This window comes from Hippopotamus amphibius, chromosome 11, assembly GCF_030028045.1.
Source record: "Hippopotamus amphibius kiboko isolate mHipAmp2 chromosome 11, mHipAmp2.hap2, whole genome shotgun sequence".
Lineage (NCBI taxonomy): Eukaryota > Metazoa > Chordata > Mammalia > Artiodactyla > Hippopotamidae > Hippopotamus > Hippopotamus amphibius.
Window position 1 is genome coordinate 87,312,090 of NC_080196.1, and position 288,358 is coordinate 87,600,447.

The 288,358-nt window shown below is 41.6% G+C and overlaps 6 protein-coding genes across 11 annotated transcripts in view; 2 read left to right on the plus strand and 4 right to left on the minus strand.

Moving 5' to 3' along the window:
• Window positions 1-21,175: 21,175 nt before the first annotated feature.
• On the plus strand, window positions 21,176-35,780 carry SIGLEC15 (sialic acid binding Ig like lectin 15). The gene is made up of 6 exons (XM_057700610.1): window positions 21,176-21,227; window positions 30,497-30,556; window positions 30,933-31,316; window positions 32,399-32,779; window positions 33,911-33,941; window positions 35,699-35,780. The coding sequence occupies exons 1-6, from the start codon at window positions 21,176-21,178 to the stop codon at window positions 35,778-35,780; spliced, it is 990 nt and encodes a 329-aa protein (XP_057556593.1).
• Window positions 35,781-41,391: 5,611 nt separating this feature from the next.
• On the minus strand, window positions 41,392-162,075 carry EPG5 (ectopic P-granules 5 autophagy tethering factor). Of its 2 annotated transcripts, none has more exons than XM_057698547.1 (44): window positions 161,923-162,075; window positions 146,353-147,297; window positions 144,418-144,661; window positions 143,387-143,523; window positions 142,251-142,358; window positions 141,278-141,351; window positions 139,295-139,400; window positions 133,937-134,051; window positions 133,369-133,519; window positions 130,596-130,751; window positions 126,769-126,926; window positions 125,564-125,718; window positions 123,692-123,832; window positions 117,961-118,125; window positions 116,186-116,305; window positions 115,261-115,520; window positions 109,209-109,349; window positions 101,628-101,772; window positions 101,201-101,398; window positions 100,702-100,812; window positions 99,343-99,465; window positions 98,219-98,385; window positions 97,175-97,396; window positions 95,243-95,366; window positions 91,424-91,568; window positions 88,693-88,864; window positions 87,435-87,597; window positions 79,242-79,384; window positions 77,896-78,052; window positions 75,445-75,639; window positions 74,184-74,397; window positions 72,020-72,183; window positions 71,239-71,440; window positions 69,219-69,291; window positions 67,690-67,790; window positions 62,858-63,033; window positions 60,054-60,239; window positions 59,353-59,562; window positions 58,498-58,642; window positions 52,774-53,016; window positions 51,285-51,501; window positions 50,576-50,791; window positions 48,762-48,876; window positions 41,392-45,951 (listed from the first exon to the last, which is right to left on the minus strand). In XM_057698547.1, exons 1-44 carry the CDS (start codon window positions 161,983-161,985, stop codon window positions 45,769-45,771), a joined length of 7,749 nt encoding a protein of 2,582 aa, XP_057554530.1. In that variant the 5' UTR covers window positions 161,986-162,075; the 3' UTR covers window positions 41,392-45,768. The 2 variants fall into 2 exon arrangements, with proteins under 2 accessions (XP_057554530.1, XP_057554529.1); XM_057698546.1 differs by having other exon boundaries at window positions 67,690-67,793.
• Window positions 112,212-113,584, minus strand: LOC130831057 (hypoxanthine-guanine phosphoribosyltransferase). The gene has a single exon (XM_057698548.1). The coding sequence runs from the start codon at window positions 113,472-113,474 to the stop codon at window positions 112,818-112,820; it is 657 nt and encodes a 218-aa protein (XP_057554531.1). The 5' UTR covers window positions 113,475-113,584; the 3' UTR covers window positions 112,212-112,817.
• Window positions 162,076-180,155: 18,080 nt separating the features above from the next.
• Window positions 180,156-260,821, minus strand: PSTPIP2 (proline-serine-threonine phosphatase interacting protein 2). Of its 2 annotated transcripts, none has more exons than XM_057698293.1 (15): window positions 260,713-260,821; window positions 223,035-223,135; window positions 210,890-210,967; window positions 206,506-206,540; window positions 204,593-204,699; window positions 199,746-199,808; window positions 192,647-192,745; window positions 192,022-192,067; window positions 191,048-191,127; window positions 188,437-188,535; window positions 187,399-187,495; window positions 187,196-187,277; window positions 185,933-185,967; window positions 184,809-184,866; window positions 180,156-181,779 (listed from the first exon to the last, which is right to left on the minus strand). In XM_057698293.1, the coding sequence occupies exons 1-14, from the start codon at window positions 260,743-260,745 to the stop codon at window positions 184,817-184,819; spliced, it is 1,005 nt and encodes a 334-aa protein (XP_057554276.1). In that variant the 5' UTR covers window positions 260,746-260,821; the 3' UTR covers window positions 180,156-181,779; window positions 184,809-184,816. The 2 variants fall into 2 exon arrangements, with proteins under 2 accessions (XP_057554276.1, XP_057554275.1); XM_057698292.1 differs by lacking the exon at window positions 260,713-260,821 and adding an exon at window positions 231,934-232,137.
• A 12,284-nt stretch (window positions 260,822-273,105) lies between these two features.
• ATP5F1A (ATP synthase F1 subunit alpha) lies at window positions 273,106-282,147 on the minus strand. The gene is made up of 12 exons (XM_057698291.1): window positions 281,994-282,147; window positions 280,422-280,500; window positions 278,977-279,146; window positions 276,640-276,813; window positions 276,386-276,552; window positions 276,019-276,167; window positions 275,533-275,684; window positions 275,198-275,422; window positions 274,569-274,676; window positions 274,310-274,454; window positions 273,436-273,586; window positions 273,106-273,313 (listed from the first exon to the last, which is right to left on the minus strand). The coding sequence occupies exons 1-12, from the start codon at window positions 282,051-282,053 to the stop codon at window positions 273,232-273,234; spliced, it is 1,662 nt and encodes a 553-aa protein (XP_057554274.1). The 5' UTR covers window positions 282,054-282,147; the 3' UTR covers window positions 273,106-273,231.
• A 2,165-nt stretch (window positions 282,148-284,312) lies between these two features.
• The window catches only part of HAUS1 (HAUS augmin like complex subunit 1), a 15,020-nt gene continuing 10,974 nt past the window's right edge, over window positions 284,313-288,358 (plus strand). The window contains exons 1-2 of one of the 4 annotated variants that reach the window (XM_057700402.1): window positions 284,313-284,400; window positions 285,173-285,389. In XM_057700402.1, coding sequence (XP_057556385.1) covers window positions 284,371-284,400; window positions 285,173-285,389 — 247 coding nt within the window. In that variant the 5' untranslated portion in view covers window positions 284,313-284,370. The other 3 variants (XM_057700403.1, XM_057700405.1, XM_057700404.1) reach the window with 3 other exon arrangements.

Sequence of the window (288,358 nt, forward strand, 5' to 3'; positions counted from 1 at the left end):
TAATTGCATTTGTTTGCTCATTTCTAATCACATCCTAGGATCTCATGCCCTCTTGATGGTAAATAAAAGTGAACAGATGAAGCCTCCTAATGACCTGGAACATCAAGTTTATACCTTTCTCAAATTGGAATAAATTTGCTCTAAATCTATTCAAGTCAGGGCCAGGCATTAGCAGATGGCCTGTCCACTTGGCCATTTCCCCCTGTCTGTTAAGGAATAATGAGTCATTCTCAGGGGCTGGCTTAGCCAAGATGAGTCAGTATCTCCTGTTTGTGTACATGGTCATTACTTTCTCTTCAGAAAAAAAGCCCTTGTCATAGGTGGACTGGGCATTGCAAGTTGAAACGCATTGACAAAATTCCTCCTCTTCAAAAGATATCACCAGTCTTATATAGTCTGAAAACCCACCATTCAAGATATTTCTCAGAGCAATGACACTTTATAGAATGTTGGAAGAGGCCACAATAGCATTTTACTAAGTGACAGTCAGTACATCTCAGTGGTTAAGAATTCAGTTTCTGTACTGAGTTCCACTTCTGGTAGGATGAGTAAGCTCTTACTGTACAAGCATTACTAAAGATAAAGACTATAACAAAATACCTGATGGCCATGGAGAGTATACAAAAGCAGGCAGAGGGAAAGTGATACTTGGAGGGAGGAAATTATATGAGGTAAGTCTCCTGTTTTTAATGGCTTAGCCTGAGAGCCAGCTGCAGTCAATATCCTGAGGTGTGGCTAAAACTGATAGAAAACCCACAGTCCTTCTGATCTGAAGAACTAGGGAATAGAGTCAGTGGCAACCATAGCTGCTGGAGAATGAGGAGGAAAGGAAAGAAAAAGAGAGAGGAAGTTTCATGTGTAAACTCTGCCCAATTTTCTGCCTGACCCTAATCACCCACATACAGGAGAGATGTTAGCAGCCCAGCTAAGGATAAGACAACTGAACTGAGACTTAAGATGATCCCCCAAAAAATAGAGTTTACAGTTTGAGTCCAACCAAGTTAATTATTTGTCAAAGCAAAAATTTTAAATTCTTTGGGAATACAACAAATCCACAACATAATAATCACAATATCTGGGGCACAACCCAAAATCTCTTGACATATGAAGAAATAGGAAAACATGACCCATTCTCAAGAGAAAATACAATCAACAAAGACCAATCTCAAGAAACAGATGTTGAAATTATTAGAAAATTATTTTAAAGCAGCAATTTTTACTATGCTAAATGATGAAAATATAGTAAGTCTCAGCAGATAAATAAAAACTACTTTAAAAGAGAATCAATGGTTACCATCACATCAAAAAGAATAAAATACCTAAAAATAAATCTACCTAAGGAGGCAAAAGACCTGTACTCCAAAAACTATAAGACACTGATGAAAGAAATCAAAGGTGGCACAAATAGATGGAAAGATATACCATGTTCATGGATTGGAAGAATCAATACTGTCAAAATGACTGTACTACCCAAAGCAATTTACAGACTCAATGCAATCCCTATCAAATTACCAATGGCATTTTCCACAGAACTAGAACAAGAAATTTTATGATCTGTATGGAAATGCAGAAGACCCTGAATAGCAAAGCAGTCTTGAGAAGGAAACATGGAGTTGGTGGAATCAGGCTTCGTGACTTCAGGCTATACTACAAGCCTACAGTGATCAAGACAGTGTGGTACTGGCACAAAAACAGAAATATAGATCAATGAAACAGGATAGAAAGCCCAGAGATAAACTATGGTCAACTAATCTATGACAAAGGAGGCAAGGATATACAATGGAGAAAAGTCAGGCTCTTCAATAAGCGGTGCTGGGAAAACTGGACAGCTACATGTAAAAGAATAAAATTAGAACACTGATTAACACCATACACAAAAATAAACTCCAAATGGATTAAAGACCTAAATGTAAGGCCAGACACTATAAAACTCCTAGAAGAAAATATAGGCAGAACACTCTTTGACATAAATCACAGCAATAGCTTTTTGGATCCACCTCCTAGAGTAACAAAAATAGAAACAAAAATAAATAAATTGGATGTGATTAAACTTAAAAGCTTTTGTACAGCGAAAGAAACCATAAACAAAATGAAAAGACAACCCACAGAATGGGAGAAAATATTTGCCAAAGAAGCAACTGACAAAGGATTAATCTCCAAAATATACAAGCAGCTCATGCAGCTCAATATCAAAAAAACAAACAACCCAATCCAAAAGTGGGCAGAAGAACTAAATAGACATTTCTCCAAAGAAGAAATACAGACGGCCAACACACACATGAAAAGATGCTCAACATCACTAATCAGAGAAATGCAAATCAAAAATACAATGAGATATCACCTCACACCAGTCAGAATGGCCATCATCAAAAAGTCTACAAACAATAAATGCTGGAGAGGGTATGGAGAACAGAGAACCTTCCTGCATTGTTGGTGGGAATGTAAACGGATACAACCACAATGGAGAACAGTATGGAGGTTTCTTTAAAAAATTAAAGATAGAACTACCATGTGACCCAGCAATCCCACTAATGGGCATATACCCTAAGAGAACCATAATTCAGAAAGATACATATACCACAATGTTCATTGCAGCACTATTTACAGTAGCTAGGACATGGAAACAACCTAAATGTCCATCAACAGATGAATGGATAAGGAAGATGTGGCACATATATACAATGGAATATTACTCAGCCATAAAAAGGAACAAAATTGAGTTATTTGTAGTGAGATGGATGGACCTGGAGTCTGTCATACAGAGTGAAGTAAGCCAGAAAGAGAAAAACAAATACTATATGCTAACTCATATATATGGAATCTAAAAACAGTACTGATGAAACTAGAGGCAGGGCAAAAATAAAGACGCAGATATAGAGTATGGACTTGAGGACACAGGGGGAAGGGGAAGCTGGGGTGAAGTGAGAGAGTAACATTGACATATATACAATACCAAATGTAAAATAGATGGCTAATGGAAAGCTGCTGCATAGCACAAGGAGATCAGCTCGATGCTTGATAATGACCTAGAGGAGTGGGATAGGGAGGGTGGGAGGGCAGCTCAAGAGGGAGGAGATATGGGGATATATGCATAAATACAGCTGATTCACTTTGTTGTACAGTGGAAACTGGCACAACATTGTAAAGCAATTATAGTCCAATAAAGATCTGAAGAAATAAATAAATAAATAAATAAATAATAAATAGGCATTTCTCCAAAGAAGACATACAGATGGCCAACAAACACATGAAAGGATGTTCAACATCACTAATTATTAGAGAAATGCAAGTCAAAACCACAATGAGGTATCACCTCACACTGGTCAGGATGGCTATCATCAAAAAATCTAGAAACAATAAATGCTGGAGAGGGTGTAGAGAAAAGGGAACTCTCTTGCACTGTTGGTGGGAATGTAAATTGATACAGCCACTATGAAAAACAGTATGGAGATTCCTTAAAAAATTAAAAATAGAACTACCATATGACCCAATCCCACTACTGGGCATATACCCTGAGAAAACCATAATTCAAAAAGATACATGTACCACAATGTTCATTGCAGCACTATTTACAATAGATAGGACACGGAAGCAACCTAAATGCCTATCAACAGATGAATAGATAAAGAAGATGTGGCACATATAAAATGGAATATTACTCAGCCATTAAAAAGGAATGAAATAATGTCATTTGCAACAACGTGGATTGGCCCAGAGATGATCACACTAAGTGAAGTAAGTCAGACAGAGAAAGACAAATATCGTATATCACTTATATGTGAAATCTAAAAAAAAAAAAAATAAGATACAAATGAACTTATTTACAAGAGAGAAACAGACTCATAGACTTTGAAAACAAACTTATGGTTACTAAAGGGGAAACATGGTGGGGAGTGATAAATTAGAATTAACATGTACACACTACTATACGTAAAATAGATAATCAACAGTGACCTACTGTATAGCACAGGAAAATCTACTCAATATTCTATAATAACCTATATGGGAAAAGAATCTGAAAAAGAATGGATATATGTATATGCATAACTGAATCACTTAGCTGTACAACCAAAACTAACACAACATTGTAAATCAATTATACTCCTATATAAAATAACAATTAAATTTTAAAAAGAAGAAGACATGATCAACATGAAAATTAAGGGGAACAGAGAAACAGAGGATTACCCTGAGTCGAACTTAGACAAGTACAGTAAATTGATTCCATAATGGCCCCAATTAAATGGACTCCCATGTCTAGACCCTTTACCCTGTATTTATCTCCCTCCTACTCTGATCTGGGGTGGGCTGTATGACATGCTTTCACCAATGGGACAATAGCAAGCTTTAAGCAAGCAGTGACTTGAAAAAGCTTTTAAGAATTTCCACCTTCTTTTGCTTCTCTGTGATTGCTATGAGCATATTCTCCAAGCTTGCCTGAAAACATGCTCAGGCTAGCCTGCTACAGGGACATAAGAAATATGTGCATATGAGAGACACATGAATAAGAGCCCATTTATCCAACTAAGGTCATCTTAGACCTGCCTATAGCCAGCTGCCCCTCAAACATGTGAAAACTTAGTCAGGCTCAGCAGAACCACACAACCAAAGGGCAGCTGACCTCACACTACATTCGCAAAACCAGCTGAGACCGATAAGCCATAATGACTGTATTTTAAGCCACTGAGCTTTCCAAGTGAACGGTTACACAGCATTTTTACAGCAACAGGTAACTGAGATAGTAAGAAACCCAATGGTTCTCTTTGCTACAGACTTTGAAACAGAGGCAGGTCATGTGAGTAGAGAAAGATAAATTCAGGTCTAGACATCATAAGTTTGAGATCATTACAGGACACCTAAGTAAAAACATCCAAAAGTCACATAGAAACACCAGTCTAGAACCCAAATAAAATTTTGCAGCATCAGCATAAATTGATCTCAGAAAGCACAAACGGTGAGAGGATTCTTTTAACAGCAAAATAAGAAATTTGGGGAACACCATTTCAAAGATAGCCAGAAAAACAGGTATTCTCTCTTGCTACAGAAGAAAATAATACTGCAGAATATAAACAAACAGAATTTCAAGAAGGCAAGCATGAACAATAGTACCAAATGCTTCTGATTTCAGTTAAGATGAGGTCTGAAAATGTATATGCCTATTGATTATGGAGAAATGTCAATGCAGATAGGACAACATATAAAGTTAAACAGCCCTTGCTTGGTGATGCTTGGTAACGACCTAGAGGAGTGGGATAGGGAGGTAGGGAGAGAGGCTCAAGAGGGAGGAGATATGGGGATATATGTAGACATATAGCTGATTCACTTTGTTGTACAGCAGAAACTAACACAACATTGTAAAGCAATTATACTCCAATAAAGATGTGGGGAAAAAATTTTTTTAAAAACCCAATTAAAAAAAATGGGTGGAAGTGCTAAATAGACATTTCTCCAAAGAAGACATACAGATGGCCAAAAAGCACATGAAAAGATGCTCAACATCACTAATCATCAGAGAAATGCAAATCAAAACTACAATGAGGTATCAACTCACACTGGTCAGAATGTCCATCATCAAAAAGGCTACAAACAATAAATGCTTGAGAGGGTGTGGAGAAAAGGGATCCCTCCTACACTGTTGATGGGAATGTAAATTTGTACAACCACTATCTACCTCACTCTATTTAACAGATTTAAAGTGTCCAATCATAGATATCTAAAATAAATAACCAGTCCCTGCTGATGGTCATACAGGTTGTTTACTACAACAAAATAATGCTGCAAGGAAGAGTCTAACATGTATATTTTGGCCAGCTTATGTAGGAACACCTAGAAAACGTAGAATTGCTGGATAAGAGAATATACACATTTGCAACCTTGATTGATTATGTCAAATTGTCTCCCAAAAGATGACTGGTTGATACATCTACCAGTATTATTGAGAGCCCATTTACCTGCCCTCAATAACCCAAGGGTTTTTTGTTTTTCTATTTTTTTATTTATTGGCTCTGTTGGGTTTTCATTGCTGCAAGCAGGGCTTTCTCTAGCTGTGGTGAGCAGGGGCTCCTCTTCATTGAAATGCACAGACTTCTCATTGCGGTGGCTTCTCTTGTTGCAGAGCACAGGCTCTAGGCTCATGGGCTTCAGTAGTTGCAGCACACAGGCTCAACAGTTGTGGCTCCCAAGCTCTAGAGTACAGGCTCAGTAGTTGTGGCTCATCGGCTTAGTTGCTCCGCAGCATATGGGATCCTCCCGGATCAGGAATCAAACCCGTGTCCCTTGCATTGGCAGGTGAATTCTTAACCACTGCGCCACCAGAGAAGCCCCCCAAGGTTTTAATCTACCCTTAAAATGTTTGCCAGTCTAATAGATGAAACATGGTACCTCATTGCTTATTTAACCTCCTATATTTTAGTTACCATTAAGTAAGTTTATCAGCCACTTTTATTTCTTTTCTATGAATTGTCCTATATCTTATTAATATGTGAAACACAGGAAACTAGTCTTTATCTACACGTGCTGCAAATGATTCCCCTCTCTTTGTCATTTGCCTTTTGACTTTTTTTATACAAAATATTTAAATTTTTAGATAGCCATGGTTGAAGTGAAGTTTTTAAAAGGTCAAATTTATGAAAATTTTCATTTTATGGTTTCTGAGGTTTTGTCCAAACTTAGAAAGATCTGTACTTCATGATTCATTTTAAAAGTCACCCATATTTTGTCTAACATTTTTATTATTTCGACTTTTACCTTTAAGTAATTGTACTAAGAGGAATATAGATTAAAAATTAGGGAAAATAAATGAAATAAAGGGTAAAAAAATAGAAATAATCAATGAAACTAAGAACTCCTTCTTTGCAAATATAAACAAAATTGATAAACCTTTAGCCAGATTCATCAAGATAAAAAGAGAGAGGGCTCAAATCAATAAAATCAGAAATTAAAAAGATGTTACAACAAACACCACAGAAATACAAAGGATAAGTGACTATTACAAACAACTATATGCCAATAAAATGCACAACCTAGAAGAAACAAATTCTAGGACAAATTCCTAGAAATGTATCATCTCCCAAGACTAAACCAGAAAGAAACAGAAAATATGAACAGACCAATTACCAGTGATGAAATTGAATCGGTAATTTAAAAAAAAAAAAAAACTCCCAATAAACAAAAGTTCAGAGCCAGATACCTTCACAGTTGAATTCTTCCAAACATTTAGAGAAGAGTTAACACCTATCCTTCTCAAATTATTCCCAAAAATTGCAGAGGAAGGAACACTTCTAAACTTATTCTACAAGGCCAGCATCATCCTGCTACCAAAACCAGACAAAGATATAACAAAAAAAGAGTTACAGGCCAATATCAATGATTAACATAGATACAAAAATTCTCAACAAAATATTAGCAAACCAAACCCAACAATACATTAAAAGAATCATACACCATGATCAAGTGGGATTTATCACAGGGACAACAAGGATTTTTCAATATCTGCAAATCAATCAATGTGACACACCATATCAACAAACTGAAAAATAAAAACCATATGATCATCTCAACAGATGCTAAAAAGCTTTTGACAAAATTCAACATCCACTTATGATAAAAAAAAAAAACTCTCCAGAAAGTGGGCATAGAGGAAAAATACCTCAACATAATGAAGGCCATATATGACAAACACACAGCTAACATCATACTCAATGGTGAAAAGCTCAAAGCATTTCCTCTAAGATCAGGAACAAGACAAAGAAGCACACTCTGGCCACTTTATTCAGCATAGTATTGGAAGTCCCAGTCACAGCAACCAGACTAGTAAAAGAAATAAAAGAAATCCAAACTGGAAAGGAAGAAGTAAAGCTGTCACTGTTTGCAGATGACGTGATACTATACGTAGAAAATCCTAAAGACACCACCAGGAAACTACTAGATCTCAGCAAGGAATTTGGTAAAGTTGCAGGATACAAAATTGATATACAGAAATTGGTTGCATTTCTATACACTAACAATGAACTATCAGAAAGGGAAATTAAGGAAACAATCCCATTTACCATTGCACCAAAAAGAATAAAATGCCTAGGAATAAACCTACCTAAGGAGGTAAAATTCCTTGAAAACTATGAGATGCTGATAAAAGAAACTGAAAATGATACAAACAGATGGAAAGATGTACTGTGTTCATGGACTGGAAGAATTAATACTGTTAAAATGACAATACTACCCAATGCAATCTACATTCCTTATCAAAATACCAATGTCATTTTTCACAGAACTAGAACAAATAATTTTTAAAATTTGTATGGAAACACAAAGGACCCTGAATAGCCAAAACAATCTTGAGAAAGAAGAACAGAGCTGGAAGTATCAGGATCCCTGACTTCAGACTGTACTAAAGCTACAGTAATCAAACTAGTATGGTACAAGCACAAAAACAGACACACAGAAAAAGGGAACAGAATAGAGAGCCCAGAAATAAACCCACCCACTTATGGTCAATCAATCCATGACAAAAGGAGGCAAGAATGTACAATGGAGAAAAGACAATGTCTTCAATAAATGGTGCTGGGAAAACTGGACAGCTACATGTAAAAGAATGAAATTAGAACGTTTTCTAACACCATATACAAAAATAAACTCAAAATGGATTGAAGACCTAAATGAAAGATCAGAGACCATAATACTTCTGGAAGAAAACATAGAATACCCTTTGACATAAATCATAGCAATATTTTTTTGGATCTGTCTCCCAAGGCAAAGGAAACAAAAGCAAAAACAAACAAATGGGACCTTATTAAACTTGAAACCACTGACAAAATGAAAAGACAACCTACTGAATGGGAGAAAATATTTGCAAATGACACGACTAGTAAGGGGTTAATATCCAAAATATATAAACAGCTCATATAACTCAACATCAAAAAAACTGATTAAAAAGGGGGAAGAAGACATGAATAGACAGCTTTCCAAAGAAGACATACAGATGGTCAACAGGCATATGAAAAGATGCTCAACATCACTAGTCACCAGAGAAATTAAATCAAACCACAATGAGATAGCACCTCACACTTGCTAGAATGGCTATCATCAAAAAGACCACAAATAGCAAATGTTATTGAGGATGTGAAGAAAAGGGAACCCTTGTACACTGTAGGTGGGAATGTAAATTGGTGTGGCCACTATGGAAAACAGTATGGAGGTTCCTCAAAAAACTAAATATAGGACTACCCTATGATTCAGTAATTCCACTCCTGGGTATATAGTTGAAGAAAACTAAAACATTAATTTAAAAAGACATGTGCACCCCAGTGTTCATAGCAGCATTATTTACAATAGCCAAGATATGGAAGCAACCTAAGCATTCATCAACAGATGAATATATAAAGATTTGGTGTATATATACACAATGGAATACTACTCAGCCACAAAAAATAAGGAAATTTTTCCATTTGCAACCATGTGAATGGACTTGGAGAGTATTATGCTTAGTGAAATTAGTCAGACAGAGAAAGACAAATACTGTATGATATCACTTATACGTGGAATCTAAAAAATAAAACAAACTAGTGAGTATAATTTTTTTTAAAACAGATTTACAGATATAGAGAACAAACTATGGTCACCAGGGGAAGAGAGAAGGGAAAATGGGCAAGATAGAGGTAGGGAATTAAGAGGTACAAACTAATATTGTAAAATAAATAAGCTACAGGGATATCTTGCACAGCACAGGGAATATAGCCAATACTTATAATAACTATAAATAGACTGTAACATTTAAAAATTGTAAATCACTGTGTTATACACCTGAAACTTATATAGTGTTGTAAATCAACTATATCTTAACTAAAAAAGAAAGAAAAAAAGAATTAAGGACAATATCCACCTTTATTTTTTTTATCCAAATGACGCGACTGGTTTTCCCAGCATCAATTATTAAAGAACTGATTTCTCTCCAATGATCTGAAATATATGAACTACTTTTTATTATATATGCTGGGTTCCCTCTGCTTTGCAGATGCTTTATGAACTCTATATTGTTTCATCAATCAGCAATGTCTCTCTGAGAAAGGGTGATTTAAAAAGCATAGTGAGGAGGAGACATATCTGAAGCTTTGGAGTTCAAGGCCAAGGAGGAAGCACAATTTTGGGGTCACAGCTGCTGTTGGAGCTTCTGGGAAAGAAAAGCAGGAGGAGGAAGAGGATTTGGGAAGCACTGGGCATGCAGAAGAGGACAGAGATAGGTGTCTAAGTTATACAATGATGTTTTTAAAAGCAATTGTGTTGCTTCCCAAAATGACCAAAACTAACAATGAACACTTGTCCAGGTTCTCAGAGGACCTGCTTAAATGAACAGAAAATGTTTTTTTGTAAGTAGTTCACCAAATGTTTTTAAAGTGCTTGAAATTATTTTCACCTGTCACAGGTATCTATTTTCCACTATCATCTTCGGTTAACTCTTGGATGCACGTTGCTCTTTCACCAGAATCTGAGTGTATGTGTATTCTACATATGTGAGATCCAAAACAAATACATTATACTGGGCTTTTCTGAAGATTAGGGTTCCTCCGATGAGCCAGGCCCTGGACGTTATCCCTCGAAAACCCCACCCTGTGGTACTTTCAGCAGCAGCACAGGAGCCACTATTACCGCATGTTACATGGAAAATCTGGAGTTGCCCAAAATCCCACCATAGTTAGCGGCAAAGCTGATGCTCAACTGTAGCACCATCTGCTGCAGAAGCTGTGTTCCCCCCCGGGATACCACACTGCCTTTATCCCATGGTCTAGAGGGCAGAGGTAGGAAATGACACAAAAAGCGAAAAATAACCAGGTTTTCCAGAGAAGAGGAAACGGAAAGAAGACACTGCAAGGAACGACCAGCCCCTCCTCTTCATTCAGAACCAGCAGCAGGACGTGGCCTCCTTTACCCTGACAGAATGATGGAGGAAACCGGGCTTTCTGTCTCTCCTCCCAGCGTGATGAGAGCTGGGGTCCCACCCACCCACACTCCAGCTCCTCATATCATGCCCTCCTCTCTGGAAGCTCGGAGGCAGAGACCTGATTTGGCCTCCCTGGCTTCCTGGCCACCCAGGCCTTTCAGCCAACCCCATTCCCTGAAATGGCCCCTTACTCAGCAGGGGTGGGCAGGGAACGAGCAGCTGCTAAGGAATGAGAAATTCCTATCAGCCTGTAACACTGAGCCCTTCGACTGGGAATTTCTGTATGTTTCGCTTACCTTTCCTCCTGGCCTCTATATTTTCACCCACCACCAGTCCTGGGGTTTACACCCTGGTTCCACTGAACTAGGAACCAGCTGGGAACTCCCTTTCACCAGATTAAACTTGATTAAGAGTCTCAGGTTGCAGAGAGGGCCCTTAAGTTTCCTGGAAGCAACGCTGACTTCACGTTCCTTACCTTCTACCAGGCATTTACACGGGGTGACCACATACAGATGTGCAGGTTGTATATTGCACGACCTCACTGGACATACAAAGCACAATAGCCCCCTGATTCACGTACTTTCACTGTTTGCTCAACTATGAGGATGCTGGCATTGACTTACAGCTCACCCTCAGAGACCTAGGCACATACACCTCAATCCCCTCTGCCAGCAACTCCTGGGAAAATCAGGGCAAGGGAACTCAGAACAAATGGGCAAAATTCTGCCTTTGATAACTGGGAACACCAAGGCCTTCACCCAGCCTCCATTCCCACACCCCTGGTATTTTTATATAGATCCATAAAAGCTTCGAGATATCTGCCAAGAAATTCATAGTACAGGCTGTGTCTGAACAAGTGGCTACATATTTGGTTTGCCCAGGACAGCCCGGTTTATGACTATTGTACTGATGGTCCCAACAGTTCAGCAATTGTCCCAGACTAGATAATAAGTTACAGTCACCCTAATTATAAGCCACAAATGGGCCAGCCCAGAGAGACTGGGAGAAGGCAGTGTCAGCTTATTGTCCAATAACACAAACATAAATATGAAGAACCATTTAACTGAGCAGCTATTATGTATATGTCCATTTATAAGTGATACACTTATGTATATGTGTTACCTTATATGCATATGCATAGATATAACGTGTGTGTGTGAGTGTGTGTGTGTGTGTGTGTGTGTGTGTGGATACAGTCCTCCTGCTCCTCCTCAAGCCCCGTTATGATGTGTGGATGGACAGCAGCTCTTCCTGTGCCACCTGCGAACACTTGGCCTTGATTTACATCTTTCTGGTCCTGGGGCACTGGGGCCTGACACAAGGGCAACAGGAGAGGGCTCCATCAGGCTTCTGGCTGGCACTGCCCCATCTGCCCCCCTGGAAACTCCTTTTCCAGGTCTCCCACCCTGTCCTGACTGCCTCCGACCACCCCAGGCCTTGGCCTCTCCGTCAGTCAACCCTCTGCTTAGCCCTTGAGCCGAGCTCTATCTCCCTCTTGGGCTTCTGAGGCTAGGTTGGGAGGCTCATTGGCCTGCCTCCCAAGGAGCAGAAAGTCACATCTTGTCACAATAGATCCTTGACAGAGGACTTGCGCCAGCATCCTGGCCCATGGTCATGGGCAGAGACTCAGTGGGACTTTGCAGGCATTGATTTTGAAGTCTTTGGAGGCCTGAAGACTCCTGGCTTTGAGCTCAGCCATGAACAGGAAAGCTGATAACTCCACTGAGGGGAGAAACCAAAGTCCAAAGATAGGCTATATTTTCACTTGTTCAGACACTTTAGCTTTGGCATTCAGTTCTTCAGAAAGTTAGTCCGTGTGAACGATGGATTAGAATCTAAATCTGTTCTCTGAGAGGAGCTCACACTACCAGAGGATAGGCATCCCAGAAGCATTTCCTGAGTGTACAGTGTCTTGTAAAAATTACAAGGGAAAACAGGTGTATTTTATATTAAGTAATTAGATAACCATGGTCCTGAGGTCCTATGTTCTAGGTGTTGAAGAAGGAAAAAAATGAAAAAAGATGGCCTCTGCCCTTGGGGAGTATCCAAGTATTTTATGCAGACAGGTTAAAAAAAAAAAGCTTTGCAGCACTATAGACGGACCTAGAAAATATTATACTTAGTGAAGTAAGTCAGACAGATACTATGATATCGCTTATAGGTGGAATCTAAAAAATAATACAAATGAATCTGTATACAAACAGAAACAAACTCACAGACATAGAAATCAAATTTATGGTTACGGATGGGGAGAGGGAGGGTGGGAGTGACTAATGAGGAGTATGGGATTAACTGATACAAACTGACATACATAAAATAATAAACAACAAGGATTTAATGTATAGCACAGAGAATTATACTCAATATCTTGTAATAACCTATATTGGAATATAATCTGAAAGAAAGAACTGAATCACTATGCTGTACACCTGAAACTAACACAATATTGCAAATTAACTACACTTCAATTTTAAAAATTAAAAAAAATTTTTTTAAAACCATGCTGGCTTAAAATTATTTCTGTTCTTTCATATCATTATGAAACCAATCACAGGTGTTCAGAAAACAAAATGTCCTTAGAAAGTTAAAGCAAATTTTTTAATACCAAAGACACAGATAAAAGAAATATCCTAATATTCATTTGATTAGCCTAAATAATAAATGTTAGATTGAATAAAAGGAGACTATGTCAGACCAGTGTAATAAAAGCTCTTATAAGGAAAGCAAAGGGTGCTAAGAAAGGGGTGCAAAGGAGGGGCTGTAATCTATGGTTGAGGTAATAAGACCCACATAGACACAGGCAAAAATAGTGTTATGATAGAAGGTAAAATGTATGATCCTATTAAACAAGCACTTATGGTGCACTGGTATGCCAGACATTGTGAAAACCAATCTGAAATACAATAAACAATGCAAATGTCATCAAAGACTCAGGTCTTTTTAATCCTTCCATTTTGTTCTCCACATGTTGGCTTTTTGTGCCGGTAGTTGGGACCTTATGATCACAGAGTGGCTACCACAGCTCCAGACATCACACCTTAATACTAGGCAAAAAAGAGATGAGGGTTAAAGGTTTTTTCTTCACCAGTTTTCCTCTTTTTGTTCAGGAGTCAAAAACTTTCCCAGAAATTCCTCAGCAGACTTTCTGTTGTGTTTCATTTGTTAGAAATGGGCCATAAGGCAAAAGCAGAGGGAGAAGAAAGGATGATAAATATCTGGTAAAGTAGTATAGAATTGCCATGGGCAAGGCATATTGTCAACTGAAAAAAAAAAAAAAAAAGGGATTCTATTGGCAGAATACTAACATTCATCTAGTCCAGCCCTCCTTCTGGGTACATGAAAGATTGTAGTCTCCTGCCCTCTTGAAGTTACTTGTGGCCAAATGACAGTTCTTGTCAATGAAATGAATAATTTAATTTCTAGAACTTGGGTCTCTGTTCCCCTGTATCGGGAAACCCTGAAGCCTAGTGTTGAGGTGTAGGTATCATAAGACGATTGACCCTGTCAACTCCATCTCTGAGCGATGTCTAAGCCGAGCAGAGTACCCCAACACCAGCTCACAGTGGTCAATAGAGTAGAGTGAGAGGGAAGTAAACCTTTGTTGCTTTAAGCCTCTGAGATGCAGGGACTATTTGTTACCACATTTACCGTAGCTTATCTTTGAGGCATGATCGATGCAGAAATTGATGCTAGAAGTGGGGAGCTTCCATTTAGAAAAAGCAATCCGAATATTATGTGCCATTGGCTTAGCAGTTTGGTGGTAAATAGGCTGAAAAACTGATATTGGAGACTGGAAAGATGGTCAGTTTCTAACTGTGATAACTTGGTAGACAGGTCATGTACCTAATGTACTTGTTGCTCTAGGAAAAGAGGTTTTAAAAAATTGGAGCATTAGTAGTGTGTGCATTTGTTGTCAAGGTCAAGGTATTACTAGAAAGATATGAGCTCAGGAAAGAACTGACCAGATTATAAGCAGAGGTGAAAGGAAATAGAGAAAGTCCCAATGCAGGTCTTTGAAGGGGACAACGACTTCTCACTCCAAAGAGCAAAACATAAGAATGAGAGAGCTTTTCAAAATACAGTTATTCAATGGTTCATTTACATCAGTATAGACTCATTTATTTTACTCTATGGATTATAACCTAACACTATTGTTATTTATTTTGTTCAAATTTATTTTAGCTTTGGGCATTGAGAGTTCCTTCCATTTGTCCCCATCCTTTATTTAGCACTTCCTTAGTTTCTGGTACTACAAGATGACCCAGGTGCATCTTGTATTTCCCCTGCCCTGGAATCATTGGCTTCTCTCAAGGATCCCTGATTACATTTATTGGAGAGTTTTATTTAGAAACCAAGATATGGACACCAGGTGTTCCTGTTGATTCAGGGGCATCATGGTGTCTAGATCATCTCAGCAGGAAGAGCTAGAAAACATATATGTTTACTATCCCAGGCACACACACACATTTATTTTTATCTCTCTATCTGAATATATACATTTTAAACCAAGATTTCATACTGATACTTCCAATTCCAATCCAATGTCACAAGGCTCATTCTAGCCTTCCTCCTTTCTTAGTTGTAAATTTTTTCTCTAGCAGAGAGGAATCTAGCTTTCATTGTCTACATTAAATCTGCTTATTTGTTCAATCTCAATGTACACATAAGTAGTTTCAGGATTTCTAACCCATATCCTAATGAGTTTATTAACTGGAGTACAGTATCTATGTTCAGTTCTTTGTCTTTAACCTTACTTAGTCAAAACTCTGTTTCCCAAAATAATTTAAGCTAGTTCTTTATTCTCTCCAGTGGGTTAGTTATTCTTTTGTAACACATTTACATGCTTTATTATGACTCATATTCCATTTTGGGTTCCCCCCCCCCCACTGCCCCCACATCCTCATTGGCTTTTTAAAATTACATACAGTAAAATTCACCCTTTGCAGTGTATAATTTTATGCATTTTGACAAACGCATAGAGTCATGTGTTCACCACCACAGTCACCATACAAAACTGTTCCATCACCAGGAAATTCCCCCACATTGTTCCGTTGGAGTCAACCACTTCCTGAACCCCTACCCTTGGCAGCCACTGATCTGTTTTCCATCCTATAATTTTGCTTATTTCAGAATATCATATAAATGGAATCATTCAGTACATACCCTTTTGAGTCTGTCTTCTTTCATTTAGCAAGATGCATTTAATTCATCCTTGCTGTTGTGTGAATCAGGGGTTTGTTGCTTGTTCACTGAGTAGCACTCTTGTATGCATGTACAAAACTTCATCATTCACTGATTGAAGGACATCTGGTTGTTTATAGTTTGGGATGAATATGAATACAGGTGCTATAAATGTTTTATCACACAGGCATTTTGTAAACATAAATTTTCATCCCATTTTGGTGAATACCTAGGAGTGGGATTGCTGGGTCATACAGTAGGTGTATTTTTAACCTTTTAAGAAACTGACAAACTGCCAAAGTGGCCTTACCATTTTGCATTCCCACCAGCGACGTGCAAGTGTCCAGCTGTTTTTCTGTTCATCAGCATTTGGTGTTGTCAGTTTTGTTTATCTTAGCCATTCTAAAAGGTGTGTAGTGGTAACTCATTATGAATTTAATTTGCATTTCCCTAATGACGAATGATGTTGAGCAAATTTCATGTACTTATTGGCCATCTGTATATCTTCTCTGGTGAAGCGTCTGTTCAGACCTGCTCATTTGGAGCTGATGATGATGATTGTGATTAATATTTTCTTACTGTTGACCTTTGAGAGTTCTCTGTGCCTTCTGGCTATAGATCCTCTGTTAGAGATGTGCTTTCCAAATATTTTCTCCCAGTCTGTAGCTTATCTTTTTTATCTTCTCGACGGTGACTTTTAGAGAGCAAACATTTTTAATTTTAACAAAATCCAATTTATCAATTTTTTAACATATCATCCTTAAGGTGTTGTACCTAAATACTCCTTGCCTAACTCAAGGTTACAGAGACTTTTTTCTATGTTTCCTTCTGGAAAGTTTATAGTTTGACATTTTACATTTAGATCTATGATGTATTTTTAATTGATTTTTGTATAAGGTGTGAGTTATAGATATGTATGTATGTGGACATACAATTGTTCCAGCAGCATTTGTTGAAAACACTATCCTCTCTCCATTAAACTGCCTTTGCATTTTTGTCAAAAGTCAGTTGACGGGATTTATTTTTCTGGACCCTCTACTCTGTTTCATTGATCTTTGTGGCTATCATCTCACCAAGACCACATGATCTTGGTTTCTACCGTTCTATATTTGGTCTTGAAGTCAGATAATGAGAGTCCTCATAATTTGTTCTCTTTTTCAAAAAAAAAAAAAATCAGCTATTCTAGTTCCTTTGTCTTTCCATATAACTTTTAGAATCTGCTTATAGAGATCTACCAAAAAAGCCCATTGATATTTTGATTAAGATGGTGTTGAATTTATAGATTAATTTGGAGAGAACTCACCGCTTACCAATAAAGAAACTTTTGAACACTGAACACAGTATATCGCTCCACTTATGTAAGTCTTGTTTGAAACACTCTGATCAGTGTGTCATAGTTTTCAGCATACGGATATGGCACACTTTTTTTTAGGTTTATATGTAAGTGCTGGGTTTTTTTATGTTATTGTATAATTCTGGGATTTTTCAGTTTAAAATTCCAATTATTCATTGTTACTATAAGTACAATTGATTTAAATATATTGGCCTTTTATACTCTGACCTTTCTAAACTCACTTATTAGTTCTGGGAGGGGTTTTCTGGTCCGTTTTTTGAAATTTTCTATGTAAGTAACCATGTTGTTTGCTAAGAGAGAGTTTTATTTCTTCCTTTCCAACTTGTGTATCTTTTATTTCTTTTTCTTGTCTTATCAGACTGACTAGGACTAGCAGTATAATGTTGAGCAAGAGTTGTTAGAGAAGACATACTTGCCTTCTTCCAGTCTCAGGGACAAAGCATTCAGTCTTGCACTATTAAGTATAATATTAGCTATAGTTTTTCTGTAGAAGCTCTTTATCAGGTTAGAGGACTTCCCTTCTATTCTTGGTTTGCTGAAAGTTATCATGAATTAGTGCTGAATTTTGTCAAAAAGTTTTTTCTGCATTTATTGAAATAATCATATGACTTTTCCTCTTTAATCTGTATTTTAGTGAATAACATTGATTGATTTTTCAAAGTTGAACCATCCTTGCATTCCTAAAATAAACCACACTTGGTTGTGCTGTATTATTCCTTTTATATATTGCTGAGTTCAATTTGCTAACACTTTTGTTGAGAAATATTTGTCCATGAGGGATATTGATCTGCAGTTTTTGTTTCTTGTAGTGTCTTCTTCTGGCATTAGAGCAATACTGAGCTCATAAAAAGAGTCGGGAAATGTGTCCTCCTCTTCCATTGTCTGCAAGAGATTATGAATTGGTATAGCTCTTTGTTAAATATTTGGCAGAATTCACCAAACCATCTGTGCCTAGAGTTTTCTTTGTTGGAAGGGTTTAAACTATGAATCTAATTAGTTTGATATAGTACTATTCAGATTATCTATTTCTCCTAAAGTAGGTTTTGATAGTTCATGTATTTCAAGGAATTGGTTCATTTCAACCAAGTTGTTGAATTTATGGGCATAGAATTGTTCATAATATCCTCTTGCTGTTGTTTTTTTTTTTTACTGTCTGTGAATTCTCTAGTGAGGTCCTTTTTTCATTCCTGAATTAACTAAACAGTACTTTAAACAGCTCAAATTCAAATAATTTTGAACTCATATCATGTGCCAGGTGCTACGCTAAACACTACCCCAGATATATGGAGGAACAGCCTCCAGGAGGTGGGTTACAGTCTAATTGAGTGCCGGGTATTTACGCCTCGGCTCTCAGCCCCAAGCCTACATTTCTACACTCTGCTCTAGATGCTGAGGCTGGGACTCTGCAAACCACATTTCTCACACACACTTGCTAGCTGATGAAGGCACTAGAGAGAAATTGGAAGATGGGAAGAGGGCTTCCAGTTCCTGTTAGCATTGCTCCAGCACCTTGTGAAAGCTCTAGGTCCAGCCTTCAGCTTCTTTTGGTAATCCAACCTGCGGAATCCCCTCACGGGTATAGCATCAGCCAGCCGTGTCTCTCCTCCTCCTCATCCCATAGTCATTAGGCACACAGTGCCCCCTTCATCCTACTGACAACCAGCTGTGCAGAGGCCCTGCCTCTAAGGTCCTAAGCCTCAGTAACCTCACCTCTTCCTTTCTACCCCCTCAATCTTAGGAGTGGTTGCTATTTCCTGTAGTTACTAATACCTGGGCCATCTCAGAATCTCCTATTTTTCCTTTTCTCCTTCAATTATCTGTATTACCAGCTACCTGTACCCCTTTCCATGTTAAACACTTTGCAGAGGTTTCATTTTTCTGGTTGGATCCTTACACTAAGGAAACAAGAGGCACATAGGAAGTGACAAGTGGCCGTGCAAGGGGGAACGTATTGGGTGCTCATAGGTTAGTCAAGATAGTAAAAGAGGAAGGCAGAGGAGAGACTCTCACAAAGGACCCACCCGCCCACAGAAGCCTCTCATTTCAATCCCTGGTACCATCAACATGCCTGGCCTCCCTCTCTAAAACCCTGGCGTAAGCACAGACATGCCTCTTTCCTATGGTTCCTCTGAGCGTAGGGAAGATAGGCTGCCCTTTTCTTACTGAGAGTATATTACCAAAAAATACAAACAGATAAAAAGGAACTATACGCATCAATGCTAAGATACACACCTTTTCACACTTTACCATTTCTGAGATCAGGATACATACTACAGTCAGTGCCATCTTACAATCACAAAAAGGTAGAATTCTTTTCCATCTTAGTGGTATATAAAATAAGGGTGTATCTTTCAATGACATTTTAGAGTTTAGGGAATAAAGTATTCTGCAAAGGTTAGTTTTCTGGAGTTATGGCAAATACCTAAGGCAGAGATAGGTAACTATCCATCAACATCTGTTCTCTTCTTCCCTGGTAATAAAATTTAACTTGACCATATGGTTACCTAGCTAGTGGCCACATTTCCAGGCCTCCCTTGCAGTAGGTGTGGTTGTATGACTAAGTTTTGGCCAGTGGGGTGTGAGTGGATGTGATATGTACAACTTTTGAATCCTGGATAAAGAAAAGACAAGCCCTAGACAAGACTTAGAGTTTCTATCTTTCCCCTTCACACAAGCTAGACCTTGAATAAGTCAGCTTCAGCCTTGAAGGCATTAACAAAGCCTTGGGGGGACAGGTAGCAGAGTGACGATATGAAGGAACCTGGATCCCTGAATGACCATGAGAAGTAATATCAATATCAACAGCTCACCTTGGGACTGATACAAGGGAGAGAAGTCACTTTCTATTTTTTTTAATCCATTATATTTGAGAATCGCTTTTTTTCCCCAACAGATTAACCATTATCTGAACTAAAACACCTCCTCCCACTCAAAGATCAGCTCACCCTTGTCAGCCCCCAACCTGGCTGCTTTTTTAGTTCAGTTTCCCAATTACCTCCTTGCAACAGATACCGAGATTCTGCCCCCGTAGCAGGATATTTTAATCTGGCATTTTGATGTTCCCAGAGATTTGACATGCTTGTCTGGGTTGATTTGCTTAATAATTTTACTATTTCCCATTTATGCTGCTTGGTAATATAACCATTGTCAATAATGATGACATTCTGGAGATGATTTTTTCCTTCCATCAATAATCACCACTTCAAAACATATATGGCAAAAAAAAAAAAAAAACCTATATGGCCACAGTAAAACAGCTTCATCGAGATGAAAACCCCTCCTGGCATACTGAAAATGTGGGCAGGGAAAGAGCGAGGGACAGAAAGAAAGAAGGAGGGAGGGAGAGGGAAGGAGGGAGAGAGGGAGGGAAGGAAGCATAAGAACAGCAGATTCTTCAAAGGGACAGTGGCCACAGGAACGGGTCCTGCATCTTCCCCATCTACTTCTCGGTTTCCTGTCCTGGAAAATCATCCGAGTGGTTCCCCTCTTGGTTTTCCACATGACTAAACCCCACGGGTCTCATCTAATCACACTGGTCTGGCTGCCTCTCTCCAGTTCCTCCAGTGCCTGCAGAGCCCAGCAGGGCTGCAGACCTGGGCACACTGCCTACCCCCTCTCACCTTCCTCCCCCCACAGCCACCCCAAGGAGGGGTCTTGCCAGTGGCCTGGCTGAGTGTGGCTGGTCTGGGGTCTCCAGACCTCACAGCATGGAAGGGTCTTTCCAGCTCCTGGCCTGCTTGGTGTGCATCATCCCGACGGGTGAGTTTCCCACTCTTCTCCGGTGCATGTTCAGAACAGAAAAGATGCTCACAAAATTTTAGGTACAGTCTTCTCTCCTTGCACTCAGGTCAGCTGAGCTGCCAGGGCCTCCAGGCCTGTGGAGAAGGAAGAGCTGCACTTTGGGAGGCTGTGGTGACAGAAGCCAGAAGTTCAAGTCCAGGCTTTGCCTTGGGTTCCTGGTGACTTGAGGCAGGGCCTGGACTCCTCTGGGCCTCAGTGTCCCCACCTGTTCTACAGGACTCCTGCCCCACCCTTTGCTGTGAGGATCCAGGGGTGTACCGGGCCAGCTCTGGGGAGGACAATGCAGGCTCTGGCAGACTGGGGGTGTTGCTGTCATTCAAGTGCTTTGCATCTTAATAGGCACAGCACCGGGAAAGGAGAGCACATGGCTGTTTGGGGTAAGGGTGGGGGTGACTTCATGTGGGGAGTAGGGCAAGTCATCGAGGGCAACCTGACCGCCCAGCAGGAACCCCAAGGAGTGGGAACTCTTTGTCGCAGGCTTAAGTAACAATGTCACTTCCCTTAAGGTCACTTAGCTCAAGGAGTCGGTGTCCCTGGGAACAGTGTTTCTCAAAATATGGTCACAGACCATCTGCATCAGAATCCCAGGGGAGGCAGGCATTTGTTAAAATGCGTACTCTTCAGTTCTACCCCAGATCTGCAGAATCAGAACATGTGAGGAGCAGGGCCCAGGAATCTGCATTTCAACCATGTTCTTGGGTGATTCTGAAGCACGATGCAGTTGAGGGCCACTGGGATAAATGACAAAGCAACCCCCATGAGCTCCTATGTCCAGGCCCCAGTCCTCTCCTCGACCCCACGCAGCCTGAGACATCCTCTCCTGACTATGTTCCTGGACTTGGCATCCAGGCCTGCGTGTGCACAGCCATTAGCCATCACATGCCACATGGTAACAGCACTGACATCACAGTGTTCCGAGCTGTTAGTCAATCTTCCTTGGATAGGGTCCTGTCTCTACGACTAGATTATAAACTCCTACTCCTCAAGCCTTTGGTCCTCCACCCTCTTCAGCATTCAACACTGAGTGGAGTCCTCTTTGGGGCTGGTTTGAAAACTAATAGCAAGTGCCTACACAGCTCTTATTAAGTGCTGGGCACTTTAATTAGTAATTCACGTGAGCTTCATAATCCTATGAGAAAGGAACTATTATATTCCCTTTCCACAGATGAGAAAACTGAGGCACAAAGAGGTTCAGTGAGTGGTGTGGGGTGAAGCTGGGATTTGAACTTGGGGGTATGTGGCTCTAGACGGGACCACACCACCACCTCCTGACCCTACACTGCCCGCTGCCCCACCCACACAGCCCTGTGGTGGGGGCTGATGGGGGAGGGGCTTTCTTTTCCCAAGTTGATCTAATTCAGCCATCTTTCTGGATAATTTAGGGTCGGGTCCCACGTAGCTAGAGGAGGTGACCGTGTCCACAGCTGGGGCAGACAGGAGAGCAGGTCAGACAAGGCTGCGAATCCCAGCTCTGCTATTTACTAGCTGTGTGGCCCTGGGCAGCTTGCCTAACTTCTCTGAGCCTCAGTAAATGGGGGTCCCCGCCACCTTGTGGGCACTGTGAAGGAGAATTAGATCATGGGTGGAGGGCCCCCAGCACCACCTGGGAGCTCAGCGGTTGTGCAATAAATGGTGAAAATGTTGCTCAAGTCACATAACTTCAAGGGAGACTAGGTTTGAGGCTTTTTGTTTCGATTTGGTTTTTTGCTCCTGCTAAGAGTCAGCAGCTATGAATCAGTAAAAGACAAAAAAAAAAAACAAAAAAAAACTTAGGGGAAGCGTGAGCAGTCACATGTTTAAGTACAAAACCCAAATTGCACAAACGCTCCAGCTGGGTGTTGCGATTCCCTAAGGAGGCTGAGCACACGTGGGAGCCGGGCAGCCGGCTCCAGGAGGCGACCCCGCTTCTCGTGGCCGCTTCACCACTGAGACCAAGAGCTGTGAACCAGGGTGAGTGGCACCCCACTTTGTGAAATCCCTCTGGTGCTGTTCACCTGAGAGCCTCTCCAAGTGGCGGTGGGCCTGGAAGAGGCTGGAGTCCGAGGGCCCAAGAGCAGGGGGGCCACAGGTCACAGTCCCATCCCTCTGAGAGCAGGGCCCAGGGCTGGCCTTTGGCAAAAGTGAAGCGAGAGGAATTCATCCAGGAAACCCACCCTCCCTTCCACTTTCCGTGCCTTCTCCCTCCTACCGGCGCCCCTGCCCACACCAGCACCCAGTGCCTTTGGGCAGTCCCTCATCTCCCAGGGGGCCCCACATTCTCTTTTGTCCTTCCTTTCCATCTCCCCCCAGATCTGCTTTTAGAAAGGGGGACATGTCGGAACATGAGGGGTGGTAGGAAGCGCAGTGGTCTGGGACCACTTGCTGACCTTTGACAAGACCTCAGTTGATTCCCAAATCTCTGATGAGTAGGTACAGCAATCACAGCAGCTGCCATCCTCAAGGACTGTTGTGCCAGGTCTTTGACGGGCAGCTCATTTACTCTTCACTAACACCCTGCAAAGTGAAGACCCTTGTCCCTGTTTCAGGGATGCTCAAGGAGGTCAGGGTACTTCTGGGCGTCACAGCCTGGGTGTGAACTGGAGTCTCCTGAGTGCCAGCCCAGCTCTTGACCCGCCTACGCCTCTGTGCAGTGAGTGGTGAGCCTGAGGCGAAGCTTGGGGCTCAGAGGAACTTACTTTGCTAGCTCTGAACCACAGCAAAAAAAACAAACTGAAAAGGCAAGACAGTTTGCAGCAGTCACCTGAGGACGTGGGGGTGGGGACTTATTTGGGACATGGGGAAATGTCAGGGACTGCTGTCGTGGGCCCAGGAGAAAATGAAGGCTGAATGAGCCAGGACACTTCTGCCCCTGGTGGCTCCTGTGGCCAGTAGCTGGGACCGAGAAGTCCTACCCCAGGAGGAGGAGGGGGGTGCAGGGAGCCAGAGCATGGCAGGGAACAGGCAGATCAGAAATCCCAAGAGCAGCCAGAGCCCTGTGGTGGACAATGCCCTGGGGCAGTCTCCACCCTCGGCTCTGCCTCTCTATCAGCCCAGGCGAGAGGGTCCAGCTCCACAACCAAGTGGCCGGAGAGGCAAAGCTTAGAGGGGAAACAGGACAACCCGAGGGCAGAAGGGGAACAGCCAGGCCTTTCACTCATTTGTCCCTGTGTCTCCCAGCTCCCTAGAACCTGCAGGGTCTGCTTTGCACTGAAGGATGGAATTCCTGGTTCTGCTCCCTCCTCTCCCCTCTGGTCTCTGCCCCATTCTCACATTTTCTCCACTGATAAACTGTCTGGACTTTATGCAGGCCCAGAAGGAAGGATTACTGAGAGCAAACTGAGGGGCAGGAGGGAATCAGATGAAAGGCAACTGCCCCAGCTCAAGCCACACACCTAACTGGGGAGATTTGGTGGCCAAGAAGAACATCTATCTTTGGCCCCAAAACACCCTCTCCTGACCCTTCAGGCGCTGCCCAAGAAGCCACCCCTGGAGTCACTCCCTGAGAACACCCCTGCTAACATGCCCAGATGTCCACAAGGAGGGAAGCCCCTTACAGACAGCTGGGCTCATCAGACTGGCTGCCTGTCAACTGGTAATGGCAGCCCTTCTGGAGGGTGGGGGTGGGGAGCAGATCTCTGAGGGGCTCTAGCTCTGAGGGCCACAACGCTAGCCCTCCACAAGGCATCGTCTGTCTGTGGTGAGCACCTGCCTGGCATCATCCCTCTCCCCCTCGATGTCCAGAAACCTGTCACATAAAAGCCCACCCCAGCAGACCTAATTCTTGGCAAAGTACCACTCGCTGAGGATACCCCATTGGCCACTGTCCCACCACAGCCACCACCACCAGCTTGCTTTCCTATCTGTGATCCATGGACAGCGACTGCCCCATGGCCTGATACAAAAGCATAAACAGTTCTCTCTCTAATTAACATAAGCACCATCCCATAGAACACACTGCACATGAGCTACAGAGAGGCTCCCATGCACACCCCTGCCTCCTTCCTCACAAGGAACTGGTGGGAATCTGGTTCAGCTGCAGGCAAAACCAAGGCATCTATTTCTAATCCATCCAGATGCCACTTCTGCCCATCCAGGTTCTGCAGATGTTTCTATCGCCGAGTTCTCATCCTATCCTGGCACCACTGGCACAGGGCTTTGGGATAATTGGCCCCCTTGGTTGACACTAAGTGATTATGATTACGTGGAAGCTGGTACCCAATGCTGCAGCCCCAGCCCTCCCTCAATGAGCATCGTCACCACGGGGAGGCGTGAGGCAGCAATGCGGAGAGTTTAGTAAACGGCTGCACTGGACCATCAAGTGTGGATGCATCTTTCTGAGTAGCTGAGTTTTCTCGACAGCTAATGGCTTACTTTAAGTACCTAAAAAGTCTTTAAATTAATTTTAGATTGACATATTTCTAAAATGCTTGCCAGACTTCCTTGTCATTTTTATCCAAATATCATTTTTGGATACAGACTTTAGATTTAAAAGTCTCCTTAGTAAATATCTAGAGACATCATTTCCGAGATGAGCCCACTGAGGCCAGAGAGCTCTAAGGACTCACTCAAGCCCTCACAAAGTCAGGGCCCGTCTAGCCAGGGCTACAGCCCCAGACAGATGCCTGAGATCCCATCTGAGGGGCGCACCTCTCACAGCAATGAACTTTTCCCGGGTGACTCAGGTCATCGCTGTGGGCATCTGTTTCACTAGCCTGCTGCAGTGTTGCAATCCCCCAAGGCCCTCTGCACTTACGCCTCCTCTGCAGGGTCCCTTCTGTGCTGCGCTTTTATCATTTCTTTCCTGAGTCGTCACATTATTTTTACGGAAACTTCCTCCCTGACTGACATCCCTTGCTGCTTTCAGTGGACTTACAAACAGAAGACACTTTTTGGTTTTTCAATCTGTATTTCCCTAGGGTGGGAAGCTAATTAAACAAACTTGTTAGAATCATGTATAAATGAAAAACAAACAATGGCTGAGCAATGGACAGGCTGTAAACACACTGAGGTGGCCACCGTAACTGTATCCCCAGCGCTCAGCAGTGTCAAGCACACGACAGACCCTCAATAAACATCTATGGAGTGAATGAGTACATGAATCAATGACTAGCTTTCAAGTGAGTTAAGGGCAAGGACTGCGCTATTGCACGACCTGTGGTCTAAGGGGCCAAGTGGAGCCACAGATGGTGCAGTGTCCTGACCCCCCACTGCATCGCCCTGAGCTGTCCGTCCAGAGCCCTTCTCCTTCCCCACCGCTGGTTAGCACCAGCCCCCTGCTCCCTCCTGGTCTCTTCACTTGCAGGGCTAGTGAAGGAGGGAACTAACATTGCTGAGCATTTGCTGAGTGTCAGCCCTGTCCAGGTGACCTTCATGTGTGACTTCACTCCATCCTCCATCCTATGAGGAAAGTACTATGTTTCCCATTTTGTGGCAGAGAAGCCTGAGACACGGGACATGCAACTTGCCCAAAGATCTCCCTGGAAGTGGATGAGCCTAGAACAGTGCCAGGAACACACTGCGTGCTCAACACAAGTGAGAATGTCACCCACGTCCAGCTGCACCAAAGCTGGAATGCTCTTCAGCTCACCCAGTGGCCCACCATTGAGAGGAGGAAATGAGGACAATGGGAAGGTTGATAGACATGAAACAGGGAGAGGAGAGACTCTTTAAAAAGGAGCCATGGTTCCAGTTTGGGAGGCTGTCCCTGCCCTGTCCTAAGAGACATGCAGGAGCTGCCAGAGGGAATGGTTAATGTCACAGGAGGCTGGGGAGCTTGGATTTCTGCCAAAGCAAATGCATTTGCTCCCTGGGTAATTCCTCTTGGGCCTTCCCACCTTCACCTCAAGTCCCCTCATCCAAAGATCTCTGGGTAAAAGTGAGTCCAGGTGCCCGCCTCTTGGAACACCCTACAGCAGGTAAACAGGAAACACAAATCTCCCCCTAATAGGAGCCAAGACTATCACACCTGGTGAAAGGGCCTCTGTGTGTCCTCTCTCCTGCTAGAGCAGGACCCACTCAGGGAGGGAGGGGCCCTGGCCTGTCATTTGTACCACATGTCAGATGCTCCCAATCTAGGCTGTCATCCTCGAGCAGCACAGAGTCCAGGGACAAGGCCAGACATGACCCATCGACTGTTGAAATTCAGCCTCTGTTCACCGGTGCTGGATTAAACATCCCTGGGTGGGTTCTGCTCTAGGAGACAGAGTTTTGGATGCAGTAGAAAGAAATAGTTTTATTGCTTTGCCAGGCAAAGGGGGCCACAGCAGGCTAATGCCCACAAAACTGTGTGTCCCGCCCTGGAGGGGGTAGTGAGGAGTCTTACAGTGTTCAGGGAGCAGGGTGTGGCCAGCTCATGGACCTTCTTCTGATTGGTTGGTGGTGAGGTAATCGGGGGTCAGCATCATCAACCTTCTGGTTCCGGCTGCTCTGGGGTCCAGTTAGGCAGCCTGTAGTTAACGTCTTCCCCCTGTTGGGGGTTTCACTATCTGCAAAACAGCTCAAAGGACATGGCTCAGAATATTACCTATAGTCCTTGAGGAAGAACTAGAGGTCATTGACTTTGTTAGTGGCTGAAGTATTATTATTTTGTCTTACTTGACTGTTCTCCTTTCTTTCTGCATGTTCTCATTTCTCTGATTAAATGTATTATTTGACTGAAGTTTTTCTAAGGACAAAAGGCAGGCAGAGGATATGGGTGGGGGTCTATTCTGGGAAAGCCTCATAGGGTCCTGCTCGGTTACACTCTGAGGGGGAGGCTTGGCTCTGCCTGGATGGCCAAATGGCCTTGCCAAGTCCCTCGGGCTCTCTGAGCCGCAGATCCCCTTCTAGAAAGGGGGGCTAATGACAGCACCCCATGGATTGCTGTGCTTATGGAATAAGACTAGCAATGTCTCCCGACAAGCCCCCAGACATCATGTACTCTGGCCCCTTTTATCCTCTCACGCCCTGCAACCTCTATGCTGATGTCCATACTTCCTTTTTGCCCTTTGCCTAGAATGCCTTCAGCCTACCTCAGGGCTTAGCAAATTCCACTCCTTTCTCAAGGCTCTGCTGAGGCGGCAGCTCCTCTCTCATGGGGCCTCCAGTCGACCCCTGCCCACCCCCACTTCCTACCAACCCGGGCACCCTCCCTTCTGCTCTCCCACAGTGATTCAATTCAGCGTCAACTACTATGTGGCAGGCACGTGCTGGGCGACGGGGGCACAGATATGACCTCCCACACATGGTCCCTGCCCTCCCGGAGCTTCTGGGTGCCTGGACAAGAGACACAGTTGAACAGGCAATGCCCATACAGAGGAAGCACCTCTGGCGGCCCTGGGGCATGGGGAAGGGGTGCCAGACCCAGGCTTGGGGCTTGAGGAAGGCCTCCTGCTGTAGGATGGCTCAGCAGAGGCCTGGGGACAACTGGAAGGGAGCTGATGAGTGAAAGGGGCCAGGAACCATGTTCAGATGGAGGGAACGTTGTTCACGTCCCTCATTAGAGCACCTGGCAGGCTTTGTGTAACTATGGGTTCACGGGGCTGTCACCCTTTCTGAGCTGTTAGCTCCAACAGGCTGATAAGTTATTCTCCTGCTCTCTGTAGCCCCGGCTCTCATCCCAGTGCCTGGCTTTGAGTGGGGGCGCGTCTCATCAATGATTGCCAGCCAATGAAGGCACAACAGCAAACAATCCCTGGGGAGTCAGTGCCCGGCTCCATGATGCCTGCGAGATGCAGGAAGTCAGAGGAGGCTGAGGTCACCAAGGGTGGGAACGCAGGGAAACTGAGGCAGGGGCTGAGCCTCAAGATTGGGAGATGATTTCTGCAACTAGAAGTACTGACTGAACGAGAAAAACCTTCAGGAAAGGTTTCTCAAATTTGGAACTAGGCCCTTTGATTATTTACAACTGACCAAACAAGTTCTTACCAGGGATAGATGTCAAGTCCCCAACTTGGGTTCAGAAGCATACTTCCACTTGTCCAGAAGAAAGAAGATTTGGCTTAGAAGCAGACTGTGTGAAAAAAAAAACCAAACAAACAACCTTGTGGTTTTATTTCATTGCAAGCTCGGCACAATCCCAAAGTGAGGTTTTACACGAGGCACAGCTCACGCAACCCAATTCATACCCCACTCTGCCTGGCACGGAACACCTGGAACACACACCTGGAGCCCCCAGGGTCAGGACACTACACTGCAGAGAGAGTACCAAGCAGGCAGTGAGGATGGAGAGGGGCAGGTGAAGGACTTGAACCTCCACCAGAGCAGGGAAGGCTTACTGGGTCCAGGATAGCCATGATGGGATTCCAGGAGGGCCATCACGGGGAGGGGAGGTAAAGGCTCCAAGGAGCGTTGGCAGTCATGTGAGGGGCAGGAGATGTTGGTTCTGAGCAGGAGGAATGCCTTGACCTGTAGATTATTCATAGATGGGATGGGTTCCCTGGAGGATGGTCTGCCAGCTGTGGGCTGAGGAGATTCCTGCCCAAGAGACGAGTCAGACTACCCCACAGAGCAAAGAGCACTGGACTTGGAGTCGTGTGACGTGATGTATGTGAAAGAACTTGGTAAACTGCAAAGCCCTTTTGAAACACAGGGGATGCTATACTATTCCCTGTAAAGATCCCTTTCCTAAACTGCACCCGGCACTAGAGGCTAAGCTTGTGCCCTCCTCCTTGAGGAGGCACACCCCTGGCCTGATCTGCCCAGCACTGACACCCATCCACCCACCCTGTTCACCCCACCCACAAAGAAGCACACATCTGCAACAACACAGGCAGTGACTCTCCAGCCCTCCGTAAGCTACAGGTAGAGTGCAGCTTCCAGCCCTTAGCTCAGCCATACTTCAGAGGCTTATAACATGGGAGGTGAGGAAACTTGAGCCCAGAGGCACTTGTGCAAAGCAAGGAGGCAGCATGATGGTCCATCCCTCCTGGTGTCTCAGCTCCCTGTCTGGGCACTGGCCTTTTGGGAAGCTCACTTGGGTTGAACTGGACTACTGTAGAGGAATCTCAGCCACCAACTCAATATATCAGCTTCAAAACATACCACCCCCTCTCAAGGCCTCAGTTTCCCCTCTCTTAATGGGAGTGTGCTCTCCTTGGATAAGCCCCAAGTTTCCATGCCCTTAGTGCATTAGAGTGACGAGTCAGGCAGTCCAGAGTTTGAACATCAGCTTTGCCTCATGCTGGCTGTCTGACCTCAGGCAATTACTCAACTTCTCTGCGCCTCGGTTTATTAACGTGTAACCTGGGGATAACTCTGCTTACCTCTAGAATCATTTGCGAGAACTAAAAGAGATACCACCGGGAACTTGCTCAACACAGAGACGCACAGTAAGTGCCTTTACTATTAGCCTCATCTCGGGGGATCTTGGGACTGGCCTGTAACCGCAGGATCCCAGGCCATTTCTGCAGCAGGGCACGTTTTGATGCATAAGAGGTTGGAGTCATGGCCTGTAGGTGAGGTGGGACGGCCCTGAGTGAGGCAAACAGTCCCGGAGAAGGGGGGGGAGGGTCCAGGCACCTAGAAAGTCACGGGAGTCAAGGTCCCAGGAGATGCCTCTCGAGTCCTGGAGTGGGTTTCCAGCCTCCCCTCATCCCCGAGGGGAGGGAGGGCGCTTCCTTAGTCCTTGGTGGGGGGGAGCGTTCCGCCCCCCCGGGGGGCGCGGGCAGGGCTGACGCACGCCCGCTGCCTCCCGCCCGCCCGCAGGTGCGCTGGCGCAGCGCTGGTCCATGCAGGTGCCGGCCGAGGTGAGCGCGGCGGCGGGCGAGGCGGCCGTGCTGCCCTGCACCTTCACGCACCCGCACCGCCACTACGACGGGCCGCTCACGGCCATCTGGCGCGCGGGCGAGCCGTACGCGGGCCCGCAGGTGTTCCGCTGCGCGGCGGCGCGGGGCAGCGAGCTCTGCCAGACGGCGCTCAGCCTGCACGGCCGCTTCCGGCTGCTCGGCAACCCGCGCCGCAACGACCTGTCGCTGCGCATCGAGCGCCTCGCGCTGGCCGACGACGGCCGCTACTTCTGCCGCGTCGAGTTCGCCGGCGACGTCCACGACCGCTACGAGAGCCGCCACGGCGTGCGGCTCCGCGTGACCGGTGAGCGCGCCGCCCACCTCCCCGCCGCACCCGAGGGCTCTCTAGGTGTGGGCTCTGCGCTGGGATCCGAAGGGGTACGACAGGCACACCCCTTTCTCTAGAGCAGGGGGTCTCACACCTGGCGATGGCTACGAGTCATCAGGAGGATAAAAATGCCGCCGCATCCTGGCCCCAGAAAGGGCAGGGTGGGGCCTGGGATGGGCACTGTAATGAAGCTGGTAGAGAGTGAATATGCCCCAACAGCTCTCAGATTGGGGGGGGGGGGGGGGTTGGGGAGAACAACGAGGAACCCTCACCTTAAATATGACAAGGACTGCAGCGGGCTGTGTGCACAGAAGGGGATGCACAGGGAGCCCACCAAGTGTCCAGCACTTCGCTAGACCCTGAGGTATAAAGATGTGGGAACCAGGATCCCAGAGCGGCGGTTCTCAACCCTGGCTGCGCATCGAAGTGACCTAAGAAGCTTTTTAAAAATCCTGGACCACCGCTGTGGGGAACCCAGGCGTTCCGGGTTGAGTTTGGCTCTGCCAAGAACCTCCCCTGTGCCCGTGGGCTGGCTGGACCAATTCTCTGAGTGCACTTCAGTTTCTCCGCACTTGTCCGCCTCAGTCTCGCAACACCACCGATTCAGTGAATCCGTCTGAACTCTAGATTTGGTGAGGCTGTCTGGGAGTGGCAGGTGCCCTTGAAATCACTCCAGCAGACTGCCCCCAGTCGTGCGCTACCACAATAATAATGACGTTTAGAGAGCACTTGCCCAGGCACCCCATATGTATTAACTTGTCAGATCTCTCAACAGCCCCATAATGTAAGTGATCCCCCTTTTACAGGTGAAGAAACTAAGGCACAGAGCGACGGAATAACTGCCTAAGGTCACAGCTGTACTGGGACCCAGGCATCCTGTCGCCTGAGCGCCTCTTCCTTTCTCTCCGTATCCCACCTCCCCACCTCTGCCCCCTCCTCCGGCCCCCTCGGCCAAGGGGACGGGGAGGGCTGCCCCTTGCCCGTGCCCTTCCCGTTGCCCGCCGCTGCTCTGACCGCGCTTCTCTTTCTCCCTGGTCCTTTTCGGCCGCCGCCCGCAGCCGCCCCGCGGATCGTCAACATCTCGGTGCTGCCGGGTCCTGCGCACGCCTTCCACGCGCTCTGCACTGCTGAAGGGGAGCCGCTGCCCACCCTCACCTGGTCCGGCCCGGCCCTGGGCAACGGCTCGGCCGCCGTGCCAAGCCCAGGTCAAGACCACGGCCACCAGGTGACCGCCGAGCTGCCCGTGCTGGCCCACGACGGCCGCTACACGTGCACGGCCTCCAACAGCCTGGGCCGCGCCGAAGCCAGTGTCTACTTGTTCAGTTTCCACGGCGCCTCCCGGGCCTCGGCGATTGCCCTCCCGCTCGGCGCGCTCGGCCTCAAGGCGCTGCTGTTGCTCAGCGTTCTGGCTGCCCACGTCGCTGCCCGCCGCCGCCTAGGTGGGTGCGCTCCGGGCCAAGGTGGGTGCGAGGGGCGGGCGGGGCTCTCCTCCAGGCTGACCACCTGGCATAACACAGCCGAAACATCACTTAAGAACTTGTGAACCATCTCACTTTCCTCTTCCTGCATCAAGCCCAGGAGGTGGGAACCAGCGTGAGCCCATTTTACAATAAGAAAGCTGGGGCCAGAGAGGTTAGTGAACTTGCCTCTAGCCTAGAGTCACAGAGATATAGATCCAGACAGTATAGCTCCAAGCCCAACCCTTTACCAGCGCGCCACAAATAACTCATCCTGAAGGGTTCTGACCACACACAGGCTTTCCCAAATAGCACCATTTCACTGGTTACAACACGCATCCTGAGCACCTGCTACATGCTGCGTAGGCGCTAGCCATAGAGAGAAATGCGATATGGTTCCCTGATGAAAGGGATGCTGAGGTATGAGCAGATAATTGCAGTCTGCAGTGTAATTATCTGCTTAAGTGCTTGTCAGCCCAGGTACTGCAGAAGCCTAGAGGGCATCCAGACAGGGGCTAGGAGGGAAGGCTTTACACAAGTAAAGGGAGGCTAAATCAAAAGCTACAAGCAGGTGTGAGCTGGGAAAACAAGGAGCTAATAGCATTCCTGGCAGACGGAACAGCACGTATAAAAGTGCGGAAGCTTGATCTAGCTGGCTGTCTTCAGAAAGCAGCGGTCACCCCCTCCCTACTCTCACTAAGCTGGATGGGAAATTTGCTCCGTGCCCCAGAGAGGGGGTTTCCCAGAGCCTCTCAGACCACCCAGGTGAATAGCACCAGCCTCAAACTCTCCTGGGATGAAATCCAAAACACGTCACAGTTGCTCTGGCTGCCAAATTGGCTGGAGCCATGCTGACTTTCTTGCAGGGTCTTCAAACCCACCAAGAAGTCTATGCTTCAGGTGCCTCAGAAAAGCAGGTCTTCCTGTTAGGTCCCCTCCTCACTCCCTGTCCTCCCCGGTAACTCATCATCTTTCAGGTCACTTCTTCGCATCCTGCTGGCTAGCTGTTCCCTCCAGACCACTCTCCACAGTGGGGCAGGGTGGATGGCAGGGCTAGTTGCCCAGAGGCTACCATGGAGATTCATGCCTCCTCTCTCTCTGTCCCTCACACAGAGCACCCAGTCACCCAGGATGCCCCATCACGGTAAGTGAGCCACCCCACCTCCACCCAGCCCCACTCTAGTCCCCACTGGCCAAGGGGTGCCTGAGAAGAAAGTACAGGCAATGGGCTGGGGCTGGGGTCCCTGACCTGAGCAGGCTCTAGGCCCTCCCTGCAGCCTTCCAAAGCCCCCCTCCTTCAGTCCACCAAGCCTGGCAGCCAGACCAGGCTTGACCAGGCCACGCTGACCTGCTCCCCCGGCCCCGCCCCCTACGTTCCCAGCATTGATTGTGGGCCTCACACTGGCCTGTCTCCCAGACCAGCTGCCTGGTGTCCATAGTGCTGAAGGGTCATTTTTCTGGGTCTGCGTTATGTCTGCACCTAGATGTGATGCCTGGAGGCTGCGTTTCCTCTCATAGTGCCCAGCATCCTTGAAAAGATCCACACAACAGCCACCAGTGGGCAGTCATTCTCCCAGACACCCTGAAGGCTTTGCAAGCAAAATGTCTTTAGAGGTTCTGTGGCTTAGCTGAGGCTCCCAGATCCAGCTAGGAAGCATGGACCTTGCCCCCTCTTGGTGTCTGTCCAAGTGAAGGCCTGTGTTCAAGAAGAAAGAATCCAATTCCAAGACCCCGTCCTGGATGCTTGGGGGAGGCGAGAGGGGATGACAGCCTTCTAGGACGCAGGTGCTCCCATAGCTCAGCTCCCACCGGTGCCTGGGGGCCAGGAGAGCCACATTGCCAGCCCAGGCCCCTCTCTGCAGCAATCCCTCACATTCTCAAATACTTGTGCAAAGTCCCTTTTCGTTGCTAACTTACTATCGGGATACCAGGGCGCCTAAATCAGAAAGCTGACTGTTGTTCAAATATCTATGGAGTACCTACCAGGTACCAAGCACTGTTTCGGATGCTAAAAGAACAGCAAAAATCCTCCTCCTCAGAGAACTCACACTTTAACATGGAGAATTTTAATAAACACATAAATAAGACATCTTAGATTGTAAAATAAGAGCTGTGGGAAAAAATGGACAAGGCGATGGGATAAAGCCCCAGATGGGCAGGCGAGGGTGGCGGGGGCGATCCAGGAGGAAAAGACTCTAGAAAGGCTCATGCATGACCCAGGAAGAGGGTGGGGAGGACAGGTAGGCTGTGGGATTGATTCAGAGTGCGATGGGAGGTCAGTGAATGGTATAAGCAGGTGAGGGGCCCCATCTGAACAGGAGTGGAGGCAGGAGACCTGTTAGGGCTGTTGACCAGGGCGGCAGCTTGCTAGTTGCTTGGCTGAAGGTGGCAGTAGAGGCGGTGGGGAGATGGGGCAGGCAGATGCAGGGCTGGCCAGAGGACTGGGTGGGCAGCACAAGCAAGGGAGGGAGACAGCAGGTCTGGAGCTGCAACCCCAGGTGCCACTTACTGAGCTGAAGATGAGGAGAGCAGGGTGTGGATGTTTAGCTTTGAGAGGCCCATAAGGATGTCCCAGAAGTCAGGAAAGCAATTAGGATTAGGGTTTAGCAGGAGGCCTGGCCTGGAGGTCAGGACCCCAGAGGTAGTTTCTGAAGGCACAGATGAGATCCCTTTGAGAAGATGGAGACTCTGGTCTGGGATGGTGTCACCCGGGTGGTCCCCTCCCTGGTCTGCAAGTTCTGCCACTGCCCTGCCTCCAGCCTTCGGTTAGTTTCCAGGCCCTGTTGGATGCGGGCCCCCAACACCCCTCTCATTCTTCCTTCCGCCCCTTCCTGGGCTGTGGTTTGGGCAGTCAGAGACCCCTCCAGTTTGGGTGGTCAGCCCACTTTGTCCTGTCCACAGGCCCCAGGCTCAGGAGTCCAATTATGAAAATTTGAGCCAGATGAGTCCTCGGGGCCCACCAGCAGCTGTGTGTTCACCTTGAGGAGCCCACTGGCCACCGGCATCCCCCCCGGACACCATGAGGAATGAAGGCCAACATGAGGCTTGGCTGGGACAGTCCTTCCTGGCTCCCAGGCTTGGCAGCCCCAGTCAGGTGGCGCCCCAAGGTCAGGACCCTACTCACAGAGGCTCAGAAGTCTCCTACATGGACTTCTGTCTCCAAGCCCTGGAGATATTTCTGTCAATGGGGCAGCATTTTGAGTGTGTGTTTGTGTGTGTGTGTGTGTATGTGTGTGTGTGTGACTTCTTGAAAGCTCCTCTCGCCTTTTCTTGCCTAGAACACTGTAGTAAAGCAGGCAGGACACTGATCATAGGGGTCTCCCGGCCCAGGCTCCATCCTGGTTCTGTCGCCAACTTGCTGTGAGGACCAAGGCACTTTATTCACTTCTCTGAGTCTCAGTCTGTCCGCTGTTGAACACTGATAATAATAGTCTTCCCTCCTGGCTTAGGGCTGTCAAGGTCTGAGGAAGTAGTGGATGTGAAGGGGCTTTGGGCATTAAAAAGCCATCTACAGATGTGAGCCGTGTTACAGGCTTCTCCTTGCAGAGCAACCTTGGGACGTGTAACCTTGGGCAAGCATAGCACCCACACCAACCTCACTGAGAGCAAGGATTCCAGAGAGCAAGCCTAGGTCAGGGCTGTGCCACCATGTGGTCCCAGGAACATCAAATCAGCAACAAGGAGAAGCCTGGTATCCCTGCCCCCGGGGTCTCCTCTGTGACTGTCCCACACTCTGCCCTCCTTTTACCCCATTGGCTGCTCTGCACTGCCTTCAGCTGGGACATCTGGGAAAAGGAAAGACACCCATCGTCTCAAAGCATCTGGAATCCACTGTTCTTAAGGACCAAAATCTGGGAGGTGTGAGGGCAAGTCTGGGCCACAGGGTGTCCGTGGACAAAGCAGCTGCAGCTCTGACCTCTCTACTACCTGCATCTTCCCTGGACGTGCGCCAGCCAAAAGCACCAGCAATTTCCCATTTGCCAGAGTGTTGCCAGGCTGACTGCAGAGTGCTGCCTTCCATCCTCATACTCGATCATTTTAGCCCCTGCAGTCCTTGGGGGCAGGGAGAGGGGGAGGAGGCATGCTTGGGACCCGGGCAAGCTGGCAAGAGGAAAGGGCCACAGAGATGGGGGCCTTCGATGGGAACAAACTTCCCTCCAGAACTTTTCCAGACGCTGCAGTGGTGATGAGTCACCTACAGTGAGCGTGGGGTCCTCTCTCATGCTTTCTGGGGATGCCCCAGCATGAAGGCTGAGGGATCTTCACAAGTTAATCAGCAGGGCAGTGGGTTATGAGGTCCTCCCCTCACTGCAGCCTTCTCCAGAGCAAAGGGGTGATGGCAGCTCATGGTTAACTTATGATACATCCAGAAGCCTCTCTGAGTTGTTAAGAGGTCGACGGATTTGGTATTTTGTGCCAGGATACTTTGGGGCACCTGCATCAAGAGTCCTGTGTCATCAGGAAGGACACAGGGATGCTGTGTCTTAGGGCATCTGCTTGGTCTTTGAGGCCAGTTCCACAGCCAAGAAAAAGTGATAGGAATTATTTCTTATGCATCGTTTTGTGCTAGCAGCTGGGCCAGGGGTTTGAGGATATAGAAATGAACAAGGCTGGGCTAGGTCGTGCTGCAGTAACAAACCCCAACTCACAGTGGCCAAGAACAGTTAGGGTTTCTTCTCTCCAAAGCTGCATGTCTGGCACAGATCAGCAAGGGGGCTGTGTGCACTGTACTTACTCAGGGACCCAGGCTCCCTGGGGATCCACCCTCTCTAATGTGGATTGCTGGGTTGGAGATAAAAAGAAAGTTCTAGAAGGTCTCCCCTTGGGAAGTTCATCGGGCGGAACTAGCCACATGCCCCACTCCCCTGGAGGAGCTGGGCAGTGCAACCCTTCACTGTACCTAGAAGAAGGGAAGCCGGAGCACTTGGGAACAGCCCTGACAACTCTGCAGGACTCTCCAGGAATTCTCACGCTTGTGAGCAACGCAGACCAGTAAGTGGGAAGTCACGTAAGGGCAGCAGTCTTCTGGGGATGCTGTGGGTGCACATGAAAAGGGGTGAGTGACCCAGTCTTCGGAAGGCTTCCTGGAGGAGGGGACATGGAGATGGTACACGTTGGCCGTGCAAATGGGGGAGCATGGAGGTTGGGTAGTAAGAAAAAAAAAGTCATTCTAAGCAGAAGGGTCATTCTGAGCAAAGGCCAGGAGGAGGGACACGCGGTGCTGTCTAAGCAGTTGGAAGCTGCTAGAATACCAGGACAGAGGCAGCTGTGGCTGGAGCCGAGGCTGCAGCATGGGGGCTCCTGGGTGTGGAGGGTGCTGCCCCAGCAGAGATGAGCAGCTGCAGGGAGTCAGGGTGCCCTGCACTGCTGGCACAGCTGCTTTCACCATCTGACCACAGCTCCACTCCAGACCCATGACACCCTGGGGCTGGGGCTTCCACCTTCGGAAAGGGCTCTCAGAGCAGCATTTCCCAGATGGGGTCCACGGAACACCTGCATCAGGAGCACCTGGGAAGCTTGCTCAACTCCCCATGCTCAGCACCACCTGGACCACCTGAGTCACAGGCTCTGAAGGCGAGGCCTTTAGACAGATTGTCCAGGGGATTTTGTCCCTAACTTTGTATTATGATCATTTTTCAAACACACACACACAGAGCTGAAAACGCAAGATGATCACCCAGATACCCACCATCTACATTCAACACTTACTAACATTCTGCCGTATTAGCTTAATGCACGTGTGTGTGTATGTGTATGTATTTGGCTGAACCATTTGAGAGTAAACTGCAGACATCATAGTACTTTACCCTTCAATGCCTTGGCGGTCTCCTAAGAACAAGTGCATTCTTCTCCATGACCTCAATGCCGTTATCACATTTGAGAAAACTAACAATTATTCAACAATATCACTGCACAGCCCACATTCATGTTTCCCCAATTGTCCTTTTTTGGCTTGTTGTTTCTAACCAGGATCCAGTTGACTCCAGTTGATTTTTAGGCAAGATAGGTTGGAGACTCCCTCTGAGTCGACCTGACTTGTAAAGGTGCTGGCTGCCAACCGGGGGTCCTTCCGGCAGTGCTTGCAATCTGGAGGAGGGCTTCCTGTGGGCTGCAGCAGCGGCATTCCTCTCTGCCGCAGGGTTTTGGACACTGAGGTGGACGGCAGGGCAGCACAGTTCAGGAGGGACAGAGAGGGTTCCTCTAACAATTTGCTCACAGTGCCCAGAAAGCCTCCTGCTTGGCCTCCAGATAAAGCATCTGCTAGGGGCAGAGGGGAAGGGTGGTGAGGGGACTGCACTTGACCATCACCAGACCCCCTGGGCTCGCCTGGGAGCCTGGTAGTCCTTCCCAACTCACCCCTCTCAGAGCACCAAGATGCCGTCAGAGGCAAGCAAGGACCAAGCCACGGGCAGCGGGTTCAGTCAGCAGTGTCCTGGGGCCTGAGCAGTGACCTAGGAGATTTGGTGCTTTGGAGGCAGGACTTGGCAGTGTGGCGCAGGGTAGAGTGCTCTGCGGACATGAGAGGGGCTTCCGACAACCCGCAGCTTCCTTCTGCTCCCAGCTGCCCGCTGGGCTGCTCCTGGAGGTGGGCAGTGGGAGGAAGGGCAACTACTGCCCAGGTGCCTGTCCAGATCCACCAAGAGCCCAGCACACCTTCCCTGCCCTGAAGGAGCTAATATCCTAAATTTTAAATTGAGATGTAGCTCCACGAGAACCATCCATGAGATCATCTACAGTGAAGGTAGGCCTGCCTTGAGACAGAACTGACACTGAGTGGGGCTGAGTTTTTACATATATACATATACCCCGTCACCAGACTGGACGACAGAGCGAGGTGAGGGCCTGGTTCAGCCAGCCACAGGGCCTTCAGGCTGGGGAACTTACAGACCATGAGTTGGGGTTCTGAGCTTGGTTCCACCTCCAGCCTGGCACTTAGGTCCAGTTCCATGCCCTCCACAATAACACCCCTCATTTTCTGGGTCCCCCTGTGATCCTCAAAGTTCTTTCCCTTCCATGATCCCAGGTAGTTCTCACTAAAAACCCAGGAGACAGGCAAGGCCAAAATTATCCTCATTTTAAAATGAAGTAAAAGTCTTAGGGAGGAAAGTGACCACGCCAGGGTCACACGTGTTTCTGACAAGACAGCTCTTGTCCCAGCTCCTTCCACACCTGTGCCGCCTTCTCCTTCCCAGGTTCTCACATGTCTTTCCTCCTCTCCTGTGCTCTTTCCTCTTTGTCATAGTTTATGAGCTAAAGGGAGAAAACACGGTCTGCCAACAGAAGGATACAGAATTACTTGGGACTGGAACTCTCTGGTTTTCCAGGGTTTGGGTCCCCAGACCTTCTCTGTCTCCAAGTCCCATGTGCCAGTGAACTCACAGGGGCCCCAGGGCTGAAGACTTCCCCGGGAGAGCCCCTGTGGAGACGCTCACCTCCACACCTCCACCAGAGGCTGCTGTCTGTGACCACAGGTGGAGGAAGAGAGGGATGAGGTGGGGGAGGAAGAGGAAGGGAAGGGAGGGAAGGTAGAGACAGGGGCCTTAAGAAAGATTAAGGAGGACATGTCAGGGAGCAGGTCAACCAGAGCAGGCTGAGAGATTCCAAGATAAATCTGGTCCAAGCCACAAATTTAGGCTCTATTAAAATATGGTGTCCAGGAAAGAGGCTGGGTTGGTCCCTCTGACCAATGGACCAGGAATGTGGGTATGTCTCCTAAAAGGGTTTAGGCTGGCAAAGGAAGACCAAGAGGGAAGAGGGCTGTCTTCAGAAGAGAAGCAGGTCCTGGAGGAAGATCTTGGCTCCCTCATCCTTAGGTGAAGACCGTTGCTAATTCTCATTTGCCCCATGGTAACACGAACCACTCTGGAGCTGCATTTCTTTGGGCATTTCCCAGCAAGGAAGCCCACCTGCCTAGAGACAGGTAACCTGATTCCTACACTAGTAGGAGGTGGGACAACTTGCCTCTAAGCCGCTTTCCAAAATCCTGTGGTTCTGCCTAGAGAAGGAAGCCAAACCCAGACAAGGGCGCAAGGGTTGGGGAGACAAACAGGGTACTGCCCCAGGGAAATCCCAAATTGATGTAATCCCAAATCAAATCTGCAGGCCCTCCCACCCATACTTTGGCCCATTCAAGGTGTGTCTTAATGTCATGGAAATGAACACTAAGGAAGAACTCCCTAGCATTCCAACGTGAAGTGCAGCAGACTGTGACCAAGCTCAGCTACACTGCCCTCCCTGGCAGCTTGGCTGCCCTCCCAGAGGGCCCCCCACCGCCATTCAGGAACTCAGGCAGCGGAAGCCTTTGTGTGGCTTCATATACCTTCTCCTACCAGGATCACAAGCACATTACAGACCTCAGGGCTCTCCTGAACTATCTGGGATCACCAGGTGACCTCCTGTCTATGCCAATTCTTAAAACCCCCAAGTTTTAAGTTCTCTTTGAAACTAGAGGCCTCACCCATTGTGGTGAAATGTCACAGAATATAGATTCTACCCACTACAAGCTTTCTAATTTCACATTTTCTTTTTGTAATTTCTGGACGAACACACCTGCCAACCAACTTGGCAAAAATGAGACATCTACCACACGTAAATTCAATTTGATTTTAGTTTATTTGCAGAATTTTACTTAACCAATTCTCATTTCTTCCTGTCTCATCATTATATAAAAACTCATCCTTTGAACAAGCATGTAAAATGTCAACAATGAATAAGAAGTGAATATTGCACATTTAATGACCAAAATAAGTTGTGGTTTTAAAGGCCACACTAGGCATGTTGGAAGGAAAAAAAAGAGTTAAACACATTTAAGAAGTGTTTGCTGCGACCTGAGTGATTTAAGCCATTGAAAGAAAAATAAATCCTAACCCTCAGTGCTCAGGAGATATTACATCTGTACATAAAAAATTAAAGTTATAATGAACAACATTCCTTAGTGGTTTCATTTCCCCAAAATAGGGTCAGTAGTTTTTCTTTTTTTTTTTTTTTCAAGTTATTGTCATCAGAAATCAGGAAACTATTTAGACTGAAGGAAACTTCAACTACAGAGGACACATGATGCCTCTATAATATGAAAGGGTCATCATGGACCAGGACGATCACAGATCAGAACAAAGTCGGTATCAGTGCCTGGCTGGATGCCAAGAACTTTATCCAGTACAACCCAGATGCAAAGTGAAGATGACAGGAGAGGACTTTTGTTTTTTAAAGCAACATGCTTATTTTCAACTTTATACACTCTACTTTAATAAAACAAAGTTAACTGAGGAGAAAATGCTTCAGCTCAAAATAAAATTTTACTAGTTCAGAATAAGGGGTAAAGTCGGTCCAAAATGCAGAGCAGACAGTTTTGAAGGATAAGTGCAAAGTGCCTTATTGTTAGACCTGCAACTGGTGATAAACCAAGCTCTGGAGCTTGACTCGCCACTGACTGAATGTGCCAACTGGAGGGCACAGCTGCTGAGAGCTGATGCTGCCCACGTGTCCAGAGGAGCGAGCTTTGCTGCTTGACACACACTACTGGGGCCAACCCCCAAGGCAGAGACCAGGCTGAGGGCACAAAACCTAAAGAGGCACACTCTCTCGGCGCCTGCAGGCGAGTGCCACCTCACATGCGTCCCCTGGGTGCCTCATTTGTTTCACCCAAGTCCTGACCCTGCTATTTCTGGGCATGGCCCTCTTCTAATAACATGGGCTAAATTTGGGCAGTTTTCCCAAAGGGCAGTGCTGGCAGACATCGTGGGGGAAAAGGACTAACTAAGGGCCCTAGGCATTTAGCCTGAAGAAGGCTGAGGGGTGGGTGGATGGGCAGGGTCAGAGGTGTGATGAGGTATGAAGATGTCCAAAGGTCTGAAGGTCTGTCATGAGGGGGCAGGAGAGCAGCCCCAGCAGAACCGTGACCAGTGCTACCAGGAGGCCAGTTTCAGCCCAGTGTGAAGCAGAATCCCAGTATGAAGCAGATTTACAAACAGAGCTCGCCCACGGCCACTTGGGCTTGTCCATGAGGGGCTGGGCCAGTGGCCACAGGAAAAGGCAGAGGAGAGGCTGGAGGATCAGGACTGGGATCCCTGCTGAGTGAGAGGTGGGACCAGATGCGCTTTAATGCCCCTGCTGACTCCAAAAGTCATGATTCTATAACATCTGCTTGCTGCTCCAGAAATAATTCATCTTAGGTTTAAAAATCCAATAGAAAACTGTGTCTCACTTTCACTCAAAAGGAAGAAAGGGCGTGGACACTCTCACTTGCACTACATGGACACACGGACTAGGAGGAAGGGGGTTGACACCAGGTTAAAGAGAGGTTGGGCTGCTCAGGGGTTTTCATTTTCTGGACTCAGCTTCCCCCACCTCAAAGAACTGAGAGACCCAGGCAACCACGGGGAGGCAGACGTGACTGGGTCAACAGACTGACCATAAGACTATGAAGTGAGCTGTGCCCAGGAGCTCTGGGAACATGGAGGGTGGGTCCTGGCTCCTTCAGGCTGAGCAGACGCATCAGCAGGACCTCCCTCCCTCGGTGTCTGTGTCTCCGGCTTTCTGCAGAGTGAGGTGGGGGAGCAGGAGATTAGGGGTTCGAGTGTGCCTCTCTGACCCCTCCCTTGTGAACTGCAGAAAGGCGAGTGGAGAAGCGGAAGAGGTGCTTTTCATCAAGCCCAGGAAGCTGCTCAGCATCCCTCATCCCTATCTGAACCAGAAGCCACTGCTGGCCACGTGCAGGGAAAGTCTCTGCTAGTTCACCTTCAATGCCGCTCAGGCACACAGGTGCCTTGGTCTTACTGACCCAGGTATCCACATGCAGCACCAGTAACTGTCTCTGAAACTGGCTCTGCGCTCTCTGGCGGTGACTATTTTGCCAGCAAAGGCTCATTATTCCTGAAAGCCAGTGGGGCAGACTGGTCTGTTCTTTTCCAGGAGGCTACAGCAATGTTGCTACCTTCTCAGTGTCATTAAAGCAATTTCTTAGCCAGAGCCTCTCACAGGAACCTATGTGGTGAGTAAACCTTCCACTGTTAAGCATGAAGAGGAAGTACTTTTACCAACCATCTCTGATGATCAAGTTACAGTGTCAAAAAAAATAGATGACATCAGGCATAAAAAATGTGCATCAACTTTAACAACTGAAATACTTTACAAGATAGTGCGCTATCCCTGAAAATCAGATTCTTACCAGCTACAACCAAAGACTGATTTATTTTTTATAACTTTTACAGAGCAAATACATTATAAATAGTATAAACCTTCAAAAATTAAGAGATAAAACATAATTTTCTTTAAATTTACGTACTGTCACTCAAAAATTTCACATTCTAGGATGGCAACAAAGACATTCTCCTCAAAGAAAACAGCACGCAGAATATTTCCTGTCATAAAACTTTTGTTGCCAAATCAGCCATGGAACTGTCCACAGCTTCTAAAATGTGTAACAAGGAAAGCTCTGAGATGCGTCCGTCAGAGATGGACACTTGGTGGCCTACAGAACTTGGAGGCTAACAGGGAAGATCTTTACCAGAGCGTGTCTATGGGCAGAACTGTTCTGTTCAACTAAAGAGATTCAAAATAAAGAACAGCTCCTACACACTTCCAAATGTTGGGGGAAGCACCCCAAAACAATATTTGGAAAGAGATTATCACTTGGTTAACCTATACCCTGATCCCTCTGCAAAAGCTCTCAGTGACTAAGACATTTTTATAAAGAGCCTTGGGCTACAGATAATCCGCAAATAAAAGACACGTTATGCCAGCTGGACAAAGTCAATTTTGAGCCAACAGAAGTATGAATAAAATGACAGAAGTCAAAGTGCTAATTCCTGGGGTGGGGGTCGGCAGAATATGACAAGAGCAAGAAGACAGCAGCAAAACAAGGCAGCACTGCAGACAGGCTTTGGTAATGAACGGAACTGTTAACAACAAAAGGCACGTGGCAATTTCAAAAAAAGCCAAATTTCAGTTAAGTCTCCTGACCTGACCCAGTTTCCACCAACCAGTGTTTCAGCAGGTTTGCCAACTCCGAGTTTAAATCTGGAGTGATGAAACAGGCAGGAAACAGAGAATCAAGTTCTCTGTCTCTCTCAACACCAGGACCTTCAGATATCAAACTTGGTGTCTGGAAAGAGTTTCAAATTAACTGTCTACAGGGGCCAAGTAAGTGATGTGAATGAAGGAGCGGGCTGGGGTAGGACCAAAGGGAACGTATGTCTACAGCGAACTGGAGAGAGGAAGCCCTGTCTACACTCTCAGCCACGGGGAACAAACAAAACACATCTGTGCACGACATGCTCCCCACAGACCGCCAGCACACATCCCCAAGTTAGATGAGTGGCTCCTTCTCCATGAGGACACACGGCTGGATGGAAATGGACTTGTCAGCATCTCTGCTGCCCACCACAATCAAGACTGAGTGGTCACATTTTAGACAATGACTCACTTTCATCCAGCATTCTAATCTCCCAGCTGAGAGGAATGATATAATTAAGCTGGTATACTTCTCCACATTTGAGAAATGCAGACATTTTCAAGGCTTTTTCACTCTGAAGGAACAAAACTGGGGTTCAAAAGTGAGAGTGGGAGTTCAACATGATTCCCAAAGTACTTAGATCTGGCACAGGTGTCCTGACATTTAAATGAAACAGGAAAAGACAGAAGTGGAGACGAACGAAAGCACCCCACCTGGGGTCTCATGAGATGACTGGATATTCAGCAAATATGAGTGGCTCTCTACCCAAGCAGAACTTAGTAAGTTCTCTTGTTGGATGAATATAAAAATTACAAAGTCCCTGGAACATTTTAAGAGTTAAGGAAACAAACATACTCATGTGCACATGCACAACAGAATTATCTAGTGCCACCAACTTACATCTCAGTCAACTAACTCATTGGCTAAACTGCAGTGACACGGAGCAAGGTTACCTGTGCAACAGCAAAGTTAAATGTAAACATAAACAGCAATGGGTTTATCAAGAACCTCAGTGTTACTATCGTATGTTGTCCAAGTAATGCACTTCTGGATAGAGACAGTTCACAAGAAGAGCCAGGAAGCTTTTCCCATCTTGGAGGCAATGGCCAGGATGCTTTATAAAGTGTGTCGCTTGCAATATCTGATCCTGGTATTCAACATACTGCTTACTTGATGTCAAGGATTCAAGAGCACTCAGAGCCTAAAAGACATGGAAGACAAGGGGATATGTATAACATTATTCCCGCAGGTGTAGCACACCTGCTGTCATCATCTGATGCAACTGTCAGCCTCCGGGGAAGCCTACAGTTCTGTAGGCTTGACATCTCAAAGGCAGGCACTGATTAACCACAAGCAGGAGGCCAGCAACCCAAGCTTCTCTGGCATCTGCCGCCTTCCACATCCAGCCTTCTCTCTTCCTGACCTGTGTTTCCGAACCCCTCCCACCCCTGCCCCCCTCCCCAGAGAGAGCCACTGCTGCAGCCAGGCTGTCTTCCTGCCTTGTCCTCCTTGCCTTGGTGCCAGCATTGCAGCCCTCCCTGCAAGCCCATCCACTGCCTCTCTTCCTGGAGCCTCAACCAGAAACCACAGGCATCAGCTACCTGTGAGACCTGTTTTAATTTGCTATTGTGTTTGTTCTCAGGTTACAAAGTAATGTCATACTAAACCATGTAACTAGATGAAATTCAGAAGAAACCAGTGGCTAACTGCTGCTGAGGGTGAATGATAAGGTGGTTCTATCAGCCAACAAACACAGCGGACAGATCAAGTTCCTCTGGCTTCCGCCCAACAGAAATGACATTTTCCCATGCTTCTCTTCAGGAATAAAGAAAGAAAAACGGGCTTCCCTGGTGGCCCAGTGGTTAAGAATCAGCCTACCAGTACAGGGGACATGGGTTCAATCCCTAGGCCGGGAAGATCCCACAAGCCATGGAGCAACTAAGCCTGTGCGCCACAACTACTGAGCCCACACACCGAAACTACTGAAGCCCATGTGCCTAGAGCCTGTGCTCCACAACAAGAGAAGCCACCACAATGAGAAACCCTCACACTGCAATGAAGAGTAGCCCCGGCTCACCACAACTAAACAAAGCCCGGGAGCAGCAATGAAGACCCAACGCAGCCAAAAATAAAATAAATAAATAAATAATTTAAAAAAGAAAGGAAAACATGATTTCCATTAATTTAAATTTTTCCTCCCTTCGTACTGGGAGAAGAAAAGAAAAAAAGAAAGATTGTATTTAGAGAAAACAAACAAAAAATCAGAACAATGGTTCTTTGGGCATGGAGAGTTTTGTTTTCCAACTATACGAGCTCACCCACTCCTAGGATTCTGAATGTGAACCGTGAAGTGCCTCTCTCCTGCCTGTCTCATTTATGGGGATCACTGCAATAGAGGATACAGATTAAAAGATGGAATTTGCTTGGCTCAGTAAATTAGGAGGGAGAAGATTTTTTGAGGATAGTAAATGAACAGGTAGCTTAGAAATAAATTACCAAGTGGTTTAAGACAGAAGTTTTGGGGTTGAAAATCAACAGTGGAAGGGATTTTGGTACCAAGCTAACTGCTGTATGAACAGAACTAATCTAAGAACAGGAATCAGTGGGGACAGGCACTCCCACTCTGCTCATACAGCACTTAGCTTGGTGCTAGCCATAGCGTCCATATGCTTCTCTCTCTCCCCTTTCTTTTTTTTAAAAAGAACAGGCTACTTTGACGGTTTGCCTAAGAGTAATCATTTTATAAGAAGATGACTTCTTTCAAGTCTGAAAACCCTGATGACAAACACGTCATCGCCGTAAGTCTAAAGGAAGGCTGGCAGAGGCCGGCAAGGCTTGGGCAACCTGCTGGCTACAGCTAAAGCAAAGCTATGCTCCACGTGCTGGTGGGCACAGGAGAGCAGACCTCTCAAATGCAGCTTTAAATGCGTGGCACTGACTTCAAAACCGCTCCCTGGGACACTCATCTGCCACTTGTGGACAGCTCTTACACAACATTAGGGTTTCAAATGGTGGTTGTCTAATCAGCCATGACAAGTATTGGGTAGGTACTATATAAACCAAGGTGCCTGTGAAGAACCTGCTGATTTTTTTCCCGTCATCTCTGCTCTTAATACCAAGATAACACACTGCACATGGCTGGCTCAGATGTGGCAATGCTGCAAGACAAGAGCTAAAGGGTCTAAGCGTTTACCATGTGCAGAGACAGTACCGCCGAGCGGCAAGAGCGTGAAGCCGGTCCCAGACAGACCCAGTGAATCCCAGCCCCAGCCCTCAGTGGCTGTGTGATTTGGGACAAATTACTTAGCCTCTTTCTGTCTCCATTTCCTCATCCACAAAACCAGGATAATAAAAATTCGTATTGCATAGGGTGTTTATGAGAATTAGAAGAGTTAAAACTTTAACTCCTTAACATTGAGCTGAAAAACAGTGCCTGGCATGTAGTAAGCACTCAAGAATGCCACCCATCATTTCATATTATACACCTTTGTACCTGGCCAGCCTGTTTATGGGTGAAAATAGTTTTGGGAATGGGACCACTGCCATGGAGCCTTCCACATTTTTAGAACAAACTATTTTTCACAGTTACCGTTCTGCCCATGTCAGCCAACGCTGGTCACCCCCCAGACTCACAAAACAGAACCACTTCCTTGGTTCCAAATTAAAGCTCAGCTAATCTCTCTCGTTCTCAACTGTAGTCTCATCTTCCATGCCTGTCCCCAACCCCAGCTTGTGATGGGTCAGTGCACAGTCATGTCATCAGAACCAAGTGCTATCTTAGATTGGCTTGCCCATGGCCTTGCTTCTTCTACAAGAGTAGTAATAGGGCTCTAGGCAAAGGCTTACAAAAATTGGTTTAAAATCTGAGGCAGGTACACGCGGTAACCGTTTTCCAGTAAGTAGAGCCTAGCAGACGGCGTCATCAGGTTACCACATGTAAAGACTACAGCTGCCACCTCCCCTCCTCCTGTGGAAGACTTCTAACCCTGAACCATGAAGCTTTTTACTGACCTGCTGGGCTTTCAGGGTCAGATGTAATTCAGAGCCAGGCTTCAAACGGATCTGATCCTCAGCAGGAACCTGAACCAAAAGGAAGGCAGCCATGCCTCGGGCAGCCACTCGGAACCTTAGGTGTTAGGGAGGGATTAGAAGAAGTGAATGACTATTAAAGTAAGCATTTTAAAATAAACACCATACTTTCTATTAAAAATATAAGATAAACACAGCTCCAGACCTACTGTTGTTATTAGCCTCTTCAGGAAAACTGTGAATATGATCAAGGAGTCTTTATTTGCCCTTTCGTTATTACCACCCAAACAATGAAAGCGTAATTCAGTCTCAGGAATGAAAGTGTTGGCAGAGATACAGAACACCTGGAACTCCCAGTCACTGCTGGAGGGAATTCTAAAAACAGTGCGGGTGCTATGGAGAACAGTTTGGCAGTTCCTCAGAAGTTAAATTGTGACCCAACAATTCCCAAAGAACCGAAAACAGGTGTTTTAACAAAAACTTGTAGATAACTTTCACAACCTGGTTATTCACAATAGCCAAGAGTGGATGCAACCCAAATGTCTATCAACTGATGAATGGACAAACAAAATCTGGTGTGTCCATACAACAGAATATTATTCAAACATAAAAAGGAAGTAAGCACTGGGGTATGCTAAAATATGGATGAGCCTTGAAACTGTATGTTAAGTGAAAGAAGCCAGACACAAGAGGCCATGTATTATATGATTCCATTTATATGAGATGTCCAGAACAGGATACAGAAGGTCAGAAAGCCCATCGTGGTTGCCAGAGACTTGGGGGAGAGGAGAAGAGGGGGTGATTGCTTAGTAGCTATAGGATTTCCTTTTGGGATGATGAGAATGTTCTGGAACAAAACAGTGGTGATGGCTGCAATAACGCTGTGAATGTACTAAATGCCACTGAACTGTCTATTTTACCTTTTTTTTTTTTTTGGCTGCGCAGCGTGGCATGTGGGATCTTAGTTCCCCAAGCAGGGACCGAACCCATGCCCCCCGCATTGGAACCGCAGAGTCTTAACCACTGGACCTCCAGGGAAGTCCCTGAAGTGTATATTTTAAAAGGGTTACCATGGTAAATTTCATGTGATGTGTATTTTACAGTTTAAGTGAATCAAATCACATAGTCCTGCTAAATTCTACCATAAACAAAGGAGCACGATATTAACGGGTTTGGACTGGGTGGCCCCCAAAGCTGCAGCAGGCTATTCCGCAAGAATGCTGACATCAGAACAGTATGAGAATTCCTTTCAAACCAGGTAAGGCCTTTAAAAGAAAACCATGATGCAAATAAGTTTTAGGAGATAAAATGGGGCTTGTGGCAAATTCTTTCACACCTTGGAATTTTTAGCAACAAAAACCTAAATTAATTTCTCATTACTTATCCTTCTAATCAGTTAACTCCCACTCATCTTGACTTAAAAATTCTGCTAGACTGAGTCCCTCACAGGACCTGGGTTTCCCTGACGAAGCGCCGGCAGTGAAGCAGCTGACTGGGGTATTATAACCTAAGCCTGCACACCACCACCGGCTTAAAGGTAAAAAGCAACGAGTAATGTGGTCAGGTTACAAAGTCAAAATACAATGAGATACTGCTAAAAAAAAGTCTTTGAACATAAAAGTTGTTTTAAAATGGAAAAAATAACCATCCTTTTTAAGATGGAAAGATGGAAAGATCAGACTCTGATTGTTTTCTCCTTAATCTCTGGGAGGAACCTAGCTCCTAAAGAGAAAATCTACCATGTATCACACCCCACCTCGGTAGGTTTAGAAGAGCAGCAGTAGGTGCTTCCTCACCTGTTAGACAAGGGAGACTTCCGGCCCAGCCCAATTGCCCCGAGAATCCCCGAGCTGAGCCTCTCCTCGGCCAGCAGGCTCTGCCGGCCCTGAAGCATGAGCAGAATTCGAATGACAGACTCTGTCAAGACTGAGTCATTCTGCTCCGTCTGAACCAGGGACAGCTGCAGGACTTGGTGCCACCACAGAAACAGCTTTGCTTCTTCCTGCATAGACCTGGCAGGGGAAGGAATCAAATTAGGAGTAGATTCTTTCCACTCTCATTTCATTCAAAGTCCACATATGAGTTTTAAGTATAAGGGACATTGAGGACTTTAAAAGCTTAGGCTGACAGGTAATGATGTTAATCAAGTATTGGGACAACAAAGGAAAGGCTGACATTTATTGCCCCTTCCGTATGCCAGATGCTATATATGAGCTCGATGTCCTTTCATTTAATCAAGTGAGGCAAACACTGCTACCCCTACTTAACGCATACGGATGCTAAAGGTGGTGCTTCAAAATGCCTGTTTTTGGAAATAAAAAGCCTGCTCAGAAAATCAGCCCACGCAAGGAAAATCTTTCTAAAACAGGTGTCACTGTACCTCACAGCCCTGTTTGTTTCCTATGTATCACTTGGGTCTGTGCTTAAGTGGACACTAACTTAAACCCAGATTCCAAGCTATCCCAATCCCACGGGTTGGCTGTAGCAGTTGGAGGGCCAGCGTACCTTGGATACACCTGTTCCAACCACTGGCTTAAGAGAAACAGCACTTTCATTTCGTTCCTTAGCGTCTGCTCACTATTGAGACACTGAAGCAAGTAGACATAGAGAGTCAAGTAGCTGCCAAGGGACAGGCACTCCTGCAGAAACTCTTCGATGGTGAGCTCAGGAACCTGAAGGGACACCAGAATGGGGCCCCATCCTAAATTCTGATTGAGGGAGCCTAAGAAAAGAACACCAAGAGGAGAGAGCAAGAATCAAACTACTTCACCACTCTAATGAACCTCCACATCAAGAAACACCGCTCACATTGGCCCTGGAGGGCCTGACAATGGCTCACGGCTCGGACTGGAAGCCCTCATGCTAAATGCGCGTGTCCTGGTTGCCACTGCGGAGGGTTAAGAAGTCGGCTATTACGGCTGCATTTTCATAAATCACCTCTTTCACCATATTATGATCATTAAAATCACACGTGGACACTGCCTGTCCCAGCTATCTAATAATTTTAACTTTAATACCATTTTTAAGTATGTTACGAATACTTATGCTTTTCTGGGGGATATTATTATTACTCTACCCATCATAAGCATTTTTTAATTATCAAAGTTTAGTTGGACTCATATCTTGACAGAAATTCTTGAAAATGTTTCACAAACTGAAAAACAAATTTGATTTTAGTAACAAACAGTAAAAAAAATCTGGAGCAAGAGTATTATCCTAATGGCTCTCAATTCTTTGCGGGGACTGAGAGCAGGGTGACACACATAGCACCTTCCACAGGGGGACATGGGAACATGGATTGTTCACGTTGTCAAGAAAGGACAGGGGCAGGTTACAGGCACTTCCCAGCATCCCCACTCCAACACCCTCTTTCTCCCCTATGCATGCACGATGACGTGTATCTGAGTAACAGAGTTGCAAAGTACTGCTCTGTTCAATTCTTAACCAGATCAGGCTGTTGCCAGAATCTGAGAGTTCAGAGGTAGGAAATAAGAAAAACAAATCGGGAGTGGGGGTGGCAGGGAGGAGAGAAATTCTTTATAATAGTTTAAAACTAAGACAAAAAGCAATAAAAAGACATGAAAAATTTTAATAAGTGACAAAAGAGAGAAAATTAATATAGTAAATCATTATTATAAAGACTCTGCTCTTTAGAGAATTTGTTTTTTAGGCCTACAACTAGGCCTATGACATACACAATTTGCCTATCATAAAAGGATTGGTCTGACACTCCAAAACTCACGTAAAATGAATCAGAGGTTCCCTCCCTTGAAACATGATGGTACCAACACACGCCAAAGGTTCTCATGCTAACTGCAGGTCTATATGAAGAAAACAAACTATATTTTGAAATATCGACAACATTTACAGAGATATTTGAGACCTTCAATACCTCAGTTGGCAAGGGTCTGGAAAGGCATCTCCTTCAGACAAAGCTTTAATCTTCCTTGGAAAAGATGGATCTACTGAGAGCCTGACATGACGGTCCTCTTACCCTCTTTGAAGTAAGCAGTGATGCAGGCTTCCGTCGTTTCAGCCATGTGGCGGACGGAAGCCAGGCTCTGGCAGGCGGCTGTTAACAGGGGCAGAACCACCAACCCGTGCACTTTCTGCCCAATCCAGGTCCGGATGCTGCCTCGGAGGAACTCTGCCGTTGGGACAGTAGCGTTGTTCACCATCATCAGGACTTCCATAAAGAGGCCGCTGAGGGCCACGTGGCGGGTCTGGCTGTCCAGATCTGAGAGGGAACGCAGACAACACGCTTGCAAAAGGCTACTGCTATGACGATGTGAACGTGACGAAGGGAACAACTGTGCTTCAAACGAGCTGCTCTCCTGGGGCCGGAAGGCAAATCCTGACAGTGTTTAGCTTTTAAGGATATGACGTGGCACATAAATACTTTGCAAGAGCAAAGCAGGAACTACTGCAAGACCTCTGGTTATAGCGTGTGGCCAAGCAATACTTTAATAAATTGACAAAATACACAGATCTCATGAGTCATTTGGTAGACTAATTAGAAACAGTACCTCCACCCCTACCAATGCCAAAGTTGTAAATAATTCTAGAATAATTTACACAGAATGAAGATTATCACTTAAAACTAAATATAAAAGGAAAGGAAAAATCCTTTTACAGACTCCTAACAGCAGCTCTTTTATTTCTTTGTTTTTTAAACAAGAAAAATGGACAGACTGGATCTTTCCAAAATACTACAGGGTGAAAAAAAGGATACAACACAAGAAAAAGAGCAAATTTATTTTACAAGAGAAATGCAAACATGTTACTGAGGTAGATTCCTTCTTCACATCCAAGAACAGAAAATATTTTCCACTGAGGGTGTGTTGAGAAAACTATTCATCAGACATAATTTTTGAACTATATACTTTATTTTTTCTTGATCTTTCTTTTTTGGCTGCGGGATCTTAGTTTCCCAGCCAGGGAATGAACCCATAGCCCTCGGCAGTGAAAGTGTGGAATCTTAGCCACTGGACTGACAGGGAATTCCCTTCATCAGGCATAATTTCTGCCAACTATTTCTAATTCTCCTTAAGGGAACAGAACTGTGGCTTTCTCACCTCAAGGCTTTAGTACTTATGTCAATGCAAGTGGGGAGGTCTTACTCATCACACCCATCAGTCCAAATTCACCCATTTGCATGGTGTTAAATAAACTCTAACTTACTGTTATCATAAGATCTACTCATTATCAAGCAAGGAATCTTTTAAACATTATATGTGTGTGAATATATTTTTTATGTATTTCTATGAGTATAAATATTCTTGGTAATAAAGGCCTTATCTCTGAATTCCAGCTGAATAAAATTTTTTTCTGATTTTTAAAGAAATTTTATTTTTTTATTGAAGTATACTTGATTTACAATGTTGTGTTAATTACTACTGTACAGCAAAGTAACTCAGTTATACATATATACATACATATATATATATACATTTTTTCATATTCTTTTCCATTATGGTTTATCACAGGATATTGAATTTAGTCCCCTGTGCTATACAGTAGGACCCTGTTATTTATCCATCCTGTATGTACCAGTTTGCATCTGTGAATAGCGATTTTAATCTATCTTTTAATTATGACTCATGGGAACAAAAAAATGATTGCAATAAGCCTCCTAATAGATCGCAGCCTCTCCCCTTCCCATTCATCATCAACACAGTTAACAAATGTTTTCCTAAAAACCAGAACTGATCCCATCACTCTTCTGATTAAGATCTTTCTAGAACACCCTTCGCTCCTTTGCCTGGCTATTATTCAACCTGCATGGCCCAGTTACATACGACCAACTCTAAATCAATTTCTCCAGTACCGCCTGCTAATTTTTCTTTCTTTTTTTTCTTTTAACAGTCACTGAGTGTTGCTTACTTTCTAAGCTAGAGCTCTAGATGCATTATTTCACTCCATACTTACAGTATCTACATGAAACAGGGAGGATTATCATTCCCATTGGTTATTCAACTGTTCAAGATTACACAGCTCATAAGTGCCGAAGCCAGGCAGTCTGGTTTTGGAATCTGTATTTTAACTACCACATTAGATACCTCCTGTGATAGATCTATATTGCAGATACGTCCAAGAAATTCCAAATGATCTTTTGTTCCCCAATCCAACCAACTCCAACAGCCACACCAGCATTCTATTAGTATGCTTCCCTAAATACTACAGTTGCCCCCTTTCAAACAGTATTTAAATAAACATAAAAATGTCTGAGATTCATCCATGTTGGTGCAGATTTTCGCTGCTATGGAGTATTCCATTATATGAGTATATAACACTTCATCCTTTCTACTGAACATATGGGTGGTTTTCAGTTTGGAACACCCTCAGATGCACAGCTAGGGACATTGTTCTTGTTTCCCAGGGCACAGGGAAGCATTTCTTTTGCTACACACCAAGGCGTGGAATTCTTAGCCACGAGATATGCAAACTAGTAGATGATGCCAAACGTTTAAGAATAGTTGTACCAATTTACTCGGTGATCAGCAGTATATGAGAATTACACTGATCCACATCCTCACCAATACTTGGGACTGAAAACTTTTTAATTTCAGCTACTCTGGTGGATGTGACAAGGTATGTCATCAAGTTCTGAATTTGCATCTCCCTCAGTATTAACAAGGTTTAGCATGTTTTCATATGTTTATTGGTTATTTGAATATTATCTTCTGCAGAATGTCAATTTAAGGGTCTTTTTCATTTTTTTCTACTGGATTGTCTTTTTCTCCCTTATTTTATCCAGTGTGACAATCTCAGTCATTCATATTTAATATAATTACTGATGTGAGCGGGTCTAAATCTACTATCTTACTACACACTTCCAATTTGTCCCTCCTATTCCACATTCCTTTTTCTCTCTTTTATTTCCTTTTTTTTTTTTTTTTTGGATTATTTATTATTCTACTTTTTCTTTCTTTTAGTTTGGAAGTTAAACAAATATCCTTTTAACATTTTCATAATAGTTATCTTACAAATTACAACATGCATTCTTGATTTTTCAAAGTCTGATGTTAATCGGTTCCCAGACCATGCTGATTCCTATCACCTTCCCTGCTGTTACCATAACCCAACAACACATCACTATTATTGTTTTATAGAGCTGGATTTCATTCCGATTTACCTACACATTTACCAGTTTCATTGTTCATCCTAGTCTCCTCCTATTTATCTTCTCTTTATTATCTCCTTCTTTCTCAACAAATTTTGGTTACATTTTGTGGTTCTTTTTATAATTTCTTAAGCTCAATGTATAATTAATTTTCAGCTTTTAAAATATTAATATAAACATTTAAGGCCATGAAATTAAGTTTCACTTTACCTGCATCCCACAAGTCTTGATGCTCTAGTTTTCTTTAATTCAGTTCTAAATATTTTAAATTTCTAATTTTTATTGTTCCTTTGGTCATCAGTTATTTCAAAGTTTGCCTCAATTTCCAATGTATAGTTTTTTCCCTCCTGGTTATATTTTGTTAATGGTTTTTAAGTTCATTGCACTGTGGTTAGAATATGTGGTATATTTGATACCAGTCCTTTGAGTTGACTGAAACATGCTTTAATTCTAGTAATGGGTCAAGTTTCTTAAGTGTTCAATGTGAGACTGATACAGTGCGCATTCTGCACTTACAGGGTATATTATCCTCTACATACACTCATTACATCCAGCCGTGCTATTCAGACATCCTACAGTCTTACTGACTTTCTGTCTACTTGATCTATCAGTTACTGTGAGACATGGGTCAAAATCCCTCACTGTGAGTGAATTTGACATCTTCTCTTCCTAGTTCTGTCAATTTTCACCTTATGCATTTTCTTCCTGGTGAACTGAATCCTGTATCAATTTCCAATGACTCTCTTCATTTCTAATAATGTTTTTTTCTTATTTATGTATGTATGTATTTTTCATGCAACTTCAGGGCAGGAAAACACACTAGAGATCATCTGGCTTTGTAATGCTTTCGACCTTACAGTCCTGTCTGTCTCACAGTGATATAGCTATACTGGCTTTCTATTTTAATATCTGCCTAACGTGACTGCCTTGTAGAAAGCATTCTATATCCTGTGCTTTAGATATACTTCTTATAAATAGCTTAAAACTGGATGTTGTTGATTATTAATCCAGTCTGACAATCTTTGTCTTTTAATATGAGTATCAGTCTATTTATATTTACTGACATATTCAAATTTTATCTTTTTATTCTGGCTGTTTTTCTCACCTTCTCCATGCTTCTTGCCTTCTGTGGATTGAACAAAATTTGGCCAATCCTTTTTATCTCCTTCTACTAACTTAGAAATAACATATTTTATTTCTTTTCTTTTGGTGAATTGCTTAGAATTTTTACCATTCATTTTCTATGAAGATATAAACTGAATCAACGTCTTGACCCCCTCAAACAATATTAAAACCTAAGAATGCTTTTAACTCAACCTCCTTCCGAGCTTATATATATCTGTGGTCATATAATTTAATTTCAGCTTTTGCTTTTTAAACCCCTAAATGATGATTATTATAGTTTTACATAGGCAGTTTTTGTTTATATTTACCCACATTTCACTACTTTCTCTGCTTATTTTTCCTTCTTGCAATTCGAGCCTTTCACTTGTGATCACTCTACTTCTACCTAAAGAACATGCTTTATTTAGTACTTGCTTTAGTGATGTCCACTAGGACAAACACTCTCGGGTTTCAATGAAAACATCTTTATTTCACCCTCATCCTTGAAAGGTGGTTGTTCTTAGTTTACAATCCCAGGTTACAGGTCATCTCCTCACAGCACATTGAAGGTGTTGTTCCACCATCTTACAGCCTCCCCTGTTGCCACTGAGAAGATGGCTGTCCATGTAAATATTGTTCCTTTGTCACTGGTGAAACTTCAGCAGTTTCACTACAGTACGTAAAGGTGTGAATTTCTTTCTATTTACTCTGCTTGGGATTTGCTGGGTTTAATGAATCTAAGCATGGCTGTCTTCCTTTCTCCGGGCAGGTTCATTTCTAACTTACCCTTACCCTGAGGATGCACAGAGCTCCTTTCAGGCTCCCATCTTAGGCAGGCCCTGGGCTTTATCACCTCCCCTAATGTAAGGGGTGTCAACAAAAGCCTTCAAGGGGAAAGCCAGCCTCGGTATTCCATCTACTTTCATGGGTTCCTCCTTTCACTCAGTTTCTGACTTCTGAGATTTTCTGCCACCTGGTCAATAACTTTAATTTTTGGTTTCTTAAACACATTTTATCCAGCACTCTTAGCGTTTTCAGCAGGAGGACGGCTGGGCTGCACTGCCGTCAGAATGCCCAATCCACCAAACTGCTAGAAGCACGAGTTCTCATATAAAGTTTCCTTACAAGCCTACAGGTGATTCTGAAGTGCCCTCCCAGTTAAGACCCAAAACACCCAGTAATGCTGCTCACTGGATGGTCTCTGGTTATCTCCTAATCATTATAGCTAGTCATCTAACTTAGCCCTCAGTCCAGTTAACCTCACACCAGCATCTGACAGTGTCTCCTCCCCTCAAGTTCTTACCATTTGTGCCCACTCCCCACCCAATGCTGAAATGACAAGTCTTCCTATGGTCCAGTCATCTCTCTGACCACTGCTTCTCTGTAAAGCGGGATGACAGTGTCCTGACCATCTTCCTGTTCTCAAGATGCCTTATACACAGCAGGAATTCACTTATTGAGTGAATACACGACTCCCCCATAGTCACTTACCAGGTGGGTTAAAAACAATGATATCATCCAGGAGCTTAGACATTTCCTGTTCAAGGACTGCTAAGGTGATTTTTCCATTCTGTTCCAGGGAGCTGAGGAATTCAACCATCTGATGAGTGAAGGCTCGGCATTTTGGAACTGCATCCTGATAATAAAAAAAGGATCATTCAAAGGAATCCATGCAAGCAGTGTTCACTGAAGAGTCCCTGGGAGCACGGCACTGTACTGACTGCCTCAACAGAGGGTGGGCAGGACAGAGCAGGGAGCCACGTGAGGACAGGTGGGTCTAAGGCCCTGTGCTGGAGACATAAAAGTCTTTGATAACAATTAGACCAGAACCCATGTTCTCTCAAATCCCAGTAGTATTTTTTAACTACATTAATAACAACATTAACTACACACTAAGTACTTGCCAGGAACTTTCCCAAAAACTTTTCTGTTCATTATCTAATCTAATCCTCACAACACTTTGAAGGCAAGGTATTATTATTTCCAGTTCAGGTGAGAAAACCAAGGTCAGGATGGCAGTGAGCTGGGGATGTGAGTCTGTCAGACCTCAAACTCGTGCTCATAACTTGCTGCCATCCTGCTGCCAATGACACTCAGATCAGTAAATCAACAGCCCACTATCGGCCCTCAGTCGTTTTCACCTCTTAGTAGCATGTGACACTGCGAGCAGGTAAAGGCTTACCAGAGGAAATAAATGAAACTGAAAGATCCAAGAGGCCAAAATGATATACATCCTCCAACTTTTTCTATTGAGCCATCTCAGGGTTCAAGATGGTCCTCAGTAGCATTTAGGCAACTAGCAGCCCTGAAGAACACTCTGCCTTCTAAAGCACCCACTTAACTTACAAGATGTTTCTGGCTGTCAGTAGGAACGGAAAGGCCTGCAGACACTTTTAGGAGCTTCACAATTAATTCAGCAGAAGGTTCCTTTGCCAGGATGATGGATGGCTGGTAATGGCTGCTAAAATAACCTAGCACACTCTGATACGACACAATATCCACAAGATGCCACGAGAGTGAGCTTGTCTGTCCAAGGAGAGTAAGTAGAGGAGAATCCTAAAAATGAAACCCCCATTTCGTTAGTTCCAGAGCTCCCATTTTTTTTCCAGAAACATGTGCCTCTACCTAGTCTATGGAGTGACCCCTCACGTGCGTGGCCTACACCAAGCACATAAAAGTTAAGATGTCAAATAAATATCTCCTCAAGTTATAAGTACTCATGAAAGTAACAGCCACAGTCTTGGCAAAACACATTATGATTTTAAGTATTCAGAACACAATTTTCAAATGAACTCTATGACCTGGTGGTAGAACAGGCAATTAATGAGATATAAAATGAAATTGATCTTTATATTCTAACTTGGTGTGGTTCCCTTAGACTATGAACTATCCCAGAAAATCAGGCACCTAGTTGAAGGCACATCCCATATGCTATGCATATATTCACACTGAAAAAGGCACTAGGGAAACTGGAAAACCACAGCTTCATACAGAGCGAGGATCTAATGAGCCTTGCCAAGTCTTCATCACAGGCTCTCCAAACCTACTGTTTGGTCCACCAGTTGATCTTCCTTTGCCAATAAAATCATCATGAAAAGGAGGCAGACAATCATGCTCCGGGTCTCTGGGTGAGGAATGGGACTCCAGGCATCAGACAGCACACTGACCCAGTTGACTTCACAGAGGACAGACCCCAAAAACAAGAAGCAGCTCTTGGGGCTTCCTCGTTCCACCTAAAAGGAAACGATGCTTTTAGCTATCTATGTATCTTGAAAATGTATATAAATCAATGTTTACTAAATTACATATCTTTTCAATTACACTTTTTCCCCTCCAGAGATTTAGACTTAACATTTATAATATCTTTCCTTCCATGTTCATTGTGTGGAAGATCTTTCAGTTTGTTTGGAGTTCATTATTTATTCCACTAATTTTTTTTTTTTTAAGAAAGAAGGAAGAGAGATGAAAGGAAAGAGAGAAGAGAGATTACTTTTATTATTATTTTTTATTATTATTATTATTTATTATTTTTTTTTATTGGCTGCGTTGGGTCTTCATTGCTGCACACGGGCTTTCTCTAGTTGCTGCAAGCGGGGGCTACTCTTCATTGTGGTGCGCAGGCTCCTCATTGTAGTGGCTTCTCTTGTTGTGGAGTACGGGCCCCAGGTGCGTGGGCTTCAGTAGTTGCAGCACATGGGCTCAACAGTTGTGGCTCACGGGCTCTAGAGCACAGGCTTAATAGTTGTGGCACATGGGCTTAGTTGCTCCGCGGCATGTGGAATCTTCCCTGGGCAGGGCTCAAACCCGTGTCCCCTGCATTGGCGGGCGGATTCTTTACCACTGTGCCACCTAGGAAGTCCTCCACCAATTCTTAACAGGAGAGGAATGACCTTCTCTAGCTGCAGCCAGGGTGGCAAATCCCTGCCACAGTTAGTCACCAGTGCTCAAGGGAGCCTACCACAGTCCTCAGATGTGCTGGGCAAGACAAAAGGGATATACCTACGAGTCAGTGGTTCCCAAGGCTGAACGTACATCAGAACCACCTGGAGGACTTGCCTGGCGATGCGGAGGGTATCCAGAGAATTTTTAATGTCCTACATCTGGAGCAGGAGCAGGAATTTGTCTTCTTAACAAGCTCCCAGGTGGTACTGATGTTGCTGGTCCTGGGACCATACTTTGAGACCTACTATATTAGCATATATAATTTTTACATGGCCTTTTAGTGTAATGTTATGTTATAAATATATCTCCATATCATTAGTTTTTATAATTTTTGATGACTGCATAATGTTTAATTAAATCCTATTTAAAATGTATTAGGGATGGGGGGGCAAATGTATTTTAAAGTATATAATCAATATCAAAGTTGTCTCTTATAAGCCTATTTCAAGTCTGTTTAAAATAAAACATGGCCAGCTATAAGTTTTTCCTTTTAAAGAGATTAAAAAGCTCAACTCCATTTATAAAATCACAATCAATGGAATTTGATGGTGATTCATGTCTTCCAATCACTACCATCATTATATCATGTTACTTACTCTTTTTCCCTTTTAGAAAATGATTCTTCACCCTCCGTTATAACCTGTTCTCTATCTTCACCCTCAATCCCCCAAAAACATACTTTACTATGCCAACAAGACTCATGGGACTGAAAGGTTCCCAGCTTCTGGGTAGGGCAGAGTCATCTATCATTAGATGATAGTCATCTATCTGTCATCTATTTCCTAGAGATATAAAGTCTATAGAATCCCTTTACAAACCATTCTACTTAATCTGTCATACAGCTAAAGCTGCCCTCTTACTTAAATGCTCTCTCACAGCTCTTTAAACAAAGGTTCAATTCCATATTCATAATGATAAATGAATATCTACTTAGTGCCTGTCTCACGTACTAAACCTAGCTATAAAATCATTCTTAACCTTGTATTTCACCAAGACAACTGTCCTCAGGTTTCCTCAGAGCTCAGCTACAGAGAAGTGGCTGACAAGAGCACCACTGGGTGGGATCTCCATTTACAGCACTAAAAGACTGCAGTACATTTTACTAAGTGTCATAAATAACTGTGGATCTGCAGTAATTAAAGCACTTCAAGTGTCTCAGTAATAAATGTGACATTAGGTTAAGAGTTAACACAAGTGAACTGGTGACTATGAACAAATAAACTGAAATGGTCATTAAAAAAAGCTAAGACACGATTACAGAGTTTTTTAAAACACAAACTTAAGAAGAAGAACAAAAATGCCTGACTGGTATGTAAGTTACACTACTGTGTCTGTTTTCTGTAACCATTGCTTCTACTGCAAAAACTCCCACACACTTATTGGGACTTTTTCCAGGCTGTTTCAGGTCTTCACATGATTACAATGAATCATTGGTTGTTACAATGCACTTCTGTCTCCTACAACCTAATTACCCCTTACATAACTGCTTAAAGAAACTAATGGCTTGAGTACTGATTTACATTTTGCTTTAATAGAACATATAACAATAAGTAGTTTAGATGATATTATCCTAGAAAAACATGCATACACAGAAATACCAAGATTAAGTGTGACAAAGTCATTAAACTATGTACTCACACAACAATATCACTAAAGTCTAGGGGATGACTGCCATATTACAGACAAAATCTTTCCCTGGGCTTTAAAACTGATCCTGTAAATGTTGTCCAGTCACCTACTAACACAATGAAATGATGTCCACGGGATGCTGTTTACACAAGCACCGTCTCGGCAATACAGGATGCGGGCAGGGTCCACACTGGCACACACTGCAAATGGGCTTAAAACCCACAGTGAATAGACTGCTCCTAAGAAGCTAGGCTTGTGACATGGAGAGTGAAGGGCTTACCTTGAAGAAGGCCTCCATGAGCATCTGGTCAGGATGCAGGTCCCTCCACGGGAGTTTCTGGTAAGCACTGTGAAAAGCATACAGAATGAACTCTGGCATTTTGGGTGCTGTACATGCTTCGCAATAATGCATCAGGTGTAACCGAAGGGCTCCTTCATCACAGGGCAACAGCTTATCTAAAATTGAAAAAGGAAACACAGCTGAAAACCTTTTGGCTTACCTTTAAAACAAATAAACAAATAAAAAACTAACACAGAACACAAATTTGAACTAAAAGTCTAAAACCTAACGTTCTCAATAAATACTCCGTTTCAAAGATTTTCACATACCAAGGGAAAAAACTGATGGCAGGGTAATAATAAAGAATGGTAACTTACTTACTTGGATAACTGGAAGGAGTAGCTGGTGTGTGCGAGATAGCAGGGGTGATCAGTTTTTCTCTAAAACTTCTAAAAATATGACTTCATAACTGAAATACACTTGCACGACCCCAACCAACCAGGCACTCCTTCAGCCTGCTGCCCTCAGCACCAATTCAGCCTCATGCATTTGGCACCTCGTTCATTCAGCGCCTTGGAGAAATCTATGTTCCCCAAAAGGAAATGCTCCAAATGACTAAATCTTAACCCTTGGTGCAGTAAAACTAGACTGTTAGCTGTCATTCAGGTAAGTCACTCTAAAACAAATCTCACACTCTTCTGTGATCTGAGTCACTCAGTATTATCCTCACAAGTATCAATTACTTTAGTGCCCTCAACAGCCAGTGGCAAAAATGTAAGTAGCATTTAGTTTAAAAATTTTTCAGACTTTCTGGTTCAATGCAAAGGAATGGAATTTAGTCAAAGAAGAGAGAGCCACACACAACAAAAGCAGAAACCTGATGGGAGTTTCTCAACACTGACTTTGAAAAATGACCAATGAGCATCAACACATGGTACCAGTCGACTTATCACTGCTAACATTTCTGTGCCCTCGATCCCCAGTCCTTATGACACAGTAACGTATGTTTTTAACAAATGCTTTAAAGATGGGGTGAAGAGTACCATTTGTTTAAATAAGGATAAAACAGACAGTTTTGTTCAAATAAGGATGGATACATAGGAGAAGATGTCTAGGAGGTAATCTCTTAGGACCAAACCGAGTTTCTCTAGTTCCAGCCCAGACATAAATAAGTTCTGTGACCTCAGATAAATTCACTTTGCTTTTCAGGCCCTCATTTTTTCTCATCAATAAAAGCAAAGAGCTGCTGCATAACACATGGAGATCAACTCGATGGTAGGTGATGACTTAGAGGGATGGGATAGGGAAGGTGGGAAGGAGTCGCAGGAGGGAGGGGATATGGAGATATATGTATATATACAGCTGATTCACTTTGTTGTACAGCAAAAACTGGCACAACAGTGTAAAGCAATTATATTCCAATAAAGAGCTTAAAAAAAACAGATAGATAAAGCAGAGAGCTGAATCAGATGATCTCACTAAAAGGCTATAATTTAATACTTCATCTGTTTCCTCTCTCTGAACTGAGCTACCAATTCTTAATGTTATCCATGAACTCTCCTATTTCTAGGCCACTTCGTGATTTTATATTCACAGGCCTGTGAGAGTGCTTGCCCCTTTATACTAAGAAACTAAATAAATAGCCTTTGTGACAATAATTTTATGCTCAAATATTTGTCTCACTATAAGTATGTTCTGGATGGTAATATGCAGAAGTCTACATATAGAAGTCTACTTTTCAAAAAAAAAAAGTGAGCACTATTGGGATTTCATGTGTTACTCATTGAACCAATACTTATCAATTAGACACTGAGAATACTGCACTGTCCTAAGTCGTGGGGCGGTTGCAGGGGTCAGGCAATAAAGAATGTTTCTGCGCCCCAGGGGTGGAAGGGGGGATGGGAGGGGTGGAATCAGATATGTAAAAGGTCAATCAAAAATACTAGATGAGGTACATTCAACAATAGAATATTATTCAGTAGTTAAAAGAAATGAGCTGTCGAGTCATGAAAGATATGGAGGAACCTAAGAGCATATTACTAAGTGAAAGAAGCCCATCTGGAAAGCTACATAATGACTGATTCTAACTATATGACATTCTGGAAAAGCTAAAACTATGGAGAAAGTAAAAGAAATCTAAACCAACAGCATGTAAAACACCTGGCATGAATCCTACTATAAACTACGGACTTTGGGTAATAATGTGTCAGTGTAGGTTCATCAGCTATAACAAATGTACCCCTCTGGTGGGGGATGGGGATAGCAGAGGGGGAGGGGGGCTATGCATGTGGAGCAGGGAGCAAAGATTATGTAGAAACCCTCTGTACTTTCTGCTCGATTTTGCTGTGAACCTAAAACTACACTAAAAAAAAGTCTATTTTTTATATATATAAAATATTGAACGATAGTTTTATATTACAACATATATATTATTGCTATTATATTTATACATTATTACAATATATAATGTATTATCTGATATGTTCTCTATTATATATATTATATATAAAATATTGGAGGACATATTGGTTTTTTTGGTGTTTTTTTTTTAAGCTAGAAATGACTTTTTTTTTTTTTTAATATTTATGTATTTACTTGGCTATGCCAGGTCTCAGTTGTGGCACGCAGGCTCCAGAGTGCACAGGCTCAGTAGTTGCAGCACGCAGGCTTAACTGCCCTGCAGCATGTGGGATCTTAGTTCCCAACCAGGAATCAAACTCATGTCCCCTGCGTTGGAAGGCAGATTCTTAACCACTGGACCACCAGCGAAGCCCCTGGATGACATAGTGTTAACACCAGGACTCAGTGCACATAAATACATGGCAGCCATGAAGGTGCTGATCTCCCACAGATCAGAACTTGCCACAGAACAGGCTACAGTACCTTCTGCACCACAGCACTTCAGCACCTGAGTAACGGCCATCCTCCTCCCAGGTAGCCCTTAGCCAAAAACTAAGCACAGACCTGGCTGCTTCCACCCAAGGTGGCTAATACTTTCTCAGAGCTGCCCGGCAGGCTGAGACTCTTCCTTCCTACTCTCCCTTCACAGGTGTTAGACCTGCACCAGGGTCTGAAGGCTTTCCTTGCCTACCCCTATTTCTCTCCCTCTTATTTTCACAGACATTACCCTGAATAAATCTCAGCATTCTGGCTCCATCATGGTGTCTGCTTCCCAAGGATTCAAACTGCAACAATGTGCTATAAAGATTTAGAGACAGGAGAAATACACCACATAAACAGATGTGCAGGAGAATACAAAGGGCCTGAGGCTTCACCCAAGTAATGGAATCAGCATAAGCAAAGAAGTGGCAGAGGGAAGGTCCAAGGACTCTTAGGGATCAGTAAGTTGAGCAGTATGGCTGAATAGAATGCTTCCATAAAAAAACCATCACATAATGTTGAAGTGCTCTGGGGCAGACACATTTGAATGCTGAGCTAAAACATTATTACACTTAAAAGTTTCTGAATGAGAATATAATAGCATATAAACAGAATTTTAGTAAAACTAATCTAGTAAATAGGCAGGAACAGAAATGAGACAGGAAAAACAGGAGCAGGAGGTTATTGCAAGTATCTGGGTTGGGTGGACCTAATATCCTTATAAGCCTCCCAATATAAAACATTTAGATACATCAAGTAAAATACAACATCTCTGAAAATGCATAGCTATATACATTCAGTGGAAGAAAAGAGCTCAGAAGCAGAGAGACTAGGAAAGCAGAGTATTAAACTGATGCTGAAGCCTCAGTTGCCCTGGGACTGTTTGCTTATGTGGGTTTTCAACAGCTCACGGAAACAGAAAACAAGATCTTCTAAGGGACTACACCCTCACTGAAAGGGCCTTAGCCTGGACCGGGAATCAGGGAGGGAAGAAAGTTGACTGTGATCATCGAGTCTGGGGTTTGATTTCAAGTGTCTGTGTAGTGTGAGAAACCCGAAGCCAAGGAATTACACAGGGCCAGCTGGCAACAAATGCAAATCTTCTCTGGAGGCACAGACCCTCATCATCATGGAATTTCCACAGATAAAGTCTCTCTAAATATGGGCACACAACAGAAAACTACAAAATACACAAGGAAACAAGCCTCTGAAGGAACATCAAAAAGCAGTAGGAGCCACCCCCCAGCAGAAACTTGAGAGGATGGAATTACTGCATACAGATCATAAAGGAAAGGAAGTGTATTTAAATATTTTAAAGTAATAAAAATTGAAATTTTAAATTAAAGAAAGATGATGCTATCAAAAAGGATCTGGATAAATGTTAAAAAACAAATATCTAGAAATTGAAATGAAAAATTCAACGGATTATTTTTTTAAAGCAGATTAGACATAGCTGAAGAGATGGAGTAAGCTGGAAGAGAGATCTTAAGAATTTGCCCAAGGGGAATTCCCTGGCAGTCCAGTGATTAGGACTCTGTGCTTTCACTGCTGAGGGTGAGGGTTCAATCCCTGGTTGGGGAACTAAGATCCCACAAGCTACACAGTGCGGCCAAAAAAAAAAAAAATTTGCCCAAAATGAAGCAGGAGAAAACAGAAAACACACCAAAAAAGTGAAGACTCACAGAAGATAGAATGAGGTTCACCATGGAGGAAAGACAATATTTGAAAAGAGAAAGCCATAACTGATGACACTTAGCACTATATCTCACCAAAAAATAAGAGGTTACACACTTTACACTAAACAATTGTAGGGGTGACCTTTCTTTGGTCGAAGATGACAGCCTACCAAATAAAGTAAAAGCAAATAAAGTAGGAAAGCAGAGGCAAAAGATTAAATGAATGACTTAAAGAAAAAGTGAAAACTAACCAGACATGATATAACATCTTCCTACCTTTAAAACTCTCGTGCAATGAGTCAATGCAGTCAGTGAACAACTGCACGATGCTTGAGGCCACCACAGCATCACTCTCCAGCCAGGGGTAATGTCGTTGGCTGCTTTAAATAAAAGAAACATACACTCAGAAAGGAAACACTATGATTAAATTACTGTACATCCCAGAATCTGAGACTTGCCTAAGTCCTAGAAAACTCTGTATTATGCGGCCCTAAGACAAATTTAGACCACTTTAAAGGCTATTATTCCTAGAAGTGAATTGTAGTTTTTAATATTGATCATATGATTTTATTTACTTTCCTTCCTAACCTTTATTTCAATGAAATTAAGTTTCATAAGTGTGCTATCTAAATAAATATCAAATTAACACCTTTTACAATACATCCAATTTACACCCATGAACCTATCCCTTGTGCATCTTGGTTACATTTCAAATGCCTTAGAAAACAGTTTTCTCTAACTAAAGCATGGGGGGGAAGGTAATGTAAAAAAAGATGGTCAAAAATGAACAGAGAGGAAATAACCAAAGGAAAAACTCTTTATAAGAAATTTTTAGTTTCTAAATCTGGTAAAGAAATTTCAATATAAGAATAAATTCCATTAGTTCTTCCTGGAAATAAACAGGCAGGCTGCATTATGGTTACCAGTCTCACGGTCACCACAAAATCCTGAAGTTTGCAGATTGTTTAAGGATAGCCCTTTGGGAAACACAAAGACCCAGAACTTTTTCTATTGTCTTCAATGAGCTCTTGAAGCAGTTTGGATGATACAAAGAGTCTGGACATGGGGGTCAAAGCTCTACCCTGGTCCCAGGTCTGGCCCTCACCAGCTGTAGGATTTGAGCAAGACATTCAAGTTTTCTGAATCTCTGGATCAGATTAATTCATACTTATGAAAACACTTTAAATACTGTGATACCTACTGTGTAATTTTTTTAAGCTCTTTATTGGAGTATAATTGACCTACTGTGTAATTTTTACAGAACTCTGGACATCTAGCTTTTGTTTGCATGGTTTTAGAGCAAAAAAGACTCGTAAGGCAACTCCTTGCATTTGGACAGCTCTACACCTCTGTTTTAAATGCTTGTGAAATAATGCTTTCATTCAGTTGCAGGGTTCATGTTAAAAGAGCAATTCTCACCCAGTAATATTAAAGCCAACTTAGTTCTAAAATAAATAACTGATACTGGGTAAAATCAAGTTAGCCTCATATTTTGCTATCAAAACCTAATTCAGGAGAACAACATCCATTTTTCTTAAATTAAAATACCAAACTCATTCAGCTTCTTTATTGTGGAAAACTGGAAATGAGTATCCAGTTTTGCTTCCAAATCAATAGCTCTGATCAGACTAACAACTCTACAAACAGAAAATATCAAGTTTATTTTGTAAAGAAGTGTTTTCTAAATTTAAATATAGTCTTACATTAAAAATCAAATCTGTGAATCATCAGCTGTACCAAAACACCATCAGAACTTTTAAGTCTATAAATTTCAAAGGAATTTCAATATCAGAAAAACTATTTACCTTCCATTGTCCTCTAAAACCAGTATCCATGGCTTAAAGAGCTGGACGATTACTGAATGTAGGGATCTTAATGCTAAAACAAAGCAAAAGTTTTAGAGACAAGAAACAAGCCCATCAAAGGGAAACGGGAAACAGGCACATGAAAAAATGCTCAATATTGTTAACCATCAGGGAAATGCAAATCAAAACCACAATGGGATATCACCTCACACATATCACAACGGCTATCACCAAAAGGAACGCAAATACCAAATGTTGGCAAAGATGTGAAGAAAAGGGAACCCTCACACACTGTTGGTAGGAATGTAAATTGGTGCAGGCACTGTGGAAAACAGTATGGAGGTTTCTCAAAAAACTAAAAATAGAACTACCATATGATTCAGCAATTCCACTCCTGGGTATATATCCGAAAAAAAACAAAAACACTAATTCAAAAAGATACTCTGCACCCCAATGTTCATAGCAGCATTATTTAAAATTGCCAAGATATGGAAGCAACCTAGGTGTCCATCAACAGATGAATGGATAACGAAGATGTGGCGTGCATGCATGCACACACACGCATGCACATATACACACAATAAAAAAGAATGAAAATTTTCCATTTGCAGCAACATGGATGGACTTGGACAGCACTATGCTAAGTGAAATAAGTCTGACTAAGAAAGACGAATAATGTATGATACCACTTATATATGGAATCTAAAAAATAAACTAGTGAATGTAACAAAAAAGAAGCAGATTCACAGATATAGGAAACAAACCAGTGGTTACCAGTGGGCGGGGGAAGGGGGAGGGGCAATATGAGGGCAGGGGATTAAGAGGAACACACTATTAGGTATAAAATAAGCTACAGAGATACATTGTACAGCACAGGGAATACAGCCAATATTTTATAACTATAAATGGAGTATAACCTTTAAAAATTGTGAATCACTATATTGAACACCTATATCATTACTTATATAATAATGTACATCAACTATACTTCAATTAGGAAAAAAAAAGAAACAAGTCTACCCTTTGTCAAGATCATTGATAACTATATAGAAAATCTACTTATTATAATCTGTGTACTCATAAACCTATGGTGATACACAAACAACATGTTTAATATAACTGACAATATTTCAGTTTTCATTTGCTGCAATGAAATTTCTTAAATTGAAGAAGTTTCATTATACCACAATGCCATGGATAATTTTATAACATGCATTTTTTTAAAATAAAAATTTAACTACTCTTCGGACTTCCCTGGTGGTGCAGTGGTTAAAAATCCACTTGCCAATGCAGGGGACATAGGCTCAAGCCCTGGTCCAGGAAGATCCCACATGCCATGGAGCAACTAAGCCCATGCACCACAACTACTGAGCCTACACTCTACAGCCCGTGAGCCACAACTACTGAGCCCACATGCCACAACTACTGAAGCCCACTCACCTAGAGCCTGTGCTCCACAACAAGAGAAGCCACCGCAATGAGAAGCCCACGCACCACAACGAAGAGTAGCCCCCGCTCACCACAACTAGAGAAAGCCCGCACGCAACGAAGACCCAATGCAGCCAATAAATAAATAAATAAATTTATACGAAAGAAACAAAGGAAGGAAGGAAGGAAGGAAGGAAGGAAGGAAGGAAGGAAGGAAGGAAGGAAGGAAGGAAGGAAGGAAGAAAGAAAGAAAGAAAGAAAGAAAGAAAGAAAGAAAGAAAGAAAGAAAGAAAGAAAGAAAGAAAGAAAGAAAGAAAGAAAAAAGAGTTGGAGACTGAAACCTCTCTCTTTGTACTCCACCTTACAAAGGAGACACAGAAACAAGCTGAAGCAAGCGCCCACTACATAAGTGAATACAGGTATGGCACACATATGGGTTCATACTTGTACTGTGTATTTCCTATTTTTTCTTCCTGACACTCAGATATAAAGATTTATCACTAAGTTTTAAATCTCTTAATCTGTCTATTCAAGCCTCCTCTAATGGAAGGTCATAACATCTAAGCTCCATGTTGCACTAAAAGCTTATTACCTGTTTTGCTGCTGGCAGATGGGTCTTGGGCCAAGCAGGTCATTTCTGAGTCAAGCAGCCTTTTTACAAGATAGCCCAAGAATGTCTTCATATCCTCCATATAAGGACTCCATTTTGAGAATAAACCAAAACTTTTAAAGTCCAACGTGGATAACCGAAGCTTATAAAAAAAGTTTGAGAGCCACTGTATAGTCTCCATTACCTGGAAAAGAATGGCCGGTTTAAAAAATGCTTACTGAATGTCTACTTTCAGTAGACCACTACAGTAGACTGTGACAGAGGGCTTTGACTTTGTAATAGAGTTGCAAAGGTATACAGCATGTGAAAAGTAAATCAGCAGATTTCAAACTCCTTTTCTAAAGTAAAGGAACCATTTTTTCAAATAAATTCACGTAGACCCACATCATATAAAACTGATGAAGCTGACAGCTCTGTGGGACACTGTGTGAAAACCTGCTCGAAGGAGCCAGTGAAGCAGGAGGGTTAAGGTAGGGAGGGGAGGGACACACAGGGGCTGGGGCTGGGCTGTTCTTGAGCAGAGGGGCAAGAATCAGACTCTGAGGCATGAGAGAGAAGCAATCCAGGCACAAGAGGCGGGCGGGGGGGCGGGGGTGGTGGAGGGAACAGGAGGTGACTGACAAAGGAAAACACAGTGCTCTCAGAGATAAAAAGCTGCCTTTTTAGACATAAATTTTAAATGTGTTCCAATTGTTTAAAAAACAAACTACAAAGGAAATGGAAAAGAAATGCATGAAAACTTTTGAGAACTAGAGCTACACACCTGCTTGTCTGACAAGAGAACATCCGGAGAGAGAACATCCGGAGAGCTTTGAAGCACCGCGCTCTCAGCAGAAGCTGCCCCCTGCTGGTAGCCTGGGGAGCAGCAGCCCAGGGCTCTCAGGGTGGCTTTCCAACACTCCGGGCTCAGCAGCTGCTCAGCGGAACCTTATCAGGCAGGGACAGAGGATGGCAAGTTAGCATCTTTCACAAACTAACTTCACAACTTGAATCAAAGAAAACGTACTTTACAAATGAATGAGTATTAAATAAAAATCCAAAACAAATTCATAAAGCTCTGTGGTGAAGAGACCAAAGTTAAGAGAACCTATTGAAAGATCTGTCCACATGGACACTTGACTTCCCTTATTCTTGGTAATCCTGCTGGTAGTGAGCACAGCCAAGCCATGTGAGCTAGAATTTGGGAGGGGACTCCCACCTACTAGCCCCTGACTGGGGAATGGTAAAGGTGCCATCTTCCTGGCTGGACATGTGAGAGAGACAACAAAGGAGCCATGGTGCAGAACACAACTGCAGCATCTAGGCTCTCTTCAGAAGGATTCTCACACTTGGCCCTAAAACTCCACTCCTACATCAGGCAAAACTCAAAGCAACACAGAGACAGTATGCAAAAGTAGAGACTACCAAGCAGCACTCTGCTACCTGCAAAACTCACTTTCCAGAGGACAGGAATTATATGCCCTCAGGTCCTTTCCACCCAGAGGTGGCACAAGGATCAACTAGGACAACAGCAGCTCATAAGGGCAGGTCTGAGGGGGATGGATGATGAGGTCAGCTGCACTACCTAGTGGGACAGCTACTATGGTCTGGATCTTAGGGCAGAAGCTTGGAAACCAGCTAAAGGTGTGGAGTCTTGCACGCCTAGAAGATGGCAGTGAAGCCAGGGAAAATTGCAACAGGCTCACCCAGGGCAAACGAAGAGAGCAGACGCGCAAAGGATGAAACCCTGGGAACACTGACATGGTGGCCAGGGAGGGATGGAACACCAGGAGGCTGGAGGTTATGGAATCTGACAGAGCCAGTATGGTTATTCTTAAGCCTGTAACTGAATTACTTCTCCTGGGAAATAAAAATTTCCTGCGAAATCCAAGTTAATGGTTGCCTATATAAACAATTTACAATCTCTTTAAAAGGTTTCAGGGAAAAAACCCACAATATATGCTTAATCAAATTTTGAAAATTTAGAGCAAAACTTAGCTATGCAAATATACATTAAAAATTATACAAATACACTTCCCTACCACAATTCTCCAAGCACCCTGCAACTTGCCTCTGTAGGAAACAATGAATGTTTTGAAGTGCTTTGAAAATGAGACCATACATTTCAGTATTCTTCAAGTAGTCCAATATATAAGATCATTAACTTACTCATTATACTATTTTTATAAAGTAACACAAAGATTTGACATAAAGCAAAATTTAGTTCTCCATTACATCTATAAACAGCATGAAGTTTACACGAAAAAAGTAAATACTATCTCATTTTTCAAATTTCAATAAAATTCCTGCCTAGTGAAACTCCAAAAATAAAAAAGCCTACACTCTTTATTTCTCCTCTAATCTCCAACACTCTGATAGAAAACTGCAGGAGGGGGACAGAAATGGTGGGAATTTGGAAAACTTCATGCTGCTCTTTCTCTTGGATAATATAAATACAGTTTCTAATTATACAGCGATAAAATTTATTTGCAAAACACAAGAATCAAAAAATTAGTAGGGAAAAAGACTAAATTTATCCACCATTTTGGAACTACAGAGAAACCAACTGGCATATTAAGCATATTGTAAAGGAGCAACTTCCTTCTCTTCCCAGATCTGCAGTCACCAGAGTAAGCAGGCCCACCCCCGTTCAGGACAGCTGCAGAGTCAAGGTAAAGAGGTGGGTGCACGACTGTGGACTCCAACCCCAATGCCTAAGAGCTGTCTTGCCCAATTAGGGCCCATTCTGACATTTAGGACAATAAATGACCATTTTTACAGACAGCAATCTTTTGGGCATTGTTCACTGAGCACTTTGGGTGAAGATCAGTGATTCTAAACTCCTGCATACTTGTATTATTTTTATATTTTTGGCTGACATCTGTAGAATGGTAAATGTCAGATTAAACATTCGCTGTGATCTAATCAGTCACAATTAAGACACTCACTTTGCATCAGCAGCCTGAGAATGTCACTGTACTGGTCAGGGAACTGGTAGAGAAGAAGGTAGGTCCAGTGCTTACAGAAAAGATTAAATGGCATCAAAATATCTTCATCTGGTTCAAGGCCCCAGGCCGTAAGTGCCAAATGAATGGATTCCAGAAGGCTGGTACGATCAGACAGAGGAGGTTTAGTGGCGTTTAACCACTGCTTAAGATCGAACTAAAAAGAAAAAGAAATAAGAAGCAGTTTTATTTATACTAGAAAATTAATTGAAATAGAGCAAATTATGTGCAAATTTAGTTTGAAAGTCAAAGCTTACCTAGCACTTAGCTTTTTATAAAGATTGAAACTAAAATTTATATACTTAAAAGAATCTAGGCTGTTCAGTAACTAATGGCACCACTATGCCTCCATCTCTACTTCAGTCTCTGGGATTGCAGAGGCAGTTTTCTCAGCTCTGCATGCTTTTTTTGCAATTTAAAAATCTTGTTGGTAAGTTTTTCTTACAACACAAGGATCAGAACTTTGTTTGTGGCACTGTGACCAGTGAAGAACTACAAACAGCCACTTTATAGAACTGTCTCCATCTAATGGCCATGTTTCAAAGTCTACATGAGTTAATGAAAATTCAGGGTGTTGATATCACATTCCAGAATCTCAAACTGTAAAACAAGTTCTCCCCCATTATAAAACTGAGATCAGTCTTCAGGTCCTAAAAAATGCCCAGGTTTTATGGTTCACAGATGTCAGAGAAGTACAATCGAAGGCAAAATAGCTAAGGCTTTGAAATTCTCTACTGGTTAAGTAAACTCACTGCCTTGGTCTGAGTTAATAATATTCTATTTGGAATAAAACAAAAGCAATTTGTTTAGATCCAGCTTATTCTAAACATGAAAGACTCTGACATATTACAACTCAATGATCAAACACAATTAAGGCAAAAATTCAGGATACATTCAAAAGAAGGATGTACTAAATCATTACTATGAATATTTCAAAACTGTATGAAGTTTTTAAAGAGAGTTTGGGAGCTGGGCCTTTTTATACTACATGGAGTAAGACTGTCCTACATGACACAATCAATGCCTCCAGAAGAAGCAGCTGTGGGATCAGACTACTTGAAGACATTATCAAATGTGAAAAGGGCTTGTCAGCCTCCAGTCCACCTGGAGACAGAGCTCCAAGGGCCGTGCATTTCTTTGGAGCTGAGAAACAACAGCAGTATCTACATTTCAGTGACAACATCAGGACTGAATCACACCTCACCTTGGTCAGCAGCATGAAAATCATATCACTGTTGTCCTCACTCAGAAACTTCACCACTTTCTCATACAGCTGTATGAACTCCGCAGGAGCAGCGTTGGGAGTAAAGAAAGGAGACAAGAGAGAGCAAAGCCTTCTCTTCTTCAGAATGGTCTGCAGGACTTTTCTGCATTCTGACTTAGTGCCACTGATAAACACCTGGAAAGAATTGAAAAGGGAAAATACCACTAAATTCTCCCCTCTCCAACTGTTATTTAAGCAGTTTTAAGGAATGATGTGTAAGACAGGACTTTTTTCTAAATGAAAATAGGAAATGATCAAAAGAAATCTCAAACCAACACAGATAATAAACCCATCACTTTCAATATGAGGGATATTCAAAACGCCGGACAATTCATTCATTTGATTCGGACACCAAAGAAAATGTTTCAAAGATTAAAATGTTGGGATAATCTGAATCTGGAAATTTGCAATGTACCTACTATGATTACTAAGTATTCAAAGTAATTCTGCGTTATGTCAAGAGGAAAAAATTTCTAGGTTACATATTTTATTGAGAAGCTTTTGATATTCTTAAAAAGCTAATTTTCATAATTAATATATATACACTCAAGATAACCTCACCCTGTTTTAACTTGCTTCTAATGTTTAAAAGTACTAGAATATAAGTGAATATTTAAATAATCTCAGAGTCAGGAAAGCTTGGACAAGCTTGACCAGAGGCAGAAATAATAAAGGACAAGACTGACAGATTTGAATATATAAAATTTTTGATTTCAGTAAGGCAAAAATTATCATAAAATTAAAGAAAAATGACAAAGTAGAAAAATTATAACACATTCCAGATACCAAGTTAATAGTCTGAGGAGCTCTTTCAAAAATAATCAAAAAGACAAGAAACTCTCCAGCAGAAAATGTGCAAAGGACAATAACAGAAAAATCACAAAAAATTATTAAATGGTCAATAATCACTTGAGAAGTCATGCAACTGAACAAGTACTTAAAGAAATACAACTTAAAATAATCACAAAGTACCACTACCCCTATTAGATTAGCAAGACTTAAAAAGAATGATAATTTCTAACGTTAGGTCTACTATGGAGAATAAAAAACTCAAACCCTGCTATTATAATGTAAAAAGGTACCAACTTCCCAGGAGGACAGTGTGACAATATATATCAAATCCTAGTCCTTCTGACATAGCAGTCATACTTCTAGGAAATTATCCTAGGAAAAATAGTCCAATGATTTCACAAAGACATGTAAGAATATTTAGCTCGGGCTTACTGTAGCAAAACAAACAACCTACCTAAATATTCATCCAGAGGGCACTGGCTCAATACATTACAATATATCTGTACCATGGAACACTATATATTAAATACCATGATATAGGTCTGTATTTACTATCAAGGAATAATGTCTAAAACATGTGTTTGAATGAAAAAAGCCGGTTATAAAATAGCACGTGCTGGTTTTTAAGTGTGTATCTCTATAGGAATGATATATCATTTTTATATATACACACATACACTACTAGACATAGATACACAAGACAGACTATAATGAAATGTTAGCTATGTAACCAGTATCTCCAGGAGACGGGGATTATGAGAAATTTTTCTTCTTTATACTTTCTACACTGTCTGTACTTCTCATCAGCGATACAGCAATCAGTGCTTATCAGCACTCATCAATTTTATAATCAGACAAAACACTATTTTAAAACATTTATTTTAATATCTGCTCAGTATCACCTCCCTAAAAGTATCCAATAAATAGGTACTCATTTAGTTGAATTTGGGTGAGAGTACATGGTTAATTAATTAGTATTTATATATTTTCCAGCAAGTGGCATTCCTAGCTTTTATGACACATTTCATAAATCTGCATGCATACCTTGCCCTGCCCTAGTAAGTCAAATAAGTAAAAAAATGGTGACTAGCAACTGGGAGGCAGCAGTGGAGAGGGGGAGCGAGCACTGAATGTTGAGTCCAGAAGACCTGCGGTCCCTCTCAGCTCCAGCTCTCACCAGCTGCATTCCTTGGGCAAGTCACTTAATCTTTTAGAGACCAGTTTTCTCATCTTTAAGATGGGAATGCTATCAATCACACAGAGTCACTGTGAGGATGAAATAAAATAATGACTCAAAGAGCATTTTATAAACAATAAAGAGCTTTGGTAATACTATTGTTGACACCAACAGCATAGGATAGAATTTGATGTGTCCCCAGAGACTTTCACATGTTAATAATATCTCTTGTATAAAAAGCATAATTCTATACCAACAATTCTAATGACACCTTGAGAAGTCAACAATTCAAAGGGGCTTCTGACTTAGGTAAGACTCTGAACCTATAATACAAGGGTGGGGTCTACTGTATCTATATCTAATGAGGACACTGTAGGGACTCATCATATGTAGATAAGGCTAAAAACACAGGATCACCTTACCTGTCCCAAGATCTCAGTGCATGAGGTGAAGAACTGCCTTGTGGGAGGATGACGCTGGGTCTCATCACTGACATAATCCACAACAGTAAAGAAGAGGCTGATGCCAACCTTCTGAACCCCGGGGGTGGGCTGAGACTGGTAGGCATTCACTAAGGCTCTGTGGGAAAATGTAGGTAAGGCTATTAGTCTATAGTAAGAGAATCCAGACCCACAGTGTTTCCCTGAAACTCCACATTTCTCAGGCAATATTCTTAAGAGTCCTCAGAACCCCACACAAACGTCACTTTAGAAGTATTTCACAGGATAGCTTCCAATTTGACCCAACAACTTATTTTCAATACACAGAAATGATTTTATGTCCTCCTGGGGGGAAAAATCAGCCTTTATTAACATTAAATATTTTCATAGTTGTATGTAATTCATAATTCATTACTTAATTTCATGTATCATATAAATACATATTTTTTAAAACAAGAACCTTGATTTCTCTAAATTTTAAAATCCAAAACACTGACTTAGGTGGAAGAAAAAGATTTTTGTATAGAATAAGATACGAAAACAAAAGATATCTCTTCTAATTCTCACTCCGTTTTGAGTTTCTTTCCTAGTAAAAGAAACATCAACCTCTTATTCACCTTATCTACTCCTCCTTCCCCGACCTCCCCCAATCCAACCCGCAAAAGGTCTCAATGCCCCTGTCCACCCCACCATCCTAATCTACTGGGGGATTAGCTGCTGGTACTAGAACGTGCAGTCACCTCTGCAGTAAAAGGCACAATCTCCCCTTTTCCAAGTAATTTCCTGGTGGCTTTGGCAAGAAAAAGGACAGAGCTCCAAGAGAAACCACAATGGTCAAATGCAAGTTGGCAACTACACGTGAGAGTCCTAGTTCCCCTGACTGATTCCACTGCAACCTTTGCTAAATAATCTGAATTGACAATGATGCCTTTCTGGGTAAATGTTACTTTAATATAAAACTTAAGCACTCAGTCTCTCCATGGTTGAATTCTAATGCGATGTATCACCTCCTAATTCAAGTGTCAGCAAAATTTTTTTATAAAGTGCCAGATAATAAGTACTTTATGCTTTTTGGGCTATAAATTGTCACAACCACTCAATTCGGCCATTGTAGCACAAAAGCCACACACATTAATTAAATAAATGGGCATGGCTATGTCACAATAAAACTCTACCTATAAAAACAGATGACAGGTCAGACTCGGCCCAAAGGCTGTTGATCCCTATACTAACTAATTAGTGGGTGACTGGGGGGGTATAGTCGCATGTATGATTACAATCAGTAACAACAAAATAGTATTTTACATTATAATGCCCTCAAAACTTACGTAATCAAGTTTTCAGCATGCACAGCGGCTTCCACAACATTAAGAGATGGTGGTTTAGCAGCTTCTGCTTGCAACTGCTTCACTTCTTTTCGCAAAACATGAAGCTGTTGGCTTATTGCTTCATTCTTATGCATACCTTCAAACTAACAAAAATTAAAGGGTCAGTAGACTTATTTGCCCCTACAGGATTCTAGAGCAGATATTTTATTTCAAATATCCTGGGTATTTGATAAATAGAATATTATTACAATTAATATTGTAACTCAAAACTCTCCGTTGAACTTGAGAAGGATGGGGGAAAAAAAGTCAAAAAACTATTCAAGAATCCGAGGTTTTTCATGAAGAATCAAACTTGAATTAGCTCGTTGCTGGTTCAGAGCCTTTTGTAGGCTATGTTCTACATCACTAGAGCTTCAATGCTCCAATGCTCATCAAAAATAAACTCCATGTCTTCCACCACTGGGGCTTTCCTTGAAGCACAACGGCCCCCCTCTGCTAACCATCCCTCCCCAGAGCCATAACCCCTCACTGCTCTCCCAATCCAGAAGCACATATAATTTGACTTGAGACACAGGGCCGCATGTCTCCTCTGCACCAAACATAAAAAGAGGATGACGCAAATCTGTTAATAAAACAACCGCTATTATGAAAGGAAGAAAAGAAACATCAAAATTAAGATAAAATATGAGAAGTGCCCAAACGAGTTGCGTGCCTAGGAAAGTGCAATTGACTAATTCAGTGGTTCCTGAAAGCTGATCTTTGACAAAATTTTTATTGGTTCTCAGTAAAGGTGTGAAAAATGAGAAGAATTTATTGAGATTTAAAAAAAACAAAACACTAAACTAAATTTATTTCAATTTTTAAAAACTATCCTTTATTTAAGACTATGTCTTTCCTATTTGAGGAGGTTGTTAGTATCCCTTTCTCTAATTAATTGATGGTGAGCTATACAATAACTGCTTGTTTGTACATTTTTAATGTCCTTTTTTGCCTGTGGATAGATGCAGAAAACATCCTAGGCCCAGGTTGCAACACAAAGACAGGACCCATGTGGCAGTTGTGGGGAACAGGAGGACAGAGGGACAGCTAAGAAGAGCTCAACCAAGTAGGGGTCAGGGCTGAAGAATGCAGTGTAATCAGACCGGGGAGCAGCGGGGCCTGTCTTAGGGAGACCTTTAAAGCAGATGAGGGAATTTGGACTTATCCTGCAGGCACGGCAGGAAATGCTGAAGCGATCAGAACGTTTAGAAGGCAGGAATTTTAAATCCTACATTCTCTTCACATGGTCTTCCCCAACCCCATGGGTGAGCAGTAGTCTACATTTTCCTTTATATACACCGAAACCCAGGCCTCAGCCACCACCGCAGTGATGACAGGTATTCTTTGTTTATAAATAATGTAATTACTTAATTCACAAATTTATTCAACTGAATCCTTTATATCCCTGCCAAGGTTATTTTCATAAATTCCAGATCAAATTCCTGAAGGGCAATGGTCCAGCTTGTTTTGCTTTCCACAGCAGCCCAGTGCAGCACAACTCTGATAGATGGCATGTTGAGCCCCTACTTTCATGATCATGATAACTTTCTTCCATAAAACTCACCAATGTTGTGTTAAAAATCTTTATAAAACTTCTTATTTTAAAGAAAAAATAAGCTGTTACTATGAATCAAAAGGCACAAAATTGAACATCCAAGAATATATTATGTTAACAATAATTACTTTAATTTTTACTACTGGAGAAACAAAAGATTTTAAAAAGTAAACTACTTCCATTAAACCACATAATGAATCAATACAAATATTTTACTTCAAATCTTTCAAGGAACAGGCCAGTGTTTAATAGCCCACAATGTGATTAGGAGTATGTGCAGTCAGCTTTTTGCCCAATACGTCATCAACTACAATTAGACTGGTTCTTTGAGAGTCACAGCCCTTGGCTGATCTGGAGAGAAATCAGCCAAAGAGGAAAAGAGAGAATCTGAGAGGAGGAAGGAAGACAGTAAGAATGTAGGAAAGTGCAAAGGCAATAGGTAATAAAGAAGAGAGGCTCACCTGACTGGGAAATGCACACAGACAAGACTAAATCACTTTCTAACTTGAACGTAAAAACTGCCACCCCAGTTTCACGTTGTAGAAACTACTGATGTTGAAGAATAAAAGAAAACCAACTAGCTTAGGAACGTTTAGACTTTCCCAGAAAAAAATCCCCAAATTATCATAATTTCCTAGTCTACCTATTTTTGTTCATTGTTCCCACCACTTTCTTTTCTTACTAGAGCGGAGGTGAGAGAGATTGAATGACTACCAGCTCATAATTACAAGCTGTAGACAATAGAACAAAGTAGCATGTTGGAAGTCCTTCCACTTGAGTCACTTTAAGTAGACAAAGAAATTCAAAAGTTGCACGAAGCATGTGCTTCAGCAACTTGTTAAAATAGTGCAAGGCCCTCAGTGGGTCTTTTTCCATCTCTGACTTCTGGGAATGAGTAAATTTTTCACATGATAATAAATCAATTCTGGGTCCAGCAAACATGCCCCACAATACCAAAGTACAACAAAAGGAACTATTATAAATCACCCCATTTCCTAAGGGAATATTACCGAATTATTAGAGGCTTCTACTTGGAGAGGCAACCACAGAAGATGCACATCTCACTTTCCATAAAATGCTTTGGCTTCTGTATACCCCAAACAAGCTATACATAGTTCAAACATGTGCAGGTGGCTGGAAATTTCCAGGGCTTTCCCTCACAGAAAAATTCTACTAAGTAATAAGACATTTTCAAGACATAATTTGAAATCTTTACAAAAGAGCCATTGAAAATTATATTTAAAATACACTTAACGTGTTTTACTTTTAGAATTTAAAGCTCACACTTGAAATATAAAATCATTTTCCATGAAGCGGATTTTAAAAATTCATCCAATCCAGGAATTCTCTAATCACTGAAAAAGAAGCAATCCTATCACACTAATTCAGAAAGAAAGGGTACATATGTTAATTCAAGTGTTTTTTGACTGTCATGATCAGCTAGTCTTCAGAAATCAGAGCTGAAACAGCCAAAGCAAATGGCCTGGCCATTTCCCAATACTGAATAGAAAAACACGACTCTTGAATTTAAATAGATGCGGGCTTGAATTCCAACAGTGCCTCTTACTAGCTGTGTGACTTTGGCAAGTCTCTGAGCCTCTCTGAACCTGCTTCCTCTTCCTCACTGTGTGAAGCCCCTAGCAGATTACCTGGAATATGAGAGTGCCCAACCAGGGGATAAGAAATACTCCAAACAGGGCTGAGAAATAAAGTAGTGCACTGAAATATGACCACCCTTACCGCTTTCCAAGATCAAATATCTGGGAGACACTTGTATTAGAGTAAAAAGGTAAGTGGAACAGTGTATGGTGTTTAAATTGAGATTTTGTATGGAAAGCATTAAGCTGGCCAATTAAGCATTAAATTGGCCAAAGGTAAGCAGGATCAGAAGTGACTGCCAATTTCTAGTAGGAAAAAGTTCCAACTTCCAGGTCTTCCACAGCCAAACATCACAGGAAGATTATCATGAAGATTAGGTATCCATCATTCATTCCTTCAAACACATGCATTCTGTGACCGACTGTGAAGCACTGACAACATAAACATGAAAAAGACAAGATCCTGGCCCTCAGGTAACTCAAAATCTATTAACAGCTACAGAACTAATCATAATACAAAACAAGTTGTAATACAACCTTGTGGTATAACAACCTTGTTGTAAGGTAATACAACCTTGTTGTGTGCTTATGGCTTTCAGTGACTGATTCGGGGGTGTTAAAGGGTACCTATCATGTGCCAAGAGCCATGCTAGATGGTACTGGTATACAAGTAAATAAGGACAGAACTCTATTTCCAAAGAGGTTACAGCCTGGTAGGAAAAACAGCAGGTGACTACAACAGCATTTATGCTCAAGCTGCGATAAGAGGAGGGAATATCTCAATCTGACTAGAGGAGTCAAGAAACACCTCAAGAAAAGATGCTGTCTGAACCAAGGATTGAAGGGGTGAGCAGGAGCTCAGGAATGAGCGGGGAGAACAAATAACAGCATATGCCTAAGAACAAAGGTATGAATGTGCATGTCATGTCTGCAGAACAGAAAAGGTCTAAGTTGCTAGAAAATAGAAGGTTTGGGGAGTGGGAGAGAGAGTAAATGATGTTGCTAGAAAAAGATCAAGAATAGATTATGGGGACTTCCTAGGCGGCGCAGTGGTTAAGAATCTGCCTGACAATGCAGGGGACATGGGTTCGATCCCTGCCCCAGGAAGATACCACATGCCGCAGGGCAACTAAGCCTGTGAGCCTGTGCTCTAGAGCCTGTGAGCCACAACTATTGAACCCATGTGCCACAACTACTGAAGCCCATGTGCCTAGAGCCTGTGCTCCACAACGAGAGGCCACCACAATGAGGAGCCCACACACCACAACGAAGAATAGCCCCCGCTTGCCACAACTAGAGAAAGCCCATGTGCAGCAACAAAGACCCAACACAGCCAATAAAATTTATTTATTTATTTATTTATTTATGGTAAATAAATAAATTCATCCATATTATTAAAAAAAAACAGATTATGGAGGGTCCTAAGAGATATATTCCTTTTAGAAACTATAGAACCAATGTGGATTTTTAGCCTGGAAAGGTGATCAGATATGTGTTTTAAAAGATGAATGGTGGAAAATGAACTGCATAGGGAGAAAGACTATGGACAGGAAGGCTGATGTATTTAGTTCAGGGGAGAAGTGATATGGGCTGACCATAGGACAATGCCAATACAAACTAAGAAAGGAATACATTTAAAGCCATTTCAAAGGCAAAACCAATATGACTTGGAAAGGTGGGGATGTGGATACCAATGCCTAGGTCTCCATCTTGGGAGCCCAAGTAAGTGGAAAAACAAGTTTGACGGGTAAAGATGAGATTAGTTTGGGACCTACAGAGTTTGAGGTATCTATGGGATATTCATAGAATGTTAAGTAAGCAAGAAGAAGTCTAGACCTGGAACTCAAGAGAGAATTCTGGACTAGACAAACAGAACAGGAGTCCTTTCGGGGGTCATGGACTATTGAGGATAGACTGAATCTATGAACTCCCCCCCAAAAAATTTTTCTACACAGTTTCAGGGTTTAACTGGCCCCCCAAAGACCATTCACAAACCCCAGATCAAGAATTCCAGCACAGAGAGAAGGCAAAAGCAGCTGATATCACAGTGAAGAAGGGGATCAGGAGAAGAACCAAGCACAACCAGCAATCCAAGCGTTGAGCTGGTGAAGAGGAAGCCGAGAGGAAACTGAGAAGTGGCTAGAGAGTCGGGGAGACTAGAAGAGGCCTCGTGATGACAGAATGATGTCAAACAGGATCAACACTACTAGTCACAACCATGAGGTGGCCACTGGACACGTATATAGAGGTGCTGCAGTTTTATGTATAACACAATCTACCTTCTGCAGGAATACTGTCTCCCAGTGACAGTTTCTTGATGAGCCATAAACAGTCAGAACTCACCTTCCCCACCCCTGACAAACACCGCTCTTCCTACAAACTGAAGTCATCCATTTGTGTAATGGATGGCCTTAGACTCAAGTACAATCTTTAACCAAAAATCAGAGCAAACCTGACTGACTTGTACAGATAAAGCCCAAACTTCACGGCAGCTAGAGTTTCAACGTTCCTCTACTTTGCTCTTAGCCATTAAAAACTAATTTTATCTTCAACTCCTAGAAGTATTGACCAGTAAGTACTGCCCAGGACAGCCGTAATTAGCAATTACTGCATAACTTCCCAAAGAAATTCTATATAAGTCTCAGAGACAGAAGCTGCTTGCTATCTTTACATTTGGAATTCCCCTGGCACATCTGCATCATCACGCAAAATAATGGCTTAAGTAGTACTGATAATACTGATACTTCCAGGAGCCATCAGTGGGAGTTCCCAAGCTTCTGGATTTTCCAAATGATGGGACTTCCCAAACTGAAAGTCAGGGCACTGGGCAACAAGTAAAGCCAGCAGAAAATTAAAATGTGCTTTAAGAAAACTTGGACATTTCTAATGAGGTTATGGCCACAAAACACAGCTATTTTTCAAATTCTTTAAGTTTCTATAAAATCTTCTCTTTTTTCTCTGTCTGTCCTTGCTTGTTTTTTTACTTCTTCCTTCAAGCAATCTTAGCATCTACCAATTTTTTTTTTTGAAAAAAGAAAGCCTAAGTGTTTTTTGTGTTGTCTGTAAAAGCAAAATCTAAGGCATATTCATTTTAATCCTTACCACAGATCACCTTCTTTCTGATCTCCCTCCAATCAAAATTATTTTGAAGGTATTTTAGGAAAGGTGTACCTTTTTATTTCAGAATTAACAAACTAAAGCTTATAAAAGAAATTTGAATTCAAGGGTTCAGATAAATCAAGACTATGATCCCTTTCTGACAAGGAAAAAACACAGGTCACTGGTAGGCTTAGCGCTAAAGCTCCCAGGTCTGCCTGGTGGTATTTTCCATCGCAAGACTCTGCAAGTTAATAGGAGGTCAAGCAATCAGACCTGGGGCAGCAAATATTTACAACTCTTCACAGAGTAAGCTATTAGCCAGAATTGGAAAAACATTTCTTTGTATTTATCTCAATAGTCACTTACAAAATTGCATTTTAGGAGAATTCCCTTCTCTATATAGAATTAACAGCCTGACAAAGATACGTAATTTCAAAATATGGAAAAATATCGTATTTGTAAAAACACAGATTGGTAATAAGACGTCCCTTTTTTATTATAACCAGATATATTTTCAGCCTTTTTTCCACCAACTCAAACTCCACCCTCAGCTGGCAAACTTTTCTTCCCGTTTTATTATTTTAGCAAGTGATCCTTCTTAAATACCTCTCTGCCTTAGTCTTACTAAAACATTAGTAACTGGGGGAATACAAACACACCGAAGGAAAATTAACTTCGTAAAGCACCTGGTCAAAGATATTATCTCAGTATTTAGGAATCGCATATTCCAGGTCAAATTTCTTAATAGATGCATACAACTATGTTGAAAAAAATCCGAAATGAATTTTGAAGGTAATGAAAAATATGAGAATAAAAAATTATTTCAAAGAAGACATTTTGAGAAAACAGAATCCTAGAAGAGACTGACGAAATACACATTAGAACTGTTAAAATATGAACTGGCACAGAAAGAAGGGAAATTTTTTAAAGACAACAAAGAGTCAGTAAAATAAATCCCCCAATTTGTAAAAGCTAACAAAAAGAGGAGGTACTTTTGTACCAGTACAGTCAAGCAGCAGGCAGTGCCTATCTCCAAGCACTTCTTCCCCAGCTCACAGAACAATGACTTCACTTGCAGAAAGAGAACAGTGCAAGGACTAAGGAGTGTGCACTCTGCAGCCAGGCTGCCTGGGCCATCCTGCGTTTGCCCCTCACCGGCAGCGTCACCTTGGGTATGTAACTTAACCTCTCTATGCCTCTATTTCTTCATCTGGAAAATACAGACAATAAATATACCCAACTTACAGTGTTGTGGTGAGGATAAAACAAGTTCTGTAAAGTGTTAAGACAGTACCTGGCATAAAGTGAGTGCTATGACATGCTGGCTAAGGCTAACCCTCCATTCTGAAGTCATCACGATGTGACAGACTCAACTTTGGCTTGTTGGCCAGCTCCACCCAACTGATCTGCTTCCCACACGTGCCTCCCACCTTTGTCTTCAGTGGTTCCCCACTCTCCGCAGCATTCAGCCAGAGCTCCCAAGTGATGATCCTTTCCAACGTTGAGTTCCGACCTTCCCAACATGAATCTCCACTCCCAAAAGCAACTGCAACAGACTGATGCAGCCACGGACTCCTAGGTGAAGTCATGGTGACTCTATTCCCACATTCCTTCTAACTGAATCCAAACTATCATCACCAAAATCTTTTAACACTAGTTTGAGCCCCTCTCTCTAAGAATCATCTCGATGCTTCTACTTTTCATTTTATCTGTCTTGTAAGACTCATCAGCACTTACGGAAATAAGTGATTAGCTTTGTGTGTATCTTCACTCTCCCCAAAACTATTAAATGTTTTGGGACATGGATGATGTACTAAAAACTTCTTTCCATCTTTCTCAATGATATGCCAATATTAGGGACTCAAATGAAATTCTCTGAATTATGAAGAAACTTAGCCTTACCTGAACGGTTACAACTGCTGCTCCTTGGCACTTCTTCCCACTGCTGCCTCTACACCCCAAATGTAGCGTGGTCTGTTCTTCTCGATTAGCATACTGCTTGGGCATTGTGTCCAACAGCTCACTGTCCAGCGCGACCTGCTGAGATTCCCGAAGAGCTGCCGTCCTGAAAAACATCACTGGGAAGTTAAAAAAAAAATTCTTAGGAAAGATTTTATGATAAGTTATACAGGGGCTTCCAGTCAGCCCCAGCCCACAGTGGAGAGTGGTAAGATGCAAGAATTCCACAGAAACAAAAAACCAAAGGTGTATGTGCCCAGACTTACCCATACCCTCTCCCCGGCAGTCAGGCTAACCATAAAGTTAAGAAAGGAAGGAAAAGTAAGACAACCTTTTAGCCAGAAACAAAGTTCCGTTTAGTGTCTGTGTTACATCAACAATGTTTTTTAAATGAACCCTTAAATACAGAAGAACAAATGAGAATTCCACCCTGATTTAATCACCCTAAAGCGATGTCTTATTTCTAAGTACCGGGTATCAGCAACTCAAACTGAGATGTGGAAGACCAGGAAAGCAAGTTGTTTACATGGTGTCAACACTGTTCTAACTGTATTTATTATTACGGGAATGTGCAGGTAGCCTGTGTGATGCATGTGCAAACAACACACATGCAATACACGACTAAACCAAAAGCAACCAAAGGCAAAAGGGCCAATAAGAGATTGATTCCCATGGGCTTTGCAAAGATTAAACTCTTTCACTTTAATAAATAAAACAGACTCCACAAAGATGCCTCCTCACAGGATCACAAGCTAGAATCAAAACCTTAAACAGCTGATCATTCTGTATCCACCGTGAACTCAGAATACTAAAATGACAGAATACTAAAATTTCCCACACTTCGGTCGTGTATCTATGTCAATTTTTAAAAGAATATGGAGAGTTAGAGAGCAAAGCAGTGACAAAAGAGATCTCATTTTGTTCCCTGTTAGCACCATCTTTCCAGTGTCAGAAGGTTGCCTCAGGAGAAGCATGAGAAAAACACTGAGCTGGCACTGCTGACAGAGAAAGCACCACATAATTTCCATATGAAATTAAAAGACCTGTCACAACTTGGTTAACTAAGGTAACCATCTGAGCCAGTCTGGTCAAATTACCCTGGTGGTGAGAAGGCTAATGAAGAAGCTCTTCTCGGTGCTACTCACCAGGTTGTCAAGGCAGCAAGCACAGAAGCACGATCCTGGAGGGCTGGTGGTCTTACCTGGCCTGCTGCTGCAGCAGATTCAGGTCTGTGCACACCAGCTGGGTGGTGTCCTTCTGACTCAGGAGCACGGCTGAGGAAATAACTGGCACAGGAGGCCTCATTGGGTACAGAACGAGGGGAGGCTGGGGATCCTCATGCTTTCGCAGGTTACTTAAAACCCTTTCTTTAGCTGAAAAAAAATTAAGTCATATTTACTGAATAATAGCTACTACTAGGTCAAAATGTACTACATAACTAGTCTGTTACCTTCATAAAGAATGTTAAAGATCTGAAGAATAGCTATTTAAGTCATCAGAGGCCTAAATGAATAAAATTATCTTTTGTTACCTGCAAGTTCTGAGGGAACCCCCACAAGCCTAATAACACTCTACTAGGAGCTGGGAGCTCAGGAGCATGTAGTATGATTAAACAGAATCCCTATCCTCAAAAAGTCTTAATGATAATTAAAGAGCTACAGCTCACAATCTTAAATTATTACCCTAGACAGCTTTGCATGACATGCTAAGGTGTTTGGATGTGACACTAGTGTAAAAGGGATCTAGTGAATGACTCTAAGCAAGCTTTAGAAAGATGGCAGCTGTCATCCGGGCAGTGGACTGGGGAAACAGGGCAGGTAACCCAGTTAAAAGTTTAATGCAATCATCCAGACAAACTTCATAGGAACAGGAGAAAGAGGAATGGGCACGATGGAATGAAGCTGAGTGAAAAGTCCTACGTTAGGCCAAGGTTTGAATAGGAGGGCTGAGAGCAGTAGGGTTAAAATGAATGAAGACATGGGCATAAACTCATACAGAACTTATATTTATGTAGTCATACAGTCATTCGTCCATTCATTCTTATATTCCTTCACTCAAAAATTGACTTAGGAGTCCAAATAAGAAATCATGTACCATATGAGAAAAATAAAGGTAAGTAAAGGTAAATCTGTAGCATGCAACTTTGCACTAGATTTCACATGGTCTCATACCGGTCAATCCAACTTAAATGTTTGTATTTCTACACTTAGTACAGAGCTGAACACACAGTAGGTGTCCAATAAATTCCCATCTTCCCTTCCTTTCTCTCCACTACACTATCCACAAACCACACAGCTCACAGGGACTGAGAACATGAAGAAACACGCTGCCATGCAAGGTAACAGAGGTCGGGATAGGTCAAGGGAATTTCAAGTCTCTAAGTCAACAAAGTACTTACTGGACTACGCTGAATTTCCTATTTAATTCCAGAGATAGCATTCAATTTTCTATTCTTATTAAGAAAAATTAAAGAAAATTTAATAGCCATGACTTTACTTGGCATCAGAAAACTTGTATTGTTTGTAATCCAAGCAGATGGAATTTAACATTCCAAACAGGTCAAGTCCAGAACTGTCCCTTATAGCTGGGTTTTTCCACTTGAACTACCATTCTATGCACAGAACGTAACAAAGCTGGATATTCACCACAGGGTAAGACTCCTGACTATATTCAAGTTTCTTTCAAGCAACATTAGGTCATGACTCTAAAGGAAAACGGGGCTGGGGGTGAGGGCTGGGGTGTCTTTTTCTAACCCAAAATAACTTATTACAAAGGAAAAATCAAGGGTGGTATTTTAAATACAAAAGACAAAGAAACTTAATTCAGAGTATATTTACCTATAATCACAAGTCTGGACCACAAGTGATGAAAAGTTATGAAGCCAACAAATTTAAGAAAAAGTTGGTGTCATAAGTACATAATAACCTATGAAGTGCTGCTGAAATCTTTCCTACAATCACAATCACAAGTTCAATCATTTGATATAATCATCATCTAACCTGCTCTCATCTGAGAAAAACCTGAAACTTCTTATTTAAAAATCTAGGCTTTAATTTTACTTAGAACTGCAACCTATACTGATTGCCAGAAACAAGACAAGTGACGAAGAGCAGGTCTCTGAAGCCTGCTCTTCAAAGCCCCAGCTTTGTAACCTGGGCAAGTTACCTAATCACCATACACCTCAGGTTGCTTATCTGCTCAATGCAAACCCAAAACAATTAAATTCTAGGTTGTACCTTACATTTTGCAAGTCAATTAAAATGTCTTTTTAAGCATCATGGAGAAAATGAACCACAAACTACTCAATCACTTTCCCAATACCAATTTACAGGAAATACAGGGGACAGAAAAACATATTAAATTACACCACAAAGGTATAATCAGCAAAATCCAGACTGTAGGGAAACTCCATGGACTGCAGCAAGTCATGTCTCAGTTTGGGCCAATGAGATGCAACTGGAAAGTCTATAAGCAGCTTCTTGAGAGTCCTTAAAAGAGCGAGACTAGAGTCTCTACCCACTGAAAGCAATGCAGATATGACAGCTTAAGCTTAAGCAGCTGTCTTGAACCATAAATAGATGTCAGATGTGAGAAGAGTGAGACAGCAAGATAGGAGGCACAGGGTCCTTGAAGGCGTTCAGGCCATAAAGCTGCTGCTCTGAACTGCCTGCCTCCAGACTTCTTTCACATGGGAAAAAAATCCCTATCTTATTTAAGTCCTCACTGTTTTTGGAGTTTCTCTCATTCACAGCATAACCTAACCCTAAGTGGTAGACAAGTTAACGATGAACTCCTGAAAAAGCAATTCTCACTGAGGGATACACTGTGTGAACCTTAACCCTCAATGGCTCTGATTCACTCACCCATTCATTCACTCACTCATTCACTCATTCATTCACTCAAAGGGTCTGATGCTCACTCACACAACTCACCCAACAAAGGATCAGTGAAGTCCAGCTGTGCTGACGAACAACAGGGTATAGAATGGGACTCAAGCTTGCTCTGCATCCACAGACCAATGGTTTCCTGAAACTCATAATGTATGCGCTCCATGTTCAAATACTCCATCCACAGGTCCTAAAATGGAAACACAGGACTTTAACTTTCAGAGATGAATCATATATTTACATATAAAACTATATATTTAACTTTAAAGTGAACCCATAAGTTTCAATGTGAGGTGGTCCACTCCAAGTTCTCCAAGGATTAGGATGGATAGCATTTAAAATGGGCACTCTAAGGAATTCCCTGTGGTCCAGTGGTTAGAACTTCGCACTTCCATTGCCTAGGGCCCGGGTTCGATCCCTAAGATCCTGCAAGCCGTGTGGTGCAGCCAAATAAATAAATAAATAAATGGGCACTCTAACAACTTTAGGAACCTCAAAACTTTGACTGTGTAGCATGATTGGAAAAAATAATTCCAACAGCCTCAGTAAATGTATACTTATAAATTATATACGTATACTACTGAACTAATAACTTACAAGACACAGGTAGGAAAAAAAAACAGAAACTTTACAGAGATAAAAAATAAATATATTGAAAATCATTGGATCTGGATTATATCAAGCCATAGGTCCCAATACCAATTTACAGGAAATACAGGGCGCAGAAAAACACATTAAACTACACCACAAAGATAGAATCAGCAAAATCCAGACTGTGGGGAAACTCTATGGACAAACTACCCAGTTTCTTCAACAAATAAATTGCAACTTAAACAAAAAGAATAGGGGAGGACCTACAGATTTAAAGAGATTAATAAGAACTATCAACCAATCACAAAATGCAGACTCTGATTCAAACAAACTGTAGAAGTAAAGAAAAACAAAACTTTTATGACATTTGTGAGAGCACTGGAAATTTGAACACTGCCTAGGTATCTGATATTAAGAAATTACTGGTACTATATTTCAGGGGTAAATGCTCTTGGGTTATGTTATTTTTTTTAATCTTCATCTTTTAAAATGTATATCAAACGCTCTCTAGGATTAGCTCCAACATGGTGGTGGGACTGGATGGGCTACAGACAAAGCTAGACACATGATACATGCAGGCAGAAGAAGAAGGGCATGTCTATCATACTATTCTGTTTTTCTGTATGATTGAATTTTTCATTATAAAAGTTAAAATAAGTAAATAGATATGACTGACAGAAAAAAAAATAGAAATAGAAATTCCAGTATTCTCCTCCCACTCTCCAGTGAGCTGTCTTGCATATTCTGAACAACATATTTCACGCTGGTGATGACTACATATTAGAATGGTTGACTGCTTTTAGTGAAAAAGAAAATCAACTATCAATCAACGCCAAAAACTACTTCAAACAGTAATAGCTGATGAGCAGATATGGACTACTACGGTTTTGTGGATGATGGTTTTCTTTCTTTCTTTTTTTGTTTTCCCTGATTTTGAGTGTTCTAAAGGATACCTATAAACGTAAAAATGTCTCGGGCTTCTCAATTAGCACACTCCCACAAAGTCCTAAATAATTATTTCCAAACCAACCAAGGCACGAGGTATTCCAGACTCAGAGAAGCAACTCCAAAGTCATCCTGATCACAAGCGTGAATCTTGGATGCACCAAATTATTTGAGGTGCTGTACCAGATGCTCCTACTGAGTACACATATCTCCTTTAACTGAGGGCTGGATGTCACTTTCTCCACCTCTGTGCTCAAGTACTGTTGCCAGAGGCTAACAACTAGAGAAGAATACTGAGAATTAACAATGGGTAAGCAAAGATGTTTCAGAAACCACAAAAAGACAGAACAACTCTGAACCTAAATTACTGACTCAAACTATGAGCTATAAAATCAAATGGCCAGCAAAAACTAACATAATATTGTAAAGCAATTGTACTCCAATAAAAAATTTTTTTAAATAAATAAATAAAATTTTTTAAAAAATCAAATGGCAAGCAACGATTTTTTTTACAAAAGAAAACAATTAACCGTGCAGATGCTGGGGAATCAAGATAACTATCAGAGAACCAAGAAAGCTATGATTAATTTTTTAAAACATTGACCAAGTACCTACTACATGCGAATTCTTAGATAAGACCCTGGGGTGTGGAGTACAAAGAAGAGAAGCGTATGGACCTGTACTCAAAAGATTTCAAGACACCATGATTACCTGTGTATTTTTCCTATTTCTCTGGCCCTGTGCTCTCAGCCTTATTTCTCTCCGCCTTATCACGTTATTTCTCACAGTTCCATCTTCAGTCCTCTTCTTAATCCAAATACTCTATTACCATTACATCCACATTTCCTACACTGCCCCATTCCTGAACTCTAGACCTGTATGCCCCCTCCCCACCAACTCTTTAATAAGAGAGCTCCTTGAAGCTGCTCAGGCACTTCTTCCAGTACTCTAAACAGCATCTTCAGCTGCCTAAGCTACAAATTCGGAAGTTTTTGCACATCTAGTCTACCCTACAACTGTATCAATCCTAACCTAAAAATCCTATTGATTCTGCTAATTCTTCTTCAATATATTTTTAACTTATCCATTTACTTAACTACTCCTATTTCTAAAACTCTCCAAACAAAGACTTTGGAAAAAGACTTCCTGCCAGTAAAGTCCTCTCTGCCACTCCGCATCACCATATCTTCTTTTCAACCTGACAAACTCCCATTTCTCCTTTAGGGCTCAGTACAAAAGTCACACTCCAGCCTCAGTCTGAATCATGTTTCCTAAGTTCTCTATGTTTCCACAGCACCCTGTGCATTCCACTCCCACAGTCTTCATCACCAGATGTAATAATTATTTAGTCCCGCATTTGACAGTAAGCACCTTGAGGGCAGAGACTGCATCAAGTTTCTTTCTATATCTTTGGTATTAGATGCCTGAAACTTTAAAGGCATTCAATAGATATTCATGGAAGGAAGGGAAGGAAAGAAAAAAAGAAGAAAAGAGAGGAAGGAAAGACAAAGAAAACATAAAAAAGTCAAAGACATCTACTAGAGATGAAATAGTATGTACAACGTGGAAGCAACTAGGTTTAAAGACCCAAACTGAAGTCTCTCAAGTCTTAGAGGATCCTAAATCCCATCCAATGTTGGGGGTCAATGGCCAGTAGAGTTCAGCTCCTAGAAAAAAGAAACTGGAACAGGAGAGAGACGTCTACACACACACGCACATACACACACACACACACACACGATGGCTACAGAAGCTTAGAGAAAACATAAGTTTTGGCCTAAAAAAGACCATACACATCTTTGTTTGGGTACCAGGGACCCGAATAGATTAGAATATGTGAACACTAGAACTGTCTCCAAAAGGGCAACCAAAACTGTGACAGTTACGAGTAAGTCATCTCCAAAAGCAAACAAAGGTGAGCTCCCCATCTCCTCCATGCTATGTGTTAACTTTCTATACAATGTATGAATCTTAACAAATTCTTCCACTGAACTTTTTACAGGAGTAGAGATGACTGCTTAGAAGTGTTCAGCTGCTGACAATTTAAAACAAGGAAGAATACAGTTTGAAAAAAGGCTGTGTTTATGAGGCTATAGAAGGTCCCAGCATGAGCTTCAAGCCTTCAAGTGAGGCCACAGTGGGGCCGGAGATTCAAAAGGAAATATCCCCTCAAAAAAAATCACTTATATACTGACAAAACCACAAAAACAATGACCACCCCAGTGACCCCCATTTCTGTATCAATAAGTGGTTTCACCATTAGGTTATAAAAGTGACCAATTCAAATTACAGTTAGATATGCTAAGAGAGACATTGCCATAGTTTCACCTGCTGATTCTGCATCACTTTTGCTAGCCTGTGAATATCATAATGCTTTGGCAGAGAAGGGATATACGTATCTCCTTTTTGAAAATTCTCATCTTCTAGCCATAATATATATACATTGAAGAGCCTAAAAGAAAAAAAAATTATGTAAAATACAAAAAGATGTGCAGGCAAATGAAGTTTCTTACATCTCTAGGAACACTGGCACTAAAAGATAAAAGTTTGGAAGCACATAACATGGAAAATGTTTCCAACAGTCACCACACTCCCAAGAAGGGCCAACAAAGGAGAAAGGTCACAAATCATTTAAATACGACGCAATAATTGCTAAAACAAAAGGTGTGAAGAAAAGGCTCTGTGAACTCTATTACCAAAGAGGGTTAAATACAGTACACAGAAAACATAACTGGAGAAGGTGACTTTAACTGGAGAAGGATCTGAATTTCGAGCTTTTCTTTCCAGGGCAATCCAGTCACAGTGAGCTTTGGTGCTTGGAAAACTTTAGATAACATTCAAATAAACACCCTCTGTCTTTCAGAGAAAACATTAAAAGCCATTTTAAACTTATGCATTGGAAGAACCTGACAGCTTTAGGCTCAATGACAATCTCCTGCCTCAAGGAATCATAAACACCCTGTTCCCATGAAGAAGGAACAGAACAAAGTTAAAAGCAGGGAAAAAAAAATCCTCTGTTTTCCTGTAAAAACTTTTTTAAAAATTTAATGATGCTTCCTTTGTTTTTATTGTGTTTTGTTTTTATAAGGAACACAGTCTATTTAGCTCAGATCCCTGGAATTTTAAGCAGCTGTTTGCGGCACAAGGTACCAAAGTGGTCTACAGCACACAAATTACACACAAAGTACTGGGTGGGGACCAGGAGGTGTGGCTGAGCTTTACTCAGTAAAGTGGAAAAACACCACCTTTACCCTGGCAGCAGTCTATGTAGGAAGAGACCCAGGGACAGGGCTTTGAGGCTCTTAAAGGGGAGAGGTTGAGACAGAACTCTCTTCCAGCTTCTAACTCGGTTATAGGTCTACTTTACAACATGCCAAAGGAAGGCAGAAGGGAACATCAAAGATTTTCTCAACTGATCTAAATGTTCAAAGATAAAGCCTTCCCACTGGTTGAGCCCGCCTAAAAATAAGTTTTCCTTCAAGCAAGGAAAAGACAGGGAGAAATCATTCTGGAGGCTGAGAGAAGCCTAAGGCTTTGAGGTCAGTCAAGCCTGAAGCCTGAGTGCTGGATTGAAACACTGTCTGAAGCTGGAGTGCTGGACTGAAACACTGTGTTTCCTCATCTAGACATCTGTATTCATTTTGTATTCAGAGTTCATTATTAACGGCCATTTTTTTGTCTTATTTATAAAACTAATAACTGGTTTACATCAAGCTTATAAACAAAAGGTGAAAGGATCAATCCAAGTGTGAAGGGGACACAGACTTACCTCAGAGTCCTTAACCTTTCAGGGGATGCAAATATTGAGCCTATTTTTAGAAGCAGTTTTGGAAGATAATGAATCCACCCCACCCCAGGTGGATCCCAGAATCCCCTTAAAGAACCCTGCCTAGGTTGTTTATTTCTTTTAGAGAACTATCTTAACAGGCTTTACTAGTTGTTAACCTGCTATGATCACTTGTTTGGTTTGTTTCTGTTATTAAATAAAGAAATAGAAGAGGTCACCAGCCCTCTGGTTTAAGAGCTTTCACTCAAACTCCAGGCACTTCACAGAGGTACATTCAAATTGCTGATTCACTTCTTATAAGAAACAAAAAAGAGAAACATTACAAAATGCACACCTATAGTCAAAACCACCTTCCATATTCAGTCTAACAGGTAAAAAGAATAACATCCAGCAGCTGTAACACAAATCAACAATCCAGCAAAAGTACCTGTGCTGCAAACAACAACATAAATGGCTAAATAGCCACACCTCACCTCACGAGTTCCGTGTGCAATTCTGGTGAAGTAAGGTAAGCAGGGGTGCCAGCCTGGCTCGCTGGCAGCCCTTCACTGCCCTCTGCTGGAACGCGGAGGGCCTTGCTCGCAGCATGGTGGAAGTCAGCCACCTCAGTCAGGCGCCTCTTCATTTCTTTCAACAAATTGATATAAGTAGGGCTTTGAAAAAACCTTCTTCCAATACAACCATCTATGGGTAACCTTAAAAAATGCAAGCACAGATCACAACAGGATCAATCCAAGATGCTCTTTCTATGTGACACAAAATTACAGTCCATTAACAAGTCAATTTATTAAATTAATACATATTATTTCTACCTCAATGGTTATAATGAGGCCCCAACAAGACGATGCATATAAAAGCAGTTTTTAAAAGAATGAAATGCTATGCAAATTCAAGATACTGTCACCACTTAGAGGTACAGAAGAGACTAAAGATAGTCCCTCTTCTTAAAGAACTTGCAATCTGGTAGAAAACAGAAGTGAGGAAGAATTAACATCTGTATGTTTCAAAGGGGTAAGTTAAGGGAGTGCAGGTGAACTAGAAACAGAGCTGGAGCCAGACAGCAATGGTCAGTGACAGTGAGCAGTCACAGCTGGCCAGAGTCCCTTCACATCCAGTGGAAATGCTGGAACCACCCCCAGGCACTGCCTGGCCTTTGTCCACAGCTGTACTACCCATCACAAGACCTCTCGAACAAACCCCACCACCGCCACGCAAGCAGCCTCAGTTTGGGCAGTCTCCCTCCGTTTGCATCTCCAGAGGCTCTCTGCTAAACCTGCACAGTCCCAGGGTGTTCTCTTCACCAAACTGGGTATGGGGGTGGTAAAGAGAGAGCTGCCACAAGAAAGCCTGAACTCAGGAAAGGTCTAGTCTAACAGATGTGAAACAGGAAAGGAGGAAGGCTCCTAGCCAGAGGATGACTCTAACTCCCATGCCACAGTGTGAGAACACACAGCAGCAGGGCAGTGCAAATGCAAGAACTGATTCACAGAAACTTACTACTACACTGGGTACCATACCCATATTGTGGTCCTGGGCGGTGAAGATACAGGAGGAAGAACTTCTGCCAAACGAGCGGCAGAAGAGGATGGTCAGAAGGCGTGACGAGAGCCTGGTGGGCCCAACGATAGATCAGCAGCCTCTGGAGGGACGGGACGATGGGGAGCTTCAGCTGAGCCTGGGCTTTCTACAAAAGAGGCAGGCTTTGAGCAAGCACAGAATGACCACAACTGCAAACAGTCTGCTCTTCCTAAGTGATTCCAATGAAACAATGACCATCGTGTTTTCGATTCAATAAGAAAAAAAAAGTCATATAAACCTTACTTCTCCAACCCTCTAACACTTTAACCTTCTCAGTACCAAGACATGTGGGGCAGATTTTTCCCATCAAAAATTTCACAACTGGACTGGGTCTTAAGCATCACCTAGTCTAATCTCATTTCCATGCCTTTCCATTGCTTTGCATGTAAAACACTGTAGTGCAGGGATAATATCAAAGACAAAGTAAATTCTACTGTCAAACTTTATCAACCTCTTGAAAATTTAGATTTTTTTTTTCCCCCACACTGAACCGCCAGGGAGGTCCCCAAAATTTAGACTTTAAATGGATGTTCAAGAATGATAAATCCCTTGACAGGTTCTGAAATCCAAAAGCAAAGTCTATACTACAGGATCCTAAAACACAAGGTATTTAATTCTAAAGCCTCATTCCAGTCTTTCTCACACTTTAGTGATCAGCTAGGGGAATTTTAAAAATAAATTCCAAAAAAAATAAATAAATAAATAAATAAATAAATAAATTCCAGGTCCCACTCCAGACTCAGAATCTCAGAAGTTGGGGTCCAGAAATCTGATTTTTAACAAGCTCTCTAGGGGATTCTGATGCATCAAAACAAGCGCAATCCCCTTCATACATGCAATGAACGTAGCCTCAAATTATTAGGTTGTAACTATCAATGTTAAACGAACCTTGGGAAGAAAGTATACACTTCAATTACACCGTGTTAAGCATTAGCTTGGTTATTGTGCTTTCCAAACATTCACAACAAAAGAAAACACAGAAGTTCAAAAGCTATAAGTGAACGCATCAGCATCATAGTGTGAACCACCTTCTACCACTCAAATGCAGAACTGCTATTTGCACCTTCAGAGCTTGGTCAGGGGTAAATGCAGAGTTTATAACCAATTCCCCTTCAACAACTCTTCGGAGCTGGGAGTCTTCTTCAAAGATGGATTCCATGTTCAGGACTGTCCATGCAAACCAGACCTACAATGACACCAGGTAAAGATGAGGGGAATGAGCTGCTAACTCAGACAGACAAAATACATCCTCATGTTCCACAAATTAACATCTTTTCTATCACAGACTCAATCACCATATTTATAGTTCCTAAAATTAATACATTGTTTTTATACCTATTTCTACTCTTATCACAGACATAAGTTTATATAAAACAGACCATTGAAAAATGTTAAATTCCTTTGCAAAGGCTACTTTAGTAAAAGAGGATATTTGTTGCTCAACAATATTTGGTGGGCAGATTCTGTATGCACGAGCGACAGGAAAGAGAGCCAGACATGAGCTCTGCCCTTAAGTTTTCCATTCACTAGAGGAGACAAGAGTAATATAAGTAAACAAAATGTAAAGTGAGAAGTGTGCGTATTGAATCAGGAGGCAAGTGCTATGGGAAACCAGAGGAGGGAGGGTGAGATCAGAGAAGGTAATATATCAGAGAAGGCTCTATGTAGAGACTGGAGGAGAAGGCATGCCCGGTAAGAGAATCGGCTAGGCAAAGGATGGAAACGCCAGAGGTGTATGCAGATAGCAGCATGGAGTTTGTTTCAGCTGGATCACAAGAGGTGTGAGGAAGAAACAGAGGAAAGACTGTGATAGGAAGTTGAAGGATGCTGCTACTGATTTAAGTGATAACACAAAGACATAATTGGACACACAAAGTCCAAGAGGTGGTAATAACGATGAAACCAATGCTCCGAATTAATGATAATGACGGCAACAACAGTACCACCCAACACCTAGTGAGCCCTGCTCTAAGCACTACACATGCAGGTGCAGCCATTACTCCCATCTGACTCTTGAGGAAACTGAGGACAAAGAGGCAGACCAGCTGCCCAAGGCACACCTGCTAGCAAATGGCAGAACCAAGGCTGAAGCCGGGGCAGTCTGGCTCCAGCATCCACTCTTAACTACGCTGCCCCACTGCTGGGCAGGCTCTGCAGCCAGGCGGCTGGAGTCTGATCATGAGCTGTCTGATCCTGAGCCAGCCACTTGACTCCATTAAACCTCAGGTAACACCCCTGTAAAGCAGGAGTAGCAACAGCACAACCTGGGCAGAGGGCTCTTGTGAGGATTAAATGAAAAAGTATTCTCATGCATAGTAAGTGCTAATAGATATTAGATATTTTAGACTATTAGTAATGTAGGTAAGGATGATAATATTAAAAGTTCACAGAGATAACAAATGGTCTGTGGTGGGTGTCCTACCTGAGTAGGCGTGGCCAAGCCCTCCACAAAAGAAGGAGTGATGTTGCCTGCCACGATCCAGCTCACCAAAGAGGAGAGCAGACTCCGGTCACAGTGGTAGCCCAAAGCATTCTACACCACGGGGGAACATGTGGAGCAGAGAGAGGAGGCTTTTAAAAACAGAATCAATGAGCTTTTTAAGAATTTCTGCAATTATCTTACTCCAGTGGAAGATTCTGGTAAGATACAGATTTCAATAATTAGTCCACCAGCAGCAATAATCCCAGGCAGCACATTACAGCCAAACATAACGAGCAGGGCTCCCCTCGGGGTGTCCTTCCTTAGGCTTTAAGAGGACCTTCACTAGTGGACTAAGGTCACTGGGTAACTCACCGTTAAGGCAGTGCTTTAAAAAGGCAGTGGCCATAGAGTAGTACTGAGAAGAGTGCATGTTGGGGAACCTCCTTAGAAGGCTACTATCTAGCTGATAACTGAAAGATAAATTCTCTAACAGGTTTACCTTATGTTGCTGGTAGAGCAATTTCTGCACACAGTCTTCCTGCATCAGCTGAAAAGCTGTTTTACACAAATGGTCCATGAGGAAGAGGATGGGTTGTTCTCGGTACCAAAGATGTTGGCTTATAAGAGCCTGAACCCAAAACTCCAATACGGCAACCGGGCCCACTTCATTGGGCTGAGTGCTTACAGAAATGTGAGCCTACAGAGAAAGGACTCAGGTGATGTGAAAGGTAATAACCAGCCTCCCATTTTAAAACACAAATAAAATAACATCTACCTCCACCACAAAAACCAGATCTGTTGACTTCCTTGGCCAAAAACACTGTGCCAAGTGCTTTGAAATGACCAACATATAGACGTGCTAGCACTAGGGGTGTCTGATTGGGAAGGCAGGCGAGGGTGTACTCAGGGGCTGACAGGGTCCTGACCTGAATCATGCTGTTGAGAAGCTTCACATTGTCCCCATGGCTGGCTCCTGTTAGGTGCTGTGCCACCTTGTGGGTGACCTGCTGTGTGACACCCTGGGGGACACCGCTGTCCAAGTGCAGGAACAGGAGAAGGTATGACAGAAACCTGCCAAACACAGGACAACACACTTTACCTTCTAATCAGGAGTCAACAGAATTTTCAGTGACTAATTACTTATGAGAAACAGAAGAATACTGACATGGTCCCATTTTTAGACCAAAGCTCTATTCAGGGATTCTGATAAATCTCTGGAATTTCAGAAAAATAAAGTTTTCCAGTTTGCATTGGTTAAATCTACCCACCTACAGACATATAGTGAACAGATCTAAAACACATAAACCCATGCAAATTAAAGAGCATGAGAGGAAGAAGACATGCAGATGGCTAACAAACACATGAAAACATGCTCAACATCGCTAATCATTAGAGAAATGCAAGTCAAAGCCATAATGAGGTATCACCTCACTCTGGTCAGAATGGCCATCATCAAAAAATTTAGAAACAATAAATGTTGGAGAGGGTGTGGAGAAAAGGGAACTCTCCTGCACTGTTGGTGGAAATGTAATCTGGTACAGCCACTCTGGAAAACAGTTTGGAGGTTCCTTAAAAAACTAAAAATGCAACTACCATATGACACAGTAATCCCACTACTGGCCATATAACCCAGAGAAAACCATAATTCAAAAAGAAACCTGTATCATAATGTTCATTGCAGCACTATTTACAATAGCCAGGACATGGAAGCAACCTAAATGTCCATCAACAGATGAATGGATAAAGAAGATGTGCACATATATATAATGGAATATTACTCAGCCATAAAAAGGAATGAAAATGAACTACATGTAATGAGGCGGATAGACCTAGAGACTGTCAGAGTGAAGTAAGCCAGAAAGAGAAAAGCAAATACCGTATGCTAACTCATATATACGGAATCTGAAGAAATGGTACTGATGAACCCAGTGACAGGGCAAGAATAAAGATGCAGATGTAGAGAATGGGCTTGAGGACACGGGGCTGAGGGGCGGGGGGCGAAGGGGAAGCTGGGACGAAGTGAGAGAGTAGCTTAGACATATATACACTACCAACTGTAAAACAGATAGCTAGTGGGAAGTTGCTGTATAACAAAGGAAGATCAACTAGATGATGGGTGATGCTTTAGAGGGCCAGGACAGGGCAGGTGGGAAGGAGTCGCGGTAGGGAGAGGATATGGGGATATATGTATAAATACAGTTGATTCACTTTGTGTACCTCAAAAGCTGGTATAAGAGTGTAAAGCAATTATATTCCAATAAAAGAATGTAAGCTTAAAAAAATAAATAAAGAGCATGAGAGGGAAAACACCCAAAGTGCCACTCTGTCCCCTCCCCACTCGCACTAACAAGAGCAGAGATATCTATAGAATCACTCTGCAATCCTTCATATGGGACACTGGTGGGAGGAGCGGGGGTAAATATCACCCTGGTTCCTTGGGTGCACCAGGCTCCATCCTCTCTTAGGGCCTTTGCTGGGTTTTCTGCCTGAAACACTTTCCCACACCTAACGTGGCAAACTCCTACTCATCCCTCACGTCTCATCTGCAATGTCCCTTCCTCAGAGGAGACTTCCTGACCCCTCCCCACAACCTAAAATATGTCTAACCCATTAATCTCTCTCATAGCACCGTTGTTTTCCTTCATGGCCCTTAAAATTGGTAACTCCATCCTGAGGACATGATAACTTCCCATGTGTCTGAGGGCAATGCCCAACCTGCGTACAGACGGGGGCAGCACAGAGGTTACTGGTGAGTGAGCGTGCGTCCCATTTCAAAGGAGCCACAACACAGGCCAAACTCCACTCTAGTAGAAAGGAAAAGCCATGACAGGAGAGGCACAATGAAGCCCTGTAAGCATTCAGAGGACAGAGTTAGTGCAGGCGTTAGAGCGGAGATGGAGAGATACAGAGGAGGAAGCATTTGAAATGGAGCCTAGAAAGATTCACCTTTACTCAAAATTTAACATTGGGGGGAGGGGAGGGGAACAGACCATCCAATTTAATTTTAAAATCTCTCAAAATCACAAAAATCTGAATACAATTTATTAAAATTGTTCCAGGCACGCATCAAACTTCCTGTGTATCACTTAATCCTTACATTCAGCCTGTTTGAGAAATGGCATTATCTCATCATACAAATAAAGAAACAGAGGCTCTGAAAAGTGAAGGAACTCACCTGTGTCCACACACTAGAAGAGTGATGGAGGGAGGACACAACTCACACCTGACCACCCTGAAAGCCGTGTGCCAACCAGAACACGAGTGGTCCCAGACTTGCTTGGTGCCTAGAGTGCTAATTTCACAAAAAAGGTCCCCAGGTCCTAACCCATTCCTACTGAAGCAGAATCTCCAGGGGAGGAGCTGGGAACTCATACCTAATAAGCTCTCCAGGGTGATTCTCATCCCCAGGCCAAGTGTGCGACACCCTGTTTGAAATGACACACAGCGGGAAAACTGTAATGTCCCCCTCATGCCTTTGGAGGTACTACCTGTCCCCTGCCATACAGGCCTTCTCCACATCAGGCCTCACCTCCCCCTTCCTCACTCTTCAAAAGGGCCCAGCCAGATGACCTCCTCCCAGCTCCCTGGACAGGTATTTCTCTTCCCACCTCTATTCCTTCACTCATGCTTTTCACTAGCCTGGTTGGCCCTTTCCAGATCCTCCTCTCACTCCCTAACGATGCAGAAAAAACCTTGTCTTGCCATGTCCTCTCCACTAGTCCAACACCTACCTGCACTCCAAAACAATTAGAAACCCACCTCTTCCACAAAGTCATATTTGTGGGCTATCTGCTCCTTCTGTTCACTGCGCATCCTCTGTCATCCTTCTGTTAACACATCCTCTCATTAGCGGAACTGTCCTTCCTCCACGCTATAGAGTTGTGGGAGGGAGGAGCTTTCAATACAGAATCCCTGTATACCTTCCTCTCAGGACTGGTCAATTCCACTGGTCAAGGTGACAAGCTCAGGGAGAGCACATGAGTAAGTCAGACCAATTAGGAATTGTTACAAGGAATAAGGATAAAGAAAAACATTTGCCTTTCCCATGGGAAACTAGGATGATGCCTGGTTCTCTCTGTAGCCATGAACTCTAATTCCCCTGGAAAAAGTATACCTGCAAGAGAAGGCCTGAAAGAGAGAGAAGCAGGGCCAAGGGACCTGGGAGGGTGGATAAACAGAAACACTAACCCAGGGCCTCACAGCTTTGCAACTACTGCCATACTGGGACAGCTAATTACTGAGAGGGGCTCTCCTGCACACTGTGGAATGCTTAGTACTACCCCCGGCCTCTACCCACAAGAGGTCAGCAGCAGCCTCCCTCAATTTCCCCCTACAACCCCCTCTCCCAACCACCTGCCCTACCCATCCCACCCTGCCAGGTTGTGACAAACCAAAATGATTTCGAGACATTACCAAGTGTCCCCGGAGGGTCAAAACCCCTCCAGCTGAGAACCACCACTTTAGAATGACTTGATGTTATCGGCAGCCTTTTTCCCCAATCACATGAGCCAATACATTCCCTTTCTGGTAAAACAAGTGTGCAATGGATTTTCATCATGTGCAATTAAGAATCTTGATTCGTACCCATCCTTAATTCCTTGCTTCCCTAAGCAGCTATTTCTTTTATCATAATTCCATATACTTTTACCATATACAGTTGACCCTTGAACCCACAGGGTTAGGGGTACTAACCCCACCCCATGCAGTTGGAAATTCATGTATAACTTTTCACTTCCCCCAAAACTTAACTACTAATAGCCTACTGTTGACCAGAAGCCTTACCAATAACACAAACAGATTAACACATATTTTGTATATTATATACAATATTCTTACCATAAAGTAAGCTAGAGGAAAGAAAATATTACGAAAACCATAAGGAAGAGAAAATACATTTACAGTACTGTACTGTATCTATTGATATTGCAGGTTTATATCATCTGTTTACAAGATGAATCATCTATCAGTACCTACATCAATATTGTCTTATATGATATAAAACACTGTAGGTGTTATATACTGTCTATAACGCTAGACATCAAAGACTAAAAGACAACGTGAGAAAGAAATTCATATTTATTTACAGGTAGAACAATTGATTAATAATGAAGCAGCAATATGATTGCTTTATGGTAGCCTAGTATAACCAATAATGAACTGTTATACAATTTTTATCACACAGAGTATGACAGTCATATTCATAATACAGTATTGGAAGCATTGCTACTTTTAACAACTACTTACCTGCGATGACAGGCTGATATAGTTTCTCCGATTATGAGAGAGGCATACTGTGCAGTAGTATAATTCTTCGAAAGCAAAGTTATAAAACAATAAGAAAACCAACACATTATTAATTTTATAGTAACTATCACTCACCTTACGCCTACGTAAGGAGAGACTATCTGCTTCAATACCAGTCTCACACAGCATGTGCTACATAATAAAAAGGTCGGTGAAGATGTTGATCACATAAACACATTCCATACAGTCCTTGCCATACGATTGTCAGATTTTCACACAAAGATACACACATACACAACAGGTAAGCTTATCAGCTGTAGAGCATGATGATTATCTACTGTGCATTAAGTGGAAGTGGATCATCATAAAGGTCTTCACCCTCATCATCATCACACTGAGCAGGCTGAGGAGGAGGGAGAGAAGGGGTTGGTCTTGCTGTCTCAGGTGGCAGAGGCAGAAGAAGTAGAGGAGGTGAAAGGGGAGGAGAGACAGGCACGCTCAGTGTAACTTGATAAAAATACATAGAAATTTCTGACTTCTTTGCTTTCTCACTCCTCCAAAACTGTTTCTATATAGTATCAATCCTTCTTCCCCCATCTGCCTTAGTTTCAGTGCCCGTATCATAGAAGCATCCGCATCATAAAAGAAGTCAAAATCAGTCTCGAATAATCGGAACCTTCTGCCAGATTGTCTGATGTTAATCTGCTTTCTGGCACCGCTTCTTCTACGTCTTCTTCCTCATCACTGGCACAGGTTCAGAAGCACTCATGTCAATCAAGTCATTGTCTGTTCACTCCTCTGGTGGGGTGTTTATTAGCTCTTGAATTTCTCCAAGATGCATATCTTGAAACCCTTCCCCCACTCCCAGCCCCACCTTCTCTGCCATATCTACAATCCCTTTCATGACTTCCTTGATTGGCTTTGTCATAAATCATGAAGTTATGCACAACATCTGGGCACAGTTTTCCCCATCAGGAATTTACTGTTTTGGGATTGATGGCTTTCATGGTTTTTTCCATAACAACAATGGCATCTTCAATGGTGTAATCCTTCTAGACTTTCACGATGTTCTCTCTATCAGGGTTCTCTTCCATGGTGTTGACAATCCTTTTCATAGTACTGTATGTAATGACCCTTAAAGGTCCTTATGACCGACCCCCTTACCTAGAAACTGAACTACAGACATTGTGTTTGGGGGCTGAGAGACCACTACAACACCTTCGGTGTTGAAATCATGGGGTTGTGTGTGGCCAGGGGCATTGTCCAATATTAAAAGAACTTTACAAGGCAGTCCTGTACTAGCAAGGCACTTCCTGATTTCAAGAACAAAGCACTGATGGGACCAAAAAAGAAACAGGGTTCTCGCTGCCCAGGCCTTCTTGTATAACCAAAAGACTGGCAGCCAATGTTTATCTTTCCCCTTCAAGTCTGGGGGTTAGCAGCTTTGCAGATAAGGGCAGTCCTGATGGTAAACTCAACTGCATTTAAACAGAACAGTAGAGTTAGTCTATCCCTTCCTGCCTTAAATCCTGGTGCTTGCTTCTCTTCCTTGCTAATAAACGTCCTTTGCGGCAGTTTTTTTTCCAGAATAGGGCACTTTCATCTGCATTTAAAAACCTGTTCAGACAGATATCCTTTCTCCTCAATGATTTTTGTAATGGCATCTGGGAGCTTGTCTGCTGCCTCCTGGTCGACAGAAGCTGCTTCTCCTGTTATCTTGACATTTTTTTAAGCCAAACCTCTTTCTAAAATTATCAAACCATCCTGTGCTGGCATTAAATTCTTCAGCTGTAGCTCTTTCACCTTCCTTTTGCTTTAAGTTGTCATATAATGACTTTAATTTTTCTCTAATCACATTAGGGTCTATAGGTATGCCTTTCTTAAGCCATCCTGTGCTCACACAAAAGCTGCATTTTCACTATGAGATAAAAAGGTATTTCACAAAAAGTGCAACATTTCAGCGCCTGCTGGTACAGCTGCCATGACAGCTTCAGGAATTTCCTTTTCTTTTTTCATTAATGGTCCCTATGCTGGATTCATTTATCTTGAAATGACAGGCAGTGCAGCTGCAGACCTCAATCTACAGTACACATCAAGCAATTCAACTTTTTCTTGTAATGTCATGATTTTTCTCTGCTTCTTGGGAGCACTTCCAGAATCATTAGAGGCACTTCATGTGGGTCCCATGGTGTTATTTAAGGCACTAAACACAATGAAAATGGCAGGAGGACCGCAAGAGGTCACTTTTTACGGTGATGCACAATTTACTGGAGAGACAAACTGCTCAGTCGGAGATGATTAGTGTCACAAGACGTGTTAGGTGGATACTCAACACTTGAGCTCACCCTGATAGCAACAGGGGGTAGCCACAAAATTATACCGTAGTACAGTATGTACTAGTTAATGTATGCAGTTGTAACTTAATACTGCACCTTTACGTTTGTTTATATTTCTCTCAACCATGAATGGAGGCATGTATGGTCTGTGTTTGTATACGGTTTGATAAATTTTAACTTTTTATAATAGATTTGTGTATATTTTATGGTAGTAGATGATAGAATAGACTAGTATCTACGTATATTTTATACATTCATGACATACTTTTTTCTTAATTTTTTTCAATATTTGTAGGCTACATAGTTCATTTGTAAGTTTTTTCAAACTGTCACAAATCTCCAAAATATTTTCCAGTATATTATTGAAAAATATCCTTGTATAAGTGGACCTGCATAGTTCAAACCCATGTGGTTCAAGGGTCAACTGTAATGCAAATGTAATCTATACACCCTAGCATGGCCTTGCCAATATTTTGCTACATAACTTTGTGATTACCTCAAAAGTCTTATTTTCTCCACAAGATGATGAATGTCTCATGTGATGAGCACCTTCCTACGTATCTTCTCTGTTTATAATACTGGCCCATGCGCACTGCAATTGAAAGCAATGTGTTTTGCTATTGTTACAATAGCAAAGCCATTTGCTGCTCAAGGTCAGAAGCACTATTCCCAGTTTCATGGAAACCACCACCCTTTTCAATACTAACAAGCTATAAGCAATCCAAAATTAAATGACAAAGGGAAGTATCTTTCATGACAATAAAACTAGAATCATTATTAGAGTCACTGTTCAGTCTGCATTCTAAACTAGAAAGGAAGCTTTCTGCCTCATAAAAAATAACACTACTGAAATATCATTCCCTATGTTATACTTGAAAAACCAGAGGACATAGTCATCTTGTATTCGCTGGGCTGTTCTCCACTTACTGCTCATTCTTTAGAAGGTAATACTGGCAAGGGTAGAACAAAGGCAGAATCTTATCCAGGACATGGACCACTGTTCTCAAATGCCTTGATTGGACCAGAATTCCCAAGAGTGGGATGCCTTCTGCACAGAACTTCTCAATGCTGTGGAAAAAGAAAAAAGCAATGAGCATACAAGGTAGCCGGTTCATAAAATGATGTTCTTCCAATTGTCTATCAGCCTACATGCTACCCAGATTAACTCAGATCTCCAACACATTTATGCATACCCAAACTTCACACAGAACTGCTGGAATCAGAACTCTAGAAGTAAAAAGGAACTTAAAAGTTCATCTATATTTTCATTTTATACAAAAGAAAGGTGAAATATCATGCTCCAATTCACACAGTTTCCTGGTACAGGGTCAGACTGAGGACCCAGGTTTGCAAATTTCTAGTCCAAAGCACTGGCTACTTTGCTTCTCAAATGGTGCTTCTCTTAAGAGTCAAGGGGCTCTCATTGTTTACATAGTCCCACAGGTATTATAGGAAAGATTCAAAAGTGAGATCAATCTGTCTGTATAAACTGGCAGAATTTTTCTGAAAGCAATGTGGCCTAGAAAAGTACTTTTTTTTTTGACTCTTCAGAGAATCTATCCTTAAGAAATAATCTCAAATATAGAAAAAAATATGACAGATGATCCATGTAAAAATGTACTTTTCAGAATTATTCATAATTGTAAACTCAGAGCCATAAATGACAATGTAAATTTTGGAAAAATCCATTCAATGGGAACATTACGGAATCATTTTAAAAGTATGCATATGATGGTCAAGGGAGATATGGAAAAATATTTCTGCTATAAGGATACTAGGAAAAAACAAAATTTTATACTTCTAATTATAACTACTAGTAAAAAAAAGAGTTATACAGTAAGTCCCCTACATACAAACAAGTTCCATTCAGGGAGCATGTTCATAAGTCCAATGCATTCATAAGCCCAACAAAATTAGCCTAGGTACCAACTAACATAATCAGCTATATAGTACTGTACTGTAATAGGTTTATAATACTTTTTACACAAATAATGCATAAAAACAAATACAAAAAGTAAAGAAAACATTTTTAATCTTACAGTACAGTACTGTGAAAAGTACAGCAGCAACAGCTATATCAGCACTGCTTTTACGCTTGCTTCCGGACATCCTGGGCTTGAAATAGATACTGTACTATTGTACTCTATACAATACTGTACAGTAAAGAACACAAAAGCACAACCACTTGTAGAGGATGCACGCACGTGACAATGTACACCAGACATGTGAACTAATTTACATGATTGGACATGAGAACGCACCTTCACATCTTTGAAAATTCACAACTTGAAAGTTCATATGTAGGGGACTTACTGTATAAACAGGGGAAAAATAGGGATGATGTCACACTAAAATGCTCACTGTGTTGGAATGTTAAAGAGAGTGGCTTTTTTCTCCATTTTCCTAATTATATCGTTTGGTTACACCCGCTTTAATTCTGGGGAAAAAATCTTCTCAAAAAATAAAAGTAAAATGCAAAGATTACACCCTAAGGGAAACATTTACAATATTAGAAGTGAAAAACAAAGGATATATAAAATTATGCATATATTACAGCTCTAAAAAGCATCCAAAGAAAACATACTGAATAAAAATAAACAGAAAAGCAGGCGATGTTTTATTATGATGAGAGATTCTGGGTGATTTTTTTGACTACTGTTCTCTGTACTATCTACGACTTTACATTCATGTACAACTTATGTCCTTCACCCTCTGCCACCAACCTTAAACCCATTCATAAGATTGTTTTAAGTTAATTCTAGAATCATCTCAGATGACCACAGTGGAGCTCAGCCCCAAAGAGAAACACTTATTCTCACCCTCACACCCACTCAGGATTCAGGAATCAGCACTAAACAAGTGTTTATTTTAGAGAAGACTCACAGCAGTATTAGTGAATAAAGAACTACAGTTCCAGAATGAATATAATTAGAGAAATCAGGAAACAATTAAGTTCAGAATGCTACACTCAAAGAATCCACATACCAGACACTGTTCTAAGCATGTTAAATGTTTTATAACTCACTTAAGCCTCATAAAGTAAGTCTGATACTATTGTTATTCCCATTTCACAGATGAGGAACCTGAGGTACAGGAAACTGTGAATGACACTAGAGCTACTAGAAACAATGTAAGGAGTGCCTTCCAAAGGGCCTATATAACATCTCTCCCCTTCCTAGTACAGCAATTCTACCCTTTTTTACCTGGCTTTCAAACTTGTCCCTAATCACCTGGTGACCTCTATTCACCAATGGGAATCACAGGCTTCAGTCAGAAGAGTTTCATCAACATTTTCCCTTCCCTCCCCCTCCTCCACCCAGCCAGATACCTGGTGGAATGAAATACCTACTATGGAGAGGAGGTGGGGGGGTTGGGGGAGAAACAGGTGAGGGAGATTAAGAGGTACACACTTCCAACTGCAAAATAAATGGGTTACGGGCATGAAAGGTCCAGTGTGGGGAATACAGTCAATAACTATGTAATATTTTTGTATGGTGACATATCCTAACCAGACTTATCAGGTGATCAGTTAGACATGTATAGAAATATTGAATCACTATGTTGTGTAACCAAAACTAACACAGTGTTGTAGTAGGTCAATTACATCTCAAAAACAAAGTCATAGAAAAAGAGATCAGATTTGTGGTTACTAGAGGCTGGGGGGAGGCAGGGGTGGGTGGAGGGAGGGGGAAATGGATAAAGATGATCAAAAGGCACAATCTTCCAGTTATCAGATAAATAAGTACTAGGGACATACTGTAATGTACAACATGATAATATTATTAAGACTACTGTACATTATATATATAAGTTGTTAGAGTAAATCCCAAGTGTTCTCACCACAAGAAAAAAAATTTTCTATTTTTTTTTTCTTTTAAAGAGACAGCCTTTATTTTAAGGATTTTTTACACTGAAGAATTCAAAAAGTGGTAGGTTTTTGGAACCTATTGACCTGTATTTAAAAGGAACTGTTGACAAAGATCCACCAGAAATAATCTGAACAAGCAGAAAAACACAGTTACTACTACTGAAACCTACTAAAGTAATTCCAGGATGTACGGTTTATCCAACATAACGATACCTCTAAATGCTGTCACTGATGTGAAACTGACTGCTTCTTACTTTTCTAAACATACAGTGGTATAATAACAATATTCAATCCCTTCTGTTCTTTCCTGAATATATAAAAATTAAAATACCAATTAAAAAACTAATATACTCTTCTCTTTAAATGTTTCTTACAGATACAATTTCAATATTTTCATTCAATAGTGGTGTGGTTTAAGAGATTTTTCATTTGCAAGTCAAACAACAATCCACCCAAAGGAAACTGATAGTCTATAGGCTCATAGTGCAAATAAAGAGTTCGGGAATGCAGCAACTGACCTTTCTAAAATACAAAACAGATAAAATTCTTAGAAGATACATGCAATAAGCTCTACTAAGCAGCTGGCCACAGAACTAGAACATTTGATAATTTTACTGGTGATTTCAATGAGACTCCAGATGTTTCCAAGCTCAACTTCAACTCTCATCTTAGGCTTTGTATTTTGCTTTTCCAGTTTCACTAATGACACAAACATGATTCAAATCCCTGAAGTATTCATTATAGTCAAGGGCATATCCTGCAACAAACTTGTCTGGAATTTCAAATCCAACAAAGTCTGGTCTATATCCAACACTTCGAGGGGTCCTTTTCACCAGCAAGCTTGCAACCTTGACCATCTTTGGATTATGCTGCTTGACCAAGGAAAGCAAGGTTTGTATTGTTTTGCCAGTGTCAATTATAACTTCAACAATCAAGACATTCTTTCCAGTTAAAGTTGAGAGATCATCTCCACCAATTACTTTTATGTCGCCTGTTGACTGGTCATTACAGTAGCTCTTCAGTCTGATAAAATCTACAGTCATAGGAATGGATCTATCACTATTTCTGTTCAGTGCTTTGATGTAATCCAGCAAGTCAGCAAAGAATTTATAGCCCCCGTTGAGCACACAGAGGGCCACGATGTGATGGCCTCCCATCTCCTTCATCACATCTCGAGCCAGCCGTTCGGTCCTGTCCATAATTAGTCCATGAGGAATAAACACCTTTTCCAAATCTTCAGCATAATGATTAGGTATACAAAATAAGTCTAGGTCATAACCCGGTTCATCATCACTAATCACGACGCTGGGGCTGCGGGTCGCCATAGCGGCGCCGGCTGAGGGCAGTCTGGGGAGGAGGAAGCCGGCGGCGGGCCGAGCAGGAGGCGGAGGCGCCGGGGGACGAGGCGCGGGGGGACACGGCGCCGCACGGGAAAGCCGAGAAGTCCGCGCGAGCGCTTCTATTTATTTTTTTGTCTATATGAGATGATGGATGTTCACTAAGCTTACTGTGGTCATCATTTCATGATGCATATAAGTCAAATCATTACACTGTACACCTTAAAGTTATGTCAATTATATCTCAATAAAACTGGAAGGAAAAAAAAAATACCTACAAAGTACAAGTTCTGGAGATACAAAGATAAGCAAGACAACGCCCCTACCATATCCCTACCGTTAAGGAACACGCAGTCCCCAAGGAGGAGGAGAGAGAAATGATTACACCTTAATGCAGTAAGCACCCTGCTCAGAAGGCACAGGTGCTGTAGGGCAGGAGTGGGCGGCCCTTGGACAGAATCTTCAACACTGTGGGCATTGATCACCTGGCGAAGGAGAACGTCACCACTCTGCTCCTTAGCCCAGGACGTCTTTTCTAATTAATTAAGACTCCTCTCCAAAGCTTAGCTCCTCCATGAGGGTATCCTGCTCTAGTGATCTCTCCTTCCTTTAAATTCTTTCTGCCCATACTCCTGAGAGGTTCTCAGTCTAGGCTGTACATTAGAATCATCTGGAGAACTGGCCCCTAGATCAATTAGATTAGGATTCTCACTCTCTTCCCTGTATTGGTATTTTTAGAATCACAGCAAAAGTGATTCTAAAGGGTGGTCGGCATTAAGAACCAGTGCTCTATTCAGACCATCCAGGCCCCTGATCATATTCTTCAGTACTGTCAATTGCTTTATGTCTCCCCATGTCCACTCAACTATCAACAACCTGAGGGCTATCTAACAATTCCATATCTTTCATACTTCACAGCACAGGCTGAACACTAACAGCTCACAGAACAACTGGCATTCCACTGAAAATATACTGAATGTGGAATAAGATGTTGAAATCGGGTTGCTAAAAAGGTGATACAGCAAATCTAAAACACAAGAATCAGAAAGCATAGGTCAAAGAGGTTTTAGAAAAACGGATAGGCTAAATAAAATTAATACATTGTAGGAAAATGATCTTTAAAGAAAAGAATTTTTAGCCAACTGAGAATTCATGCATTCAGTTACTTCCTGTGCCATATTCAGTCTTCATCACAAGGGATAAAATACCACAAGACAAATACGGTTCCTGAGTCCTAACCTCATAGAATGTCTCTGACAAAATTAAACAACTACATTATAGTTAATGATATAGTTAATGATAAATGCTATAATGGAAGAAACAGACACTGCTATGGGCTCATACAAGAGAGGCACTTGACCTGATCAGGTATTTCATTCCCTTGGGTAGGTACAGGGTTAGCTTCCTTTATACCTGGGAAGCCTGAGTTGGGCTGCCATCACTTCAAACACAATTCAATACAGGCGACTAATTATTTTTATTTGGTTATGATTCTGAAGAAGAGACTCTGTCTACTGCTGACATAAACATTCCACTCCGGGTGACAGGTATAACTGTCTTCATAATGCAACAAGGTGATTTTCTGTTACAAATCCATCTTACATGAATTTGGGCATTTCTTCTTGATAAGCTCTTAACTGAGGCTTATTATTTGGCCCTGATTACCCCTAGACAGATTTGATGGAGGCCTCAGACCTTGGGATGTGAAAGATGATTCCAGAATCACTTGACTACAAGGTTCAGCAACCCTAAAAGTTCAACCCAAACACTGTACCTGTGGCCCACAGCCGTCATAGCTAAGGCCAGATAACAGCCAATGGGCATGCCCGCCTTCACAGCCTTCAAGAGAGGATGAAACGTGGGTGACTCTGTCATTTCAGGCACAGTGCTGGAGAAGGGAACAGTTGCACAATTTTGCGGTATTCCATAATCATTTTTGTGCAGTTTTAACCTCAAGATCAAGTTCCAGGCCCATTGGTTAAATGAGGTCTCAGGTGTCTCTCCATACCGAACAATACTGGCCAAATATGAAACCTAAAACAATTATTTATTTTAAACCACATTAGTCACATACATACGAAATCAGTCAGCTCACCCACCCATCTCTTTTTGTGAGCAACAAGGTCTGCAAAAGAAAGGACATAATGCTTACAGTACTCAGTGTTTATAGCACTAAATTAAAGCAGTTTCTCACTTACAACTGACCACTTCTGCTTATTTGCTAGTCACTTTGGGAACCTGATCTGGCTCAGCTCAAGCAAGAGTAATAATATGAAAGTTGGTATGCAACAATTGGTAGGTTGGTAAATAAATTTAAGTTGGAGTGTGGGGCTCATTTATAGAATTTGCTAACTTCGGTAGTATAAAAACTCCCATCATGGTCAACTTCAAGCCACCAACAGGTTAGCAGATAACAGCCAGGCTTGCAAAGTTCTTAAAAATTTTACGATCAGTTCTCCCGAGCTAGTACGAGCCAGCTCCAGCACACCACTGTAGCTCAATTCAAATCCCACATTAAAACGGTCCTATGTAGGCTACTTCTTAAAGAAAAATCTTTCTCCAACCGCAGAACTCAATTCCAATATCTTAAATTGCCAGAAATGTTCTTAGGAAAAAAGAAGGGCATATATTGTAACTTTATCCACCCAGGTCATTTACAATAAAGGTTTATGTCCTCAATATATAAAAGAAGGAAATACCTGCTTCATACTTTCAGAAAGAAGCCCAGCATACGGCTTCTCTGCAAGGTACTTCTGGTACGCTTCAAGAATCATTAGAGCTACTTCAGCATGGACTGCCTGATCCAGATGAAGAGTCCCCTTTTAAAGAGAAAAATAATCACAAACATGTCACCTTGATTTGTTTTTGGTTACACCTTTGAACTGAAAGATTAGTCAGGATAGTAAAAAAGAATCTTGGATGCAGAAGCTTAGTTTTCCAAAGCTCACACCCCTCAACAATGAAATTATGACAACAGGGGGAACAACTGAAATCTTTAAAAAACCACTACCCTGCATCAGTTAGGTGTGAACCTGAGTCATCCCCAATCCCAGTCATAAAAGATATCTTTGAATACAACCCCAACCCCCACTCTAAAATCGCTATACTTTGGATTGCAAGTTTAAGGGCATTTTGTTAAGAACCAGGAAGATGTTTAATTATATTAACTAAACAGGAAGACACTTAATTTAAGTCTATATTCCCTTTGCTTGCTCTGTCATCAGTGAAAATATAAAAATTACTCAACAACAGAGGTAAAATACTTCTTCAGGAGCTTGAAGTTGCCTACCAAATTTCCCACCCAATCTTCCTTTACAGACTGAAGAAATACATTCCTTAACGCTTTCAGAGAAGAGGTCTTTCTGAACGCTAACAAAAGAGTGAGGAGACACTCATGGGGACTCTGTATGCAGCTCTCTGGGAGAGAGAGGGGGGCTGGGGCTTCTGTTCACAAGTCAGAGAAGGTGAAGGTGGAGAAGAGCTCCCTGCAGCTCTCACCCACCAGCACTTGTGTGAGAGAAAAGCCAGATGAGTCCATGAGCAGACCAGATGGTCAGGGACACCCTGGGGGAAAAGCTCCCTGACTTCAGTTTCCTCATCTGTACAACGGGGGTCGTGTTCACGCCAAGCACACAAGATGGCTTCAAGGACTAAATGACTCACTCAGAACAAAAGCTGGCAGACAGTTAGCGAGGGCTGAGTTCTCTTCCATTTTCCCTTAAAATGTTTAAATATTTTGATTAAGGGGCTAACTAACAAGGCCTTGGGTAAAAACGCAAAAAGATTTTAACAGTCAAAATTCCTTGATATGGCATCTTTGGAGACATACGATAGGTAGCAAAGTCTTAATATAATAAACTACTGTGAATGAAAACTACCACTACAAAGACCTTAACACGTGTCTACAACTGTCCTCAATGTTTTACGTGTCCTAGCTTGCAGAAACCTTACAACAACCCTCGGAGGTACGCCTACTAATCTGAATGTTTACAGATGAGCAACTAAGGCCCAGAGCGTTCAGGAAGCTTGCTCAGGGTCACACAGCCAGGAGGTGGCAGAGCTGGGATCAGAACCCAGGCAGCCTGGGTCAGAGCTCAGGCTCTTAAGCAGTGCACAGTGTTTCAGAAGACAAGTCTGGCAATGACACACAATACAAAATCTATGAGAAAGAAAGACCAGAGGCGGGAGAGGCAGTTAGGAGGAACTGCAGTAAACATCCAGAAATAAAAAAACAGAAACAAATGATCCAAGGAAAAAAGGAGGAATTTTCAGTGTGGAGCAATTTATCTTCACTTAGAGGATGCTCACTCTGTACAACAGAACTAATTAGAGAAGATCTTAACCTCTGACGCAGCTAAAAGAATTTGCAGACCTCGCAAATGATACTCAAAAATGTTCATGTTTTGAGAAAATGTTTCTTTGAAACTGATGTGTGTGGACTCTCCAGTCTCCAGGGAACGGTTTTAACACATACCTGTTCACCAAATCCCCAATTTAGTCCTTCCAGAATAACACAGGCCAATTTATTCTTCACCGTTGTCAGGTTATAAGTCAACAACCAATCCCGAATCACAGCTATCTCGGAGGCAGAAGGTCGCCAAAGATATAAAGGTAGTTCTTTAAACAAGTATAAAGAAACCTTATTTAAAAGAAAATAATAATAATTAAAATCAAGACTTAAGGACAATCCTATACTACAATATGACATTATTAAAGTGCTTACAAAAATTCTTCTACAAAAGGAAGTGGGGTTTTGTTTTTTTAGACAGTGAAATGAACAACCAAACCAAATGAGTATTAAAACTAATGATCCACCAAAAAACACATTTTGCAATCCTTTGTAAATGTCAAGCTTTTTTTCATATATAAACTGGTATACTTCCATTTGAAAAAATCACCACATAAATAAAATTAAAAAAATAAATAATAAAAAAAAATTTAAAATTAAAAATAAAAAAATCACCACAGTAAGATCCAAATTTAAAGTCATGATAAATCAAAAAGCCATTCATTTTACAAAAAGACTTAGCACTTAAAATAATTGTTTCTTCTACGGTATTTAAAAAATTCTTTCTATTATCTTCAAAGCATTCTAGGAAGAAGATACAAGGAGTGGATGGGGGGAAAGATGAAACATGATCAACCAAAAGTTGGTGTTTGTTGAAACTGGATGACGGGCACATAGCAATTGATTATACTGTTCTCTACTTTTTATATATTTGAAAGATTCTATAATAAAAACTTCTAAAAATCCTGTACAAAAAGTCCATAGCACCACTTTAAATAACACATCCATGTGCAAATTAAGATAAATACAGTTAAGTAAGACTGATCAGAAGAGCAGTTCATAAGTAATGTCTAGAATAGTGCTTTCCAATAGAAATCTAGTGCAAGCCACACATGTAATTTTAATTTTTCTAACAGCCATTTTTAAAAGTCAAAAGAAACAAGTAAAATTAATTTTAACAATATATTTCATTTAATCCAATATGTGCAAAATAGTATTCCAACATGTAGTCATCACAAAAAATTACTGAAATATGTTATTCTTTTGTTCAAACTAAGTCTTGGAAAACCAGTGAGTATTTTACACTTACAGCACATCATAATTTGGATGTGCCACATTTCAAGGGTCTATAGTCACATAAGCCTTGTGGTTACTGTATTGGACAACTCAGCTCTAGAACATATATCTTAGCATTTTTCAGGTTCCTGCACTGCTCCAAATTGGAGGCAATACAAACTGTGAAAGAACGGGAAAAAAGTTTTGAAAGAAGCGTAGAATAAATGAATTTTAAAGAGACCTTTTCTTTCCTTTGCATGTGTAGCATGTGTGTATGCATTTAGCTAAATTTTCATAAGGATTTATTAATAAAGGTCTAGAATATGCTGAACAAAATGGCAAACTAGCAATCTAACAGACAGAAAAATACTTCTTTAGCCTTTGAGCATCTGACAATAAGAATAAAATAATGGTACTAGAACAATGAGTATAACGAGATCTGTCCAGAAAAGCATCTATCCCCAGCTACACAAAATAATGGTATAGCATATACCTACCCATCAAGAATGAAAGTGGAGCTACCAAGAAAGATCTCAGGGACCTCAAAAAGTTAAAAAGGGAATATTACAAAAACTCTTTGCCAGTAAATTCAACTAGTTAGATGGAATGGTTAAAACCCCTTTAAAAACATAACTTGGACTTCCCTGGTGGTGCAGTGGTTAAAAATCCACCTGCCAATGCAGGGGACACGTGTTCGATCCCTGGTCCAGGAAGATCCCACACGCAAAGGAGCAACTAAGCCTGTGTGCCACAACAACTGAGCCTGCACTCTACAGCCCACGAGCCACAACTACTGAGCCCACAAGCCCTAGAGCCCACGTGCTGCCACTACTGAGCCCACGCATCACAACTACTGAAGCCTGCGCGCTCTAGGGCCCCAGCGCCACAACTACTGAGCCCACATGCTCAACTACTGAAGCCCATGCACCTAGATAGAGCCCGTGCTCCACAACAAGAGAAGTCACTGCAATGAGAAGCCTGTACACCTCAACAAAGAGTAGCTCCCACTCACCACAGCTAGCCCACGCACAGCAATAAAGACCCAATGCAGCCAAAAATAAAGAAATAAAATAAACTAAAAATAAAAATAGAAACATAAAAACATAACTTACCAAAACTGACTCAGAAAAAAATAAAAATCTGTATCTGTTTAAAATTTGCAATTTGTTAGCAGAACACATCCCACAAAGAATATCCTAGGCCCAGATGATTTCACTGGTAAACTCTATCAAACATTCAAGGAAGAATTACAGCAATCTTACAAAAATTCTTTCAAAAAATAGAAGAGAAGGAAATGCTTCTCACCTCATGTTACAAGGCCAAGAAGACACTAAAATCAAAACCTAACAAAGATATAACCAGAAAATAAAATTACAGATCGATATGTCATGAATATATATGCAAAAATCCTCAACAAAAAATATTACCAAGTTGAACCTAACGATACATAAAAAGAATAATATACCATGATCAAGTTAGTTTTTATTTCAGGAAACAATGATAGTTCAACATTTGAAAACCAGTCAATGTAATTCACCACATTAACAGAAAAAAGCATAAAAATCATATGATCACCTCTACAGATGAAGAAAAAACAACTAAATACACATTCATGAAAAAAAATTCAGCAAACTGGAAACAGAAATTTCTCGGCCTACCAGAGAATATAAATGAAAACCCTACAACTAGCATTATACTTAATCGTGAACTTGGGAACCCTTTCTACTATGATAAGGAACAAAGCAAGGATGTTCACTTTTACTACCTCTCCTCCATATTGTAATGAAAGACCTAGTTCATTCAATAAGACAAAAAAAAGAAGTGATTAAAAAGAATCCTAATAAGAATTCCCAACAAAACAGAATTTAAAGTGTATTTTAAAATATATTTATGCTTTCACTGAAAGTCAAAAGATCACTAATTTTACCTGAAGAGGACAGGATGTTAGGAAGATACATGAATTTCACTAACAAAAGCAGAATGTCCTCTGAAATGAACCCATGTTTCAAATTATAAAAAAGACCAAGAGAAAAATATCTTATCAATTTGCAGGTTGTCATCAAAACTTATCTGAGTTCCAAAGTTTGAGATGTCCCCAAAGGCTTGGTCCTTATCAACAACTATTCCTAACCAGAGCAATAGCCACAGATCTACAGCACAAAGGATTTTTCCTCTGCTGCTGGGCCTCTAGAAAAAGTTACCTTCAGACATACCCCAAGTGTGTCAATGAAAGTTTAGGTCCACAGCCACAGTTCATTCCCAGGCTCTGGAGCTAGGAGCTGATTTCAGACTAGCCCAAGGTCACAAGCAAAAATATTCAAAGCTATGATATTCACCTGAAGGTAAGGGGGCTTGAATAAATTCCTCCAAAAATGTCAGCAAGTCCACAGAACACAAAGGAACCATACAGTTAAACAGAGAGTGGGAGCATCTTTAAGAACACGTGCTCCAAAAAACATTATGGTTCTGATTTGTACACTTACAGTTAAGCATATTTTCGGGCACAATTTATTACTAAAAGTATTACAACCTAATTACAAATGTAAGTGTGGCCAAATCCAGAAATCCACCTATCAGAAAAAGGTCATGAACTCAATCAAAATGAATCATATAACCCACTGTAGATTTCTTTGGAAATCATTCCATTTCATAATCACTCAAAAAGAAGCAACCAGCGACTTCCCCAGCAGTCCAGCAGAGCAACCGAAAACTTGCTGTTTGCAAATGGAAAGCCCTTCATCTCAACATAATCATACGACAGCGGAATACAACGTTTTCTTAAAAAGAAAAAGTACCATGTACTGCTGCTATGGAAAACAGTATAGTGGTTCTTTAAAAATTAAAAATAGAATTAACATATGAACCAGCAATTCTACTTCTGAGTATATACCCAAAAGAATTTAAAGCAGAGTCTCAAGAAGATATTTGTACACTCATGTTCATTGCAGCATTATTCAAACAGCCAAAAGATAGAAGCAACCCAAGTTCCACCAGTAGATAAGTGAATAAACAAAATGTAGTACGTACATAAAACACAATATTATTCAGGCTTAAAAAGGAAAGATATTCTGACACATGCATGAATCTTGAGGTCATTTTACTAAGTGAAATAAGCCAGACAAAAAAAGAAAAATACTGTATGATTCCACTTCTGTGAAGTACCTAGAGCAGTCAAACTCAAAAGAGACAGAAAGTAGAATGCTGGTTGCCAGGAGATGGGAGGGAATGGGGAGTTAGTGTTTAATGGGTACAGAGTTTCAGTTTCGTAAGATGAAAGAGTTTTATGGATGGATGGTGGTGGTGGTAGGTAGCGAAACAATGTGAATGTACTTAATGCCACTTAACTAAAAAATGGTTAATACAGTATGTTTTATGCTGTGTATAATTTACCACAATTAAATTTCTTTTAACATAAAAAAGTAACATATACTTTTCCGAGTAAAGCATGATATATAGCTTATTCTTCATTCAGAAAAAAAATATGTCTCATAAACCAATGTGTCATTGAATCTGCTCACTCATGAATGTGATGAAGTATTAAGAGTTATCAGTCATCTATTCTACAGGGATGATGCAATGACTATAAGACGGAAAGCCCCAGCGCAAACATAAGCCCGGAGAAAGACACTATAACTTTACACATTCCTGCTGAAGTTATGACACATGACCACCTCCCATTAGAAAAATTCACTCGTTACAGGCTTATTATAGATGATGATGAAAATCTTTAGTAAGTGTATTTTTTTTTAAATGATACACTCATACAATAGAATATTATTTGGCCACAAGAACAGATGAAGTACTGACACATGCTACAACACGGATGAACCCGGACAACATTATGCTGAGTGAAAGAAGCCAGTCATAAGTGACCACATATTTTGTGGTTTCATTTACATAAAATGTCCATAATAGGTAAATCTATACAGACAGAAAGTAGATTGTGGTTGCTCAGGACTGGAGGGGATGGAATTCTGACAGCTAAACGGTATGTGGTTTCTTTCTGAGGTGATAAAATGTTCTAAAAATAACTGTGGTAATAGTTAAACATATCTGTGAGTATACTAAAAACCACTGACCTGTACACTTTAAACAGATGAACTGTATGGTATGTGAATTATATCACAATAAAGTTGTTTTTAAAAACCACATAAAGATTACAAAAGGGAATGTGATAAATGACAGAACTAAACAATGTCTTGCTCAACTTAAATTACTTCATTTAATAAAATTAAATTTTAATTTTGTTTTTGATTGATTTAAAGCAAGCCTTCTTTCTAAATCAGAGTTGTTTCTTCCAAGAAAAAAAATAAGAATTATGAAGGCAAAACAAAATTATGAAATAAAAACTATGAATTAACTATAGGCTACAATTAAAGTAAAAACCTGTTACTGAAGGAGTAGGAAAGTCACTTTGAGGAGATTAAGAGAAACAACCCACAGTTTTTTTTATAAGCAGCAGCTAACCCCAAGCAGGCACAGTGAATCTGCGACACAATAAGTGTTGTCTTCACCCTCTTGTGCCCATGACTCAGTCATCCCAAGGACCTTACTATGTTTCCACTGCTCCAATACTACAGGGTTTAAACGAACAAAAAAAAATAAAAAATAAAAAGGAAACAAACAAAATCAGTGCTCTTACCATTCCAACCTGGTCAATGGTGTCTTGAACTCTATCCAGAAGGACAGAAATTATCTCAGGGTGAACAGCTGTGATGGCCCCTAAAAGCTCTCGACCAACCTTTGAAAAAGTTTCTCTGGTGGACAGGGTGACATAAGATACCTAAAAGTAGGAGGGGGTGGAGATGGCATTTTTAATACCAATTTATCAGTAAAAAAACCTTCCCATACTTTATTTAGGGCGTTTTCAAGTAAAGTAGAAAGCATCTCAGATTAAGCATTGGCTCACACCATGTTCAAAAAGATGTCAAAACTTCAGAGAGCAGAGTTATCTACCTTGAGTCTGGAAGGTGGGGGGGAGAGGGATGGAGGGGAAAGGCAACTGTGTAACAGTGACTTTAAGTGCTGGATTGAGAAAACATTCCCAGAGTCCTCAAAGCAATTAAACAGTCCCTCCATATTAAAACTTTTCTAAATTTGAGGAAACCAATAACATGATGAAAATCAGAATGCATTTCATGGAAGTATCTATTCTCTCCAAAGGGAAAAATAAAAAATGAGATCCTCAATTACACGAGCTTCTAAAATATCAATGTTTACCAAGTCTTCTTAAACAATGGGCTCAAAACTACAGGTTACAATCCAATCATGCCAATGGCCAGCAGTTGTTTTTTTTTTTCTTTAATACAATGGAACACAACAGAAAAATAAGACAGTAGAATAAAATAGAACATAAAAATGTGAAAGTGCATCACAGTAAGATTAAGTATTGCTTCAATATCACACGTGTGTACACACACACACACGTGCACGCGCACGATCGGAATGTAGTTTTTACTGTGAGAACTGGTCAAAACACTTGAAATACCATTCAAGAGCATAAATATTACTTTAGCAATGGATCTTGAGAATTCCATTTAATATATGTGAAAATATACATTCTCCCCTCAATTTCTGCAGACCATGAAGATAGTTTGGAATCCCAGATCCACCTAGGCCTTCATCTCATGCATGGTTACAAAGTACAAGAAGAGAAACAGCTTAATAGGATATCTGATCCTGGAAAAGAACTTTAGATCACCCAGCTCTGTCATTCTCAAAATGGAATATCGAGGGGGATTATAATACACCTTCAAACATAATTTTACTTAAATTTGGAGGAAATTTTTTTATAAAGATAAACAGACTAATGCCAGCCTAAGTGAAAATGTGCACTTAAAATATATACAAAACTCCAAATAATGTTTTGGTAACCATTTGGGTTATGTTCCTCAACACATGGGGCCCAAAGCTCACCCTCTTCCACTGTCGGGGTGGCTCAGTGAAAATGTAAAGAAAGCAGAGATCTCACCCCGGCCTGTCATTTTACACATGAAGAAACTGAAGCCCAGAGAGTTAAGGTATCTTTTCTGATGTGAGATGGGCAATGAGCAGCAGAGTTAAAACAAAGCCAGATCGTCTAACTCTAGGTTCAGTATTATTTCCACCATCTCACTTAAGTTGGCTGGGAAGCCAGGTTTCCATGTTCCTGGCAGGGTTAGAGGAATGGAACTGAGGGGGGCAAGGATGGGGCAGGGGGACATAAGTATAAACACTACAAATGTCAGGCTGTGCCAGACTGTCTATTCCTTACCAAAACTCATACATCGAATGACAGGAGATAGCAGGGGAAACAGAATGTGCATGATTCATATTTTCAATACTTGTTATAGATTATCTCCGTCCACAAGTGCAGACAATCTAAGATTGTCACATTTTTTTAAAAAATTTTAATTTTTCCCAAGTGTTTTTTTTTGATTGTCACATTTTTTTTAAAGCAATCCCCAAAGAATCAACAGATGGACAATCCAAAAGAAAATATTTTTAGCTGATTTCTAAAACCTAATATTCTAACCTCATATATCTCCAGAACAATAATTTTTATGAAGTCTTCATCCACATTGGTTCTTCTGGCCTGAGCCATCTGAGCAAAAGTAGTTAGAAGGCAAATCTCTTCCGAGCTATTCATGGAAGAAAGACATTTCTCAAAGTTCACAAAATGTTCCGGGTCTGCAAGTACAAGAAAATTAAAGTGGGGCGAGAATAAACATATATCACTTTAATTACTCCCCCAAAGAGAAAGAAAATATAAAATTAAAACCCATTAAGAAATATTTAAACATACAAAACATCTTTGTTCCAGAGTGGATTTCTACAGGCATCAGGAAGAAGGTTGGACCAGATGACATTCCAACTCTAATGTTGCCTCAGGAACATTTAACAAGCTTCAGTTTCCTCATCTGTCTCAGGAGTTTATTTAAGATCAGATGCCATGTGACTGGTGAAGTGCTTTGTCAATGCAAAGCACTACTACTGTCAGTAGGCAAGACATCCTCAACGGCACACCTGAAGTTACTTGGTGATTGTCAGCCAAATGAATGGCAACCCTATTAATGAAAACTGCTAAGACTAGCAAACTACTCAGTATCAACATGACATTCCACACACACAAAAAATCTGCTTATAAATGGAAATTTGGGGCAAGAAATTAGCTATAATCATGACTGAAACACTGATTTAACAGTATGTTTTGCCTATTTCTCAGAGAATGCTCTGTAAGCAATATTACATTTTGTCACTAGGGGGCAGTCTTGATTAACAGCTTTGCCCATACGAGACAGAAAACTAAATGCTGCAAAGGCAAAGCTGTAAAGAGGGAAGAAAATAGTCTGTTTAAAAAATATATTTCCAATAGAACTTTTCACAGAAAGAAGGCAACAAGCCAACAGTTCTTTTCATATGTTTACACATTTGAGAAATCAAAGGCAGTTCATCAAATTTCCAGTATTTTCAAAATAACTCCATGGGGTTTTACCAACCCAACTTCCATTTCCTATCCCCAAATTGGGTTTATAATAGAATTTACTATTCAGAGCATTTGAGGAATAACGAAAACTGGAATCATTCTAATAAGTCAAAACAACAGTCTCTTAAATTTCAAAAAGATTACATATGAGTACTCAGAATAAAACATTCTCCCTTAGTCCTTCTAAAAGCCACGAAGAGAAAAGGCAGACGAGGTAGGAAAGGCAGACGCTACATATTCTGGCAAGGCTGTACCTTGGAGGTGCTTCTTGCACTCGGCAGGCGGGAGGGCAGTACAGAGCTTTTCCAGATTCCCACTCTCCACCTGGTGCATGAGGTAGAAGAGCTTCCAGAGCATCTGGACAGACAGTGTCCCGAAGGGCATCTCTGACATAAACAGCCAAATGCCAAGTCTGCATGTTTTAAGAAGAGCAGGAATAACTTTATGTATCAGTCAACTTTGCAATACTGAGAAAGCAGACATAAAAATTCTTAAATTTTTAAATCATGCTGCAGCAATTTTTCTAGCATGCTTCAGTCATAAACACCTCAAGAATGGATAACAATAACAGCAAATACACACAGAGCATTTAGTCTGTGCCAGGCACTGTTCTAATCACTACATCATCTATTTATCAGCTCATTCCAAACTGACTAAAACTGAGACAAGTACTATTATCGATACTACACCCAATTTACACATGAGGTTACTAAAACACACAGAGGGTAATAAGAGGCTGAGCTGAGTTTTAAACCAAAGATCTGGACTTCCTAGGTGGCACAGTAGTTAAGAATCCACCTACCAATGCAGAGGACATGGGTTTGAGCCCTGCTCCAGGAAGATAACACATGCCTCAGAGCAACTAAGCCCGTGCACCACAGCTATTGAGCAACTATTGAAGCCCATGCACCTAGAGCCCGTGCTTGGCAACAAGAGAAGCCACCACAATGAGGAGCCTGCACACCACAATGAAGAGTAGCCCCCACTCACCACAACCACAGAAAGCCTGTGTGCAGCAACAAAGACCCAACACAGCCAATAAATAAATAAATAAATACATAAAATAAACCAAAGATCCTTTTAAGATCCAGGCAGCAGAGAGGCTGCTTAGCTTGGACATATGGGTCTGAGCATGCGCACAGGTCCATGTGCACACACAGACACGTGCAGCTGGGGGCTGGGGGGAGAAGGGGAATCAAAAGCCCTCCATAACTCCTCACCCATCACCGAATGAAGTTCAAACTCCTCAGCTCTGAGTTCAAAGGCTTCCACAAAATAGCTTAGACCCATATTGCCAATCAGAGCCTTCTCTGCATTCATACAGACCACTTCTGGACAAGCCCGGAGAGAACTCCCCAACTCCAAGCCGCCAAACCTCCACTTGTGAGGCCTTCCCTTGATGTCGTCTTCAGCACTAATATGGAATTATAACCATACTTGACTATGGCATTATTATACCCTTTATCAGTGTTTTTCACACCATAGTGGGCAGAAAAAACCACCTGAGACTTTGTGGAAAATGCAGAATCCCAAGGCCCACCAAGGGATTCTGAGTTTGCAGGTCACAGCTGGGGCCCAAGAATTTGAATGTTTTACAGTCACCCCAGACGACTCAGACTCAAGTGGTCCTCAAACCACACAGTAAGAAACATAAATGTGTAATTTATGTACACATACTAGCATAAGCAACTTGAGAGCAGAAACCAAGTCTTGGAATAAACCATTCTGTAACCTTGAATCTTTTTTTTCATTATCCAGTACCTAAACCAGTATCTCAAAAACAATCAATACCCAGTAAATGCTTAATAACATTTTGTTATATGAATTTTATCTCAATTAAAAAAACATAAAAAAGAAAAACAGGGAGGTACTCAAAACTTGCTATATTTTTGGCAAAACTATAATTTAACCAATTATAAATAAACAATGTTTATTAAGAAAAAAATGAAATGAAATAGTGTCTGCTTAACCCACGTCTGTGGCCGACCAGGCCATTAGTGGTCCAAACCACCACTGACCTCGACTCTGAAAAGCAACAACTAGATTCCTGAACCAGAGTTGAAGAAATTTCTCTACGTGCAGGTATGTCAGGCTTCTGTCTTATTAAATAATTATCCTAACACCTCACATGGGACTTGACGTTCTTGTGTAAAGGATCCCAAAATAATGAAGCCTTAAAAGTAATGTCATAAGACAGTAAATATTTACAGCTACGAAATTCCCTATATGGTAGACATGAAGTAAGTCTGGCTTAGGTTTTTGTTGTCTATCTTTTTCTTTTTTTATTTATTTATTTATTATTTTTTGGGGGGGTTGTTGTCTATCTTTTGGTTTGGGTTTGTTTTCTTTTAGGTTGGAGGAATAGCTACTATCAGAAATTTCCACTGGAGTGCCAAATAAATTTAAATTTCATGGCTTTAAATATCTGGTTCTCACATGATGTATTTCTAAAATAAATTATACTCAAGAACAATAGCTCTCAGCATTTTCAAATTTAAAGCAATTACATGTGTGAATTACATATATAATATTACAGGAGGGCTCACAGCTCAATGTATAAGACCTAGCAAGGAACTAGAGTCTTTCCTCTAGAAAAGCTTTGCCTCTCATCTAAACAAACACAAGGTCAGGTGACAGGAGATCATAGCTGGAAGACTCTTCCCAGGCACCAGGCCAGCTTCAGTGAGCAGTTGCCACTGCATTGAACCCCCAGCAGGTTCTGCACAGGATCTGGTGACCTCATGAGACCACTAAATTATGGACAAGAATAATCTAAAGATAAACTTCTTTGCCTGAGTTCTGTTTATCTTAGACCCATACCTTTTGAGTGCCTAACAGTAGTTTTAAGACTTACTCAGAGTCCTGACCTTTCTCTAAATGAGCAGTTATTCCCTTCTTCATATGAAATCACACAAAAACCACCACCACCTAAATTTGAAAAGTCTCTTATGGTTTCAAAAGTCTCTCCACATGTTATTGCATTTCATCCTCATATCCATGAGATCAGTGGAACAGGGAGTATCATCACCATCACCATCTCCAGTTTATAAATGAACAAAGTGAGACCACAAATATTAAGTGATCTGCAAAAGGTAACAGTCTTGGCAGACCAGGACTTGAACCCACTACAAAACACACATAAATAAGAGGCTGAGACTATGAGGCCCGTGGCAAGACTGTCAACAGCTCAGAAGGCAGCAAAAGAGGGAGGGAGCTAGCAGTTCAGGAGTGGAGCTCGATGTGGCAGGAGGCCACTCATCTCCTTGCAGAGGACACAGTGCTGCAGCAGAACCTGCTCCCACACTTGGCCAGAAGCTCAGGGAAGACAGTGCAGGGTGAGCTGTCAACGTGCCTCAAACGTATCCTAGGCTGTAAGCAGCAGCAAAGATGGCATGATCAGAACACAGACAAGACAGGGGACCCAGACCCAAGACAGTCCTAGACCTTAAAACCCGCACAGTAAGACAACTTGAACAATGTACTGAGTGCCTACTCTGCCTCACTGGTTGGCTGGGTGTGAAATGCAATTCATCCCCTGCTCAAAGTTACCCCAAAAGTTAAGGGTGGCAAAACTGAGAGAGCAGAATCAGGTTATTTTAAGACTGAAATAAACCTGAGAGACCATTTCAGGCAATACTACAGACAAGGAAGCTAAGGCCCAAGAATTAACCCAAGATAAGAAACAGATGAAATACACTGAAATTGTAAGAGATCTGTTTCTTTTTTTTTTAAGGTTTACTTTTTTTTTTTAATTTAATTTTTGGCTGTGTTAGGTCTTAGTTGTGGCACACAGGATCTTTACTGCAGCATGTGGGATCCTCCGCTGCAGCACATGGGCTTCTCTCTAGCTGTGGCCCATGTGCTCAGTAGTTATGGCACTCGGGCTTAGTTGTCCTGTAGCATGTGGGATCTTAGTTCCCCGACCAGGGATCAAACCTGTGTCCCCTGCATTCGAAGGTGGATTCTTAACCACTGGACCATCAGGGAAGTCCCAAGAGCTTTATTTCAGTCAATGACTTTCACTCCAATCTTTCCACTCACCAGAGAGCTATTTCTCAACAATTATCAGCATATGTCTTACCTTTTGGCTTTCAGCACATGTAGGACGGCTCTCAAAAAGAGCTCATCAAACTCAACCTGTAGTTTCTCCACGGAGTAGGGCTGCAGGGCCAATCCCAAGCCTTGGTTGTAGCTCACATATTGGGCCCAGTGGTCACTCACATAGCCAAGGGTCATCCTGAGCGTGAGGAAAGACAATGCGCACTCAACACCAGCATCTTTATATTACATCTGAAGCATTACTTTATTCAACACGTATTTATTAAGCACTCACTATCTTATAGATTCCAAAGGGGATGCAATGGAGGGAAAAAACCCTACCCTCATGAAGCTTACATTTAGTGGAGGGCAAACAGACAATAAGCAAAATAAAATATGTAGTCTGTCACATGCTTGTAAGTGACATCGAGAAAAATCAGTAGGAGAGGGGAATAGAGTTTCTTTGGAGTGGGGAGGAGGGGCCTCACTGAAGCAGGACACGTGAGTAAAGACGAGACGCAGCCTCGGGGCTACCTAAGGGAAGAGCATCCAGGTACAGGAAGCAACCAGTGTGAAGGCTCTGTGGTGTGCTCGGTATGTTGGGGGAACAGCAAGGCAGCCATCGTACTAAAGTAAAGTAAGTGAGAGAGAGAATGGTTGGAGAGGAAATCTAAAAAGTGACAGGAAACCAGACCACGAAGGGCCCTGTAGGCCACTGTGAACACTCTGGCTTTTACTCTGAATGAGACTGGGAGCAGCAGGGTCTGAGCAGAGGAGTGATATGAGCTGACTCATGATTTACAAGAAACACTAGCAACCACTGTGAGAATAAGCTGGGGTGGGGGTGGGGAGGGGGTGGCGGTAAGGGAGCAAGGGCAAAAGCAGGAAGACAAGTCAGGTGGCTACTGTGATAGTCGATGAGAGATGATCTATGGTGGCAGAGTGAACATGGTGAGAAGAGGCTGAATTCTAGAAATAGCATGTTTCATTGATTCAAAGGGTGCACACCTTTCACACTTTAATCTTTACAACTGGAATGTGCATTAACATTGATGACAAGCCATAATGGGTGGCATTTTTTCTTTCTTAGTGTACAAAATATGTCTTAGCTTTAATGAAAGATGGTGTTTTGAAGGTAGAGATGATAGAATTGACCATTAGATTGGATGTGGGGTGTAAAAGGAGAAGCCAGAGATGACACCAGTGCTTTGGCCCAAGCAACTGGAAGAATAAAATTGCCACTTAACTGAAATTGAGAAGACTGTGAGAGGAGCAGTTTGAGAGGTAGGGAAAGTGAGCCCATTTGGGGATTATTAAATTATAATGATCATGAGTCATCCAAGTGGAGGTGCTTACAAGAAAGGTACAGGCTGAAAAGAGAACTCAGATTTTTTTTTTGCTTTTTCGAACTCAGTATTTTAACCATATTTAGACATTTAAAGATATGAGAATAGATGAAGTCCCAAGAAGCAAATTTGGATAAAGAGGTCCAGGGATGAAGCCCTGAGGCACTCCAACATTAAGAAGTCTGGGAGGTGAGAATGAAACAACCAAGGAGGCAAAAAAATGAATAGCCAGTGAATTTGAGGAGAAACCGGGAGAACATGGTATCCTGGAAGTCAAGCAAAGAAAATGCTTCAAGGAAAAGTGACCAACCATGACAAAGGCTGCTGTATGACCTGTGAGAGGTAAAGCACGATGAAGACTGAGAGGGGGCCACTGGATTAGTTAGTAGCACAAAGTTCATTAGCAACCTTCATTCTTCAAAGCTATTTGGGTTATGTTGGGGGGGAAAGCCTGACTGTGGAGAGTTCAAGAATTTCAGGGCAGGGAGGAGATATGGGGATATATGTATACACATAGCTGAGTCACTATGTTGTAGAGCAGAAACTAGCACAACATTGTATAGCAATTATACTCTAATAAAGATGTATTAAAAAGAAAAAAGAAAAAGAATTTCAGGGCATCTTGTATTATTTACCAGCTTTATGAAGCTGAAGGATACATATCTAAAATAATTAAAATCAATTATGTTTTGGGAACAAAAGTACGGAGTTGGAGAAGTTTTACAGTTTTTTGAAAGTTTTCTTTCAAGGTAAGGGAGGCTGGAAGAAACAGCAGTGTATTTACACTGTAAAGACAGAAAAATTGATGATACACAAAAGAGGATACAAAATTAATTCAATGAAAAGCAGTACATTTCTCAGAATTTATTCATATTTGATAATAAAAACATAAACCTACCTTTCACACAAATAAATGATAATGTTTTCCCAATTCAAATACAGTGGCCACTGATGAAGTCTTTGCAATTTTCTTTAAATGGTATTTTATAGAAATCAGAATAAGAGTAAGTAAGAGAGAAAACAGGGAAATAATAATGTAAAAGAGCTACTGCCAATTTTCCATAGCTACATGGCAATTCTCAGGCAAAAGCTAGGAGGCAGAAGAAAAGAGAGTAAAGAAAGGCGAAAGACCCTGTATTTCCTTTGACCACTTCTTTGACCCCTTCTCTCTGGCCAAGTTCAACCCAGCAGCTGCTCTGAGATCTTGACTCCAAAAACAATTGTCTAGCAAACCAGTTTGAGATTTGAGATAATTAACCAAATTATATTTGAGATCATTAACCAAATATTCTGACTGGAAGTATTTACTTAAAATTCCCATCAGGTAGATGGAGAAGAAAAAAATTCTTACTTTTATGAGAAATAAGACCTGAACTATACCACTAAAATGCCCATCATCCCAATTACACAGCATCTGTGACTGACCAGGGTGAAAGTTAATAGAAACAGACGTACCAAGAGCAGTATTACCTGATCATATAACCAATTCTCTTGACAAACTGCCTATAGCGTGCTCTATTGAAGGTTTCTAACCCCACAGCCAGAAGTTCCACTAAGGAGTTAGCAAAGGCAAAAATTTTCATCACCTCTTGAGGTCTTGTTGTTTCAGGTAAATAATCACCTAGAAGTTAATCAAAGAAAAGGAAAAAAATTATAATTACTATGGAAAAACACTGAACAATACGGATGTCAACATATTAATGAGGAAACAAAGCCAAGATAGAGAATTCCCATTGCTCTGGCTCCTATGTCAACATAAAATGGGAAACTTGAGACAAAGCACAAAATTAAAACCATTTATTAAAGCTGGGCAATGTGCAAGCTAGTCAACCTTTTTTGCATTTAAGCACCAGGGCGGAAACTACAATCACAAGAGACAGGAAGGAAGCCTTGCCACAGTGATGCAATCATCTCTGTATAGTATGGCCAGGCACGGGGAACCCGAATCAGGAACCTGCATGAGACGACTTGATGCTAAGTTCCTGTGTTTGAGTTTGTCCCTACCACACTTTACGTATGGAAAAAGAAATTAGTCTACCTTTTGCTTTAAACCCAAGAAGATGTTGAAAGAGTTCATGAAATGGGAACTGTGATAGAAGAATAATCAAGTCATCTTCATTAAGGAGAATCCAACTGGTCTCAGGGTCTTCATCCTAAGGGAAAACATGCAGAATCATGCCAGCTGATTTGATCAGATGACACCACAGTCTAGAGTTACAGGAGCTGAATTATCACAGCTCTCAGTGGTACACGTGTGGTATTCTCATGAGTCCTCGCAGACGTCTCCTCCAGGACAGAGATTTATACTATCAGTTCTATTAGGTGACCTCTAAATCCCCTAAAACTGCAAGCACAATTTTATGTGTATCTAAGTCATATCTATTCTTCAATGGCTGAAACTGCTCTCATTAAATTTCCATCCCAAAGAAGATGAAAAATAATTCCTCTAGCATAGGGATCTTACTATAAATCTCAGTGATTTGACAGCATCAGTTAAAGAATCATGCACTGAGTCCAAGTTATTTTATCTACAAGTCTTTTTTATCAAGAAGTAATTAGCACTTGCTATGGATAACCAAAGTTCTGTTGTCAATTAGTGCTGCTGAAAACAGGATAAAAATAACAGCGGTCATACACAGGGATCACATAGGGGAAATAGTTGGTGTTTTTTGTTTGATACAGAGCACTAAAGTCTCCTTAGAAACCAAACTGATCTGTGTCCTAAGATATGCTACATTCCAAAGGGAATACTGTAAAAGGACCCAGAGATTTTGAAGAATTATCACCTCAATTTCAACAAGGGACTAAGGCAATTCATTCATAATTTCCTGAAGCCACTCATTTTTTACCCTCTTACATGTCCTAAATGGCTAGCAAACAAGAGCCTCCGAAATTCCATCTAAAGCAGTTCTCAGCTCTGGCTGCACATCAGAATCACAATGGAGGCTTTTATATTTGGGTGTCTGGGTGTGGGCCAGGGCTTTTAAGTTGCATAGGTGGTTCTAATACACAGGCAGTGTCAAGAAACCACTAACGTGGACGATTCACAGTGCCTTCTGCCCATGGCCTTTTCTGAGTCAACAGCACTCCCAGTATTCCCTCCCCAGGCTCTTGAATCCACTCAACATCCAGGGAGTGCTAACCAAGAGCCAGACACAATTCCAGAGTCCTTAACCATTACCTGTCTTTGAGATTAAATGCAGGAAATCTACCAGAAAAAAAGACTTTTCTCTCTTAGGAGAGGCCAGTCTTGGGGGGGAGGGGACCTGCTCCATAACAATCTTTAAAAGACCAATTTGGGACTTCCCTGGCAGTCCAAAGGTTAAGACTCGGCACTTCCAATGCAGTGATACAGGGGACTCGGGTTTGATCCCTGGTCGGGGAACTAAGATTCCACACGCCGTGCAGTGTGGCCAAAAAAAAAAAAAAACAGTCCGATGTGCAGCAGTTCCTGAGAAGCTCTCTCCAGGATGACTGTTCAATCTCTAGCGAAGAAGTCTGCTCATCCACATCATTTACCACCATACAACCGCCTCCTACAAGTCCCAGGAAGAGCACAATGAGTGTGAAGGGGCTCCTGGTCCTGAATGAGCACCTGGATAAATACACACACATGATCCCACAGCTGCCATGCTGTCATTCTAAGGAATGTCCACTGCAAACTTTCAATTCCTTTTAAAGAAAGGGTTTTAGTAAATTCAGTTCCTGGCCAACCTTGGACAAGCACATCATATCAGAAAATGGACCATAAAAATGCACTAGGTAGGGCTGATAACTAGCTAGGAAAAAAAAAATGCTTACCAATACACTATGTATTTAGCAGAAAGAGAAGTCAATAAATGTTATCTTGAGAAACTGGGGATTTTTCTGTTTGTTTTGTGCTTTGTATGTTTGTTTGCTTTTGGCCATGTTGCGCAGCATGTGGGATCTTAGTTCCCTGACCAGGGATCGAACTCGTGCCCCCTGCAGTAGAAGTGCAGAGTCCCAATCACTGGACCACCAGAGAATTCCTGAGAAACTGGGTTTTTTTTTTTAAAGCTCTTTATTGGAATATAATTGCTTTACACTCTTGTACCAGTTTTTGAGGTACACCAGAGTGAATCAGCTGCATTTATACATATATATCCCCTCCCTCCTGCGACTCCCTCCTACCTGCCCTGTCCTGGCCCTCTAAGGCATCACCCATCATCGAGTTGATCTCCCTTTGTTATACAGCAACTTCCCACTAGCTATCTGTTTTACAGTTGGTAGTGTATCTCTGTCTATGCTACTCTCTCACTTCATCCCAGCTTCCCCTTTGCCCCTCACCCCCCACCCCAGACTCGTGTCCTCAAGTCCATTCTCTACATCTGTGTCTGCACTCTTGCCCTGTCACTGGGTTCATCAGTACCATTTCTTCAGATTCCATATATATGAGTTAGCATACAGTATTTGTTTTCCTTTTTCTGGCTTACTTCACTCTGTATGACAGTCTCTAGGTCTATCCACCTCATGACATATAGCTCCGTTTCATTCCTTTTTATGGCTGAGTAAATAGTCCATTGTATATATGTGCCACATCTTCTTTATCTATTCATCTGTTGATGGGCATTTAGGTTGCTTCCATGTCCTGGCTATTGTAAAGAGTGCTGCAATGAACATTATGGTACAGGTTTCTTTTTGGATTATGGTTTTCTCTGGGTATATGCCCAGGAGTGGGATTGCTGAGTCATATGGTAGTTGCATTTTTAGTTTTTTAAGGAACCTCCAAACTGTTTTCCAGAGTGGCTGTACCAACTTACATTCCCACCAACAGTGCAGGAGAGTTCCCTTCTCTCCACACCCTCTCCAACATTTATTGTTTCTAGATGTTTTGATGATGGCCATTCTGACCGGAGTGAGGTGATACCTCATTGTGGCTTTGACTTGCATTTTTCTAATGATTAGTGATGTTGAGCATCTTTTCATGTGTTTGCTGGCCATCTGCTTGTCTTCTTTGGAGAAATGTCTATTTAGGTCTTCTGCCCATTTGTGGATTGGGTTATTTGCTTTTTTGGTATTAAGCTGCATGAGCTGCTTGTGTATTTTGGAGATTAATCCTTTGTCCGTTGCTTCATTGGCAAGTATTTTCTCCCATTCTGAGGGTTGTCTTCTTGTCTTGTTTATGGTTTCTTTCGCTGTACAAAAGCTTTTAAGTTTCATTAGGTCCCATTTGTGTACTCTTGATTTTACTTCCATTATCCTAGGAGGTGGGTCATAAAGGATCTTGCTTTGATGGATGTCATAGAGTGTTCTGCCTATGTTTTCCTCGAGGAGTTTTATAGTGTCTGGCCTTACATTTAGGTCTTTAATCCATTTGGAGTTTATTTTTGTTCATGGTGTTAGTAAGGGTTCTAATTTCATTCTTTTCCATGTAGCTGTCCAATTTTCCCAGCACCACTTATTGAAGAGGCTTTCTTTTTTCCATTGTATATTCTTGCCTGCTTTGTCAAAGATAAGGTGTCCATATGTGTGTGGGTTTACCTCTGGGTTCTCTATTCTGTTCCATTGATCTACCTTTCTGTTTTTGTGCCAGTACCATACTGTCTTGATCACTGTGGCCTTGTAGTATAGTTTGAAGTCAGGAAGCCTAATTCCACCAACTCCGTCTTTCCTTCTCAAGATGGCTTTGGCTATTTGGGGTCTTTTGCGTTTCCATACAAATCGTAAGATTTCTTGTTCTAGCTCTGTGAAAAATGCCGTTGGTAATTTGATAGGGATTGCGTTGAATCTGTAAATTGCTTTGGGTAAGACAGTCATTTTCACAATGTTGATTCTTCCAATCCAAGAACATGGTATGTCCCTCCATCTGTTTGTGTCGTCTTTGATTTCTTTCATCAGTGTCTTATAGTTTTCTGCATACAGCACTTTTGCCTCCTTAGGCAGGTTTACTCCTAGCTATTTTATTCTTTTTGTTGCAATGGTAAATGGGAGAGTTGCCTTAATTTCTCTTTCTGCTCTTCCGTTGTTAGTGTATAGGAATGCAAGAGAGTTCTGTGCATTAATTTTGTATCCTGCTACTTTACTAAATTCATTGATTAGTGCTAGCAGTTTTCTGGTAGAATCTTTAGGGTTTTCTATGTATAATATCATGTCATCTGCAAAGAGTGACAATTTTTTCTTCTTTTCCAATTTGGATTCCTTTTATTTCATTTACTTCTCTGATTGCTGTGGCTAACACTTTCAAAACTATGTTGAATAATAACAGTGAGAGTGGATACCCTTGTCTTGTTTCTGCTCTTAGAGGGAATACTTTCAGTTTTTCACCATTTAGAACAATGTTGGCTGTTGGTTTGTCATATAAGGCTTTTATTATGTTGAGGTAATTTCCTTCTATGCCCATTTTCTGGAGAGTTTTTATCATAAATGGCTGTTGAATTTTGTCAAAAGCTTTTTCTGCGTCTATTGAGATGATCACATGGTTTTTATCCTTCCATTTGTTAATATGATGTATCACATTGATTGATTTGCATATATTGAAGAATCCTTGCATCCCAGGGATAAACCCCACTTGATCATGGTGTATGATCTTTTTAATGTGCTGTTGGATTCTGTTAGCTAGTATTTTGTTGAGGATTTTTGCATCTATATTCATCAGTGATATTGGTCTGTAATTTTCTTTTTTGGTGACATCTTCTGGTTTTGGTACCAGGGTGATGGTGGCCTTGTAGAATGAGTTTGGGAGTATTCCTCCTTCTGCTATATTTTGGAAGAGTTTGAGAAGGATAGGTGTTTGCTCTTCTCTAAATATTTGATAAAAGTCGCCTGTGAATCCATCTGGCCCTGGGCTTTTGTCTGTTGGAAGGTTTTTAATCACAGTCTCAATTTCCGTACTTGTGAGAAACTGGGTTTTGATGATTAAATTCTCACCAAAAACAGAAAACTATCTTCCATCTTTCAAATGAGAAGATCTACATAAGAAGTTTGTAAGCATTATGACAGAACCTTGGTAAGATATAGCTCTTTATGATACAGACTCAGAGTATCCGTAGGTGAGATCTCAAGCCCAGAAAATTGTTGCTACATAAAAGAAAATCCTAACAGAAAGTGCACATAATATGTAAATACTCTCAGGTTCCAAACTCTCCCAGCTGAACAGGGAGACAGCCTAAAGAAGGGCAGCAGCAGACACACTGTCTCAGAGCATAAGCTCCAGAGGCTCCACATTTAATGATGTGTGATTTGGGACAAATTCTCTCACCCCAACCTGCACCTGTTTTCTCATTGCTAAAACAGAGATGAAAACAGTACTTAGCTTGCAGGGCTGTTGAGAAAATTAAATGGGCTAATATGTGAGAAGTGCTTAGAATGACACTTGGCACATAAAAAGAAGAGCTCAGAAATGACTAATCAAAATGCTGTAGACATGACGAGTTACCTCTTCTCCTCCCTCGTCTACTAGTGTCCACGTCCCAGATGCAGGCCCCGAGGAAGATGGATTCCACTCACTGGGCTTCATGTGGCACAGGAACTCGGCTCGATTTCTAAAGGACAAAGAAAATTACTCCAATCACATAAACATAAACACAGAAAGCCCACTACATGCATCCTAGGTCATCTACTTGCCCTGAAGAAGAGTCAGACATCAACCCTATCTTCAAATGGTTTGAACTAGCAAATAAGAAATAATAACTAGCTAAAACTCAAGGAGACCAAAGCCTCTCTAATCGTGGTGTAGAGACCACGGCCATTCTGGGTCAATAATGACAAGGAAGGCAGAGAAGCAGTTATGTCGGCACAGCACCCGCCCAGAGCAGGGCCTCAGTACACCGAGGACCACACAGTACCTGGACTCTAGTGCTTACAAAGTGTTCAGGAAACATGCTTTACTGAATAAAAAAGGATAATCTGCAGATAATGCAGAAGCTTGTTTGGGGGAAAAGTACATCTAAACCCCACATACAGGAGCAGCCCCTGTATCCAGGCAATGAGAGAGAGGAATCTGGGGGAATTCCTGCCAGCCAGGCTTTCTCAAGGTGTTGGCTGGACCTAATGAGCCAGTGTAACCAGAGAAGTTTCTTCTCTGAGACCACCACCTGGTTCTCAGCTCTCTACTCCTTCCTCTCTGGCCTGACTCTGAATATTCAGCCATTCCCTTCTTTCACCAGGAGCTCTTCTCAAGGACTTCCAACTTCCAATCCAAGGGGCTCCAGTCCTGCAGCTCCATGTGTCCACTGGGAGCTGTCACTCGGATGTGTTCACCTGTAAGCCCCAATGACCTCAAATTTTCCTCCTTACCTAACAGCTCTCCTTTCTGTCTTTGCAGCCTGTTAGGGCTGCCAATACCCTCTCAGTCACTCAGACTCAAGAGTCTACAGAGTTAGGTCTGAGCCTTCTCTTTCCCACATTTTCCTTATTTAATCAGTTACTTAATCCTCTCCTAGGAAGATGACCTTCCCATTCCCCACCTTCTCCTTCCCACTACCATCACCCCAATTCAGGCTCGTGGACAGACAGGCTCTCCTGGATCAAGAGCCAGTGGTAGTAACACAGTTCAAGGTCACCTAGACACTGCTCTGCTCCTCCCCCACTTAAGGATGTGGCCTCTTGATGCTCGACTGGATTCCAGAGCCAGGAGAGTCAGAGGTCTGCAACCGTAATTCAATGAATCAGAAGCGCATCTTCTACCTCCGATCCATTCTAATCTTCCTCAAATACAACTTTTACCCTTTTTCGAAAACCCTCAACTGCTACAAAGGCCAGACCACCTCAAATCTCTGTCTTAATTTCAAGGTCTTCTATAATCCGACTCACGCTAGTTGTTCATCTTTATTACCACCTCACACACGCCCCTTCACTCCAGCCAAGCTGATCTCCGATCTGTCCCCTCCTATCCTTCCCTGTACTTTGGGCCACTGGTTGTTGTTCTCCCACCTACAATGCCCTCTCTACTTCTCTCCTGCTACAATCAGTTTCACTCTTCAAACCCAGCTCATCCACCTGAAACCCTCTGACTACTCCACTCTACTCTCTTTACTTTCTTCATTTCTAATGCATCTATCATAGCTTTACACAATTTAGCACTTGAATCTCTTTGTGCTTTTTTTCCCCTCTGCTACAAAATCTCTCCTTCTAAGGAACAGATCATCCTTTTTTTCTCCCCAGAGCACCACAATGACATATATGACAGGAGTGGCAAATCCACTAAAAAGGGGGACCCCCAAAAGTTAATCAGTTAAAAAAAAAGGCAGTTAAAAGGGTCACTTTGGGAAAAAGGTATTAAACCCAAAGAAAACCTGCAATGTTAAATTCCAGAATGCTGACTCTTCCCTTAGCAACTGTTTGGATCTGGGCAGTTTAGGAGGTCAATTGCTTGACAGAACATTTTAATTTGTACCTCACAAAGCTCTTCCACACTTACTTGACAGGAGACATTAGCAGGGCAAGGGACTGCATAAAATGAAAGACCCCTGACGGGTTATTCAACACTTTGATCTGAAATCAGAAAAGGAAAAGGCATACTGTAGAAAACCAACAACCCAAGTATCCATAATCTTAGTTCACCAGCATTCTGACAAAGGGAACTGTTAAGAAAACAAAAATGGAACTGGCACCTCATCCACAAGAGTGAGAACACCTCGTGGGTTACCTGGCAGTACTGACTGGGCTGTACTCAGAGAACAGAGATAACTGAGCCACTGACATCAATTACTTGAAACAATATGGGAGGGAGGATTATGCTGCTATCTTAATCCAAAGATATATAAAAACAAAAGAATCTCCTCTCTACCTAAAAAGATTCAAATTTCTTGCCACCAGAAATACTAAAGGAACAGTAGCATGGAGAAGCTGAACTTGGCATACATTTGGCTCCTACCCACCCATCTGAGGGATTGCTATGAGTAACAACACAACCCAAAGGCAAGCAGCAGAGAGGAGAAACTATAAACCATATAATCAGTGCCTAAATGGACCACAAAGACCTGAGAGCTCTGCTAGTATTAAAGCACTCTGAGAAGCTTGTGGCTTCTTTTTCATCCATATCAACTGTAGTGTGAGACAGATTAATTTAGGATGCTGTGTTGAATACTACAGAAAAAAGTCCTAGCAAGCCTTCCTGCACAGAAATTTTACGGAATTAAAAACTACTGAACCTACTAAGCCAGACTACAGCTGAACTTCTGCACTGTTATCTTCATTTCATCAATTTGGGTTGGTCCAAGAAGTTGAAGCATAACAACTCCTACGAACATAGACTGGATATATCCTAATACTTTTACTTTAAATATCACTATTTTTTAAGTAGGCTTATTTTTTAAAGCAACTTTTTCAGGAAAAATGTTTAACAAAATCTCCCCTCATTCTCCTCAAAATGAGAATGCCATTCATCATACCTGGATGAAAGGAACAGCCCATTTACTAACACCAGCCGGGCATCGAAGAATATGGTTTAGAAGGAAGAGGTGATCTCCAGGACAACCAACTCTTTGTAACACTGATACCTGAACAACAAAGGACATAGAGTTTTACTGTTTATAAAGACAAACGTTTCTAGGGGTCTAATGCAATCTTACCCAATATTTAAATACATGTGATCTTTCAAAAGAGTAACCAGATCTAAGATATACCATTGACTGGTTGACTTTCTACCACAGAGGTACACAGAGGCCTATGAATCTATGAGCACTATGATAAAAACATCCTAAGTCATGTCTCTGAAAGGCCAATTTTTATTACCTGGCAAATGACAAATCACTAATGTTCCTGGCCATGTGTGAACAGATATGAGTCAAGTAGTTTAATCTATTCCCAGTTTGTAATAGTTTCTCAAATCCAAGTAAGTATGATTAAAACCTCAGGCCATATCTAAGAACTCTAGCATGAACCTAAAAAAGCACCCAAGGCAGCCCCACTGAGAAACAGAACCAGTAAACCAACAAACTCTCCCCCCATAACACATCTAATATGTTTCCTAAATTTTGCAAATTCTGATTCCTTTCTTTTTTCCCCTTAATTTTTTTTTTTTTTTTTTTTTTGGCTGCACCACACAGCTTGTAGGATCTTAGCTCCCCAACCAGGGATCAAACCCACACCCTCAGCAGTGAAAGCATGAAGTCCTAACCACTGGGAAACCAGGGAATTTCCCCCCCAAAATTTATAAAGTATGACTAAATACAGCATTAAACATAAGGTGATAAAAAAAGTGATATGAACAACTTTTAGCTCACACACCTAAATTCTGAATACATATCTAGTCTTAAATTCAGCATGTTTCCCACATTTCCACTTCCTCCTAAGTTGAAGGCAGGAGATCATTTAGCATAAAGTTTATCAGAGAGAGAAGCACTGTGTGCTTAATAATGCACTAAGTAAGGATAACTTTTTCCGTGTGTCATGAGCAAAGAAAATGTCACTAACATAGTAAACAAATTAGCTGAAGAAGCTACTGAAGAAAAACCATAAGGAAATAAGAGATAATTCTTAAATCATCAGGGAAATAATAGAAAAGCTACTATGTCTGTTTCCTCACCAATCTCTGCAGCCAGAGGAGAACATCATCATGGAACTGAGTATCTTCATTAACTCTCCTGGTGAACATGAACAAGACACTAATGCACTCCTTCAGCTGACACAGATCAGAGGGAATGCTTTCTACCTGTTTAGAAGCTATAAATTAAAAAGAGAAGTAAATGAGTCCCATATAAATGGTATTTAGGGGAGAATTTTTAGTGTCTCCGCTTAAAAAAAAACAAAATCAAAAATAAACTATTCAAAATATTTAATTCAGATGAAAATCCATGGAGAAAAGTTGCATCAAAATATCTGAGTTTGCACTAAATATGTAAACTGAAAAAAGTATTTAACTTTGTGAAGTATTTCAAAGCAAGAAAAAATCAGCTTCATCAAAATTTATTTTTTACATAAAAATCAACAGGTATCTGGCCTAGCCCCAGCTCTTTGATTAGTTATGAAAACAGTAAGGGGGGAGGATTTTTTATTTTAAATGATCCTAATATCTCTCCAAGAAATAAAACCTACATAATTTATACTTAAAACATCATGTAGTAAAAGCTGATTTCTTAAAAAAAAAGAAAAAAGAAGAAAAATTAAGAACATTATAAACGCTCTTATGAAAATTAAACACCCCAACAAAACAAACAGGCAAAAATAAAGTGCAACAGACAGAGAATGAAGAAGTGTTCTGATTATTAGTTTTAGAATGCAAAACTGTATTTGGACTTGAATTGGTAACAAGCACATAAATTAGGACAGTAAGAGACATTAATGATAAAAAGCAAACTTTTTATTATTAATGTCTCACTGGCTTCCTAGAGAAGCAGAGAATGACAGCCCATGGGGAAAGGAGACCTGGCACTGCTCCTAAGAAATGTTATTAAGGCAGATCTCAGTCCTACATTGGGGGAGGCAAAGTAAAACAGCAAGCACAAATAGTCCCTTATAATATCAATCAGCACACAATCAATTCAACCAGAATGTATCCCTCAATTCTTTTTTCATTTTAGATCACAAAAAAGAGTGAGGCTTTCATTACTTACACACCTTGGCCTTCCTGATGAATTGCTAAAGATCTCAAAACAGCAGAACTATTGAGTAATGTGTAGATGTAAGATTCCACTTGCAATCGTGAGAGCACAGAAGTGTAAGAATGCAGAGCCAGGGTCTGGTGAAGGTGCTCAGATTTGGCATCAAACAGTTTTTTTAGCTCTCCCAGTGCATTTTCATTCATCTCCACTCTCTGGTAGCGATGATGGCCTGAAACTTTCACTTGATCTGCACAGATACCCTAGCAGTGGACAAAAGGGTAAGATATGAAGCCAGTTACACCTTGTTCTTGAAGCCTGTATACAATACACAAGCTTCGGTACCATCTTCAAAGAGCTTATGAATCACAAGGAGGGAACAATACTACCACATAAAAAACAATAAAGCTACTATATAACTAGGCGCCAAAGAGTATATGTCAATCACAAAGGCATCACAAGTTCAGAGAAGAGAAGAGAGACCCTAAGATGAAGTAGGTGGGGAAACGTACAAGAATACAATAGAGCTTGTCTCTGAGACCCTCATGATTGACAATCTTACCTTCTACTTTATAAACACTGAGGTCAATGTGATATCCCCTCAACTTCAAGAGACCTCAAAACATCTCTGTACTTACCCTTATCATTCTTTGTAATTCTGCTCAAAACAAAGAAACCCCTCTTGGGACTTCCCTGGTGGTGCAGTGGTTAAGAATTCACCTGCCAATGCAGGGGACTTGGGTTCAATCCCTGGTCCGGGAAGATCCTACATCTCTCGGAGCAACTAAGCCCATGCACCACAACTACTGAAGCCTGCGCACCCTAGGGCCCACATGCCAAAACTACTGAGCCCGCAAGCCGCAACTACTGAAGCTTAGAGCCTATGCTCCACAACAAGAGAAGCTACTGCAATGAGAAGCCCATGTACCACAACGAAGAGTAGCCCCTGCTCGCCACAACTAGAGAAAGCCCGCATGCAAGCAAAAAAAAAGACCCAACGCAGCCAAAAAAATAAATACATTAAAAAAAAACAAAACCTAAAATGACAATAAGGAAAAAGAGACAATGAGGATAAAAATTTTAAAAAAAAAAGCAACCCCTCTCCTTTCCAATATTAACCCTCCAGCTGTGTTCTTGATTCTAACCTCTCTTTTTCAGTATTTTCAAGTTTCCCTCTCCACAGGCTCCTTCCTATCTCCCAAGGAACAAGGATTAGGGATGGGGGAAACCACACATTTCTCTCTGATACCTCCTGCAGCTTCCCTTCACTGCCAAACTTGTTGAGAGTGGCCTTCTTTCTCTTCCTTACCATCCCTCCCAGGACATTATGAAATGGCTTTCCTGATGGCACTTTGGCCTCCAGAGGGTCACATCTTATTGCCTTCCTTATTTTCTCATCTCCTCTTGACCTCATTGCATTGATCTTCCTCCGCTTGATACTTTCTACCCCTTAGATGTTCCAGCATTATGCCCAAGGTCACAAGTTAAATGGCTCACAGGCTGAATCTGACCTGGAGACATGACTTGCTTTGGCCTTTACTATGCGTGTGTGTGTATGTGTCTGTGTGTGTATTTAGTTGCCAACATCTACAAATCAGGATCTTCACATAAATTTCTAGCTTCGCTTAGAAAAACATAAAATGTGGCAATGCTGAACCAACACAACCTCACAGCAGCAATCAACTGTAACACAAGAGCTGCAACCCCTGCTGGACAAGGCATGAGCTTACCCAGTGATCACCATCCTGATCAACCTGTTTCATTTCTCCAGGTTACCTACTTTGCCCCTGCAGGCACCTGACACTGTAACTCCTGCACTCTACTACTATGGGCTAAGACAGGGTCAGTTCGGGATAAGGAGCAGATTCCAGACCTCGATAGCATCACAGGAATAGCAGCTCCACTGCACATTCCCCAGGCTCCGGCAAGCTTCACAGAACACTAGTCAGTATACCTGTGCAGACAACTGTTCCTCCTTGAAGTGCCATAGTCGACTTTTAGCATTTTGGCAATCAGACGTCAGAGCAAGAAGTTCTGCTTCAGCCAGCAGCAGCTGCTTCCTACAGCGTGAGTAGTTCAAAAGCAACTCATAAAATTCATGCCTGTCCTGATGAGCCATGCTGTCAAATTCTTCTAAATATGACTCAACATTTTCCAGCCATGAACCAGGCTCAAAGATTTTTAGCTGTTCTTTAGTAAATGGTACTACTTCTGGTTGAGATGGGAGCTCCGGGTAGAGTCGCTCATTACGAAGCAAGGGTTTCACTGCCACCAAAGCTGGTACATCCCCAGCAATTTCAGCTGGCAACTGGGGATACAGTTTTTTCAGTCTAGGTGGCTGAAAAATGTCTTTGGCTTCACAAGAACTCTGCAAGCCAACATTCTGTAGCACCTCTGAAGAAAGACCCAGCGCTTCTTTGTCTTCTTTCCTATTCTGAGTATCTCTGACCTGCAAATTTTCCACTTCCTGCTGAATATAAGAAACATTAGATTGCAGTGTGCTTTCCAAAGGTCCACATTGTACTAATTTATCTTTCTCCATTTCTGTAAAGTTCTCAGGGGGTTCTATTTTGGTTCCAACATTGCCTCCAGGATCAACCATTAGCTTGACTGCATCATCCCCAATACAGGCTGTGATCTCCTCTCCCTCCTTCAGACTCTCCATATTACAAGTCAGAGACTCTTCACTGCTTAGAGTTAAGGAGGTGAGTGGCACATCAAACATTTCACTCTCATTTTGTCCCCCAGCATCATTCTGGAGCTGGGAGTCGGTTAACTCCTTCAGATGGTCTCCTTTGAATTCACACGCTGCAGTGGGGATTTCCAGCTCTCTAGAGATTTTTGGAAGGGAGACTTCATCGGACTCTTCCCTCTGAAGGATTTCATATTTCTTCTTTTCCTAAAAACAAAATTTATAATGTGAAATAACTTATAACAATAACTGATGCTTTCAACATGAGGAATTTTTAAACTGTATTAAAAAAATCTAAATTCATTTCATAAACAATGTGTTTCATATTCTGTATTATTCAATTTTGAGAATGCTGAATTTGGGAGATTCACTAGTCTAAACCCAACAGAGGAAGACATGAGAATAAGAACAAATTAAGATTCAAGAATGGAGAAGGAAAGTCTTAATTAGGCAGTTCTCCATTCTGCTAGAGGTTAAGTAAAAGAGAACAGTCTCCAAGTATCTTAGACTTCAATAAGTTTGCATCTTGACAAACATATTTATTCAAAATTCAGGCAGAAAAAGGACAACTTGAGCAATGAAATAAATAACTATAGTACTGGCTTATAACCCTCAGAATAAAATAAATATCCACGAGCCCATACTCACATAACTAAATATATAAGCATATATATATTTTATAATATATATATTCATATTTATATATATGTAATATGTATTTTTTTTCTTAATGGACAAGAAGTGGCACTCTTCCTTACAGAAGAATTCCAATTAATAAATGTAGATGGAATGAGAAAAACAGAAAATCACTATTAGAACACCATGGTAATAACTGCCACAGGCAAGAGGAGAGATCTACTAACAAATGAAAGTGAGTGAAAGTTTAAGCTGAAACAGAATATTTGTATAGTCTCAAAGTATCCCCTAAATATTTAGTAATTACAAAGGGAAAAATAGTTAAGTTTCAGTGGCGAATCCTGGCAGACAATACCTTAACCAAGCGATCAGGGTTATTATAATCAGTAATACATCCCCATACGATGTTCTAAGAAGGCTTATCACCTCTTCAGTAGCCTTTCTAATAATGTATAACCTCAGTATAAGCATGAGGCAACACCAGACAAAAACCCAAATTAAGGGAAAGTCTATAAAATAACTGAACTGTTATGATCATCAAAGACAAGACAAGACTGAGGAACTATCAAGAGACTGGACAAAACTATGGAAACATGATGACTGAATGCAATGCAGGATCCTGGATTGGACACTGGAACATTATTAGCAAGAAAACTGGTGAAATCCAAAAAAGTTCCATATTTTAGTTAATAGCACTGTACCAATGTTAATTTGTGGCTTGTGATAAATATTCTACAGTACAGAATTTACAGCTATATACGATAACACAAGATGATACTGCATGAAAGGTATATGAACTCTCTGTATTCTATTTGCAACTTTTCATTAAATCCAAAATTAACTCCAAAGGAAAAAACCAAAAAAAAAGTTAACCATTTAAAATATAAGATAAAATAAATTATGGTTTTTTAATACATTATTGGTGGTATTAACACACAAACTAGATATGGAGGAAAGAGGGCTGGATAAAAAAAATATGGAAATGTTTATTATTTATTTATTTAAATAAAATTGTTACATTAAAAGCAACTAAAAAATAACTGGGTCACTCAAATACTTCCTTTTCACTATGAAATTTTAAGGAAAGCAAAATGATAGTTGCACAGTTATCAGTGATTTTGGATTATGCTGTCCAGCAAATGTCCAGCAAAAAAAAAAAAAAAAAGGTGACAAGCAAATAGCCAAAAAAGTAAAACATTTATGTGCACCTAATATTAGGAAGAAAAGATGAAAGTTTCTGAAATGGAATTTGAGCTCAGCTTGCTGGTAATGAACTACCAAAAGTTTACAAACGGTAGTGATGCAAGAAGCAATGTGTCCCTCCAAAATTACTTTAATCTGCACTGTGAACCATGGATAACAGATTCAGAGAATAGCCACACAATGCATACAAACCACTCTGTCAAACTGCCTAAAATTATGAATAACAGGAAAGCATTATGTGAGTATTTACAAGAAAATGAAACAGTGGGTGAATTACACTGCAATGATGTTTTCTCTTTCTAACTTCAGATTCAGAGGTTAGAAAGATAAAATCAGGAGAGGGAGGCCAACGATTACTATAATGGGAGAAATATTGGTGTACTGGTCAGGGCAGAGGTAAATTTTAGTGAGTTGAACAATCATGAAATGAAATTAAGAAAACAATTTCATTTATAATGAACAAAGAACAAAATACTTGGGGATAAGTTTAACAAAAGAAATGTAACATTTATACTCTGAAAATTATAAAACAAAATTTGAAAGAAATTAAAGACTAATAAGTGAAAACATTCCACTTTCATGGATAAGATCACAATACTGTTAATATAGCAATATTCAAATTGATAAACAAATTCAACACAATCTCTATCAAAATTCCAGCTGCCTTTTTTTGCAGAAAATGACAAGCTGATCCTTAATCTTATAAGGAAATGCAAAGAACTCAGAATAGACAAAACAATCCTGAAAAAGAAGAACTAAGTTGGAGATCTCACACTTTGCAATTTCAAATCTACTACAAAACTACAGTAAAAAAGACAGTATGGTTCTAGCACATGAACAGACAAATAGATCAATGAAACAGAACTGAGAATCCAGAAATAAACTCTTGTATTTAAGGTCAACTGATCTTCACCAAGGATGTCAAGACAATTCAATGGGGAAAGAACAGCCTTCAACAAATGGTGCTAAACAACTGGATAGCCAAAGAATAAAACTGGATCCCTATCTTATATACAAAAATTAGGAACTTTTCTGGTGGTCCAGTGGCTAGGACTCTGTGCTCCTAATACAGGGGGCCCAGGTTTGACCCCTGATAGGGGAACTAGATCCCACATGCCACAATTGAAAAAAAAGAAAGAAAAAAATAGATCTCATGTGTTGCAACTAGGACCCGGTGTAGCCAAATAAATAAATAATTAAATATACATATTTTTTTTCCTAAAAAAAAAATTAATGAAAAGGATCATAGACCTATTGTAAGATCTAAAACTTTCAAACTTCTCATAAAAAACACTGGAGTAAAACTGGATTAAAGACCTAAATGTGAGGCCAGACACTATAAAACTCCTCGAGGAAAACATAGGCAGAACACTCTATGACATACATCAAAGCAAGATCCTTTTGGACCCACCTCCTAGAATCATGGAAATAAAATCAAGAATACACAAATGGGACCTAATGAAACTTAAAAGCTTTTGTACAGCGAAAGAAACCATAAACAAGACAAGAAGACAACCTTCAGAATGGGAGAAAATACTTGCCAACGAAGCAACAGACAAAGGATTAATCTCCAAAATATACAAGCAGCTCATGCAGCTTAATATCAAAAAAGCAAATAACCCAATCCACAAATGGGCAGAAGACCTAAATAGACATTTCCCCAAAGAAGACATACAGATGGCCAACACACACATGAAAAGATGCTCAACATCACTAATCATTAGAGAAATGCAAGTCAAAGCCACAATGAGGTATCACCTCACTCCGGTCAGAATGGCCATCATCAAAACATCTAGAAACAATAAATGTTGGAGAGGGTGTGGAGAAAAGGGAACTCTCCTGCACTGTTGGTGGGAATGTAAGTTGGTACAGCCACTCTGGAAAACAGTTTAGAGGTTCCTTAAAAAACTAAAAATGCAACTACCATATGACACAGTAATCCCACTCCTGGGCATATACCCAGAGAAAACCATAATCCAAAAAGAAACCTGTACCATAATATTCATTGTAGCACTCTTTACAATAGCCAGGACATGGAAGCAACCTAAATGCCCATCAACAGATGAATGGATAAAGAAGATGTGCCACATATATACAATGGAATATTACTCAGCCATAAAAAGGAATGAAAATGAACTACATATAATGAGGTGGATAGACCTAGAGACTGTCATACAGAGTGAAGTAAGCCAGAAAGAGGAAAACAAATACTGTATGCTAACTCATATATACAGAATCTAAAAAAAAAAAAATATGGTACTGATGAACCCAGTGACAGGGCAAGAATAAGGATGCAGATGCAGAGAATGGACTGGAGGACATGGGGTTGGGGGCACGGGGGGGCGAAGGGGAATTTGGGACGAAGTGAGAGAGTAGCATAGACATATATACACTACCAACTGTAAAACAGATAGCTAGTGGGAAGTTGCTGTATAACAAAGGGAGATCAACTCAATGATGCATGATGCCTTAGAGGGCCAGGATAGGGACAGTGGGAGAGAGTCACGGGAGGGAGGGGATATGGGGACATATGGACATATGTATAAATATAGCTGATTCACTTTGGTGTACCTCAAAAGCTGGTACAAAAGTATAAACAATTATATTCCAATAAAGAGCTTAAAAAAAAAAAAAAAAAACACTGGAGTAAATCTTAGTGACCTTGGGGCAAGCAAAGCCTTGTTAGACACGACACCTAAAGCACAGCAACAAAAGAAAAAAGTAGATAAATTCTACTTCACATAAATTTTTAAATTTTGTGCTGAAAATGAAAACATGAAGAAAGAGTAAAGCCAACCCCACAGAACGGAAAAAAATGTCTTCAAATCAATTATCTTTTGAGGGGCTTATATACAGAAAAAAAAAAAAGAGAGAACTCTTGTAACTCAATAATAAAAAAGATAAACAACTCAATTTAAAAACGGGCAAATGATCTGAACAGACATTTCTCCAAAGATAATACAAACGGCACATAAAAAGATGCTCAACATCATTAGTTCCTAGAGAAATGCAAATCAAAATCACAATGAGGTAACATGTCACACCCACTAAGATGACTAAAGTCAGATAATAATGTGTTGACAAGAATGTAGAAAAATTAGTAACCTCATACACTGCTGGTGGGAAGGTTAACATGATGCTTCCTCTTCAGAAAACAGTGTGGCATTCCTGACCGTGGTGATGGTGACAATCTTGTGATCATACCAAAAGCCACTGTATCATACACTTTAAATAAGTATAATGTGTGAATTATATCTCAATAAAGCTGTTAGACGAAAAGATGAAAGATTTTAAAAACTCAGAGAGTTGAGAAAGAAATGAAAGTAAGGAAGTAGAGATTGGAATGTGGAATATAGGGGGAAATTTTTAGTTCTCTTTTCTTAAACTGTAAGAGACCTCTGGGGGTGTTTAATGCTAATTGCTGGAGAAGATAGGGAGTTGGAAGTACGCCAAGATGGACCACATGCTCAAGTAAATAAACACACCTCCTCCAACCCACAGGCCACCTCAGGCTTCCTCTCCAGCTTGTCCCTCAGGAAGTTTTTAACTTCCCTCTATCCCAGGCTGCCCAACTCTGACCCCACCAAACCACTTCCTCTTTCCTTATTCCACGACTGCCTTGGCAATTTCAAATTTTTCCCCTCAGCTAAACAAAATGAAGTCTCCAGCTGCTACTACCAAATTTGCAGGCCTTCTCCAGCAGATCTATCTTCCTGGGAATAATCACAACCATAACAGCAACAGATAATGTGGTTAGATAATCAATTCAAGAATTTTTTAAACCTTCCTAACCCTCCCAGGGAAGAACACATAAGACTTTGGGCTTTATTTTCCTTGGGGGTGGAACTCAGTGCTTCTCTGTTTAATTTTCCACCTGTGTTGTTACAGAAGTTAGGTCCAAAGAGGAATTATCTTGGAGGTGCCCCAGGGATGGAGGTGGGGGAAAGGAGAGAGAAGCTGGCAATTTGATTCAAAGAATGGACTGGCCAGATCAGAGAAGGCAGGTGGGAGGGAAGGATGAACAACTACAAGACACACAACTGTCTGAGAGGGCAGCAATGGCCTGCCGCTACCCCTCACAGATCCCTGGATAGGACAGGACGTCTGGGGTGTGTATGTGGAGGGAGAAGGGGTTCACTGTGATCATCACCAACGACATGGCCTCTAAGCAGTGGTGGACTCCCTGTGGCTCAATTCACTGCTCCAAAGCACAGAATAGAGGAGCAGGTCCTGAAAGGTCTCCTAGCCTCCAGCCTCTGCCCCACCACCAATTTATCCCAAACACATTATAAGACTGGTCTCCCTAAAACACTACTCTGAACACCACAAAAACAATCACAGCTCTCCACCTAAGAAAAGACTGACTCTTAACTTTGGCACTTAGTGCCTTTGATGACTCAGTTATGATCCTGTCTCAAGACAAAATCTTCAATAACCACATCAACCCTTCTGCAGCACATGCTTTACTCTGAACTCTGCGGTATGTACTTGGGCACATGCTACCACATATGGTTGTTTACCTTTATGTTGTGTCCCCCAAATAGACCACAAGTATCTTGAGACCAGGGACACTATCTTATGCCTTTTTGGATCTGATCTGCCTCAGATTTTCAACACTTTGTTCAACAAATATTCCTTGAAACAATAACGATGACTTATATTTCACAAGAACTTACTGAGTACCAACTGTATGCTGAACTCCTAGGTACCAGAATCCTAAAATGAAGAAATTATTGAATTATTCAACAAATATTTATACTTACCATGTGCTCTGGCACATTCAGAAGTTGATTTTTATATGCCTCTCAGAAAGCAAAGGGACTATCCAATGAATTCAGAGTAAAATGAACTTTTATGCCAAAATCTGAATCTAATTTTACATTTAAAATACAAAATTTCATTTAAAAACAAAAAAGAAAGCCAACTTCCAATTACTTTGCCTACTTGAGTTAACTAGAGATAAAGATTAGAACATATTGTATATATAACAATCATTACAGATCACAAAATTCAAACAGAATTCCACATGTATCAAGTTGTGTACGCAAAACTTAGTGATTACTTAATTTTATTTTAACCATAAGACGTTTCTTACAACTGAAAATGGCCTAGAGATTAAGAAGAATCTATATTTCTATATTTTTGATCTCTGTATAAGGTACATACAGGTAGAGAACCAATTTTAAAATAATTCCACAGGAGAAAAAATAATCAAGAGTTATACAGAAATGGAAGAGTTGTTAATAAACACAGAAAAACAGGGACTTCCCTGGTGGCACAATGGATAAGACTCCGTGTTCCCATTGCAGGGGGCCTGGGTTTGATCCCTGGTCAGGGAACTAGATCCCACATGTATGCCACAACTAAGAGTTCATATGCCACAACTAAGAAACATGCCTGATGCAACTAAAGAGCCCTGGAGCTGCAAATAAGGAACCCACCTGCCACAACTAAGACCTGATGCAACCAAATTAATTAATTAATTACTTTTTAAAAAAAAAGAAAAAGAAAAACATACTTAATCATACATTATAGTAAATATGCCCTGGAATGCTGGCATATGTGTGGGGGGAAAATCCTAAAGAGCACAAAACTAATTGCTATTAACAGTTACTTCCAAGAGATGGAATTCACAGCGTTTCATTTCTGTGTTATACACCTCTCTCTGTGTGTATACACTCATACACACACACTTTTTTAAAGCAATGAGCACTTTCGTAATCAGAAAAAAAGTTTTGTTTTTTTTTAAGTTCTGGAAAATAAATGGGAAATTTCCATTCATCACTTGCAGTTCTTCCTCTTTAAACTGTAGTAAGTACAAAAATTACCACTCCTTTCCATCCTTAAAAATATTGATGAGCTACTTCTTCATACATGATAAAGGTTCAGTTTTACGCATTACATAGAATACTTTCATGGGATCACTTTAATTTTTTTTTCATTATTCCGAAAATATTTATTAGGTAACTACTGTATGCTAGGCACAGTTCTAGTACATGGTGTACATGAAGTGAACCAAACAGGCATAGCTCCTCGGTCATGGGACTACTTTAAATGCAGGGTCTGTTTATCATGAATGTCTGTGTCCACAGCACTGAGCACAATGCCTGGCAAGGAACAGATAAAGAGGGCTTGGACACATGGGTCCAACTATCAGCTCAAGAGCTCTCGGGGCAATTTTACCCACTCTCCTTGGGATATACAAGAATAAAAAAGGAGAAGGACGGGGATTATACATTTTGCTATGAACACATCTCCTCTTGGCTGCCACTTCTTTTCTGTTGCTCTTAACAATCACACATATCAGCAGCACTTTCCATGCTTGATCTCTTCCTCCTCCTTTCATACACTTTCTTCTCTCAGCTTCTAGGACCCTACACTCAGCTAAGGGCACTGGGGACACATAGTACCTCACCGGTCACTCCTCACACTCCTTTGTTGGTTCCTCCACCTCTCCCCCCAGAATCGGAGTGCCCCTGGGTTCTGTTTTTCTCACCTTTTTACACGACACTCACTCCTAAGGTACCCTAATTTTGTCTCTGGTTTTAAATAACTATCTATATACTAATGACCCCAAATCTTTAATCTCTCCCAAACTCTAAATTCACATATCTAATCCATCTGGATGTCTAACAAACATTTATTTCAAAATTAGCATGTCCAAAACTGAACTCCTGATATGCCCCCAAAAGCTGTTCTACTCACTGCTTCCCCCATCTCAGAGTCATCCTTGACTATTTGCTCACATCCCACATCCAAACTACCAACAAATCTTCTTGGCTAGACCTTCAGAAACTCCCAACACACCTGTCACCACTTTTGCTTTACAACTCTGGTCCAAGCCACCATCACCTCCTGCCTGGATCACGGCAAAAATCTCTTAGATGGTCTCTCTGCTCCTACTCTTGCTGTCTTACAGTCTGTTCTCAACAAAGCACGCACAGTGACCCTTTAAAATAACTTAGATTATATCACTCCTCTGCTTGAAACCCTGAGGATTCCATATGGCACTCAAAGTACGAGTCCTTACAATGGCCTACAAGACCGTACATGACCTGGCCCTGTGTCACCTTCCTGACTTCATCCAAACTACTCTCCCCTCACTCACTCCACCCTAACCACACTGCCTCCTTGCAGTTCCTAGGACAGCACACACATGCCACTGCCTTAAGGCATCTGCCCCAGTTGTTCCCAAGATCCACACAGCTAACTCCCTCATTTCTTTCATGTCTCTTCTTAAATTTCACCTTCAATAAGGACTATCTTGACTACCTATTTAAAAAATCAGGACTTCCTAGGTGGCGCAGTGGGTAAGAATTCACCTGCCAATGCAGGGGACACAGGTTCCATCCCTGCCTCAGGAAGATACCACATGCTGCGGAGTAACTAAGTGTGTGCGCCAAAACTATTGAGCCTGTACTCTAGAGCTCGTGAGCCACAACTACTGAGCCCATGTGCCGCAACCACTGAAGCCCACACACCTAGAGCCTGTGCTCGGCAACAAGAGAAGCCACCACAATGAGGAGCCCATGCACTGCAACAAAGAGTATCCCCTTACTCTCCACAACTAGAGAAAGCCCATGTGCAGCAGCAAAGACCCAACACAGCCAAATAAATAAATAAATAAATAAATAAGTAAATAAATAAATATCACAACCCATTCTAATCTCTCACCAATACTCCTTATCCTGTTCCTCTTTTTCTTTCTCCATAGCACTTGTTATCTTCTAATATATATTTTATTTATTTTTTATGGGTCTTTCTGTTTGTCCTCTCCTTCTAGAATGCAAGCTACAGTAAGGCCAGGTTTTTGTTTGTTTGTTTGTTTTTCCTTTGCTTACATCCCAAGTGCTTAGAACAGTTTCTGGGACATAGCGGGTGATCAATGAGTGTTTATTCAACATATAAATGGATCTTAGGAGGCACAAAAGGAGCTAAATAATACAGAGCATCTCCCAACTTCACTCCCATAATCACTCATGGGAGGGAGGGACTAAGAGGTAGAAATCATCTAGGCCAAGGAGCAAGAGGGGATGGGGATTTAAAGGTCTCTGTTTCTGTTAGCAGTTTTCTGGGACACATCTCAGTCTATCCTTAGCAATTACAATATGCTCTTACTATTAATGAGTTGTCAGCATTCAGAATTTAATATTAACTCTAAAAATACTTTCCATGGCTATAAGATAAACTGCTTCCGCAGAGTAAGTCCAATCTAAAAAATCTACTGTTCTTAACCCATAATCTACCAAGATCAAAAAAGTTAGGGTCCTCTGAGGTGGGGGAAACTTATCAAGACTACCTCTTAGGTATCAAGTGATAAGCACCAAACAACCACAAACTAGCAATGTGAGGTCATCTTCCAGATGATTAACATTAAGAAATATAGGTCAAAAAATAAAAAAGAAAAAAAAAAAGAAATATAGGTCAGACTAATGAAAGAAATCAAAGACAACACAAACAGATGGAGGGACATACCATATTCTTGGATTGGAAGAATCAACATTGTGAAAATGACTATCTTACCCAAAGCAATTTACAGATTCAACGCAATCCCTATCAAATTACCAATGGCATTTTTCACAGAACTAGAACAAGAAATTTTATGATTTGTATGGAAACACAAAAGACCCCGAATAGCCAAAGCAATCTTGAGAAGGAAAGACGGAGTTGGTGGAATCAGGTTTCCTGACTTCAGGCTATACTACAAGGCTACAGTGATCAAGACAGTATGGTACTGGCACAAAAACAGAAAGGTAGATCAATGGAACAGGAGAGAAAGCCCAGAGATAAACTACGGTCAACTAATCTATGACAAAGGAGGCAAGGATATACAATGGAGAAAAGGCAGCCTCTTCAATAAGTGGTGCTGGGAAAACTGGACAGCTACATGTAAAAGAATGAAATTAGAACACTTCCTATCACCATACACAAAAATAAACTCAAAATGGATTAAAGATCTAAATGTAAGGTCAAACACTATAAAACTCCTAGAGGAAAACATAGGAAGAACACTCTTCAGTGTAAATAACAGCAAGATCTTTTTTGATCCACCCCCTAGAATAATGGAAATAAAAACAAAAATAAATAAGTGGGGCCTAATGAAACTTCAAAGCTTCTGCACAGCAAAGGAAACTATAAGCGAGTCGAGAAGACAACCCACAGAATGGGAGAAAATATTTGCAAACCAATCAACAGACAAAGGATCACTCCAAAATATATAAACAGTTTATCCAGCTCAATATCAAAAAAACAAACCCAATAAAAAAATGGGCAGAAGACCTAAATAGGCATTTCTCCAAAGAAGACAAATGGATGGCCAAGAGGCACATGAAAAGCTGCACAACATCACTAATTATTAGAGAAATGCAAATCAAAACTACAATGAGGTATCACCTCACATCGGTTAGAATGGGCATCATCAGAAAATCGACAAACAGTAAATGCTGGAAAGGGTGTGGAGAAAAGGGAACGCTCTTGCACTGCTGGTGGGAATGTAAATTAATACAGCCACTATGGAGAACAGTATGGAGGTTTCTTGCAAAACTGAAAATAGAGTTACCATATGACCCAGCAATCCCACTACTGGGCATATACCCAGAGAACACCATAATTCAAAAAGACACGTGCACTCCAATGTTCACTGCAGCACTATTTACAATAGCCAAGACATCGAAGAAACCTAAATGTCCATCAACAGATGAATGGATAAAGAAGATGTGGTACATATACACAATGGAATATTACTCAGCTGTAAAAAGCAATGAAACTGGGTCATTTGTAGAGACATGGATGGACCTAGAGACTGTCATACAGAGTGAAGTGAGTCAGAAAAAGAAAAACAAATATCGTATATTAACACATATATGTGGGCTATAGAAAAATGGTACAAATCAATCGGTTTGCAAGGCAGAAAGAGAGACAAAGAGGTAGAGAACAAACATATGGACACCAAGTGGGGAAAGCAGGGAGGGTTGGGGGGGGGAATGAATTGGGAGACTGGGATACCAAACTGTACACTCTAAATATATGCAGTTTATTGTATGTTAACTGTATCTCAATAAAAGTTCTTAGAAAAAAAAAGAAAAATATAGGTCAGCTGCTGGGTTAGAAGCCACTCAAACTATCTAAAAGCAAAAGCACATGACATTACTCACTTTCTGAACTTCCCTGGAACTACTTTATGGTTCCATAAACAATTACCAAATTGTTGGGTTGGCCAACCCAATACACCCCAATGGTAAAGGTTTCATTGATGTAGGACTTCATGATCTAGCCAAACCACAACCAGCACTAAGTAATAAATTATTTACTCTAAGAGAAGAATTAATTTTCTAGACTGACAAGTATGAAGGCCTTGCTAATGTTGTGGGCTTTTTCCATTTGTTTTTTCACACTACTTAGAGGAAATTCACCACAGTAAATTCCAAGCGACAAAGCTTGGAAATATTCTTCAATATTGGTATTTTTTCCTTCATTCAACAAACACTATCAAATGCCTACAAGGGCTGTGAAAGGTACTGGGAAAAAGACAGATCCCTCCCTCACTGAGTTCACAATCTAAGGCAGAAGAGAGATGTTAACAAAATAACTACAAGTGAGATGAGTGACACAAAGCGGTGCAGGGCACTACTGATGGCAGGGTGGGTAATGTGGGTGACAAAGGAAGTACTGTTTAAGCAGAGACCTCATGAACAAGCAGGTGAAGAGGGAGAGGAAAAGGCATCAGGGCAGAGGAAAAACCATGAGCAAAGGCCCTAAAGCAGGAAAGGACATATATGGTTGAGAATCAAAAGAGAGAGCAGAGACGACCTGAGGCTGAGGGCAAAGACAGAATCCAGACCATTTAGAGCTTTGAGTCCACACTTTGGACTCCTGGCCTCTGGGCAATGGGAAATCTTTGAAAGGTTTGAAGGAGGACAGTGGTCATTTGGGGGTTTTGTTTAGAAAAATATCAATCCACCTTTAGTTTAGAGAATTGGGAAGAAAGAATCTGGAAAGGGCAATTTTAACAAAAAATCCAAGAAATCTTCCTTGGAGGATGGTGGAGTTAGTCAGGATGGAGAGAAATGGGCAGAATCAAGAGAATAATTACAAAAAACACAATTGGCAAGACTTAGTGACTGACTAGATTTGAAGGGTGACTAAAAGTATTTCAAGTATTTCAAGAAATTTCTGGTTTGATCAAATACCTCTGGAATGAAGGCCTCTTTCTAAATTTTAAATTTTAAAAATAAATTTATGTTTGTGTAGGGAAGTTGCCCACAACATGTCATGAAATGAGCAACTGTTTTTCACGATGCATTTGACTTTTAATTTTTTATTTTAGAAACCCTGTTCTAAACAAAATAACAGAATCCTCTTAAATGACTATTTTTAAGTATTTATAACATTCTAGCTGTAGATACATATAGTTATGTAGAACACTTATTAAGCTACTGGATTAAGAATTAACATTTTTGGCTTTAACTTGAGTTCTCTTACCAAGTGCATGACTTCTGGCTTATCAATTAACTTATCCAGGCCTTATGTTCATCATTCATTTTGAAAATAAAAACTATAGATTGAGCATTAAGAATCTGCTCTCCATAGATTGATGTTTCCATGTTATACACTACTGTATTCCAGGTTCAGAGACCTTATGCATGGCTGACCAAAGGCTTTTTATACTTTCTGCTCTATTTAGATAGTCCTTTACCAGCCCAGTACAATGCAAAATTGTTCCTCCTGCAAATGTTTCTGAAATTAGGTAGCAAAATGGCTTTTGCCCCAAAGAGTAACTTCTCACATACCTGGGTACACTGATGCAAACAACTCCACTACAGTTTTCTTTAAGGCATCATAATGAAAGGAATCTACATATGTCATTTACAGCTTATTAAATATGGCAGCTTGGAACACCAGTCTCCTATTAAAATCTTGTTCTCATGAGCAAATCCTATCTTGGTATCATTTTTAAATTACACCTGCTTTGGGGAGGGTGGGGGGGACTCGGGGGGGGGGGGGAGTCGAGGGAGGGAGGGAATACGGGGATATGTGTATAAAAACAGATGACTGAACTTGGTGTACCCCCCAAAAAATAATAAATAAAAAAAATAAAATAAAAATTACACCTGCTCTGGAACATCACCTACTTGTAGGAAAGAAAATTTCCTGTACTTTTAATACCATCCTCATTATTTCCTTGATATAAATTCAGTTTCAGGTAAGCCAAAATTCTATACGTCCAGCTATCCAGGGGCAGCATTTAATCTACTCACTGTAAAATAAACGCCATTTCAGAAAACATATGGGAACACAATGAAAACCCAGATTACACCTAAAAACAAGACAAATCAACTTTAAATCACACCAATACCACACGTTAGTATAATCCAGGAAACCAGAAAATTCAAATCTGTCCCTGCTGTGTGAGTCCCACTCTGCTTTAATTTCTGGTCATTCATGCCCCATGATAAACAACCAGGATGATGAGAAATAAACAGCAGCACCACTGTCATCTTGAATTTTTAACTCGAAAAGGCACATCACTACAGTCTACGTTCTGTCTCTGTCTGTAAAGCTCTGCCAAAGGATACATTCTTGAGTGAAGGAGGGGTCCTTTCCCACTTTATGGGAAGAGGGGCTGAAAATGTCCACAGGCTATAAAATAGAAAAAGAGTCAGAGGTAAAGATGAGGCTGGGAAGAGAAAAGCTGCTTCACGACAGGAATCTAGACCCAGGTGAGGAAAGTCAAGAAAAGGAAGAGCCTCGTGAGGTCACAGGACGAAAGAGAAAAAATGGGCTCCTGACAAAGTCTGGCAGGGGGACGTGAAGGAGGAATAGAATACTAAGTCTAGTGTGAATAGGTCGGGGGTCAAATATGGGGAGGTGGGGGCAGAGGATGAGAGGGGCTCAGGGGACGGGCAGAGTGGGCTGGAGAGGCCGAAGAGAGGAAAACGGAGACGAGCGCACCTCCCAGGGCCTGGGAAGGGTGGCATGGCCGGGTTCCCTCACCTTGGCTTTAGTCCGGCTGGCCTTGGCCTTGGTCCGGCGCGCGGGCCTCACAGCCTCGGCCATAGACCCTGCGATGGGACCGTCGCCGCTTGTTTTTTGTCAAAACCCTGCGCTTTCCACAACCTGCCCTGTTCGGGCCTCCGGACTGTCACATGACGGAACCTCCACCACTCCCAGAGGAGGTGCGGCAACTCCGAGCCTCTACGGGCCGCAGCGTAGGACAAACCACTCCGGGAGGCCTTCTCCCTGGAAGATGGTAGCCCCGCCTCCTTCCGTCTAGGCCCCACCCCCTGGCCTGGCGCGCGAGGCAGCCTGACTTTGCCCAGCTTGCTGATACCCTGTGGCTGTCGTGCATCCCCGCCTTACTCGCGGGTCTGAGGTCACGTGCTTCACGCCGCCTCCGCCGAGCTGCACTCGGTCTGGACCCCGGGAGCGCTCGCACACCTGACCTACGGTGGCTTAAAGGAGGCCAGGGAGAATGTTTGTGGATCTTGTTTTGACCCTTGAATAACCAAGACCAGTCAGCCTAAATCTCTGCTTTGCGCTCAAGAACCTTGATGCCTATCCAGTTGTGCGCTTCAGTTTTCTCTTGTGTAAAGGGGAAGGATGATACGTTTTTCCAGTGTAATGAAGATTAAATGGACTAATCGTCAAAGGTGCCAGGTAGCCGTGGGCATATCTGTAATTGGTAGTTATTACGATCCAGATTCCCAGGCAGCAAAGAGACATCTGCACCAAAGAGGGCAGACAAAAAAAGCAAAAAGGCAAGACCCGTAAAAGTATTCATCATATAGATTTTACACACCTTCATTTAAAAATTCCAGATATAAAATTTTAAATAACAATAATAAAATAAAAATAAAAATTGCAGATGTGAAAACTTGGCTCCAGGGACTTCCTAAGTGGCACAGTGGTTAAGAATCCGCCTGCCAATGCAGGGCACACGAGTTCGATCCCTGCTCCAGGAAGATCCCACATGCGACGGAGCAACTAAGCCCGTGTGTCTTAAATAAAAAAAAAAAAAAAACTTGGCTCCATCTCTCTTTCCCAGGTCTACAATTTCTTTTTTTCCAAAGCACTTAGTACTTCTTAAAATACTATTATAATTTGCTATTATGTTTGTGTCTGTCAATCTGGCTAGAATGTAAGATCATTAAGGGCAGGGGTCTTTGTTTTGTTCCCTGAGGAATCCCAAAGGCCTCTAGAACATTAGCCTGTACATGATAGGCTCAATAAATATTTGATGAATCAAATGAATGTGAGTTGTTTTGTCTGATGCTAGGATAAGACAGTTCAGATGGGTTTGAGAGGGCGGGGGAGACTATCCAAGAATATGGCGTGAAAAATGGAAAGGACTTCAGAGATGGAGTCTTCACAGTGTCTTGTTTATGAGCTAACTGAACATATAAAGTACAGTTGTAAGCAGATAGGGTAGGGGGGTCCCTGGAGAAAGAGAACCAGGCATGGCTTACTCGACATGAGAGGAGCCATTTTATTTTATTTTTTTAAACTTTTATATCTACTTCATTTTTTTTTTTTTGGTAACTTAAACACCATTATACGATATTCATGTTATTCATTCATTTCAGGCCTAAGCCATTTCGTAATGTAAGCCTGGCCACAGTGCTTGCCCTTGAACAGGTCTCAGTAATCATGATCTTAAGGGAACAAAAGAACAAAGGACTGTTATCCTTTGGAAATAGGATAGAAGAAAAGTGACAATGGCAAAGATTAACAGCTCAAGCCCCTTTATGAATATGCATGTACCCTTAGCTTAAAATTTCCCCAATTTTGCTGTTCAGGGAGGCACTGCTTTGGGAAAGTTCCCCAGTATTCTCCTTACTTGCTGCAAGTAATAAATCCTTGTGTCTCCCGATCTCTGGCTTGGTTGTGTCTTTTGGCTCAACACCCACCAAAAGGCAAACCAGGTTTTCCTGTAACACAGTTTCATATACTATATGTTGATCCCAAATCCTCAAGAACAACAAAAAAGTTATCTACTCATGTTACTGAACCAAACCTGGGTCTGCTCACCCAACACACAGCAAAGTCAATCTACTGACACCCATTTGTGGTGAAGGTAAGTACAGTGTTTACTGCAGGGCCAAACAAGGGGAACAGGCAGCTCGTGCTCAGAAGACCCCCAAATCCCCAGTAACTTTTAGGGGAGGGTTTTTTTTTATATATACACATATCCCCATATTCCCTCCCTCCTGCGACTCTCCCCCACCTTCCCTGTTCCGGCCCTCCAAGGCAACACCCATCATTGAGTTGATCTCTGCCCTACTCTCTCACTTCGTCCCAGCTTCCCCTTCACACCCCTTCCCCCAGGGGAGGGTTTTTTTAAGACAGTGTGAGCATGCATGACCAGTTCATGCTCAATTCTCTGATTGGTTGATGGTGAGGTAACAGTGTGATGTTTCAGGAATCTTAATTATCAGTTTTCTGGTTCCAACTGGTCTGCGGTCTACTATGCAGTCAACATCTTCCATCTGGTGGGGGTTTTCGTGTCTTTAAAACCACTCAGGGATATGGCTCAGAATATTATCTATAGCCCTTAAGGAGGAACTAAAGGTCTTTGACTTTGTTTTATGGCTAAACTAGTATTATCACTATTATTATTTTGTCTTACTAGACTGCTTTCCTTTGTTTTTACAGATTTTCACTTCTCTGATTAAATTTACTCTTTGAAACTCAGGGAAGGCCTAGGAGGCTAAAGTTTTTCTACAAACAAGAGGCAGGGGACACTGGATAAGGGGTGGTGGAGTGGGAGTGGAGGCACGGTTCTGTTCCCAGGAAGGCCCCACAGCGTCCTTCTCGGTTTCCCTCAGAATGTACCTGCATTTTGTATATCCTGGTATGTGTGTGCATGCAAATGTGTATAAGATTATCATGAGCAAGACTTGGCAAATGTGAACAAAGTCTTTGTACCACCATAGCTTTCCACAACTTTTGCTGTTATTTTTCCCAGTGCGGAATACTCTCTTTGGCCTCTACCAATTAAAATCCTTTTTGGCCTTCAAAATTCTTCATGTGCCAGTCACTACTTAGCAAAACAGAACTGGCCCTACCTCCACTTCCCATGGTTTATAGCTTAGTTGAGATGCAGAGACGATGGTAGATAAGGGCAAAAAATATCACAGCCTATGGGGGAAAGGAGGCATACTTTATATTTGTAAACTGAAATTGTTAGACCTTAGTAGAATAGTGTAAATAGTTAGGTTTATTGTTCAGTTTGGGCCAAAGAAGAAATTTAAATATATTAAATTTAATAGTGTAGTTTAAAATATTTGAAGGTATTCAAGTCATAAATGGGATTGATTGTTTAAGGAAGTTTGATCTATTGAATTTGAGTTAACCAAATATTAAAGTTCTCCCTTGAAAATGGTTATTTAAATTTATTAGATTTATACATGGAATGTTGAGATTATAAAGATAACTTGAAGACTTAAGAAAAACTAAATTTTAAAAAGTGTATGACTAACTGAAGTTTACTTTTAAAATAATTAGTTCAAAAGATTAATTTCCAAAAAACAAAGTAATGACAGATGTCTTTAATGTGACCATGATTCCTAAGTCAGCCAGCATCCAGAACAGTATTTGTCATAACAGGGGTTAAGTGAAAGCGTCTGAACTCAGGGGAAACCCCTTGAGTAAACCTTTCCTAAACTCCCTTACAAAATTAGATTCCAGTGTCTCTGTTGCCATCTAGTGGCAATTCTCCATTGGTGAACACTCCTCTGACAAGATTTCAGAGAGGTCCTTCTTTCTAAAACAATTACTTCCTGCACATCACTCTGTACGTGGCATTATTTCATCAATTATGATTTCCAAATTCATTTTTATCTTATTTTTATTTATTTTATTTATTTGGCTGCATCAGGTGTTAGTTGAGGCACACAGGATCTTCATTGCGGTGTGCGGGCTTCTCTAGTTGTGGCGCAGGGGCTCCAGAGCGCTAGGGCTCAGTAGTTGCAGCATGCAGACTTAGCTGCCCTGCAGCATGTGGGATCTTAGTTCCCACACCAGGGATCAAACTCTGGTCCCCTGCACTGGAAGGCGGATTCTTAACCACTGGACCACCAGGGAAGTCCCTGCATTTTTAATTATAGATAAATCATGTTACTTCTAAATTATTTCAGTTTTTTGAGACAATTAGCTGGCAGTGCAAATAAGTGTTGATACCAAACATATCCAGCCACATTTTTTAAAAAGACTCTTGGGGGGGGGGGGCAGAGTCAAGTTGGCGGCGTGGGAAGACACGGAGATCGCGTCCCCCCACAAATAGATCAGTTGCTGGAGGCTGGAGGGGGACCTGAGGCCCAAGCAGACTGCAAGAACCCCAGGGCAACTGGGTAGGACCTGGGGGAAGTCAGAGGGGTGGGGAAGGGGAAGCCGGGATGGGACTGGCGCCCCTGGGGATGGCTGGGTGAGGGAGGAGGTTCCTGCCTGGAGGGACCATTGCGGGCTGGGGAGATCCGAAACCGCAACTGGGTTTCTCCCACCCAGGAGGCCAGGAGGCCTGCTGAACTCCCTGGCTTCGGTGCCTGCTGGGCTCCCCAGTGGGGTCCTCCACCCTCCAAGGCCCCTCCGGGCTGCTTGGGTCCTGGGGGTGTGGGAAGGAGGGAGGAGGGGCGAGGAGGTGGAGAGGAGGACAGGTGGGGTGGGGGCTTTGAGATTGGGGGACAGGGAGGTGAGAGAGTGTTTTGCTTGCCCTCTTGGCCAGGGAGGCCAACTGGACTCCCAGGCCTGGTCCTTTACTCTCCAGGCCCCACTCTGGCTCGAGGATCCTGGGGGCATGGGGGGGACGGGGGGAGGAGCGAGAGAGGCAGACAGTGGGGGTGGGAAGGGATCTCTCCAGGTCAGAAGAATGGGGAGGCGCCGCGGGGTATTTCTTCTGGGCAGGTCCTCCACCTTCCAAGGCTCCTCCGGGCCATTGGTCCTAGAAGTACAGGAGGTAAGCAGTGGGGGGAAAAGAAGAGAGGCAGAAGGGGGGAGGGACCCTCTGGGGTCAGAGGATCGGGGGAGGAGAGGAAGGCATTTCTGCTGCCCACTGGCCCAGGAAGCCTGCTGCACTCCTGGGCCTGGTCTCCAACTTCCAGGGTCCCCTCCCAGATGCGTTGGTCCCGGGGACATGGGAGCATGGCAGGGGAAGAGGAAGAGAGGCAGACTGGTGGTGGGACATTCCAGGAGCAGAGGACCAGGGGAGGTGTGGAGGACCATTCCCCTGCCCACTTGGGCCTGGTGGGCCTGCTGGGCTCCCAAGTCTGGTCCCTCGGTCTCTCCAGCTGAGTGGGTCATACAGGTGTGGGAGGGAGGGAGGAGAGGAGGAGAAGAAGAGAGGCAGACAGCAGTGGGAGGGACCTTGCAGGACTGGAGGATCGGGGGGATGCTGCGGGAAATCTCCCTACCCACTTGGCACCAGGAGGCCTGTTGTGCCCCCAGGCCTGGTCTTCAATCCTCCAGGGGCCCCTCTAGGTCTCACTGGTTCTAGGGGTGTAGAAGGAAAGCAGGGGAGAAGAGGAAAGGTGGGCAGGGGAGGGGGCCTTCTCCTGGAGGATTGGAGGATCAAGGGAGGTGGAGAAGGTATTTCCCCTGCCCATTAGCTCTGGGAAGTCTGCTAGGCTCATGGACCTGGTCTTTCACACTCTAGGGCCCCCTCCAGCTGCTTGGGACCTAGGAGAGTGGGGGGCGGGGGAGAGGAAGAGAGGCAGACAGGGACAGCACGAGACTGGGAGATCTGGGGAAGGGCCACAGGCGTTACCCTAGCCCAGTTGGCCCTGGGAAGCCTGCTGGGCATCAGAGTCTGGTCTCCTGCCTTCCAGTACCCCCTGCAGCTGTGAGGGTCCCAGGTGAATAGGAGAGAGGGGTTGAGGAAGAAGAGAACCCAAGGGGGAGCGAGCTCCCGAGATTGGAGGACTAGGGAAGGTACCTAGCATTTCTCCCACCAACTCGGGCCCAGGGAGCCCGCTGGGTACCTCAACCTGGTCGTTTGCCCCCAGGACCAGAGGCGTTCCTGGGCCCCTCTACCTTATTGGGCCTAAGCCCCATTCCTTACCAAACCAGGGTCTTTTCTAAGTGTAGGCCCTGCCCATTGCCTAACCTCCTCCCACCCCATTCTTGTCTAAGCCCCTCCCCCACAGCCAAGGCCTTTTCTGGCTTTTTTTTTTTTTTTTCTTCTTTTTTTTCTTCCCACCTCCTCACTTAGGCTATTGCAGTTGTTTTACCTTCCAGTTGTTTCTCCATCTTTTTTTTTTTTTAATTTTTTCTAACACATCTGTTAGTTTCCTATTATGGTATTTTTTATCTTCCTATTGTTCTGCTATTCTCCTACTTTTTTAAAAAATTTTTTTCATTTTGCTGCTCCACATGGCTTGTGGGATCTTGATTCACAAGCCCAGGGTCGGGCCTGAGCTCCTGAGGTGGGAGCTCTGAGTTCAAAACATTGGATTAACAGGGAAACCTGGTTCCCAGGGAATATTCATCAGAGTGAGGTCTCCCAGAGGTTCTCACCTCAACACCAAGACCCAGCTATACACAACAGCCTACAAACTCCAGTGCTTGAAACCTCAGGCCAAACACCCAGTGGGACAGGAACACAATCCTGTCCATCAAAAGTGGGGGGGAAATGAGATGACAAAAAAATATGTCACAGATGAAGGAACAAGGTAAAAATACACAAGACCAAATAAATGAAGAGGAAATAGGAAAATTGCCTGAAAAAGAATTCAGAGTAAAGATAGTAAAGATGATCTAAAATCTCAATAACAAAATAGAGAAAATACAAGAAAAATCAATAAGCACTTAGAAGAACTAAAGAACAAACAGTAACAGATAACAAAATAACCAAAATTAAAAATACTCTAGATGGTATAAACAGCAGAGAAACTGAGGCAGAAGTATGAATAAGTGAGTTGGAAGACAGAATGAGGGAAATAACTGCCACAGAGCAGGAAAAAGAATAAAGAATAAAAAGAATGAAAGACAGTCTCACAAACCTTGGTGACAACATCAAGCCCACCAACATTCAAATTATAGGCATCCCAGAAGGAGAAGAAAAAAAGAAAGGGTCTGAGAAAATATTTGAAGAGGTTATAGTGGGAAACTTCCCCAACATGGAAAAGGAAATAATTAATCAAGTCCAAGAAATGCAGAGAGTCCCATACAAAATAAACCCAAGGAGAAATACACCGAGGCACATATTAATCAAACTAATGAAAATTGAACACAAAGAAAAAATAGTAAAAGCAGCAAGAGAAAAGCAACAAACAACATATAAGGGAAAACCCATAAGGATAACAGCTGATCTTTCTACAGAAACTCTGCAGGACAGAAGGGAATGGTAGGATATACTGAAAGCCTTGAAAGAGAAAAACCTACAGCCAAGAATACTCTACCCAGCAGGAATCTCATTCAGATTCAATGGAGAAATCAAAAGATTTACAGACAAGTAAAAGTAAAGAGAATTCAGCACCACCAAACCAGCCTTACAAAAAGTGCTAAAGGAACTTTTCTAAGCAGGAAACACAAGAGAAGGAAAAGACCTACAAAAACAAACCCAGAACAATTAAGAAAATGGTAATTGGAACACACATGTCAATAATCACCTTAAATGTAAATGGATTAAAGGCTCCAACCAAAAGACACAGACTGGCTGAATGGATACAAAAACAAGACCCTTCTATATGCTGTTTACAAGAAACCCACTTCAGACCAAGGGACACATATAGACTGAAAGTAAGGGGATGGGAAAAGATATTCCATGCAAATGGAAGTCAAAAGAAAGCTGGAGTAGCAATACTCATGTCAGACAAATTAGACTTGAAAGTAAAGACTATTACAAGAGACAAGGAAGGACACTACATAATGATCAAGGGATCCATCCAAGAAGAACATATCACAATAGTAAATATCTATGCCCCCAACATAGGAGCACCTCAATACATAAGGCAAATGCTAACAGCCATAAAAGGGGACTTCGACAGTAACACAATAATAGTGGGAGACTTGAACACCCCACTTACATCAATGGACAGATCATCCAAACAGAAAATAAATAAGGACACACAAGCTTTAAATGACACATTAGACCATCTCGACTTAATTGATATTTATAGGACATTCCATCCAAAAACTACAGAATGCACTTTCTCCTCAAGTGCACATGGAACATTTTCCAGGATAGATCACATCTTGGGTCACAAACCAAGACTCAGTAAATTCAAGAAAATTGAAATCATATCAAGCATTTTCTCTGACCACAAGGCCATGAGACTAGATATCAATTACAGGAAAAAAACTGCAAAATATACAAACACATGGAGGCTAAACAATATGCTATTAAACACTCAAGAAATCACTAAAGAAATCAAAGAGGAAATCAAAAAATATCTAGAAACAAATGACAATTAAAACACAACAACCCAAAACCTATGGAACACAGCAAAAGCAGTTCTAAGAGGGAAGTTTATAGCAATACAGTCCTACCTCAAGAAATAAGAAAAATATTGAATAAACAACCTAACCTTTCACCTAAAACAATTAGAGAAAGAAGAACAAAGAAACCCCAAAGTGAGCAGAAGGAGAGAAATCATAAAGATCAGATCAGAAATAAATGAAAAAGAAATGAAGGAAACAATAGCAAAGATCAATACAACTAAAAGCTGGTTCTTTGAGAAGATAAAGAAAATTGACAAACCATTAGCCAAACTTATCAGGAAACAAAGGGAAAAGATGCAAATCAACAGAATTAGAAATGAAAAGAAGTAACAACTGACACCACAGAAATAGAAAAGATCATGAGAGACTACTACAAGCAACTATATGCCAATAAATTGGATAACCTGGAAGAAATGGATAAATTCTTAGAAAAGTACAATCCTCCAAGACTGAGCCAGGAAGAAATAGAAACTATGAACAGAGCAATCACAAGTACAGAAATTGAGACTGTGATTAAAAATCTCCCAACAAACAAAAGCCCAGGGCTAGATGGAGTCACAGGCAAATTTCGTCAAACATTTAGAGAAGAGCAAACACCTATCCTTCTCAAACTCTTCCAAAATATAGCAGAAGGAAGAACACTCCCAAACTCATTCTACAAGGCCACCATCACCCTGATACCAAAACCAGAAGAAGATGTCACAAAAAAAAGAAAATTACAGACCAATATCACTGGTGAATATAGGTGCAAAAATCCTCAACAAAATACTAGCTAACAAAATCCAACAGCACATTAAAAAGATCATACACCATGATCAAGTGGGGTTTATCCCTGGGATGCAAGGATTCTTCAATATATGCAAATCAATCAATGTGATACATCATATCAACAAATTGAAGGATAAAAACCATATGATCATCTCAATAGACGGAGAAAAAGCTTTTGACAAAATTCAACATGAATTTATGATAAAAACTCTCCAGAAAATGGGCATAGAAGGAAATTACCTCAACATAATAAAAGCCTTATATGACAAACCAACAGCCAACATTGTTCTAAATGGTGAAAAACTGAAAGTATTCCCTCTAAGAACAGAAACAAGACAAGGGTATCCACTCTCACTGTTATTATTCAACATAGTTTTGGAAGTGTTAGCCACAGCAATCAGAGAAGTAAATGAAATAAAAGGAATGCAAATTGGAAAAGAGGAAATAAAATTGTCACTCTTTGCAGATGACATGATATTATATATAGAAAACCTTAAAGATTCTACCAGAAAACTGCTAGCACTAACTGATGAATTTAGTAAAGTAGCAGGATACAAAATTAATGCACAGAAATCTCTTGCATTCCTATACACTAACAACGGAAGAGCAGAAAGAGAAATTAAGGAAACTCTCCCATTCACCATTGCAACAAAAAGAATAAGATAGCTAGGAATAAACCTGCCTAAGGAGGCAAAAGAGCTGTATGCAGAAAACTATGACACTGATGAAAGAAATCAAAGACGACACAAACAGATGGAGGGACATACCATGCTCTTGGATTGGAAGAATCAACATTGTGAAAATGACTATCTTACCCAAAGCAATTTACAGATTCAATGCAATCCCTATCAAACTACCAATGGCATTTTTCACAGAGCTAGAACAAGAAATCTTACGATTTGTATGGAAATGCAAAAGACCCCGAATAGCCAAAGCCATCTTGAGAAGGAAAGACGGAGTTCGTGTAATTAGACTTCCTGGCTTCAAACTATACTACAAGGCCATAGTGATCAAGACAGTATGGTACTGGCATGAAAATAGAAAGATAGATCAATGGAACAGAATAGAGAACCCAGAGGTAAAACCACACACATATGGGCACCTTATCTTTGACAAAGCAGGCAAGAATATACAACGGAAAAAAGAAAGCCTCTTCAATAAGTGGTGCTGGGAAAATTGGACAGCTACATGGAAAAGAATGAAATTAGAACACTTCCTAACACCATACACAAAAATAAACTCCAAATGGATTAAAGACCTAAATGTAAGGCCAGACACTATAAAACTCCTCGAGGAAAACATAGGCAGAACACTCTATGACATCCATCAAAGCAAGATCCTTTTGGACCCACCTCCTAGAATCATGGAAATAAAATCAAGAATACACAAATGGGACCTAATGAAACTTAAAAGCTTTTGTACAGCGAAAGAAACCATAAACAAGACAAGAAGACAACCCTTAGAATGGGAGAAAATACTTGCCAATGAAGCAACGGACAAAGGATTAATCTCCAAAATACACAAGCAGCTCACGCAGCTTAATACCAAAAAAGCAAACAACCCAATCCACAAATGCATGGAAGACCTAAGCAGACATTTCTCCAAAGAAGATATGCAGATGGCTAACAAACATATGAAAAGATGCTCAACATCACTAATCATTAGAGAAATGCAAGTCAAAGCCACAATGAGGTATCACCTCACACCGGTCAGAATGACCATTATCAAAAAATCTAGAAATAATAAATGTTGGAGAGGGTGTGGAGAAAAGCGAACTCTCCTGCACTGTTGGTGGGAATGTAAGTTGGTACAGCCACTCTGGAAAACAGTTTGGAGGTTCCTTAAAAAACTAAAAATGCAACTACCATATGACACAGTAATCCCACTACTGGCCATATGCCCAGAGAAAACCATAATCCCAAAAGAAACCTGTACCATAATGTTCATTGCAGCACTATTTACAATAGCCAGGACATGGAAGCAACCTAAATGCCCATCAACAGATGAATGGATAAAGATGTGGCACATATATACAATGGAATATTACTCAGCCATAAAAAGGAATGAAATGGAGCTATATGTGATGAGGCAGATCGACCTAGAGAATGTCATACAGAGTGAAGTAAGCCAGAAAGAGAAAAACAAATACTGTATGCTAACTCATACATATGGAATCTGAAGAAATGGTACTGATGAACCCAGTGACAGGGCAAGAGTGGAGATGCAGATGTAGAGAATGGACTTGAGGACACGGGTCTGGGGTGGGGGTGAGGGGCAAAGGGGAAGCTGGGATGAAGTGAGAGAGTAGCATAGACAGAGATACACTACCAACTGTAAAACAGATAGCTAGTGGGAAGTTGCTGTATAACAAAGGGAGATCAACTCGATGATGGGTGATGCCTTAGAGGGCCAAGACAGGGAGGGTGGGAGGGAGTCGCGAGAGGGAGGTGATATGGGGATATATGTATAAATATAGCTGATTCACTTTGTGTATCTCAAAAACTGGTACAAGAGTGTAAAGCAATTATACTCCAATAAAGAACTTAAAAAAAAAAAAGGACTCTTGTATAGATGAGGCCACTTTTGTTAACAGACTTTTGCTTCCCCAGGAAGCAAACATATAAAACATCTTTTTTCTATTATTTACCCTCTCATACTCTCTTCCCCAATAAAAAAAGGGGGGGATAAATACGTCATAGAAACAGTTACTTGCACCCCCAAAGTATCAGACACTGCAGGTGTCCCACTCTAATTCCCTTGGCACTTAACATTTCTGACTATGCAGACCCAAATTCCAATTACTATCACATCTTTGCCTCAGACATCCCTTAAGCCACATGTATGACACGCTGAAAGTACCAGGGAAATAACACATTTTCCTTAACCCAAAACAACCCTCAACCAGGGATAGATATATAAAGAGATACAAATACAGTTACAGATTGAATTGTGTCCCCCAAAATTCATATGTTGAAACCCTAACCCCCAGTAATTCAGAATGTGACCTTATTTGGAGATAGGATCTTTACAGAGGAAATTAAGTTAAAATGAGGTCATAAGGGTGGGCCCTCACCCAATGTGACTGGTGTCCTTATAAAATGGGAGTATTTGGACACAGAGACACACATCTACAAGGCAAGGAGAGAGGCCTAGAACACTCCTTCCTTCACAGCCCTCAGAAGGAGCCAACTGGGCTGACACCTTGTTTCTTGTCTTCTGGCCTCCACAACAGTGAGACAATATATTTTTATTATTTGAGCCACTCAGTTTGTGATACTTTATTACAGCAATTTTAGCAAACTAATACAAATACCCAGCTCCCTCACCCCTCGAGTGGAATAACTCCGAGATACTTGTTCAGTGCTATTTCCTGGGGTCCCCAGTGGGGCTCAGCTCATTTCTCACTGTGGCAACTGGCTTGATAACACACCTTTTACTCACTTCCTTCTCTTCCCTTTTTTACTTTCCATTTTACTGGTGTGTTCTCTGGGTTCACCTCCTACATAAACTACTTGATCTCAAATCCTTGTCTCTGGCCTCCTTCTGGGGAAACCCAAACTAAGAGTATCAGAAAGGGTATTCAGATGTCAGGATGGGATTCTGGAATTAGAACCTTTCCCAGTCACATGGCAACAAGGATCTCACCACTTATGGAAGTAGAATGGTGATAACCTCTGAGTTGAAGCATCATGATTGTTGGAGGCCTCATCTGTGGTGAATTAGGATGAGTTAAGGTAAATCTGAGAGATATAGGGTCAAAGGTAGTTATAAGGACCAAAGAGTAGGTTGGTGGTTATGACTGCTGCTGGCACACTGAGGAAAATTATAAGCTCAGTTCAACAGAGACTAATAAGAAATCCAGGGCTTTCCTGGTGGTGCAGTGGTTAAGAATCCGCCTGCCAATGCAGGGGACACGGGTTCGATCCCTGGGCCGGGAAGATCGCACATGCTGCAGAGCAACAAAGCCCGTGGGCCACAACTACTGAGCCTGTGCTCTACAGCCTGTGAGCCACAACTATTGAGCCCATGTGCCACAACTACGGAAGCCACCACAATGAGAAGCCCGTGCACCACAACGAAGAGTAGCCGCCATTCTCTGCAACTAGAGAAAGCCCACATGCTGCAACGAAGACCCAACGCAGCCAATAAATAAGTAAATAAATAAATTTATTAGAAAAAAAAGAAAGCCAGAAGACCTCTGCAGCAGCATTTCAAGAAATACATTTTGTAAAAGTATAAAGGAAAGGTGAACAGAAGATAATGTTACTACTAAATTATTTTAGCTTTCTTCAGACTCCCTGAGTCAGGCAGGCATATCAGCAATCTGCCATACAGTGGAACTGGTACATTCTGGAACAGACAGGGCAAAGCCAGAGAGTCAAATACATCACTCAAAAAGGCATCATCTCCCTCTACTGCACCTATGTTTCTCCTTTAGCTCAGACCTGTGGCCTCAGAGGAGGTTTCCTTCGACCCAACTGGTGGAGAAGAGCAAAAAAATTCAGATCTGATTCAAAAATAGGTCAGCTCTGTATGTTAATTTTTGTTAGTCTGTGTGTAGATTGCTGCCACACTACAGCCCCACTTAGAAGTGACTGTGAAAACCAGTGGTGAAGAAAAATACTCCCAGTGGATAGCACATCAAATAATAACAGCTGGTCATGAACTTGGTACGAAGGGAGCAGTAGCCCAAGGTAAGTATATTCGTAGACTCTGGGGCAATGGTTCATGACTTGACTGGTTGATCAGGGAACAAGATTAGAAGACAGACATCAAGGAATGGGCAACAAAATGTGTAAATGTATGTGTCTTACGCCAGTGCCCGCAAGAGAGTACCCATCAAAGAGGAGATGCAGAACAACAACGTGGCTAGCATGACACATCTGGTGGCATCCAAGCCTCTGTCCTTGGTCACCCAATGCTTACCCTGCGGACTCACGAACAGAGTAGCCATGGTGGCAGGGATGGAGTCTCCACAGGGACCCCCACTTACCAGGCCTGATCTAGTGACTACAGCTCAATATCTGACCAGTTATACTTAGAGGCTGAAGCCGGGCCCTAAATATGCTACCATCCCCCAAGGAGATCAACCAGCCACTTGGTGGCAAATTGATTCCACTGAACTCCTTCCACTCTGGAAGGAGCAGAGATTCATCTCTAGTGAGACTGATTCCAAGAAGAGACTCTCCCTTTTTTGTCAGCGGTGACTTGGCCAGTAACACCATCAAGGGCTAATAGTGTCTGAGTGTCATTATGAAATTCCCCATAACATTGTCTTGAACCAGTGTTTATCAAATCACTTTTCATTACCACTCCACTAAGGAGCCTTTTGAAACCTTTTTTTTCTTAATTGCCACTCCCATGAAATTTTAATAACATAGATATACTATATTTCTATTTATATGCTTTATGTATAGCTGTGCTCTATACATAAGGAGAATAACATTTGTTTTGCTCATCAGGAACCAATTCTCACCCCCTTGGGAGCAATACTGGCCCTGTTGAGAATGCGAATCTTACATTAAGAGCTTCACTTTACAGTGAAGGTGGTACAACAATGGCAAACGTCCATGGGCTCTGCTTTGTCCACTATACACAACACCTAGAAGCTGCAGCCCTGAGAGAATGTCAGAATGACATTTTAAAGGTGCAGCAGCTTGAAAATAACTTGCAGTGTTGGGATGCTGACCTTAAAGATGAAGTATGGGTTTCTTTCATTTTGTTTTGTTTTGTTTTAAATTTTATTAAAGTATAGTTGATTTACAATGTCATGTTTAATTTCTGCTGTACAGCAAAGTGACTCAGTCATACATATATATTCTTTTCATATTCTTTTCCATTATGGCTTATTACAGGATATTGAATATACTTCCATGTGCTATACAGTAGAATCTTATTTTTTATCCCTCTTATATAAAATAGTTTACATCTGCTAATCCCAAATCCTTCCCTCCCAACCCCCTCTCCCCCTTGGCAACTACAAGTCTGTTCCCTATATCTGTGAGTCTGTCTTTGTTTTGTATATGTGTTCATTTGCGTAGTATTTTAGATTCCATATATAAGTGATATTATATGGTATTTGTCTTTGTCTGGCTTACTTCACGTAGTATGACAATCTCTAGGTCCATCTGCATTGCTACAGATGTCATTATTTCATTCGCTTTAATGGCTGAGTAATATTCCAATGTATATATATGCCACATTTTCTTTATCCATTCATCTGGTGATGGACATTTAGGTTGTTTCCATGTCTTGGTTATTGTAAATAGTGCTGCTGTGAACATAGGGGTGCATGTATCTTTTTGAATTATAGTTTTGCCTGGATATATGCCCAGGAGTGGGATTGCCGGACCATATGGCAACTCTATTTTTAGTTTTTTGGGGAACCTCCTTACTGTTTCCATGGTGGCTACACCAATTTACATTTGCACCAACACTGTAAGAGGGTTCCTTTTTCTCCACACCCTCTCCAGCATTTATTACTTGTAGATATTTTAATGATGGCCATTCTAACTGGTGTGAAGTGGTGTACCTCATTGTTGTTTTGATTTGTATTTCTCTAGTAATTAGCAACGATGAGCATCTCTTCATGTGTGCATTGGCTATCTGTATGTCTTCTTTGAAGAAATGTTTATTTAGGTCTTCTGCCCATTTTCTGATTGGGTTGTTTGGTTTTTTTGTTATTGAATTGTAGGAGCTGTTCGTATATTTTGGAAATTAAACCCTTGTCAGTCACATCATTTGTAAATATTTTCTCCCAGTCCATAGTTTTCTTTCCATTTTGTTTATGGTTTCCTTTGCTGTGCAAAAGCTCATAAGTTTGATTAGGTCCCATTCGTTTATTTTTGCTTTTATTTTTATTGTAAAGTATGGTTTTATAAGGTGCTTATATGGTCACAATATGGTACTGCATGTTCTGACTCCAAAAGGTAGAAAACACAGGCCTGGGAACCAAGAGGTTAGATTGATCTCTGTCACCATAGCTTACACTGACCCACTTGGGGAATTTGTGTTCCCATCCCTTCAACATTAGGCACTGCTGGACTAGAGTACCTGGCTCTAGGTGATTGGCAGGGAATACATCTATTAAGGGACATAAAAAGAGTTCCACCAAAACTACAGGTGATACTTTGTCATTTAGGGGTCCTCATGCTAGTAGACCAGCAAGCAAGGGAAGGAGTAAGTATCTTGGCAGGAGAAGGTGATTATCATGAGGAAAGTGGGCAGGGAGGAATGTATCTGGAACTCAGGAGTTTCAATGAGGTGCCTCTTGGTGTTGCCATGCCTGGTGGTAACCATGAATTGCCAATTTCAGCAAACAGAGTCTGATAAGAGCCTGTTAACCAGGGGCTAAGACAAGGGTCAAGGGTCTGGGTTACCCCACCAATCAAGCAACCGAGACAAGCAGAAGACTAGCCAATTGTGAAGAGACTCTAGAATATGCGTGTATTAGTTTGATGAGGCTGCCATAGCAAAATACCACAGACAGAGTGGCTTAAACAATAGAAATTAGTTTTCCTGCAGTTCTGGAAGCTGGAAGCCCAAGATTAAAGTGCCGGCAGAATTGGTTTCCTCTGAGGCCTCTCTCTTCGGCTTGCAGATGGCCGCCCTCTTGCTGCCTCTTCACACGGTTGTCCCTTTGTGCACACTCACTCCTGGTGTCTCTTCTTCTTCCTATGAGGACACCAATCAGACTGCATCAGGGCCCCACCCCAACAGCCTTTCTTCAACTTTATCACCTCTTTAAAGGCCCTATCTCCCAAACGGTCACTGAGGGACTAAGGGTTGGGACTTTGACATACGAATTTGGAGGGATACGACTCACTCCACAACAGGGTAGTAGAGGAAGGAGAGGATGAATATCGATTATAGACTCAGGACCACCTGTAGCAGCAGGGACTAGAGCTCATCCTACTGAACTTCCTGGGGGGTGTGTGTCTGTGTGTGTGTGTTGGGGGGGCTGTCTTTTGGAAATTGGGACTTGAAAAAGTGGTAACAGGATGCAGTAAAGTGCATGTGGGGCACAGGTGGACCTAAACCATGCAGGGGTCAGCACTGCCAGTGCCCCATCCACATCCCCTTAGTACCTATCACCTCCTCCCATGCCAGCCCAACTTCCAACTGCCAGGAACCACATGAGGGTCTCAGGCTGCTGGAACCCACTCTGCCAGTGTTCACGGCAAGCCACAAACGCCAGGAAACCAACGCGTCCTAGGAAAGCCCTCTACTCGTGACTGGTGGGAGTTGGTGAATGACGGTCCCAGCCCCCTCCTCTCCCACAATACTGCCCAGAAGTCCCAGCAGCTGAAGCTTGTTGCCCACAGTGGTAACTTGCTTGATAATGCACGTTTTTTTGCTTTCCTTCCCTTCCGTGTCTTACTTCCCCCACTTCCATACTGGTGCTTTCTGGGATCACCCTTCAGAAAAAGTACCTGCAATCAAATCTTTCTCCCAGGGTCTGCTTCTGGTGGAACCCAAATTAAGGCACCAACAGTCTGCAGAACAGCTCATACTTACTAAATATATCATGTAAACTTATTTGACTGGCTTCCCTTTACACTCCTACCTCTCTCTCAACTGGCTGTTTCTCAAGCTGCGTTATCTTCTTCTAGGCTACTAATTGTTTTCATATTTACCACTATGCGTCCGGTGCTGGGGATGTAGCACCTGACATCCCCAGCACCTGAGATAAGAGGAACCCTGCTCTCATGGAGATTACAGTCTAGGAGGGAAGCCAGACTTTGAACAATTAATTTCAAAAGTGAATCTTGTAATAACGAAAATGTGAGAGTGGAAGGAGACAGCAGTGGGATCCCACCAAGCCTGGAGGCAGGGAAGATGCCTCTCTGAGGAAGGGACCCTGCATCTGGCACCTGAAGGGTTAGTAGGAAGTGGCATGGTGCCCGTCTCCTCCTGGCTTCCCTGACCAGCAGTTGGTCCTTCCAGTGGTGGTCTAATGATAGCAAATGTGACAAGGGGTCAAATAGAGCTTGGAAGAGAGATATAATTAACACAGAAATGCAAAATAAACCCCAAATCACCAAGAGCTTTTATTTTACTTCATATCAAACTGAAGAGCAATAAAATTAAAATAGTTTCAATTCTTAAAACATTTTTACATCAGTTACACTGACTGATAAAGAGAACATGGAAATCCCTGAGGATTTGCTAACAATAAATAAAATACTTAAAAATAAAATGTTCTGAGTTCGAAGGAAAATTTCCTAAGCCTGTTCAATTTGGGGAAGTCAATGACCCCTTGCAAACTTCAATTTCTCAAAAGGATATCCAACTGATGCAAGTTTCCGGTCATGACCATAAGCTGCCACTTTCAGCAGCATCTTATGTGAAAAGGGGAAATAATCAATCTTCCTTCAATCAATTTATCCACAGTTCTGGGAAAAAGCTATGCACAGAGCACAAAATGAAAGTATTTGCTCTTTGTGGGACCGGAATTTCAAAACATCCCCAATAAATGCCAGTGTTATTTTAACTTGTTAACTAAAATGTATCATTTACTCAGTGTGTGTGAATGAGACCAATCTCCTTGCTATTTGTGGGTGACCAAAGGAAGACCCAAACGTCTGTGAAAGGGTAAGATGGACACTTTAAGAATTCCAGGATCTAGCAAGGGAAAGATTCTCTGTGAAGACCCAAGATTGAGTACTGGTTTGTAAGTCTAAAATTCTCTTCAGGGATAAAGTCAAAATACTATGTTTCATTGATTCTAGGATGTACTTTTTTGGGGTTTTTTTCACACTTTAGCATGTCAAATTCCAATGGGCTTGGCCATTAATTGTCACAAGTGTCAACTCCCCTACTGACTTTCTTAGTGGTATATAAAGTTATGGGATGTTTTACAATGACTGGCCTCTTAGATTAGATTAAATATGGTGCTCTGTAGTTCAGTACACACAGTGAGCCATATAAAAATAAACCTGACATTTTAACCCTGGTAATTTACCCAGCTGAAAATATGCCAGCAAAAACATTTGGCATCTTAAATTTCAACATGAGCATCACAGCCTCAGGAAGGGTTAGGAGGATGTGATGTGGGATGAGCTTGTACTCTACTTCTGCGTCTGTCCCTAATCAGCTGGAAGAACTGTAAGGAAATTTGATTTCACACTTCTGAACCTCATTTCCTCATCTGCAAAACGAGTAAGTGCTATCAGATGGCCTCTAAATCTTCCAGCCAAAAAGGAAGGTGGTTTTAAATCCTGAGCCACTGAGAGAATGTGTTACTGTGGAAATTCCATAGCCACGCTGCCCCCAAAGGCAAAGGAGCTTGAGCAGGTTGCTGGCTCAGACTCCTCTGCAGCCATCCCTGCCCCAACCCCCAGGAGTCAAAGCTTCAAATCCAAAGACTTCCCTGAATCAAGTAGAAAACAATTCATTCACAACTTTAGTAACTTGATTGGAAAAGGATGATTCTTCAGTCTTGGGCAATTTGTAAACTTCTTTTAAAAACTGCAGAACTCTACTAGGTTAAGTTGAACTAAATGTCTACTATAAATCTTAAAATATCAAAAAATTATAGCAAGGGTTCACTTCAAAGTCTTCATGATTGACATAATTTCTACAGATTCTGCTGCTGTAAGTGCCTCCTTCCATGCCACAGAAGCGCCAGCCAGAAAAAAGCTTTGTTTTCTGAAAGAAAATAATAAAGTTCATTTGAATTAACTGTTCACATGGACACCCTGTTCCTACATGGAGATTTGATTCAACGAAAACAATGTGCTTGGCCAAGGAAAACAAATAGTGAGAAATTGGTATTCCAAGTGATGAAAAATGGAATAAGAGCATTGCTTTATGGTAAATAATACATACACTTATATTTTTATATACATTTTTTAATTCAAAAGTTATAATCTATCTTTACCTAAACATGTTAGAATTAAAAACAGGAATAGCAACTAGAATCAACAGTTGCAGAACAAATCGCAAATTCCAAAAGCTTCCTATTTAAATGTCAATTCCAAAGGTTCATTCAAACTATTTTAAATGTTGTGATGTTGCTTAACTAAGTTATTTTTATCTATTTACTTATTTATTTGGTTGCACCGGGTCTCAGTTGTGCCAGGCAGGCACCTTAGTTGTGCCTCATGGGCTCTTTAGTTGCGGCCAGTGGGCTCCTTAGTTGCTGCATGCACGTGGGATCTAGTTCCCTGACCAGGGATTGAACTACAGCCCCCTGCATTTGGGAGTACAGAGTCTCAACCACTGTGCCACCAGGGAAGTCCCTAAGTTGTTTCTTCTTTTCTTTTCTTTTCTTTATTTATTGGCTGCCTTGGGTCTTCATTGCTGTGCATGGCCTTTCTCTAGTTGCAGCAAATGGGGGCTATTCTTCATTTTGGTGCATGAGCTTCTCATTGCGGTGGCTTCTCTTGTTGCAAAGCATAGGCTCTAGGCATGTGGGCTTCAGTAGTTGTGGCACATGGGCTCAGTAGTTGCGGATCGTGGGCTAGAGCACAGGCTCAGCAGTTGTGGCACATGGGCTTAGTTGTCCTGTGGCATGTGGGACCTTCCTGGACCAAGGCTCGAACCTGTGTCTCCTGCATTGGCAGGAGGATTCTTAACCACTGTGCCACCAGGGAAGTCCCCTAACTAGGTTATTAATAAAGGTAGACTCCATCTTCCAAATTCTCTTAAATTCAGTCAATTATACATGCTCAATTCCTATTCCTTGAGCTGGCACAGACACTAATGACGCCCAATGAAATGACCAAACTTGAGTAAATGTGTTGGTATTGGCATCTTGAATTCAAACTGCAGATTCTTGGGCTCTGGGGAACTAGAGTCGTTGGGTCAATGCTATTATTATAAAGCAAGTAGAATATATGCTTTATGAAAATGGGTGAAGGAAAGAAAGGAAGGAAAAGAGAAAAGAAGACAAGGGAAGGGAAGGGAGGGGGAAAGAAAGAAAGAGAGAGAGAGAGAAAGAGAGAAAGAAAGAGACAAAGAAAGAGAGGGGGAGGGAGGGAGGAAAGAAGGAAGGAATGAAGCGAGAGAGAGGAAGGAAGGAAGGAAAGAAAGGGAGAGGGAAGAAGGGGGGAGGGAGGAAGGCAAAAGAGAGAGAAGGGAGGAGCAGGGAGCAATGAGAGAGAGAGAGGAAGGAAGGATGGACAGCAGGGAGGAAGGAAGGGGAGAAGGAAGAGAGGGAGGGGAGAAGGGAGAGAGGAAGAAAGGAAGATTAAAAATAAAAAAGGAGCTCTTGGAGCGGCTGATGCCCAGCCACATAGCCATCACGGCACAGCATTCTAGAGCGCAGGTTCTACCTTTGAACGCGAAGTCATTTGATTTCCCATGTTCCTGCTCTGCCTCTAAGATGGGCTGGGCCTCTTTCCGTGAGAAAGAGAGAGGCTTATGAAATGAAGAAGAAGTGACGACTGGTTGTAAAGACTACAGTTTGTAGATCAGAAAGTATATATAGTTAGAGGATGAGGTTTTTTATATCTTCAATATCCACTATCTTTCACAGCAAAGTTCCTTAAACATCATAAACACACTTCTTAAGCAATTTAAAGACTTACATGTAAATGTAAATAACACTAGTACTGCCTAATCAAGACAATCATGGCTTCTATCCTAACAGCTAATTGGCCATAAGTCACAAAGTGGGTGTTTTTACAGGAGTGCAGGCATGCAATGTTTGATGTGCCCACTTCCAAGCACTTTTCAGTGGTAGACGGCACTGAAGGAGAACCACCGTGCAGTACTGTTAAATCGGTTTTGTTTCATAAGTGACAGTAAATATCACCAACACCAAACCAAGAAGGTGGGAGAAAGGCCTTTCTAGTTCCATTGTGAATCCCTGAATCCCACCCACCCCTCCTGTCACTCCCCAGAACACCCTAAGATCAGGAATATGCAAGATAAACAGTTTTTAATTAAAGAAGTAATAAATTTTCATTGTAGACAAATTAGGACGCACAGATAAACAAAAAGATAAAATATTATCTATTTAGGAAGATATCCTTTCAGATTTTTTCTTTGCTCATATGTGCGTATATACGCCCATTTGGGTTAAAAGAATTACAAATCATGAGGAGTTTCATTTAGTATTGCTGTTTTGGCTTCAGAGATGTTCCTTCCAGTTGTGAAAACTGATATTGACCCGGGGCATGTTGCAAGTACCTGAGTGCCAAATGGGAAGAATCGCTTTTGCAGCCACAGTTGGCTTAGTAGTCCTGCTCTAGGAATCCTTCTGGTTCATAAACTATTTCAGAGCTCTAATAATCTGGTGCAGGATGACCCCTATAATGCTGCTGAACATGATGTCACTTGCCTCATCTTCAGTGACTTCTTTTTCCTTGACTTTTCCCCTTTGGGGAATGGGGGAGAGCACTAGAGGCTAAATTACTTAAACAGTGAAGAGCAGGTGTACTTCTTTGTAGCACTGCCTTAAGTGTAGGTGTGTAATAGCCATGAAAGAGATTAATAAGAGAAAATAAAGTTACAGAATAAAGAAAAGGCAATACCCTCAGTCAAGCAGGTCTGGAGTGGTCTCGGTCCCCTTTCAGTTGCAGGAACCAGAGAGGCCACTCAGCAGGGGTGTTGTGCCTACCAGTGCAGGCCTTGTCTGTCTGCAGTGATGTTGTAAAGAAGCTTCAAAGATTTCAAAAATACAATCACCAGTCTAAATGCAACTTGATTCTGTGAAGATGAAAGATTCTTACCATTGATGTTACTGATAGATCAAACTGTAGTTATCAAGCAAAGAATAATCAGGGTCATCTGTGAAGGGCAGAACACAGAGCAACGTGAAGTTAACATTTTTTCCTGATGAGATCTTAGCCCTTTTCTCTTCCTAGGCATTCCACTCAGAGTCTGGTGACTGCCATTTTGTAAGAATAAAACACACATGACAACAAAACTTACAAATAATCGTCATAACTACGAGCCAGAAAACATATTGGAAATCCCTGTTATGATTTCTTTGCCCTTTTTTATCCATGCCCAAACAGCAGTCCCTACAGGAAAGTCATCTTCAAAAATGGACAAAAATAAGTCCCACATTATCAAGCGGTAATTATAAGGTAACAAGAAATAAATTAACTTAAATCCTTATATAGTTCAAAGATACAATTTCAGCCACTAAATGTTTTTTCAGTCACTAAATTTTTGCTAAGTTGCTAAATGCAGCCTAAGGTGTCTCTTCTTTCTTCCCTTGAACACAGACAGGAATACCTTTCTTTTATTCAAATAATAGGTATTTGTTGAGCACCTACTATGTGCCCAGTACTGTGTTATTTTTTGCAACTGAGTTAGAAGAAAACAAACTGCCTGCCCTTAAAGATCTTGTAATTATCCAGGGAATACAAACTAACAAAAAGCACTAAGTGTGTGGTTCTCCCAGATGTATCATGGGAGTTCAGAGAGAAAAAAGAGACCAGGCTGATTAGTGAAAGATCCAATTATGGGCAGTGTACAAAATATATAATATTAGGTTACATGTTTCTAGACATCTTCTATAAATTATATTTCTGTGTAATCCAAAGGAAACTATAACTCAGTTTTGCTATTCTCATGGTCCAAGTTGAAATAATCTTAGTTAAGAATGCCTTATAAGTTTCTTTTGGTAGCTGAGTAGCTGAATTCTCTTGGATAAGCTATAAAATAGACCACAAATGACCAAATTCCACTCAGTGACAAACAGTATTATAGTTTCTAATAACAGGTTCAATCTGTTGGAAATTTGACTCTATGTATTCTCTTATTTCCTTTTATTTCAAAATTCTAACGACTCAACCTTAAATAAAACCTGACCTAAGATTTCAAACAGTCTTTCTTGGTGGCATACCTGGTAAACTTTTAGGAACTGGGAGAGGTCCTCTCCTGTAAGAAATGAAAACCAAAATCTTTCAGATAAATTCTGTAATTTTTCTAATTTTCAACTTCACTCTACAAACAAATTGCATGCTAATCAGCTCTGGAGGGTTAAGGAAAGTGTGAATGAAGCAAAGGCCCGGTGGCGCTGACCCCCTGGAGACACGACACTACGCTGGGAAGCAGGGACCACAGAGCCCCACCCCACAGCCCAGAAATCTCAGTTGTGTGGGCAAGAGTTCTTGATTGCCTTGTACGGCAGCCTCTTCACACGCGAAATGGGAAGTCAAACAGCTGCTCCCTCGCTGTGAGGGTGAAACGAACTCATTCAAAGTAACTGCTTTGAGCAGCGCTTGGCATTCTTAAACACAGGTGATGAATCTGCACCTTGCCCTCAAACACTCCCTTATCTTTTTAAAAACTGGACTGAAAATTCAACAGCTTAGACTTCAAGGTGACTACATGTGAAACAGAAGTTTCTCTTCCCTCAGAATCCTTTATATCGGGGTAGCAATCTTTTTCTGTAAAGGGCCAGACAGCAAATATTTAAGCTTTGCTGGCCGCATGGCATTTCTATCTCAGCGCTACTCAGCTCTAATGTGAAAGCAGAGGTAGACAGAATGGAAACAGATGAGTACAGTCATGTGCTAACAAAGCTCTACATATGAACACTGATGTTTGCATTTCATGTAATTTTCACATGTCACAAAATAGTACCCTTTCCATTTTTTTCAACCATTTAAAAACATGAAAACTATTCTTAACCTGCAGGCCCTACCAAAACAGGCAGGTCAGATTTGACTCACAGGGGCCAGAGTTTGCCAACTCTTGCTTTCTACAAGAAAGGTATAGAATTCATGCATGAGTAATAATAATCACACTCAAGCATGATACAATCCCCCTTAAACTGTAACTAGTACAACCCATTAAACATTTGTCCTAAAAATGCTATTTCCAAAAACCTAGCAGCCTCATGAAGCAAATGAAATGGTAGATATGTTCCGATTCTAATCCGTCCAGGTTAGAACTGGAACACTAAAAATAAAAATGTTAATTAAAAGTTTTTTTTTTTTTTCTTTTTTCTTTCTTGGCGACATCGTGGTATGTGGGATTTTAGTTTCCTGACCAGGGATCAAACCCTCACCCCCTGAAGTGGAAGCGTGGAGTCTTAACCACTGGACCACCAGGGAAGTCTCTAAAAGTACCTTTCTTCATGTGAAAGAAAGCTGGATATTACCTTGCCAAGTTAGACCCCGTAGGCTTTCCTGGTGGGGCTGCATTCTTCTGGGGGCAGTAGAAATTCTCGTACATGATGGGTGCTATAGGGAATCATCAAGATGTAAAACATTAAGAGGCTGATGACTTTCATTCTCAATGACATGTGACAAGAAAGACTAAGGGAATTGCTTAAATAACCCCCCACCCCACTGATCCATTCACCTGGTGGAGTCTGTCCAGTTTTGCGTTGATTCACGAAGTACTCAATGTCCCTCTCAATGCTGCACATTTCTAAGCTCTTACGGACTTCTTCATACATCTAACAAAAAGAAGATAAATCAAGGTAGAGGTATGTCCCTAAAAATGGTGACACGGCTTATTAAATTGAGGTCTGATGAATGGCTATTTTCCAAATTTTACTTTGAAAAGAAAAAAAGAAGACATTCCCAAGTCCTGGACTCATATAAAGGGATTTATCTGATGCATATCTGCTATTACATTTTTTAAAAAGATGACAAAAAATATAGGTAGCTTTTTATAGCAGCACAAAAACCTTGGAGGAAAGATTTTGTTTTTAATACTGATGGGACAAAGAAAATAGATACCAAGTCCCATGACCAATTCTACACATGAATGCAAAAACAATTGGAGAAAAGTTCTTCTAGTCAATCCTACTTGTTTTCTGGGTGTTTAATTATTCTTCTAAAGTGAATGTCCCATCTAAGTGAGGGTGGCTATTTCTTAGCAAAGAAGGTTGTGATGATTTGATTCCGGTCCCTCTGAGACCTGGAACCCGTGACAATTGCTGTGCACAATTTAAACCTGCATCACTAATGGCCCTGGAATACTGCTGAAGTAAATCCTGAGTCCTGGAGTGACCATTAGCCTAGGCATGGCTCAGTCTGCCGGTCCTTGGTGCTGTCCTGGAGTGACCCCATTCCAGACTGGCACGGTCTCTGGGACTCACATTCATGTTGTGACATCTCTGTTTTCCATAAACTAAACTGCATTTGGGTCTCCCTTCTCTGCGCTCCTGCTCTAACCCTGAATTTCTTAGAGAGAAAGTCATGGTGGTAAAGTGAACCAAGAGTCAGGAAAGTTAGGTGTTTATCTGGGTCCATACTCATCATGTGGGCTTGGGCCAGTCCTTGTACCTACCTGGGCCTCGAATGAGGTGGGTGAACTAATAAATGTCTATGGTTCCATCCACTCTAATGACTCTAATATGCAGAGCATCCTCCGTGGATGCCTCTGACTTACGTCATCGTTTGTGACACACTGTCGTGACAGCTGATTCACGTGTAACCACACTGCGTTCCGAAAGAAGTTTATTCGCTCACATTCTTGAGTCTCAAATACCTATAGAAACAAAACTACATGTACATATGCAGAGAAAGGGTCCATTTGTCTAGACTGGCTATGACTTAAGAAACAATTTCAGCCTTGAATTATCTGTAAGCTTATTGTCTCAATTAGTGTACTCCCACCCACCACCGAGGAAGCTCATAAACTCTCATCTAAGGCAAAGAATGCAAATGGATTCTAATAACATATTAACACAAACAGGATTGGATATAGTTCTGAAGGTAAGAAGTGATGATGAACCTAGACATCAATATTCTAACCTGAATTCCAGCTCACATTTCCAACTGCCTAACAGGCATCTGCACCTGGGCAGCCTGCCAGAACCTCAGATTCAAAGCGTTACCCTCCTCCTCACCCCCATCCCAGAATGAATGAATTCAACTGGCAAGATGGTCATAATTGTTGAAGCTAGTTGATGAGTACACGGGGGTCCTTGCACTTGTCTTTTATCCTGTATGTTTGAAATTTCTTTAATAAAAAAGTTGTTTAAAAAGTCTCTGCCTGGGGACTTCCCTAGTGGTCCAGTGGTTACAAATCTGCCTTCCAGTGCCGGGGATGAGGGTTCAATCCCTGGTCGGGGAACTAAGATCCCACATGCAGCGGGGCAATTAAGCCAGCCTGCCGCAACTACTGAGCCTGCGCACTCTGGAGCCCATGCGTCACAACTAGAGAAGCCCGCGTGCTGCAACGAAGACCCAATGCAGCCAAATAAACAAATAAATAAAAACATTTTTTAAAAAAAGTCACTGCCTGAATAATAGTTTTTGGATATAAACAAATATCAACTTATGGAAATTCAAACTATTCTGTAAAGTGGATGCTATACTATTCAACAGTGGATATTATATATTCGTGTATTTTTAAATGTTGACTATGATACTGTTACATTTTAAAGCTTCTTATAACGTAAACTTTAAACATATACAAGAGTAGAGACAACGGCATAATGAGTCCCCACGTACCCATCACCAGCTGAAACATTTATCAATTCACAACTGACTCTGTTTTACCTATTTCCCTACCAACTCACCTACTCCCTGCAATATTTTGAAGCAAATACACTATTTCATCTATAAATATTTTAGTATTCATATACAGTACATAAGTACTAAAATATTACATTATTTTTATTAGAGAATATTTCACATACAGAATCACACAGAGCGATATAATGAAGACCCATGTACCACCCACCCAGCTTTGTCAAAACTTTTGGCCATATTTGCTTCAGATTCTGTTAAAGCCTCTGTGTGCTTTCTTCAATCTTTACCACATTCCTTCTCCCCCAGAGACAACCATTACCCTAAATTTTAGCATTCTTACACAGATTTTGACAATATGTATGTACCCATAAGATGTATATGATATTGTTTTGCATGTTTTAAAACCATATAAAAATGGCCTTATTCCAGGTTTTTCCATGAGAGGGTGGAATTAAGGAAGTAAAGCAGAAAAGAGTGTTTTAGGAGGGACCCACCATTTCAGGTGCTAAAGATCTATCAAATAAGATTAGAAATTGCAAAGGTACACTGGACCTCCCACCAGGGAGACCACTGGTTCCTCTGGGAGAGCGGCTGCAGAGGAGCAGACCCCAGACACGGCCATTGGGTCAGGCAGGGTGATGAGGAGGCGGGGACAACTCCCCCAGGAAGCCAGGCTGTGAAGAGAAGGGAGAAGCAGCAGCAGCAGGCTTTAAAGCTGGAAGGAGCTGAGGCTGTGTGAATGATCATAAAAGTCCACTGTGAAAGGGAGTTGTGCGCAAGAGGCAGGGGAAGGCCAGCTGGATGGGCTGGTGAGCCCAGGGGTGGCAGAGCAGCAGGAGAATGGTGGCGGGGGGGCGGGGGCGGTGAAGACCAGTAGTTCTCGTGCTTGAATTTGCATCAGAGTCATCTGCAGGGCTTATTAACACGGAGACTGCGGGGCCCACGCCCAGTTTCTGACTCCGGAGGCCTGGAGTTGGTCTGAGAATATGCATCTCTGCATCTCTAACAAGATCTGCATCTAACAAGGCAATGATATTGGTACAGGTCCTGGGACCTCCCTTTGAGAAACCACTGGTAAGAAAACTGTGTAGACAGGGTAACAGAAACTTGAGGAAGTTTCCAGGTTGTGTCTCCATTTTCTCTGGGACACTGTGAGGCATGTGCTGAAAACGAGGGGGGCAATGGTGAAATGAAAGGTGTGAGAATAAAAAACTCTAAAGCCAGTTCTGCTATCTGCATTCCCCTTGTTGCGGAGCAAGTACAGGTGAGGGGCGTGACAGGAAATCACCAAATCAAGCGTTAATTGATTCAGCTGCATCACGCCTGTGCAAACCAAACATCGGAGCAGGGCCATGAACAGAGTGGGACAGCATGGTCAGGATGGGGAAGAAGCAGAAAGACAAGGTTGGGAGAAAACATTCCAGTTCCCTCCATCCTTCACTTAAATTCTAGAGTTCTAATTTGCCCTCAAGCAATTCTACAAACGTAGAGGAAGGAAGACCCGCCCTTTGGGTTCCAGGTACCTCGCAGGCCTTGATGTGCTCGCTCTGCCACTCTTCCCGGACCTTATCCAGCGTGTTGATGTGCTGCATGTACACCTTGTCTGCAATGGAGGGGAGGGGCCTGGGTCTGGAAACTGGATGGGAGGGGGCTCGCAGACCCAGCCCCCAGGCCCCTCCGTGAGCTCACAAAGCTGGGACCTCTGAACACTGAAGGGCCGTAATTACATCTCACCCTGATCACATCTTTGTGAAAAATAAGCAAAGGTGGGGATCCCTTTCTTTTTAAAGGAAAACCAAGCAATTAGCCAGAAATGCTCCAAGGAATGAGAAGTGAAAGCTGACAAGGAGCCTCGCCCAGGGTTTCCTTCCACTTCTTACCATTTTCAGGAAATTGAACAATGAGGGGTGCAGAAAGTAAACTACCAAGTTACTTTAATTTTGGATTTAGAGACTTAAGTGAACACGGTCGTGAGAGGCTTGTCTCTGGCAGGAAGTTCTGGGAATTAGAAGCCTTTGCAAACATTTGGTTTGGATCTTAGATTTCAGTGATGACACGGCCTTACAACTTAGCTGTTTCTTTCACAGCAGAGCAGAGTTATCAGGGCTGAAATGGGGTTTTCAAGATAGATGTTCCCAAAATATCAGGGTGATCATCTAATTACAAAGCAGCTGCCCCATGACCCCACCTTCCCCCCACCCCCACCCCACCCCAGCTTCACCCTCTACCATTCGGGCAGCAAGACCTAAGCTGGCAGTGGCCAGAAACTGCTGCCTCATTTGCTTCCTCCCACTTTCCTAGGTTCTGATATAGCCTTCCTTTCCCCCCTCTTCCTTTCCTCTGTTTTTCCCTTCTTCCCTTCTGATACCTTGTTAATCTTACTGCATACGCATACTGTCACTACTGTATGGTATATAAAACTACCTTTCTCAGACAGATTTAGGATAACATAAGCCCCACCACAATCCTCCCCGATCCTTGGGAGCAGACCCCTCACCTGAGTCTTCTACTGCAGTCTTTGAAGTTGCCAGTTTCACAAAAAGCTGTGAGGACAAAACCAAACCAAACCAACAAACAACAACAACAAAAACCAAGAGGTCAGGAATGCTGGGCCAGGCTTCTAAAGGCAAAACAGATTTAAAAGCAATGACTGAGAAGAGACAAGTTCTAGTCCAAGTCTTACCTATGTTTCCCTCATGAGTTAATCACTCAACTTGCCCTCTAATCTTATCGCCATTGGAAAACATCCATCAGGCATCTTGCCCTACATCTTCCTAAAAACACATCCCTACCTTCTGATTGCTGACAATCTTATATCCAGATTTTATAAAATTAAACTTATAAAACACCCAAGAGGAGGCAGCCTAGCTGTATACATGAGCTGAGTTTTGAAAAAAGATGAAAACATCAGAACCCCCTCCCTTGTGGCCATGCTTCTCTAGCTCTTCCCCAACCCCCCAAATAGGTCAAAAGTTTTTCTGGCTCAGAGGACTCTAATTGCCTGAAGGAGGGTATTGCCAGGAGTTTAGCGTGCATGTCCATTTTTAATTAAGATTATTAATTGGCTTTAGCTTGATATGTGTAAATCTCAGATTTTTCAGGCTGTCGGCTCTCCCAGGTACCTTTTCTTGTTGCTTCTGGTTTACCACGTTGGCACTCCGGTGGACAGCCTGCTCTGCTTCATCTTTGTCTCGGCATTTCTGCTCATAGTTCTTCTTTACCTTTGTAGTTATGAGCCAAAAGAGGATCAAAACAGATTAGCAGACTGTGACCCTGAGAAGCAGCCACCCTAATTCCCCACACCAAGCAAAGAAGAGGGCACACTGATTAGGGCTCTGATTACCACTAGACTGTGGGCACTCAGAGTAGATGCTCTTTCATATCTATCTTAGGAAGGTGTCTCCAGCCCTCTTCCAAATCATGTATGTAGTGGCAACCTGATCAAGGAAGCAACAACTCCTATCTGACAAAAACAAAGTGCATGAGCTTTAAAAATTTACTGAAACAAAAGATGGAATTTGAAATAGGCAAAATCAAATATGTAACTATAGGATGTGTAATCCAACATTTATGTAACACTCATAACACTCAGAACTGATGCAATCACTTGGTCCTGGTAACTGTAACTATGCTTCAATACTCTAAAGTACCTCATCATAGCATGTAGACAGTGGGGAGGGCATCCATCCCATCATTTCTGTAGCTCAAGGACAGTTATGTTCCTTCTTGATTTCAGCTAGTTCAAAAGTCAGCCATGGTCTCTCCTGTGCTACCGTTACTATCAGCAGTATGGAAACAGTTCACAAACTATGTAGTGAATTAAATAATTTTCTGTTTCAACTCTTGAAGCAAAGAGTTAATTTGTTCAAACAAAGCAAAGCTGTGAATCAGTGATATCAAAATGATAACCCCCCCAAAATGCTTGATTAAGAATAAAGACACCTTTGTAGAGATGGTTTATGCTCATGAAATATCTCAAGTGCTTTCCAACATTTCTCAGCATCCCTTGCAATTCAGATGGGGTTAACCTTTCAGTAAACAACCTTATAATTCTCTGTGCTACACACACATAGAAACAGACGTTCAAAACTTTTCATAATTACAAGCACATAAGATAGTTATACAACAATTCTTTCCTTATGCAACAATATCTTATAGACATTTCTCTGTAAGCATGAAGCCTGTAGCTGAACACTTTTTAAAAAAAATTTTTATTGGAGTATAGTTGATTTACAATGTTGTGTTTCTGCTGTACAGCAAAGTGAATCAGTTATATATATACATATATCCACTCTTTTTAGATTTTCTTCCCATGTAGGTCATTACACAATATTGAGTAGAGTTCCTTGTGCTGTACAGTAGGTCCTTATTAGTTATCTATTTTATGTATAGTAGTGTGTATATGTCATTCCCAATCTCCCAATTTATCCCTCACCACCAGCCCCCTGGTAACCATAAGATTGTTTTCTACATCTGTGACTCTATTTATGTTTTGTAAATATATTCATTTGTACCCTTTTTTTAGATTCCACATATAAGCAATATCATATGATATTTGTCTTTCTCTGACTTACTTCACTCAGTATGACAATCTCCAGGTCCATCCATGTTGCTGCAAATGGCATTATTTAGTTCCTTTTTATGGCTGAGTAACACCCATTGTATATATGTACTACATCTTTTTTACCTATTCCTCTAACGATGCACATTTAGGTTGCTTCCACGACCTGGCTATTGTAAACAGTGCTGCAATGAACATTGGGGTGCATGTATCTTTTTGAATTGCAGTTTTCTCCAGATATATGCCCAGGAGTAGGATTGCTGGATCATATGGTAGTTCTATTTTTTAGTTTTTTAAGGAACCTCCGTACTGCTCTCCATAGTGGCTGTACCAATTTATATTCCCAACAAGAGTGTAGGAGGGTTCCCTTTTCTCCACACTCTCTCCAGCATTTATTGTTTATAGATTTTTTGATGATGGCCATTCTGACCAATGTGAGGTGATACCTCACTGTATTGAGTTGGCCAAAAGGTTCATTTGTTTTTTTCTGTAAAATGGCTCTAGTAGCACTTAGCTGTCTTTAACTTCATTCGAAACAATTTTGTTAGATTGTATTCTGACAGCTGTCATATCAGCATGCATTTTTTTAAAAACTTATCGAAATTGGTGAATTTTTGTGTAGCCATTTTCAACTGAAGATAGAAGAAAAAAAGCAACATTTTTGGCATACTATGCTTTGTTATTTCCAGAAAGGTAAAAATACAGTTGAAACGCCAAAAAAAGGATTTGTGCAGTGTATGGAGAAGGTGCTGGGACTGATCAAATGTGTCAAAAGTGGTTTGTGAAGTTTTGTGCTGGAGATTTCTCACTGGATGATGTTCCATGGTCATGTAGACCAGTTGAAGTTGACAGTGATTAAATCAAGACATTAACTGAGAACAATCAACGTTATACCACATGGGAGATAGCTGACATACTCAAAATATCCAAATCAAGTGTTAAAAATCATTTGCACCAGTTTGGTTATGTTAATCACTTTGATGTTTGGGTTCCACATAAGTTAAGTGAAAAAAATCTTCTTGACCGTATTTCCGCATGAGATTCTCTACATAAGCGTAACAAAAACGTTCCATTTTTAAAACAAATTCTGATGGGCAATGAAAAGTGGATACTGTACAATAATGGAAGAGATCATGGGGCAAGCAAAATAAATCACCACCAATCACACCAAAGGCCGGTCTTCATCCAAAGAAGGTGATGTGTATGCGGTGGGATTGCAAGGGAGTCCTCCATTATGATCTCCTTCCGGAAAACCAAATGCTTAATTCCAATAAGTACTGCTCCCAATTAGATCAACTGAAAGCAGCCCTTGATGAATGGTGTCCAGAATTAGTCAACAGAGAACACATAACCTTCCATCAGGATAATGCAAGACCGCATGTTTCTTTGATGACAAGGAGAAAGTAGTTACCGCTTGGCTGGGAAGTTCTGATTCATCCACCATATTCACCAGATATTGCACCTTTGGCTTTCCATTTATGTCACTCCTTACAAAATTCTCTTAAAAAAATTTCAATTCCCTGGAAGTGAATTGAAATTCTACCGTCCCTGGAAGACAGTAAAAGGCACCTGGAACAGTTCTTTGCTCAAAAAAAAAACACACAGTTTTGGGAATATGGAATTAAGAAGTTGCCTGAAAAATGGCAGCAGGTAGTGGAATAAAAGGGTGAATACGTTGTTCAATAAAGTTCTTGGTGAAAATGAAAAATGTGTCTTTTATTTTTATTTAAAAACCAAAGGCACTTTTTGGCCAACCCAATAGTTTTGATTCACATTTCTCTAATAATTAGTGATGCTGAGCATCTTTTCATGTACTTTTTGGCCATCTTTAAGTCTTCTTTGGAGAAATGTCTCTTTAGATCTTCTGCCCATTTTTTGATTGGGCCATTTGTTTTATTGTTATTGAGCTGCATGAGTTGTTTGTACATTTTGGAGATTAATCCCTTGTCAGTCACTTTACCTGCAAATATTTTCTTCTATTCTGTGGGTTGTCTTTTTGTTTTGTTTATGATTTCCTTTGCTGTTTGTAGCTGAACACTTTTAATGGTTGTAAATACATACATATATACATATATAGGCCATAATTTTCTTAACACTCTCTACTAGTGGACATTTATCTTATTTTCCATTTTTTATAACAAAAATACTCCAATTTTTATTTTGGGTAGTGTGAATTTCCAGGTCAAATTCCTGGAAGTATAACTGTTGGATAAAAGCATATATACATATCAGACTTCCCTCCAAAATGGCTGCACTAATTCACACTCCTATAAACACATATGTGAGGGTATGTGGCCTCATGCTCTCACCAACACCAAGATAAGAGAATGTTTTTAACTTTTTCTAATATTAGAGGTGAGAATGTTGGCATATGCCTTGTTTTGTTTGTATTTATTTCATTACTATGGTGGTATGTCATTTCTACTTCATGTCTCTTACCTACTTTTTTTTGGAGCATTCTTCATTTTAATTGATTTTTAAGAGTTCAGTCTATACTAGGAACTAACTAACTGGTTATAAATTATATGTTACTAATATTTTCCCCCATTTGTCATCATGTATAAGATGATTTTTTTTCCTTTGCTCTAAAGAAGTCTCAAATTTTAATGTCAGTGATCAGTCTTTCTCTTTCCTGCATTATTTTCTAATATGACATATTAAGCACTTTTTCTCTGTTGTTACATAGTTCTCATAATCATATATTTAAAAGTTATGCAATTTAATCTTCATTTTTTTGGTCACTAAATCATTTACAGTCTTCATTATAAGTAGTGAACATGGTAGTGCATTTTGTTTTCCTTATTTTGGATGATGTCCTAAAGAGTCTTAGATTCTCAGCATAAGATGATGGGGTACAGTCACATTTATGGCTCTAAAAGCATATCACAAAATACCTTTTTAAAAGGTTATATGGGCTTCAGGAAAGATGAAGAAGGTGTACTCTTCCCTATTCCTCCACAAAAGTATAACCAAAACCCCTGGACAGTCTACGTGAAACAAACATAGATTCTGAAAGTGGAGAGAATAAGGCAGATTGGCTAACGCCCTTGGTCTCAGAGAGAAGCCTAAAAGCGAGCACCCTGGGTTTTCTTTTGGTCTCCTATATCACAGAATGAGTCCCAAAGCAGCAGACAACCAAGAAATGCCAATGGGCATAAACAAACAAACAAAAAAAGTCCAAATGAAAGCCCGCCTTCTCCAGCCAAAAGACCAGAAAAGGGGTAGCATAGCAGGACAGAAGCCTCCATGTTCTACAGCAGCCAAACACCACATAAAGAAACCATGCTTCTCCCTCCCCACTGCACACCACTCATCCAGCAAAGGCCAAGTGGAGAGTCTAGACTTCCACCATCACCAGGCTATAATGAGGTTCCCAACTCCCCTGCTGAAGTGGTATCAAAGAAGGACAAATAGAGGACTGGGACCTTCATTCCTACCAGGAGGTAACAAACTCCACACACAGAGCAAGTGGAGACTCTGTGGGCAGCCTGGAATTCCACCACCCTCACCTGGCAGTAATGATGTGTACCCCCTCCCTGCTGCAGTTGTGTCAGAGGAGGTCTGGTGGGGATTCAGAACTTTAACCACCCCCAATAGTAACAAGGCCACACCGACCCTACAGTTTCAGTGGAGGCCAAGGGGGGAATCTAACCTGGAACCCCTCATAGCAGTAATGCGGTGGCACTTCACCTCAGCTGCTAGAGTGGTGACAGAGTAAGCCAGCTAAAACAGAAAGTTTAAATACGATCCAGAATCTTGCAACAGAATACCTAAAATGTTAGAAATCAATTGAATATCACTCATCAAACCAAGAACCAGAAGGATCTCTAACTGCACGAAATAAGACCATCAAAAGATGTCAACATCAAGATGACAGAGATGTTACAATCATCTGACAAAGATTTTAAGGCAGCCATCATAAAAATATTCAATAAGCATTTGCAAACACACTTGAAACATTAAAAAATAGATAGTCTTAGTAAAGAAAAAGAAAAAGAAAATCTCAGCAAAGAAAGAGGTGTAAACAAGAACCAACTAGAAATTTTAGAATTGAAAAACATACTAACTGAAAGGATGGACTTACGAATGGAAGAGATAGAAGAAAGAACTGGTGAACTGGAAGACAGTACAATAGAAATTATCTAACCTGAAAAACAGAGATCAAATAAGCTGAAAAAAATGAACAGAGCCTCATGAACTTTTGGCACCATAACAAAAGATCTAACATTCATGTCCTTGGAATCCTAGAAGAGAAGGGTGGGCTGAAAAAGTACTTGAATGGCTGAAAACTTTCCAAATTTGGCAATAGATATAAACCTACAGATCCAGAAGCTGATCAAACCCCAAACAAGATAAAGCCAAAGAAATCCATGACAAGACACAGAGGTGAAATTCTGAGAACTAAGAAAAGAAAATATCTTAAAACAGAAATGACACCTTAACCATAACAGAAAATCAGTTTGAATTACAGCAGCCTTCTTATCAGAAACTATGGAGGCCACGAGGAAGTGGCACAACATTTTTCAAGTGCTGAAAGAAAAGAACTGTCAACACACAATCCTATATCCAGTGAAAATATCCTTTAAGAATGAAGGGGAAATCACTAAAGGAAAACTAAGATGAGTTATCACTAGCAGACCTACCCTGAAGAATGGCTAAAGAAGTTCTCTAAGCAAGAGAAAATTATAAAAAAAGAAACCTTAGAACATCAGAAGAAGAAAAAAACAGACAGCAAGCAAAAAAAAAAAAAATGGGTAAATAAAATAATCTTCCTTTCTCCTCTTGAGTTTTCTAAATTATTTTTGATAGTTGAAGCAAAAATTTTAACACTGTTATAGCTTTAAATGTAGGTAGAGAAAATTGTTAGGAAAATTATATTTCAATAAGGCTTTCTCTTTAATTGTGAGAGAGCTTTCCCCAGGTTGCTCAAAACATAAAAGTTCTGGGAGTAATCATATATCAACCAATACTATTTCTGAATTACACTGACATCATTCCCTACTTATCAATCGCTTTTCAGGTGCTCTGTATCAAAAAAAAAATGCAGAACAGACTGCGTATTTAATCAACATTAGTGGCATTTTCTTTTTTGACCAGGTTACCAGATATGATGTCATAGTCATAGAACATCATGATGATACTTCTGTACAAAGATGGAGTCACAGATGTTCCAGTAACACAGTTCATTGTTAAGAAATTCGTGAAAAACTAGTGTGAGGTCCCCAGCAATTCTCTTCATTCTATCTTGTTAAGCATTTTTAAGACAAATTACTTAAAGCAAAGAAGGCTTTTACAATTTGCAGATATCTTAAAACTCAATAAATTAGGTAAGGAATTAGGACTGAAAACAGTCTTCCAGGGAAGAAGCTCAAATCCCACAAGATAAAAGGCATCATATAGTATACATGCCCTGGTCTGAAATATTTAAGTTGACTTGCTATACTTTCCCAGGTTGCCAGAAAGATAACATCATTGAATTTCTTCTATTTAATTTCATCCTCAATCTTACCAAAGCCTTAAAAAGAAAGTCAAACCACTAAAGGCTGTTTTCTCTAAAACACTGCACTAATACTATTTTCAGGAATATGCTGATAACACAGCATTGGATTTTAGAAAATGTTACTGTTACAAAAAAAAAAAGGCAATATACTGAAACTCACATCCATGGTTTTCTTGAATTGCAAGCTCTTTTGTTTATGGGCACCATCCATGATAAGCTCCGTCTGTGGAGAGAGCACAAGCACTGGTAACAATCAAAACCAACTGTTAACACCAGCTTATCTTGAGGGCTAAGTGTCCAATATGGCATATCTCATTCAGTGGGTAGATGTGCTACTTATTATTACTCCCATTTCACAAATAAGGAGACTGCAGCACAGAAAGGCTGAACAGTTTGCCCACCTTTGAACCTGGGTGGCCACCGGCCACTACTGAGAATCGTTGATCACCTTAGAGTTTTCTCATCTGTAAATCTGAAATCAAGGAACTTAGGTGTCAAAAAGGGATTTTAAAGCTTTGTTAAAGCACCATTATATTTTAAAAGGGGTCTTTATTCTGTAAGCCTGTGTCAGGACAGTGAAGGACTCAGAAACATTCACTCCTGTAGCGTCCGTCAATGACACATCCTTCACCAGCAAGGAGCCCAAGCAATACGAAAGGAAGAAATGCTTGTGGGGCAGCTGAAAGATGTTCCCCTCCTCTTTACCCCATCTAATCCAGAAAAGGTAAGCTACTCTGTTGAGTTCACTTGGCAGCAACTTCTTTGCTCTGGCTGTGAGGTTAATACTTTTATTAGTCAAAATAATTGAGCTAACAATAAAAATGTAGCTCTCGGACATACTAGTAGCTCCCATTTATCCAGCATTATTATGTGCTAAGCAATTTTCATGCATCACAACAGCTGTGAGTACTCATCCCCATTTTCTTGACAGTAAACTGAGACGGGTTAACTCACCCAAGGCAATGCTCTCAGCAAGTAGTAGAGTGGGGATGTGGGCACAGCCAGACTCCTGTGCCCTTGTTCCTAATCATTATCTGAAACTACATTATCCTTATGACAGCTCTATAAAACCAAATGGGTATACAGAAGGCCAAGAAATGCAATAATTCAAAATGAGCCATGGCATTGCTCTTATACAAAATGATACTGAAAATATTAAAATATTTCTCTTTCTTCTGGAAACTAAGTTTTTGTCTGTTACCATAATATGCAAACATGGATGGATTTTCAAGATATCTGAATAAAAGGTTTGGGATGGTCTCATTTCAAACATGAACTTTGTGAAATACATGAAACTCCCTTGGGGGAGCCTCAAGCGGCCCTCAGAGGACACCGCAGCCATCTTCCATCCCAGGTGAAACTGAGGGACCAGGAGGGGTCTCACGGCAGAGGCTCCAAGGACACGGAGAACAGACAGGGCTCCAACATGACCCCACAGGGAAAGACGCATGGGCAGATTCCTGCCATCACAGACAGGGAGCTGTGTGGCTCACATGGGCACCTATGTGCCTCTGCCACGAGGGACAGGGTTTATTCATAACGGTTCCGGATCTTCCCAGGCTCCACAGAGTAGATCAGTTAGCAATGTTGGTCTATCTGTGGTCTTTTCTAGTCCGAACATACGCACTGCCATTCTTTCAGTTCAGGAGCTATTATTATTTTATAGTTTATGGCCCAAGCCAGCCCTCCTTATCTCCAAGTTCTACATAACACCTGCTTCAGGCATGTCTGCAAAGTTCTACTTCATACCATTCTTCTCTCTGCCTTCAAAGATTCCTGGCATTTGTATGTCGGCAAGATCTTAGAGAGCAGCAGCCCAGCTCTAACCTGACAGGTGTGATCCCCGGAGCCCACGAGGTGACATTGCTCAAGGCCACTCAGTGACACCCAGTCCAGCTCTGTCTGCTATACCACCTTGATTTGTCTCCTTATGTCCATACTCACTTATAAGGTGGCCTATTCATGGTGACCCCAGAACGTCATGACTTCTCTTTCAGGATTCTTTTTTTTTTTTTTTTTTCTTCGACAGCACCATGCAGCACGTGGGATCTTAATTTCCCAACCAGGGATCAAACCCGTGCCCCCTGCAGTGGAAGTGCGGGGTCTTAACCACTGGACTGACAGGGAAGTCCCCTCTTTCACGACTCCCTGGGGAAGTTTTTCTTCTAGGACTCATTCTTTCTGCTTAGCCCAACTGTAGTGGAAATTTTATTATATTTTATTATCAATAACACAAAATAGTGCAAAAACACAATTCTCTATGCTCTCAAGTGGGGAGAAGGAAGAGGGAGGAGAAAAGGAAGAAGAGATGTATAAATGACCCAAGGGACCCTGCAGTAAATTACTGACAGAGCTGCTGAGTGGTCTGTTTGTCTGTCTACCTACATTCAGACTGTCCTCTGCAAACTGGAAGTGACAACTGGTGTGACCAAGGAGGCTCCCTTCTTTGGAGATTGCTCCCGACACGGGCAGAACATTCTGCCATAATCCTCCCTATCTTAGTTGAGAGACTAAAGCATACTGTGGGCACCAGAGGAGAGTGACTGACCAAGTGCTGCCTTGTCAGGCTTAGGACTTTCTGGGCTGGGGAGGAACCTCAGCACCTAAAATGTCAAGCCCCCTGAGAGTGGCTCCAAAGATCTGTCCCTGCCTGCCAACCTCCAGGGATGAGAGCCTCCTCTCTCTCCACCTTCACCCACACTGCCTTTCACTCTGCTGGCTTTAGCTTCAAGGTTACTGCCTCCAGGAGCCCTCCCCAGATAAGTTAGGTTAGGTGTCCCCGCTGCATGTCCAGTGGCACCTTTGCTCCCCTACCTTTCAAGGCTCATCACACTTTGTCATGATTACTGTCACATCAGCATCTCTGGCCACGCTCTACCCTCTGGGGGAAGGACGGCCATGGCTGCATTGGTCACCATCCTTAGAAAACATTAGTTCTATAACTGAGTTCAGCAAAAACTTCTACCAGCCATTCCATCTGCCCCTTCCTCGCCCCAGTGTTCTAACAGAAACTAACTGATGGATCTCCTTGACAAGTGGAAATGGTTTAATTTCCAAGAAGTGAGAGACCAATGTGTGAAGGGTTTGACCAGTGAAAATGAGAAGTTACCATTGATACACTCTTTTCCAAAAGTTTGATTTTTTTAAAAAAAGTATCTAAATACAGAAGCGGAACAACTCAGAGTTCATTGTGATACAAGTAATTACAAATTTATGAATAAACTTTGGACTTGACAAAGACAGCTCAGAAGGTGTTTTCCTGCTGTCGAGAACGCACAGTATAGGGAACTAGGATGACAGTGGTGGAATGAGTCCAGGCTCCGCTATTGCTTAAGAGAATTCAGAAAAGTTCTTCCCGCTGTGAGAACTTGGTGTTTGTAATCTGCTCAGAGGGGAAGTTTCAGAAGCCTTGCAAAATTAACAAAACTCTCCCTGAAATGACTATGGCAACTAAGGGCACTTAAGAATGTGAGGAAATGACCCTCTTCTCCTCTTAGCGGAAATCAAGTGTGCACAGACTCTCGTCATCTAAAGCATTTTTGCTTCTAAAAAGTAAATCCTTTGGAGAGGTGGGCAGGGCTGGCAATGTCAGCTAAAAAAGTTTGACCACCCAATAGATGGGTGTAATATACATATTATTTCTGCTCTGAAAAATACTTTGGGCCAGATGCACCCTCAACCTGATACATGAAGCTTGACTTTGTGTGAAAACACCTGACATGGTGTTCCTTAATTGTTAGTTTCTACCCTTCCTTCCTAGAAGAGGCACAGCTGTAAGAGCAACTCATGAAATGACAATATATGTGAGGCAGTCAGGCTCTTAAGACACTGCCACCTGCTCCAAATGCCAAGTGGCCACCAAGGAGGCTGGAATTAGAGTCTGATTTAGAACCACAGGCAAAGTTGGTGACACTGAGGTACGGGTAGAATCATCTGTTTACTGGATACACGCTGCAGATAATAACTCCCAGACAGTAAAGGGCCACGATGAAGAAAGATCTCCAAAAAGTCCGTGCAGAGCTGTCTGGAGAGACCTGGGTGGGAATGTTCGGATGCCAGATAAGGAAGAGCTTGACTCCCCGTGAAGTTCATTCCAACCCTGGAGAACCAGATATTAAAAAAAGTTCTGGGGACTTCCCTGGCGGTCTGGTGGTTAAGACTCCGAGCTTCCACTGCAGGGGGTGTGGGTTTGATCCCTGGTCAGGGAACTAAGATTCTGCATACTGTGCGGTGTGGCCAAAATTTTTATTAAAAGTTCTGGAAGGGCCCTATCTGGCTGCCAGACCAACCTGAATGTACAAGTCTTTCAGGAGCAAAATAGAAGGGAGTCAGTACAGTGGCTGGTCTAGGCTAAGGAACACTTTAATATAAATCTGGACTTCTTTTCTTGATCCTTATAACTGGCCAAATGTTTGCCAGTTTTATTAACTCTTGTTCACTCACATCTCCTTCCATATCACTGGCCAGAATAAGTCCCATCAATGAAAAAGAGCCTGTAGACATCTGCTTTGAAGCCAAAAAGGACTTGAATTTCCCAGGGCCTCAGTTTCCCTATCTGTAAAATAGGGTGGTTGGACTACATTATGGTCTCCAGGGAGAACAAGAGTCCCCTCCACTTCTTATTCTCTCCTTACAGCCTCGTCCAGGAGGAGGTGTATGGTCTGAGAACCTACCACCTTGGATGTGCTAGACCCTCATGAAGACAGAGGGGTTCCCCTTTCCAGTCATAATTTAAACAGTGGCAGCCAATATAAAAAGGAAAGGAAAGCAGGCCAGACCCCTGACTCTTGCAACAATTAAAAAAGAACTGCCCTAACGTACACATGGGCACAGAGGCATCACATTTAGACTGAGTGCCCACATGGTTCCCAGTTCATAATCTCATAGGTTAAAAGAAGAGTGTGGGTGCTTGAGGGTGGGAGGTGAGCCAAGGACTTTCATGAACAAACAAGCCTGGAATTTTCTCTGGGAAAAATGGCAACATCTTAACACATATACAAACCCAACCTTTTTTTGCTGTAACTTTTGCTTTTCCCTGAATTCTTCCATCTTCCTGGCTTCTTCTCTTAGAGTCTGTGCGAGATGAATGTGACTTTGTGCCACATTGTCTACTTCTGCAAAAAAATTTAAAAAAATAAACACGATCTACACATGTCTGAATTCAAACCAAAGAAACTATACAAAAAAGTTAAAATATATACGAAATGCTAGGGCACATGGTAAAGTTAACCTACTTCACTTGGTCACCAACATTTATTGAGCCCCTCCATGTGCCCAGCATTGCCCTGGCCACCAACACCAAGCTGGCAAACCGTTAGCTTAGCTTCCTACCACTAACTGCTACTAACCTAGCGCATGCCCAGGGCAGAGAGAAGCTCTTGGAGCTTGCATGCTGACACACATTACTAAACCCACTACAATTCCAAATTCGATCCTGCTTCTCATTACATGACTCTAAGGTTCTTTTCTTCTCTAACATCGCATGAACCTGTAAGAAATTTATCTCTATGTAGAGAGATTACTGGTGTTTTTTCCTTTATTTTCCAAGATCTTTGTAATGAGCATGGCTTACTTTTCTAATAGAAAAACGGAAATGTTTACCTTTCTTGTTCTAAGAAAACAAATTGAAGATGGCATTAAAACTAGAAAGACTGACAGATCTGACCAAAGAAAAAGTTTTAAACTTGTGCGTGTCAAAATAACTTTGAACAGGTTAGAAGATACATTATAAACTGGAAAAAATATTTGCAATTTATGTAAGAAAGAGTAAATGGGGGGACAGTGGGATGAATTGGGAGATTAGGATTGATATATATACACTTACTGATACTATGTATAAAATAGATTCCCTATGAGAACCTATTGTATAGCACAGGGAACTCTACTCAGTGCTCTGTGGTGACCTAAATGAGAAGGAAATTCAAAAAAGAGGGGATATATGTATACATATAGCTGATTTACTTCGCTAACACAATATTGTAAAGCATCTATACTCCTAAACAAAAAGAATAAATAGCTATATTAAAAGTTTTCACAAACCAAAATAAATATATACCTTCCAGTATTTTTTAAATGGTTAGAGAACACGAAATTTTTAAAAAGATTGGCCAAATAGCCAGTAAATGTTTGAAAATGTATTCAGCCTTAAAACTACTGAAAAAACACAAAACTTTAAACCCCAGAAATATATCACTTTTTACCCTTCCGTTTCGCAAAATTTTTAAAGTGTAAAAATTCCTAGTATTGGCAAGCATGGAGAAAACCAGCATTGCTGGTGGGGGAAAAATCAGTACCACCTTTCTGGAGGAAACGTGGCATTTGTACAATAAAAAATTTTAATGAAAAAGCGAGGAAGACCCATATGAACTGAAATGGAAAGATGTCTAGAGCCACTCACCTAGCTACAGAAACAGGTTAAGCACATACTGTGCCCCACTAAAGTCCTTAGCTTGGAAGCATCAAGAACAGAAAGTCTTAAAGGCCTTAAATTCTGAGCAACAGGCTGTGAATACTAGAGCTGGACAGGCCCCCTGAAAGACCAGTACCAGGGCCTCACCCTGGGTTTCCAATTTGAGAACCACTGCCCTAAGTCAGTCAAATGCCCATCACAATGCACACATGCGGATGGTTCTCCAGCTCATTTCAACTCTGAAGGGCTATTCCTCACCTTAGGAGTTGCTCTAATTTTTTTTTCATCCAGTATGAGATTGCTGTTCAAATTAAAACCCACCTTTGATGACAGACACAGAGCTTGCCAAGGACAGCAAATACACTTTTAAAAGAATTTTATTGAGATATAATTGACATACAATAAACTGCATATATTTAAAGTATACAATTTGATACTTTTCCCTTATTAGTAATGTATATATGGCAATCCCAATCTCCAGCAAATACATTTTTATATAGAGTCAACTTACGTTGCTTGAAGACTTCAAGGGCCCGCTTCAGCGTGCTAAAAAAAAAAAAAGCACATATATAATTTCAGTTCTGGAAATTAACTGTATAACCTTATGATGATGCCATTGCATGTTTCTCCCAGCCCACATCTTAACTGATAGCCTATGGTCTGATCTTGGTCCGTGAGCTTGAAAAGACGACAAAAGATCAAGACTTCTTCGGTCCAGTTTCCTCTCTTAGCCTCTCAGTCCTAGGCACAAGCATCATAAATGCTTCACTGTCCACCTAGGTGAAGCCAGATGCCAAAATTCTTTATGCTTCATTTCTTCCAACAATAATATAGGAGTTGTGGTCCCTTTCTCATAAGAATACCAGTCATTCTTTAAAGTACGATAATTAGAAATATGAACACAAGCCAATTAAGGAAGGATTCAAACTGTGGCTCTTGATCACCTCCTTTTTCATCCATTCTTCAATCACCACATACATCTTGCACATAAACTATGGGCCAGGCATTGTCACAGATGTTGGTGATTCAACACTACAAGACAGACATCGTCCCAGACTTAAGAGTCTTAACAGAAGAGACAGACATTAAACACATTGACTTAGTGTTCTATTGCGGACACACAAACTACCGCAGATTTACCAGCTTAAAACAGGACACATTTATTTCACAGTTTCTATGGCGAAGACCATAACTCATTTTTCATACTTCTCTCAATCTCCCTCCTCCTTTCCCTCATAACCCACGGCTCCTCCTCCCTTATAGCTCCCCCTTGCCCATGGTTTCAGTTCTTCCTCTCCCTACACTTCCTTACTAAGCCTCCTTTTGAGGTCAAGTGGCCCTGGGGATCTTCTTGCTCATGGAAGCAGATCTCACTGGGCTCCCTCCAGCCACTCAAGAAGGAATGGGCCTTAGTGACGTCATGGTCCCCCAGCCCCTAGCCACAACAGCATAGGATCACGGATCATGTTCTAGATGTATGTATGTAGGTGGCAAGTCCTACTATTTTGCAAACTAAAAATGCTTGTATCTTCCAGCTGGCCCCTTCTTTTAGCTACACCCTATTTTTCTCACCCAAAACAAAGGGGTCTTCTTTCTCCCTGCCTTTTCTCACATAAACATTCCCGGTTATTACAAATACATCAAGCAGAAAAACATAACTGCGCAGTCTCCATACACTTTACCCATCTTATGATACAATTTTTTAAGGAATGCAATGCACAAGAAAAGTGTCCATATCCAAACAAATGCACAAGGGGCCCAGAAGGATGAATGAGCCCCACTGGAGAGCAGACTTAAGACTGGAATTAGTGAGAGAGAAAGGTGGTTATGGCTGCAGATACACCTGGACGTCTTTCCCCATAATGAGCTGTGGGTTTTGACAGTGACTTAAAGTCTGTTCAGGGCCTAAGTTTTTCTCCCACCCTAAGTGACTGCCTAAAATGCCACTAAAAGAGCAGCCCCAAACTCCCTTTAGTTTGTCATCAGCTTTGTTGTCCCACAATATCACGTCATTGCTGTTTCCCATGTTCAGAACGTGATGACAATCTGGACAGGCAAAGTCCTGCACTCTCAGCTAGCGTGCCTTCGTAAAGATCATCCTGGTGGTGACAAAAACAGAAGGGCCTGAATGGCCTTTCACTTCAACCTTGGAAACACAGTCCCCAGGCCTCACATCCTGTTGCACCTTCCTCTCTGAGGAATTCTTAGAAGGAAAACTGACAGGCTTTTGTCACAGAAGAGAATGGTGCCAGTCTCTCAATGAACTTACCAAGTTATAAGTCAAATGTGCGCGAATATAAGAAATATCACTTTGGATCAGACCCATTCTGCTAAATATATTTTCCAAGAAGTACTATGTGAGATAATATAGTTATTTTCTATCACATCACCTAAAATTTTTTTGGATATCTTCTCAGACAGCTTATGCTTCTTTATGAATAAAAAAGTTTTTGGATCAACTGACCCACTAATCTTCCTTGAAATTATCTAAACCTTCCTTGAATGACAGTGAAACTTACCTAATACTATGCAATTCTGACCTTGAACATAGAAATATTTTACATATTCAAAACATGAAACTAAATCAAGCAGGAAAAGAAAATAATCCTTAAAATTTAAAACAAACAAACTTGGGACTTCTCTGGTGGCGCAGTAGTTAAGAATCTGTCAGCCAATGCAGGGGACATGGGTTTGATCCCTTGTCTGGGAAGATACCACATGCCACAGAGCAACTAAAGCCCCTGCACCACAACTACTGAGCCTGTGCTCTAGAGCCTGTGAGTCACAACTATCGAGCCCTTTGAGCCTGTGCACCACAACTACTGAAGCCCATGCGCCTAGAGCCGCTGCTCTGCCACAAGAGAAGCCACCACAATGAGAAGCCCGTGCACCACAACTAAGAGTAGCCCCCACTCACAGCAACTACAGAAAGCCCGTGTGCAGCAATGAAGACCCAATACAGCCAAGAAATAAATAAATAAATTTATTAAAAAACAAAACTTAAACGAAACTACATATGAAACTGTTTACATAATCACACAGAGAAAACAATATTTTACATGTCCTCAGAATACAGTGTTCTTAGTGGGATACAAGGTCAAGAGGAACTGCAAAAAGAACTGCAAAGAAATGTTTCATTCAGAAGTTTCATTGTTAGTAGCAGTATTAATATTATTATTTTGAAACATTTTAATATATATTGTCATATAAAGCAAATAATTCTGCTAATATTGTCAGGAATTAAGATTTTTCAGTGCAAGAGGAAATAAATATGAAATGAAAGAAGTTAAGTGAACTGTAAAGTTAAATTAGAATTGGAACTATCAATATGAACTCAGGCTTTCAAAATCTGTCCCCTGAAAGGGCCTAGAAACAGTGACAATGACCAAAGCCAGAAATTGGAGTTTCCTCTCTAAATATGGTTAATCACTAAAGGAAAACTTGCAGCAATATTTGGAGAAATAGCTGACTCCAGGTTTAAATTCACCAAAAAAATACATTAAGAAAATAGGACAAGTGTGAATAATTGCTAAATCTGGGTGATGGAGTCACAGCCATTCCTTATGTTAGTGTTTTTACTTTTCAGTGTTTCAAATCTTTTCATTTTGGGCTTCCTAGGTGGCACAGTGGTTGGGAATCCGCCTGCCAATGTAGAGGACATGAGTTCAATCCCTGCTCCAGGAAGATCCCACATGCCGCGGAGCAACTAAGCCCGTGTGCCCAAAAACAAACAAACAAAAACAAAACAAAACATCTTTTCATTTAAAACATCAAAAATATATATAATACAATCAACAAACAAATTCTCCTTGTACTGATGTCCTATGTCTGCGAGTAACAAGTTTTTAAGGTTTATGTAACTATTAATATTTTAAATATCTCCCAATGTTTTCCTCCTCCTCAATAATCCAGTACTTTGTAGTCTGAGATGAGGGGGTGTGTGTGTGTGCGTGCGTGTGTGTGTGTGTGTGTGTGTGTCTTAGGATGAAGAGAAGAGAAGCGGAAGGGCAATGTCTTGTTTGCTCCCAGTACTACCTCTGAGGGGACACAGACCTCAGGGCATCTCTGCAGCTGTCTACAGCACAGCCAAAGCAGTGTGCATGTCAGCATGAGGTGTGATTACATCGGTAGAGATCTGCAAAGGTCTGCCTAAACTACTTCCCCAAAGTCTCCCTCAGTATGCTGTGTTAGAGAAGGAATACAGAAATTTCCATGTGAGTAGGACTGGCTACATAATTTGTTAGGCCCACTGCAAAATGAAACTGTGGGACCTCTTGTTTATAAATCACTAAGAATTTCAAATAGTGACCACAAAGAGCATCAACCCAATTATAAACCTATCTACATGTGAGATCCTATATGATTGCCCATGAAGCCAGCCCTGTATATGAGGGAGTGTGTTCCTAAAGTAGGCACCATGGCTGGCCATCTCTATATCCTCCGAGTATTCAATGAATGACAGAAGAATAAATAATTGTGGTACAAAAATCTCACACTGGTGGTGAGAACTATGAAATGGTACAAAGACAGTCTCTTGTAGCTATCACAAACTATGTGTGTGTTATACACACACACACACACATATAAATAAACGAAGAATACCCTCTATTAAACTTCTAGCATAAAATTATTTATAATTCTACCTATAAAAGTATACATAGGAAAAGTCCTCAAGGAAAATTTCGAAAATATTAATAATGGGTTATGGCTTCATCGTTCATTTTAGCGTCTTTCTATTTTTCTATCTATTTTTCACAATTAAAAATAAGAAAAAAAATTAAAAACTTTTTTCACCCAACACACGTCACCCTACTGGCCAGTTCTGTCTGCTGAAGTGATGGGGGGTCCTGACTGGTATCAGGCAACCTGGAACCAGAAAGAAATATGGCACCTACTTGGTCTCAGACTGTCCACATGGCTTCTTCCTAGAGAGGTTGAGCAGATCTTTGCCATATTTCTCTTCAATTGAGGCCCTAAGGGGAACAGAAAAGAGGGTTATGAGTCCTTCTCAGGGCTAATTCTTATCAGACAAGTGGCACTTCCCTTGAAGGCAAAACTGCACCTTTGACAGTAGAACCTCAGATATGACACAGTTCTCTAAAATGTGAAACTCCCCTCTACAGAACCAGAAAGAATGGTAAAAGACGAGTGGCCTTCATCTCTAAGGTGTTCTTCTTTGGCAAAAAGTCTCTAGCATGAATATTAAAGCCAAACCAAGCATGGTCCCTTGACCAGCACGGGCTAGCACATTACAGAATAATTTTCAAAACTATGACCCATAGTTTATATAAACAGTCTATATAAATCTATATAGGTATAAAATATATCTTTTTTTAAGTGGAGTAGAAGATATTTCCATGAAATGCTGCAATTCTAAGGCCCACCCCTCCCATCTTCTCTAAGAGTATCCTTTTACCAACCTGTAGCATCCCTCATTCACAGTCAATTCAAATACATGGCTAAACCGTACCAGAGCGGGGAATTTCAGAATATAAATCCTCCAGTCGGCATGTCTCACAAGCACATCTGCGTGTTACTTGGTGTGGCACGGGTCTGTCTAAAGTACAAAACATCCCCCCTTCCTTCTTTCCCTAGCCCCATGGCCCTCTGCCACCATCTCCACTTTGTGTCCCAGACCCACCTTTATCAAAACCATACTATGGTTTATGGGCCTTTAGGCTCATCTACCCCAAGTTTCTTCAAATTAAGAAAAAAAACCCTATAATATGAATATATTTTCACTGCAAAAGATTCACACAACACAAAGTCATATGGAATAAAACACAAAAGTCCCCCTTCACACTCTCCCCCAATCCCACTCCTCTCCCCAGGGGGAGCCACTGCTAAGCTTGGGATGTATCTTTCCAGTCCTTTCTCTGCACTTACATACCTATATCTCACAAATGCACAACTTTTTATGGTTACATAATTGAGATCACTCTATTATCTGCTGTTCTGTTTTTCACCTAGTAATAAATACATCATATAGATTTTTCTTTATCAGTACATGCCAACCACCGTGTTCATAATACAGAGTCTTCCACAGTTCAGGGTCTCCCTATTTGTTTTGTTTTTCACTACTGCCAACAAAAGCTAAATGAACATCCTCAGACAGACATTCATGGGCATGTCTGAAAATGTTTCTCTAGGCTAGGACTTCTGAGAAAGTGGATTTACTAGATCAGAGGAATATGTGTTTTAAATTTTGGAAAACAGTACCAAATTTCCCTCCAAAAAATCCTTCTCAATTTATATTTCCACCAAAAGTGTGTAAGAGCGCCCACTCCCAGAAACCCTCCCCCACACTAGATATTATCAGTCCTTTTTAATTGTTACCAGTCTTTAGTGAGAGAGGGTAAAAAAAACTCTCATTTTAATTTGCTTTTCCTTGATTTCTAGTGTGATTGTGCATTTTATATATTTATTGGACATTTTCTTGGACATTGGACATATTCTTCTATGAGTTATCTACCCATATCATCCCAATTTTTTAACTGAGCATTTTGCCTTTTTCCTATTATTTTGTAGAAATTCTTTATATATTATGAATATCAATCCTTATTCTTACATGTTATAAAGTTTTTTCTACTCTTATCTGTCTTTTCTAAATAATGACCTTATTCGTTTCATTAAAATGATACATGCTCATTATTCAAAAATAAGCAAAAAGAAAAATACAAAAAAGAAAGCAACAAACTGCCCAAAATTCCACCAGCTAAAAATAATTAGTATTAACACCTGGTGATGTTGTAATGGACATTTCTTCATGCAGATATGCAGGCATGATGGATGGACAGATAGGTATGAGTAATTTTAAAAGAATAAGACTACATTCTACGTGCTATTTAAAAATAAAGTATTAAGGCTGATTTTATTTATTTATTTATTTATTTATTAAGATTTATTTATTATTTATTTACTTATTTTAATTTCTGACTGCGTTGGGTCTTCATTCATGCGCACGGGCTTTCTCTAGTTGTGGCAAGCAGGGGGCTACTCTTTGTTGCAGTGCGCAGGCTTCTCATTGAGGTGGCTTCTCTTGTTGCAGAGAATGGGCCCTAGGCATGTGGGCTTCACTAGCTGTGGTACGTGGGCTCAGTAGTTGCGGCTCGTGAGCCCTAGAGAGCAGGCTCAGTAGTTGTGGTGCATGGGTTTAGTTGCTCTGTGGCGTGTGGGATCTTTCCACACCAGGGATCGAACCTGTGTCCTCTGCATTGGCAGGTGGATTCTTAACCACTTAGCTAACAAAGAAGTCCCTGATTTTATTTAGATTTCACAGAAGAAAAGGAAACTCAAAGGAAGCTAAAGGAATTGTTGAATTTCAAATAATTTTTCTTTGCCACAGGAAAAATTAATTCCTAAAAGGGCCTTCTAAAGCTAAAAAAGAGTTTATGAAAATAATTAAGGGGGTTGAGACATTAAAATATTTTAATGACCTGTTTCTGTTTCAGGCTGTTTTCAGATGTTTGACAGCCTGCTGTGAAAGGATGAGATGATCAGCAGTATCGTACCTCCACCTCAATAATGTTTACATTATTTTTACTTCACTTGTGTCTATAACACACGCTGTTCTCCAATCATAACTCCCCCAGTTGTTTAGTCTTAACTATTTATTAAAATGAATGTGATGCTCACCACCAGTCCTGCAACCACAGCTTTTCCATCCCTAAGTTTTGTATTTTGGTTCATTTCTTCACTTTGTAATCTTTTGGTTGAATTTTATCACTTTGTGATCTTCTGCCAAAATGATTCAGAAGGGAGGGCATCAGGATTTCCCGAGTTCTTTCATATTTGAGACCATTTATCTGTGACCTTCATATTTGAAATTATTATTTTTTATTGAAGTGTAGTTGACTTACCATGTTGTGTTACTTTCAGGAATACAGCAAAGTGATTCCGTTATACATGTACATATATCTATATACATTATTTTTCAGATTCTTTGCCATTACAGGTTATTATAAGATATTGAATATCATTCCCTATAGGGAACTTGTACTTGTTGTTTATTTTATATATAGTAGTGTGTATGTGTTAACCTCATACTCCTAATTTAACCTTCCCCCGCCTTTCTCCTTTGGTAACCATAAGTTTGTTTTCTATGTCTGTGAGTTTGTTTCTGTTTTGTAAACAAGTTTATCTTCATCTTTTTTTTTTTGATTCCACAAATAAGTGATATCATAGGATATCTGTCTTTCTCTGCCTTACTTCACTAGTATGATAACCTCTAGGTCCAACAGTGTAGAAGAGTTCCATTTTCTCCACACTCTCTCCAGCATTTATTGTCTATAGACTTTTTGATGATGGTGTGGGCTTTATATTTGAGTGACAACCTCACTGGTGTAATGAATGTCCTTAAACTTCCCCTCAGAACTCTGCTGAACTTGTTCCACTGGCTTCTGTCATTGAAGAGAAGCCCAAGGCCATCCAAACTCCCTGCTGCCCATGCTTGTTATAGAAATGTGGTTTGTTTCCTTCCTAGATACTTGAAGTATTCTTTCTTTAATTAAATAACTTAACCAGGATGAATGTTTAATGTTGATTCTTACATAATCATAATCAATATTGATTACTGTGTATCAATGTTTCCTGGTTGATAGCGTGTACCCTTCAGATCTATTTAGTTCTACATTCCATGAAATTCTTCCTGCATTCGCTTTCTGAAAACCTTTGTTAAAAATTAATTAATTAATTAATTTGCTGTGTTGGGTCTTTGTTGTTGCCCGGGGCTTTCTCTAGTTGGTGAGCAGGGGCTGCTCCTCGATATGGTGCCCAGGCTTCTCACTGTGCCGCACCCCCCACCCCCTGGCCCCACTCTAGGAGCACAGGCTTCAGCAATTGTGGCACATGAGCTCAACAGCTGTGGCTTGTGGGCTCCAGAGCGCAGGCGCAGCAGCTGTGGCACATGGGCCTCGTTGTTCCGCGGCCTGTGGAATCTTCCCAGACCGGGGATGGAACCCGTGTCCCCTGCATTGGCAGGCAGACTCTCCACCACTGTGCCACCTGGGAAGCTCTCTCTGAATACTTTTATTATCCCCCTTTGGTAAATTTTCTACTTGAGATCTGTTACCCAGATTTTGGAATGGCTTTGTCTACCTCTTCTTGAGTTTGGGGCCCTGGTTCTTTGCTCTTTTTAACTTCATATCTTCCTTCCTCCCTCCCTCCCTTCTTCTCTCCCTCCTTTTTTTTTTTGGCTGAGGTACTTTTGCATGGCTGTTGTGTCATTTGGGTTCATCTTGTTCCTGGTACTGTGGGCAACACTACTATTTGCTCCGAAACCATGTGAGTGAACTCTCCTTCTTGCCCTTCTGATCTTATACACTGCCTTCCCCTCACCACCACAGTTTGAGCAAGAATTCTGAATCCTGTTTTTTCTTGGGCCTCTACTCTTGGATTCTAATTCTAAATTTTTTGACAAGTCCTGATAATGTAAAGTGAAACACACCTGAAACTGACTCTAGTTGGGAGAAAGGATGCATTTTGACTTCCTAGAAACTATTTCTACCTTCCAGAATCTCTGTTCACCATATCTATATAAAAACTATGATACTCTACAATGAACATTTAGTATTTTTACATGTAAAAAGAAATTAAGGTTATTTTCATTTAAAAAATGTATATAATGTACATGTATTTTATCCTTTCACAATTATATCCATTAAGAGTTCTTGATAATCTTTTGTGGTTTCCAGGAACAGAAATTATTCCATCCCTTTCTTCTAACACTACAGCACCATGAATCTAAACTCACCACAGGCAGCATCTGCTCCTCATGGAGAGTCCTAGAACCTGACAAGTACAGTCAGCCCTCCACAACCTTAGGTTCTGCAACTGCAGATTTCACTCTAGAGATTCAACCAACTGGGGATGAAAAATATTTGGGGGAAAAAATTCCAGAAAGTTCCAAAAAGCAACATTTGAATTTGCCCATGCTGGCAATTATTTGTATAGTATTTACATTGTTTTAGGTATTATAAGTAACCCAGAGATGATTTAAAGCGTACAGGAGGATGTGCGTAGGTTATATGCAAACAGTACGCCATTTTATACAGGACTTGAGCATCCATGGAGCCTGGGAACCGATCCCCTACAGATACTGAAGGATGACTGTAATGAGTTCCAGCAGGCACAATGGTGTGCTCTTTGGAGAAAAGAAGGAGTCTTGATAAAGGTGAAACCACAGCCTCATCTTCACGGAATCATGGGAACAGCCACAAGATTGAGAGGATGTCTTCTCAGCCAATGGGAAGCAATGGAGTCCAGGGGCCTGTAGCCAATGAAGGGATCACTGAAACTTTGCAGAAATCACCCCTGAACCAGTAGGCTTTTACCTAGATCACCATCCTACCACCCTACCACCTATCCAAAATTTCCCTGTTATCTACTCATCAGTTTGTCATTTACTGAACATCCACTATGTGCCAGGTGTCACATTAGGAGAATATAGAGGTGACTGAAATATGAGGCCTGCCGAGAGGATTCATGAGTGAGGGACAGGGGTGGGGGATGTAAACCAATACTTTCATGTGAATATGGGGTCCATGGAACAAGGGCCACATGAAAATATACAAAATAGTATAGGTAACACAAGAGGGCATCCTGCTCTAAGCACCCTGTTGGCTACACTTTCCTCACAAGCCCTCCTTCAAAACTCCAGCTCACTTTTACTCCTCCCTGTTCAAATTGCCAGACCAGGAATAACCCATGTACCATTCCCCCTTCACTGACCCACTGCAAATATTGTCAGATTTGGCCTTTTCCATAAACCCTGAAAGCAACCTCAGGGTAATCCTCAACCCAGTGCTCCCGGCAGCCCCAAAGTCATAGGGAATCCTTCTGCTATAAAACCTGACACTTAGGGACTTCCCTGGTGGTCCAGTGGATAAGAATCTGCCTCCAACACAGGGGATGTGGGTTCATTCCCTGGTCGGGGAACTAAGATCCCACATGTCATGGGACAACAAAGCCCGTGCACCGCAACTACGGAGCCCATGCGCTCTGGAGCCTGTGTGCCGCAGCTAGAGAGAGAAAACTCGCACAACACAACTAGAGAGAAGCCCGTAACAAAGAGCCTGTGCGCCGCAACCAAAGAACCTGCACGCTGCAATGAGAGATCCTACATGCCTCAACTAAGACCTGATGTAGCAAAAAATAAAAAAATTTAAAAATTAAAAATTTAAAAACAAAAACTGACACAAATATTTTGCTCATTTTTACCATATATACCAATCACAGTACCTCAAATGAATTATAACTTCCTTGAGAAAAACCACATTGTTAGATCCAGAGGGGATCTTACAAAACGCCTGATATAACCTCTCCATTTTATAGAGGAGGAAACTGACACCAAGAAAGGTCTTGATTAACATCAAGCGATTGAGGAAGCCTGGATTTGAAGACTGAGGTACCCACCTTCCATCCCAGTCTTTACTTCCCTTACAGGTCTCAGCTTCCAGCCCACTCTACTGGGAACATGTTATGGGTTGAAATGTGTCCCCCCACAAGCCCCCCCAAATATACTAAAGTCCTAAACCCCAGGATCTCAGAATACGACTTTATTTGGAAATTGGGTTATTGTAGATATAATCAGTTGAGGTTACACTGAATTAGGATGGACCCTTAATCCAATATGAAGATGACAGGAAGACACAGGAGACGAGTGTTATGTGATGATAGAGAAGAGACTGGAGTTAGAGGCTGCAAACCAAGGAACACCGAGGACTGCCAGCAACACTAGAAGAAAAAGACATAGAACAGACTCTCTCCTAAAGCCTTCACGAGAGCGTGACCCTGCAGATCTTGATTTTAGACTTCTGGCCTTGAGAACTATGAGAGAATAAATTTCTATGTCTTAAGCCACCCAGTTTGTGGCAATTTGCTACAGCAGCCCTAGGAAACTCATACAGTACATAATGGTTTGGCTGTAACTTAACCACAAAGTGCTAATGTCTTAGGGAATCGGTCACTCCCGCCCTGGCAATCTGTCATTCTTAGGCCTATCCTGAGAGACAGCTGACCCACAGTGAAGATCCCAGAAGGAGAGCTGTAACCAGGATAGGTTGACTTCTCCCTTAAAAAGAACAATGAGGGTATAGAAGCTTGTGGAAAGAGCCCAGGGCCCCAAAGCACTGGGGCTGGGGATCCCCCAGTCCACAGTTGACGCTGCTAATGACAGACACAGAGCGGTTCCACAAGCACACTTCCCTCCTCCCTACTCAGGATCCTGTTGCAACGCAGTTAAGAGGGCTGATCTGACCACCAAGTTCCTGGAGAAACCTCCTTTCAAAGAATATACCCAATGTTCTAAGGAGACCACTAAATACAGAGGAAAAACTGTTAGACACAGGGTTAATAGAAGTCCTGGCTCTACTACCTACTGCTTTCATAATCTTGGACGAGTCATTTAAACCCCCACTGAACCTCAGTTTTCTCATCTGTAAAATGGAGCTAATGATATATTTTCTACCTACCTTCTAGGCTTAATATAACAATATTAGTAATGGGTACCATTTATTGTGTACCAGGTACTGTACTCAGCATACTGAAGTGGTTAGCAGCACAGATTCCAGCGGCCAACTTTCCTAGGTTTGAAACCAGATCTATCCCTTATTACCTGTCTGATTTTAGGCAAGTTGTATAACCTGTCTGAACCTCAGTTTCTTCCCTTATAAAAGAAGGATGATAAAACTTGCCATACAGGGTTATTTTGAAAATTAAATGAGAAAATATATGCAAATTACGTGGTAGCTTATATCTAGTAAACCTTCAGTAAATGGCAGCTACTAATATAATCTCATTTAGTCACTCTTGGCCACGCTCTGGGTGGCCAAAATTATTCTCATTTTCATATTTCTCATCTCTTGCTCATATCAGGAGCTCAGTATGTAATGCCTGGCCCCACCTAGGGTTCTAGGCTCAGGAGAGTCCATGGGCTTGGGCTACCAGTGATAAGATAGGCTCATTTTAATTGTGAACCAGTGGACAACCTCAGAGTGGAGTGCTATGTAGAATGCTTCCTTTAAAGAAAAAAAAAAGGAAGAAAAGGAGAAGGAAATTTGACCTAGACTTTGAAGGGTGGGGAGAATTTATTTAGGAGTCGCAGAAAAAGGAGGACATTCCAGGTGGGGAAATAATGGAGTAAAGATGTGGAGACAGAGACATCCAAGGCATGCTCATTAATAAAACTGTCTGGCTGGAACAGAGAGAGTACGGATACGAAACAGAAAGAAAAGAGAGGGAGAGAAATCTCCATGCTGGGAACAAGCCCTGCCTCCCAGAAAGTCACCTGCCCTTCTGCCCACAGTTGATGAGTCATTAACACAGGGTCTGTGTGAGATGTGATGTCTCTGGAGCTGTTTGGATTCTGTCACTTTCTAGGTTCCCATGGTAAATTACTTATCCAACCTCATTTAAAAGGTTACATTTTCTTTTTTTTTTTAAAGCTCTTTATTGGAGTATAACTGCTTTACGCTGTTTTGCCAGTTTCTGCTGTACAACAAAGTGGATCAGCTGTATTTATACATATATCCCCATATCCCTCCCTCCCGCGACTCCTTCCCACCCTCCCTATCCCACCCCTCTAAGTCATCACCCATCATCGAGTTGATCCCCCTGTGTTATGCAGCAGCTTCCCACTAGCTATCTATTTTACATTTGGTAGTGTATACGTGTCAATGCTACTCTCTCACTTGGTCCCAGCTTCCCCTTCACCCCCCACCCCGTGTCCTCAAGTACTTTCTCAACATCTGCAATAAAAAGCTACATTTTCATGCAAAGAAAACGGAAATAATAATACTTTATGCAGCTGGTGTGTGTCAAAGGAGAATATTTCAAAGGGATGTGTAAACCTCAACCATACTGTAATAAAGATCATAGAGACTGGAGACAAAACCCCTAGCACAGCACATAGCAAGTGCTAAACATGTGGTTGTCACTGGGTAGCTGATCAGAGGTTGGTGTGGTGGTCATCACCTATGTCATCATTGATAGAAGGTAAACTAGGCAAAGTTACAATTTACTGATAGATTGTTTGTTACTGTTTTGTTCCTTATTTGCTGCCTTACAGTAAGTCATCCAGGACTTACTGGGGACTGGTCAGCTACAGAGTACACACTGAGACACAGCTCCCGGATCAGCCATACGAATGCTGGAACAGCAGCATTCCTGCCCACTCCAGGGCAGCGTGTCACACTGCTCCTTGCACTGCATGATTGTTCTGTCTATACTTAAACACATGCCGATGGATTCACTGCAAGCCATCTGGTACATCCAAGGAAAAGGACACTTCCTAGTTTCCGTAATGGAGGTAAAACATGGCACGGAGGGGCACGGTCGTAGTTCCATCTGGAGAGAGTCACGGAGGGAGGATCCTGGGAAGTGCAGTATCTCTCCTTTCCCCTTGCTGCCCCTGGGCAGGTTGAGCTGCCTGCAGTTCCAGAGGTCCACGGTGGCACTTCAACACTTTGGGGGCGTGGCAAGGGGGGGAATCCTAAAACTACCACATTAGAGATATGGTATATTTAGCCACATATCATAAAAATGTTATGTGTATGTGATTACACTTCATGAACAAAAATAATAAATAATATATGACAGATTGCTGTTCTCTTTGCCCCTGTGTTGTGTTTTTCCTCTAGTCCACAATGAACACCAAACGTGCCAGGGTTCCACATGAAATCTATGGCCGCTCAGTAAAATAATGCTCAAGACCCGAGGAAGGCGTGTCCGCCCTATCAGGCTACGGTCAGACTGAGCCTCAGGTCCCGCGAGCACCCCACACCTAAGACAGCAAAAAGAAAGGCTGGCCCTCTGAACCTGAAGAGGACTGCTCTTCCTCTGGTGAATGAACCCTGAAGAGAACACACGCCCTCAGTGGAGCAGCCTCCTTCTGGCAAGCACACCACCAGCAAAGGAGGCGCAAAGCCAGGCGGGCCACTTGCTCAGGGGCCTCAAGTGCCCACACCCAGGGCACACATATGTGACACTCTGACCTCATACCAGCAGATTCTCCCCCCAAATCAGAGAACATGGGGCTGGTTTCTTCTGCTATGAAACTCCTGCAGAAAATGACCATGTACCAGTAATACAGCATAAATATTTAATAATTTTTAATTTGCATATAGTCTCCTCTTACCCATATATTTCTGTGAAACATTTTTATAGGGAGATCTCAGCTTTTGAGAGCTGTTTGGACTTGTGATTTTCAAACTGCAGGTCATGACCCATTTGTAAACCATGAATCAATTCAATGGGTTATGACCAACAGTTTTTAATTAAATAGAATTGAATAAAATAATAGGGTAGTAATGTTTTATTAAACTTTTGTTTTATGCATGTGTGTACCGGGTGGCGGTGTAAAATGTATTTCTTACTGAGGGTTATATTCAAAAAAATGTAGACACCACTGATATACATCACCATCCCCGTTGCGTCAGGGGATCCTTGGATCATTCTACTTGGGCAGCAGAAGCTTTGGCCATGAGCCAACACCTCCTACATGGATGTATGGCAGAGCTATATCTTTCCCAGGAGAAAATTTATAAAAGCCCCAGCTGGAGGAGAAACACACAAAGCAAGAGGGGCTCTGCAATTTCTACATCCTGTACAGTGGGGAAACTCCTGTGTGCTGGCTACTTTGTCAGAGCTCTGTGGAAGAAAGGAGGAAGCCCACCTCCAGTGCCTGTCAAGAGAAAGGAAAGTTGTAACTTGGGGTCACCCCTGTCCACCAGCTTGGGTAGAAGAGGGCGGCTGGTCCCTCAAAGGAGGAACAGTGGCCAGTTCCATGGTGCCTGACAGTGGACAGACCTCTCTGTGTCCGCCCCCCTGAGACTCACAGCGTGGCAGCACTCAGCTCTCCTGGACCTTTGAACCAGTTCAAGAGGAGAGCCCTCACTCCCTGAGTGCGGGCAACCAGCGTGAGTTTTCTGTTACCCCAATGTTCTCCTGAGTCCAAAATAAAGACATTTGATCGAAAGCACTTTGCTGTCTGTATCTCCAAGTTACGACTCCCTCACCCGTTGTCTTACTAACGGAACTGGTTCATCAGTTTGGGTTCTGGCAACAACCCAGATCTTGGGCCAAAATCCCCCTAAAGCCCTCCATCCAGAATCTCTGGGGAATGGAGGATTCCAGATGAATATGATTTTCCACAAAATTAACTCACCCCATTAAGTATAGAATATTTTTTTTAATCTTAAAGGAAAGGAAGGGAGGAGAAGGGGAGGGGAGGGAATCCTCTAAACCATGCCAGATCCCCCAGACCACCAAGCCCACCACCTCCGGAGCACCATGACCTGCCCCTGCATCTTCCTACTGCTCCCTCAGCTCAGTGGGCTCTGAGCCAGACTCTGCCTCCCTGTCACGGCACAGGCCCTGCCTGCCATCCTCCCATAGATACCTGGATATTCCTCCACTGACCAAAGCCACCTCACCCTCGAGGGGAGGGACCCTTTAAGATCTCCTCCTCCATGAAGCTGCCCCCCCTTTCTGCCAGTCCTCCACAAGCTCCCCTCTCCCGTGAGGTCTTTCAGTGTCATACGTATATCATAACTTAGTATTTTATTATATTTTGTTTGCTGTTTCATTCATAAATCTTATCTCTCAAACGGGTTCCTAAGAGCTTTAGGCCAAAGATATCATTTCTTGGCTATCGTTTCATAACGTTACAGCAGAGGGCCTTGTGAACCATCAAAAACAAACAAAACGTGGGAAGTTGCTGTATAACAAAGGGAGATCAACTCGATGATGGGTGATGCCTTAGATGGTCAGGAAGGGGAGGGTGGGGGGGAGTCGCGGGAGGGAGGGAATATGGGGATATGTGTATAAATACAGCTGATTGACTTTGGTGTACCTCAAAAACTGGTACAAGAGTGTAAAGCAATTATATTCCAATAAAGAGCTTAAAAAAATTTAAAAAATAAAAAAATAAGAAAATAATTTGTTCCCCCCCCAAAAAGAAAAAAACAAACAAAACCAGCAAGTTATCCTTGTCTGTGTGAGAGCATTTTGTCCACCCTGTCTTCAGAGAGAAACTGCAGGTACCTCTCTTTTAAAAAGTCTTCAAACTCTTTGCAGTTCTTGCGGCCATTGTTCAGATGCTGGATGATGTTGTCATATCCAGTGGTGCTGAGGATGTCTGAACTCTGGTGAGAAAAACAACACTGTGTGAGATGGGGACTGCAATGACGGCAGCCCTGAGGCCTAAAGCATGGTCAGAGCAGAATACGGGGAAGCCGCCCATGGGGAGTTGCTGAAACACTTACCTGCAAGGCACATGTGACCAAAAAGGACAAAATAGAAGAAGTCCAGAGTGCATGTAGTTGTAGAAGAGTCTTTAAAATTTTGAAACTACTGGGCCACAAAATAGGAAGGAAGTGACAAAGGATTGAGAGGCACATGGACGAGGGAGCTGGCCAGGCTCGGGGCCCCTTCCTGGGTCCTCACATGTCCTGATCAGGCCAGGCAGGGAGCAGGAACTGAGCCCCCCTCCGGCCTTCTGCTGAGTGACCCTCATCCCACAGGGGGAAACTCACTCACACCACAGGTCCATTTTAACCAGGGCTACACAGTGTTCACTGTGTCCTCACACTTGTCATAGAGCTTGACCCTGACATCTCTTCCTACAGCTAAGAAGCCTGGTCTGAGGGTCGCAGGCATCATGAGCCAGGCCCCAGGAGAGGGAGAGGGGGCCAGCTTCCCACTGTAGTGGGAAGGGAAGCCCAGCAGTCAGCAGGCCCCAGAAGGTCTGACCCAAACTTGGGGGAAACGAATTTTTTAAAATTTTAAGCTAGCCATTTATTCATTTATTCCTATTTTATTCCACTATGTGCTCTGAGGTTGGAGGAAGCTACCTAAGTCTCCCAAAGCAGTAGCCCTGGATGCAGTATATTTTAAAAATCAAAGTCCCCTCAGCTCCCCAAACCAACGAACTAGGATCTCTAAAGAATACACTTAAAGTATCCCCTAATGCAACTGGTTCCCTGGTCCCTACCCCCCAAATGTATATAATAGGTAGTCTGATCCAGACTCCAGTACCTTAGGGACGTTGGTTAGGTTGCCTCTAGGCGTGCCCTGGGGAGCTTTGAACTGACCCACCCCCAGCCCAGCCCCCGTACTCTCCGTGTGCTGAGGAAAGTGTTTCTCTGCCATTGGGTGGTGGTGGTGGGGACCTCCAGAAGATACCTCTCTGCCAGCCCTGGACCCTGGAGAAGCAGAATTTCTCTCTTCCATTTGCTGCCACTCCTCATAGCCTGGCTGAGCAGACAGAGGTCCCGAGACACCCAGCAGGACCAAAGCCTGAGGCTGATTTCAACGTGGATTCAGAAACTTAACTGGCCATAACTTACACTGCCTTTTAAAAAAATGGATTATTACAAGCATAATAAATTTTACCGATGGGCATACAAATAAGTCTTAGTTAGAAATACATTTAATTCTATGGGTTCTAGCTGTTGTTTGAGCATAGATTTAGGCCTTGGGAAGCCTAAAGAAATAGCCTCCACCAAAGCTTCATTTCTCTATGCACCCCCTTCACACACGCTCTTCTGTCTCAGCAGGGTAGGCTTCTAACCGCCTCCTGAAATGCAGTGCTCAGTGGCAACTCTAAGACGATGCTTACATTATCTCCTCCTGAATCCAAATTCAGCCCCTCTACCCCCAAGATTTCTGGAAGCCTTCCCTGAGGAGCCCTCTTCTGGGCTCTCAGACTGAACAGCTTCTGAATTTGCTGTTTGCTACCTGCCTTTGTGAGTAGCCTTGTTGGCCCAACTCCACTGCAAGTGCCTGCAGCTTCTTCCAAGTCTCAGACCAGTCCTGCACACACACCCCAAAAATCTACCTTAATATTATGCAAACCAAAGGTCTACAGTAAAATTCTGTGGGATGAAAATGTCTATAGTGTTCCCAGCCAAATGCATTTAGAAGAGAACGATGAAAACAAAGACTCCTGAGTGAACAAGGGAATGAATGGGTACAAAGGGTCAATGTCAATGTTGGTTTGCAGACAGAAGTGCTTTGGTCTTCCCAGAGTAGTACACTTGGCTCTCTGTTTTATGATATTCATTTGGAAAAGGTGGTTTCCTTTTTCTCAACTAAGGGTATGGACACTCTTTGAAGTGCGCAGGGAGGGTGGAACTAGAACAGGATTTCCTGGAAACAAACCACATCACCAGGCCTCTTGGCCACCAGCCTTTAAAACCACAACCGCTGCTTGAGAGGGGTGATGGACTCCAGAGGCAACTAAGAAAGAAAATCTCCAAGAGAAAATAAAGAGTGCCCAAGTCCAAGCGCAAAGTGGCAGAGGATTTGGCCTGGAAACTCCTTCCCATACCACTCAGCAAGCACTGCTGAGAAGCTCTGACTGGCAGATGCAGAATAAGAGGGCCAAGCAGGAAAGAAAACTGCATCAGCACCAAGATGGCATGGCAGATTTGTTGTCAAAAATGAGTGTGCCAAACCTGTAACTCCACATCCTGCTTCACAGTAGCCCTAACTTCTCTCCCCTAGCTTTTCCCAAGCTGGTCTCTCCCCATCCTCCAATGGGCAGTGCACATTTATAACCCAGGACCATTGCACATGATTTTCCCACAGTGGGAATGGCATCTTCTCCATCTTCACTTAAATCCCACCTCTGCTTCAGGGCCAATTCAAATCCCAAGTCCTCTCCGAAGTCCTCCTCAAATAATTTGTCCTACAGTCTCTCACTCATCTGAGTACCAGGAGTGTTTAATGACGACTCTTCTCATTTGGCTCTTATTGTATGTTATTTTATGCCATTAGTTAATATCTTTTAAAAATTAGTTAATTTGAAGTGTATCTGGATTATACCCAACCTTTATCACCCACAATAACTCCTACATTAATGGTGCTTAAGGAATGTCTGTTAATCGTATGCCAACTAAAGACAAGTACTAAAAAGTTTACAAAACCAGCATATGATGGAGTTCTTGTAATCAAAGAGCCTACTGTTCATTTTGGGAGTCAGTAAAAGACACACACACAAAACGAATGTGTATGCATAAAAAAATTAGAGACTAAAACAGAATATAAGACTATATAGAGAAAATATATAACGAATGAGGTGGAAGAGAGAAAACAGGCTAGGGTCATCAGAAAAGACAAGATATAAGATTTAAATTGAGTCTTTTAGAGTGACTGGGATTCACACGAGAAATCAGAAGATATTTCAAACCAGTTGATAGTGAAGAGAACAACACATCAAAATTTATGAGATGCAGAAAAACACTGCTTACAGGGAAATCTGTAACTCCAAATGCTAATACTAGAAAAGAAAAAAAAAGATTTTAAAATTAATGATCTAAGCTTTCACTTCAGGGAACTATGAAAGAAGAACAAATTTAAATTTGCAGTAAGTAGGAGGAAGGAAATAAAACTAGTAGAACCCAATGAAATACAATAGAAATGGACAAGCAATAAAGAAAATCAATGAAACCAAAAGTTAACCCCTTGAAAAGTTAAATAAAATCGGAAAACCTGTAACTGGGTTGATCAAAAAACAAGAGAGACAGAAAGAAAAAAACACAAATTATCAATGTCCTCAATCTGACAAAGGACGTCTACAGAAACCTACAGCTAACAACTTTATGGTGAAAGACTGGATACTTTCCTCCTAAATAAGGTAAGAAAAAAAATAAAGAACATACATGTTGTAAAGGAAAGAGTAAAACTGCCTTTATTTTCAGACAACGTGATTGTGTATACAGAAAATCTTAAGAAACTTACCCCCCAAAATTACTATAACTAATAAATTTAACAACACTGCAGGGCACAAGGTCAATACACACAAATCAATTACATTTCTATACACCAGCAGCGAAAAAAAAAAAATTAAACAGCATTTACATGGCATTAAAGATATAAAATATTCAGGAATAAATGCTTAAAAGTTTATACAATACAAGATTTCTTCACTGGAAATTACAATGTTTTGCTGAAAGAAATGAAAATAAAGATAGACCATGTTTGTGGATTAAAAGAGTAAATACTGTTAAAACATCAATTTTCTCCAAATTGATCTAGAGATTCAACACAATCTCATCAAAATCCTGTAAGTCGTTTCTGTAGAAATTTGCCAGTTAGCGTAAAATTTATGTGGAATTAAAGGACCTAGAACACACACAACAATGTTTTTAAAAGAAGAAAGAGCTGGAGAATTCATACCACCTGACATCAAAACTTGCAAGGAAGTTATAGTAATCAAAAACAGTACAGTACTGATCTGAGGACAGACAAGTAGATCAATGGAACAGAATAGAAACTAGGAATAGACTCATGTGTCAACTGACTTTCCAAAAGGTGCCAAAGCCATTCAATGGGGGAAATGAAAGTCTTTTCCACAAGTGGGCCTGGGACAATTGTATGCAGCTGGGGAGAGAGCAGTCTTTGCTCACTGAACCCACTGCTCCCACTGCACACAGTGCACACAAAATTCATGTGAGATGGGTCACAGACTCAGATGCAAAACCAAAATATAAAGTTTTGGTTTAGGGAATTTTCTGGTGGCGCAGTGGTTAAGAATGTGCCTGCCAATGCAGAGGACACAGGTTCGATCTCTGGTCCGGGAAGATTACACATACTGCAGAGCAACTAAGCCCGTGCGTGTGCTCTAGAGTCCACAAGCCACAACTACTGAACCCATGTGCCGCAACGACTGAGGCCCGCGTGCATAGAGCCCGTGCTCTACAAAAACAGAACTCACTGAAATGAGAAGCCTGCGAACCACAACAAAGAGTACCCCTGCTCGCTGCAACTAGAGAAAGCCTGCATGCAGCAATGAAGACCCAACACAGCCAATAAATAAATTAATTAATTTTTTAAAAAGTTTTGGTTTTATAGGTATAGGCAAATACCTTTGAGGTCTTGAGGCAGGAAAAGATTTCCTAGAGAGGACACAAAAATTACGAACTGCTAAAGAAAAAAACTGAAAAATTGGGCTTCATCAAAATTAGTAACCTCTGCTCATCAAAAGAGATTATTAAGAAAATTAAATGGCAAGCCATCTGCTTGGAGAAGAGATTCACAAAACACGTCAAAGGACTTTTGACCAGAATATATAAACAACTTCTACAAATTAATAATAAAAACATAAGCAAACCAATAGAAACTGGGCATAATACTTGAACTTCATAAACACTTCATAAAAGTTATTCCTTTGGCCAAAAAGTTCATGAAAAGTTGCTTAACATGACAGGGAAAGTCAAATTAAAATCACAGTGATATCTACTTCATTCCCACCAGAACAGCTGAAATTAAAAAGTCAACATTGAACATAGGCAGGGATGTTGAACTATCCGAACTCTCATTTATTGCCGCTGGGAGTGTGAAAATGGTACAATCATTTTGAAAAATGGGAACTTCTCATAAAGCTAAACATGCACATACCCTATGACCCTTTCTATTCAGAAGAATTTACCCAAGTGAAAGGAAAACACATGTCCATAAAAAGACCTGTGCAAGAACGTTCACAGGGGACTTCCCTGGTGGTACAGTGGAAGATCCCACATGCCACAGAGCAACGAAGCCCGTGCACCACAACTACTGAGCCTGTGTGCTGCAACCACTGAAGACCACGCGCCTAGAGCCCGTGCTCCGCAACAAGAGAAGCCACCACAATGAGAAGCCCTTCCACCACAAGAAGAGTAGCCCCCGCTCACCACAGCCAGAGAAAGCCCAGCCCACCAACAAAGACCCAACATAGCCAAAAAATAAATAAAATTAAAAAAAAAAAGTATTTACAGGACTTTTATTTACCATAGCCCCAAACTGGAAACAACCCAATGTCTAACAATTGATGGATGATAAACAATGTGTGGTATATTCACACGATGGAGTACTACTCAGCAATAAAAAAGAAAGAACTACTGACAGTGAAATGACATGAATGAATCCCAAAATCATTATGCTAATGAAGATGCTAGATGCAAAAAGTATTTAATCTATGATTCCATTTATATGAAGTTCTGCGACAGACAAGCAGTTCTAGGACTTACTCCTATAGTAAAAGAAGTAAGAGCAGTGATTGTCTGAGTCAGGGGAGAAATTGAGGGGGAAAGGCCATGAGGGACCTTGCTGGAATGATGGAAACATATCCAATTGAGATCTTTTCACAGAGATGTGAGTTGTACAGATATACGCAGTCCTTAAAACTCATTCATTTGTGCACTTCACCTTATGTAAATTACACCTCAAAGAATTAAAAGCCAAAAAAAAAATTGATCGGGAGTCAGAGGAATAATGGGAGGGAGGCAGTCACTAGAAGGAACAGAGGAAGGCAAGCCTTGAAAATGGATATGGTCTTGGAGTCCTGGGGGAGGCAGAGAGATGAAAAAGAAGAAGGGGCAGATCCAAGCACCCAGCAACCTCCCAAAGACCCAGAGTGTAAGGTTTAATAATGCTCAAATTGTAAAGCGGTAAATAGCATTCAAGGTTTCATCAATGGATTAGTACGTGCACCATAAAGCCACTTTTATCTTTAAGACAAAAATTTTGCCAGATCCAGCAGGAAGCACATGTGTGTCACATCCAGGAGATGTGTGAGGCCAAAAAATAAAAAAAAACAGTCTTGTTGTGATGTCAGCAGGCAGTGCAGACCAGATGGGGTCGTGGGTTCAGAGAAGAAGGAAACCTCCGGGGCTGCCTGGTGGAGGGTAACTCCACTGTTTCCAGCTCCCCCAACCCACCCCGGACACTCAGGTCTGGTCTCTCTCAATCCAGGCACATGTACTCCTCCTTCCCGCCCAGCCCTGAGGCTCATGTTGCAGGGGCCTCTGAGAACTTGTTTCCAGCGACCTTTTCTACCACATGGCCGCTAGGTAGAAGGGGAAGGCAGAGGGGAAGCAAAGGGTGCCTGCAGCCTCCAAAGCCACCACCAGAATTACAAGTGCTACCACCAGAGCATCCCCACATCCAGTGTGTGCTGCATCTCACATCCGTCCTATCATGATGTCTGTTACACAGTTTCAGTTTCTCTGGATGTGAGCTCCAAGGATCACCTGTGCCAGAATCACCCAGGCAACTTGGTAAACAGGCAGACACCCAGGTCCCCCCCCCCCCCCCCCCCCCCGGACTTGCTGACTCTGAACCTGGGGTCAGGGAGTCTCTGCTTTTTACGCTCCTCCAAGGACTGTAATACCGTTTGAGAACTGCTGCCACAGAAATTACAAAAGAGGACAGAACAATCATGGCTCCTGCCTCGAGGAAAGCAGGGAACTTGCACGTGAAACTAGAGAACACTGCAGAATGGGGCAGGAAACAATGACTGCTAGTAAATGCAAAGGAGAGGCCAGAGAAGACTCTCCATGGTTTGCATTTCATTTTATAACCTCCAACTTTGAGTAAAAAATGCAAATTGGCTCTGCTGCCCTTGGGAAGCCCAGAGAGCTCCTCTAGAATGAGGAGAAGGCACTGACTTTGCATTGCACACAAAGCCTGTGTTTGTTTGAAGATTGGCCATGGATGTGTTAATGTGCTGTACTTTGCATTAAAGGGCCACAATATGCTCCCAATAAACCCGGTGAGACAGGAGCTATTTCCATGTTTATAGCTGGGGAAAATAAGACACAAGGAAGAGAAGTTCTCCTTATCACTTTCTCCAACCACAATGAAAGATTTTAACTCTCAACCAACAACAGTATCCAAATCTCCGTTATTTATTAAAAGCTATATGGCAACAGAAGACTTGGGATAAAGACCAAGGACTTCATCTTACCTCCCTCTGCTGTCAACCTTGATCTTCCTTTCCTACTTTCTTTCCTATCTTATTTACCGGAAGAGGTAAAACCAAATGGGTCAAACTCACCTAATCTGCAAATATGGACTGATTATTGTTAATTAATATTACTAATTCGGGCTGACACACATCAAATGCTTGCTGCGTTCCCAACAGCATACCAAGTATTTTGCATGGGACATCTTGCTTAATTCTTTTAATACTCCTATGACATAAGTATAATTACTATCTTCATTTTACAGAGCAAGAAACTGCAGCTCTGTGTTCTGAAACCACTAGACCACACAGCATCTCTTGTTTGAGGATAAGAACCAAATCTAACTTTTTGCCAGTTAGCCTACTTCCCTACAATTCTAAATGGGACCCATGCAGGCTTTAATGCCACACTTGGGTTTGAGCCCCAGTTCTGCCACACACAAGCTATGTGACTTGGAGCTAATAGCTCAGTCCCTCCTTACCAGACTATAAAATGGGGATATCGGAAGGACCAAATGAGATAAGGTGCTTTGAGTTTGCCAAGTGCTTCACAAACTAAAGGAATTAAGGGAGATACATCAAGATCTTTCAAGACCAGGACACATAAACAAAAAAAGCATATGTGCTTGAACAATAAGATTTTTTTTTCATTGAAAGCAGACAACAGTGAAATAAATGTAGCTGTTAGCTATTCAAAAATAAGTATGTCGTCATCTGAGGAAGCAGATGGAAAGGTGTCAGGGATACCTCAGCAAAGGAGACGGAAATTGCCACTTTTCAGCCATGTTTTCCTAAACCTAAAGTCAAAGTCACTACAATGGTTGTGCCCTGAAGCCTTCTCTTAAGCAATAATAATGGATTGTGAAGGCAAGAAAGAAACCCCACCCTAGTCCCACGTATGAGCCCAAAGCATGTTTCCCTCACCCCCTACAGCCCTCGCTCAGACAGCCCTAGGTCTGTCCAGCCTGGATCCACACTTGACATTTTCACATGTCTAAGCATCCCTCCTATCAAGTCAGCAGGTCAATTATAAAGACAACTCCACTAAACTGAAAATATTTTAAGTGAAAGTAAAACCTAAGAAAGTAACTACACATGCAAAAACTCTGCATAATAAAAAAAAAAAAAAAAGACTAGCTGTATATGCACCCAAATGCTGGAAGCAATTCTCTTCTTAGCAAGCTTCTGTATTTTTTACATTTTCTATATTGTACTTACATAGCTTTTATAATCTGAAGTCTTTCTCCCCATGTCCATCCCTTAATGGTGGCAAATTGAAGTCTCCTTTCTCTCTCATGTGCTCCCAGGCCCCACGAAAATAACAAATGATCCACAGCAACAACAGAAAATAGGAAAGGGCCCAATGAGGAAAGTGCATGTTTGTAGGAATTTCTACAATATAAAAAGCACATAGGATTAGATGGGCAGAGGACAGAAGCCAGTATTCCAAATTGCATAAAACAGAAGAAAGCCCACAAACATTCCCAGCAAAGCCCTAGAAAATCCCAAGCTCAAATCAGCAGGGGCTGAAACTGGAGCAGCCATGGAGATACTGGGAGGGTGTCCGTAAGACACTGGGAACCCAGCCAGTGCCTTGCTCCAGAGCAGCTAATTCTGACCTTTGTGCCAGAGCCGCAGCTGGTGAGGACTCCACCCTGCAGCGGGCTCCTTGCACGGACATGAAGACCAGAACAGCAACAGGGCACTGTCCCTAGGCACCGTCAAAGCTTGCATTGTAAAAATTGAAAGAAAAAGAAGGTTCTGCACAGTTCTCAAGTCCTGTAAATGCCCTTCACTTCCAGGGTAACACTTTTCCATTGTCTCATGCCAGACAGAGGCAAAAATATCAGAAATTGTTATTATTTTTAGATTATACAATTATCTACTTTGAAAACCAGAGATTATCAAGTGAAATGCTAGGAACTGAATTAAGTATTTTTTAAAAAATCAATAGTTTCCTTATATATCAACAATAACACTTAAAAATGTAGTTTAAAATGCAAAATCCTATTCACAATGCCAATAAAACCTATAAAATACCTAGTAATAAGCCTTTTTCAAGAAAGACTATAAAACATTACTAAAAAAGATTCAGACAAAGATATCAAAACATCTAGAAATATATCCTAGTCCAAGATGGGAAAGTTCAGTATTGGAAAGATTCAGTTCTCCCCACATAAACCTATAAAGTTAAAATAATTTCGATCAAAATCTTAATGGAATTTCTTTTTAAATTTAAGTTCATTCTAAAACCAACTTAAAAAGAGGAGATGAATGAAAACAGACCCTAAAATGCTGAAAAGATGAATAAGTGAAGACTTACCCTACCATATAAAAAACAGTGTAAAGTAGCCAAAATTTTTTAAAGTACTATGTTACTGACATTGAGAATTAATAATCAGGTAAATAAAATACAAACAATAGTCCAGGAATGGCCTTATGTATGTATGGGGATTTAATATATCATAAAGGACGCATTTATAACCAGAAAGAAAATGATGCCTTGTTCAATAAATATTATTGTAACAATGACTGTTCATTTGGCCAAAAATTAAATATTGAGCCCTTTCTAACACAGTACTCTAAAATGAATATCTGATGAATTAAAGGTCTAAACATGGAAATCACAAACATGTAAGAAGAAAATATAGAATGTATATATTTTTTAAATATTGAGGTAAGAGATTTTTTTCTAAGTATGACTCCAAACTTAGAAGAAAAGACTAATAGATTAGCCTATTCTGAAAATACAGCTTACCTAAATTGACCCCATTTGAGATAGAAAGCTGGGACTGGCCAAATTTCTTAGAAGAAACAGAGAAAGTAATCAAAGAGCAGTAAAAAGCAACAGAACTGGATGTTTTCACAGGAGAATGGAACTTTACCAAACCTTTAGTGGAAAAAAAACATATTCCTAAGGTCCATAAATTGATTGGAAATGAAAGGCAATGTATTAATTAACTTTATAAAGCAAGTATAAAACAATACTTTAACTCAGGAGGGTATAAAAAAAGAAACTTACTAATATCCAATACCACCTTAAGAAGAGACTATACCATGACTAAGTGGGATTTATTCCAAGAATGAAAAGTTGGTTGAATACGAGGAAATTTATTAACCTAATAAGTTATTTTAATAAATCAAAAAGATAGCTACATGGAAAAGAATCAAATTAAGGACTTCCTAGGTGGCGCAGTGGTTAAGAATCCACCTGCCAATGTAGGGGACACATGTCGGATCCCTGCCCCAGGAAGATACCACATGCCACGGAGCAACTAAGCCCATGCACCACAACTATTGAGCCTGTGCTTTAGAACCCGTGAGCCACAACTATTCAGTCCACGTGCCGTAACTACTGAAGCCCATGGGCCTAGAGCCTGTGCAAAAGGAGAAGCCACCACAATGAGAAGCCCGCACACCACAATGAAGTGTAGCCTGCGCTCGCTGCAACTAGAGAAAGCCCATGTGCAGCAACGAAGACCCAACACAGCCAATAAATAAATAAATAAATAAATTTATTTTTAAAAAAATAATAAAATTAGAACATTCTCTAATACCAGATACAAAAATAAATTCAAGATGAACTGAAAACCTAAACATAAAACCAGAAACTATCAAACTCCTCAAGGAAAACAGAGGCAGAACACTCTCCGACATTAATAGCAGAAATATCTTTTTGGATCTGTCTCCTAAAGCAAAGGAAATAAAAGCAAAAATAAACAAATGGAACCTAATTAAACTTAAAAGCTTTCACACAGCAAAGGAAACCACTGACAAAACCAAAAGACAACCTACTGAATGGGAGAAAATATTTGTAAATTATATGACCAATAAGGGATTAATATCCAAAATATATAAACAGCTCATACAACTCAATGTCAAACAAACAAACAAACAAGCAAAACCCTATTAAAAAATGGGCCTACATGAAAAGATGCTCAACATTACTAATCATCAGGGAAATGCAAATCTAAACCACAATGAGATGGTCAGAATGGCCATCATCAAAAAGAACACAAATAACAAATGTTGGCAAGAATGTGGAGAAAAGGGAACCCTTGTACACTGTTAGAGGGAACATAAATTGGTGCAGCTACTATGCAAAACAGTACGGAGACTTCTCAAAAAAACAAAAATAGAACTACAGTTTGACCCAGCAATTTCATTCCTGGGTATATATCTGAAAAGAAGAACAAAAACACTAAGCCAAAAAGATACATGCACCTCAATGTTTATAGCAGCATATTGCCAAGATATGGAAGCAACCTAAGTGGTGTCCATCAACAGATGAATGGATAAAGATGATATGCTGTGTAAATACATACATACACACACACACACACACACACACACACACAGTGAAATACTATTCAACCATAAAAAAAGAATAAAAATTTTCCATTTGCAGCAATGTGGGTGGACTTGGAGGGCATCATGCTAAGTGAAATAAGTTAGACAGAGAACGACAAACACTATATGATATCACTTATACGTGGAATCTAAAAAATACAACAAACTAGTTAATATAACAAAAAAGAAGCAGACTCACAGATACAGAGAACAAACTAGTGGTTACCAGTGGGGAGAGGGAATGGGAGAGGGGCGATATGGAGATGGGGGTTGGGAGGTACAAACTACTAGGTATTGGGTTGCAGGGATATGTTTCACAGTCCAGGGAATATAGCCAATATTTTGTGACGGCTATAGATGCAGTGTAACCTTTGAGAATTGTGGATCACTATGTTGTGCATCTGTAACTTGTATGGCATTGTGCAACATCTATACTTCAGTAAAAAATAAAATTAAAAAAAAGAGAAAAATCATGACTTTCTCCATAGATGCCTGCGGTAGGCTGAATAATGGACCCCAAAGATACCTAGGTCTTAATTCCTGGACTCCATGAATTTTACCTTATACAGGAAAAGAGTCTTTGCAGATATGATTAAGTTAAGGACATCAAAATGGGGAGATTATCCTGGGTTAGCTGGGTGCGCCCTAAATGCAATCACAAATGTTCTTATAAGAGAGAAGCAGAGGGAGATTTGACACAAAAAAGGAAAAAGCATGTGACCGTGGAGGTGATGTGGCCACAAGCCAAGAAATGCCAACAGCCACCAGAAGCTGGAAAAGATAAGGAATAGATTCTCTCCTAGAGCTTCCAGAGGACGTGTGGCCCAGCAGACACTTTGACTTCATCTCAATGATACTGATTTTGTACTTCTGACTTCCAGACCTGTAAGAGAATACATTTCTGCTGTTTTAAGCCACCAAATTTGTGGTGATTTGTTAAAAACAGCCACAGGAAAGTAATGCAAGGCCAAAAAAGCTTTTGACAGTATTCAACACCCATTTCTGATTTTAAAAGAAAGTCAAGAAAATAGGAATTGATGGTACTTTCTTAAGATGAATATATTGAATATATATTCAGGCCCGTATCTCCACAACTTTATACTGGAGGTATTAACCAATGCAATCTGAGAAGATAAATTAATTAGAAACATAAGCACCGGAAAAGAAATAAAACCACCTTTCCTTGCAAATCCATAGAGATGGAAAGTAGTTTAGTGGTTGCCAAGGGCTGGGAGGGAGAGGGAAATGGGGAATTTCTGCTAATGAACATGGAGTTTCTTTTGGGAGTGACAAAATGCTCTAAATTTAGATAGTGATGTTGGTTTCACAACTCTGTGATATATTGAAAACCACTGAACTGTACACTGTAAAATGATGAATTTTATGGTGTGAATTATATGTCAATAAAGCCATCTTACAAAAAAAAAAAAGTCAGTTCTTAGCTACTTTTAAAATGCAATGCTGGGGAATTTCCTGGTGGTCCAGTGGTTAGGACTGAGCGCTCTCACTGCAGGTGCCCTGATCCGGGAACTAAGATCCTGTGGGCCACGTGGTGTGGCCAAAATACTACTACTACTACTACTACTAATAATAATGCTATCCCAATAAAAATACTAACTAGTTTTTTTTTTAAGTAGTAAACAAATGGAAAATGTAAAAATGCAAAAATAGCAAGGAAAAAACTGACAAAAGTTATGAGGGAAGCCAGCCCTACCAGACATTTAAACATATTATAAATGCTCCATAATTAAAACAGTGCAGTACTGGTGCATAAATAGTCAAGCAGACAAGTGGAATGGAATATAAAGTCCAGAAATAGACCCAAGTACACAAGGAAATTTAATATATGCTAAAGGTAGCTTCTCACATCACTGGGGCAAAAATGGAATTTTTCATAAGTGGTTCTGGGTCAACAGTTAGCCACTTAGAAAAATGATAAAAATAGATCCAAACCCCATACTATACACAAATTCAAAATAGATCAGAGACCTTAATAGAAAAACATGAAACCATACAAGTACTAGAAGTAAACATTCAAGAAGTTTTTCTAATCATTAAAATCCAACTGCAATAAAAGCTTCATAGATTTGATCACCTAGGGAGTTCCCTGCCAGTCCAGAGGTTAGGACTCTGAGCTTCCACTGCAGGGGGCATGGGTTTGATCCTTGATTGGGGAACTAAGATCCCAAATGCTGCACCATGGCTAAAAAAAAAAAAAATTGATCACCTAAAAATAAAAACTTTTTCATAGCAAAAATAATAATTAACAACATAAAGATCACTGAAGAAGTTAGAGAATATCAAACGTAACAGAATAACAGCTAAAGTACTAATATCCCTAATATATAATTCTTTAGAACTGATGGAAAAGAACCCAAAAATGGGCAAGAAATATGAACAGATGATTTACTTTGTGTGTATGTATTCCTTATATATATAGAAAAAATACAAGCTCACACACAAAAAAGAGAAATGCAGATGAAAACAACTGAAATACCATTTCTCACCCATCAGAATGACAAAATTAACAGGTGTGACAACACGTTCTGTTGCTAAGAATGTGGGAAACAGCCACTCTCATATATCACTGGTGAGAATGAAAACTGGTTCAACACTATCTAACCAAACCATTTATGTATTCCCCCATTTTTTTTTTAAGATTTTTTTTGATGTGGACTATTTTTAATGTCTTTGTTGAATTTGTTACAGTATTGCCTCTGTTCTTTGTCTCAGTTTTTTGGCCATGGGGCACTGGCATGGGCACATGGGATCCTAGCTCCCCAACCAGGGATTGAACCTGCACCCCCTGTGCTGGAAGGTAAAGTCTTAACCACTGGACCACCAGGGAAGTCCCTGTGTTTACGTTTTGATCCAGCTATCCCACTTCTAGGAACGTACCTTGAAGATACAGCTCCAGCAAAACCAAAATACACACGCACAGGTTACTCACTGCAGTACTGTTTGTACCTGGGAAATTTTGGAAACAACCTAAGTGCTCACACATAGGAAAGTGTTTGATAAACTATGGTACATCCACACAATGGAGTTCTATGCACCTATGAAAAAGAATGAGGAATATCTCTAAGAACTGATGTATCGTTCCAGTCTATATGTTAAAGTGAAGAAAGCAAAGGGTAAGTTTTTACACCAAAGAAACTGGCAAAGGCTGCAAATCAGAGTTTTTACCCACTGGAGAGACACTTGTTAACCATTTACCAGCACGCCAATGGAAGGGATTTGGAAACATAGCAAGCAGGGCAAGGCCAGAATAACCTTGTGATGTTGGAATGGAATTGGAGGTATCATTATGGATACGTTATTCCCTTACTCTGTTGAGAGAGACTAGAAATAATGACATGAAGGGGCAATGAGCATAACTAGAGCACAAATCCTGGTTTCTAAATACTATTCTCTACTAAAAGGAACCTGGGCTCTTCAGAGAAACGGAAAATTCCAGGACTGGGGCAGAGAAATGTCATATTAAGCCTGTAACATCTTGTGCCCAAAAGCCCAAAGAATGATGGGGATATACCAAAAGGACAAGGGGGACTTCCTGGGTGGTGCAATGGTTGGGGGTCGCCTGCCAGTGCAGGGGACTCAGGTTCAAGCCCTGCTTTGGGAGGATCCCGCATGCCACGGAGCGGCTGGGCCCGTGTGCCACAACTGTTGAGGCCCATGTGCCTGGAGCCCATGCTCCACAGCGGGTGGTGGGGGGGGGGTGTGCCTCAGTGAGGGGCCCGCACACCATGGCGAGGGGTGGCCCCCGCTTGCTGTGGCTGAAGAGGGCCCATGTGCAGCCACGAAGACCCAACGCAACTGATAAGCAAATAAAATTAATTAATTAATTTAAAAAAAAAGGACAAGGGATCCAGGACAATAGGATCCAGTTTAAAGGGGATCCCCACTGTCGAAATCTGGGACAATCTGAGCATCAAGATAAATAACAATATAATTGTAACATATTATAATCCATTGAACAAAATAAGAATCCACAAGTCCATACTAACGGAGAAAGAGAGATGCAGAGGGAAAGAGAGAGAGAAAGAGAGAAAGAGGCTCTTCCTTACAGTACAATGCCAACTTTATAATGTAGATGGAATTAGAAAATCACCATACAAAGACTTGCACATAAATGTTCACAGTAGCTTTACTTGTAATAGCCAAAAACTAGAAATAACCTAGAAGTCCATCAAAGGTCAATGAGCATACAAACTATATGTCCATAAAATGCAATACTACTCAGTAATAAAAAAAGAACATACTATTAATACACACAGCAAAATGGATAAGTCTCAAAATAATTATGGTAAATGAAGGAAGCCAGGCAAAAAAAGAGTATTTGTGTTCCAATTATATAAATAATAGAAAGTGCAACGAATCTATAGTGACAGAAAGCAGATCAGTGGTTGCCTGGAACAGGACTGATGAGGTAGGAGGGATTTCAAAGGGGCATACAGGCAGTTTGGGGGTGATGGATATGTTTCCTATCTACTATCTTAATTGTGGTCATAGTTTCACGGGTGGGACACACATGTCAAAATACATTAATCTGTATACTTAAACATGGGCAGTTTATTATACGTAAATTATTCTTCAATAAAATTGCTAATATTTAAAAATCACTATTTAGCAACCATCCTAAATAGTTGATTAACAGTAATAATTGATTCAGGCAAGAATAATCAACGGATGTTAAAACTAATGGATGAAAGTTTGAGTAAAGTGGTATGTTTACATATTTTCAAGTATCTTCCCATAATTACGAAGAGGAAAGTGGTAATTTTACAGTGGAGAAACCTAGAAAACACCACTGCAGTAGGCTGAATAATGGCCCCCCGAAAGATGTCCACCACCTAATCCCCAAACCTGTGAGTATGTTTCCCTACATGACAATAAGGACTTCACAGGTGATTAAATGAAGGATCCTGTTATGCAGAGATTATCCTCGATTATCCGGGTGGGCCCAGTGAAATCACAAGGCTCCTCATAAGAAGGAGGCAGGAGAGTCCGAGTCAGAAATGTGAGGACAGGTGCAGAGGTCAGAGAGAGCTTAGAAGCTGCTGTGCCGCTGGCTTGAAGGGAGGAAGGGATCACAAGCCAGTGAATGCAGGCAGCCTCAAGAAGCTGGACAAGGCAAGAAGATGCTCTAGAGCCTCCAGAGGGAACCAGCCTTGCTAACATCTTGATTTTAGACAAGTGAAACTCATTTCAGACATCTGACCTCCAGAACTATAAGATAATAAATTTGTGCTGTTTTAAGCACTAAACTTGTGTAATTTGTTACAGCAGCAACAGGAAACTAACAAAACCACCTAACCAAAGGGGTCAAAGTTAACACTGCCAGTAACAGGACAAATAAATATCACATGCCTCTGATATTGAGACTAACACAGCATCACTTATGTGCAGCTCATGCCAAAATTAGCTTGAATCTAATCATAAGGAAATGCGCAAACTCAAATTGAGGGACATTCTACAAAATAACTGTCCTATACTCTTCCAAAAATGTCAGTGATAAATAACAATGACTGAAGAACTGTTCCAGATTAAAGAAGACTGAAGAGACCAGACTAAAATCAACACAGAATCCTCGATCAAAAGAAATGTTTTCTTCCTCTGTTATAAGGACATTATTGGGACAATTGGGACAATTTAAGTAGGGTCTATATATTAGCTAATAGTATCATATTATCATCACACTGTGATTATGCAGGAAAATATCCTTATATTTAGGAAATACACAATGAAGTATTTGTGAATAAAGGGAAATCATGCCTGCAACTTTACTTTTAAGTGGTTCAGAAAAAATAAATGTGTGTGAGTATATTTTATGTGTGGATATATACACAAACATCTATATGTATGTATGTGTACATATATATGTATATATGTGTATATATATGTTTATGTGTGTGTATATATATACACATACATAGAGAGGGAGCAGGAGAGAAAACAATGTGTTAACATTTGAGGAATCCTAGTGAAAAGTATATAGGAATTCCCTGTACTATTTTAAAATTTTTCTGTAAATCTAGAGTTGTCTTTCAAAGTTAAAAATTCCCCATAACAGAAGACACTCTAAACAAAGTAAAAAGACAGATGACAAATTGAGAAGAGCAGAAATATTTAATCAAGGATTAATGCATCTAATGAGCATCTAAAATCAATCACATAAAGATGAACAATCAACTTTTTTCAAATAGGTAAGAGATACAAACAGTGCTCTTTTTTTTTTTGATGGTTAGCATTTTATTTATTTATTTATTTATTTATTTATTTATTTATTTACTTATTTATTTACTTATTGGGTGCATTGGGCCTTTGTTGCTGCTCACGGGCTTTCTCTAGTTGTGGTGAGCAGGGGGCTACTCTTCATTGCAGTGCTCAGGCTTCTCATTGCGGGGGCTTCTCTTGTTGCGGAGCACAGGCTCTAGGCATGTGGGCTTCAGTAGTCGTGGCACACGCACTTAGTTGCTCTGCCACATGTAGGATCTTCCTGCACCAGGGATGGAAACCGTGTCCCCTGCATTGGCAGGTGGATTCTTAACCACTGCACCATCAGGGAAGCCAAATGGACAGTGCTCTTAAAAAGAAAAACAAGGACATCCCTCGTGGTCCAGTGGCTAAGACTCCACACTCCCAATGCAGGGGGCCAGGGTTTGAACCCTGGACAGGGAACTAGAGCCCACATGCTGCAACAAAGAGTTCACATGCCACAACTAAAGATCCCATATGCTGCAACTAAAGATTCCGCACGCGCAACAAAGATCCTGCATGTGGCAAGGAAGATCCCATGTGCCACAACTAAGACCCAGCACAGCCAAATAAATAAATAAATATTTTAAAAAAGAAGAAAAACAGATGGCAATAAACACTTTAAAAAAAGAGAATCAATATTATCAATAATCAAAAAATGCAAACAAAAAACAAGATATAAATTTTCACCCATCAGGTTGGGATAGGTTGAAAATACCAAGCACTGGCAAAAAAGTATAGGACAACAGTCACTGGCAGGACTGTACATTGGCATAACCTTTCTGAAAGACAAATAGGCAATATCGATTAAAATTTTAAATGTGTATAGCCTTTACTAGTAGAAATTCATCCTATATAAATAACTACACAGATCTGAAAAGATACATACATGAGGGTCTCATAATGACAAAGAATTAGAAACAACCTAAATATCCAGCAATAAAAATTGTTTAATTATGACAATCATACAGTGGAAAACTGAATAGATATTAGAAGAAAGCAGAATTACACATAGAAACAAAAAAGATACTCACAATATATTGTTACAAGAAAAATAAGTTGCATATATGAGCCCATAATAGGTGAGCTTATATATGTTAAGAAAAATGTATAGTTTCATTTTATATATAACAGCAAAGACAAAAGTCTAGAAGGAGACATACTTCACATTTACTAGCGGCAACCTCTATTTCTGAACTGATGGGATTCCTATAACAAAACTGGACATAAAACTAGAAACAAGTTCATATTTTACTAAATACAGATTAATTCATATTATGCATGGTGAGATCATGGCTTTTTGAAAGATGACTACCCCTGTAAATTTAACACAGACGGCATAAGATTTAGAAGATGTCTATGTTCAGAAAGTTGGCTAATGTCTGGCATTACTCATCTGACCTTTAACATGATCCAAATCTCACACACATGTGTACATGCACACACAAACACACACACACACACACATAACCTTCAGGGCCATGAGACATTTGACTTATAAATCCCCTGGGAGAGAAAATATGAGAATTGAAGATGGGTGTTTTAATTCATAGGGAACACTAGACTACCCCAAGAGCACTACTAATGTTAGTGCTACGACTTTTCTAGTTAATAAAAATAAGTTGAAGATTTGTAGTTTACCCTGAGAGGTGCATGACTGTACACACCATAGGGTAAAAACTAGTGACGTGTCAATGCCCAGAAACACAGACTCCAAAGTCCTCTTCCTGGTCCATGGCATTCCTGAGAATCCCTAGATATGCCCGGGACACTGCCCAGGCCTGGGAGGCAAGTACCAGAAAGAGGTTGTACCCGAAACTGAAAGTAGGTCCTCAAATGTGGGACCAACAAACTCCAAGAGAACAACAAACTCTAGCAGTCCTGCCAGGAAAGCCAAGAAAGCAAGCCAGTTGAAAAACCAAATGTACCGCCACTACTGTCAAGAACAAATACAGCCAGGAATCCAAAGTAGGTCAAACCCAGGGGAATGTCCACAGTTACTGCACCAGCTGACTTGTATTCCTTCTCACTTCAGGTGGCAAGTTTGGGCTAAATCCATAAAAATTCCCAACAGCCTCCGACACACTTCATGTCACATCCCCACTGCAATACAATTTTGAAGGGCTTTAATCTCAATCTACTATCCTTCTGGTTGACCCCCTAGGCAAACCAGGTACTCAAAGGAGAATAAGTTTTCAAGTCTTAAGACAATGTATAACTGCGAAGACTCTCAGTCCTACCCCTGCAGAATTAATGGCTAGGATGAATTTCACTGTGGCTAACTGGGAAACCTCAGTTTAACTCCTTATCCTGTACTCAAGTAATCCAGATATTCAATTGCCTGGATTTTTTCCATGACAATTTATCTGAAGTACAGAAACTGCAGGTTAATAGAAAATATTTACTGTTAATAGCTTTTTTAAGGTAAAACCTGGCCTCAGTGCATTCATTCCTACTCAGTTTCCTACATCTTACCTCCATTTCTGAAACCCCAACGCATAATCAGAAAAGTCCTCAAAAAAATTCCCTTATATTCTCCGGACTTTGATTATCCCAAGCAAAAGTGGATTTACAATTTCTAACAGATTTTGAACCAAAAATGAATCAGGGTCCATTATCAATTGATCAGAAAGTATTGTTAGTCAGAACATCCCATTTCCTAAACAGTCTAGGTAATCAAAGAGTCTGTTTATTCGCCCACAGTGTTTCAGCCTTGGTGTGCTGGTATATCAGAGGACACCTTAGAGCTCAACCATGTAAGTAATCTCTGTCCTTTAATCAATGAAGAAACTGAGGCCCAGTCATAATAGTCTTAACAGGAATAGAAATATATAAATGCAAAAACTGTTACTCAATCAGCAACATGCAAATAAATGCCATAATCTCCAAATTTGCACATCCGGCTGATTAACTTTGATCCTGAGGAATAATACCAAATAATACATTTTTTTCATTCCAGAAATCACTCATCCTCTATACCTCAGTGATTCAGCTTTCCCTGACCCCTGAAATATGTGCCTCTTGTTTCTACTTGTTCCTACTGACTATAAAATTGACAATTTGTGTTGCCCTTGAGGCTTTTTCAAAGTTCTAATTTAAGTTTAGTAAAGTTTTAGATTTCGCTTATTTTTAGTTTCACCACTGCCATGTCACTGAGGCCAGCCCAAGTTCAGTATATTTCAGGCTTTCTGTACTTCCTGTCCATGACTTATGGGAATGAGAATGTCTTCAAATTTCAGACTTGTGTGTGTATTAAATGTCAGGATTTTAGAAGCAAATAAGGAGTAGTTCTTCCAGTACATGTTTATCTGAGTCACTGCCTTTTCTCCTTCTCTAACTCACTGATTTCTCATCCAGTGTGATCCAGTGAACATCTTGCGTGAATTTGGAGCCCAGAGGGTATCCAAGCATATTAGATGTGAAACACATGTTAAAATGACATTCAACTGAGCTAGATCAATGAATCTGACTCACTGAAACTAAATCTCAACTAAATCAAGTTTAAAACTTATGTCCATGCAAACATACACACAAATGTTGACAGCAGCTTTACTCATAATTGCCCCAAATTGGAAGAAACCAAGATGTCCTTCAATAGGTGAAAGGATAAACAAACTGTAGTACATACATACTATGGAATATTATTTGGCGATAAGAAGAGATGAGCTATCCAGCCACAAAAAGACATGGGAGAATCTTAAACGCATCTTGCTAAATGAAAGAAGTCAGTCTGAAAAACCTACATACCGCATGATTCCAACTATATGACATTCTGGAAAAAGCAAAACTATGGAGAAGATAAAAAGGTTGGCAGTTGCCCGGGGTTCAGGGGAGGCAAAGAAGGATGAATAGAGGATTTTTCAAGTTAGTGAAACTATTCTGTATGATACTGCTGTAATGGTGGATCCATGGCATCACACATTTGTCAAAACCCATAGAAAACGAAGAGTGAACCTTAATGTAAAGTATGAACTTTAGCTAATAACATTGGTGCAGTGATTGTAACACACTAATGCAAGATATCCAGGTGGACCCAATGTTAATCACAAGAGTCCTTAAGAGAGAACCAGAGTGACATGACTGCTGGCTTTAAAGATAAAAGAGGGCCACTAGCCAAGAAATGAGAGCAGCCTCTAGAATCAGGAAAAGGCAAGGAACAGATTTTCCTCTCGAGCCCTCAGAGGGAATGCAGCTCTAGAGACCCTTCAACTTTAGCCCAGTGAGACTTCTGCCAGCCAGACCTGTAAGATGATAAATTTGTGTTGTTTTAAGTCACCGAGTTTGTGGTAACCAGTTGTCACAGCAATAGGAAACACATACACTTCACCGTAGTCACCAGATCCTTAACTGTATGATATATGTATTTGGCCACCTTAGGTCTCACAGACTAGAATATAAACTCCCAAAATCTGGTGTCACCTCTAGTATAGAGTAGGTGCTCAGTAAACATTCATTAAAGGCAGCATTTCTCACCCCAACCCTAACAGGTATCATTATCCAGATGTTACAGATGCAGACACAGACTCAGAGAGATAACATCACTAGCCCAAAGTCACACAGCAATAGCATACCTAGCTGAGCAGAGGTTCAAAGCCACATTCACCGAGTGCCAAAGCCTGTGCCGCTGGGCCCTGACGATACTACTAGGGAATTAGCCTCATGAGAGAAGAACAGAGATCCCTGTGGGGGCACAGAGGAGGAGCATGGCCAGGGCTGGTCAGACCAGGCCTCACAGAAGGGGAGACATTCTGGAAGCCTTGAGGAAGAATTCTCTAGGTGGAAAAGCAGGGATGGAGGTGGTTATTTTTGTTTAGGTAATTTGAAACTTTTTTTTGTCCGTTAAGTAAAATTTAGGACCCGTGGGAATAGGAGAATATGGAAAGAGGAAGTTTAAAATCCGGAAACCATTAACAGAAGCTGGTTTGGGGCAAGGGGGGCGGGTCCCTAGAAAAGGCTCCCTCCGGGTGTAGGGCCTTTGGGCACATGGGTTTTTGAAGCAGATTTTCTTTCCCTTTCTTCCTCTGAACCTTGCAGGGTGGAATGCCTGACCCTGTGCCATCAGCTGACCACCCTGTCATGAGATAAAATCTGCTGCAACGTATACCTTTCTGCATAAACACTTATTTCATATTTGGAATATTTCCTTAGGCTTGATTGCCAGGAGAGGAATTACAGCGCCAAAGCCTATGATTGTTAAAACATGCAGCCAAATTCTTTCCAAAAAACTCATCAGCAATGACTGGAAGTGCTCACTTCCCTACATCTTCCCCAGAGGAAAGCACTGCACTTAATACACTTTTTTTTTTTTTTTAACTTGCTAAATGTGATAGGTGAAAAAATGCAACTTCAGTACTTTTTTAATTTGGATATTTTATTACTAGTGAGGTTAAACATCTTCCATATTTTTATAATATTTTCACTTTCTCACTTATGAATTAGAAAGATCACTATTAAAACAGGACAAGGCCAAAAGGTGGAGATAGCACATAGATAAATAAGTTTCTACCACAAGGGAAAACCTGATCTTTTTTTGGTTGCACCTTTCTTGTTGGATAAGTACCTACCGAGTCTAAGGTGAGCTTCCTCCCAAGTCTGGCTTCTCCAGGAGCCCCCTCTCCCACACCTTCCCCTCTTCCTTCTCTCTCGGCAGCAGAGATATGCTCTGTGATCAGGAGCCCCTCTGTGAATCCACAGCTCCAGCAGCCATGGAGGGGCTGGGAGAACAGAGAATCCTGAGGCTGTGCTGGTCCCACTTTCTATGTCCTCACCAACTTGAAGCCTGTAGCTGGTCAGGGAATTCCCATGGATCCCCACGTATGTTCTCCCAGATCCCCTCTCCCATCGCTCCCAGCCCACCCGAGCCGAGCCGGGGCCTCCCTTCTGCTGTGAACTGCCCTTTCCCAAAGGGCTTATCGCCTCCAAAAGATCCCTTCTGCCAGGAAGGACCCATTCCAACTAGGGCGAGGCAAGAAAGTCAGGACCATGCAAAAATACATGTTTTTCTTTAATATTTTGAAATTTTGTTCATCGTGGGGTTTTTTGCATTAATTTTGGTTTTTAAAAATACCGCATTACAGTATTATTTATCTTGATTACTGAGGGTTTAGGATTTTTTTTGGCATCCTCTTAACTGTTATGCCCAAGGCAAGTACATTTCTCTAGTCCTGGTCCTGCCTTCCTCCCACCAGCAGAGACGCCTCTGTCCACCAAGGACCTCCCTCAGTCACATTAAGGTCCAGAGAACCTAGCCACTACATTTCTTGGGTGGGGAGACTAAAAACTTTTTTAAATTTACAGAATATCTGATTTTCCTACAATGAAAACATTAGCAAAAAAGAACACCTAAATCACCCATAATCTTGAAAATCAGAGATAATTTCCATTTACAGGCTTTTAAAAAATACAAAAATGCTGAGTTGAAGGGAGGAGAAACTGTATAACCTGCTGTTCCTTACCAGGATCATAAATACGCTTCTTCAACGGCTATGTGGACAAGCTATACAAGTATCTGTCTACCAGAAAAACCTCCAGAAAGTAACTCTATAACTTACCCCTGGAGGTTGGGATTTGAGGTGCTGAGGGAGGGACTCTGATGTTTTATGTTTTGGGGGCTTTTTCTTTTACAATCTATGCACCTGTATTGTTTTGCTATTTTACAATGAGCATGTGTCACATGCCTACTTTTAAAAATACCAATAGAGGGATGTTGCTGGTGGTCCAGTGGTTAAGACGTCACGCTTCCAATGCAGGGGGCACGAGTTCGATTCCTGGTTGGGAAACTAAGACTCCATGTGCCACGCAGCAAGGCAAAACAATAAAAAAAAAAATTAAAATACCAACAGAAATTAAAAACAAATGACTCATTGTATCTGCCAAGTGGTTCTCTACTTGTAGGCCAGATGGTGAGGAGAGGTCATTGTGCCGGTCTTGTCCTTTCACCAGTGTGTGTGGGAGCAGGAGGGGGTCTCCCCTGGATCTGAATCCCCCAGTCAGGTGAGGCCCCCCTCCCCTCTAAGAGGAAGCCCTGGCCTTGGCGCAGGCAGGTGGCAAGGCCCTCTTCCCTGCAGGCTGGTCTATGTCCCTCTGGGTTTGATGCTTTTATTCTGTGGTCTAAACAGGTGTATTTGCTCTTTTAACAATTTTTCTTTGTTAAAAACCTTTTAATGCTTTATTTTAAAAGTTACACTTCTTGTGGAAAAATGGAAAAGCACAGATAAGCTTTTGAAAATAATTATATTTTTCATATCACATGAAATCCCAGAGAAAACAATAGTTAACATTTTGCGGTACAATTCCCAGATATATTTTCCTTATGACATAAGACTATGTTTTCATATTTTTTAAATAAAAATGAGGTCTTATTTTATAAATTAGTAACTTTTTAAACTTAATATATTATAAATATCTTTCCTGGTGCTTCTTTGAAATCATAATTTTTAGGGATTAGGGACTATATTTCACTTGTTCTAACAATTCCTTAATTTTTTTACTTTAACTCCTCTCATCATTTTCATACATGATTTCAATTTTAGAAATAATTTAACTGCAAAAAAACACTACAATATTGACATACTAATACATTGCCGACAATTCCACCTCTTCCATCTGCGCCATGATGGCCCTAGGATTGGGCCAACCAGGCAGTATTAGCCTCACTGTACAACAAGAAGCCCAAGCCCAGAGTGGTTAGCAGGTGGCTTCCAGCAAGTCACCCACTCAGTCTGAGGTAGAGTGGAGTGCATCCCGCAAATGACACACAGCCCTGGCCAGGAGGGCGGTGGCTACCCTCAGCTGTCGGCCTCTCCCTCCCCACTTCCTGTTCTCTCCAAATCGCTCACAATTCCGTCTAAATAGCTGCAGTCTTGTTCACTCAGCCTGTCTCGGGACATCTGTCTTCCCAGGTTTCCAGCTTCCCCTTCTGCAGACCTCCCCACCCCACCCCTCACCCCCTCCAAAGGACTCATTTCTTTGCCCTCAGAGAGCAGACAGGCTCTGCTTGCCAAGCCCTTGGGCTCTGGGACCTTTCAGTTTAGTTGCTGCAGAAGAGGCTGCAGAGCTCACAGGCAGCTTCCTGGATCTGCAGCGTCTGCTCCTTTTGACACACAGCTGAGGATGCCTGGGAGGCACATGAGGTCCCTCCTACACAGACTCCCCAGGAAAGGGCAACACCAGCCTAGGTCGGCTGGCCTCGGCCAGGACAATGGCCCTGGGCCACGGCCGGTCAGAATCAAAGCTGACCACTCTTCTGAGCAGGAATTGTGTGGGAATCCTGATTAAACAGGTAGGTGCTAACACAGGACTGGTAGCTGGGGAAGCCTGAGCTGGGGCAGACAGTCCATAGAACGGGTCAACTGTCCAGATCTGGCCATCAGCAGAGGAGCTGACAAATGCCTGAGAGCCTCAGTCTTTCTGTACCCCGAGGTCAGGACCTGACTCTCTCGGGATCCAGAAGGCCATGTCTGTGTTTGACAGCAGGGTATAGCCTCAAAGTAGATTCCAAGAGGTGGGGCCACCAAGGCCTGGAGCAGTGAAGGAACTGTATTTGTGGCCATTTATGAACCTGTCACTTTAAGCAGCTATTCTTTAAATAGAAAAAGGAGTGTTCAAACAGGAGTGGAGTTTAGCAGTATAGAGCAAGAGTGGAGAGGAAAGACCATGGTGACTTGTTTTCTCAGCATTTCGGCTGGCACCCATCGCGCAGCAAACCTTGGCCTGAAGATTAACCAGGCTCCGGCCCCTCAGAGGGCGGCCAGACTATCAGCTGTTTTCACTCAAGCAAGACCTTGAGGTACGGGTGGAGGCTCGGTCCCCCGACCCTAAGCAGCTTATTCAAGTACTCCCTCCAGCCCCGTGCCATGCCATAGCCGCCCTTGAGGTGATCTGGAAACACAGACTTCCTCATCTTATCACATGGCCGGCACCATCTCAGCACTTTTTAGGGACTGTTACCCCACCTGGGCCTGCCCCGTAATCCTGCCCCGCCAACCCACTCCTTGCAGCATGAGCAGAGCAGATGAGCCTGTTTCCGATCAGTGTCACACATGTGTGTTTGTTCCTTAACAAGGGCATAGGCCCCCCCGAGGGCAGGGGTCAGTCTTCTATCTAACCATAAAAAAAGCTCAAAGAAAAATAAGTGAATGTTTATCAAGATTTCAGCATGTGGAGGAGTCTTTTTTTTTTTAAATACATCATTATTGAAATATAATTGCTTCACAATGTTGCGCTAGTTTCTGCTGTACAACAAAGTGACTCAGCTCTATGTATACATATATCTCCATATCCCCTCCCTCTTGAGCCTCCCTTCCACCATCCCTATCCCACCCCTCTAGGTCATCACAGAGGACAGAGCTTATCTCCCTGTGTATGGAGCAGCTTCCCACTAGCTATCTGTTTTACCTTAGGTAGTGTATATATATCAATGTTATTCTCTCACTACATCCAAGTTTCCCCTTCTCCTCTTGTGTCCTCTAGTCCATTCACTACATCTGCATCTTTATTCCTGCTCTGTGTGGAGGAGTTTTTAAACCTTGATGTGCAATAAATGAAATTACAAAAGATTAGCTCAACAAATGACTGTATAAAGTGTTTTCAAAATACATATACATATTTAAGTACAATGATCCTTTTACAGACGAGGATACTAAGCTTAGGAAGGTTGAGTAATTTGAACAAGAATACATTCCTCAGCTTGAAAGGAGCAGAGCTGGGATTTCAACCCAGGAAAGTCCAAGGCAAAAGCTTGAGGAACGCCCTTCACTACTGCATGCTAGTTACTGGAGGCTAGAATGTGTGAATTACACACACAATTGCATATATACACACACATATACACAAGAATATACATTCAAATATTTGTAGTAAATGACAAGCAATATTTTTATCATTTCAAAAAACTTATATAGGGGCTTCTTAGGTGGTGCAGTGGTTGAGAATCTGCCTGCCAATGCAGGGGACAGGGGTTCGATCCCTGCTCCAGGAAGATCCCACATGCAGCGGAGCAACTAAGCCCACGCACCACAGCTAGTGAGCCTGCACTTTAGAGCCCGTGAGCCACAACTATTGAGCCCATGTGCTGCAACTACTGAAGCCCACGCACCTAGAGCCCGTGCTCCGCAACAAGAAGCCACGGCAATGAGGAGCCCGCACACCACAACGAAGAGTAGCCCCCACTCACTGCAACTAAAAAGAAAGCCCGTGAACAGCAGAAAAGACCCAACACAGCCAATAAAATAAATAAAATAAATAAATTAAAAATATATATATAGATTTATAAGTAAAGCATGAGAAAGGAAATAAAACCATTGTAAAGGTGGAAACACAACAAGAAAATAAACAATGTTCACTCTCCCTGGTGATAAAAATGCAAATGCAAGTTTAATAAGTAATCTGTTTTTGCTTATTAAATGGCAGGGAGGGACATCCCTGGTGGTGCAGTGGTTAAGAATCCACCTGCCAATGCAGGGGACATGGGTTCAATCCCTGGGCCCGGACAATCCCATGTGCTGCGGAACAACTAAGCCTGTGAGCCACAACAACTGAAGCCCGCACGCCTACAGCCTATGCTCCACAACAAGAGAAGCCACCACACTAAGAAGCCCACGTACCACAACAAAGAGTAGCCCCCGCTCACTGCAACTAGAAAAAGCCTGTGCACAGCAACGAAGACCCGACCGCAGTCGAAAAAAAACAAAAGAAAAGAAAAAAAAAACGAAAACAAAAACGAAACAAACATAAAAAAATGAGCAGGGAAAAAACCACACTGGCCATGGCTGATGTAGCGAAACTATCTTCACATATCTTTGGGGACACTAAGACTATGTCTGCCCTTTAGGAAGTCAGTTTGGTTCTATATAACAAAAGTTTTTAAATGTCCTACTGTTAATAAACCCTATTTTCAGTCATTCAACAGCTATTACTGTGAATCCATTATGTACCAGGCATTAACCCAAGTACTGCTAGAGGAAACAGACAGACGTGTGGGCCCTGACAATACAGGTGGCCATGCCAGCCCTGGAATGAATGGCTGGGGACCTCCTGTGTGTGAGAGATAAACATTGTTCTTGTTGAGGCCACTGTTGTTTTGGGTTTTTCTACTACTCATGGCTGAACCCAATCTTATTTATACAGAAGGTAAGGGAGCTTTCACCAGCTGGTGTCTGATTTCTTAGCGGAGTAGGAGGCAAGATCATGAAAACAGAGGAACAACGTGGAAGGGAAGGGGAGGTCTGAGTAGAGTGGAAAACAAAAGCAAACAAAAAAGAAAATAATATGTGTTGGTGAGGATGTGAAGAAATAGGAACCCTCTGCACTGTTGGTGAGAATGTAAAACAGTACAGCTGCTGTGCGGGAAACATAGGGCAGTTCCTCAAAAACTTAAAAATAGCATTATAGTATGATCCAGCAATTACACTTCTGGGTATATACCAAAAGAATTGAAAGCAGGGTCTTGAAGAAATATTTGTATACCCACATTCAGGGCAGTATTATTCACAATAACTAAAACATGGACGCAATTAAAATCCCTATCGATTGTAAAGCAATTATATTCCAATAAAGAGCTAAAAAAAAATGACTATCGATGGATGAATGGTTAAGCAAAATGTGGTATATACATACGATGGAATAATACTCAACTTAAAAAGTAAGGAAATTCTTACATATGCTACAACACAGGTGAACCTTGAGGACATTACACTAAGTGAAATAAGCCAGTCATAAAAAGACAAATACTCTATGATTCCACTTACATGAGGTACTCAGAGTAGTCAAAATCAGAGAGACAGAAATATAATGGTGGTCACCAGGCGCTGGGGCGGGGGAGAATGGGGACTTATTGTTTAATGGGTAGAGCCTTTCAGTTTTACAAGATGAAAAGAGTTTAGGAGATGGATGGTGGTGATGGTTGCACGACGATATGAATGTATTTAAAATCACTGAACTGTACACTCAAAAAAGGTTAAGGTGGTAAATTTTATCACAATTTTTTTTAAATGTGGTATCAGACTAAAAAAGGCAACAAAAATTAGTTAAATATGTGGAATTCAGTTGCATGGCCCCTGAATATTATGTATTGTACAGAGGGTGGAGGGTAGGGGGGGTGCCTCTTTTAACATCAATTAGGTGAGACTTCTGTGTTCATGTATTCACTTGTTAAACATTTATTGAGCACATACTCTGTTCTCAGAATTGTGTCACGTTCTAGGGACACAGGTAAATAAGACAGAAGTTGACCATAGTCTACCAAAGAAGACAAACAAGTAGATGATTAAACATAGAGTGATAAGTGTGTTGTTAGAAATACGCAACAGACTTGCAGAAAAAGTCTCCTCCCCAAGACCGGAAGGCAGGAGCAAAGGCTTGGGGAGAGAGTCAAGCAACACCTCCCACCCCCTTCCCCGAGCCCCAATCCTCCTGGGGTGTAGCAAGTAGTCTTGTGTGGTTGCACCTCACAGTGTGAACGCTGAGAGTGAGAGGGAGGGGTCAGCCATCTCTGTCACTACAACTTTTCTTATTTTTTTATTCTCTGTGTGTGTGTCTCCCTCTCCTAAAATACAGTTGTCAAAACAGTGATGTCATTGAGGTACATGTCACTGAGTACCATTCTTGGGGATTTATAAAAGCACTTGAAACTGGAAACTACCCCCATAAACAAACAGTAACATGTTTAAAGAATGAACAGTGATCTATGAAAACATATTTAAGATCATCACGGCCTTTAAAAAAAAAAAAAGAACAGCAAGGAAATATAGCATTTAAATATCTAAGAATACTCTTTTGTTTTACTTTCACAAATATTTAGCTGTGATCATTTCTGTTAAAAAAAGAAAGTCTTCACTTGGTTTCTAATCCACCTACGCAGTCCAGTGTGACCTGGTCGGTGCTAACGCAACAGCCATATCTGACCGGTAAGCTGGGAAGCCATATAACAGTTCGCAGAGATAGATACTCATGAATGTTACGAGTTTGTGCACTAGGGTTTGAGCTGCCCTGTGCTGCCCTGAGCCTCCTTACATGTACAAATAGCGTAAAGCGTTGAAGACGAGAGCATTAGTGTCAGCTGGGGAAAAGCTTTCCCCTCCTCATCAAGAACAAACCCTATCACATGTGTTAAAATCTGCTGCTTGACCTTTGTCTAACTTTCAGCCCCAAATGCACAAAGTAAGATACAACTAATCCCAGAAAACAAGTTTAAACAAACAAGCCAACAGTCTACTATGTCTTTAAGAAGCCTACGCGTCCCACCTTCGTTATACACATGCAGTTTGGAAGCAAGAAGCCCCTGACTCTGAGAGAGGTTCTGAAGCCCTTGTTGGAGGTTGTGAGACTCACAGCAGCTCTTTGAACAGTGGTGTCCAAAGTGTCTGGTTTCCTGCTGCCTGACTTCTCTGGAGTGAGATCATATATCTCTGCAGTCTTCATGGATTTTCATAACAAATAAGAGTTTTTAAATTCCTGGCAACCATATTTTAATTATTCTCATTTATATAGTTGGATAATTCTAATAGTTCTATATTTTTAAAAATTACAATGGCCATCAGTCTATGAAGCTAACCAACAGTTCCTCTTCTTATTTAAAGCTCCTTTTTTGTCAAAGCTGGAGATTTCTAGTGTAGGTGAGGAAAGAAAAATGTCAGCCACTTCCTACCCAGATGAGCTTTTCATTAACACTGAAACTTAGATGATATTTATGCTGTAACAAAATATGTACAAAAATGGACATTCTGATTACATTTAGGAGATGGTAAATGAGAATTACAAAAATTAATTGCAAAATTATCTCTTAGTTGTACAAATAGTGGTACTTCAGATAGTGTATATATTTGGATATAACCAACATTTTGCTTTGACTGCCTGATGACATCTATAGTTGCTTTTACAAAAAAATCCATAAATTAACATGTATCCATATATACTTACACCAAGTTTGCACACATCAAGTCTTTTTGACTTTAGAATGAACTTTAATTTTGTGTATTTATCTGTGCATGTGTTCCCATAAGGGGCAACTGAGATTCCAAACTCAGAATTCTACATGCACTATGTAAGCCCAATCTGTGAATAAACTGCTTGTGGGGGAAAAAAAACCTGATATAGTAGAGCATTAAAAAAAGTCTCTGATAAAGGTGAATAATGTCTCCCCTCAAAAAGAGAAATTAGAAAGTCCAGGAAAAACAAGAATGGAGATCTAATCATAATATACTACTTAGCTTTAAAGTTAGCAACCTTTACTTTACATGTTGTGGGAGTTCCCTGGCAGTCCAGCGGTTATGACTCCGCACTTTCACTGCTGAGAGGGAGGGTTCAACCCTTGATCGGGGAACTAAGATCCCACAAGCCGTGCAACAAAACAAACAAACAAAAACAAAATAAAGCAATCTTTACATGCTGTGACAACATAAATAATGTTTATATTGTTTTTTCATTATAAACCTTTTGGGATTATTTGGATTTTTAAAGAATATGCTTGCATCATCTCGTCTTTTTTAAGGTTTGTTAACAAACTTTTGTTTCCTTCCCACTTGTTCAGATTTTATTTTATATACATCAATAAGAATTTCTTATTTTCCCATGGTAGGTCCCATGCCTCTCATTAAATTTTTAAGAAGCTAAAACAAGAAAAAAGGATTTTGATAATTATTTTAAAGATAGACCCCAGTGGCTGCTCTAGGAAGATAATGAACTGGAAGGGGCAATCGTCAATGACTTTACCTTGAATTTTGCCACCAGGCAGGACAACAGCCTTCCTGGTGTGTTTCTAGGCACGGGTTTCCAACGGAGAGTATTAAAAAAAAAAAAAGCAACAGCCTGTACCCTGTATAAAATAGCACATGAGGTGAGCATGAAGGGTCTGCATAATAACTTGTTTTCTTCTTTGTTTATTTCAGAAAAAAAGCAGCCTCCCACACCGTATAGAGAAAAGTCAAGGAGCAAAGCCAGCTGAGCACCAGCTCAAGCTCTGGTAAGACCCAGAATGACTAGATTCCAAAGTGGTCACAGGCTTTAAGCAAAGGCTGGCCAGGGGCAGTGAGCAAATTCAGGTGGCCCCAAGCCTTCCCCTGGTCACTCCCCAGGCAGAGCAGAGAAGCTGTACCCACTGCAGGTGCTGAGGTGGGTAGAGTGTACAACAGACAGTAGGAAGCTGGTCTGGGCCAAGAGCCGTGAGAATCAGGAAGACCAGGTCAAAAATAAGGATCTAGAGGACATACAGGGTCAAGCTGGGCCTCACACCCTTGTGAGGAATGTGGGACTCTCCTGGGGCAGAAGGACATCTCCCTCTTCTGGAACAGGTTCTACAGTCACCTGTATATGGTCGCACTGATCACAGGTCAAAGGCTGGGACTTTCCCTCGACTTTCTGTGGCCTCCTTCCCTGGAGCCCTGGAAACCACATCCATGGTCCCTCGTCTTACAAGAAAGCACCACCAACATTAACCAGGATAAATAAAAGCACCACTTGACCACACGACTGCTGGGAGCAAAACAGCACACAGGTGTCAGGTTCGAGTCGGGCAGACTCAGTTGGGGACTATCCCAGTTTTGTTTTTTGTTTTTTTTTTTTGGCACACGGGCTTAGTTGCTCCGCGGCATGTGGGATCTTCCTGGAGCAGGGATCAAACCCGTGTCCTCTGCATTGGCAGGCAGATTCTCAACCACTGCGCCACCTAGGAAGCCCAACCCCAGTTTTAAAGAACACTGAGAAGGTTCCATGGTGCATTTGAATAAGATTATTTATAAAGTATGCGCTGACCTATACCTTTGCAGGAACATCTACCTCATTTGACCGTGGGCCTCTCAGTCTCCACGGAACATCCTCTCCTGGGCCTGTGATGGCTCCTGTGAGGATTGAATCCCTGCATCTCTGCCTCTCTTTCTCTGACCCCTCTCTCCTCCTGCCGAAACACAGGTAGTCGCCAAGAGTGCTTCTCTGGGACTTCTTATCTCTTGAGTCTCTCTCCTTGAGTAACTGTCAACGGTTCCTCTGTCACCTCTGTGCTGATGATAGCTGGCAATCATAAGTGCTCACTAGGTGCCAGGTACGTACTAAACTCCGATTTCATCTTCACATCAGTCCTAGAGTATAGACATTGATATTATCTTCAGTTTTCTACGTGGGAAAACTGCAAACAGGAGTTGAAGTAATCTGCCCAAGGTCACCCAGCTATACAGGGCAGACCTGGGATTGCAACCTGGCCAGGCCACCTCAGAGCCTCTGCTGATGGCCCTTCTGTACCTTATGCTGTTGCATGCATTCTCTTGCCTGGACGCCCCTTCCAAGGTGCTGGGGTCATCTCCACCAGCCCTTCAAACCTGGAATGTGGACCACCAGACAGCAGAGCACACTCACTGACGTGTCTGTGGCGGTTGTTAAAATATTAAAATATCCCCAAATGCTGCTGTCTGGTACCCTGTTCCTTCCCCAAGAACTCCCCATATCCAGCAACCCAGGCATGGTCCTGGGGGGTGGGGGGTGGGGGCTGGGGTGAGGGATTCAGGACGCTGCTGGCCTTGGTCCTCACCAGTGCTACCCCTGTGGTTAAATGTCAGTATTGCTTCGGCATCCTCCTTCTCCTTCTCTCCCCACAAACCAGTTCCTCGTCTGACTTCCTTATTTCTGGGGCCCGCACCTCATTCTCCTGTTCACCTTACACACAGCTTCCTCCAAGGCCTCCTTTCCTCTCCCCTACTGCTCAGCTTCAATAGGTGACCTTGCCCTGAGGCTCTGACTTTTTCTACCCTCTGCCATTCCTCCCATCTGTCTCCTCCTGTCCCTTCCCTCTGCTTTCCGTCCTGGAACAGACCCTTTCTATCCCTGGCCTAGTTTTCTTCACCCCTGCTAGACTCTCCCATCCCCCAACCCCTCTGTCCTCTAGATCCCTGAGGACAGGCATTCAAGACCAAAGCCTGCCCTCCCTGCCGGCTTCCTAATGAAGAATATACCTTCGACCTAAGAGGGTGGTCTTACCCCTGCAAATGCCACTTCTATACAGAGAAGGTATTTTCTTAAATATTTATTAAATTCAATCAACTGATACCCACTTGTGCTTCCAAAGTTTTCTACCTTATATAATCACAACCTTCTTGTCCTTGAAGCATGAAAGTTATTGTCATCCCCTCAGTGATAACAATAGTCTTGCTCCCCACCCCCACCCCTGAGAGTGTGAGAGCATCACAGGCAGCCCCTGAGGTCTCCAATTCTTTCCCTTATGCCCCTTTTCTCCCAGATCCAGGCTGACTGTCCGATCTGCCTGATTCCTGAGCATCCACATACAAAGCGCCATCATGGTGCTGGGGGCTCAGTGGATGGTGGGACCCATGCAAACCTCCCAGGAGCTTGTGGCTAGAGCTGAAGGAGAAAGACATCCACATGAAGAGTCAAATAAGGTCCCACCATCTACCCCTGGCAGTGCCAAAGGGACACTGTTGCTGAGCACTGGCCTCGCTGAAGGCATTCACTGAGCGTTTGGTCTACGCAAGAGTCCTGCTCTACAAACTTGGGAACATTGCTTAACCTGTCTGCCACTCAGTTTCCTCATCTGTAAAATGGGATAGTCAGTAAGGTACCCCATAGCAGTTGTGAGACTTAAATGAGTAGTATGTATAAAGTGTTCAGAACAGTGCTTGCTATAGAATCTATACCCAGTAATGTTAACTATTACTGTTTTTACTATTTGACATAAAGTATCACAGGAAATTAGAGATGGAAGATATCTTTGCAAACTGTCTCTCAGGATCTCATATCTTCTGAAAGTAAAAACTCAGAGGGAAAAAAAAAGTAAAAACCCAGAAATTTCTCTCCCCTGGACCTGCACCCAACCTCTAACTCCCAACACAGACCTCATATCTACCCCCTCCCCTAACCACTCCTGCAAGTCTGCACTGGGAGAGGCTGGGGCAGGGCGGGGCTGCCTTCCTACGGCCTGGGAGCCCTCTGAGGATGGAAACCACAGCTCTCACCCCACTACATGCCCTGTCAGCCTTACAGATCCCCTGTACTCATTCAGCAACTATTTGCTGAGAACCCACTGGCATCAGCCTGTGCAAGGGGCAGTGGCACTGAAAGCCAGCACAATAGCTGTCCACAAGGTGCTCATATGCTTGTAGGCCCCCACACTCAAAACCAATACTGACAAATGCTATGAAGGAACAGAATGTGTGCTATTGGGCACAATCAGGGAAGGCTTCTCTGAAGAGAAGACATTGGGCAGAGATCTGAAAACTGAGTGTTACACTATGAAGGGAAGAAACGCAGGTCTCTCTGCCCTGCTTTTTCCCACAATGCCTGTCGTGGAACCCAGAAGTCCTTTATTCTACCCAAAGAACTCCAAGGCCTCTTCAAGGGCCCAGCTGCAAGGTTGTTCACCCTCTCTGTGAAGCTGCGGGGGAGGATGGGGGGGGGGGGGCGTACCCTACAGGTGGGCAGTGCCCCAGGAGAACCTCAGAAACTCCAGGAAAGGGGACACGAGGCAGGGTCTAAACTGCATCCCTGAGGTTATGGGGCCAGGTTTCTCTATAGGGGACAGGAAACTGCTGGGCAGCTATGAGGCTAAATGGGGGACGATCAGGGTCCCAAGTAAGGAGCTGGGGCGGCTTGGCAGCAGTAGGTCAGTCTGGAGACGTGCTGACTTTCTGCTCCTGCCTTAAAGGGATGAGGGCGGTTCCTCCCCCTTGAGGGGCATCTGGGGAGTGAGAGGACGGAGCGGGAGGCGGGGGGACGCGCGGGGGGGCGGATTGGACAGAGGGAGAGGGGTAGGCAGAACTGCTGCCTCCTGGTTGGGCCCGTCCTCGGGCTCAGATGCCCCCACCAGCTCGCAGGGTCTCCCACACGCACCGACCTCCCCCTGAGCTGGGGCAAAGGCTGGAAGGGGCTCAGGAAACGCGGCTGCGGAACCCGGCAAAGCTTCTGCTAGAGAACCCCTTTAGGCTCTGCACGGGCTAGCCGGGCTCTAACCTGTCTCCGACAGGCTGTACGGTTCCGCGGACCTGTAAAAGCTGATGCGCCCGGCGACGTTCACCCCACTTTCTCCGCCCCACGTCCCCCCAGATCCGCTCACAGGGCAGCCTCCGGAGCCACCGGCGACTCTCCCCGGACGGGTGGCTGGCTCCTCCCTTGGGGTCTCGGTTTCCCCATGTGTGAGATGAGGGGTGAGTGTCCCGACTCTAAGGCTACAACGCGTCCGCGGTGTCCGGGGGCGCGGGCGGCAGAGGGGAAAACTGGGAATCGGGCGCCGGGGACCCGAGGGCGCGCGGCGCGCTGGGGGCAGCGCAGAGAGGGGCCGGCGGCAGCGCGTCCCCTCGGGTTCTGCCCCGGAGCACTGGGCACGGGCCCGCGGCTCCCCTCCGAGCCTCCGCTCCCGAGCCCGGCCATGGGCCGCTTGCCCCGCCGACTTACCCAAAAGTTCTCCTTGAACAGTGAGCCCTTCATGGCTGGCGCGCAAGGAGCGGAGGGAGCCGGAGCAGGCGCGCGAGGCCGCGGACTGTCAAGGCCGGCAACGCGGCCAGGCCCGGCCCGGCCCGGCCCCGCCCTGCCCTGCCCCGGCGCCCCGCCCCGCCCCGGCGCCCCGCACCCCGCGCCTGCCCCGCGCCTCCCGCACCCGGCGCCCGCCCCGCGCCGCCAGGCATCCCGCACTGCGCAGTCGTCCCGCGCGGGATGGAGGGTTAGAGCCCTGCGGCGTCAGGCATCAGTTAGTAAGCCCTACATCCCCCTCCTTCGGGAGGCCTTTAAGCCTTGAAAGGAACCCGTCGCCTCCCCGAATTCGGATCCTTTCCTGCCCACAAGCCCCCTCCTCACTCGACCCAGTTCCTCGCGGAGAAATCCAGGGCTCAGCGCGGCGGTGGAAGGAGCCCCCGCCGGATGGGAGGTGTTCGCAGGCACCGCTTGTCGGCTCCGTGAAGCCTGAGCATTGACAATGCTAGCGGCCGCGTCAGGTGTGGACCCTTCAGCTGGTCAAGTGCAGGACCCCAGAGGCGCCCGCCACAGATAGCATGTTTTAGTCTAAAAGTCATGGAAAGGTCACTGATACTGTTTCCCCTTGACTCTAGGTCCCTCGGTGGGTTCCTTACAAGGCTTCCGGGAACTCAGCTCCTCCCCGACCCTTCCGCATTCTTAGGCCCCAGACCCAAGATCCTTCTCCACCAATCCCATTCCAGATGTAGGACCCCCCAGCTTCCTTCCTCTGCCTCCACTCTCGTAACATAACACCCTCATAAACATAACCCAGGGCAAGTCAGGCCCATCCCGGCTTTGTAGTAATACAGCACTCTGGGACAAAGTATTGCCCTGTGCTACATGCCCTGAACCAAAACTGAGGCCCAGAGAGGTTGATTGACTTGCCCAAGATCACAGCGTATTTAAGGTATGAAGAGCTCGGTTACAGCTCTGCCCTTCTAAACAGAATCAGAGCCAAAGATAGAGGTCATTCCTGGGACAGATCCATTCAAGGAGGGGAGAATGAAGGTCAAGAGTGCCAGGCCACAACCTCATGCCCGGAGAGGCAAGATTTGCCTCTGAGCAGGTTCTAGCTTGGTCCAGACACAGTGAAAGGACAATTGCCGGGGTGATTTGAAGGACAGTAGGAAGGTTCTGCCTGGTAATACCACCCACCCCTCCTCGTCCCCCCTCAACCTCCCCCCCACCCGCCTTGATGAAATCCCACTACTAGAGGCGTCCGCAACAACAAAGATGGAGAGGTAGCCTCCAGCCCTGGGTCACTCCGAGGACATGCATCTGATCGTCTGGTTGTTCATCTCTTTGGAAAGCAGTGAGGTTAGAAGTAAGAAAGAGAAGCCTGACAACATCGTCAGGGGCAGCAGAGGCCACAGTGGGCACCAGGAGGACAGGCTGAACAGCAGGAGGGGTAAGAAATAGTGCCAACTGGGGAAATGAAAGACGCTGAAGTGCCACAAACAGCATCAATATTTTTCCTGGGGGCTTTGAATATTTTGGAATAAATATTTTAAATACAATTCTAATTGTCTGTTTTCATTTTTAACATTTTTAAAATATCTCATGGTATATTGTACTTGATTTTCGTGACTCAGAACCCAAAGTCTCCAGAATTTTAATTCTCTTCCACCACCTGGTGGCAAGATTGCAAATTGCAAATGGTTGTCGCTGCCGGAAAATAGTCCTCATTCATTCCTCATTTATTAACCTCATCACCTGGTGTTGGGAATAAAAAGAAAGAAATATCTGTACTATATCCAAGGGTTTATAACAAATTTGGGACACTTTACTAACGAAGTTAAATAACACTACTATAGCAACTATGGAATAATGAGGTTTAATGATCAATACATTTAAGATAAACCACTGTTAATATTTTGTCATTATCTCTTCCAATAATATGTTTCCATGATTAAGCTCTTGATGTACATGAAATTTTGAGTCTTGCTTTTGTAACTTAACAATATTTCATTAGTATTTTCTAAAGTCCTTTAATCCACTTTTCCTAACAAAAAGTTTGATAGCACATGGTGCTGGCCAAATGGACAGGAGAGACAATCTTTCATGTAAAAATTGAAATTCTCTGTGAAGAGAAATTTGGCCATGTCTTCAAAATTTTAAATGCTCCTTTTTTCTTTTGCTTTCTTTTCTTTTCTTTCTTTCTTTCTTTTTTTGCCTCAAGGCTTGTGGGATCTTGTGGGATCGTTCCTGAGGGATTGAACCCACACCGTCGGCAATGAAAGCGCAGAGTCCTAACCACTGGAGGGCCAGGGAGTTCCCTAAATGCTCCTATGCTTTGACCCCAAAATTTCATGTTGAAGAATTTACCTTCCACATATCCGCATGTGTGCAAAGTGAAATATGTATACACTTATTTATAGCAGCATGGTTATTCTGGCAAAAGATTTGAAACAACTAAATGCCATCAATGGAGAACAAGGTCAATAGACTGTGATATAGCTATACAATGAAATCATATTCAAGCATTAAAAAAGTGAGACAATCACCAGCTATTAAGTGGGAAAAAAACCAAGATGCAAAAAACCCTGCTATTTGGATAAGGAGGAAAAAGAATAGACACACACGTTTTAAATGGGTCCTTCTTATGGGGGAGATAGAGCAGAGAGACATAGGAGGGAAGGAGACCTACTTTTCACTTTATGCCCTGTGGACCTCTGAATTTATACAATGTTAGTTTATTTCAAATCCTCCAAAAATTAGAAAGAAAAATCTTCAGTATCATTTTTTAACTTTTCATAATTTCCCAAGTGGATATATGAATACTTCCTTAGCATTTTCTTAATGCTTTTAGAAATATTACTGTGATAAATATCTTTTATATAAACTTTGTTAAAATTCCTCATAATGGAATGTTCATAGCAGCACTATTCACAATAGCCAATACATGGAAACATCCTAAATGTCCATCAACAGATGAATGGATAAAGAAGATGTGGTACATATATACAATGGAATACTACTTAGCCATAAAGAAGAACAAAATAATGCCATTTGCAGCAACATGGGTTGACTTAGAGATTATCATACTAAGTGATGTCAGAAAGAGGAAAACAAATATCATATGATATCATTTATATGTGGAATCTAAAATATGACATAAATGAACTTATCTATGAAAAGGAAACAGACTCATGGAGAACAGACTTGTGGTTGCCAAGGGGGAGGGATTTGGGAGAGGGATGGAGTGGGAGGTTGGGGTTAGCAGATGTAAGCTATTATATATGGAATGGATAAACAACAAAGTCCCAATATATAGCACAGAGAACTATATTCAGTATCCTATGATAAACCATAATGGAAAAGATATTTTAAAAAAGAATGTATATGTATGTACAACTGAGTTACTTTGCTGTGCAGCAGAAATTAACATTGAAAATCAACTATACCTCAAAAAAAATTCCTCATAGTGGAATTACAGGTTAAATAATATAAACATTTTTAAGGTTTTGAAATAAAACTGTCAAATTGTTTTCCAGAAAAGTTGTGGTGGAAAGGGAGGCTTCCCCAGAAGGAATTAAGGATCTTTTCCATGAAATAGGATAAATGGATGGTGAGTGGCAAAAATAACAAATGCCCACTAAAATCACCAATTTTCCTTTCATGCTTTAAAAGATTGACCTGCATTCCTCTTCCTCCCCTCCACCAACTCGTCTTAGTTGTTCCTTCTTGAAACACTGCTTTCTTCTTGTCTCTGCTCTCCTTACAAAGCCATGTTCCCTATCAAATTAAGTCCCAAATGTCCCTATGTGGCCCTCAAGACCTTCTCTACCTTGACCTTTTCCACTTCACTCCCTGGCTTCCTCCCCTCTCCTCAGCCCAGGCCAGTCAGGCTCTTCTGCCATCCCAACTTTGCTCCTCCTTTGCAGGCTGCCTTGGTGCTGCTCTTCTTTCTGCCCAAGTTCCATCTCAGCAACTTCACCTCCAGCCTTCAGTGTCTTCTCAGTGCTTGAATTTCTAGAACTTGCCATCCTTATCACACAAACTAGCCCTTAATGATATATGATTTATATCTTTATGGTCTTCTCTAATTTCTGTTCCTCTTGGATAGCTTACCTCCCCAAGAAGACTGCAAAGCACCTCAAGATAAGGATGATATTTTCTCATGGAGTAGCCTCTTAGGGATTAAACAAAAATGGAGCCAGTCAGGGAATTCAATAAGCTCTCTCTGATCATTACCAGCAGTACTGATTTTTACCTCAGTTCCTGTATTCTGATCCCTCCCTTCCAGGAGACAGGGGCAAACCTGGCCAAGGAGGTACAGCCAGGATCTGAGGACCAGGACCTGGCCAAGCAGAGGCCATGGTACAAAAGCACCATAGGGCAGGACAAAACTGTTATTAGGTCTGCCAAATCAACGTCAAAAGCAGAGAGGCTGCATTTTGTCACTAAGATTAGAAGCTGAGCAGACTGAGGAGTAGAGCAGAGGGTCAAAACAGGACAGGAATAGAATACAAAGGGAAAAATTCCAGGAGGAGGCTTCAGTGCCCAAGGGCTAGCTGCATAGATCAAAGCAAGGGTTAGGGTGAATACCACTGTTGGGGCCCAAGGCAGACCACCCGCAAAATATGCCTCAGTGGCATATTGATTTTAAATTAAAGTTACTTAAGTTGCAAATGCAAGAGGGACACTTCCACCATCCTCTCTGTCTCCCTGAAAGCAGGAAATAAATCTCCCTGTTTGAAAGGTGCCCTCCTTGTACTAGGAGGTTGAAAGACATCCTTATCACCAGAGATAGGGAATTCAGGGCCAAGAAGCCTGTATAAACAAAACCTGTTACTGTACTTTCATTTACTACCCCAAGCCCGAACTGTGTTTTTTCTCCCTTATTAAGCACCCAAAGCCTAAGTTTCTTTGCGTGTGTGTGTGTGTTCTGGGTAATGACTGCTTTATTTCAGTATACTTTAATTTATAGGTTGCATAATTTGTTAATCATATGAAATTTCCAGAACACAAAATTTGTCATTTTACCCACCAAAGTATACATGTTAGGAGCTTTTGGTACATCCTTGGTGTGATGGTGCAGCCACCAATCCCATGCAGTTCCGACAACCCCCCTTAGGGTAAGGAAACCCCGTATCCATTAGGTCGTCTTCTCTAATCCACACCCCCACTGCCCCCAACCCCAGTTCCTTCAACCACCAGCCTGCTTTCTCTCCACATGGACTTCCCTTTTCTGGGTGTTTCATAGAAACCACGTGCCTGTTTCTGTCTCATGTCCCCGAGCACAGTGTAAAGCCCGTTTCTTTGTCCTGACAATTCCTCTCAAAGTTATTCTTTGTCTAAAAAGTATAAAAGACGCCTGCTTTAGCCACTTCTTATATCCCATTTCTGAGACCTCCATGTGCATGAATTAAATTTTGTTACTTTTTCTCTCAATCTGTCAGGTGTCAATTTTATTAGTAGGCCAGTCAAAGCGGGGGAGGGGGAAATTCGCCCTCCTCGACACTTTTTAAGATTAGAATTTTCATAAGTGAAAGTAAGGAACTCAGAGGATCTGTTCCTGGTCGAAGTGGTTTAAAGATGGAAAAACTTTGATAGTCACTGTCACAGAAGACAACCTACAGCCTGTGGATTTTGTTTGTTTTTCATCAAAAGCCACCATTTAAGAGTGAAAGGCAAGCTAAAGAATAGAAGAGGAAATTTATGGTACATTTATCCTACAAAGAACTCATATCCAGTATGTATTTATGTATGTGCATGTGTGTGTGTGTGTATCTTGTAAAACCACAACCAAAAAACCAGGACAATTTTGAGGGCTGGGACTGGAAATATACAAGGTAAGGTAAATATGGAGCATCTTGTAGTACCAGAAAGCCCATATATACACATACACAATTGAGGGCTTTGCAAAGGGACACAGGAGCCAATTGAAAGAGTCCCCAATAGCCAAAGCTGGAACAACTTGAACAAAAGAAATGTAATAATGGATTATAACCCAAAGTATAAATAATTAACCATGAATTCGCACTGACATAAAGAGGTGACTGAATACACAAAGAATATATGTCTCTTTTTTTAAATGTTTATTTAGTTGTGCTGGGTCTTGGTTGCAGCAGGCAGGCTCCTTAGTTGTGGCATGCTAACTTTTAGTTGCGGCATGCATGTGGGATCTAGTTCCCTGAGCAGGGATGGAACCCAGGCCCCCTGCATTGGGGGCACGGAGTCTTAACCACTGTGCCATCAGGGAAGTCCCAAGAACATATAAATCTTTTGTGCAGAATTCCAAGGTTAATTTATATAGATATTCCACTTTCAAGGAGGTGAGCAAAACTTCCTATCTCTTTAGTGGAAGCTATGAAAAGTCACTTCCTTTCTAAGAATACAATATGGAAGGAGGTTGGGGGAGAATAACCTTACAGTGGGGAAGCCTGATAAACACGACTTCTGGCAGGTGATCAAGATCAAGATCAACAGTCATAATTCACTTCGACATTATGTACCCTTGACATCAGGTGACCAGACTGGTACTTTATCTTTGTGGTCTTTCACATAAAAACCTATAACCCTAGTCTGAACACGAGGAAAGTATAAGACAAACTCAAAGTGAAACATTTTATAAAACACCTAATTACTATCCCTCACAAACAAGGAAAGCCTAAAAAACTGTCACAGCCCAGAGGAGGCTAAGGAGACATGATGATTAATGTGGTATCCTGGATGTGAGGATATCCAAGGAAAAGAAAAAGGACATTAAGTAAAAGCTAAAGAAATCCATGAGGGGATAAAAAAACAAAACACCTAATGAAATCTGAATGAAGTGTCATGACACAGGCTTAGTTCAGGAAGGCATTCAGGGGCCATAGTTGTGCTGGGCCTCAGTTGATGCCTTGGCCAAATAAAATAGGTTCAGACAGAAACTTGTGGAAACCACCTTTCTAAAAGACATCTTTATGGTTAATAGGATTTGTTTTCACTGGCTAAATACAGGACCCCAGGAGAGCACAATGAGGTCAATATTGCAGGCTGGTCTTGCCCTGCCTCAGAGAGCCCTGCTGATAATTACTGTTTTAAAGATGCCTGTGCAAAAGAGTTAACACAGCAGGTCGGGACTGCTGCTATCCCCAGAAAAGCCTGCTTGCATGGTCAGCCCTTGACTATCATCTAGGAACTTGACTGGTTTTCAGTTTCAACACTGATATAAAAATTTTGTGCCTAAACTGTTTATACAATATGGCTTATGCTGAATACCTGTTTCCTTCTGGGAGTCTGGAATTTTGAAACATGCTAGGCAGAGGATGCCCATGTGACTAGCCCCAATAAAACCCTTGCACTGGGAGAGGACTAGAAAGCTTACACCTGGTTTCCTCCATCCATTACTGCAGGAGCATCTTCCCGTTGCTGATTTTGCAATCTGTGGTTCATACTGATATGAGACGAATGCTCTCCTTGAGAGAATGCCAGCTAGTAAGTGTAGAAAGGAATTATACCACCACCACTTTACAACTCCCAATGTTGTAATAACTATTTTAGGAAAGAATCTTTAGATCCCAAAACCATTCAGTGAAAGATGCTGGGGAGAAAATTACAGAAATTTTCATAAGGACGGCATATTAGTGAATCAATGTTCTTTTTCTTAGCTGTAATAGTGGTATTGTGGTTATAAAGATGAATAATATCTTTATTCTTAGGATATAGATGAAATTTTTTAACTCAAGTGTCCAAACTGTCAGGATGCCTGCAACTTACTCTCAAATGGTTCACCAGAAAAAATGAATAAATGAAGTAATGAATAAAGCAAATGCATCAAAATATTAACTGGTGTGTATCGATGAAGAGTAAATGGGTGTTAACTGTACTATTTTTTCAACTTTTCTTAGGTCTGAGTATTTTCATAATTTAAAAAAAGGGGTTAATTTCCAAAATATACAAATAGCTCATACAACTCAATGTCAAAAAAACAAACAACCCAATCAAAAAATGAGTAGAAGACCTAAACAGACTTTTCTCCAAAGGCATACAAATGGCCAACAGGCACATGAAAAGATGCTCAACATCACTAATTCAGAAATGCAAATCAAAACAACTGAGGTATCACCACACACTAGTCAGAATGGCCAATCACCAAAAAGTCCACAAATAATAAATGCTGGAGAAGATGTGAAGAAAATCCTCCTACACTTGGTGGGAATGTAAATTGGTGCAGCCACTATGTAGAACAGTATGGAGGTTCCTGAAAAACTAAAAGTAGAGCTACCATATGAGCCAGCAAACCCACTCCTGGGCATATATCTAGAAAAGACAAACACTCTAATTTGAAACATGCATCCTGGGACTCGGTGAAGCCAAAAAAGGAAGCAAGGAAGGAAGGAAGAGAGAGAGGCAGGGAGGGAGGGAGGCAGGGAGGGAGGAAAATGCACTCCAATGTTCACCACAGCACTATTTACAACAGCCAAGACATGGAAGCAACTTAAATGTCCATCAACAGATGAACAAATAAAAAAGATGTGCTCTGTGTATTCAAACACACACACACGCACAATGGAACATTACTCAGCTACAAAAAAGAACGAAATACTGCCATTTGCAGCAACATGGATGGACCTACAGATTATCATACTAAGTCAGAGAAAGACAAATATTATGATTACCATTTGTATGTGGAATCTAAAAAGTAACATGTGACTTTCCTGGCAGCACAGTGGTTAAGAATCCACTTGCCAATGCAGGAGACACAGGTTGGATCCCTGGTCCGGGAAGATCCCACATGCTATGGAGCAACAAAGCCTGTGTGCCACAACTACTGAGCCTGCACTCTATAGAGCCCATGAGCCACAACTATTGAGCCCACAGGCCACAACTACTGAAGCCCATGTGCCTAGAGCCTGTGCTCTGCAACAAGAGAAGCCACCACAATGAGGAGCCTGAGCACCACAATGAAGAGTTGCCTCCTCTCAACACAAGAGAAAGCCCATGTGCAGCAACAAAGACCCAATGCAGCCAATAAGTTAGTTTAAAAAAATAACACGAATGAATTAATTTACAAAACAGATTCACAGACATAGAAAACAAACTTATGGCTAACAAACAGGAAAGGGAGGGGGATAAATTAGTAGGAGTATGGGATTAACAGATACATACTACCGTATATAAACAAGGATTTACTGTATAGCATAGGGGACTATATTCAATATCTTGTAATAACATATAACGGAAAACTCTGAAAAAAAAGACTTTGTTGTATACCTGAAACTAATACAATATTGTAAATCAACTATACTTCAATTTAAAAAAAAGTAAAAAGTCTTCCTCTGGTCAAAGGCCAATTCCTCCACAAACTCTTTTCCAGTTCTACCCATACATATTTAATTCAAATGGCATTTTGTACTAGTTACTTACTGCATCTTATTTGTATTTCTATGTAGTAACTGCACGGCATTTACAAAGTCATTACATTAAATGTCTTTTGTCCTCCCTCCTTAACCCTAGATACGTTACTGAGAGGGTCCTTCTGTCTTGCTCACTTTGTACCCTCTTAAGCGTTCATCTCATAGTTGATAAAAAACTAAGCACTATTTAAAATATGCCTGGGACTTCCCTGGTGGTGCAGTGGTTAAGAATCCATCTGCAATACAGGGGACACGGGTTCAATCCTTGGTTTGGGAAGATCCCACATGCCGTGGAGCAACTAATCCCGTGCACCACAACTACTGAGCCTGCACTCTAGAGCCCACAAGCCACAATTATTGAGACTACATGCCACAACTACTAAGCCTGAGCACCTAGAACCTGTGCTCTACAAGAGAAACCACCACAATGAGAAGCCCATGCATCACAATGAAGAGCAGCCCCCGCTTGCTACAACTAGAGAAAGCCCACGCACAGCAATGAATACCCAACGCAGCTAATAATTTAAAAAAAAAAAAAAAAAAAATGCCTACCTCAATAATCCTACAATCACAGGTTATACCCTTAAAAGAGACATTAGAGGACTTTTGCAGAGCTAGACTTTATTATCAATAGATTTAAAAATACAAATCTAAAAGCCATAAAACCTCAAATTTCAAAGGTCAAGTATCTTCTCAGATATTCACCACTCCTCTAAGCTGTACAGTTTATGACAGGCCATTTGGCTGCCACACAGGAAGGCCATTGGGCAGAGGGTGCAGGCCTGCCTGTTCAGAACAACCAGGTGCCCAGGTGTCCCATCATGTTAGTCTATGGGTGGCTAAAACAAAAGTTGCATTTGCATCTCCATTTGTTGCTCCTGGTTCACTGCTGCAATAGAATGGGCTGGGCTTTAGCTCAGTAAAACCAGGGAAAGGGCCATATATAGCTTAGAACACTTTTTTAATATATATACACATAAATTTATCTATTGGCCACGTTGGGTCTTTGATGCTGCACACAGGCTTTCTCTAGTTGTGGCATGCAGGCTCCTCACTGCAGTGGCTTCTCTTGTGGAGCATGTGCTCTAGGCACCCAGGCTTCAGTAGTTACAGCACACAGGCTCAACAGTTGTGGTGCAGGGGCTTAGTTGCTCCGTGGCATGTGGAATCTTCCTGGAGCAGGGATCAAACCAGTGTCCCCTGCATTGGCAGGCAGATTCTTAACCACTGTGCCACCTAGGAAGTCCCAGATTAGAACTCTTTTTGACACGTTCTAGCAAAACCAGCAAAAATTTACATGAACAAAGACTTAAATTACTTACCAAATTCATACAGCTTATGGATAGTAAAAACTAAAATCTAAACGACCAGACTCACAAAATCTCTTTTCATAGGGGATATTTGCTCTTAGTATCAGTATCATCTATCATTAGACAAATTATAGTGCTACAATTTTTAAAATATTCTGTTTATACAAAGAGCCTACCAAGACTAAGAAGGTAAAAATAAACATTTTGGCTTTCATCAGCTCATAAAGTCAGTTCATGAAGCAAAACTTCTCTTTATTCCAAAGCATGTTTAACGATAGTTAATTATAGTGGGGTGTGTAGTGTGAGTGTCCACATGCAAAATTCTTACCTACTGGATGAAATCAATAGATCACAAATACAACATAAAAGTGGCATAATAAAAACCACAATACGAAGGCAACTGACAAAAATAAAATTAAGTTAGTTGCTTTTAGAGAGCTGAAAGTTGGGGCTGGACAAGCAAGTGATTGCCATTTTTCAAGAGCCGTGTTTTGATTCTTTAAATTATATGCCTGTGTTAGCAATTTAAAATAGAGCCCAAAAAGACACAGGCATGGGTGAAACTAAAAATATGACACAGATACCATGACAGGTTAAGTGGGGAGGAACCACTTAATAAACAGAGCTGGAAAAACTGGATATGCATATGAAAAAGGAAAAAAAAAATTTCTGATCCCTACATAAAAACACAACTCCAAATGGATTATGATGCTCAATCTTATATGTCAACTCAGCTGGGCTGTGGTATCCAGTTTTTAGTCCAACACCAGTTTAGATATTGCTGTGGGGTTTTTTTTTTTCTTTTTGGCTATGCCGTGGAGCATGTGGGATCATAAGTTTCCCAACCAGGGATTGAACCTGAGCCCCTGCACTGGAAGCACAGAGTCTTAACCACTGGGACTGCCAGGGAAGTCCCACGTGAAGGTATTTTTTAGATGATTAACACTTAAAAAGCAGCAGACTTTGAGTAATGCAGATTACTCTCCACGTGGGTGAATCTCATCCAGTTAAAATACCTGAGGTCTGCCATGGAAGGAACTCTACCTCCAGATGCAACTCTTGCCGAAGTCTCCAACCTGCTCACCTTACCCTTTCATACTTGCTAACTCCATAATCTCTCTACACAACTACATGAATTAAGTTTTTAAAGCAAATCTTTAGAACTCTTAGTAGAAAAGTTATCTTTTTGACTGTATAAATTTCCTAAATAAGATCAAAAATACTAACCATGAAAACTTGATCACCTCATAATTAAGAACTGCAGCTTATGAAAGGTATGTTTAAGGCACAAGAGAAGATACTGACGTGTTCACAATTTTATTCGTTCCGATAACTCCTTTCTCACTTTCTGTTCTAATCTTTCATTCTTCATTTTTTTCATCTCCTTGAGAATTTTAGTTGCCCTATTTTCTTCCTGCCTACAGTACCTCTTTACGCAGATTAGTCTGGGCAGAGAAGCCACCCAAATGTGAAATTTTATCAAATATGAATTTGCCACATATATTCAGTTAGTGCATTTCTCCTTAATCACAAAGCACCCTAGAATCTTACAAAACACTCAGTCTTCAATATTATGTAGGCCTGCTAACTTCAATAATAAGTAAAAAAAGCTAAGAAACATGTTTACCAATTCCTCAAAGTAATCTCACTTCTTTTTAAAGAATCTATAGAAAACCACCAAGCAGTGTGGAACCTTTATTTTAATGTGATTACTGTACATCTGCAGTACTGGAGTAATTCTTTTACAAATGGAACAAGAAGAAACAATGACAAAACCAAACTGGTATCTGATGCGAATCCATAGGAGTTTAAGCTTCAAATCCAGCCAAGAAATTTGTCACAATCTCTTTCAGCTTGGCATCGGACTCTTCTGAGATCTTTCCATCAGCCCTATTTGAAAACAGAAGCAGATCAGTTCTGATCTGGACAAAAATTCAATGACTAGCGTACAGAATTCAGAAGAATTTTAACAAGACTTTATATTTTAAAACGTACATGAATTGTGTTCATACCTGATTTTGCCCAATAGGGTTTGATGTTGGCTGATAACATGGGACAAGAAAGCATTCTCAAACTTTGTGATCTTGCTGGGCTCTAGCTTATCAAGATACCCCCTGACACCCGCGTAGATAACAGCCACTTGCTCTTCAATAGCCATGGGAGCTGAAAAGAAATGAGGTGCTCAACAAATAAATGCCATGTTTCCAAATCAGAGAAACTTACTTTTCCCACAAATTATTAACGTGTCTCTACAGATCACCCACTTTCACAAGTGAAAACTCCACATTAGTACTCCTTCCCACCTCTCCCACCACCACCCCGGAAACAGTTTGTTCCTCATATTACTAAGCCTTGAAGTGTATTCCATGAGCACTGTATATCATCCAGCAGCATTTATCTTGTTTTGGGTATAAATAACTTGCTGAAATTTTACAGCAAGATAATACACACTAACATTCACTGAAAAAAAAATTTTTTTTGGCCTGCGCAGCTTGCGGGATCTTAGTTTCCTGACCAGGGACTGAACCCAGGTCCTTGGCAGTGAGAGCGCAGAGTCCTAACCCTAATTCCCACGGGACTCCCAGGGAATTGCCAACACTAACAGTCTATTAAATCTGCCAAATTCCACACTCACAGCCAAGAGGGCGATGGTGGGGAAGAATGGTATCTACTATGTCTTAATTCCCAAAAGAGTTGTAAGTATACCTTTCCTAGCATTTACATTCACATGATAAGGACTATAATTAACATAGGTATCAATCACATTCAAAAGGTAGCATCTTTGGTCAAAGATAACAGCACATATTATGGCTTATAAGGAGCTTTGTGATACCCCCAGGTCCTAACACACAGTAGGAACTTGACCAAGTGGAAAGTACAACTCACCATACTGTCCTTGCTTCAGCAACTCAGTCAAACGCACACCACGACTCAAGAGTTGTTGAGTGGCAGCATCAAGGTCAGAACCAAACTGGGCAAAAGCAGCAACCTCACGATACTGAGCCAGTTCCAGTTTCATGGTACCTGCCACCTGAAATACAGAAATGGTTAAGTCACACAATACAAAAATATTTACCTCAGTGACACAGACCACCATACAAATACACTTTGACTTTTAATCTAATGACAAAGTGATGCAAATTACCTGTTTCATGGCCCTGGTTTGGGCAGCAGATCCAACACGGGATACAGACAAACCAACATTAATGGCAGGACGAATACCTTTGTAGAACAATTCTGTTTCCAAGAAGATCTACAGTGTAAGGAAAACATGCACGCTTATTAACAAGCTTAAAGAAATCAACTATTTTCAAAATTAAGTCACTGTAACAAAAACTGAAGCCCCAAACTCTGCGGAAAAGTACTAAATGTTTTCTCATGGTAAAGAGCTCCTCAAATCTTTCACAACCCAAATCAACCTGCATATTCTACTGCTGAGATTAAGGGATGTGAGTGGGATGAAAAAAAATAGGTATCATATTTATATTAAAATTTATACAGGTGAAGTGATGTGATCTCTCCAGGATTTGCTTCGAAATTATACAGGGAGGAGAACAGTGGGTAAAAAGAAAGCAAAAATGAAGTATGGTACACTAAACCACAAATTGATAAATGGGTGGTGTGTGTGGAGTTTCATTATACTATTCTCTTTACATTTGAGATTTTCCACAATGAAAAGTTAAAGGCACTTAACAGATTAGTTCAAAACCACTAGTCTCAACCAGTGCCTTGAAATCATTCAAAGCTGTCACACTTATTTAATCATAAAAATACCTGTCCATCAGTGATGGAAATGACATTCGTTGGAATGTAAGCGGACACATCACCAGCTTGTGTTTCTATGACTGGTAAAGCAGTCAAGGAGCCACCACCAAAAGCATCGTTCATTTTGGCTGCTCTCTCTAGCAGACGGGAGTGTAGGTAGAACACATCACCAGGATAGGCCTCACGACCAGGGGGTCGGCGGAGCAGCAGAGACATCTGACGATAGGCGACAGCCTATGGCATAGAAAAGGACTGTGAAGTTCACCTAATAGACAGAAGCTACATTTGTCAACTATCACAGTGGTACAAACATACAAATAGTCTAAAACTGTATTTCCTTTGACCTGTTTGGATAAGTCGTCATAAATGATCAAAGCATGTTTGCCATTATCCCTAAAATATTCTCCCATAGAACATCCAGAATAAGGAGCCAGGTACTGAAGTGGGGCAGCATCCGAAGCAGTAGCTGAAACCACAATGGTGTACTTCATGGCATCTGAAAAGAAAAGAAAATTTAACTTTTACATAGCCATCAATATTGTGATTTTAAATTAGAGGCTACTAGAATAAAAATTATCTAAGTGCTTTAATACTGTGATTTACTATTAAGATTATCCAGTCAATGGCTTCTACTTTAAAAAAACTGACAAAACCATAAAAGTTTACTGCTATTTTATGCTAGTTTTTTACTTATTACTTGTGTATTGATTTATATTAGTAGAAACTTCAATTCATTACGGAGTAATTAAAATCGGCCTTCATTAAGCATAAGCTATCCTAAGATTAGCAGCATCCCAGATAACAGCAATGAGACTAAAGGTCCTTAGTACCTGCATCTGTGAGTCTCTTCACCAACTGGGCAACAGTGGATCTCTTCTGACCAATAGCAACGTAGATACAGTATAGCTTCTTCTTTTCATCAGTTCCATCATTGAATCGTTTCTGGTTAATGATTGTGTCAATAGCAATTGACGTTTTGCTTTAAAGAGAAAATAAACATAAATCTTACTAAATACTTCAAAGGAGTCCCCATCTTAAATTTCACTACTGCTGCTGCTACTAGTACTACTACTACTACTTCTCATATCACATTCTATTCTCTCCAGTATATCCAAAGTATTTACATTCCAAGCCTAAAAGTAATCTTTCCACAGAGCAAATTTTAGTTAGAACTTTTAACAAGCTATTGAGTTTTACCCAGTCTGTCGGTCACCAATAATCAGTTCACGTTGACCACGGCCAATCGGCACCAAGCTGTCCACAGCCTTAATGCCAGTCTGCATTGGTTCCCGCACAGAGATTCGAGGAATGATCCCAGGGGCTTTCAGACCAACTCGCCTTCGAGTCTTGGAACCAATTGGACCCTGTTAAACAATAAAAAGAAACCCCAAAACAATCAGTTTGGCTCTCTGCTAGAAGTTACAACCATATCTAATAAATGTTAAACCTACCTTTCCATCAATGGCATTACCAAGGGCATCTACTACACGACCCAACAGCTCCTCGCCGACTGGAACATCCACAATAGCCCCAGTTCTCTTCACAATATCACCTTCCTTAATTAGTTTATCATTTCCAAACACGACAACACCAACATTGTCAGGTTCCAAGTTCAGAGACATACCCTATATAGAAGACACAATTGAACACACATGAAGCTTGAGTGGCACTTCTTCCCATATACCTAACACTACATATGAAAATTGGGGGAAAAGGTAATACTGACTTTTCAGATATGCTTTACTCGTATTTTTCCAACAATCTACTTTAGTTAAGACTTTTAAAATAGCAACATGTTCCCTTGAACGATCATAGGTTAGAATTATAAGCCTAATATGCACCTTATCACATCCTCTAAGAACTAAAAGAAGCAAAAAAAATTGAACAGTTTAAGCCTTTTCCACTGCATTTCCTCTATGGTTTCTGAACTGGGTGACCAGTACAAAACACTGATTAAGGTTAACTGGGAATTTTAAGACACACTTGATTTACATCTGTGAGAACTCCATAAACAATTTTTTAAAATTATCTAGTTAGAACCTGTACCCATCAGGTTAGTAAAAAGTGAAATTAAAAGCTACCCAATCAAGACCAAATCTGTGTAATATAACAGTATTGGGTCGCCTCTCATCATTACAATCATATTTCAGATCGATAAGATTTTAGGCCCCTAAATCATAACCAAAGCAAAAAGGTCAGTCCAGGAACTGAATCTGCTCAATAAGTAAAGCTCTGGAGGGTTACTTGGAGTATCATGGAATGTCACTGCAGGTACAAAATCTTTAGTCTAAATCTCCGATGTTCAACAGATTCATCACTAGCCACATGTGGCTATTTAAAATTTAAATAATTGCCCTGTTACCAAAGTCAGAGAAACTTAGTTTCTCCTCCAATTACTTATGGTTGTTCTTGTTTTTTTTTTTTTTTTGCCGCACTTCACAGCTTACAGGATCAAACCCACGCCCTTGGAAATGAAAGCACGGAGTCCTAACCACTGGAACACGAGGGAATTCACCTCCAATTATTAACAGGCCTCTTCACATCACCTACTCTTTCTCGGTGAGAAATTCCACATTTTACACACTCAGTAGCCTCACGTGTACAGCAGTCACCATATTTAAACATCACAGCTGGGCTTCCTAGGTGGCACAGTGGTTAAGAATCCACCTGCCAATGCAGGGGACACGAGTTCGGTCCCTACTCCAGGAAGATCCCACATGCCATGGAGCAACTAAGTCCGTGTGCCACAACTATTGAGCCTGTGCTTTAGAGTCTGTGAGCCACAACTATTGAGCCCATGTGCTGCAACTACTGAAGCCCACACACCTAGAGCCCGTGCTCCGCAACAAGAGAAGCCATGGGAATGAGGTGCCCGCGCACCACAACAAATAGCCCCCACTCACCACAACTAAAAAAAAAAAAGCCCGCGCACAGCAAAAAAAAAAAAAAAAAAAAAACCCATAGCCATAGAACATTTCCATCACTGCAGAAAGTTCTTTAGAATAGTACTCGTCTAGACTCCTAGATCTTAAAAGCTAAAAGGAAACTCAGTTCATATATTTCATCCTAACCTTCCAGAGCTATACAAGCTATACAGAAGTTAAATTTTTAGCCAAGGTCTGAGAGCTACTGATAAAACTTTTAGCTCCATAATTAGTCTCTCACATCAAGAGCCTCTTTCTCCATACTGAACACTAGCAAGAAGACCAAGATCTTCCCCCATGTGTGTGATTAGTGGATAATTCTACTGCCCCTGGTCTACCTGGATATCAGGCTCTGCTTTCATCAGAGAACCCATGACTCCTACAACTTTTATTTCTCACCCTACTGCCCAACGAGGCTCAAACTAATAGAAAATAGTAGACTTGCATCATCAGAGAGGTACTGATAGCTATACTACTAGTTCACCTCTCAACAATAGGTCTACTCTCACTAGAAATACAAAGTCAGTGACTTTCAACTTTCCACTGGAAATGAATTTAATTAAAGTTATTAAATGCTTTTGTATAGGATGATCTTAACAGCCACAAACAGATTTGAACGTCTCAAAACCTGGTGAAGATTTACTCAATACTAATGGTTACAACTTACGTGTGATTCAGTCCCTAGGGTAAAAAGTTTGGTTAATAATAAATTTATTCTTTTCACAATCTATAATAATGACAAACAAAATCAGTGAAGCAGATCTGGATTCAGAGTTAAAAAAAATATGACAAACTCTGAATTACTAAATGAATAACTGAGAATACACCAATGCTAAAATGTCAAAATCTCATTTTATAATTTACCTTTAAACCTGAAGAAAACTCTACCATTTCTTCCGCTTGAACATTTCTCAGCCCATGTACACGGGCAATACCATCACCAATACTTAAAACACGCCCAGTCTCTTCAAGGTCAACGGAGGTATCAGCTCCAAGAATACGCTCTTCAAGAATAGAGGACACCTCAGCAGTGCCTATTAAGAGAGGACAATTCCATTACAAAAACAGCCTGGCCCAAAGACCTTTTCAAAACTCATTTCCCCCAAAACATATAAACTATAGTTGTGATTATAATAATCAAATCACATTCTAAAATGTAACATAACATTCTATTCAAAAAAGCTTGATACCCACCACTACGAAAATGAATCCAAGTGCCTGAGAGAAAATTTCATGAGACAAATGTAATCCAGATAAGGAGCTGATCAAATTAAGCAATGCCCTTAAAATAAATATTTTCTATCTTCTAATTCTTTGGTTTAATCTCTAAGAAGTCTGTATTTATGTTAAAACATGAATTAACTCAAACTAAACTGTATAAAAACCATATTTTTAAAATGCAGTGCATTTTAAGAAACTGGGCATTCCCTGGCCATTCAGTGGTTAGGATTCCACGCTTTCATCGCCAAAGGCCCAGGCTCAATCCCTTATCAGGGAAAGATCCCACAAGCCAATAGGCCAGGGAAAAAACAAACAAACAAAATGCAACCATTTCACAAAGTAGAAGTACAGGTATCTCCTGCTTCTCGAAAGTTCCATTTATGCCATTTCACTTTTACAAAAAAGGTAACAACTTCTTCACACTTCAGCCATTTCAGCTAAGGAAAGGTTTCATTAGAATGCTCCACTTTCAAACAGTGGGGAAACCTGTAACTCGCCCTTTGAAGGAATGCAGGTACTATATTCTTCACCTCAGCATATGGGAGACACCTAACTTTATTTCAAAAGCCCCAACGCACATCTCAAAAGAAATTCCCCAACCTACAGCATCTTCCTAAGCTTACTGCCGCACTTTTCTATCACATTTACAATGGGCAAATTCAGACTGCCAGGTATAGGTTACCAGTTATTGCCTTTGAAAAACACAGAGGCAAAAATGACTTGCTTTTTTCCAGTGTTTTTTAGGAGGGAAGGGTTCATACATCAGAAAGGGTGCCCACCACCTGATATAATACTTTGTTTCCACCAAAGGGGCATTCATTATGAGAAAAAAAGAACCTGTACTATCATCAAGAGAAATATATAATTATAGCTCATCTCACTAGAATAAGAGAACCAAACAAGACAGGGCTAAATGGAACATTATGGGTTAAGAATCTGAGATTCCACAGTAACTAAAATTGAGAGAAAAAATTAACTAATGGAAAAGACCCAAAAACACCCACAGCAGGTAAATAACCTACGTAACTTCATTTTTCATTTAATAACACAACAGTAAGTGTGGTGTGGATACAGAAATAATGACTTACCAGTCTTCTGAAGACGAGAGTTAGAGGCATGGAGGTTCCGTACAGCAATGAAGGATGATCCCAAAGCATTTTTGGAGACCTAGTACAAGAATTTTTTTTTTAAAAACCTGATTTAAAAAAAGCTTTTATAAAACTAGCAAGCTTAAACAAACGCAGGCTTGGTTGATCAAATTATCAGCATAAATATTAATCACATGAGAAAGCACTTTTGACATGTGACAATTTATTATGCATAATAATAGTTCCTGGTACACTATAAGTATGCTAAAAAAAGCATATTTTAAAAAACAACAGTTAGTGTACCTTTCCTTTCAAAGGCATCAGATATTATTATCTTGACTTTAGATAAATTTCAGTTGAGTTGTGGAAATTCTCAATTTGGTAAACTGCTTCCCTTAAAAGGGGCAAATCTCAATAGGTTTTCTATTTTAACTTAAAAAAAGGCCTGTAAATGTTAGAGTTTGATTAGAAACTAAGAGACATGGCATATGTACTTTTAAAAAAAAAACTGCCTTCAACAAAGCCTACAGCAATCTGGACCCCTCCTTCTCCTTCAAGGGTTGCTCAATATCAATTCTGAAGACATTTCCTTCTATAGGACCTGGATGAAAATCGTTAAATAAGCTTTTCTTCTTCCCTAACAGAAATCCAAGATGAAAAACAGCAGCTGTGTTGGGGCAGTAACATGGCCAATATATTTATTTCACCTTCCAAATTGAGATTACTCTTAAGATGAAAATACAACTAAACGTAAAAGCGTTTACGTAGGTCATGTCCTTAACTTCAAAGGATATAAGTAACAAACGGCACTGACCTTCACTGGTATTTTCCAGACTATGTTCTATTTTATTTTACTTGAATTCTCAATCACTAACAATTCCTCAAGGAGGTAATCTTAAAACATGATACAGCACCACAAAGGAAAGTCTGCCAGACTCGGACAATTAGAAGCCAGCTCCGCTGCTGTCAAGGTGTCGGCCACATTGACATGCATATTTGCACCCGTACGGTGTTTTCACGATCGTTTCACTACCCCCCAGCACTAAGAGATCGCCTGTTGAAGCATTCAGAAAGCCACCTTCATTTATTGCTTTCCTCTGAACCGACCTCGGGGAAGAGATGAAATGCCGGGGCCTGCTGACCTTCATACAATGTCAGGCTCCCCTAGCTCGCTTCAACCAGGACTGACAACGGTGCTCTGACCTTCAACGAGGAAGTCCCGGAGAATCAACCGGGACGAACCTCGCCGTTTCGGAGCAGACCTCGCAAAACTAGCGCCCCAGCCCAGACCTTCATCCAAGACCTGTCTCAGACAAAGACTGGAACCTTCCTGAGGCGCCATCTCTGGACAGCACGAAGGTCACTGTCTCCCCTGCAGCACTCTGCACCCTCCCGCACCAGGCGAGCCAAAGGGCCCTTCCGCCGCCAGCCCAGCTCAGCCCGAGCGGCCTGCGGGGCAAGATGGCGCCGCCCGCCACAGCCCCTCACTCTCCGTGCAGAGTGCACCCGAGCCCGTGCATCGCCACCTACTGCCGCCGGCTCCCCTGCCTGCCGCCGGCTCCCCGCGCTCACCAGCCCGGCACGCCGAGGCAGGGCGCGGGCCACGGCCGCGGCGACGCGCACGGACAGCATCTCTGCAGCTCTTGCTCTAGTGGTTCCTCAGCGGCCGCAGCCTCTGGACTGACTGGGACAAAATGGCAGAGCTGCGAGGAAGGTCAAGGCAGCCAGCCCACGTGACCCGGAAGTACCGCCCCTCGCTTTCACCCCCGGACGCGAATCTGCCGGGACTGGGGGGGAGGGTGTGAATTACTTTCTTTTTAAACTATCATTTTTAGATTTGAACCTCCAAGTGACTGATCAGACCTTTGCCAGCTTCCGCCCAGGCATTGGTTACACATTTACTTTGATCTATCCCATTGACCTTGTCGTTGCTCTGGGCGACCACATGGCTAGCGGAACCGGCTAAGAAGCAGTTCCCAGGCCGCATCCCCGTAGCGAAACGATGTTGGCGTCACCCCGTCGGGAGGCCCGGCTAGCTTGACCGTCAGGGGGGTTAACTGTGGCGGGTGTGAAGCTACAGCTATTAAATCCTTGATGATGTAGGTGCAGGAAACAGTTATTCCTCCTGGGCGGTTCCGCAGCAGAGCAGTTCCTGCAGTGCGAATTAATGAGGATTAATCCGCAGATGGCTGGCCACACCCCAGACCCTCTGAGTCAAAAATTTGAGGCAATCAGAAATTTTGAGAAGCACCCACACCATTCTAGGTGATCCGACAAGCACTCAAATTGGAGAATCGCAGTTTAGATTCGATCTACAAGAATCCTGTCTGCCAATTAGAGCAAATTGTTTAAAAAGTATAACAAGCACAAATTCGAATAGAAGGGTTGCCGATCCTGAGAAGAATGGTCCAGAATCAAGTGTCATTCCAGAGTGGGCTAGGGCTAAGTTTTTCCTTTACAAGCAACTAGTTTCATGACAGTAGGAACTCTACTTTTTTCATTTGAAGTAAAACGAAAATGATGAAAATAACTTTCTATACCAGTGAAACCAGTGCGGGACTTTTGTTCCACCGATTTTTTTGTGATATTGAGATATTTGTGATATGTAGAGAATTAGTCGGGGCAGGGGGCGGGGGAGGGTTATGTTGGGTATTTTGTGATGGTGAAGACTATTAACGTTCCCTTCACTTGGGATGTTCTGAGAAGGATCTTTCAGCTTCATCCACCAAATCCTGGCTTACACCCAAAACCTTAATTTGGGTGGGGCATGTGAATGTGGGTTAAAACGGTCATCTCCTAAAACACCTTGCAAATAAATGTATGGTCATCAAGCCCTTTCCCTAATATTCTACTTTCTTTTCAAGGTGAGCCATGCGTAAATATGACAATCCTCCTGGAAATTAGGAGTAAGAATCGGTAAAATTTTGGTTTGTAAAAACAAAGTTCAGGAATATTTTGTAAAATTTGTAGTGATGAAAGTGGACAAAGGGCATAAAGATAACTTCCCCCCTCTTATTTGGAATTTAGTTAATGAGTAGATACTTATTTGACTGAAACAAAAAAAAGAATGAGAAAGCCATACCATATGGTGCTGGTTTAGTTAGTAAAATTTGGTTGAAAAGTATAATCATTTAAAATATGCATATGACTTAGGAGAAGGATATTTGGTGCTAATTGACCCACAATTTTATATTAAACCAAACATCACAGGAAGTTGAGTACATGGTCTAGCTTTCCTAATGTAACGGTACACTACAAGAGGTTGTGGACTGCAGAGTGGTTTAACCTGAGGAGACTGAAACACCCAATTGGAGTCAGAGCACTGTGGTCATATTCCAGCTTTACTACTTAATCTTGGTCAAGTCATATATTCTGTGTGTGTGTGTGTGGTTTTAATGTGAAAATAGGTAAAATAATGTGTGTCCGTCTACTTTACAGGGTTCCTGTGAGAATGAAACAAAAGTAGGAAAACATAGAAAACTATACATTGCCATAGAAATATAAAGAACCTGTCATGGTGTTAACTACAGTGATGGAAGGAGGAGAAAACTTTAGGAAAGGCAAGAAATGAATGGAAGAATGGCTGAGTGGCAGTGCCAGTGCCTGCAGTTGTATGCTGTAAACCGTTTTAAAACAATCTCCAGCACATTTAGCTCTTTGGTAAAGAAAAAACAGCCTGGTTCTAGGCGGCTTTACTTCTTGTCCTGGAGTGATACCATGGGGAGCGGAGAGAGCTGCGAGGTGGCAAGGGAGGAAAGGCTTGCAGTGCTGAAGTCTTGGACCAGCCTAGTCTAAGAGCTCAGCTCCTGGAGTCCTAGTAAAAACTACAACTCCCAGAAAACCCGGGCCATGAAGAGGGCGGGCCCAACGGTTTGTGGGCGGGGTCGTCAGAGCAAGCGGGGCGCTTCTCACGCGAGGAGTTGCTCGAGAAGTGGCGGGAGTGGCGGCTATGGAAGCGCAGGAGGAGAAAGAGGCGCAGGTGATGGGGCGGGAGCGGGACTTTGCGGCCTCTCGGAAACCGCGTCTTCCACACACCCGCGCAGCCGGCGGATCTCCTGGGCGCGCCGCTTTTGCTTTGTCCGTTTGCTCGTCCATCTTTAGTACCGCCTTCAAGATCTGTGAGACCCCTCCCTCCCCCGCTTAGACCCACCCCCATTCTTGGAAAGGGAGTTTCCCTTCTTCCCCGGCCTTCCCTGCCGGACTCCGGCTTGAAGAAGGGTAGAGGAGCCCGCTGGTGCGAGACCACTCCCGGGAGAGTGGAGGGGGACTTCTGAACCCAAACTCAACTTGCAGCCAAGCCTCTCGGTTCACTGCTGCTTCCCACTAGAATTTTCACACCAGACCTGCTTCCGCATCTCGCATCCCAGCTCTAGGAGCTTCCCGGCACTGCGGGTCTTGTGGTGTGGGGACAACTCCTTTTTCAGTCTTTACACCTATAATAATGCTTTAGCACCTGCATATTGAGCTTTAAAGTTATTCAAGTGATTCAGAATATTAGCCTATGCTGCTTTCGTAGCTTTGAGAAAGGATAGATTGTTTTCTGGTAATTTTATTTATTGTGCTCTTTCACTTTTTATTTCCTGAAATCTGGTCTCTTTCTCCCTAAAGACAAATTAGGATGTGAAGTAAGTAGGGTGCCAGAATATTCATAGAAAGCATTTCGTTTGCTGCTGATTACTTCTTGGCCATATTTGTTTCATGCTGTTGCAATAAACAAGGCTTATAAAATTTGTATCCCTTGTAATGGTTAGGTTGCTGCCTGGTTGAAGAAAATATTTGGAGATCATCCCATTCCACAATATGAGGTGAATCCGCGGACAACAGAGATTTTACATCACCTTTCAGAACGCAACAGTGTCCGGGACAGGGATGTCTACCTGGTAACAGAGGACTTGAAACAGAAAGCAAGGGAATATGAATCAGAGGGTGAGCTTAATTCCAGAATTTTGAGTGAGATAATAATTAGAGGTAACCAAATTTTATAACACTAAAGTATACAAGATTGATTTAGTGTAGACTACTTGTTAGTTTTGCTTCTTTATTTTATCCAGTGTCTTACACTGTGTTGTTATAACATAATAAATCATAAATTGCATTATAGTATATATATTTTAATTGGTACTCTGATGGTAAAACAATAAGTGTAAATGATAAGAGTCTAAACTTATTAGCCTAACATATAAGATACTTGTGGTTTTTCACTTACATATCTTTTGGTATCTTTCCAGTCTGCATGCTTTAGTTAAAGGAACCATCAGGACACCTGAGGTGGCAGCCATGAACTGTGACGTGAACAAATCACTCTGTTGTTATGTATTCATGGGACTGCATGAGAAATTTCTGCAGTGTATATGTAGTTTGAAAAAGTGTATTCAGCACACTCATTGTTTTTATATAAAAAACCACAAAAATAAAGATTGGGAATATACAAAAGAGAAAAGTAGTGAGACCTACATTTGCATGTACTTAAGCAGGTGTATGGCATATGTTACATATGTTGTTTTTGAATGTATAGCAATTTATATTATAAATCTACTGCATATTGCTTTTTTTCCAGTTTTCTTTTAAAAAATTAATATGCGGTAAAATGACTTTTGGTGTTCTGGTTCAACACATGGATTCTGAGAACCACATCCACAACTAAGATGCAGAACATTTCTATCACCTCCGAACACCTCCCCTGTGATGATCCTTTGTAGTCGTATTCTCCCATATGCCTTTAAACTTGTTTAAATTTTAAATGGTTTTATTTTAGTAGTTATTAAAATACAATATGGAGAAAGGGGCTTTGAGTCCAGAAAGTCCATCTTATTTTTGCAAGAGCTTGCTTTTTGTCTATACTTTCATGTAATGAAAACTCTAATGATTTTAAAAGTAAGATTATTCCTGTCTGTCCTTAAGTACTTTTTAGGGTAGCATATATTAAATAGCAAATGTTTCTAGTAATATATACAAAATTTTGACACAATTTTCCATACTAAAGTATCCAGAAGAGCCTTGACATCATTGATATCTTAACTCTACACATCATCTACTTTGTTACTCCTGTTTTCTATGCTTTTCCTCCTTTTAGATAGTGAAGGTGTCAAGCAGAGGACCGAAAATTTATGGTACCTTGTAACAAATATAGGTTCATATATACTGTTAAGGAACTCCCGCTTCCTCAGTTTCTAATTCTAAATTTTGAGTAGTGATGCTGTATAGCGCCCCCCCCCACCCCCGGACTTGAATGACTTTTGAGCAAAAGATATTCTTTAGATACAGTTTTTATTTCTGTACAGTATAGTTCTTTGCAGCATGTAAGATTGGAACATCTTGGAAATATTCTCAGGAATTGGGAAATGATGTAAAAGTTTTGTATGAAGATTTTTTTAATCATGACAAATACAGATGAAACTATTGAAACCATTTATTCTTTATGCTGACACTTCTTCAATTGAGGAGGCAAATGCAATTTCCCTGGCTAAAATCTGCAATAAAATGTTGACTAGATGTGTCAAGAGTAGACATCCATATCTTGTTCCTGATTTTAGAGGAAAAGCATCTAGTCTTTACCATTAAGTGTAATGTGAGTTGTGGTTTTTTGTAGGTGCCCTTTATCAGGTTGAGGAAGTTTCTTTCTATTCCTACTTTGTTGAGTATCCTTATCTTGAAAGGGTGTTGGATTTTTTTTTTTTTAGTTTATTTCATTGCGCCAGGTCTTAGTTGCTGCAGGCAACTCCTTAGTTGCAGCAGATGGGCTCCTTAGTTGCGGCTCACCAGCTCCTTAGTTGTGGCATTTGAACTCAGTTGCAGCATGCCTGTGGGATCTAGTTCCCTGACCAGGGATGGAACCCAGGACCCCTGCATTGGGAGCTCGGAGGCTTAATCAGTGTGCCACCAGGGAAGTCCCCAGGGTGCTGGATTTTGTCAGGTGCTTTTTCTGTCTATTGAGATGATCATATGACTTTAGTTTTTTATTCTGTCAATGTGATGTGTTACATGAATTGACTTTCAGATGTTAATCTAACATTTATCCATAAGATAAATCCATGTCCTCGAGGTGTATAATTTTTTCAATAGGTTGCTGGATTCAGTTGCTAGCATTTTGTTGGGAATTTTTGCATCCATATTTATAAGAGCTAGTCTGTAGTTTTCTTTCCTTTGAATATGACTTTTTCTGGTTTTGGTGTCAGGATAACACTGGCCTCAGAGAAACATTTGAGAAGTATTCCCTCCTTTCTATTTTTTGAAATAGTTGATGAAGAATTGGTATTAATTCTTTATGTATTCTATAGAACTCAATGGTAAAGTCACCTGAGCTTTTCTTTGTGGGTAGATTTGGATGACTAATTCAGTCTCTTTACTTACTGTAGGTCTATTCAGATTATCTGTTTTTGAATTAGATTCAGTAGTTAGTGTCCTTTTTGGGATTTGTCCATTTCATCTACATTATCTAAATTTCTGGATACAATTGTTCACAGTATTCCTTTATAATCCTTTTTATTAAGTAGGTAGGTCAGTGGAATGTACTCTCTTCTGATTCTAGTAATTTGAGTCTTAGTCAGTCTAGGTGAAGGTTATAGCACAGGGAACTCTGCTCAATATTATGCAATAAGCTAAATAGGAAAAGAAGTTGAAAAAGGATAGATACTATATATGTATAACTAAATCACTTTGCTGTACACCTGAAACTAACACAACAGTGTTAATCAACTATACTCCAATACAAAAAAAAATTTTTTTTAATCTAGGTAAAGGTTCTTCAATTATGTTGATCTTTTCAAAGAACTAGCCTTTGGTTTTAAAGATTTTTTTCTTCTTTTTTAATCTATTTTATTAATTTTCACTCTATTCTTTATTATTTCTTTCCTTTGGCTTGCTTTAGGTTTAGCCTACTCTTTTTTAAATGTTTTAAGCTTAGGCTGTTGATTTGAGATCTTTCTTCTTTTTTAACA

Bases quoted from the DNA above. Each gene is read 5' to 3' on its own strand.
- LOC130831057 (XM_057698548.1), bottom strand. From the start codon at position 113,474: ATGGCGACCCGCAGCCCCAGCGTCGTGATTAGTGATGATGAACCGGGT.
- EPG5 (XM_057698546.1), bottom strand. From the start codon at position 161,985: ATGGCCGAGGCTGTGAGGCCCGCGCGCCGGACCAAGGCCAAGGCCAGC. The intron at 134,052-139,294 runs GTAACTCGTCAT...GTTTTCCCTTAG, and splicing joins TAGACGAGGGAGGAGAAGAG to GATGAAGACCCTGAGACCAG. The intron at 91,569-95,242 runs GTGAAACTATGG...TTTCCATTTTAG, and splicing joins AAGTGATGCAGAATCAGCAG to GACCTGTGGATGGAGTATTT.
- SIGLEC15 (XM_057700610.1), top strand. From the start codon at position 21,176: ATGGAAGGGTCTTTCCAGCTCCTGGCCTGCTTGGTGTGCATCATCCCG. The intron at 21,228-30,496 runs GTGAGTTTCCCA...GCTTACCTCTAG, and splicing joins GGTGTGCATCATCCCGACGG to AATCATTTGCGAGAACTAAA. The intron at 31,317-32,398 runs GTGAGCGCGCCG...CGCCGCCCGCAG, and splicing joins CGTGCGGCTCCGCGTGACCG to CCGCCCCGCGGATCGTCAAC.
- ATP5F1A (XM_057698291.1), bottom strand. From the start codon at position 282,053: ATGCTGTCCGTGCGCGTCGCCGCGGCCGTGGCCCGCGCCCTGCCTCGG. The intron at 280,501-281,993 runs GTGAGCGCGGGG...TTCTTGTACTAG, and splicing joins TGCCTCGGCGTGCCGGGCTG to GTCTCCAAAAATGCTTTGGG. The intron at 275,423-275,532 runs GTCAAAGGAAAT...TCTATGCCATAG, and splicing joins ATGACGACTTATCCAAACAG to GCTGTCGCCTATCGTCAGAT.
- PSTPIP2 (XM_057698292.1), bottom strand. From the start codon at position 231,972: ATGGACATGGGGAGAAAGACTTCAGATTATAAAAGCTAT. The intron at 188,536-191,047 runs GTACCTGGAACC...TTGTTTCTATAG, and splicing joins AGCACATCAAGGCCTGCGAG to GTATTTGAGACTCAAGAATG. The intron at 187,278-187,398 runs GTGAATGGATCA...GATTCCCTATAG, and splicing joins AACTGGACAGACTCCACCAG to CACCCATCATGTACGAGAAT.